Raw genomic sequence first — 288358 nt, 5'->3', positions numbered from 1 at the left:
ACTTAATAACACAAAATCACATATATACATGATGGACCATCTTCCAGGTCTGTACAGTTACTAAGTGTCAGGAGTTCCATGTTACCATTTTATTTTTCAGACATATTCACTGTTAGCTGTGGACACTTGGCAGCAAAGCTTTGAGCTTCTCTTTGTATCCACTATTGTTCTTGAATATACTAATATTGTTCTTGAACCATAACAATGTGGGCTTTTTAACCGTATACATACATACAAGTACATATGTACAAGTATTTTTATTTTTGTTGGATGTATTGTCCAATTTAGTGGTACAAATTTAATTCAAAGACTTGTGAATGAAACATTCCGGCCTCACTATATAAACTACATGAAGTGTATTCAGTCAAATGCAAAGGTGAAGCTTAGGGGTGAGTTCACAGCAGTTTTCCATAAGTTTAATAAACATAACAGAGACTTTAGTCATCAATAATATATTCTCCTTCACAATTTACAACAGTTTACCAATGTTGGGGTAACTATTTGATTTGGCAACTATAGACATCACATGGTTTGAGGTGAAGAACTTGTCAAGCCATGTTTGGAGTGCATTATCATTATCATCTTGCAATGGCATTACCACAGTACAAAGCACAAATGCTTCTACCTGCCTCTGCTGCTATCACCACTCTATTCACTCAAACAGAAGAATATGTCAGAAATTATTTCTACACTTGGCACTCGATTTTCTAGTGCCCACAGCTCCATTCACAATCTCGAAATAACAAAATGAAAATATGTAAATTTCAAAGATTTTAGGCCACAACAGTTCATAGTATCTATCAAAAACATACTTGCTTTTAAGTTCCTGATTTTTTTGTCAGAGAAAAATTCATTTGCTTTTAACATGGTAACAAACCAGAATTCATTTATGAAGATGATGGTCCTCCATTGATCTGCTGTCCAGCACATGTGTTGCTATGGCTGCTACCATTGCTACCTCCTGTGATGAGAGAGGAAAAGTACACTTAATAACACAAAATCACATATATACATGATGGACCATCTTCCAGGTCTGTACAGTTACTAAGTGTCAGGAGTTCCATGTTACCATTTTATTTTTCAGACATATTCACTGTTAGCTGTGGACACTTGGCAGCAAAGCTTTGAGCTTCTCTTTGTATCCACTATTGTTCTTGAATATACTAATATTGTTCTTGAACCATAACAATGTGGGCTTTTTAACCGTATACATACATACAAGTACATATGTACAAGTATTTTTATTTTTGTTGGATGTATTGTCCAATTTAGTGGTACAAATTTAATTCAAAGACTTGTGAATGAAACATTCCGGCCTCACTATATAAACTACATGAAGTGTATTCAGTCAAATGCAAAGGTGAAGCTTAGGGGTGAGTTCACAGCAGTTTTCCATAAGTTTAATAAACATAACAGAGACTTTAGTCATCAATAATATATTCTCCTTCACAATTTACAACAGTTTACCAATGCTGGGGTAACTATTTGATTTGGCAACTATAGACATCACATGGTTTGAGGTGAAGAACTTGTCAAGCCATGTTTGGAGTGCATTATCATTATCATCTTGCAATGGCATTACCACAGTACAAAGCACAAATGCTTCTACCTGCCTCTGCTGCTATCACCACTCTATTCACTCAAACAGAAGAATATGTCAGAAATTATTTCTACACTTGGCACCCTGTTTTCTAGTGCCCACAGCTCCACTCACAATCTCGAAATAACAAAATGAAAATATGTAAATTTCAATAGCAACAGTGAACTACAAATAAATGAACCCATAGTAACTGGAATACCAACATGCAACATAAAAATGCTACGAACTTATTCACCAATCAAATACATATGCACTGTTGCCAAACATTTATTCGGGAAAGTAATACTCATCTGCTGTTGCCAGAATTTTTTTGGGACCCTGATGCAATTTTTCTGAACCTTAGTTGACACTTAAAAGGTTTTGTACCATTTGTCAAAAAAATTACTTGCATGGCCAGTCTGAGAACATTTTTCCACACAAGCTACTGATTATTCCCCCCCCCCCCTTTTCCCTCATAAACTTTCACCTGTGTCAGTTTTCACTACTAAGTGTGATATATCTTCAGAGCAAAAGAGCACATCACAAAATTATGCACCGAGTACATAAATAACTCCAGTGTATTTTATGGAGGTCTGATGTTTGTGGAAATCCATAAGGCATTATGATAAATTTCTTGCTAAAGGTAACTGAATTTTCGTTGACAGACCCAAAGGAAAAATTGGAATTAATGATCCTCATAGATTATAACAGACGCATTTTATTGTACTGTACATGCAATGTGAGTTAGCGCTTGGTTTGAGAGATTTTGGGAGTAGAGAAATAGGTGTCATCCCTTATGTATGTTCTTAGTATTTCCAATGAAAAGTACCAAGCTACATGGTGTGTACTGATATAGCACAGTTAATGTGTCAGTCTATTGTTTTTGGCTCGTTTTATATGGATAAAGGTTCTTCCTTATAATTAAACCTACAGAATGCACAATACATACAAGTTGTGTGTATGCGCAACCACAACACAACATAAAATATGAAAACACAGCTCCAAACAAAGGATTTGGACTGGTTTTGAAATACGTAAAATTAGAGTTTATCTGTAAAATTAAGAGGTTATCTATTAGTGTAGAATATGTTTACCCCTAGCAGACATACGGCAGTATGTGAGACTGTTTATCATGATGTCCAAGAGTTTCATAAAAGTGAACTCCATTCTTTGTATAAAGCTGCTCTTAGCCCAGTTGAAGACTCAAGGTAGGATGCTACTTTTAGCCTGTGTCCTGAGAGCATCTCAAGCATGTTCTCTGATATTGTCTTGGATAACATACTGACTGCATCATGTGCTTACGTTTTTTCATTGAAAATATTAATATGTTGAATGAACTTTGTGTGGAACTATTATGTTAGATGAATTCAGTACCTATTGCACTGATATAAAAATACAGATAATTTAGGATGTCACATCCATAGATCTGCATGGCATTCCTCCTCATGGAAATACATGGAAGGACTGTACTGTGAGCTCACTTAAAAAAAATTATATACTCCCCTTCTGACACCAGACAACACATCACCTCAAGTCACTGTTTTATTGAAGTTACATGCATGGCATAAGTTCTTGGTTTTTTCATAAAAAAAACACATTTGCTTCCGAGATGGTAGCAAAACCAGTATTAACCATGAAGAAGATGGCTGTTCAGTGCTTGCGTTGCTGCGGCTATAACAGTTGCTACCTTTTGTGATGAGAGATGAAAAGTGCACTTAATAACACAAAAATTGTCAGTTAGCAGATGTTGTACAACCCTGACATGAATGAAATGCAACAAAGCCTACAAGTTTTTCCATTAATATGTGGGCCTTGCGAAAGACGAAGTATTACCTCAAAAATTAGATGAAACTGATCCTTTCTGTATTCTACATCTAATTCAAGTACTTTTCTGCTATTAGGAAGCACTTATACTCAAAGTTATGCTGCTTAGTAACTACTTACATAATGTTTTGTGGGTGGTATTTGTGGCTGAATGGTCAGTATCCAGATTCTGCATAAGAAGAGTATCAGATTCATCACCAACAGATTCATCAGCAATTTCTTGGAAACTATTAGGTGCTATTAACTCCATCTTAATTGAAGTGATTCTGATTCCTAAGACTTCAGTTCAGTGCTTTGCAGGAGTGGTTTATAAGTATCTCCTTAAGGAAAGCAAGCAGTATCACAAACAGAAAAATCCATCATAAAAGCTTCAAAGAGAATGCCAATGATACAAATTTTAGTTTGATCATCTTTAAGAAATCAAATGACAGGGGAAAATTCATAGAAGCAATGAAGTGATTGATTAGTGTCATTTCTCTGTGGTAGATATGGATGTACAAAACATATCAAGTGTAGATTTCAACAGCAGCATACACAGTTTTCTTTTGTTTTTGTGGATACATAATTTGACTGCTTACTCCACACAGGATAGGATGATTATTAATTGAGGCTTGTCCTATATCTACCCTCATCGCCATATTTCCAAATTTGCGTGAAAGTACCAAAAAGTTGCTGCAGTGAGACTGCCAGAAGATAGCCTTCATTCTTGAAGATGAAAATTTGCAGCATCTGGCTGTTCATGGTGTTTCAAGCAAGCTAATGTAACGGTTGCATTTATTATGGTTAAAAATATTCATCATAAGTTAATGGAAAGGATACATTGTCACTCACAGCATAGAGGAGACTCCACTCAGCATTTAAGGGGAGCTGGAATTTAAATGTTTTTTTAATATATTTATGGATTTTATCCCAATTTTCATTTTATTTTTTGTGTAATCTGCGCCTATTTAAAATGTTGAAATTTTCCCATGCATTACTCCAGGATCAAATGAAGTTAGTAACTGTTTGTACAGTAGTACACAGGCAAAACCGTTTTGTTTCTCGTGGTAGCACTGTTGAAAACAATATAGTCACTTTTGATCATGCAAACCTATGTAGTATGTGGAAGTAGTGGACAATGTGAGTAATGGAAAGGTAGTAGACTTCCTTCTGACAAAACATTTTTATTGGTAAATCAGTGACCCAAGCATATCGTATATGTGGAATGGAGGCCTCTGCAGCTACTGAAATTTTCTGTTGGGCCATGTATGAAAAAGGAGTTTGTTAATCTAAATTTTTAGGTAATGGGACCCAAAAGGTTACAGAAGTGGAGTAGCACGAAAGTGGAGTGTCTGGATCATGGCCAAAAGAGGATGGGCATCCGGTTGAGGGCATTAAAACTAAATTTGAGAATTTCTGGGCAGGAAGGAGCACCGGTCCCCGGTTCGAATCCGCCCGGCGAATTTGTGTCGAGGTCCGGTAAGCCAGCCATTCCGTGGATGGTTTTTAGGCAGTTTTCCATCTGCCTCGACAAATGTGGGCTGGATCCCTTTATTCCGCCTCAGATACACTATGTCAGCGATTACTTTGCAAACAAGTTCTTCACGTACGCGTACACCACCATTACTCTACCATGCAAACATAGGGGTTACACTCGTCTGGTGTGAGATGTTCCCTGGGGGTCTACCAGGGGGGCCGAACCACACAATAACCCTGGGTTTGGTGTGGGGTGGTGGAGGGGTGAAATGGACTGCGGTAGTCGTCGTGGGGTTGCGGACCACTGCGGAGCCTCTCCGTCGTTTCTAGGCCACCGGTTAACATGACATAACATAACATTGAGAAACAAGAAACTTTCTGATGGTGAAACTATTAATTGTAGGCTTGAAGGCAAATTTATAAATTCGTTACAACAATACAGTGGGATGCCTGTTAGGAATAACACTGATGGGTTGTTTAGAATGTGCAGGCAGTATGAGCTACATTCGTCCTGTCTACAGATAACAAACCAATATACCAAATTTACCATCCCAGACCAGATTCAAGGTGCTAGTTACACAATGCCCAATATTCAAACACTTCCTATAGCCAGAAGCATTGCATACCAGCAGCAGCGACGGAAGTCATAAAACCAATTTACAAAGACCTAGAATATCCTGATTTGTGGACTTAGGCTTTGAATCCAAATGAGTCCTTCAATAATCCCATATGGACATACGGACTCACATCCCATAAAATGTTTTGTTTGGAGGACAACATTAAGATTGCGGGGGAGGGGGGGGGGTGAGTCGTCTGTGATGTTTTTATTGCTTTTAATGGGGGCAAAATGCTACGGCATATAGGAATTCAGAGAACTTCATTGGTATCGTGTTACTTGCACCATATTTCGTATATTGATTTGTTTTCTGTAGACTGGAGGAATGTAACTCATACTGCCTGCACTTTCTGAACAACCCATCCTAACAGCCATCCCACTGTACTGTTGTATCTAATCTATAATTTTACCTTGATAAAGCACAGAATTCAGTAGAAATAATCACTAAGAGTCCATAAGGGAGAAGAATGTGATCAATGAAAAATCTATTCCCTAAATCTCAAGAACCACTTGGAGTAAATTATTCAAACTTTAATGGAGTTAATACGTAGATATACTGAGTCTAATAAATGAAAATAAAAACACAATGAATAATTAAAATTATTTTGGAGAATGTACAAAAATTACACAAAACTTTAACCTTACAGTTAAAAAATTATATTTCCCAAACCAATAGCTGAAGTGCAATGATTTTAGTTCAGTACACCGAGAACATAATGTGCAGTGTTCTGTAAAAGTTTCATGTCCATTGCTGGAACTAGCAAACATGCAAACACAAGCACAAGTCCTGTGCATATTACCACTTTCTCAGACTGCTGTAGCCATACTGTAGACTGCATCTGATATGAGCAGCAATTTGGAGAGGATAGAGGTGGCAAGAAGGTGGCATGGGGTGAGGAGGGGAAAGATTAGCAAAGCAGGGGTTGGAGAAGATGTGCTGCCTGTAGAAGTGTACTGAGACATGGAGGAGGGTGGTGACGCAAAAAAAGTAGAGAAGGGTAAAAGACTAGTAGTGCATTGATGGAATAAGAGACGTTGATAGTCATGGAGTAGGGGACAGGTAGCTGGAGGGCTGAGAACCTTCACTAGTCCCAGTCCTACCTATTCCCTTTCCTGCTCCCACTCCGCCACTCCCACGCCTTCTGTTCCACCAATGAACTTATTAGCCTTTCCACTTCACTACTTCAATCTTCTCCCCTCTCCTTCTTCCACTCCCCATCCCTCCAACACAGCCTCTTGAATATGCGCCTAGCAGCCCTATCCTGTCCCTACCACATTCCTGCATGTTCTCGCAAGCAGCACATCTTCCCCCACCCATACCCTGCTATCCCTCTCCTCATTGCCTGATGTCTCCTCCTTGCCCCACCACCAGCCCTAATTGCTGCTCACGTCAGTTGCAGTTGCAGTCCACAGTGCCCAGAAGCAATGACCATCCATTCTTGACTTTTCATTGTTTTGTTTTCATCATTAAGTATTGTTGATATGTTAAGTTCAGAGGAAAAATTTCTGAACCATTCCTCATACCACAGGGTGATTGTCTGTTGCCATTACTGTTCAATTGTGTACTGGAATACGTAGTGGGAGAATGGTATGGGGATAACCCAAAGAACGTAAAAACTGGAAATGTGAAAAATGGCATAAGTTTAAACTGCTTGGGATTTGCTGATGATCTTGCCCTTCTAGCCAACAATGTTAAAGAAACTAGACAATAAGTCAAATCACTACAACAAATAACACAGAAAATTGCCCTTAGATCATCATTTAAAAAACACAGATTACGGTGATTGGTCCACCACTTGCAAACAAAGTTACTACAGAAGAACAGGAAATTAAAATTGTTTATAAATTTAAATATTTACATGGAATGATAACATACAATCTAAATGAGAAACCACCATGACAAAATAGAATAAAAAACTGAACAAATCAAATTACATTACCAAAAACAAAAACACCTATATTTAGCTGCAAAATTAAAGCATTATGAAAATGTTACACAGCCAGAAATAACATATGCAGCTGAAATGATCTTCAGATTAGCCAATACAGCAGAAATTGAGAAAGTACTAAAGATATGAAGTAAAATATTTAGGGCATGCATAAATAAACAACATCAAATAACTGGACACTGGAGAACACCTTCAAATGAAACAGTATAAAAGAAAACAGAACCAGTAATGAGCACGATTCGGAAGAAAAACATCTCATTCTTCAGACATCTGATGAGAACACAAGAAAACAGAATTAGTTAGAGAATTATAGAATCTTTTTTAGAGTAGTAAGAGCAACATTAAATGGACCACAGAAATTAAGGAAATAACTCCAATATATGACCTAAAAAAAACAAATAAAGAAAACCAGGTAATGCATGATACACAAATGGAGATCGATAAAAGCAATACAGCAATAGTGATCTCAGACGAAGCAAGAAAGAAAATGTCTGAAACAGTGAAGAAGTATAGAGCAAAACACCCTTCAGGTAATAATAAAATTGTAATAATCCTTGTATAACCACCGTGTTACTGAATTATCTTTTTGAGTTATTATTGAACTGAATTGTATTATTGAATAACACCTTGTATAAACTTTTAACAAGAGTGGCCCTATGAAGACAAAAGATTAATAATAATTATAGTAATAATAATAAATAATTCGTAGGTAATTCATTTTATTTTCCAAATAAATTTTAATCATACGGGCAATGTTCATCATTCAACACCTCGCATCACTGATGCTGAGATGTCTCAAACAGTGTGGCACAGAAATCACACATGTGGTTTGAAAAGTGTGTATGCATTTAATTGCTCCTGTCTACAATATGAAGTACATGGTTGCGAAATGCAGAAACATTAGTTGTGAAAATTATGTCTTGTAAATTTTAATAATCGTTGCATAACTATTGTATTATTCAATTATCTGTTTGCACTATTATTGAATAACAACAATTTATTGAATTATCTGTCTGCACTATTATTGAATAACAACAATTTGTATACATCTTTTGTATAATTGACTGGAGTGGTTCAATGGAGACAATAAAATAAATAATAATTATTATTGATAGGTAATTCACATTACATTCCGAAAATATTGTAATAATGAGGGTAAATAGTCTCCTTCAATGTTTCTCATTCAACATCTCACATCACAAATGCGTAAATGTCTCGTGCAGTGTGGCACACAAGTCATGCATGGGGTTGAATAGTGTGTAACTTTTCTGTTTGGAAATGCATTTAATTACTCCTGTCTACAATATGAAGTATGTGGTTGGGAAATGTGGAAACACTAGTTGTGAAAAATCAACGTCTTTTAAATGACAGCCATTCCTCACAAAAGAGCAGCTGTTTGCGGTACAGTGTTTGTATGTCTGCAAAGAATTGCCGTTTTAATTCACAAATCTTGACTCATATATTGTTTTTCAGCTGCTTGATAGTGACCAGTTTGTTGACATACACACATTTTTTAATAGTCCTGTTGTTCCATCAACAAGTCTTGAATACCGAACAACCTAACAAGAAAATATCACTAAGTTGACTTCATTACAAAAAAAAAAAAAGTTGGGGAGTGGGGGGGATAGAGAAAAAGCACATATGTGGACTATCAGCCCCAGCAGTCAATCCCTTGCAACTATTTGGGCCACAATTCTAACAGTGTGCAGTTACCATATTTTGAAAGTACAGCTTTTAAATTGTGCATCCACTGTTGTGTGTCACTTGCTCCACTCAAGTGCAGCCGCTTAATGCTGGAGTGCAAATTACTGTACTGAGTAGTGACAACCACTCAACCTATTCACAAGATGTTGAAGCAGGTGGAGAATGAGGAGGGAGAGTTTCACATGTCCCCAATGTGTTTTGAAATTTTGCTTGAGAACACATTACTTTCTGCAGAATGGGGGTAACACAAAATCAACAGAAATAAATCACCCCCAGCCCTTCTCTGCCCATCTCATCCTTCCCCCTCACTGTCAGTCCATTTGTTTCTGCCCCCCCCCCCCCCCCCCCCTCTCTTCTCATTATCCACTACCACTCCAGTAGGAGGTTATTGGTTCTTACCCAAAAGTACTTCTTTGCATATAGTATGTAACATGTGTGCTAAGTTTGGTTTAAATTGATCCAGGGGCTTAGAAGCCTTTTACCCACTGCTTTGCCTGCATACACTTACTTACATGCAAAAAAATATTTCACATTTATTTCATGTATTTCTCATATATTTGCACACACAATTCACCTGTACCTCTAAAAAAATTTCGATCTCACCTGTATCTCTAATGAATTTCAACCTGCAGTTTTGTTTTCACACAGCTAAGGGTTTATGATATTATATTTCCTGAACTGTGTTTTCCAATGATATAATTTTGCAGGTAAATCCAGTAGTATATGTGGCCGATGTCTGTAAAATGTTTTGTGAATAGAATAAGTAGCAAAGAAGTAATACATTAAAAGGGCATGCACAATGCTAAATTTTTAGTGTATGAACACTGGAAATGTCATAAGCGATAAACTTATATCCTTTCGTCATTTTGTGGGTGGCATGAGCAAGAAAAAGTCTTGAAAAGATTTGAAATTATGTGTAAAGTTTGTTGCAAGTCACAAAGTGCTCTCATTCTAAATACTGGATAAGTATAGACTGACTATTTGCACTTCCTGAGCTATGCTTATTTTTCACTCCTCTCCCACCCTTTTGAGAGGTAGGCAGTTCTTACCTCTGTAGTGACTCTTTCCAGATATAAGCGATGTTGTTGTTGTTTTGGTCTTCAGTCCAGAGACTGGTTTGATGCAGCTCTCCATGCTACCCTAACCTGTGCAACCTACAGCCTTCTGAATCTGGTAAGTGTATTCATCCCTTGGTCTCCCTCTGCGACTTTACCCTCCACGCTGCCCTCCAATCCCTTGATGACTCGGAACATGTCCTACCAACCGATCCCTTCTAGTCAAGTTGTGCCACAAAATTCTCTTCTCCCAAATTCTATTCAATACCTCCTAATTAGTTAGTGATCTACCCATCTAATCTTCAGCATTCTTCTGTAGCACCACATCTTGAAAGCTTCTATTCTCTTCTTGTCTAAACTATTTATTGTCCATGTTTCACTTCCATGCATGGCTACACTCCATACAAATACATTCAGAAATGACTTCTTGACACTTAAATCTATACTTGGTGTTCACAAATTTCTCTTCTTCAGAAACACTTTCCTTGCCATTGCCAGTCTACATTTTATATCCTCTCTACTTCAACCATCATCAGTTATTTTGCTTCCCAAATAGCAAAATCGTCTACTACTTTAAGTGTCTCATTTCCCAGTCTAATTCCCTCAGCATCACCTGATTTAATGAGACTACATTGCCTTATTCTCGTTTTGTTGTTGTTGATGTTCATCTTATATCCTCCTTTCAGACACTGCCCATTCCGTTCAATTGCTCTTCCAGGTCCTTTGCTGTCTCTGACAGAATTACAATCCCATCAGCAATCCTCAAAGGTTTTATTTCTTCTCCATGAATTTTAATTCCTACTCCAAATTTTTCTTTTGTTTCCTTCACTGCTTGCTCAGTATACAGATTGAATAACATAGGGGATAGGCTACAATCCTGTCACACTCCCTTCCCAACCGCTGCTTCCCTTTCATGCCACCTCAACTCTTTATAACTGCCATCTGATTTCTGTACAAATTGTAAATAGCCTTTCCCTCCCAGTATTTGACACCTGTCACCTTCAGAATTTGAAAGAGAGAATTACAGTCAACATTGTCAAAAGCTTTCTCTTAAGTCTACAACTGCTAAAAAAGTAGGTTTGCCTTTCCTTAATCTATCTTCTAAGATAAATCATAGGGTCAGTATTGCTTCGCGTGTTACGACGTCTTAACAGAATCCTCCCTGAGGTCAGCTTCTACCAGTTTTTCCATTCATCTGTACAGAATTCGCATCAGTATTTTGGAGCTATGTAAACAGGCAGGTTATGGCACTGCAGTCAGCAAAGCCTATGTAAGACAAGCATTTGGCGAAGTTGTTAGATCGGTTACTGCTGCTACAGTGGCAGGTTATCAAGATTTAAGTAAGTTTGAAAGAGGTGTTATAGTCGGCCCATGAACTATGGGACACAGCATCTCCAAGGTAGTAAGGTAGTGATGATGTGGGGATTTTCCCATACAACCATTTCATGAGTGCCCTGAATACCAGAAATCTGATAAAACATCAAATCTCTAACATCTCTGTTGCCAGACTGGGACCAACAACGACCGAAGAGAATTGTTCAGTGTGACAGAAGTGAAACCTTCTGCAAATAGCAGCAGATTTCAATGCTGGGTCATCAGCAACTGTCAGCGTGCAAACTATTCAATGAAACATCACTGTTATAGGCTTTTTGAGCCAAAGACCCACTCATGTACCCTTGATAACTGCACAACATAAAGCTTTATGCCTCACCTGGGCCTGTCAACACTGACAATGGACTGTTGATGACTGGAAACATGTTGTCTGGTCAGACAGGTCTCGTTTCAAATTGTATTGAACATATGGACGTGTATGGGTATGGAGACAACCTCATGAATCCATGGACCCTGCATGCCAACAGGGGAATGTTCAAGCTGGTGGAGGCTCCATAATGATGCGAGGCATGTGCATGTCTAGACATGACTCTTGACAGGTGACATGTACGAAGGCATCCTGTCTGATCACCTGCGTCCATTCATGTCTAGCCATCAAATTCCCCATACATGAACATTATTGAGCATATCTGGGATGCCTTGCAATGTGCTGTTCAGAAGAGATGTCCACCCCCTCGTACTCTTACCGATTTATGGATGGTTTTGGAGGACTCATGGTGTCAATTCCCACCGGAACTACTTCAGACATTAGTCGAGTCCATGCTACGTCCTGTTGTGGCACTTCTGGTGCTCGCGGGGTCCCCACACGATATTAGGCAGGTGTACCAGTTTATTTGGCTCTTCAGTGTATAACTGTAATTTATTGCACAGAGCTTTAACAATTCATGGCCTCAGAGGTCCATAGTATATATTACTAATGTATGCTTATTTACTCCAATACTTGGAGGGCAGTTTACACTAGATAACATGAAACATTATATTGAGACAAACATAGTCCCTATTAATGTTTCAAATACATCACCATCAATCAAGAATACAAACAAGCAGGATTAAAAGTCAGCACTAGTTACAAAACAGAAATGTGCACTTCCATGTACTGACACTGACTTCTTTTAATCACAGTGCATACATTTTTTAAATACTAAAATTTTTCTGGTGAAGCGGCAGTCAGGGCAACAACTCCAAGCACTGTTTAATATATTGGTAAGTGTGTCTTTTGCTAAATGTTTATTAGACTATAATTGGCCCATAATACTGTCTCTCACTTTGTACATCATATGGCATAGTGTGTCCTGTAGTAGCACAACAGCAATAATGTTGCAAGCTGAAATTATATTTCCTTTTCAAAGAAATGCAGGTATGAAAATGTAAAAATATGTTTGTGGCTATTGTAGTTAAACTACAGTGGCTCATATTTCTATGTTTGTATCTCTCCTGATTTCTTAATTAATTTCTGTCACAGGTGACTCAGCAATGACGGAATTAGCATTGAAGCATCTACATCCAAATTGGACATATAAATGTTCCAATGAAGTTGAAGTGGAAGAAATTGGTACCTTCGAAAAAAAAAGCATAACCCACTCTATGCCATGTGACTTGAAAGTCACATCAGTTGTGAAGGTTATGAATCCATATTTATGGAGCTGTTATCAGCTGAAAAAGGAAGAATACAAGAATCGATATGGCAGTGTTAGGGAAAAAACTCTGTATCATGCTACAAGCAAAAGTAATATTGACTCTATAATCAGCAGCAACTTGGATTGGAGACGTTCATGTCGAATCAGATTTGGTCAAGGTGTTAGTTTCAGTCCATCACCCAGTTATGCCAATACATATTGTAACAGGAGAAATGGCATTTACAGAGCAATGATTGCTGCAACTGTACTAGTTCATAATACTGCAGAAGGTAACAGCTGGACTACACTGCCTCCCACAGATATTGATACAACTGTTGGAAATTCCTTGCAAGTTTATGTTAAGTATAGTGACAATGAATTTTATCCACAATATGTCATTTACTACAATATTTGAGTTGTTCAATTTTTGCCATCCTTTCTTCATGAGTGTGTATATTTGAATAATGTTGCATGAATTCTATTTTGTAATAAAAAGAAAATTATTTTACTGCTCTCTCTCTCTCTCGATGATGTAAATAAAATAGAAAGAATCTTCCACATGGGAAAAATATATTAAAAACAAAGATTCCAAGACTTACCAAGCGGGAAAGCGCCGGCAGACAGGCACAATGAACAAAACACACAAACACACACACAGAATTACTAGCTTTCACAACCGATGGTTGCTTCTTCAGGAAGGAGAGGGAAAGACGAAAGGATGTGGGTTTTAAGGGAGAGGGTAAGGAGTCATTCCAATCCCGGGAGCCTTTAAATATGTCTGCTTGTGTCTGTGTATGTGTGGATGGATATGTGTGTGTGTGTGTGTGTGTGTGTGTGTGTGTGTGTGTGTGTGTGTGCGTGCGTGTGTGTGTGTGTGCGAGCGCGCGCGCGAGTGTACACCTATCCTTTTTTCCCCCTAAGGTAAGTCTTTCCGCTCCCGGGATTGGAATGACTCCTTACCCTCTCCCTTAAAACCCACATCCTTTCGTCTTTCCCTCTCCTTCCTGAAGAAGCAACCATCGGTTGCAAAAGCTAGTAATTCTGTGTGTGTGTTTGTGTGTTTTGTTCATTGTGCCTGTCTGCCGGCGCTTTCCCGCTTGGTAAGTCTTGGAATCTTTGTTTTAAATATATATAACCATGCCTTTACATGCTGCACACTGGATGTTTAGGCGTTACCTCACTGGAATGTAGTGGCACAAAAATTTTAATGGATGTTCATGACTGATTCTATGGGAACTTGCTGTATAATATTGTGCTTTCCAAAATACAGTAGAGCGTCGATTATCTGAAGTAATTGGGGGACATGGGTGTTCGGAAAACTGGTTTGTTCAGATAATCAAAGTGTACATGTTTATTTGCCAAAAAGTACTGTACAGTAAATTTATTGATAAAAACAGGCATCTCTTTTAGTATTACAAAGTAACATACAAAGGCGACTTCAGTAGGAATATGTAGTATGTGGCACAGTTTATTAAACAAAAATATATAAATATTACTTACGCATTTTGCATGAACAATACACACAGTGCACAAAATTAACATTTTAAAAAATCCTTTATTTTGGTCTGTCTAAGCAAGCCTACATGCTTATGAGCAGCTAAGTCACGTACTTTTTTCATTACAGATATCTGAAACTGGTCACTTTCATCTTGGGCTTCAAACCATCCATAATTGTCGACTTCCCCACCTTGTATTCATTGGATAAAGTGGTTGCAGATTCACCTTCTTCTAACCTTTTAATAATCTTGTAGTTGTCCCTCATAGAAAGGACAACACGTTTACGTTTAAGCATTTTGTATCGTCAAGTTCACTTCTTCACACAGCAGCACTCAAGTGGTCATAACAGAGAACAGAAGGTAACTGTTTGGACCGTGAGTAGCTGTTCTTGGGGGCGTGCAATCCTTCAAACTGCGTGGAGCGGCACGCCTTAACTCTAAGCTGGCGCAGCTGTTGCTGTGAACAGCTTTGATACTGCTGCTACTTCTGCTGCCAGTGCCAAGCTGACAGAAATGTGGTGATTGTTGAAACATAGTGACTGGCGGCTTGGCCGGTCAGCAGCACCTTGTGAAGGCCCCATTAGAAGCAATGTTCTGCCAGCGGTGGCCCAGTGTGGCAACTACTGTGAGAAACTTGGTGTGGGAGTGAGGGGGATGATGGAAGGCAGGGTGCAAGAGTAACAGGTGCGAGCGAGTACACAGTTCGGTTAAGCGGTCGTTCGGTTGACCGACGTATGGATAATCGACGCTCTTCTGTACATGTTAAAGCACGGGACTTATCACAGTATTTGAGACACTGTGGCACTTTTCAGATATGTGAATTCTTGCTAAATCACGCAACATTAAGGGCAGTAAAGGAGTGTCTAAGACAATGACGAGTCTCTGCCTGAGGAAAATTAAAATATATGGTATAGCGATACGCACATATACAGAAAGTGGTAGTATTGCACACACAATATATAAAAGAGCAATGCATTAGTGGAGCTGTCATTTGTACTCATACAATTCATGTGAAAAGGTGTCAGGTGTGATTATGGCTGCACAGTGGAATTAGCAGACTTCGAACATGGAATGGTAGTTTGAACTAGGTGCATCAGACATGCCATTTCAGAAATTGTAGGGAATTCAATATCCTGAGATCCACAGTGTCAAGAGGGTGACGAGATTACCAAATTTCAGGCATTACCTCTCACTAAGAACACCAGGCTGGCTGACAGGCTTCACTCAATGAGCGAGAGCAGTGATGTTTTTGTTAAGTTGTCAGTGCTAACATATAAGCAACACAGCATGAAATAATAGCATAAATCAATGTGGAACATACAACAAACATATCTGTTAGGACGGTGCAGTGAAATTTAGGGTTAATGACCTACAACAACAACCAATGTGAGTGCCTTTGCTAAAAGCACAACCTTGCCTGAAGCGCCTTTCCTGGGGTATTGACCAAATGGTTGGACCCTAAATGACTGGAAAACCATGGCCTGGTCAGATGAGTCTCAATTTCAGCTGGTAAGAGTAAATGGTAGGGTTTGAGTGTGGCACAGACCTTACGAAGCCATGGACTCAAATTGTCAATGTGGCACTATGCAGGTTGATGGTGGCTACATAACGTTGTGGGCTGTGTTTATATGGAATTGACTGGGTCCTCTGGTCCACAGAACCGATCACTGACTGGAAATGGTTAAGTTTGGGTACTTGGAGAACATTTTCAACCATTAATGGACTTCATGTACTTAAACAATGGAGTTCTTTTAGATGACAATATGCCGCGTCACCGGGCCACAATTGTTCGTGATTGTTTTGAAAAACATTCTGGACAATCTGAGTGAATGATCTGGCCATCCAGATCTTATGACACAGATCCCTTTAAACATTTATGCGACATAATCAAGAGATCAATTCATGCACAAAAACCTACTCCGCAGCATATTTGCAATTATGGATAGCTATAGACGCAGCATGGCTCAGTATTTCTGCAAGGGACTTCCGATGACTTGTTGAGTCCATGCCACATTGAGCTGCTGTACTATGTTGGGCAAAAGAAGGCCTGAACTCCCATGACTTTTGCCACATCAGTGTGTTGCTGAAATCTAGATATGAAAGAATAATAATTAAAAAAAAACAATGGGATTGCAACTGATCACTGTGTTCCTACTCTTCCTTATAATAATATACAATTACTATGCCCAATGTTTGTGTGCCAGATTATACTGTGGGTAAAAGGGAAAAAGATATATGTAATAGTCTGCACAAAACAAAAAGGAGAAAATACTTTAAGCTCATCAAAGAGGAAAATATTTTAAAAGTTTTCAATGGTGCTGAGCCACAGTCATGCAATATTGTTTGAAAGAATAAACTGCCATTTTACTGTATTTATCTGCTGTACTATCTAGGTTGCAGCTTTTATGCCATTATTGATTACAGTTCTAAAAGTGTACTTGATAATAGCATAAAAGTCCAAATCTAGATAGTGCATTAGAAGAAGATTTGTTTTATTGGGGCAATAATACAAATATTAGAAAATACTGAGCTTGTTCTCACACCGCATTTTGACCACTCACAGTAAATCCACTTGTTAAGGGGATGTGGACATCACGGCCTGTAATTTTTGCTAGTTTTTTAAAATTTAATAATTCAAAAACATTAGTAGATATTGGAATGAAACTTTACCCAAAGAATTAGTATACTACAACCTCCATGTGGAAAAAAAATTAAGAAAAGGGACACCTTGTGGAATGAATATCGATTTTAATCTTACGTACTGAATTACAGGTAAACTTTATTTTAGGTAGACTGTACTTCCATCCTATTCAAGACAAAAGGCCAAAACAAATTTTATTCTTCTGATAATTCACTTGCTGAAACAGTAAGCCGGAAATATTTACCAGTTTGTTGTTTTACGTATTTAAAAAAAAATGTTTTTTAGAAGGCAGTTTTTCTCCTGATAATTTAAGAACATATAACATGCTACAGCTTAATATTTAACACATTGTTGAATAATGTTGTTCACTGTGTAGATAAGCACTATATTATTTCTCACACCAAATTTTGTTTTCATAGCTTTAATATCGGGGTGAGAAAATGATGCCTAAGTATGCAACAACAGGAAACTGAAACTAAATATTTGCATGTCACTTTCTTCTCCATAATCTTGTTGATTCTGAGTGCCCTTCTCATCTTCTTTAGTTTTCATTTTTATTTTGGCCTCCTCTGTCATGCTTTCAGCAAATTCTTCAGCTTCAACGACACACTACCTGTCCACTCAAAGCAGCATGCTTTTCATGTTGTCATCAGTCTGCTCATGGGTCTTAATCTGCTCATTGCTTCATTAAAACAAATTATGGCCTCCATCACACCAAGAAAGTTGACTTGCCAACAAAAATGGTTTTGGCAAATGTTAGCATATGCAACTATTGAATGTTTCATTCAGATTCTGTGTTTTGCCGTGTAAGCATTTTTTCTGGGTGTAGAATCTGGAAGATATCTATGTATTGGCTTTAGTTCTACCATAACAGTTTCTGCCATGGGGTGTGCATGTGTACTGATTGCACACTTTTACTTGATTCTTCTGTGACTGGTGAAAGTCGGCTGACTTTGTACAGCTCTAGAATGTTTATGCATGTTGCCAGAAGTAGCTAAACAACAGTATCTTGCACCATAAAAATAAGTAGCAGTTGTGAATATAGTGTTAATCTGTGTGCGTTGTTGTGTGTAGTGATTATTAAATATTATTTACAAAAATGAGCTAAGAGGCTGTATTTGGTCCTTAAGTGACTCGCCACAAATTTCGTGTCAATTCTGAATCCAGTACATGTTTGTTTCTTGTATACACTATAAGGTCACTGCTTTGGGAAAAGGAGGTGAGGCTTGTCTCAGCAGCCAATGTGCTACGAGTCGATCGCAATCTTCCACTTCCAGTATCCTCTGCTCAGGGGCCAATAAAAACTGTGCAATCAATACATTTTTGTCCATTTGCTCCACACCTATTACACTTGCATTATGAGGAAGCCTCAGAGGCCATGCTGTGAATGCTCATCAGTGAATATTCTGTGAAACAGGGTTGCCCTGTGAATTTTTTGTCCTTTTAAAATATCAGTGCAATTGGAATAATGTTAAGGAAGACTTACAGTTTCGCACAGCAGGTGTTTGCAGAATTCTATGTGAATACAACAAATTTTACATATGGCAAACAATGTGCACAGTGCAGGAATGCATTGTAGAACATCAGCAGCATACTCTCCTCCTCCAACCTAGTAGGTCTGCTATTGCTGAACATTGTATTTCCACTGGTTACTTAATGAAATACAAAGAAATGAAAATTGTGGCCCATATGTCAAACTTTTGGAGCTCCGACATCAATGAATCAGTGGACAAATGACTGTCTGAGTCCCTTATTAATTGACACAGAAGTTGCCAGTTAAATTCTTCATAAAATCCCATCATAGAAAAACTTGGGCACATGGCACAGCGTACAGACTTGCAGACTAACTGTGCATGGCACAAACAATGCCAACTGGACACACCACACTTGTGCCAGTGGGGTCTTAAATATGTGAGAACAGTGCCTTTCCTGTCAGTATTCACCTCAAGTTGGCCAGAAGGCTCTACATCAAAATATTGTGTCAGAAAGTTGTAGACATCCAGCAGTTCTCCCGCAATTTTATGGAACAGAATCATTTCCTGGGAGCTTGTCCCAAGTTTTGCCCCCATTCCCTACTGCACTGTCCAACACACTCGAGTTTCACCATACGGTTTAGCAGCCCCACCACTACTAAAAACGTAATAGCCAACATGTAGGTAATGAATATATTGCACACCACGTCTATTGGTTGATCTACTCAAAGTAGGGACTGCCCCCTTGTTTTCCATACCACCACCGAAACTTTCAACATTTTGGTCACTTTTATATTTATTTAACTTACCAGCATAACCTTGGCAGTATTTTGTCAAGATAAGCTTAAGTATTGTGGAATGAGTGGGACAGTGCACAAATGGTTTAACTCATACTTAACTGGAAGAATGCAAAAGGCTGAAATTAACAGTACAGATAGTCTACAAAAACCAGCAGAGTCCTCTAGCTGGGGATGTATCAAGAATGGTGTCCCACAGGGTTCAGACTTCGGTCCCCTATTGTTCTTAATGCATATATGAATGACTTGCCACTCTGTATTCACGAAGATGCAAAGTTAGTTCTTTTTGCTAATGATACAAGTACAGTAATCACACCCAAGAAGCAAGAATCAGCTGAGGAAATTACAAATAATGTCTCAGAAAATTGTTAAGTGGTTTTCTGCAAATGAACTCTTACTAACTTTTGAGAAAACACAGTTAATACAATTCTTTATGGCAAATGGCACAACACCGTTGATAAATATAGACTATGAATGGAAATCTGTTGCTAAGGTAGAATAGATCTGCTGAAACGGTTAGGTTCAGCTACTTATGCTATTAGGGTTATTGCAAATTCTAGTGATAAACGTATCAGTAAATTAGCCTGCTATGTCTATTTTCATTCACTGCTTTCATATGGCATCATATTTTGGGGCAATTTGACATTAAGAGAGAAAGAATTCATTGCACAAAAGTGTGTTATCAGAATAGTAGCTGGAGCCTACCCAATATATATATATATATATATAAAACGTAATTGTTGGGTTCAAATTAATGATGATGTAAATAAAATAGAAAGAAACTTCCACATGGGAAAAATGTATTAAAAACAAAGATTCCAAGACTTACCAAGCGGGAAAGCACCGGCAGACAGGCACATGAACAAAACACACACACAGAATTACTAGCTTTCGCAACCAACAGTTGCTTCTTCAGGAAGGAGAGGGAAAGACGAAAGGATGTGGGTTTTAAGGGAGAGGGTAAGGAGTCATTCCAGTCCCGGGAGCGGAAAGACTTAGCTTAGGGGAAAAAAAGGACGTGTATACTCGCACACACACACACACACACACACACACACACACACATATCCATCCGCACATACACAGAAACAAGCAGACACATTTAAAGGCAAAGAGTGAGGGCAGAGATGTCAGTCGAGGCGGAAGTACAGAGGCAAAGAAGTTGTTGAAAGACAGGTGAGGTATGAGCGGCGGCAACTTGAAATTAGCGGAGGTTGAGGCCTGGCGGATATCGAGAAGAGAGGATATACTGAAGAGCGAGTTCCCATCTCCGGAGTTCGGATAGGTTGGTGTTGGTGGGAAGTATCCAGATAACTCGGACGGTATAACACTGTGCCAAGATGTGCTGGCCGTGCATCAAGGCATGTTTAGCCACAGGGTGATCCTCATTACCAACAAACACTGTCTGCCTGTGTCCATTCATGCGAATGGACAGTTTGTTGCTGGTCATTCCCACATAGAAAGCGTCACAGTGCAGGCAGGTCAGTTGGTAAATCAAGTGGGTGCTTTCACACGTGGCTCTCCCTTTGATCGTGTACACCTTCCGGGTTACAGGACTGGAGTAGGTGGTGGTGGGAGGGTGCATAGGACAGGTTTTACACCGGGGGCGGTTACAAGGGTAGGAGCCAGAGGGTAGGGAAGGTGGTTTGGGGATTTCATAGGGATGAACCAAGAGGTTACGAAGGTTAGGTGGACGGCGGAAAGACACTCTTGGTGGAGTGGGGAGGATTTCATGAAGGATGGATCTCATTTCGGGGTATGATTTTAGGAAGTCGTATCCCTGCTGGAGAGCCACATTCAAGGTCTGATCCAGTCCCGGGAAGTATTTTGTCACAAATGGGGCACTTTTGGGGTTCTTCTGTCAGAGAGTCTGGGTTTGAGGGGATGAGGAAGTGGCTCTGGTTATCTGCTTTTGTACCAGGTTGGGAGGGTAGTTGCGGGATGCGAAAGCTGTTTTCAGGTTGTAGGTGTAATGGTCGAGGGATTCAGGACTGGAGCAGATTCGTTTGCCACGAAGGCCTAGGCTGTAGGGAAGGGACCGTTTGATATGGAATGGGTGGCAGCTGTCATAATGGAGGTATTGTTGCTTGTTGGTGGGTTTGATGTGGACGGATGTGTGGAGCTGGCCATTGGACAGATGAAGGTCAACGTCTAGGAAAGTGGCATGGGATTTGGAGTAGGACCAGGTGAATCTGATGGAACCAAAGGAGTTGAGGTTGGAGAGGAAATTCTGGAGTTGTTCTTCACTGTGAGTCCAGATCATGAAGATGTCAACAATAAATCTGTACCAAACTTTGGGTTGGCAGGCTTGGGTAACCAAGAAGGCTTCCTCTAAGCGACCCATAAATAGGTTGGCATATGAGGGGGCCATCCTGGTACCCATGGCTGTTCCCTTTAATTGTTGGTATGTCAGGCCTTCAAAAGTGAAGAAGTTGTGGGTCAGGATGAAGCTGGCTAAGGTGACGAGGAAAGAGGTTTTAGGTAGGGTGGCAGGTGATATTCACTATTCTGGATCTCACTTTGGCACAGATAGAGGTGAATTATGCTGCCACAAAATTATTTGGTCATTTGACAAATAGTATTAAAAGTCTGATAGATAGCCAACCAACATTTAAAAGCAAATTAAAAGCTGAATGACAATTCCTTCTAATCAATAGATGAATTCTTAGATATGAAGTAGTAACGCTAAAAAAAATTATTTTGTGTGAAGAAAACTTATGTTAAAGTAACACGTTTCACATCTTTATGAAATGTCATATTCATGATCTATGGAACAAGGATTAATGTATGTATGTACCGAAGAATGGGAGACAACCCGTCGGCTTTGACCAATGACGTCAGAAATTTCCATGGATGATTTATCACACAGATTTAACAGCAAAGACCAATGTTCGTAAACAAAGGAGTGCAGGAGAGAGAAAACAGTTGGTAGACATATGCCAGATGCATTAATATTTCGAACATAATGTTAAGGATATCGCTTGCTTGAGTCCTTGTACTTCTGAGCTGCAGTACAGAATACAAATTTAACATACATCAATTTCTTCGTTTTCATTAGCATTGGTATCCAGTTCTTCAGTTGACCTATATAGGTCAACTGAAGTATGGGATACAAATTTTACAGTTGTTGCTTTTTTGGCCTCTGTTACCACTAACATTCTGTTCTTACGTAGATATTATTACTAGCGAAGGCGGAAAGACCTACATACATAAATTTTGTACCCTGTACATCAGTTAACCTATATAGGTCACTTCCATATGAATAAATCTTGGATACGATGAACAGATACAATTAGCAGGAGCATATGTTCCCCACACTCTCGACATCGAACATAATCAGAAAAAGACCAGACATTTACAATAATCGAATGGTTGCCATCATGTCTACACCAAAAGCTTGCTCTAAGTCTTCCATATTCATGGGACAAGATATATCCATAGCTCCAAATGAAAATGAAAAACTATTCTTCCAAATTATCTCAAACTCACTAAGAATGAAATAAAGTACCAAATGAATTGGAAAGAACCAGTTATTTAAACCAATTCAAACGAAAAAAATCTTATGCAATGTCTAGAACTAGCATTTAAAAACAAATTTATTTCAATTTACAATGATGGCGCATCCACAGCAGACAACCGATTTATTATCTATGTCTCAAAAGTAAATACATTAATATCTATGAGTTACCTATGATGTTACTGGTGAAAGCTGACGGTTTGTATCCTGTTCTTCAGTTGACCCGCCAATTCCCAACTAAACCATTCCATTCCAACCAAACCTAGATCTCAGGCTACACCACAGATCAGTCAGTCACCACAGAAGGATTTTTACATTGAACCTATGTCAACAGTTTCATGCTATTTTACCAGTCAGTAAGGTAATGAAAGGTTTGGAAGTCTATGTCATCCATACTTTACAAGCCACGATGATAACTTTGTAGACAGCACTTGCCATTGCACGAACAGTTAGGGATCAAGGTACAGTAGTTTGTAGGCGCGGGAGGGGGACAAAGGGACAAACTTGGTGGTGGTGGTGGTGGTGGTGGTGGTGGGTTACCAACTTTTAAACTATTTCTTGACAGAAAAACACCTGACTCCACTATATTTTTTGGGGGGGAAGGGTCTTCCTTACCACTGGGTATAGGTGCTTTCTTAGGGCTTGCTCATTTTTGTTTTGTCAGGCAAAATACTTGAAATAATGCTTGTAATAACTTGAAAACTGCTGTTATCTACCTTTATAACTAATGTATGTAGCAAAATAAGGGGTGATTTTTTCCACCGTGTACAAAATCTAGGGACTGATTGATGAGAGTATATGGAACAGAAAAGGTCGATTGAACTAATGTCCAGAAATGCATGGTTTCCATGCTAGGGACCATTCATTCAATCATACTTTGTCACAGAGACTGCGGTCTATTATGCACTGTACCATGCAACCACAGTTACAGTGGGCATGGTTTCTCATACACCATGCCCTACTGCCCTCTCCTGCCATAGTAATTGGTAATATTGTGTCTGATTCACTTCTCTTGCTGACACACCTTGTAGTGGCAGTGACACAGCATTGTACGCAATGGTTTTGTGTTCAAACTGAGAGCCTGCCGACATGGTGTTTACTTACAGAAAGGCAAATGGCAACAGGTGTCGGGCAGCAAGATTGTATCAGGAGACCTATCCTCGCCAACAACCACGACAGCATTGAATGTTCGCAGCAGTGTTTTGCCATTTATCTGAGACAGGGACATTTCAGGAAGCAAAAAATCATGAAGGATGTACCTGAAATGTTCGGACAACAGACTTCGAGGAAAGCATGATTAACAGTGTGGAAGGCAACCGCCGTATCAGTACCAGGCAGTTGACCCGCCAGTACAGGTAAGCCAGACAACCATGTGGGACATTCTCCCATGACAATTGTTACTACCTCTATCACTTACAGCATGTGTGGTCCATTTCTCTCTGTTTTGGCCCGATAACTCCATTTTATGGTTCATGCAGGTGGAATCAAGTTTTGGTTGTACTGAAATTATGGCCGATACCATGAAATTCGCACTCAAAAGCCAATTGGACCACTGTTTCATGGCAGAGGTACAAGACATTGTCACTGCATCCCTGGCAGCAGATTTCTATGAGAAACTCATGCGGAAACTAATACGGAGAGTCGCTGCTTCGCAGGGAGATTGAAATTGCCAAGTTCTTAGGCAAGAAGACATCAGTGATTGTAAACAATCACAAATCTGAGGCATCTACACAGTAAAGTGGACACCACCACTGTGCCAGACAACTAACACTACTCTCTCGCTAATCCGGCCCTCAGTAGTCCGGTGTCTCAGTAATCCAGCGCACATCCAAAAATACTTACACAATGAATTGTCGTGTGCAACAATGCTTAGTTAATTAAACAATGCTTTATACACTTTATTTTAAATTGTAGCTTTCTTTACAGTTCGAAATCATGTCTTATAGACGGAAACACGTTACTCGAAATTTTAGATAAGTTAAATCAAGGTTCTTCACAGAAAGCCATTACTGCTGATTTCAATGTTGGACGAGCAACTATTTATGACATCAAAAAGAAAGAAGATGTTATGCGACAGTACTCGAGACAAATGGATTGAGAGTTGGGAAAATGGAAGGTTATGCGACAGAATGAGAATAAAGAAGTGGACGTAGCTGTTTATAGATGGTTCATACAAGAACGCAGTAAAGGAATTCAAGTCAGTGACCCGAATATAAAGGAAAATGCAGCTGAATCTAACAAACAACTTGGCAGTAGTAACTTGTTTGCAGTGAGCGAAGGTTAGCTATCAAACTGGAAAAAACGTCATGATTTTCGGCAGCTGACAGTCACCGGGGAAAGTTGCTCAGCTAACGATAAGGATGCTGATGAGTAAGCAAGATACAGAAGATAACAGAGGAAGAAGATTTAAATGCTGCTGCTTTGTGTAATGCTGATGAAACAGGACTCTTTTAACAAGATGCTTTCTTCAAAAACATTAGCTGCCAAAAACCAGAAGAAAGCTCGTGGTTACAAGCAACAGAAACAGCGTGTAACATTAATGGCGTGTTGTAATGCACATGAGAGTCATAAACAATCGCTTAGGGTGACTGGAAAATCCCAACATCCACATTGTTTTCAAGACACGGACATAAATACTCTACCAGTGCAGTGAGAGAAAAGAGCTAAAGAAGAAAAAGCTTTCACTGAAAGCTATCCTTATAATTGCCAATGCTCCCAGTCATCCTTCAGATGTTTCTCTAAAGTCCGATGGTATACAAGCACTCTTTCTCCCACCCAGTGTGACAGCCCTAATTCAGCCCATGAACCAGGGAATTTTGGAATCAAATGAACATACATTACTGACATTCACTTTTTGTCTTCTTGCTGAATGAAAGTGAAAACGACTCTATCGAGACTATGCTGAAGGCGTGGAAAGCATGCATGTTTTCCATGCAGCCAAACCATGGGATAAAGTGGAGAGTGCTATCACAATGAAGAGCTAAAGAAAATTGTGGCCATCCACTGATACCGAGTTGTATCCAGTACTTAGTGACAGTGATGAGCCAGTCAGTTCAGAATTATCAATTACTTTGTAGTTGTTGTTCCACAACCTTCCAGGAGAAGAAGAAATTGATGAAGAAGACATTACTACATGGCGGAATGAGGAAAACTGTGATATGGACCAAACTTTAACAGATGAAGAAATAATGAAAAGCGTGCAAGAAAGTAATGAAGAAAAGGACACAGGAGGAGAGAGCATGAAGATTTCTCACAATACTGGTGCTGAAGCTGCCAATGTCTTCCTGAAATACATTATGCAACAACCAGATACATGTAGTAATGCTCATAAAGCGGTTGCATGATAAAGCATGCCACCACCGCATATCATCATTGCAGCAGTTAAAAATTAGGGATATGTTTCATAGTGAGTGATACGACTCCGTAATTATGTACAGTATACACTAAGGACTAAGTTTTCTTTGAAAATTAATATATTTTTGGATTTAATAAAGTATATACTCTATGTTTTAAAATTGTATCCTTTGGTTTAATAAAGTACAGTACACTATATTCCCTATGTTTTCAAAATAAATGAATAAAATAAATTTCAGACACTCAATAACCCGGCTTTTCCACTAAACTGGCACCCGTATGTGCCAAGAATGGCCGGATTAGCGAGAGTCTTGCGTATTTAGTACACTGTGGAGCAGTATATTACCACCGCAAATTAAGGAAATAGTGGCATCACAAACTAACATGCCATTGGACATGGTGGCAGAGTTGGCAGATCGCATACTGTAAGCTATCACACCACTGCAGATTAGCGCAGTCACGGCACAAAGCAGCAGTGCAACAGTCTCAACTACAGTCACGCATGCTGATTACAACTTGCTCATGGATAAAGCAAACATGTTGTACTTGTAGATCAGCCCAATTGCTGTTTTGAGGCAGCACTGGAGACGACAGAAGGCATTACTGCAGGCATTCGCCAGCCACTTTGGTGAAGTGAATGTGGTGTTGCAAGGCAGTTCCAGATATCTCAGACTGGTTGTTGAAGTGTTGCACAATGAAGACCTGCATCGATATCATTACATGTTAACTCAACATCAGCAGCCAGATCGCATTCGACAAGTATAGTCTTGTGACTAGCTTTTGCTCCAAGTGGATGATAGCCAATATTTTATAAATAACGTGATATGGAATGATGAATTTAGCTTCACTCGTGAAGGTATTTTCAACCTCTACAATAGCCATTAGTGATCAGAACACAACTCACATGTTACCTGTGAACATGGCTTTCAGGTGTGGTTTTGGCATAAACCTGTGGGCTGGAATTGTCGAAGGGTGCTTTTGGGCCCTTACCTATCAGGAGACAAGTTGAATGCATCCATGTGTCATATATTTCTTTGCAGTACTTGGCCTGACACATTATAAAATATTCCTGCCACCTCCTTCCTCTCTTCCTTATTCCTAGGCAGTAAGCCTATTGCCTCCCTCTGAGCCACTAGCTACCCACCACAACTTCTTCCTGCCTCCCACTTCTCTTCCCCTCTATCCACCCCACCAAACACAACCCCCATCCCACCCTAGTCCACCTGTCAAAATGGTCTCAACATTTTTCGTCCAGTTGGCACAATTTAAGTGTGTGTGTGTGTGTGTGTGTGTGTGTTCAATATCAACTAGCGAGATGGGTTTGACAGACTGTTTCCCTATCACAAATGGGTTCATCAGCAACAGTGCACTTTTACCTTTTTAAGTTTGTGTGTGTGTGTGTGTGTGTGTGTGTGTGTGTGTGTGTGTGTGTGTGAGTGAGTGAGTGAGTGAGTGAGTGTGTGTGTGTGTGTGTGTGTGTGTGTGTTCAATTTCAACTTGCGAGATGGGTTTGACAGACTGTTTCCCTATCACAAATGGGTTCATCAACAACAGTGTACTTTTACCTTTTGCCTTCGCAGCCACTCTGCCAATTAGATACTAATGTCATTTTGGAATTTTCAATCAAACAAGATTGCTTAAAGTCATCTGGATAACAGAGAAGCAGTACAGTGACAATGCTCCTCCAGCTCTTACACCTGACAAACTTCAATTGTATGTCATCTGCTTCAAGGATACGCAAGAGTGTGGAGATGTCTATGGAGCCCTGATTTGTGTAGCTACTGCACAATATTATATCTTCAGGCAAAATCTAAGGCTTTAATGAGGTCAGAAAATGTACCTATTAAGGTATGTTGCATAGGAATGTCAGCTGTGTACGGGGTTCCAGCAAGGTTATGTTGCTGACGGTGAAATAATAGCTCCTGAGTCCACATGTTCACTATTTGATGTCAAGTTTTTCCTGCAATAATAGTTAAAAAGGCATTATGACAGCTACGGACACATTCATGGCATTTCCTCTTCCCTTATACTCTTGTAGAGTTAAAATACTTTCTTTCCACAAATTAAGAAAGCTTCATGTCAGTGGACTGTCATCAAAAAGGTTAAGGATTTCTTTAGGTCTGTTTTGAAGACACCAGAACTCAACCGGTTCCGAACAAGGCATGGAAATTGTCACTACTGGAAGTATAAATGTGGCATGGTTGATAGACCTGACTGTGACTGTGGCCACAACAAATAGACACTACGGCACATCGGTACTGAATGCCCTTTAAGGAAATTCCAAGACCTTCATTTGCTTAAGGGAGAAGCTACCGCCTGGCTGAAAGGACTCAACATCCATATTTGAGCAGTACAGTAATGCCAACTACATGGTTACCTTACAGAATTATACGTCACTTATTATTTTATTCTATGTGACTTGATATTATATACATTGTCGTTACCAGCATTTTCTTATAATCGGTATGTACTCTATATACATCATTTATCTCAAAATGTGCCAGATGTAGTCTGATGCTGTACTGCTGATGTAATCTGATGATGTATTTAAAACCATACGAAATAATAATAATAATAATAATAATAATAATAATCTCTGCGTAACTACTGCACCCTACAGCCACTCAAGCCCGCTTACTGTAATCAAGCCTTGTATCTTTACATGACTTTTACCTCACAAATTGCCTTCCATTACCAAACCGACAATTCATTGATACCTCACGACATGTCCTATCAACTGACATTGTCATTCAGCCAAATTATGTCATAAATTTCTTTTCTCCTGAAATCAATTTTGTACTGCCTCATTAGTTGTCCAATCTGTCTGCCTTATCTTCAGTTTTCTTTCATAACATAAGTTTCAAAAGCTTCTCATCCCTTCTTTTCCGAACAGCTTATCGTCTGTATTTCAGTTCCGCACAGAGCTCCATTCTACACAAATGCCTTCCTGAAAAGATTAAATACTTTTCTTGCTCTAGCAAGCCTGCACTTAATATCCTCTCTACTTTGATCGTTGTCAGTAATCTTGCAATTAAATAGCAATCCTCATATATTATTAGTACCTCATTCCCTAATGTAATTCCTTCAGATCACCTGATTTAATCTGACTACTTTTTCTCTCCAGTGTTGTAATTTTTGTGCTCTTCATCTTATAACCTATTTTCAAGACATTATCCATTCCTTTCAACTGATCTTCTGCCTGAACTACAATTCCTGTTCCAAATTTCTTCTTGCTTTCTGATATTACTTGTTCAATGTGACACTGGGGTATGCTACGACCCTGTCTCCTTCCCTTCTCAATTACTGCTTCTCTTTCTTTCATGTTCTTCAATTCTTAACAGAGTCTGGTGTTCTGAACAAGTTGTAGATAACTTCATGTATTTTATCCATGCTACTTTCAGAATTTGAAGGAGTGAGTTCCAATCAACAGTCAGAAGATTTCTCTTAATCAAAAAATTCCATAAGCATAGGTTTGCTCATCTTCCACCAATCTTCTAAGGTAAGTTGCAGGGTTAACACTAACTTGCATGTTCTTAATTTCTCCGGAATCCAAATTGATCTTTTCTGAGATCAGCTTCTATATGTCTTCCCATTTTTCTGTGAATAATTTGTGTAATACTAACCTGATAGTTTGATAATATCTCAACTAAGGCATCTAATTTTAAAAATATGTCAGGAACAACAGCAATCCACTAGCACCCCCAACAAATGAAGACATTAATGGAACCCCAGCTACATGCAGTACCTCCCAAATACACTCTAGGAATGTAAGCATTGTGCCACGCAATCTATAAAGTTGGTTACACCAATTACAACAATGATTTTCTGCTAAAGTGAAGCAGATCCATACCTGTGTGCTTACGGTGCTCCACTGACAACTGCAGCAGAATTCATGTAATTTCCAAATGTGAATTGTATGTATAAATTTTTATGCCATATGAAATATAAAATTACTTGTGATGATGTTAATCAGCCTCAACCAAAGGAAATTAATTTATTATATCTCTTGCCTGAGATGAACCTGGAATTGAAAGCTGAAGTCAGATAAAGAAGTGAAAAGTCTACTAAAGAGGAAACAGCAGTCTCATTTACATTTCATAGTTCTTTCTTAGAAGGGTCCATAATAGTAGAAGACTGGAACTGAACAACACAATAGTTTAATTAAGAAGCTAATGGGAGAAATATAAAATTTGGCCGTGAGGAAAAAATAGTGAGTACTACTTATTCTAAAACAACTGTGAATGCACTGTGTAATTTAGAGTAGTTTTGTGAAATGAACATGGACATACAAATTGTAAGCTCTCTATTTTGTTGCACAATATAATGAACTCCAGTATTTCAGTCTTCCTAATTCTGTAAAGAAAACTTCCCTCCTACACCCCGAACTACGATTCTTTCACATTATTTTTCAGTTTTCAGAACAGTAAAACTATCTGGACGGGTTTGAACAAGGTAGACAAATTGAAACAACAATAAGCATTTTTTCCCTATTGGAATGAAAGGTGCTGAATAACACCATTGGACATCATATGATGGTCGACGACCATTATAAGGAGATAGCAGTTCAGTGAGGAGGGCGCTCAGCAGAGAAAATGAGATTGTTGGTCTTGTCAACATATAGAGATGTGGGAGTCCAAAAACTAGTTGTCATTAGTAATCCAAAAGTGTAGTGAAGGCCAAAAATAAACATTTATATAAGTGATGAGTACTACCTACTGTACAAAAACATTGAAAAAGGGTTTCAACTCAGGGTCATAGTAGGTCATTAGTTCCTTACAATTTAACAGTAAGTCTCACAGTTGTGATAGTGTGGGAAATTTAACAGATAATCATACCTAACCATGTAACTTTGCCTGAGGGATAATATTTTGTTAGAAGAGTTGTATTAAACCAGTCAACCTACATTTGAGAAAAATCTGTTCAGCTGTGTGCCACTATTATATATCAAACATCTCCATACAAAACTCCCAAAGGAATGAACACATGTCACACTGGTAAACAGACAGCTTTATTATATTCTACACTGAATATCTGGTGACAATGTGCGACATCAGTATACTTTCATTCACTAACACACAGTTCAAACACAAAGGCATACTTAACTTAGGCGGAAGTAATTAGGGGGAGGGGGCGGGCAAGATCAATCATGGCGTACCTGCAACAACCTGCCAACAGAAGCAGCAGGACATCATAATATTTACACAGGCAGCTTTTGTGCTGGAATGTTGACATGGCTGCACGGAATATGTAACATGTGATATGCATGGCTTATTACAAGTTAACACTGGACATTTTAATAACAGCACACCAGTTAGAAATTTAATGAATAATGAGAGAGAGGTACACTACTTTGATGACATGAGAAAGGAAAAGTTGGGTACTTCCTACCTCTCATAAAGTCAAACAATGAAACAGTCATCAATGTTATGCTTTGAGAGAATGGTAGCAGACAGTGGTAGGTTCACATGCTACTGGGCGGAAGGTGAAAGAGGGAGCAAGCCGTGCATCTTAGCACCAGGTATGAGATGCTGCCCAGTGTTGTTGATAACTCTGAGCCAGCATGGGATGCCTCTCCTGTTGGGCCAGCAGTCGATTTTTTTTCCCAGTCTGAACAAGTACAGAGTGTGGGTATGCTAACCATTGGGAGCTCCAATGTTAGGCAGGTGATGGAGCCCCTCAGGGAGATAGCAGGCAAGGTGGGAAAGAATTCAAGTGTGCATTTGGTGCGTTTGCTGGGTGGTCTCATCTGTGATGTGGAGGAGGCCCTGCTGGCAGCTATTGAGTGCACTGGGTGCAACCAGCTGCATGTAGTGGCAAATGTCGGCACAAATGACGCCTGCCGCTTGGGTTCTGAAGCCATCCTTGTCTCCTTTTGGCTGCTGGCTGATTGGGTGAAGGCAACTAGCCTTGCAGGCTAAGCTGTCTATTTGTAGCATCGTACCCAGGGTTGATTGCGGTCCTCCCGTTTGGAGCAGGGTGGAAGATCCAAACCAGAGGCTCAGACAACTCTGCAACGGTATCAGATGCAACTTCCTCGACCTTTGCTATCAGGTGCAGAATTGTAGGGTCCCCTTAATAGGTCAGGCATGAAAACTACATGCAGGAAGCAGCTACTAGGGTAGTGGAGTACGTGTGGCATGCATATGGACGATTTGCCTGTTAAATCAGTCACAATTACCTCAGTGAATCTTGGTTCTCACAGATCAGAGATAGAAAAGATTAATATTAATTTATTAAACTACAGGAGCATACAAGGAAAGGTCCCAGACTTAGTATCACTTACTGAAGGTTATAACACACAGACAGTATAGGGAACAGAAAGATGGTTGAAACGAGACATCAATGACAATGAAATCCAAAGTTCAGGTTGGAATGTTTATTGTAAGGATAGGTTAGTTGCCAATGGTGGCGAGTATCAAAGAACGGTCAAAAATGGTGGTCAGATGCTTTTATAGACCACCTGAGTCAGGATCTGTAGTTGTAGAGCACTTCAGACAGAACTTGTAGAATATCATTAGTAATTTTCCCCATCATGCCGTTGTAATAGAGGGTGACTTCAACGTGCCAGGAATGGATTGGGAGTGTTACGCCACCAAAACAGGTGCTAGAGACAGGGAATCATGTGGCATTGTCTTGGATGTCTTGTCCGAATATTACCTTGAGCAGATAGAGAACCAATTTGTGAGGGTAATGTCTTAGACCTCCTGGCAACAAACAGACCTGAACTTATCAAATCAGTTAATGTAGAGGAAGGTATCAGTGGTCATAAGGCTGTGACAGGTCCTACAAGGAATGTTATGAAAGGTAGGAAGATATATTTGCTCAGGATGGGTGCCAGGATACAAATTTCAGAATACCTCAGCAGTCAGCATCAAACATTTGGTGATGAGGACGAAGATGCAGAGAACAAATGGAAAAAATTCAAAGGCATCATTCAATAAGCCCAAGACAAGTATGTAAGATTTTAAGGGATGGGAAAGATCCACCATGATTTAACAGCCCTGTTAGAAAAGTGCTACAAAAACAAAGAGCACTTCATATCGGATTCAAGAGAAGTAAAACCCTAGCTGACAAACAAAAGCTGAATGAAGCGAAAATAAGCGTAAGGAGAGCAATGAGAGAATTGTTCAATGATTTTGAAAGTAAGACGACATCTGCCGACCTGAGTAAAACCCCTAAGAGATTTTGGTGATATGTAAAATCAGTAAATGGGTCAAAATCATCTATTCATTCTCTCAGCGACCACACCGGCATCGAAATGGAACATACCAGAGAGAAGGCCAAAATACTGAATTCGGTCTTCCAAAGTTGTTTTAGTGCGGAAGACCGTAACACTGACCTTCCTTTCAATCATCGTATGAACATCAAAATGGCAGATATTGAGACAACCAATTGCAGAATTGAAAAGCAGCTACAAGCTCTTAGTACTAAGCTATAGAACGTGCTCCCCCTCTAGCAGTAATTTATTGTAGATCACTTGAGCAACAAAAGGTACCTAACAACTGGAAATTAGTGCAGGTCATTCCCATTTTTAAGAAAGGCTGTAAGACAGATCCACACAATTATAGGTCCATATAATTGATGCCATTCTGTTGTAGGATTATGGAACATGTTTTATGCTAAAGAATTATGACTTTTTGGAAAATGAAAATCTTTTCAATAGCTTCCTTTATGACACTATCCCAAAATCCTTTCGTCCTCATAATGACAGATGTTTCGTCGAATACAATTCGGTGTCCATTTTCAAAGGTGTGTTCTGCTATGGCTGATGATCAGATGAGATGTCTATAAGATTCTATATAAAGATTATGCAAAATCTTTTCTATAAAAGTCAACATGGATTCCGCAAACAGAGATTTTGAGAAACTCAGCTCGCTCTATTCCTCCACGAGATCCACAGTACAGTGGGGATCAGGTTTATGCTGTGTTCCTTGATTTCACTAAGGCATTTTACACTGTCTGGCAATGCCATTTAATGAAAAAAAATAGAAGCTTACAGAGTATCGGAGCAGGTCTGTGATTGAATTCAAGTCTTTCTTGCAGATAGAACTCAACACGTCATAGTTAACGGAACTAAATCAACAGATGTGAAGATAATATCCGGAGGACCACTGGGAAGTGTGATAGGACTGTTGCTGTTTACAATATGAATAAATTATCTAGTAGAAAACGTCAGATGCTCTTTGAGGCTATCCGCAGATGATGCAGTTGTCTATACCAAAGTAGCAACACCAGAAGACAGTAAGAATTTGCAGAAGACTTGCAGAGACTTTAATGGTGCAGGCTCTGGCAGTTGACCCTGAACATAAAGAAATGTAACATATTGCGCATACGTAGAAAAAGAAATCCACTACTGCACAGCTACACTATTGATAAACAACTTGATACAGCGTCTGCTGTAAAATATCCAGCCGTAACTAACCAGAGCGACCTTGAGTGGAATGAACATTTAAAACAAACAGTTGGTAAAGCAGACTCAGATTCAGATTCATTGGAAGAATATTAAGGAAATGTAACTCATTCATGAAAGAATTGGCTTACAATGCACTTGATCACCCAATTCTTGAGTATTATTCATCTATCTTGGATCCCTACTAGGTAGGACTGATAGACGAGATAGGGAAGATCCAACGAAGAGCGACGCATTTCATCATGGGATGGGGGGTTGGGTGAGAGGGCGTTACGGAGATGCTAAACAAACTCCCTTGGCAGTTGTTACAAGAGAGGTGTTGTGCGTCACAGAGAATTTACTATTCTAATTTTGGGACAGCAATTTTCAGGAGGAGTCGGACAACATGTTACTTCACCCCACACACATCTCACGTATTGATTACAAGGAGAAAATTCGAGAAATTAGAGCCAATACTGAGGCTTTCCGAAAATCATTCTTCTCATGCAGTATTTGCGAGTGGAACAGGGTTGGACAGATCAGATAGTGGTACCAAAAGAACCCTCCGCCACACAACATTACGTGGTTTGTGGAGTATTAGGATGATGTAGATGAACGAGTGGTTATTGCAATTAACTGTAATAGTCTTTCTATTTCTGCAATTTCTGTACTGATAATGGGGTTGACATGGAGTGTGAGTTCAACCTCATAGGTTCAGCCCAGAGCAGCCACCTGCCCCTCCCCCCCCCCCCTCCTTCCCCCCACCCAATATTTCACCACCACATCTAGATTTGGACTGGAAGGACTGTATCAATATTTTCCGTCAAAGGCACAAAGGAGATGCAGTTTAGTCCATTAACTAAACAAGAACCATCATGTATGAATGCATGGTTTTGCGGCGACATGAATTAATAAAACTTTCAGCCGTGTCAGGTGATTAAACTCCCATGAGCTTTCGACCAAGCTCTCCAGTCATTGTCAACTGGTAAGAATGACTGCTGTGTCACTGTGGCAGCGTCATTATATAGCCACACTGGTGGCAGAGACGTCACAAGTGCTTTCTTCCTGGTCGTGTATGGTAATGTTTTCCTCCTGCGTCTCGTGTCTATTGTAACCTCGCGATGGCTGGGACTCAGGGTGTGCTGAGCTGCAACCGACATCCTTGTTGATGGTGTTTTCAGAGGTTTTTATTTCAATAGCTTCCTTTATGACACTATCCCAAAATCCTTTCGTCCTCATAATGACAGATGTTTCGTCGAATACAATTCGGTGTCCATTTTCAAAGGTGTGTTCTGCTATGGCTGATTTTTCTGGAGAGCATATGTATAAGCACCTCTCGTGTTCTGTCCGGTGTTGCTCCACATTGCGTACTGTTTGGCCGACATAGTAACAGTCACACTGACATGGTATCTTGTACACCCCAGGTGTTCTAAGCCCTCAGTCATCAATCACAGGCCTCATGAGCTGTTGAATTTTTGCAGGGGGCCTGAACACCGATGAAATGTTATATCTCTTCAGGAGCCAGCTAATCTTTCTCGACACTGTACCACAGAAAGACAAAAACACAAGTTTCTTGCTTTCTTCTTCGGTGGTGTTCTCTACTCTGTTGGTGTTTCTTGCGTGTCACACCAGGTATAGCCTGTGACACCTGTCCGTGGCTGTACCGGTTTTCCCGGAAGACTTTTCGGAGATGTCTCAGTTCTAGTGGCAAACTTTCAGCGTCTGAGATGACTTTAGCATGATGGAGGAGGCTTTTCAGAACACCACGTTTTTGTGCCGGATGGTGGTGGCTGAGAGCGTGCAGATACTGATCTGTGTGTGTTGGGTTTCCTGTAACCCCTGTGGCTGAGGTGCCGATTGGTTTTCCGTCAAACGAGGACGTTAAGGAAAGGCAATGTACCATTTGTCCGACTTCCATCGTAAACTTGATATGGCCGTGAATGCTGTTCAGGTGTTCTAAGAATTCCCCCAGTTTTTCACGACCAGGGGGCCAGATGATAAAAGTATAATTGACATAATGGTAAAAGCAACTTGACTTAGCTGGAGCTGTGTCCAAGGCGATGTCTTCAAATTTTTTCCATAAAAAGGTTGGCTAAGGATGGAGCTAATGGACTTCCCATAGCCATGCCGTCTAACTGGTCGAAATATTGGCCGCCATGTAGGAAACACGACGATGCTGTGTGTTTAAATAGTCCCACAATTGTGGTATCAAATAACTGGGAGAGGAGATCCATATAGTATTGGACCGCTACACATGTAAACAGGGAGATCACATCAAAACTAACCATTATATCTCCTTGACTAAGATGCAGTTGTTTAATTCTGTTGATAAAGTCGTCGGTATTCTTGATGTGATGCACACGAACCACACGTGGTGCAAGGAGACTGGCCAGGTGTGTTGCCAATCTGTAGGTGGGTGACCCAATGGTGTTCATAATGAGATGAAGAGGGGAATCCAGTTTGTGGATTTTTGGTAAAGTGTTGGTGGTCTCAGCGCCTGAGGAAGGAGATTCTTAATAACTTTCTTCCAGTGTTGACTGTTTTAGAAGCTCTGATGTCTTCCTCATTATTCTTGAAGTCGTGTCCCTTGACATTTTCCGGTACATATCCTCTTCAAGAATGAACTGAATTTTGGCATCATAGTTGGCTTTATTCAGAAAGATGGATGCATTACCCTTGTCAGCTGGCAGAGCAACAATGAGAGGGTCGTTGTGGAGTGCCTGAAGACCATGGTGTTCAGCCCTAATCAAGTTAGATCTTGGTGGTTTAGATTTTAAATGATACAACACGTTTCATGGCGAATTTCGTCTGCACTCTCACTAGGCATCTTGCAGATTGCTTGTTCAACTCCACTTATAATATCACAGATAGGATGCTCCGAGGCACTGGTGTGAATTTAAGACCTTTCTTAAGCGCCGAAATGGCAGCCACGTCGATCTCTTTCTCTGTCATTTTGATGACAGTTTGTTCTGTTGGTTTTTGTTCTGCACCGTGTTGTTGTTGAGACAGCCGCGTGAACTTCCCTTTCTGTTTCTCTGTGGTCTTCTTTCATGTTGACAACTGTTGTACTGTGGTGGCCGCGTCAATCCACTCCCAATCTACTTGCAAGAGTATCTCTGTCAATTGCAGATGGATAGCCAGCAGCTCACAACCATTTAAATCCAACTGCTCCCTTGTGAAGTGTAACCTTTCCCACAACAGGTCAGAGCTGGCACAACAATAGATTTTTCTGGCTGCCGAGGTGTTGATGTGATGGCTCACCATGGAAAATCATGGAATCGTGTTCTCATCTTGACAATGTAGCAGGAAGGCTAGAGGGCTTAACAGTTTAGCCTTCTTAACATGCAGGTTCCCTAGGCGTTTAATACTGCGCCATGTTTCCTCCCTATGGAGGTACGTCATGTATGAATGCATGGTTTCACGGTGATATGAATTAATAAAGTTTTCTTGGTCTTCCAGCGGTGTCAGGTGGTTAAAACCCCATGATCTTTCGAACGAGCTCTCCTCAGTCATAGTCAAGTGATAAGAATGAGTGCTGTGTTGCTGTGGCCGCGTCGTTATATAGCCGCACTCCTGGCTGTGATGTCACTAGTGCTCTCTTCCTCGCCATATATGGTAATGTTTTCATCCCACATCCATCGCGCCCATTTTAACCTTGCGATGGTGGTCGGGACTCAGGCTGTGCTGAGATGCAAACCGAAGTCCTTGTTGATGGTGTTTTAAGAGGTTTATTTCAACAGCTTCTTTTATGACGCTATCCCAAAATCCTTTTGTCTTCATAACGACAGATGTTTCGTCAAATAGAATTCTGTGTCCATTTTCTAAGGCATCTGCCATGGCTGATTTTTCTCGATAGTGTACGCGTAAGCACCTCTCATGTTCCGTCTGGCGTTGCTCCACATTGCGTACTGTTTGGCCGACATAGTAACAGCCACACTGACATGGTATCTTGTACACCCCAGGCATTCTAAGCCCTCGGTCATCCATCACAGGCCTCATGAGCTGTCAAATTTTTGCTGGGGACCTGAACACCGATGAAATGTTATATCTCTTCAGGAGCTGGCTAATCTTTCCCGACACTGTACCACAGAAAGACAAATACACAAGTTTCTCTCTTTCATCGTCAATGGTGTTCTCTTCTCTGTTGGTGTGTTTCTTGCGTGTCACACCAGATATAGCCTGTGACACCTGTCTGTGGCTGTACCCATTTTCCCCGGAAGACTTTTTGGAGGTGGCTCAGTTCTAGTGGCAGACCTTCAGCATATGAGATGCCTTTAGCATGGTGGATGAGGGTATTCAGAACTACATGTTTTTGTGCCAGATGGTGGTGGCTGAGAGCATGCAGATACCGATCTGTGTGTGTTGGTTTCCTGTAGACACTGTGGCTGAGGTGCCCATTGGTTTCTATCGAACAAGGACATCAAGGTGGCTAAGTTTATAAATGGCTGTATTTCTATTGAACATAAACCACGTGAATGCATTACAATACTGCAACCACATATGAAAACATTGAAACAGTGTATGAAAACATTGAAACAGTGTATGACATTGTATTGGACAATCAGTGATAAAAATTGTATGAAACTGATGACATCAGTACGTGGGGATGAGTATGATATTTTTCCATGAATAACTGACTGTGAGAAAACCTTGTACAAAATTGTACACACACTAAAATGGCCATTAAAATTGCTACACCATGAAAATGATATGCTACAGACGTGAAATTTAGCCGACAGGAAGAAGATGCTGTGATATGCAAATGATTAGCTGTTCAGAGAATTCACACAAAGTTGGCACTGGTGGGGACACCTACAACGTGCTGACATGAGGAAAGTTTCCAACCGATTTCTCATAAACAAACAGCAGTTGACCGGGGTTGCCTGGTGAAACGTCGTTGTGATGCCTCGTGTAAGGAGGAGAAATGTGTACCATCACATTTCCGACTTTAATAAAGGTAGGATTGTAGCCTATCGCGATTGCGGTTTATCGTATTGCGACATTGCACCTCGCGTTGTTTGAGATCCAATGACTGTTAGCAGAATATGGAATTGGTGGGTTCAGGAGGGTAATACAGAATGCCGTTCTGGATCCCAACAGCCTTGTATCACTAGCAGTTGAGATGACAGTCATCTTATCCGCATCGCTGTAACGGATTGTGCATCCACATCTTGATCCCTGAATCAACAGATGGGGACGTTTGCAAGGCAACAACCATCTGCACGAACAGTTCGACAGCATTTGCAGCAACATAGACTATCAGTTCGGAGACCACAGCTTCTTGGTGTAGCAATTTTAATGGCCAGTAGTGTATTTGTTGAATGCTGACTAAATGCAAATATAAAAAGAACTTTTCTCTGTGATTTTTGCAATGTTTCAAAAAGAATTCAAATGATGATGATCTCTTTAGCTACGTGAACACAATTCCACATGATAAATGAAACACAATCAAGGTGGCAAGAGAGGGGGGTTGTTTGGGGAAGGAGACCAGACTGCGAGGTCATCGGTCTCATCGGATTAGGGAGGATGGGGAAGGAAGTCGGCCGTGCCCTTTCAAAGGAACCCTCCCGGCATTTGCCTGGAGTGATTTAGGGAAATCACGGAAAACCTAATTAGGATGGCCACACGCGGGATTGAACCGTCGTCCTCCCGAATGCACGTCCAGTGTCTAACCACTGCATCACCTCGCTCGGTGGTGGCATTAGAAATGCCTACAAAATATTCTACTGCTATCCAAATTGTGAACTTAGGTAGTGGTACGTGCCTCCTAATTTGATATTATGATTATTAGGCACCTAAAACATCCGCAAGAGATACAGAACACCTATTTAGGTTTTCTTTTGCTCTCTTTAATCGTGAATTGGCATTATGCCCTCCTTTCTCAAAAGTCACGAGATCTGCCATGGAAGGTTTGAGCCCAAATTAGAACAATACTCTATTCTTCTCTCTGTCAAGAACCTGGCAGCTTCTTATGATTTTTGGAGAACTATGGAACTGTATGTGTCTCTGTCAAGAACCTGACAGCTTCTTATGATTATTGGAGAACTATGAAACTGTGTGTGTCAGCAGAGTGATGAATCAAATCTGACTGGTGATATGTTGCGTCATGTCCTGTCTGAAAAGCATCCAATTGGATTCGCTCACAATCTACCCAAGAAAACCTCTTTTAGAGAATTATCTGCCTGACAGACAAAATTAAGACCGGGAAGTGAACACCGAAGTGCAGATCTTCAATAACTTTCCACTGAGCAGCAATAATAAGTACATACTCTTCCAGTGGTTTCATTTTGAAGCCACTCAAATGCAAAAGCACAATTTCAAATCTAGTAACAGTGACATTATTTCAGTGCCTATAATCTCCTGATCTCTCTCTCTCTCTCTCTCTCTCTCTCTCTCTCTCTCTCTCTCTCTCACACACACACACACACACACACACACACAGTACAAACTCTGCACTAACTGTTGTTTTGGGTGCTGTAAGTAACTACTGCCCCAGATCACATAATAAAGACATGACCCGAGCTGCTATAATGCTTTACGTTCCTAGAAGTACCTCAGTGTGCCACTAATATCTCGTAATAGAATCACAGTTTGATGTGAACGGCATTGATACTTAAAAAACAAAAAACAAAAATAAAATATTATAGTTCCAGGCAGAAACTACTGGTACTCTAAGGGCTAAGGCAATTTTGTACCTACAGGAGTCTCACACCTTGTTCTTTTTCCCCTTTTCGACATTGATAGCACACTGCAATTCAAAGTTGGTACTGCTGGAACGAGATAGCAAAGAATTAACGTACAGCCAAACAACAGTTTCCCATAATTTCTGGAAACTGTCAGTCTCTTGCAGCCAATGTAACATGTTTGAAACTTATAAATCTGAAACCTCCTACACAGTTTCCCTTATAATGCGAGACCTTACAGCACATCAATGGAGTCAAACTCATGAAGTACAGCAGTGCTGAAAGTCAGTCTGAATGCCTCCTTTTCCTGCAGGTCCCCTTTAGGAATCTTAACGCAATTACATCTGTCATACCATCATCCCCCTCATCTCATAACAATGTGGGTTTTTACAAAACAGAACGACTTATCAGAATAGTTCCACTTCTGATTCTTTTCATCCGACTTCACGATTCCACCTCCATCATATTGGTTTTTTTGAGCACAGAAAAAGTTACACTTTAGAAAAGATCCCTTCCTCTCTTCTAACAACTACAAACACAAATTAAATATAATTATTTATATGTTGTATTAATATGGTTTGCCTTTAGCTGGTGTACAATACGTTCAAGGACTGAACTTGTGATTTCTATTAATGGGGTGTGTATCTGTATCACTTGTTAGTCTTCATGAACTATACATAGTGTACTGTGCGCATGCTCAATGGGATTACAATAAGAAGCTAATAAAACAACTGCTACCCCGAGAGCTCCAAATGTTTGAGAAAGAATAATGAAACTGAGGAGCACCATATACCCCAGATGTTGCACGATTTTTTTTTGACAGCTTAAATGGGCATTTAACCATGGCTTTTATCATCACTGGGTCAGTTCATATAAAATCAACAACAGGTTTGGACATCACAGCATCACATACTTTTTTATTTGTTCATTTTATGTACCCTTAGAGTAAATGAGGAGTAAAAATTCGACTGTCTTTCTGTGCATAGATAATTTATTTTTTTAATTTCAAGTCAAGAGAATTTTCTTATTATTTTTTATTGAGTGCCATGAAACAAAAATGTCTGCAACTAAAAAGTTATTGATGCTAGGGAGCTGGAATTTATATCATTGGAAAAGCCTTCATTTGAGATCTAATATAACACAATAATGCTGTACTATTTCCTTTGTTTTTCTAAAATAAATGTATTTTGAAAAATCTAAAACCCCTTTTGTTTTTTCTAAAGCAAAACTCCACAAACACTGCTATTACTTTCAAGATGGAGAAGGAACACATTTCTGGGACAGAAAATTAGGAACATCACATTACATAAAAGAAACAATCTTTTAGTAGCAAACCATGAAATCAGCACTTTTCTGCAAAACTCAGGCCAAATTATTACTGTTACTTTAAAGACAAAGATAGTATTCATGTAATAAAATTCCATGAAATACAAATCATTGTGTAAGAGTGACTTTAATTAACATCTGCATTTTTGTTAGAAGAGATTTAAGCAATCTTTTTCTGATACACTTGATAAAAGTTAATACAATAAAAAGCTGCACAAAGTAATCAGTTGAAAAATTTTACTTTAAGTCTCATTAGTATTATACCTCTCATTTAACTTTTTTTTTTTTGTAAAAAGAAGTGATGATTATTTGACATCTCATCCATGATCAATGTATAGACTCTCCCAGTAAGCATCCTGAACTCAACAAGACATTTAAGACTTTAGAGATAAGACTTTGTTAAACTGGAGGTGGGGGGACTAGGTCCCAATGGATGAAGAACTTTAACTTTGAATCTCTTAGATTGATGGTCTTTTTTAAGGATCTACCACTGAACTTTGAGGTCTGCTGCTGTTGATTAAGACACTTGTAACCAACCCAGCTTCAATAATGCACAAAGCTTGTGAGGAAGTTTGCTGTTTGGAAATGGTTTGCTTATTTGATTCCTACTGCAAGGAGTACGGCTTAATGACAGCCTGTAATTCACACACTGACATGGGAAAGTGCTGTATGAGTCCCTTCAATGATTTTTTAAAATTACAGAATTAGAACAATAGTCTTCTTTAATTTTGCCAGTGTGTATAATTAAAAATGGATACCCAGAATGGTTTCTAGAGCAAAATGATATAGCTATTTGGGTGTCATAAATTAATTTCCTACTGAGTAGTTGCTGTAGCACCAAGTCTTTTAAAAGGGTCACTAAGTCCATGGTATGCAGTTTAACCCACATCGTACAGCAAACGTTGCCATGTTGTAGCAATATTATGATAATTCTTATAAAGGTACGTGCTTTCTCTGTTCTTATATTCTGCTGTATTGCCTTCAGAAAAGTTATCACCTTTTGTATGTTAGGTAATTTTTCCTTTTATACTGAGATGATGACTGACTGGAAACAATAAATGCCACTATTTGTCATCTTGAAGCACAAAAGAAAAATTTTCCAGCTAACTCACAGGTTATGAGAACTTGTGCATCTTGTAAGTTATGTTGTACAATCATAAAACAAGTGCGTTTTTTGTACACACTTAACAGGACCTAACAACAAAAACTGGGACCAAGTACTTCAAAAGCAGCTTTAGTATCACTAATTTAATGTCACCAATAAGTACTTAAATGAATTAACACACACTTGAAAGGTTACGAGTATCTCTATACATTACATATCCAATAACATGTGTGACACTACAATGGAACAGTTATCATCTAACAACAGAATGAAAACCACAGCAGTAATTATATACATCTCAGATGTTAACCCTATGCTGCAAAAGTAGTGCTAAGAGATATCAGAGTAGTGCAGTACTGTATTTAAAAATTACTCTCCCATTCAGCCTAAAGATTATCTTAAAATTTTATCAGATACAAATAGAAATGTGTAAGAAACACATTTTACTGCGGAAAAATAAAAGGTGATTCTGAGAACTTGAAAAACTAATCTAAATTATCCTTGGATGATTAATCTCACAGTAGTGTTGCATACCAAATTAAAGCACAGTTCAAGAGCTCTGGAGATTCATTATAGTCAAATCTATACTTCAATAGTTTTTGACTTAAAAGCAAATTTATTTTTTGAAACATCTAGAAAATATATTTTTCTTATTTTGAAACTAAAAAAACAGGCACAGAGAAAGGCTCTTAGAATCTATGATGTATGCCAGCCTTGGCTGGGTGGGCTCCGCAAAGTTCTCTGTTGAACAGCAACCGTGGAGGTGCAACGGGTGAGATGAGCATTAACCTCCAGCCACTACTGATAGCATTAACAAATCCGAAGATTGATACCAACCCAGTTGTTCTATGACATTAAGTATTCGTAAACAATAACAATTTGCAATAATATAAGACATAATTTGAAGTAAGAATCCTTACAGCAAAGTCACACAATATTCTACATAAAGTACCCGTAAGTCTGAGAAATGAAAATGTTATAGTTGAATAGAATTGGAACTACTTAACAACAATGTTGTTTAAGAACATAATATATTTATACAACCAGCTGCACTGCTATCAATATCACTTTTATTAAACTATACGCCTATTTCAGATATACAGACACTGTCACACAGTCAGGTTATACAAATATATTATGTCCTTAAAAATCATTTACTATGCAGCAGGCCCAGAGGATTACTGAAAAATGTTTTGTCAAGATTGTTCTATGTGCTTGTGCATTTAATGATTCTTGTGTACAATGCTCACCTTATAGATGCACTGATTACTACATTTTAAAGCTTAGTTCCTGCACTAATAAGTGATAGGTGGCCTAATGGAGTAGGAGCTCTTCTCAGCTTTTTGTTTACAATGCTCTGATGTCTCAGGTATTCAGAACTAATTCTGTAGTGTGTATAAGTGTGGGCAATTATTTGAAACTTCCTGATACACTGAAACTGGACCGGGATACTAACCTAGAAACTTTGTCTTTAGTGGCCAAGTGCTCTATTGACTGAGTTAACCAAGCGTTACTCATGCCCCATCCCAAATGTACGAGATTAGATAATGGTGGAAATAAAGCTACGAGGGACAGTCATGAGTCATGCTTGGGTAGCTCAATCAGTAAAGCGCTTGCCCACAAAAGGCAATGATCCTCAGTAAAGTCCTGGTCTGGCACAAAGTTTTAATCTAGCACAGAGTTTGAAATCTCCAGTTTACAGGGCTTTCTAAATCTTCAGTATTAATTAAATTGTAGCACTTAAAACTTGAGCTCTACCTTCCACAGATATATATATATATATATATGCGCACATATGTGTATGTGCGGATGGATGTGTGTGTGTGTGTGTGTGTGTGTGTGTGTGTGTGTGTGTGTGTGTGTGTGTGTGCGCGCGCGCGCGCACGAGTGTACACCTGTCCTTTTCTTTTCCCCCTAAAGGAAGTCTTTCCACTCCCGGGATTGGAATGACTCCTTACCCTCTCCCTTAAAACCCACATCCTTTCGTCTTTCCCTCTTTCCTGAAGAAGCAACCATTGGTTGCGAAAGCTAGTAATTCTGTGTGTGTGTTTGTGTGTTTTGTTCATTGTGCCTGTCTGCTGGCGCTTTCCCGCTTGGTAAGTCTTGGAATCTTTGTTTTTAATATATTTTTCCCATGTGGAAGTTTATATATATATATATATATGAGAGAGAGAGAGAGAGAGAGAGAGAGAGAGAGAGAGAGAGAGAGGTGGACATTTACTGGTTTCTTTGTTATTTATTAAACACCATATAGTATTTCTGTATGTTTCAACCTGCCACAAAATTTACATACTGCTTCAAATACAGAAGCCAAAAATTAAAAACGCTTCTATACAAGAGAGAATAAATGCAGTTTCTTATGCACAGCTGAAACTGGACTAACTACAGCAAGAAAAATAAACTATCCCCCCAGCAGAGGAGAGAAGGGATTGGGGTGTTATTTTTGAAAGTCTTAGATTCAGCATCTCGTTTTGCATTAGAGTGGCAATTCAAAAGGCAGAGTTTGTAGGACATAATTATCCATTTTTGAGGAAATCTTAAAATTCCTTAGTGGTTGGGCGAAAGGCAAATTTTATAATTCGCAGTTCTCCAATATGGCTTCTTCTTGGACATTGGTCTGCTCACTGGGAATGAGGAAAATCAACCGGCACAAATGGAGATTTTATACAAGGGCTGGATACAAAGAAGTGGTAAAACTGCTGTAACACCAAAGTGGTGAGTTAGTGTAACACCAAAGTGGTGAGTTAGTGAGCTGCCACCTGTGTTGGTACAACAAAGGCCTCAGACGAGTTTTTACAGTGAGTGGGGACAGTATTTCCCGATCTAGTGCAGTGTGTAGACCACTGAACATCTTAGCAACAGTGCAACCGCCCTAACATCATATTTGCAAAGCTAGAGCAAAGTTCTTGCCTCAAGACTGAAGTGACACGAGGCTGGAGTGTGCATGAATGTTTTCAGGGACTGCGTGAAGTATGTGGTGATGCAGCATTGCCATACCGCGTAGGCGCACAATGTGTTAAAAGCATTCAGATTAGGAGAGATGCTGTGAAGGATCACCCTCACACAGGGCAATAAAGTTTAATGCCTAACTTCCTAGTAGGACGTTGATCGACACTGAACTCTGCACGAGTTAGCAGCAGAAGTCAGAGTATGCCACAGAACTGTGCTCCACATTCTGGGATACTCAAAAATTGCAGCACATTGGCTAATCCATGAAATATCTGAGGTACAACAATGGGGACTGCTTTGTTATTACACAGGAGTAGTTGGGCTGGTACCCAACAGAAGGTAACAGCTTTATTTGATGCATCATCACTATTACAATCGCTGGGCGTGCTCGTATGAACCAAACTTGAAACGCCAATACAATGAATGGAGGCACCCAGTTCTCCTTACCCACAGAAAGTGCGCAGTACACCAAGTGCTGTGAAGGTGATGTTCACTGTGGCGAATGACAATGATGTGGTAATGTTGCATCATGCAATACCACCAAGTGTGATGGTAGATGCTGCCTACTACTGCATGTTCCTGCAACACCACCTTTGTCCAGCGCTCAGGCGAAAACAACGATATTTCGTGGAACAGCACCCCATAATTCTGCATGACAATGCATGATGCCACACAGCTGCTGCTGTCCAGGGCATTTTGTGCCGCTGGCAGTGGGAGAGTCAGGAACATCCACCATACTCACCCTACACAATTCACTGCGATTACAATCTCCAAAGTGAAAGAACAACTACGAGGGATCCGGTAACACCACAGATGACATTATCCATGCCATAGGGTGGTCGATGCAAGACATCAACAGACACTGACATCCAGATGGTATACAACGCCTTCTGGACATTTGGCAAAAGGTCATAAATTATGGGGACAATTATATTGAAGGTGTAGTGCAAGTACCTCAGTCAATATAGACATTCCCAAGAAAAATAATAGTTTTTATTAGTGTTTATCCAACCCTTGTATTGGTGTGGCAGTGTGTGTAAGGTTGCGCTTTACCCAAGACCCCCAGTAGAACTAATGTGTTCTGTATACGCCAAGTGATCCTTGCTGTACAATAAGTGGGACAATTACAAAAAACTGAAATCTTGAAACTAGTCTCTGCATACAAAAATGCACAGAAACAATTGGAACTTACACATAAAAAATGTTCTACTAGTTATGAAATTGTTATTGGGACTTTTAAATGGGCCAGTTATTCAATTTAAACACAACCTTGCAAGGAGTGATTGACAGAACACTGATATAAACAATGCACCAAATCAACGAACCAAACTTAATTTTATTTTTGTGCTTGCATTTTACACTTCAACAATATACCAGATATTTCTTATTATAGTATCAGGAAAAAATATATATGTGTATGTAATTTACAACGGAGCAATTGCATGCAGAGCAAGAACCAGTTCTGTTCCATAAAAATGCCTTTTCAAAGAGTCTTATAAATAACAGTTTCTTCACATTACACACTGAAAAATGCTGTGTTTTGTTACACAAAATCAGAGTAAAAACAACCAAACACAGTTAACTGATAATCTTGACTGTCTTGGGATAGGAATTCCCTTCACTGTGGTACTTCACATATTGACAATTACACAGCAGATATACATACATTAAATATACAACAGTTCATTTTTAAATATTTATCTACATGATGATATATTTTTCAGCACCACTTTTCAATGTCCTTACATTACACACGATCACAAGAGCCAGACAAAATTATCAGAACTCCCTGAGATAACAGAAAATTTATTAACAGAAGAAACAAAGGTCAGGAGCAATGCCTATACTCATATTGACATGATGTCAAAACTTACAATCAGCAGCAACAGTAGCAGCACAGCATTTCGTTGCATCACAGTTGTGTGAAAAAGTGACTGCTCATACCTAAGGAGTGGATGTACTGTACAATATTCTCTTTACTGATTTTTATTTATTATGACCGATCTAAATTTTACAATTAAAGTATGAACAAAAAATACTAGCAAATTCTACATGTTTATAGTCTTTTCTCCAAACATACGATGTAGAAGAGGTGTAGTTTGATTTTAAGGAAATTCCTATGCTGCAGTTAAGTTTTTTGACACTGGAGTTACTCTTAAATAAAGATGAAGGTAAAAGATTGTTTCAATACGTCACCAATACTATAATCACCAACAAAACAACAGTTAAGTCCGTGTCCATTCTTCATTATACGGTAGTGCCAGTGACTGGGCAGAAAGAATAAATAAATATTTGGGAGGGATGGCAGCATGGCCTACCGCAGAGTGCCTATAGTGAGCGCTGAGGCAACTTGTTGCTAAATGTAGGCAATGTGGATGAAGCATGTACTAACTGGCGGGCGTCAGGACACCCACCGATGCAAGAACCTCACGGAATGTGACCAAAGTTTTGCGTAGTGTGAGACAGAATCCTTTCGAGGCAGGAATCAGAGGAAAATCAGGCAGCGGGACTTTCAAGTCATTTGTTAATTCTGTAAAGGAAAAAGAGAGAGCATTAGACAATTATTTACACTTACACCAATATAGCACTTGCAACTTACATAAATAATTTACGTTACAATAATGAATAATTCAAATTACATATAGTTATAACATCTAACCACATGTGACAATCAAATATGGGCTGAAGCTCTTTATTTACAATATTTTATTTCTTGCTAGGATTTGTATTGTATGTTAACCGGGGGCCTAGAAATGAAGGAGAGGCTAAGTCCCCACCGCAGCCGCAATGGTCCACAATCCCACAACGACTACCACAGTCCACTTCACCCCTCAGCCGCCTGACACCGAACAACTCTTTCAGGGTTATTGTGTGGTTCAGCCCCCTGTGGACCAATGTCTTGCGTTATCCCTGCTGCATTGCATTTCAAATGTGGACCAACATACTAGGAAGCATGTGGTTGTTAAGCTTTTGCTAACCAGTGTAAATGTAGGAAAGATGAACAGAATATACCTTTAAGAAAATGACAACACAGATATAGTCCACTCGTATGTAACATCTGATATGAAAATGATTTCAGCTGAGACAGAGCGCACATATTTAATAATAATAGTGGTTCAGAGCAGTTCCCGTTTCTCACTGTGTATCCATACAGCAAGCTCTATTCTAACATATGTATAGGAAAATGAAACATTACAGATCCACGAGTGTATTTAATCTGCAGTTAAAAAGTCTCTCTATCTTTAAGTTGACAGCTCTTTAATGAATAGTTCTTTAACTAAATCCCTCTCCCCAATATTTTCCCCCTCCCTCACAAAAAGTCAAGATTTGTCATGCTTCCCTGTCAAACACGATCTTTCCAAAGAAGGGAAAATACATTTTATTTTTAAACTGCATATAACCTCCTCTTGCTGGAAAGAACTACAATAAAAACTAGGTGGAATGAGAACGGAACTGGATAAAATAGGAATAAGGTTTGCAAATGAATAATAGCTAATACAAACCATATACGAGAGGATATCCAGCTGTAAATAAGGTAACACTTATGGACACCAAGTAACAGCAACCAAACACAGTTTCAGTGGCAGTCAAATATCTGCAGAAAGTATGTGTACAATGACAGGAGCTAACCTGGAGTAAAAGTATCAATTTATTGAAAATAACAAAAACAAAAAAACTTTCAGTGAATTTTACAGGAACTTTATTAAGGACTAGTGCATACGAAGTATAGAAGAATGGCAGCTGAATCTTGTTGCAAAAAATGCTGGAAAATAAAAAGCAAAGTTTAGTCATCAACATGCAGTTTCAATGCTGCCTGATTATGTTTACAAGAAGCAGAGCTGAAATGCACGAAGCCAGCTGGTTTCAGCCTAGCATTTTGCATCATATTTTGTCAAATGGTCTTCCTGCATAACCAAGACAAATAACACGGCAGAGTTCCAATAAAGCCTCTTTAATGAGAAGTAACACTTAAAGAGTGTACCACCAAATTATAGCTGACACTATTCACTAACAACACATACGCAAAAAGAAAGGAATGAGATGAAATGTTAGGTCTTTGATTGTCAAATACTTTATCAGTACCTACAGAGGCATGGGGGACTGTGTGAAACAAATTTTGTCTGAAAATGTTGCTGTAGTATACTTTACAATCTTGCTGATTTACAAATGAATTTCGTTATGAAAGTGAAACTAATCCCATCTTTGACAAGAGTGGTACAAAGAAGAATGTTTGTGCCCTATTTAAAAGATATGAAAATCAAATGAACTACTTGTTTTTGGTAACCTGACAGGAAAGGTAGCACAATCAGCGAACAATATATGAAACCAGTTGTATCACTATGCGGTCTTGGCATAGAAGTGTCTAGAAGAAGCTTCAGAAATGCACAAATAAACTGTAAACACAATTAGGAACAGTAGCCACTCATCTGCAACATATTTGTGTGTGGCACACAGAAACATGTAAAAGAAGAGAGATGTTACTAGCTACTGGGTGACCACACTTTTTTAGTGCCATAAGGACACACACACACACACACACACACACTTGGAGCTTTTATATTATACTACAGACAGAAAAATATCTGGATTGCTCTACTGCAACTCAAAAACAAGGAACACCGATTAAAAAAACTATAAAATGGATTTGAAAAAAAGAAGAATTAACTAGTTCTGACATAAATATAAGAGAAGAGAGTGAGGTAAGGAAGGTCTTATGAATGAAACCAATATAAATATTCATGCTGAAGTACAGTAATCTCAAAAATCATGATGAACTAACCTGTCTCATGCAGCTGACGGAACGTAGTTGGTGTTGTAGGAGACAGGGGATGTGATGAATTGTATCGCTCTGAGATGTCCAGCCACGATTCCAACCGCCTCAGCAATCTACAAAAAAGACAGAGTTAAACTTTACATTACAAAAGTTATTTGATATTCCCAACAATGCAAAAGCTAGTCTATAATTTAATGTGTGATTAGCTGTGGTGTAGTGTGGTGTGTTACCTTTCTTTAATTTTTTAGTATGATACAATATACAGTTTTTTGTTATCTAAAAGATGTGATAGTCTTGGATTGTTATAGCAGCAGGCCAAAATATTCACACAAATATACTGTGCAAAATCAATGTCTGATCAGCAGTCCTTGAGCAAAATTTAATTTGAGTTCATTTTTTATTAATATTCTGATGGTAAACTCTTGTCATAATTAATACTATATACTTCTATAATAACCCATAAGAACAGCAAAGATTATCATAAAAAGTAAACAAAAATCCACAACACGCAGGCACGCACACGACCACTGTCTAAGGTCGCTGAGGCTGGACTGCGTACTGCAACTATGCCTGATGGGAGAAACAATCTGTAGACATTTCCAATGTCACAGTACAAAAGAGCACTCCCCTCATAACTCGGAACCACCGACTGGAGCAACTGTATCACATTCTCCTCCAGGATTTTGACTACAACTCGCCATACCCTGAAACAAGGTGTATTACCCCTCCCATAGTAGTATTCTATCACACAATGAACTTATGCTTGTCCTTGTTCATCAATACTCCATGTCTACTCCCAATGCTTTGTCTCACGACTCACATCCCTGACTAGATGCAAAACCTGTCCCATACATTCTCCCACGACCACCTACTTCAGTCTGCCCCTCCCCTCCCTCCTTCCCCCTTAGCCTCCAGACACTGCACCTGACAGCTTCGTCATGCCACCATCTAGTCCCTGCATGCACCGCCTAGTAGTGCTTTCTTCTCTTCCTCCACCTGTACCCTGTTCTCTCTCCCCCTACCCCCACCCACTCTGGATTGTTGCTTCTGTGTGGTGCAGCTGCATACTGGTTGGAGTGACCACTGACAGTTATTGTGTGTGTGTGTGTGTGTGTGTGTGTGTGTGTGTGTGTGTGTGTGTGTGTGTGTGTGTGTGTGTGTGTGTGTGTTTGTTTGTTTCCTTTCTGAAAAAGAATTTGGCCAAAAGCTCAGTGTGTAACAATCTTTTTGTTGTGTGTGTTTGCAACTCAACGTCTATCTATGTGATGGGAGGAATCTATCCTTTTCACAATACAGTCATTACAAGAATATCATTAATTTGAAATTTCATGTAATTCTGCACAATTAATGAAAAATATAGATTAATGGTAAAGCATCTCAGAAAATTTCATTTCTCATTAGCCAGTGTTCTCCCACACAAATTAAATATATGATTTTTTTTCCTTTGCTTATTTTTATTTATTTAATTCATGAATGTCCAATTCCAAGGTCTACCTCCTTACAATTGATTTAGACCACAAAAGTATACATGTTTAATGTAGCGAAGTGGTTCCCAATCTATGTGGCACAGTGCTGCAACTGTGCTACAGAACTACGAAAAAAATAGTTCAAAATCAGACACTTTCTGCATCTGTAATTGATATAGAGAGAACAAGCAGAAATCGACTGACTTGTGTCCACGATACATTGTAAAGAATATCCCACACAATTCTGAACAGTGTAGTAATGAATACTTGTGCAAAGGGAACACTGGCTATAATCCTTTGTCTAGCTTCAGCTATGAAGTGGCTAAATACCTGAACCATGTAACGTGTGAATTGTAGATATTATGTCGAGTGCTAAGCGAACACTATTCTCTGCCAATAATGCACTGGGTATGTCTTTGGCATGCCACCCTTTGAGGTCCAACGATATTGTAGTGAATATGGAGCCACATGTTCATTGATTAATGTGAAGGAGTGTGCTGACAGATGTGTAAATAAAGCGTAGTGTTGCCACATAAACCGCATCAGGGAAGGGCACTGGTTTGATATTCATTATTTTGCTATGAAGTTGTTCATATGATAGGCATTGTGGAAATGTCACTATGATTACAGTTTTATTGTCTTAAGCCAAGGGTAGAGCTAACATTCACTTCTCATCACCACTTTCATGGCTCGATAGGTAATCATGGTAATTAATGTAATAAATTGTTGTTCTGATTCCTCTAAAAATGGACAATTTTTTTACCGAAGTTGAATAACAAACAGAACTTAAAATAAGGAGGACACATCACTTTTCAGAAAGCAAAAAATATTATAGTAATTATGATAATAGTTATTTGGATCTTGGCTTTAAATCAACAAATGTGAAGTGAAATTACAGTTTTGGCAGCATAGCGCATTCTTCCAATAAGTAAAAATACCACTTAGAAGCCAGCCCTCAGGCTTTGTTAGTAAATTTTGCAACTGCACTACCAGGAACTTAGATGAATCAAAAGAAGAAAAAGGTACTTGTGAATAACAAATAATACTTTGTTAACATTATCGAAGGTTGCAAGTAAACTTGAAAAGTGTAAGAAGCCACAAGCCACAGCGGAAAAATGATCCACTGTAGATTTCCTAAATATTATCCACTAGCAAACCCAGCAATGCTTCATAATTGATAAACATGTATGGGAATTGGATATAGGTCCTGATCTCCTTCTCCTTCACCCTCGATGTCCATCTCCTCCTCCTATTCCTCTCTTTGTCCATCACCCTCCACTTCTCATTCCCCCTCTCGCTGACCTAGAGCCTTGTTTATTGTAACTGCCAATGAAACCTTGATTGAGAATTAAGGTCACTTAAAATAAACAGGTAAATCTGTTGGGATCATTGGTATAATGAATATGAGAGATCTCTCCTGCTTCTTGTTCTTAAGGACAGCAGCTTCAAAGACCTATTTCACACAATTCTAGTCTGTTAACGCATAGGATGATGAAGTTTCAGATGATTCAGATTTCATAGTACTATTCTAATCATAAGCCTGTAAGCCACAAATAAACTATCCCATTTTCTGCTCACTGTTGTGTATACAATTTTTGTAGAAAAAAACTTATATGGGCGAACAAGTTGTATAATGGTTTACATACTCTATCACACTTAAAAGTAACTGTGACAAAGAAAATGAAACCACACATTTTCATGACAATGCATTTTCTTTCTTGCAGTTCGATTTAACAGAAAACCTGAAAAATGTTGTTTAAAAAATGTATAGTCTGCATTCGTCCGAATGTTTATTAAAGTAACATGCAAAAATTTGTGGAATATTGTGTAAAAATTTGAAGTAAATCAATCAAGAACTTTGAGATTTTTGGTAACAACATTTACGATATACAACTATGTCCGCCCAAACATTTATGAGAGTATCATGCAAAAATGTGAAGCAGACTGATCAACAAATTTCTCAGATTGTTACCAACGTATCCCCTTAATGTAGAATGTATGTATGTATTTATATACCAAAAATTATTCAAAACAATATGTAGCCTATGTCCATCCAAATGTTTATCATAGTATCATGTAAAAATACAATGTAATCAAGTCAAGATCTTTTGGAGACTTTTGGTAACAAGGGTAAACAACAACTTGTCTATATAGCAAAATAGATATACAGATGTTTAATATTTCGGGTGGTTGGGTGGGGGTTGGTGAGGGGGGAGTTTTTGAGATTGCCTTTACCTACCAATACTATCAGTCAAAGAGTTCAGCTTGGGGTAACAGTGTTCCAAAAGGATAGACACTAAACACAGTTGGCAGTGGCATGTTTGTTACTGTTGGAATGGTTTATCTTGTTGCAAAATTGAAGTAGATAGTCCCTGTGCGTTAGTGAACTAGATAGTCCCTGTGCGTTAGTGAACTAGATAGTCCCTGTGCATTAGTGAACTATATAGTCCCTGTGCGTTAGTGAACTATATAGTCCCTGTGCGTTAGTGAACTATATAGTCCCTGTGCGTTAGTGAACTATATAGTCCCTGTGCGTTAGTGAACTATATAGTCCCTGTGCGTTAGTGAACTATATAGTCCCTGTGCGTTAGTGAACTATATAGTCCCTGTGCGTTAGTGAACTATATAGTCCCTGTGCGTTAGTGAACTATATAGTCCCTGTGCGTTAGTGAACTATATAGTCCCTGTGCGTTAGTGAACTATATAGTCCCTGTGCGTTAGTGAACTATATAGTCCCTGTGCGTTAGTGAACTATATAGTCCCTGTGCGTTAGTGAACTATATAGTCCCTGTGCGTTAGTGAACTAGATAGTCCCTGTGCGTTAGTGAACTAGATAGTCCCTGTGCGTTAGTGAACTAGATAGTCCCTGTGCGTTAGTGAACTAGATAGTCCCTGTGCGTTAGTGAACTAGATAGTCCCTGTGCGTTAGTGAACTAGATAGTCCCTGTGCGTTAGTGAACTAGATAGTCCCTGTGCGTTAGTGAACTAGATAGTCCCTGTGCGTTAGTGAACTAGATAGTCCCTGTGCGTTAGTGAACTAGATAGTCCCTGTGCGTTAGTGAACTAGATAGTCCCTGTGCGTTAGTGAACTAGATAGTCCCTGTGCGTTAGTGAACTAGATAGTCCCTGTGCGTTAGTGAACTAGATAGTCCCTGTGCGTTAGTGAACTAGATAGTCCCTGTGCGTTAGTGAACTAGATAGTCCCTGTGCGTTAGTGAACTAGATAGTCCCTGTGCGTTAGTGAACTAGATAGTCCCTGTGCGTTAGTGAACTAGATAGTCCCTGTGCGTTAGTGAACTAGATAGTCCCTGTGCGTTAGTGAACTAGATAGTCCCTGTGCGTTAGTGAACTAGATAGTCCCTGTGCGTTAGTGAACTAGATAGTCCCTGTGCGTTAGTGAACTAGATAGTCCCTGTGCGTTAGTGAACTAGATAGTCCCTGTGCGTTAGTGAACTAGATAGTCCCTGTGCGTTAGTGAACTAGATAGTCCCTGTGCGTTAGTGAACTAGATAGTCCCTGTGCGTTAGTGAACTAGATAGTCCCTGTGCGTTAGTGAACTAGATAGTCCCTGTGCGTTAGTGAACTAGATAGTCCCTGTGCGTTAGTGAACTAGATAGTCCCTGTGCGTTAGTGAACTAGATAGTCCCTGTGCGTTAGTGAACTAGATAGTCCCTGTGCGTTAGTGAACTAGATAGTCCCTGTGCGTTAGTGAACTAGATAGTCCCTGTGCGTTAGTGAACTAGATAGTCCCTGTGCGTTAGTGAACTAGATAGTCCCTGTGCGTTAGTGAACTAGATAGTCCCTGTGCGTTAGTGAACTAGATAGTCCCTGTGCGTTAGTGAACTAGATAGTCCCTGTGCGTTAGTGAACTAGATAGTCCCTGTGCGTTAGTGAACTAGATAGTCCCTGTGCGTTAGTGAACTAGATAGTCCCTGTGCGTTAGTGAACTAGATAGTCCCTGTGCGTTAGTGAACTAGATAGTCCCTGTGCGTTAGTGAACTAGATAGTCCCTGTGCGTTAGTGAACTAGATAGTCCCTGTGCGTTAGTGAACTAGATAGTCCCTGTGCGTTAGTGAACTAGATAGTCCCTGTGCGTTAGTGAACTAGATAGTCCCTGTGCGTTAGTGAACTAGATAGTCCCTGTGCGTTAGTGAACTAGATAGTCCCTGTGCGTTAGTGAACTAGATAGTCCCTGTGCGTTAGTGAACTAGATAGTCCCTGTGCGTTAGTGAACTAGATAGTCCCTGTGCGTTAGTGAACTAGATAGTCCCTGTGCGTTAGTGAACTAGATAGTCCCTGTGCGTTAGTGAACTAGATAGTCCCTGTGCGTTAGTGAACTAGATAGTCCCTGTGCGTTAGTGAACTAGATAGTCCCTGTGCGTTAGTGAACTAGATAGTCCCTGTGCGTTAGTGAACTAGATAGTCCCTGTGCGTTAGTGAACTAGATAGTCCCTGTGCGTTAGTGAAGTAGATAGTCCCTGTGAGTTAGTGAAGTAGATAGTCCCTGTGAGTTAGTGAAGTAGATAGTCCCTGTGAGTTAGTGAAGTAGATAGTCCCTGTGAGTTAGTGAAGTAGATAGTCCCTGTGAGTTAGTGAAGTAGATAGTCCCTGTGAGTTAGTGAAGTAGATAGTCCCTGTGAGTTAGTGAAGTAGATAGTCCCTGTGAGTTAGTGAAGTAGATAGTCCCTGTGAGTTAGTGAAGTAGATAGTCCCTGTGAGTTAGTGAAGTAGATAGTCCCTGTGAGTTAGTGAAGTAGATAGTCCCTGTGAGTTAGTGAAGTAGATAGTCCCTGTGAGTTAGTGAAGTAGATAGTCCCTGTGAGTTAGTGAAGTAGATAGTCCCTGTGAGTTAGTGAAGTAGATAGTCCCTGTGAGTTAGTGAAGTAGATAGTCCCTGTGAGTTAGTGAAGTAGATAGTCCCTGTGAGTTAGTGAAGTAGATAGTCCCTGTGAGTTAGTGAAGTAGATAGTCCCTGTGAGTTAGTGAAGTAGATAGTCCCTGTGAGTTAGTGAAGTAGATAGTCCCTGTGAGTTAGTGAAGTAGATAGCGCCTGTGAGTTAATATGTGCAGAGGTCATGCTTGGCAACCAGAATAAAATAATAACTGGATCCTTTTACCGACCTCCAAATTCAGATGATACAACTACGGAAAGGTTCTACTAAAACGCGAGTTTGATTTCAAACACGTACCCGACTTACACAATTATAGGTGGTGGTTGTTTTTAATTTACCTTCGATATGTTGGCAAAAATACATGTTTAATTCTGGATGTACATATAAAACATCATCTGAAATTGTACTAAACACATTCTCTGACAATTATTTTGAGCACTTAGTTCATGAGCCCACGCACATAGTAAACTGTTGTGAAAACACACTTGATGCCTTCCTGAGAGACAATCTCCTCTCCTTCCAAATTAACAATGTAAGTACAGATCAGACATGACTTGAATTCAAAGAAATAGCATCAGCAGCAACTGAGAGATTTATACCAAATAAATTAACAAACGATGGAGCTGATCCCCCACAGTACACAAAACGGGTCAAAACGCTGTTGCAGACATGCCAAATTTAAACAGATGGAAACACAAGTCACTTCACAAAGGCTGTTATTGTGTAATGCAGAGCAATGCTTGAAGTGTACGCTGCAAGGTGTTACAGAAACATGACATGCTCTGTGAAGACTTACAAAGCAGTTCAACTGATTGTGTGTTCTGTAGTACTGTGCGTTCCGTACTTATTGTCGTCGGGCTTTCATTTGTTTAATTCTTCAAATGTTTTGTAGTACTTTGAGGAGAACCTCCAGCAACAATACCACGCTGGATCCAAGAGCTGTATTACATGCTTTCACAGGATCTTGAAGATAGGAATTCCTTTACAAAAATTAAATCAGCATGCTTGGGAGATGAATGATACTAGCCGCGACATGTCATCTGAGCTAGTTTCATTGCAAGTGATACTTAAAATCTCAGAAACAGTTACGAAAATCCTGCAGAAACTTAACCCTTTGACTGTGACAGATTTGCTCTCTGCATTCCCTGCTGAGGATGACTTTTGTTATGGGAGTACTACTTGCCAAAAGCAGGTGCCTGTACTGAGAGACAGTATTCCGGCCAACACAAAAAAACTTAACTGATTTTTTTGAAAACCAGAAAGTGAAAAAATTCGTCTTTTGCACATCTCATAGTCTGATATCTTCACTCGATAAAGAACTGAATGTCTTTTCATTATCCTTCATACTTCATGTGCTACATCAAATTAAGTAAAACATTGCATGTAATTTTAAAGAGTTTGCCTAGGTAAAAAAACACTTTGCAGTGAATGAAATGTACAGAGGATATCAAAATTTTATTTTAAATTGAGAGCAGAATGACATCTCATGTGGTTCTTCAGTTATTGGGTTTTATAGACAACAGACTATTAAGTGTAATGTACCCATTCATGTCCTTGGTTTTTTTTGCAAATGATCACATGTAATGAGGTGTTGTATGACAACTTTTTTTTATTCACTGAAATGTGGTAGTAACTCATGTGCAATTGTGAGATGCTGGCACTCAGGATGCATATGGATGACCACAGCACTGTCGGAAAACTCAAGTTGCACGTTCATATACACCCACAGCACTTGGGGGAATGGTGTAGTATGATTTGTATGAGGGTTAATGGGCCCCAAGAAGCCTCTTCAAAAAAATTCAATATTGATAGTTGTTTCGTGATAGTATTACAAACAGTAATGATACTGGCATTATAAAGTATATCTAACGTATTCTGTTCCACAGCTGGCTCACTTTTCTCTGTGGTTTCACTGTGAAGACAATTAGAAAAGGAATTACTTGTGAATCTTGACATAGCCTAATTCAACAAGAAAAATGTAGTTCTCCATTAATGTACATTATCTTTAAACAGTATTAACTGTAATGTTTCCTTCTATCCTTCAGAATAATTATATATGATTTCATGCCTGAAACTGCCAAAATTGTCATTTCTCACGCTTGTACAATTTTCACTGTATCAGTTTGTCACTTCCCACTGTTTTTAACACTTCAAAGATTTTACAGTGCAACTCAGTGAAACTTCAAATCATGCCGAGAAATTAAGCCAGATAATCTGCAAAACTGTCTTAAATAACACTCTACAAAACGTAACTGAACATTTTGGAAGGATGAAATATTTAAACAAGAAGCCCATCAACAACAGATGTGATCAGTACATGCAGTGCTCCTTGGTTGGACTATGGCATACTTACAGTGCTCAGGTGGGGAATATGAGTACTTCCTGTGTTCACATTTTTCTCAGAATGTGGAAGCTGGGAGAATACTAATGGGTGATGATCAAAATAAAGCTATGGATTCAGCAGAGAGACAATGAACCATTCAGTGATAGCATTTGCATCATGCAAGTCCTATGCAGACAATGATGAGCCAAAATATTATGACCACTGCCCACTGCAAAACTGAATACCAGCCTGATGACCTTGTGGATATGTGACTCAGTAGTGGGAGTATATCACTAAGTATATCATTTGTCTCGAATGTGTAATCATTCTGGTGACAACATGGATACAAATAGAGAAATCCTCTGACATAAGTGAATTTAACAAAGGGTACGCTGTTATGGGCTTACTGCTGTTCACATGCTGCTGTTGTGAGCATCTATGGAAAATGCTAAAGGATGGTGAAACCACAAGTAAGCAATAATGTTTGACATGCATGCTTTATCAAAGGAAAACGACTGAAGGACGGTGGAACTGGAAGTAGGTGATAATGTTTGACATTCTTGCCTTAGCAGAGAATCTGGATGTGTGAGGCTTTCCCACACAGTAAAGCAGGATAGCGAGTGGTCTGACGACAGAGTGATGGGTTGGGCACAAGTGTTTTGGATCACAACGTTAAGCACACATTGTCGAGTACGGGGCTCCACAGCAGAGGACCCTTTCATGTTCCCGTGCCGATCCAATGACATCACCAATTACAACCACACCGGGCACAAGATATCAAAACTGGACCTGGTTGGATGAATGATGTTTCTTGGTACACCAGATAAATGGTCAACATCGGATATGCCGTCATTGAGCTTAATAGAAGCAAGACGGTGGGAGCAGTATTAACTATGAGGCAACATGACGGCTGTGGACCAAGTGAAAATTATTGCAGATGACTTGCCTTTATTCATATTTTATATTTCCTGCGACAATGATGGCATCTTCTAGCAGGGCAATTGTCTGTGTCACAAGGCCACACTCATGATACAGTGGTTTGAGGAGTATGAGAGTGGACTCATGTGGCCACAAACTGTGTCTGAACTGAACCCTGTGGAATATATTTGGTTGCTATCTAGCACTAGCACTGCGCCCACAAACCATTGGTCCATAATTTAGGGGAATCGGATGATCTGTGCGTAGACATCTGGTACCACATGCCTCTGGAAACATACCAAGGACTAGCTGAATATATGCCACATGAAATTGATTATGTATTCCATTCCAAAAGTACAAATTATTAAGCTGGTGGTTGTAATGTTTTGGGTCATGAGTGTAGGTAACAATACAGTCAGCCAACGAAAGAATGGTATTTCAAAGAAAATTATGCGAGGATCTGAGAGTCAGACAGATGACTGTCTTGTACTACTGTCTTGTACTACTGTCTCTCATGGTAGCATTTGTAGCTATGTATTGATACACACATTTCAATAAGGGGGAAAAGTACACTCTTCTTGAAGGAGACAGTGTGTGGAAACTGATTTTTTTGGTTGTACTTATGTGCTATCTTTTAGAAGTTAGAAAATCAACTGAGATAATTTTAGCTATCAGGAAGAAATTATAATGATGGAAAAACAACTAACGATTATATCAACAAACGTGTGTATTTGAGAACCATTTAGAGCCAAAGCTCCATCTGATTTTTTAAATTACTTTTTAAAGAAGAAAACTTTATTCCTGTGACTACATGCAAGACAAATTACACAGTGTAAAACTTCATGAGTTATGGATGTCAATGAAAAATATCCACTACTCAATGAACATTAATTCCATCTGCAACATACTATTTGTGAAAAACATACAAGGATGCTGAAATAAAAAAGTAACTATCGTATAAAAATGAAAATGGAACAGACAGTGAGGGTCACTGTTCCTAGTTTGATTCAGAGTTTTTAGAAGTTGTGTAGTGAATAAGTAGCTCATCCATCCAATCAATCATATTAATGATAAATGTTCAATAAATTGTTTCTGAAGCTGAAATATATGTTTCATTTGTTGTTATATTTTGAAACTCAGCTGCATCAACTGTCCATTCCAACTGCATTAGACAGGCAAATTTTTGCCTTAGGGAGCCAAGGAAAAATTCTTATACATTGAAGATGCGGAACAAAAGCAATTTGGGAGCAACTGATAAAGACTATTGAGTCTTATTATTACGGTTTCTCCTGCTTTCTATGGCTTCATTGTGACTGATATACAAAAAAAGGAGAACCTTAACAAGCATGTTTTGGGGCGAATTCCACGAGTTTCTTTCTAAATTTGAGAGCAGTGCAATGTACCTGCAGTTCCATGGAAATATGCTCAGTACACAGACTTACTTTGTTTAGCTTCAAGTCATGCACATGAAGTTTCCAGCAAAGAGCAGTCTCAAGTGTGACCACTAAACTGTGCAAATGGTGCACAGGGAGCAACTATGAAGAACTATTAATAATGAATGAAAAAAATTATGTCAGCAGCTAAAAGTTTACAACTTACAAATCCTTTTCTTAACAGTCAATAACTGTAATTCATATGTAGCCAGTTTCTGAATTGTGATGCGAAGTATGAACACTGTTTGTAATTAAAACCCACAAAGACAGGATAAATGACCCAGTTTAACTGGGACAAATGTACCACATAAAAGTTGGGTATCTGGTCCTACTTAAAAGGCAGAGATAAAACTTCAGGAAATGAGATAATCAGCTACAGTTACTCACATTTTGCTTACAAGAAATAAATGGAGTGATAAATCTGGCCTCAATTTTTTTAAATTTTATTATTATTGTTATTATTATTATTATTATTATTATTTATTATTCTCTTGTGCTTTTATAAGGATTGAAACTATTGTAATCAACATAAAAAGGGCCTATAACTTCTACTCTCTATTTGGAAACTTTATACATTTGGTAGACACAATATTTACAAAAACAAACTGAAGAATATATTCAATCTGACAATAATTCACAATAATGACTAGTGAAAGCCTGCAAAAATAGTATATTAGGATCTATTTCTTTGGTCGTATCAGGGTAAAGGTTAACTGTGCCAAAAAAGAAGACTAATGGTAATAGTATAACTATGAACTACGAATAGTTATATATAATGAATTGAATTACTTCAATTCCAGCATTTCTTTCATCCGTACGAATTACATTTGCTAAACAATATAGTCCAAAATGAATCTGAAAATGTCATGAATGTTCAGAGCTTTGCAGCTTTAACAAACCTGATAAACTGTGTTACACAAAAGCTGTTAAGCAAAATATGATGGACACCCCAGCTCAGAACTTCAACAATTTTATGAAAAGCATAGATAACTACTCACTGTGAAGAGGCCGGCCGGGGTGGCTGAGCGGTTCTAGGCGCTACAGTCTGAAACGGCGCGACTGCTACGGTCGCAGGCTCGAATCCTGCCATGGGCATGGATGTGTGTGATGTCCTTAGGTTAGTCAGGCTTAAGTAGTTCTAAGTTATAGGGGACTGATGACCTCTGAAGTTAAGTCCCATAGTGCTCAGAGCCATTTGAACCATTTTGAACCCAGTATGCTGGGGGTCTCACCAAGACCTTCTGAGACAGGCGCAATCCTCCAGATATAGTCTGCAAATAGCTCTCCCGTGCCCTATACCCTCCCAACACCCCAAACAACCAGCCACAAAGGAGTGCCCCCTTCATCAACCAAAACCACAGCAGACTGCAACAACTGAATCACATTCTTCGGGCCAGGGCTATGATCACCTATCATCCTACCCAAGATCCTTTCAACTTCTACTAAAGTGGTGTTCTACTGCCCACCAAACCTCTCCAACATCCTAGTCCATCCTTATGTGACTCCCAATCCCAACCCCTTGCCACAAGGACCACATCCCTGTGGAAGACTCAGGTGCAAGACCTGCCCAATCTGTCCACCCAGCACTTCCTATTCCAGTCCTACCACATGATTATCCTACCCCATCAGAGACTGGGCTACCTGTGAAAGCAGCAATGTCATATACCAGCTACTCATGTCATATACTGCTACAGTCACTGCCCAGCTTTCAGTATTGATATGACTACCAATCAACTATCCACCAGGATGAATGGCCACTGCCAAACTGTGAACAATAGCAAAGCAGACCAGCCTATGGCACAACATGCAAATTAACACAATATGATAGATTTTGATGGCTGCTTCACTATCCAAGCCATCTGCAGGTACCCCCCCCTCCATAAGCTTTTCTGAACTGCCCAGATAGGAATTATTCTTAAAACTCATTCTATGGTCCCGAAATTACCCTGGCCTCACTCAACCTACATTAACAAACTGTCCCCACCCCGTGTCGTATCACCTCCTCCCTGTTCTTGTCTTCCACCCTCTTTTTGTGCCACCCTCCGTCACAGAACCTGCCCATCTTTCCCCACTCTTGTCCTTTCCCTCAATTCCCCACCTCCCTGCCCACAGCCCCCTGATGCCGTGTCTGCTGGCCGTCTAGTCCTTCCACACTTTGCCAGACAGCGCTCCACTACCCCCCCCCCCCCCCCCCCGCCCCCCATACACTGATACCTCTTCCCCTACCGTGCTCCTCCTCCAGGTTGCTGCTTCCATCTCATGTGGCAGCTGCATTCTGGTTTGAAATGCTGGAGTTGGTGGTCATGTGTGTGAGGTGTGCTTGCTTGTGTAAATGAGTAGTGTGTGTTTCTCTTTCTCTTTCTGATGAAGGCTGCGGCCAAAAGCTTATGTGTAAATGTCTTAATTGTGCCGGTCTGCAAATTAAGTGTCAACTTTGTGGTAAGTAGAAATCTACCTTTACCTTACACTGTTGATACGTTTCATGTACTTAAGTTATGTGTGCTTCACTCTTATAATCAAATCTGATATACATCGTACAATACATACTTGCTGGCATTATTGTTAAAATGCATGATGATTTCATCTTTGAAAACTGAAGGAGGTTGCAGAAGCAGCTTTGTCATTGCCTGAACCAATTTTAGCACAGCCATTTCATTGTACATTCGAGAATTTTCTTTTCCTTGCTGTGAACCTTTCTGTTTCTCATAACCAGCTTCATTGAAGTATGGTTCACTCACTAGTATGAGACCTAGGAAGCAATAATAAACACAACTGTATATTTTATGCCAGAAACAATGGTAGTACGAGCAATAACTTTAATACTACACAGGTTACAAGATAATGATCAAAATTATACATAAGATATAATTTAACTAACATTTCATTTTAGAAATTAGCAGAAAGTTTAAATTTTTTCAACACAAAATAAAATTTTTACAATATGACCACTTTCATTTACTCTTGGTGTTTTTCGTTTATATTGAGTGTCTCCATAACACAATACTGTAAACATTTGTACTAATAATAGAACTATAAAACTATTGTGTGTGTATATGAACCCACCAGTCCCAAAACCTACTAGACAGAGTTTTATACATATTACTGTTATAAGTGCACACACAAATCTGTCTATTACATTTCCATGACTAAACTGCTGAACAGATTTCCTATGAAACTTGGTATTTGAAGAATACTACATGAATTAAAAGACATTTATTTACTCTTAGAAAAAGCTTTGTACTCAATTCTAGGATCTGGTGTTTTCAGTTAAGATTGTAATCATCCTGCAATCTACCATTCTTCTTGTATTTCACTGTTTAAGTACAGCATTTTTGCAGCTTGGAGTCACCTATGTGAGCTAATGATTTGTACACATGTGATCAAATGTATTCGGACACTTGGCTGAAAATGACTTACAAGTTCATGGCACCTTCCATCGGTAATGCTGGAATTCAACATGGTGTTGGCGCACCCTTAGCCTTTATGACCGCTTCCACTCTCACAGGAATAAGTTCTATCAGGTGCTAGAAGGTTTCTTGGGGAATGGCAGCCCATTCTTCACGGAGTGCTGCACTGAGGAGCTGTACTGATGTCAGTCAGTGAGGCCTGGCACAAAACTGGCATTCCAAAACATCCCAAAGGTGTTCTACTGGAAAGGGGTTAGGATTCTGTGCAGGCCAGTCCATTACAGGGATGTTGTTGTCATGTAACCACTCTGCCACAGGCTGTGCATTATGAACAGGTGCTCAATCATGTTGAAAGATGCAATCGCCATCCCCGAATTGCTCCTCAACAATGGGAAACAAGAAGGTGCTTAAATCATCAATGTAGGCCTGTGCTGTGGTAGTGCCACGCAAAAAAAAACAAGGGATGGAAGCCCCCTCCATGAAAAACACAACCACACCATAACACCACCATCTCCTAATTTTACTGTTGGCAATACACATACTGGCAGATGGTGTTCACCGAGCATTTGCCATACCCACACCCTGCCATTGGACAGACAAATTGTGTACTATGATTCGTCACTCCACACTACGTTTTTCCAATGTTCAAGCATCCAATGTTTACACTCCTTACACCAAGTGATGCATCGTATCGCATTTACCGGAATGATGTGTGGCTTATGAGCAGCCGCTCAACCATGAAATCCAAGTTTTTTCACCTCCTACCTAACTGTCATAGTACTTGCAATGGATCCTGATGCAGTGTGGAATTCTTTCATTATGGTCTGGATAGATACCTGCCTATTACACATTATGACCCGACCCTCTTCAACTGTCTGAGGTTTCTGTCAGTCAACAGATGAGGTCAGCCTGTACGCTTCCCTTCATGTTTCCATTTCACTATCACATCAGAAACAGTGGACCTAGAGATGTTTGGGACTGTGGAAATCTCACATACAGATGTAGGACAAGTGATACCCAGTCACCTGACCACGTATGAAGTCCATGAGTTCCGCAGAGCACCCCATTCTGCTCTCTCGCGATGTCTAATGACTACTGAGGTTGCTGACATGGAATACCTGACAGCACGTGGCAGCACAATGCACCTAATATGAAAGACGTATGTATTGGGGGGGGGTTCCAGATACATTTGATCACATAGTGTAGCATTTCAAATAAATCTCCGTTTTTCTAGCAAGTCATTTAAATGATCATTTCGGCATCAGCCCATATAGTGATTGGTTTAACTTGCAAACTCAGATTCCTTGGCCCTTCTTGATGCCTTCTGGCTAGACCATATAGACATTTTCATTTAATTTTCTATGCAGATATGCACCCTTCACAACAATATTCCAATATGACTGCTATCAATAGACAAATTGTTTCAAAAACTGACACAGAAGCGTAAATTTTAAAATAATCTATGCCTTCTACTTGCGTAAAGCCCTTTGCAACTAAACAAGCTTCCTTCTAAATACCTATCTGTTCTTTACTGAAATTACACTATATAGTAGCTTGACAAATTTTCAAGCATCACATTTCTTCATTCATCGCAACTATCCATTCAGCTGCCACAACAGAATTAAATGCTTCATGATGCAATAGCAGTCTGTCATTGTTCCTTTCTCGCTCAATGTACTTTGTGCTGCTTCATTATAAGCTTCACCTTTGTAATGATATGTCACTGGATGACATTTGCTTAAACCCACTTTTCTTTTATTATGTCCTGTTTTGACCTGCACAGTTCTCCTGATGAATAGGTGTGTTCCACAAGTTCCCGATCATCTTCAATTAATAAATGCATTTCTTTGAAATTTTTCTCCTGAACTGAGAAACTACAAAATTCCTATTCTGTGCTTGAATCTTCCTCTTCACTTCAGATTTCATCTTTGTTGCCTGGAAATGATATTCAGATTTCATCTTTGTTGCCTGGAAATGATATTCAGATTTCATCTTTGTTGCCTGGAAATGATAATGTTCCTTCATTGTACAGTTCAACAAATTCTTTCTGTTCAGTATTTATGTTGAGTATTTGTCACTCAAAAAGTGCTTGAATATAGAGGCTCTAGATTTCACAACTTATTTTGTTTTTAGCATCCATATCCTGAATCTATGGCCATGTGCAGATTATCAATTGATCGACATCTGAGTACGCAGTAAACATTAAAGGTCGCAGGGACAACATAATGGTCATTTCAGCACACACTATAAGTTAATGCAATTACTTATTTGATAGTGTCCAATTTTGGAATAGTGTAGTGTTCTTAAAACATGTGATCACACACACTTACTTGACATGATGACTGTTTACTAGGAAGCAAAACTGGTTTCTTACTTTGAAAGAAATACTAACTTTCAGCAGATTAGCACTAAAACCACAGATGGGATAGTGAAACTATACATACTGCTCATAAACCTACTTACCTTGAATGGAAACAATTACTTGCAGAAGATTCGAATTAGATGTCCAGACTTCTGTTCCTTTCCCACTCCAGGTACCAAGTAAGCTAACACAAACCTTCCCATCTTCATAAAGATTTGGGTTCAAACGATCACTGCAATAGCTGATGTAATGACATAGTGGTGGAGCTTTTGGATAATCTGCTGACAGTTGGAAGTCAAAGAAGAATAACCCATCTTCATAAGGTGTCCGCTCTGGTCCACGGATCATCACTGAATAGAGATCCTGAGGGGGGGAAAAAAAGCGTGGTGTTACAAGTGGTGTCTGCATGCACACACACACACACACACACACACACACACACACACACACACACACACACACACACACACAAATGAAGAAAGGTACTATAGTTCTTTTGAATGAATTCTCCCTTGTAGACCCAATAGTGCTACCTGAGCATATACTTTAGGATAGGAAAATGAGCACAATTTTTAAAAGAATGTTTGATTATATCAAAAGCATAATAACCAACAATCATCCATTCAAAAGCCAACATTTTTGTATACATAGAAATTTCAGTGTGCACGTATTGTAAACAATATGAAGATTTTATGCAAGCTACAAAAAGGCAACATGTTTAATTCACTAAAATGTTAGTGTGGTTTACAATCCCAAAAATCTTATGCTTTACAACACATTACTATGTCCAAAATCAATTATTGGAGTAGCTATGAGAAAATGTACACTTTTAAATTATGCACTACGTATCATAGCACTTACTAAAAGAGAGTTAATGTCCTCAAGTTACTGATAATGATTTGGCATACACACCAAGAGCTGGTGCATTTTGTTTCTTGTGAAAAAAAAATGTTGTCCAGATATAGGCAAAAGAAAGGCTGCACACACAGAGAAATTTACAAGTTGTAGCTATCTGGGCGACTTATAAAAGACATAGTGTGTCATACATTGATATCACTGGATTGACATTTATGTGGGCTTTAAAATTAGTCCCCTGCCTAGTCTGTTATTAGGGCCGTGTAAAATTGTGCTTCAAGTGAAGTGTGTCCATTCAGCTGCAGAGCACGCAACTCAGCACAACATGGTCAACTTAAAAAGCTGCTTTGCAGCTCGTCCCATCTGTATGCTGGTTCCTAATGCTATTCTAGTTTGTACAGATGGGGAAATTTTCTTTTGAGCACATCCTTCTTTATTCCAAGCTCCTTGGCTGATTTCAGGATGGTTTATTCCCTACACACAATTTTTCCTCCATCCTCACCACATGTTCCTGCATTTCTCACTCAGTTTCACATTTCTCTTTGACTTTCACACATTCCTTGGCAGTCACCTTCTATGCTAACCCCACTCCCCACCACTGAACAACGATTAATGCACTGTATTCACACTCAAGGTAAGGAAAGTTCAAATCCCTACGTTTCCTTGAAATAACTCAAGGTAAATGTCTGGATAATACCTCTGAAAAGAGCAGATGTATGATCAGTGTGTGCATGGTCCATGTCTCTCCCTTTGTGTGTGTGTGTGTGTGTGTGTGTGTGTGTGTGTGTGTGTGTGTGTGTGTGTGTGTGTGTGTGTGTGTGTGTGTGCGCGCGCGCGCGCGCGGGGGATTGGCATGGCAGCGCATGCACACATTTGGTGTTGGTTACGCACATATATATGGTACAATAATTCCTCTATATGTTAAGTGGCTCTTTGGTAACTTATGTTCAATAGTATTACATGAAAAATTATTTGTTCTCACTAATTAATCAACACTGCATATTTTATTTGCGAGATGTATAGGCATGGATCTCAATTCCAACATACTACTTTTGTGAAAAGCATCTTACCATTCGGTCCTCGAAGCCTTTTACCCATATGCCATCTGGTAATGAGGTTCGGAGCAACTTTAACTCTTTGCGAACTGTGCGGAAGAAATTCTGTGGGTCGGTTGGTTGAAACATTGTCAGCTTAAATTTGTGGCTATTAGGTGCTGCCTCCATAACAGAGAAAGCTGAAACAGAGGTTAATAGCACTGAACGAATATATATTTCATAAATACTAGTGTACTACAAGCTATGAAAGTTAGATGTGAATAAAGATCGTGCAGAAAGAAAATGATTAAAATGAAAAATATTTAATATAGTTCCCAATTTTTTACACAATCAGTAACAAGGTAAATATTAAGTTCTAAGATACCCAACGCAGTCCACAGCATACATATTTATTATGGCAAATAAATAGCTCTTACTATTACAACAATATCTTGTATCTACATTCTCCAAAGCTACTTTTTTCGTTGTTCAGTACTTGAGACATACTAACCTATTTAATATATTCTTACTCCACATTCTTCTTGTCATAAAACAATTATTTGAAAATTATTTGCTATAATTTTTCAGTTTCACAAATGCTAATCTCCTTCTATATTAAAATAAATTAGTGGCATTTTCGACTTTCTCGTGTAACTGGTTCTACTGTTGGTGTGACAAGCAGGAGGTGGAAGAAATCTTTTGGTAGCTTTCTGCAATATTCTCAACTTCTCTTTCTGTTTTTGCAGATAGATATAAAATGATTAACTAGTTTAGTGAATAATACAATTTTGAGACACACTGTTTAATTTAGCATATATGGTACAAAAATGTGAATGCACCTTCTTTTATGACCATTGATTGCCACAGCTACCAGAATAAAAATCAGGTCTGTCCGTCTTCATTTATTTGGACAAAAGTCGTTCGAATGATCAAGAGAGCTCTACAACATACATTATTCCTGATGATAAGAAAGACAACAAAGCATACAAAATGCTTTCTCTTCAAAGTATAAAAGATAATTTGTGCACATGTTAACCAGAATATGTTTCATAAGACGTACATGACTTCTCAATGGTACACAATAATACGAAGTACTTCTCCGACATACTGGGAAGTAAAATAATGTCTCATTTATGAGAAAAATGCTACAGCGAAAAATTCAAAGCTGCTGTTCTGTCTAAACACATTCCTGTAAATTAACGTTTGTACATCATATAGTACATGTAGTCAGTATTTTTTATTTACCTTTTTTTGTTAGTTGGACTTCTTCCTTAAGACACGTGAAAAGTGAAAATAGTTGTTTAACTCAATGCTGTTCTTTTATAGAATTGAATAATTAATTAGTAGTTTAACTAAATTCTGTTCTTTTATGTAATTGAATCATGACTTATGAACAAGTACTACTTATGTGACCGTGACATGGGCCAAGTTAAGTGCAACCCCCGACTTCCATAATCCCACAAATACCAAATTTTCTTTGGAAGATGACAAATATTCCCACACAGTTTCCATAAATGAGTACTGGCAGATATTTGATAAAGAATTGACTGACTAGAGTGGAGAAACAAGCACAAAAACAATTTTAGGCTGCAATCTGGCACTCTTACATCGCTATACCTACTCGGATCACACTCTGAGCCTAAAGTAGGGACAATCCAATAAGCTACTTCATATACCTCCCTTTCCATACATTATTTTCATAACATTCACTTTTCATTGGCTTAAAAAGAGGAATCAATTTGTTCATACACATCTTTATTGTTTTGATATTCCAATAAACAAAAGTCCTTGTGAGGCAAACATATTTCAATTTCTCCACAACCTAAAGCTATTTCATCTGGCCTTTTTTATTTCATATAAAAACTTTCTGATCATAATCACAATTCCGGTAAAAGTAAAGTTGTCACCAACTCCAAGGTTGGTCTGAATACCACAGTGAAATGGTATGTTGTCCTGGAAGTGGTATGCCCTGACCTTCCTCTCAGCTACAATTTGATTTACCCAACCAATTATAGGGAAATATCCCATTTAATGCAGACTCTCCTGCAACTCATTTTTTTCACATTAACAAACATGGTCAAGGAGAACTGCTCCTCATTCATCAATTGCAGCTACGACCTGACAACAGTTTGAGCAAACTGTCTATATTGATTTCCTTTTATTATACCACTACATGACAAATATTGTCCAGATTCCTGCTCATGGTGGTACACTGGCACCTACCCAGGCAACCTGCACTGATTACCCAAAGTGTTATCAATAACCGCCAAATACCACATTGATCCACATTTACAATGCCATGTACTAGCGATTCTGTGTAACCTGGGTTTGACAAACCATGATAAGTTTCCATATAAGTCACACAATTCCAATAAATTACGAATCAGTGGCTTGTGGGCACTAAGCCCAGGTGTGTTCCATGAGGTTCATATCAGGAAAATTTGATGGCTAAGACAGCGAAGTGAGATCACTATAGTACTCCTTACACAAGTGTAGCACAGTTCTGGCTGTGTGGCATGGACAGTTATTCAGCTAGAAGATGCCACTGGCACATTCCTGCTCATGATGGTACACTGGCACCTACCCAGGCAACCTACTACAGCATGCCAATACTTCTCATGGATTGAACTGTACTGTTTAGAGAATCATTGAACACCCGTTTTTCTCACAGCATCATAGGTTACGTAACTCTGTAAACACATATGACTTACTTTTTTTAATCATTTGCCATTGTTTCTCTATGGTGCAGTGTGAGTTATATATTCTTCCTGTACTTTTACTAAGTTTTACTGTACACATCTAAGCTTTGTTTTTATCTGCTCTTACAGTAAGTATTTATGAATCCATTATATCTGCTTTTACAATGGCCGTTTCAGATCCACTTGACAATGGGCTGATGTAAAGACCAAATACTATCATGGACTTAATGTAAGTTCCTATTAGCAACTGGAGCAGCTTTTTGTCAACTAGAAGTACGCTCACAGAATGAGCATCCTCTGAACGTGGATAAATTAATAATTCCTCAATTTGTCAAGGAAAATATGGCCCATAGTAGGCTGTAATATTCCTTACTAATTGTAAGATCTGGCCATTTCATGATTTATGCCATTTTCAAGCACATGTTAGATAACCGTCATATGTGATGTGGCATATAAATCTAATTACTATTCCACCTATGAAGCCACATTTAAAATAGTCCATATAAGACATACTATGTAGATGAAAATCAAGTCCTTACATTATACAGGCACATGATTAAGTGTTAGCTGTAACCACTTACTGGAACAGATAATATATGGACTATGTCAAATGCAGATTCACATGCCACATCAAACACGATAAATCACATGATGGCTATCCATATGTGCTTGAAAATGACAAACATTGAAATTGGCCAATAAATTTTTGGAGGCTATGAGCCCAAGCACAAACTAAATTATAGTTACTTGAGGTTGAGTACCAAGTAAACTGTTTTTGGTTTATTTATAACTAGTTTCTGGCTTACTGGGCCAGCTTCATGAAACAGCTGACTAGCATTGAAGACGAACACTAGTTCTTAGGTAACCAAACATTATCCACAAACCTGTTTTTTAATGCTGAAAATTACACTTTATGCAATTGACAATATTAAACACAATAAATAATTAAAATATAAAATATTTCAGTTTTACAGATTATACTGTTATAATGCTACAGTTTAGGATGTCGTGACATGCAACCCTAATGAAGCCACAATCAAAAACCCTAAATAAAACTCCTCAGAACGAGCAGTAAATCTATCAGAAACAGTTCTTTCCATGAAGGAAATGGAAGAGATAGTGAAAGGTTTCAAATATGCCTCTTCTGATAAACCTTCTCAAAAACAGATGTATTAAAAATTGTTATAGAATACAGTACAAACAAAGGTGTTGCAACCAAACACAAAGTAAGTAGTGAATACAAAATTGGCTCGAGTTCGACCTCCTACATCACAACCTATGGACCAGAACACAATGAAAAACTTGAAAGAAGAAAATTACTCAAAATAACAAAATTCTCACAGAAGCTATAAAAATAGTACTTTCGTTCTCATGGACAAAACTTATTGTACTCAGAACGAGAAACAACCTTGAACTAAGAAATTTAAAACATAGCCACAACCTCTAAAAGCATAATACCTGAATATGAAGCTAAGTATTTAATCAATGTGAACCTGGTAGCTCCATAACTGTGTTGACTTCCTACACTACACAAGGCAGGCCAACTTTTATTATCTCTTGTACCAACCTACACCATACGAAACAATGGAATTCCAGAGAACTACAGAATTACCAAAGAATTAAATTTCAGTATCACAACCAAAACAAATTTGAAACGAAGTTTGTAAATTCAATGGAGCTCATTTGCAAAATTAAAGACCTCTGTATTCCACACAGTACAAAATTAGTATCTTTTGATGTTGAGCACACAGTACAAAATTAGTATCTTTTGATGTTAGCAGCTTACTTACAAATATACCAGTCAAAGAATGCCTCTACATTTTGACATAACTACTATACAGAAAACGCGTGAATCCTGTAGAAGTACACAACTTTAAGACTGGTCACTCGGTCATGTTTGCAACAAAATTATTTTTGACTTCAAGATACTCTATACAAAAAGCTAGATGACTTGTTAATGGGGTCTCCCTCCAGTTCTCTTGTTGTAGAAATCTTCATGGACTATTAAGAAAAAAAAAAAAAGTTCCTACATAATGAACCTCTCAATGATATCAAATATTTAGATGATTTACTGTGTCTGCAGACTGTACCAAACGACAACAGAACACATTCCTAGAACATCTAACCTCACAATGAAAAATGTTCACCATGGAGATTGGTGGAAAATCCATTAACTTGTTAGACCTTAACATAAATAACACTACAAATACACATTTTCAAAATTTACAGAAAACCCACAACAGACAAAGTAATATTCTCATGTTCACAATACCCAATAAAACACAAACATGCTGCCTTCCATTCCATGGTACAACATCTCACATCCATACCAATGTAAAAACAGAATTTCCAGACAGACTTGGACAACATCAAATGTAGTGCATCAAGAAGTAGCTATACCCCTGAGTTAACTGAAACATTTTACGCAAAAATCAAGCAACAAAAATGCTGCTCTAATGTGTACGACCCCTCTTCAGCAACAGTCATTTGAGACAAGCTAGTATACTATCCCACGTTTCAGAAAGCTATACAGAAGTTAGCCCATATCATCAAATTCAGCTATTACAAAACTTTATTTTATGTACGTGGCACTAGAGCTCTTTTACTATTCAACAGCACGGACAGGACAGGCTATGTAACAGTGGCCTTTAAAAAATTGCTTGAAATGACTGCAAGAAACAGTGCATAGGTAACAGGTAAGGCTATAACAAACTAGGCTGACTGAATCAAAATGCAGCTGGAGAATGTCAGACTTCAGCTATGCCAAATGTGTGCTGAACGAAGGACACAGATACCAAGTCCACACAGAAATGCTACATATACCCAATAAAGGAATAAACTAAGCCTGTTAGGAACAGTTGGAAGTAAACAAACATCTAGCTCAAAATCCCCAGCTGGTTCTAAATGACCAATTACAGATGAGCATATCCCCAATTTTGAGCTTATCCTCACTTTTAAGCTTTGCAAGATACAACTAATCAGCCACATACCCACAGACCATCATAATGACACATACTGCTACACAAACTTAAAACACAATAGAATTTCATATTCCTTACCTTAAATCACAAACTGCAACATTATAACAATGTTGAAACTTCTGGCAGATTAAAACTGTGTGCCGGACTGAGACATGAACTTGGGACCTTTGCCTTTTGGAGCAAGTGCTCTCGCATCTGAGTTACCCAAGCACGACTCAAGATCCGTCTTCACAGCTTCAATTCCACCAGTAACTTGTCTCCGAGTTTGTAATACTGAAATATTATTATTTTAATCATGTACCGTGTTTAATATTGTCCATTGTGGAAACTAAATCAAACAATGGAAATTCCAGGATGGACTGTAACAATATTAGGAAAAGGAAAGTTACTATTCACCATATAACTGGTGTGGCTTCAGTTGCCTGAGGCTGCAGTCATGTCTGAGGTGTGTGTGTGTGTGTGTGTGTGTGTGTGTGTGTGTGTGTGTGTGTGTGTGTGTGTGTGTATTGTTGATGAAGACCTTACTGGATGACAGACTTTTTGTTGTGCCTATCTGTGACTCAGCAGTCCGCTATATGGTGAGTAGCAACTTTCCTTTTCATACCATTGTGTAAACTGTAATTTACAATGTAAAACAGGTTCGCTGCACAACATACACAACTAGCGCTCAGTTAGACTGTTCTCAACCCATTTCACGACCTCACTAACTATAGTACTGCAATCATGTAACCTGTACTGTACAATATTTCATATTATAATTATTTACTGTGTTTAATATTGTCCACTGCGTAAAGTGTAATTTACAACATTAAAAAACAAGTCTGGTGCACAACATTCTATAAAAGTTGATTGTACCTTGGATTATAATATTCTGTTACCTCAGAACTAGTGTTCCCTGCGGACACTAGTTGGTTGTTTCCTGAAGTCCCTGTAAGCCAAAAACTGTTAGAAATAACAATAAAAAAAATCAATGAAACACTACAGTTTACATGTTTCTCAACCTTAAATATGGAATTGTTCTACTACGATGTGAAGGAAGAATCCTTAAATAAAATTATAGCTCCCCACTGGTCTTTTGCTCCGCTTATATACTATTTTTACAGTGTCACATACCACATCACCATCTGGTGGTATTTAATGTTACATTAGGCAGCTGCCACAACATTTTGCAATCATAGTTCACATGACAATCTCTTCCAACTAATATGCCAATTACATGCAACAATCATGTCCTAGCACATCTTTCTCTTCAACATTCATTTCACTATGGACAACTCGTTCCTTACGAAGTGTATGCTATGTCGCAACTATTATGAAGTTTTTCATATTGACATCATGAACATGTTCACCACTATTCATCGGCTGTTCCTTATTGCATTTTTAGCTTGTTGGTAAAATGAAGATTTCTTTTCTCAACAAGTATTGTAATTTTATTACCTGGTATTAGCCACAGCATCCCATGTGAGTTTTTACAATAATGGAAACTCCAAGATGCAATAACATCAAAAAATGTGAACAGGCATCTGCTGATGACTCCCATTGATGACCTGGGTGTTTGAGTGTGTATGCACAACCATTAATTATCAACACACAATACAATAGTATCTTCAAAATAATGCTTCCATATGTTATACCATCCTCCATTTCATCCCCTCCCCCTCCTCTTTCCCCAAAATTCTAAAAGATCTATGACGTCCTGCTTTGCGCAGGAATTGAAAATGACGACTTAACATGAATTAAAATCACATAAGTCTTATAATAATAATCCAGGTAGCCTTCCTTCAGGTGATTTTTAATAATGGCAATATTTTAATTCCTATCTCACATTTATTTCTGCCTTTTTTCACTCTTTTTACTTTTGTTCACCACCACCACCACCACCACCACCTGGTTTGAAATCGTGCCTATTGCTTGTCTAATTCGATCCCACCCAGTCCTGTGTGCGCCCCCCCCCCCCCCCCTCAAGACCTATGTGAAAGTTTATTGCTTTTGAGAGAGGGATTTTTGCTTTCTCTGGTTATATTTTCTTTTAGTAGTGTCTCACAATAATATCCAGTTCAATCCCCTATACATTTTTCCAGCTTTCTCCATGTACTAAAATTTCGTCAACAAGATCTACAGTGTTTTCATTCCTAACAAAATATAATACTAAGACAATTTCATTTTTTATATAATTAACTGCCATTTGGTTCATCAATTAATTTTAGTTCACAGCATTTAAAGCAACAAAGCAAGTGACTTGTTCAGTTAATAAAGATGCTTCATCAGCTTTATAGAACACAACAGAAAAACTCACCTTCCCCCACATCTTCATCTGCAGCGGCAGCTCCTTGAGCAGTTGGTGCAGGGCTGGATGGAGTTTCTGGACCAGATGGCTTTTCCTTCTGGGAAGGTTCCACTGGCAGCTCGTCCCCTGTAGGGCAGGTGGGAGCCTTGGTATTGTTTGATGCCGACACCCTAAATGTCTTGCCTGGCTGACCTACAGTTGCTTTGGCCTTCTGTGAAGGAGTTTTTGCATCATTTGTAGGCACAGCTGCAACTGCTGGCAAGTCCTCCTCCATTGGTTCTGGTTCTTCAGCATCCTGCTTCTCTCCAGGATGAGGTGATTCACTCAAAGCATCACTTAATGCCATCAGTCCCTGTGTAAAATACAAAACTATTCCAAATGCACTGGAAAACTATGAAAAATGACCTTAGCAAGACATTTCACTACACATACGAAGCTATTAAAACTGTCGATAAAAAACTAATGCAATGCCAAGATAAAGTTTAGAGCAAAATATTTTTTCATAGCATATGATATTTTTGTAAGAGAACACACTTTTCAGATAATAATTTAATTCAGAATGTATATCATTAAAAAACTGCTACTAGTTTCCAATACAACATCACATTTTATTTAGCTACAGTACCGCATCAAAACAATGATGCTTGTCTGTTATATTGAGCTTTCATGTTCACCTTTCACTGACTTTCTAGATGGCACATGACTGGTCATTTACACATATTTCAGTCTTCCATATTTAAACACTGAAGATATCTTAACAATCCACATTATTACTTAACAAATGCAGAAAATGAACAACAAAGGGATAATTATTCACTTTCAAATTAATATCCCATTAAAAGACACAAAATATAGGATGCTAACCAATTCCGTATAATTTTAATTAATCTCCTGCAAAAATGTGTGTTGCAGTGCAAGTACGGATGTGTTCACAAACAGCAGTGATCGATTGTCAGTTTGGTGGCTAAAAGGCCATTTAAAGCATTGTGCTACAGTCTGGTTACAGTACAAGTAGGACTACAGTTAAGCTATGATATACTATTCGGTGGCTGACTGCACTACTAATCATATATGTTATGAAACAGCTGGTTGGTGTAAGTGATTTGATATTACTAATTTGTCCACTGTTCAAGTTTCTTTCATCTGTTAAGAAATGTCTTAACTTCAGTTGGCTGTAATTTAGTAAGGTATGCTTACTTAAAGAACTATTATGTTCTACTGCTGCTGTTTTACTGTACTTTATAGATATTTTGTGCTTTAAAGGAAGATCATTTTACTTAATCATTACGTAAAGATTTAATTGGGTGGATGACGACTGAATTTTTTATAATTCAACTACAATTAAGTGGGGTGACCCTAATGCTTCTCGTAAACCGAGGAGGTGTTTATGAACTACCTGTTGAATTACTAAGTGCAGGTAGAATACAAGAAACTGGCTTAAACTGTTTGCACTGCTGTGTATCCAGAATTGTTTCATTAAGCCAAGTTCTCTTGTTTGCAATGGTCTAATAGTTACTTCTTACTTGAAGTGTCTGAAAGCCATTCAATTATGAGTTGCAATTATTTGTTTTAAGGAGAAAAGGTCATACTTTTAAATCTTGAAATTCTTTGTACATATTTTTTACTGTCAATATTATTGATTGGTGGGTTGTTTAAAGTTTTCTGGACTGACCATCTGTGTTCAAGCATATAAAATTTTGAAGAGACTAACAATAAATCTGCTTTTAAGGTATGTTTATAAAGTGCTTGACATCCTACCACTCCCCTCCCACAACTATCATTTCAATAGGTTAATGATTTGTTTTTACTTTTGTACATAACTAATCATTTGAGATTTTAATCACTGATTCTCCTGAAGAAGAAATTTTTAAAGATGCCGAAACCTAAGTCAAGCGGATTTCAGTAAACCTTGTACTACTGCAAGTGATTTGGATGGTAATTTGGTGGGTAATCCTACCAAGGTATGCACAATTGGATATCTTTGTTTATATGAGATCTGCTGCCAATTTCTGCAACTGTTTAGCTTTTCCAGGTCTTCCTACAGTGCACTATAATTTTCTGGTATTGCATGATTTGTGAATAATCTAAAAGAGCTCCTAATGTTATTCACCAGATCATTTGTGTACAGCGTATCCCACATTCAATGCAAGCACTGTTTCTAACATTATGCAGGAGTGTGATCACCGTTTGATGCTCAGGCTCACTGATTGTACTATGGCAGGAGGTATGTTGGTTTCAGCTAAGAACCAACTAGATGAGACAGGAGGGCATGGGAAAGAAGTGTGAGAAAATAACTGTACCATTTAGCTCTTCAAACTGATGTGTCAGTAGTACTTGCTCACAAATTCAAACTGGAATAGATTAAATTATGGAAGCCGATATATTAGTCATATTGTTAGTATATTACTGTTCATGACTGTTTTGGCTTCGCAGCCACTATCAAATATATTGAGTAAAGCATCAAACATGCACATAGTCAACTGAGTATGTGCCAACATGTAATTGCTGTACGTGTTTGATGACAATGGCTGCAAAGCTCACTAAAATTTTACAGAGCAAGGTGTGTCGGATTATCGTACTTGTATTTATATCTCTCCTAATACCAATAATATTATTTTCTCCCCTTTTCTGGTCTTTTTTTCAATAGTAGTGCATATATGTTAGTTACATGAAGTACCTAATTTTTTTCTGCAGCAACCTTTATTGAATTTCATTATTCACTGTATAATTTACTGATTACTGATGACAACAGTACATTTCGTTCTTATAGAAGCATTTTGATTAACGAAATATTTATTATTCACTATAGCTGCAAAACGCACTATCTTTAAAATTCATTTACGCTAACAACTGAATATTTCTACATCAAAATAGTCCTCATTCTCCTCTTTCAAGCAAACATCTTACTTTTCCTGTAAATTTCATCAAAGAAAAATTATTCACATTTAAAATCTGTGTGTTCTAGAGTGTTTCAATATCAAAATGTCATTCGTTTAAAATCCAGTGCCATAGTTTTGTAGCTCTAAAATATATACTTTTACTTAAATAATCTGTTAATTTTTTAATTATTCAAATTAAAAGAGTTCACGTACTTGAAAATTCATAACATACATTTGCAATCCCCGTGCACATTAAATAGTACAGACTGTTTTGTCATTTGGTACTTATATAGCTCTTAGTTAAATAAATTATCGTATCTATGTTCATTTTAATTTCCTTTTCTTTTATGGTAACATCTGAAACAGAACAGCTTAGTATTCTGCCAATTTATAATTTTTTTAATAAGTGCATCTTCATGTATAAAGACAGTGAAAAGAGTTTTTACATGAACTTTTCTCATTACTGAAAGAAAAATGGCAAAATAAACAAGAAGAAACAGTTGAGGAAGTCGCTATTACTTACCTGATTACCACCAAACCTCCGTGTAACTTCAGCATGGGCTTGTACAAGCTGGGCCTTGATAAGTGCACACAACTTAACACAAACATGGGAATTTGCAACAGTAGGCTGCTGCTGATTCTGCTGCTGTGCCTGGGAGCTATACCTCGCAGCTCTGCCTTCAGAAACTTGTTGCTGTTGTCCACTGCCTGGTACACCTTCAGATTTACTCAAGTTAGTTGCAGCAGATGGTTTCTCCTGCGTACAATAAAACCACAGACTAAAATAAGGGAATAAGCCTCAACGAAACCTAACACAATGCATCACAAGTCAACTGAACTACCAAGTTGTCTCAATTGTAGCCATTACCTGAGAGAAGCTATTTCTTATTCAATAATCTCTGATTGTACAATAATCTTTATACATATAAACTAGCTTAATGCCCATTGTTCACTTGTGTTGACTGTATGCTCTGCAGAGATTTTTTTCCCTGTTTATTTACTGTGATTTTCATGTTGTTCACAAACTGCAGAACCTTCTAAGATTTTCATGCTAATGAAGGCCATATAAGTATGGTATTTTCTAAATAGACTTCAAATAAAAAAAGCGATTCTGGTAGCTGGAATCTAAAGGTTTTGTTAACAATGCCTTTTGCGTTCTTGCAGAGATATTTCTATATCAACTTTCATCCCCTAATAAATATTTCTTTATATCTAACCAAGATGTGAAATACCAATTTTCATAAATTTAATTTAATTTTTTTTTAATGTAACAAAACATTTTGTTAAAAATTTTCATCCCCAGTGGGGTTCAATTTCCAGAAACACTAAAACACATATTTTTTAATTTCTAATCAAGAAGTCAAATACCCATTGTCATAAACCTTTAGTAGTTCTTTATTTTCAAAATATTTTACCGCCTTAGCAGTTGAATTTCCAAGAATCCCGAAACACACATTTTTTTTTCTGATTGATAGACCAAATACCAGTTTTCGTAGTTCTAGCTTCAAAATTCCCTTAATAGCAATATACTCCCAAAACGCCTTTCATCCCCTATTTTGTCCGCAGCTTGTGGTCTCGTGGCTAGCATTGCTGCCCCTTGATCACAGGGTCCCGGGTTCGATTCCTATCCGGGTTAGGGATTTTCTCTGCAGAGGGACTGTGTGTCTGCGTTGTCCTCATCATTCCATCACCACCACCACTACTCGTGATAGTGGCTAGATTGGACTGTGTAAAAAATTGGAGTATGAAAAAATTGGGACTTTGTGCGGGAACTGATGAGCATACAGTTAAGTGTCCCAAAAACCAAAATCATCATCATCATCATCATCATCATCATCATCATCATCATCATCATCATCATCATCATCATCATCATCCCCCCCCCCCCCTTAGGAATGGAATTTTGGACAAAGCCTACACTGTAAGGTCCACATCCTCTTCATACTTCAAGTTTCTATCTTTAGCAGTTTGGGATGGGCGATAATGTGACAGTGAATCAGTCTGACTCATTGCGCCCCCTTACGGGTTGAATTTCCAAAAAGAGTGACGTGTATGTTTTACTACTAACAGAGAAGCCAATACAAGTTTTTATAGATTTAGCTTAAAAAATGCTTGCACAATAGAATATTTCCATAAAAACTTTCATCCCTACAGAGGTGGAATCTCCAAAAATGCTAAAACAGTTATTTCTTTATTTCTGACAAAATTGCCTTAATAGCGACATTTTTCAAAAATATCCTTCATCCGCTATTTCACCCCTTTAGGGTTCAAATTTTGAAAAATCTGTTCTTAAATGATGCCTACAATATACGATCCACAACTTATCAAAAATTCTGGTTTCTATCCTTTACTGTTTAGGCTGGGCAATGATGAGTGAGTGAGTGAGTAAGTCAGGACAATGCGTTGAGATGTATCTTTTACTATTCTTTGTCTTATCTGAGTAACTAATAATGAGGTATTGAATCAAATCTAGAAGAAGGAGAGTTACTATATGGCTTTACTAAAAGAGGAGATAGGCCAATCCCTTAAGGCATCAAGGGATAGTTAATTTTACACTGGAAGGAAGTGTGGGTGTTAAAAATTGTATAGGGCAACCAATACATGACAACAGCAAGCAGATTCAAGCAGACGTAGTGTGCAGTAGTTATGCAAATATGAAGAGACTAGTGTATAGAGTGCCTGGTGACCGTTGACTACAACACACACTAATTGTAAGTTTTTCATATAGTCACAGTTTATTAACATAATCAAGTGCACTGTCAGTTTTTCCCATAACCACAAGTTTTTGATAAGTTCCAATTAATAACGATCATAGTCTTGATATGATTTTAAGGTAACTGATAGTGTTTAATATATAAACACAATCCTACATTTCAATTTGTATTGGTGGAGTGATTAGGAGATAAGCTTAACTCGCCGAATTCCGGATTATCTGAATTCTCGCCACCCCCTCTTTCTTTCAAATTCATAATGATAGTGTAATTTTAGAGAAAGAAAGGGACACGGAATGTACAGGAACTTTTCTTTAGAGAGAGAGAGAGAGAGAGAGAGAGAGAGAGAGAGAGAGTGTGTGTGTGTGTGTGTGTGTGTGTGTGTGTGTGTGTGTGTGTGTGTGAGGGGCGGGGGGCACAGGCACGCGTACGATTTTGAGTATTGATAATGAGGGCCGTAGTTAGTTTTTTTTAGGTCGCAGTTAAAAAGGACTATAGGTCTAATCGACAGAAGGAAAGACAGCTAAAAACAGGGACCTGGAGAAAATTCCGTAAAAGATGCCATAGATACAACGTATGTCCTAAATCTTAAAGATTAAATGTCGTTCCAATATTGCTACGACAGATCAAAAGTAAAACGTAGTACACAGCCTGTGCATCATTAGGTAAAATGGCCCATAACTCAGACAGCAAACATAAATGAGAACATAGTGGTTCAAAAAGGGCATTCCGCCAGGAAGTGATGAACTGGCAAAGATTGAGGAGGATCATCACTTAACAATTGACAATTGCTTAAAAGACAGTGCCCAACAGACAACCTAGCTACAATAATCTTCTCAGGTTGACAGGGCTGAGAGCAGGTTGTCCAAGTTGCTGGGAGAGGTTTAATTCCCCAGAGCTTGTTCTCATGAAGGGAAGACCAGTTTTGATGCCAAAGTGACGCCACTTGCTGACACATGGCAACAGAGAGATCATTGGAGGGAATGGAAGAACTAATGGGTCGAAGTATGAGGACTGCAGCCTTGGCATGGGCCCAATACTGGTGATCAAAGGAGCCATCGGAGGAGGCACAGGATGGGTGACCAGGAATGGCAGACAAGTGGCATACGTCTACTGAATAAAAAATCACACCTGTATGACTGCGATAGTTCGGTAGCTTCTGCTTACAGACTCTCAACAAGGATAGTGTAAAAGGTGCCAGTGGCCAAACAGATGCCACGATGTAGGACTGTATGAAGACAGTATAAGAATGATGAACATGCAGATGCGTAACACCCATAGTCTGGTTTCGACCAGACAAGGGACCAGTACAAATGGAGGAGGACAGTCCAATCTGCTACCCAGTAAGTACATCTGAAGACACATAGGACACTGAAGGATCGCATACAGTGGGCAGCAAGGTACGACACATGGGAGGAGTCATTGAAACTGAACATATTGTGCTCAGTTGCATGTTGTGTCACTGGTTGGTCAACTTTGTTCTTGCAATGCCAGTGGCCATTCATCCTAATTGACAGATTGTTGATAGTCATACAGACATAAAAATCTGTGCAATATTAGCAGAAGAACAGGTATGTGACATGACTACTTTCACTGGTGGCCTGACTTCCAGTAAGGGTAGTAACCTTATGACAGGACTGGAGTAGGAAGTGCTAAGTGGGTGGATCATGCAGGTCTTGCATCTTGATCTACCACTGAAATATGATCCCTGTGGCAAGGGGTTGGGCATAGCGATGGAATAGTTTGTTGTGTGGATTGGGTGTGAAACAGAACACCACTTTAGGATAGGTGGATAGGACCTTGAGTAGGATGTCCCTCATTTCAGTGCAAGATGGGAGATAATCAAAGCCATGATGATGGATTCAGTACAGCTGTTCCAGTCCATGGTGATATTAGATGACCGGTGTCAGGGGGGAGGGAAGAGGGGGGAGGGGGGAGGGGCGGGCAGACATACCTTCGTAGCTGATTCTTTGGTGTGGTGGAATGATTGGGTATGTGTCAGAATATGGCACATGAAATTGTTTGCGGACTAGGTCTGGGGGTAGTGCCTCTCTGTGAAGGTCTCGTGAGACCTTCAGCATACAGGGCAACAGAGTTCTTGTCACTGCAGATACATTGTCTATGGGTTGCTAAGCTCTATGGAAGGGGCTTCTTCGTATGGAAAGGATGGCAGATGTTGAAATGCTGGTACTGTCGGTGGTTAGTGAGTGTAATGTGGATCAGAGAGTCAGAGAGGTGGCGGTCAATGCCCATGAAGGTGGCACAGTGGATAGAGAAGGATCAGGTGAAGAGGACTGGAGAGAAGTGCTGAGGTTGTGTAGGAATTTGGACAGGATGTCTTGGCCGTGAGTCCAGATCATAAAGGTATCAATGACCCTGAACCAGAGGTTGGGAGGTTTGCGAGATGACAAAGGTTTCCTCTAGATGACCTGTAAACAGTTTAGCATTCGAGAGTGCCATGCAAATGTCCATGGCTGTGCCATGGACCTGTTCGCATATCTTCCCCTCAAAGGAAAAATCATTGTGAGTGATTATGTAGTTGGTAAGGTGTGTAAGGAATGAGGTGGTGGGTTTGGAGTCTGAAAGATATTGGGAGAGGTAGTGTCCGACAGTGGTAGGTAAGACCAAGATCATATGGAACGTGGTGTCAACAGGTATGAGTAGGGATCCAGGAGATGAAGTGGTGGGCATGATGTGGAGTCGGCGAAGAAAGTGGTTAGCATCTTAGATGGGGGATGCTAGGTTTCAGGTAATGGGCTCTGGGTGTTGCTCAACAAGAGCGGTGATTCTTTCAGAGGAGTACAACAGCCAATTACAATGGGGTGTCCAGGATTTTGAATTTTGGGGAGTAAGTAGAAGGTGGGTGTGCATTGGCAAACAGACTTTAGCTCAATAAAGGATTACTCCAAAATCTAGCTAGTTTCCCTCTTTTTGTGTGTGGCTACCAATGACTCAACACTTCTGCTTATAGTACTTGTAGGTCTTATAATCAAATATACTGAGTTGCCTATTAGAAAATTCTGTGATACTTGAAAACACTGCTAAATTACCTACAAAAAAAATTAAAATGTTGTGGTGGACTGTTGTATGCATATGCAAGTTTGTGTTTAAGTCTTTGCTTCAATAATACTAATCACGTTGAATATTTCTTAAAATTATTATTAGTTACATTGAAGGCCATTAATGAGTATATTTATTGTGAAATAGATGTACACATAACAAGTTTATTGAAAAGGTCTCCACTAAAAGTTTTAGGACTAGCAAAAAACAAACAAACAATGCCCAAAAAGGCCTTGAAGGCCCAAAGGTACCGACCAGTCGCCACATCATTTGCAGTCCTTAGGCATCTTGTGAGGGGTGGATACAGAGGGGCATGCGGTCAGCACACTGCTCTCCTGGACATTTTTCATGACTGATGCCACTACTTTTCAATCAAGTAGCTCTTCAACTGGCCTCACAAGGACTGAGTACATGCCACTTGCCAACAGCACTCAGAAGACTTGAACAGTGACCCATCCAAATGCTAGCCATGCCCTACAGCACTTTACCTCAGTGATCTGCTGGGAGCCGGTGTTACCACTGTGTCAAGGCCACTGGCTTTAGGGCTAGCACCAGATACAATTATTGTCACATGCTTCTGTACCCCAAAATTGCTATCTAAGTAAGTCAAGTTTTGTCCGAAAATGTTTTTGCACCTAATTATCAATTCAAATTTACAGAATAAAGTTACTTCTTCATTTACTAACCAACTGTAGCTGTCACCATGCATGCTGTAAAAATACAGTTGAAATAAGATGTTTCATTAATTACACATTAATAAGATTATAGTTCATAAAACTGAAAACTATCTACTTCTAAAAATAATATTTCGCTCTACAGTGAAGTAAGCAAACTGATTATTCAACTCCTTGACAGATTAACACCGTGAGCCAGACCACATCTCTGAACTGATCATTATTGTCTTTGCCACAAAAGGCACATGTTCAGATTCAAATCCAGCCGTGATGGAAGTTATTATTTGCCCTCAAGTTTCACTATCTATTCCTTTATTTCACTGTCTGGAGATGTTATGGCAATAGTTTCGACAGGAGGAAGAATTATATGTTGTTATATGAATGCTTGCTGTCTGTTCTTTTGGACAACGATCATTTATATCTGCATGCACTCATATAGCACACATTCATGTAAATGTTTCACCTCAATGGACAATGAATCCACAACCTTCAGTGCAGAAGCATATTTATGTTTGACCTCAAACAGGAATCTAAAATTAGCGAGTATGGAGGACATGGACAGGGCCTGCAGATAGGTGGTGCTAGGTGGGAATGCGGGTCAGCTGGGAAGTGTGCCAAGATAGTCCACACATTTGTAATAAACACTATGTCCAGGTGGTGCACTGCTTAAGTAACTGCTTAGGAAGTAGGAGATCCTGGTTTTGAGTACCATTTCAGCCCATTTTCTCTGAATACCACTGATTCCACATAAAGTCCTGATGTAGCTGATATTAGTTCCTTCCCTTTCTCTTCTCCCCCCCCCCCCCCCCCCCTCTTCAATTTACATAAATAGAATTATATGTACTGAGCCACATCAAAGCTTTTTAAAATAGTCACACTGTTATTCTGTCCTAGTTCTCATCTTAATCTTATTAAGCCTGACTTGCAATTATTAGTTACTTGTTTCATCTATCAAGTTATTTGTTTCTTAGGGACTGATGACCTCAACAGTTTGGTCCCGTAAGACCTAACCACTTTTTTTTTTGTGCCTTATGAGTCTTGATTTGGAGCAGTTTTTCTTGTCAAACACTTTTACTTTTTTGAAAGTAGTAGCATCAAATGTGTTCTTAAATTTTGTAGAGTTGCTTGAAAATATATTAAAAACAAAGATTCCAAGACTTACCAAGTGGGAAAGCGCCGGCAGACAGGCACATGAACAAAACACACAAACACACACACAGAATTACTAGCTTTCGCAACCGATGGTTGCTTCTTCAGGAAGGAGAGGGAAAGACGAAAGGATGTGGGTTTTAGGGGAGAGGGTAAGGAGTCATTCCAATCCCGGGAGCAGAAAGACTTCCCTTAGGGGAAAAAAAGGACAGGTGTGCGCGCGCGCACACACACACACACACACACACACACACACACACACACACACACACACACATACACATACACATACACAGACACATCCGCTTGTGTCTGTGTATGTGCGGATGGGTGGGTGTGTGTGTGTGTGTGTGTGTGTGTGTGTGTGTGTGTGTGTGTGTGTGTGTGCGCGCGCGCGAGCGAGTGTACACCTGTCCTTTTTTTCCCCTAAGGGAAGTCTTTCCGCTCCCGGGATTGGAATGACTCCTTACCCTCTCCCTTAAAACCCACATCCTTTCGTCTTTCCCTCTCCTTCCTGAAGAAGCAACCATCGGTTGCGAAAGCTAGTAATTCTGTGTTTGCGTTTGTGTGTTTTGTTCATGAGCCTATCTGCTGGCGCTTTCCCGCTTGGTAAGTCTTGGAATCTTTGTTTTTAATATATTTTTCCCATGTGGAAGTTTCTTTCTATTTTATTTACATCATCATTATATATATATATATGTGTGTGTGTGTGTGTGTGTGTGTGTGTGTGTGTGTGTGTGTGTGTGTGTGTGTGTGTGTTTTGCCTAATTCAGAAGGCCTTCTGGCTAAAAGCTTAGGTGCGTGCTTGACTGCGACTCATTATTTCCACTGTATGGTGAGTAGCAATCTTTTCATAATACTGTCAAAAATTCAAGAAAAAAACGAAAACAATTATCATGAGCTAAACAAGCCTATTCCCTTAAATGATGCAAGAAATATCATTTTCACTTACAAAAAGATCAACTGCTGGCATGTTGAAACTGCAAAAATTACTATAACACAACATTCGAAACGAACTGAAGTGTCCAGGTGGACAAATCTTAAGTCACTTATCATGATCTTCACAATTTTTGCATAAATTATTATTATTATTATTATTATTATTATTATTATTATTATTATAAGTGCTGGGGGCCAACAACAATAGGAAATAAATCTTCCACAGTTACAGTTTATAAATGAATAAATTTATTTGTTAATAATTAGTGTTAATACTGAAGTCAGATTGTTAAATAATTAAAAAAAATTCAATAGTATGAAAAGGAAGGAAAATAACAGGAGAACGTGGACTAGAGGAAAGGAACAAAAGAGGAACCCGCTTGGTGGAATTTTTCGCAGAGCATAATTTAATCAGCACAGCAAGTGAAAGAAGGCTGTGTACATGGAAGAGACCTGCACACACTGGAAGGTTTCAGATTGATTGTGTAATGATAAAGACAGATTTCGGAACCAGATTTTAAACTTTCAGTAGCAAATTGTAAGGTAAGAATGTAGGAACATCAGTAAAGAGAAAGAAAGTGTTGTTGTTGGGTAGATCCCATGGAAGAGATGTTGGCCAACTTTTGCAGGATAAACTAGGATCAGAATATGAGGTCACCAATTTTTTTAAACCTAGTGCTGGTCTGGAGCAGGTGACAGAGGATTTAGGATCACTTTGTAAAGATTTTACTAAGGAAGACACATGAGTATAGTGGGTGGGCCAGATAACAGTATTGACAGAGATCCTGGGTATAGTGTAGAGTGTGACCTGGCAAAGATAGCATCAACATTGAGGCATTCTAGTGTTGAGTTTGTATCTGTTCTTGGGTGCCATGAACGACCCCATTTGAACTCTTCTGTCAGGAGAGTTAATTAGGAACTGGAACGGCTGCTTATGTTGTGTGCAGGGTCACACGTTGGTGTAGTTCCTGTTGATTCTCTCAATAGGTGGGATTATACTAGGCATGGCCTTCACCTCAACAGGAAAGGGAAAGGTAAACTGGCTGGGAAAATAGCAGGAAAGTTTAATGGGGGAGGCACTGTCATGAGTGATGAAATAACAGTTGTTACAGGGTTCAGAAAAGACCCTTTTTAGGCTATAGGCAGAAAGAAACCAAGTTTACTGATACAAACCTTCAGTTTGAGAAAAAAAACCAACACAATTCTAGCTTATTACATCAGCATAAGCAGATGTTGGTTAAGAATTTTCACAATCAGCAGAAATTTCGACTCAATCCAATTTTAACCCAGTCAATGTGAAATGGCTATCTTCAGTGCATCAAAATATTCCAAGGACAGAGAAATAAAATTAATGAATTAATTATCTGCATAGATGAATTAGAATCCTCAAACCCACTTGATATAATCTGCCTCTCTGAACATCATGTGACCACTGGTATAGGACTTAATTGTTACAGAATTTAGGTTAGCATCTCAATTTCGTAGAGCAGAAATGGAAAAAGGAGGAGTTGCCACATTCATCAGGAACTGCCACAAATTTAAGAACACAGACATTCATAAATTTTGCCTAGAACAGCATATGGAAGTATATGCAACAGAAGTAGAATTTCATAAGAAGTCCTTCATAACATTAAGTGCAAACCGAGCACCTGCAGGTAACTTTAATTGGTTCATAAACCACCTTTAAGCTGTACTGGCCCATTTAACAACCAAAAACAATGAGATAGGGGGGAGAGAGATAGACAGGGGGGGAGAGATAGACAGGGGGGGAGAGATAGATAGGGGGGAGAGATAGATAGGGGGGAGAGATAGATAGGGGGGAGAGATAGATAGGGGGGAGAGATAGATAGGGGGGAGAGATAGATAGGTGGGAGAGATAGATAGGGGGGGAGTGATAGGGGGGGAGTGATAGGGGGGGAGTGATAGGGGGGGAGTGATAGGGGGGGAGTGATAGGGGGGGAGTGATAGGGGGGGAGTGATAGGGGGGGAGTGATAGGGGGGGAGTGATAGGGGGGGAGTGATAGGGGGGGAGTGATAGGGGGGGAGTGATAGGGGGGGAGTGATAGGGGGGGAGTGATAGGGGGGGAGTGATAGGGGGGGAGTGATAGGGGGGGAGTGATAGGGGGGGAGTGATAGGGGGGGAGTGATAGGGGGGGAGTGATAGGGGGGGAGTGATAGGGGGGGAGTGATAGGGGGGGAGTGATAGGGGGGGAGTGATAGGGGGGGAGTGATAGGGGGGGAGTGATAGGGGGGGAGTGATAGGGGGGGAGTGATAGGGGGGGAGTGATAGGGGGGGAGTGATAGGGGGGGAGTGATAGGGGGGGAGTGATAGGGGGGGAGTGATAGGGGGGGAGTGATAGGGGGGGAGTGATAGGGGGGGAGTGATAGGGGGGGAGTGATAGGGGGGGAGTGATAGGGGGGGAGTGATAGGGGGGGAGTGATAGGGGGGGAGTGATAGGGGGGAGTGATAGGGGGGAGTGATAGGGGGGAGTGATAGGGGGGAGTGATAGGGGGGAGTGATAGGGGGGAGTGATAGGGGGGAGTGATAGGGGGGAGTGATAGGGGGGAGTGATAGGGGGGAGTGATAGGGGGGAGTGATAGGGGGGAGTGATAGGGGGGAGTGATAGGGGGGGAGAGATAGGGGGTCATGGTTGGAAAATACTGACAGTTATTACAGACAAATGGAAAAGCAGGTAGATGCTGAACTCGGGGCAGATCAGTTTGGGTTCCACATGAATGTAGGTACACAAGAGGCAATACTGATCCTGCAACTTGCATGAAAATGCTATGAGACAAAGCTGTCATTTGAATTCACTTTAACAGCTTTCAGATGTCTTGATAACACTTTTTATTATTTCCAAAATCACCTTACACACCTTGACATTTTGTCATTTTCAAAAGCTACAAAATAAAACAGAAAACAGGTATCAAAAGATATGAAAATATGTTACATTTCTTCACTGATTAGATACATAGTATAATCCAGTGAGGAATTCAGACCCCCCCCCCCCCCCTCCCAGACATTGGAAATTCCATTATCACCTGGTCTGTTAACTTGTACCATTGTGACAAAATTTAAACTACGCCAGCTGCTGTTGCTAACGAAGTTTGGAGGCAACTAAGGAGAAGTCATGATGACATGCCGTTTTTACAAGTAAAATGAATGTTTACCACAATAGGTGGTGGCTGGATCCCTATAGTTTGGTTTCGTTACTTATTGGTTCGGTTTGGAACACTTAGTGTTTATTTGTTCTGTTTATTATTATTATTATTACTGCCAACACCAACAAATTAACAGGTGCTGTATAATAAGTGTGCGGTAAAGCTAAGCGTTGCAAGGTGTGTTGGCAACACCGATTGTGGAATAAGTCAGCCTTTCCTCTCTCATGTCTTCCCTCACTGCACCTCCAATCGGCCTAACGTGTAAGCTAATCCCTTTGCTACGCACCCCACCCTTGCTGCGAACTTTATTCTTATCTTCCACTTGTATCTATACTTTATTTGCCCTTAGAATAAACCAGATATCGCAAAACACGTCCCTGGGTATTGCTACGGAATTGGAAATAGCATCTGACATTACAGAAGATTGTTTTAATTTTTTTATTGCATTACTGGGAATATTTCCAAGATTTAATAACCATATAAATTTTTCCTAATCGATGAGTCCAAAGCTCAAACCAAATATTTGTGTACACTTGACAATGATTTTCACAGTGTCAATGGGGATACACAATTTTTGCCTAAACAAGCGGTACATTCCACCATGAGTGGGACGAAAATGGTTGGCTCTGAGCACTATGGGACTTAACATCTGAGGTCATCAGTTCCCTAGAACTTAGGACTACTTGAACCTAACTAACCTAAGGACTTCACACACATCCATGCCTGAGGCAGGATTCAAACCTGCGACCGTAGCGGTCGCGCGGTTCCAGACTGAAGTGCCTAGAACCGCTCGGCCACACTAGCCGGCTGAGTGGGACGTTTGGCATCACTGCTCTACAAGGATGATCTAAGTTTTCATTGTTGTATAAAAACTCAATGCATTGTTGAAACTGTTGTAAGGTTGTAACAGTCAGTCGACAGGTTACTATGTAAGTGTGATGTGATTATGTAGTCTACTATGTGCAATCTTCGTCAATTTATAACATAAAAAGAAGTGTTAGTGCCAAAATACAATGTCGAAACAACAAACTTTAATTTCTTTCTTTTCTAATATAAAAAGTGTATTGGGAAAGACAAAGACGAAGTGTGAGTCTACTGAAAGAAGTGCTAGTTATTGTGACGATGAATTGTGTAGGTCTCCCAATTCTTCAGTTTCCCTTCCACAGTTTTCAAACAATAAATGTGCTATTTCTGACCCATCCGTAAATTGCAATTCTAAACAAAGTATTGAATGCAAGATTAAGTATCACTAAAATTGGGAGTGTCAGTACAATTGGTTGTACTTTGATGACCAGCGGGGTAGGGCTTTCTGCAAATTGTGTGAAATGCATTTAAAAAACAATATTGAAACTCTACAGAAAACAGGAGGAGTGTTCATTTCTGTACCTTTCACTAAATTTAGAAAACCTACCGGGAGCATGGGAAAACTAGAAAAGCATGCCAGCTCAGAAAAACATGCAAGAGGCGCTGCACTTGAAAACTGTACATTACAGGGATTAAAGGCTCCAATTCATACACAGATATTTAAACAAAATGAAAAAGCTTTAAACCACAAAGCATTATCATTGTTAATTTGAAGTCTGCATTTCATTAGTAAGGAAGAAATACCCCACACAACAAAATATGAACCTCTAATTCATAAGGTAGTACTTAAAAGCGACATTAATCTTGAAAATTTGTTAAAATTTCAGAGCGAAGGTCCACATATCTTAGTAAGTGTACTGCGTCAGAATTGTTGACTTGTTTGGGAGAGTCTTTAGACTTTCATGATGAAACACTTCTCCATGACAAATATTTTTCAATAATGGCAGACGGATCTACAAATGTTAACCAAAGTGGATTGTCTTTAGTAGTTCGATATGTTGCTCCGTCTCCATCGTTTGAAGTGAAGGAAAGGTTTTTATGTCTCTGAGTTGAAAAGCACTTCAGCTGAATCCATATTTACAGCAACTGATACTGAACTAAAGAAAAGAAAACTTTCTTACAACAGATTATCATCTTGTTCTTTCTATGGTGCTCCTTATTTCAGTGGTTTTATCTCAGGAGTCCACATTTGGTTGTCAGAGAGGAAGGGCCATAAGCTGCCATACATTCACTGTAGACCACATGTTTTGTCAATTGCTGCCATCAACTCTAGGAATAAACACCCCATTATAAAATGCACATTACATGTTGTTAAAGACATTTATAAACTTTTTCATGGTTCTTCCAAATGAGAAAATGTTTTCCATGAAATTCAGTGTGCTTCAGAGCAACCTGTTTTAAAAATACCCGAAGCTGTTGACATCCAATGGTTAAGTAACTATCGCACAGTTCATGCTATTTTCCTAACCTACAAGTCCATTATAATGGCATGTGAATATATATACAAGGGCGGTATGGATTTAACAAGTTTGGCTGGAGAAATCTTGTTAGAAATGAAGAATTCCAATTTCATTGCAGGTTTAGTGATTTTGGATGATATGTTAAATGCAGTCTTAAACTTACGTAAAGTTTTGCAGAGACAATCACTTAAAATTTCGCAAATCTCTCTACTTGTTTCTGGAACATTTAAGACACATCGACTATATTTGCGACTACGATGGACATAGTGCAGAAAATGAAACTGTTAACAAAATTAAAAAACTGCAGGTTGACGCAACAGAAGTTAAGGGTGTGCTATTCACGAACAAAGAGGAGCAGATTCAAGCTATGAAAAGGAGATTTGTTGAAAGTATGATTGATGAAATTGAGCAACAGTTTGATGAGAAGACAATGAAAGTGATAGAACAAAGGGCATATTTTGAAAGTTTTAAAAAATTTCTAGAGTTTAGTGATAATGACTAAAGAACTGTGCTTGATTTTGGGACTTACAAACGTCGATGCTGTTATTGCAGACTAGCATTCTTTTAGGTATGTTGTTAGTAACAAATTAGACGATACGTCTTCTGATGTTGCTTCTTTCATTCTGAGAGCTGACATTGGCTACGAAGCACTATGGACACTCGCTGAATGTGTACTGTGCATTCCCGTTTTGACTTGCAGTGTGAAAAGGTCATTTAGTACAATGAACAGGGTGATGACAAAATTAAGGAATAGGATGGGTCAGGAAACGCTCCAAGCTTGTGTGAAGATTTCAACTGAAGGGGACGACAAGCCAACAGAAAGTTTTATTGATGACGTCATCAAGAGATATGCTGTAAAAAAGCGTCGACGTATTAGTTTGATGTAAATGTAAGTTTTTTTTGCATGGAATAAAATTATTTTATTATTTAATATAATTAACTTAGGCTTAGCCTAACAGCTTAGTACTTAACCTACAAATTATTTAATTATATATTAGCTATTCACGAAAAATTTTAAATATTAATAGCGCTGCTACGTGTTTAGAACACTATCATTTAAATTTTAAGCCTATAACTTCTGGAGAGTGGCCTTGTATGGAAATATCTGAGGGGAAAGGGTGGGATGGGTGGAATAAAAACAGCAAGATCAAGAGAGGAATACAATAAGATGGTTCCAATGGACATTGGTGCAGTTGTTACTAGGTGACAAAGAGACTAGCACTGGATAGACTAACAGGGAGAGCTGCATCAAACCAGTCTTCAGACTGAAGATAACCAAAGCAATGATGACAATCAACATTGTCACTATACAGACTTAACAGTTGCGTGGATGCCACAAAACACAGGAATTTGGACCAAAATTATTCATGCTACTTGAAACCAACATCATTGATGTGATCTGACCCCAACATATGCTAGTTAATTTAAAGGGAACTTAAAGTCTAGTTTTGCTGAGCATTTGTAATTTCGTCCTCTTTTGTGGCATCTTTACAACTGCTAAGATTTTTGGACAAAGACTATGTTAAAGGAGCATTAAAAGTAAAAACAGAAATCAATTGCAGTTATGGAAGATTTATTTCCTGAAACAGGTCATCCACAATCAAATATTACTGACTGTAGGCAATTTTTCACCTTTGAGCATAGCACATTCTACAAGCATTTGCAATGTCTCTTCACTCTTATGGCAATGATGTACACATAAAAAGTGAAACAGCCTTACCATCTTTGTTTTAGATGTACAATATTTATTGAATTAATGCTGTAAGTGTCTTAACAAATTGAGGTAGTCTTACTTGTAATTTCCGGCTTGGTGCAGTCTCTGAGTTTCGTGAATTGTTAGCAGCAGTCACAACACGCCTTTCAAGGCTTGCCAAGTTCTCACTCAAAAGGAACTCTCCAGATGCTAATGCAATATCACGTGATGGATCAATGTCCTGGTCGCCAGAGTCATCCTGGTCAATAGCAGGTACCTGTTGATTCCGATGAAACAATCTATTTACTTGATCGGCAACACGCTGAGCTACATTTGCACGACCACGTTCACGAACACGTTCCAATAATCCTTGGAAATGGCTTTCATGGAAGAAAGATGTACCCATCAGTTTATCCAGATACCTACAATCAATAAAGACAATAATTGCAATATATCTCAAGGTATTAAAAAAATCTGAATCAGAAATATTTGGAATATCTTGAAGATTTGTAAAATGAATACACTGTTACAATTCATTGTCAGAAGAGGAATGTTAGTGGAAGGAAATGCAGAGAGTGTAATTTTGATTTTATTTTTTTCCACATTATGAATACATTTAAAATAATTTATCATCAACCAGTCATACAATTGTTGCGCTTAACTTACTTAATAGAGAAAACTCTAATTTTATGGGAAAGACATGCTGGCAATTACTTACCCTCAATAGGCAAAATTTCAGTGCTGCTGACAGACATATTTAAAAGAATTTCTCTCTCTCTCTCTCTCTCTCTCTCTCTCTCTCTCTCTCTCTCTCTCTCTGTGTGTGTGTGTGTGTGTGTGTGTGTGTGTGTGTGTGTGTGTGTGTGTGTGTGTGTGTGCGTGTGCGTGTGCGTGTGCGTGTAATAGTGTTACATTTTTAACTCTGGGAGTTTACCTTCAAGGACTAAATACCAGTGAGCTTTCAACACTTTCTGCTGTAATGTTAGATCTCACATAACATAATTATTATTCGTTTCTGTTCCAACATGCTTCGTCACACTGTGCCAACTCTGGCAAACAAACAGTAGAAGTTACCCACTGTCTTTCATAGTGATCACGTGCTCCTAAATGCACCACAGACTGTATGTTTCCCGCATGATTTGTGCCTGTATGAAAATGACAGGCAGAAGATTTGTAAGTAACGATATCTTGAGGTGGCTTTTGGAAGATACTGAAGATGAAGCAGAGTTCACTGATGAGAAAATACACAAAGAATCTATTCCTGTGTGTGTGTGTCCATGCAAGTGAATCTGAAAGTAGCAATGAAGATGAAAGTGACAATGTGCAACCCCTCACATGTGACTGGCAGATGTTGTGGCGATATTATCAAATTTATATACTCTGTCAAACCACAGGGATTCACTATTTGTCGAAATGCTTGCCCAACATAAGGACTTCAATACTTTCAGCTATAAAATGTACTTTAATTTGTTGGTGAGCACAACAAACATGTATGCAAAGAGAAAGTACAGGAGCTGACTCTACTGACAAAATATTCAGTGCGGTGCTCATGGAAAGACGTTTCATCAAAAGAAATGAAGGCATTCCTTGGTTTTGAACTGGATGGCAGAATTAGGTGGATATTCTGCTAATGATTGACTAGACTGAACTGCTTTCTTCAAGAATTTTATCTCTCATCTCCAATTTTTTCAGATATTTTGGATGCTGGATGTAGTTTTCCTGCTGCAATTCAAGGCAGTAAGCATACTAGAAAGGACAAAGTGAAGTTTGTGAGCGAATATATTGCTAATAACTGTAAAGAACTTAATGTAAGGGAAGTTGTTACAGATGAGAGCACAGTTGGTTTCAAAGAAAACTTTCAGCTAAAAGTGTTGTAATCTAAAGAACCCTATACAGTGGGGCTTCTGCATTTTTTGTTTGTGTTATTCAGAAGACAGTTATGTTTTTTCTCACATTACATATTATGTCAAGACGACTGCTGCTCTTATTCATGCTGATATGCTGTTTACCTCTATGAATAGTGATTCATTTGGCACAAGATCGGAAAGCATGCACTGATGGCATCGGCTTTCTCATCTACGTGGCAGGTTCTACAAAATTGCTACAACTGCTTAGAAACTACATTAAATGAGAACGCATACAATGGGGCCAGTTATGCTAGAAATCTTTTCCATTTGATCTCAAAAAACAAGAAGTTTCAGCAATTTTATCTTTGTGCCTATCAGTGTATTACATAAATGATAGCCGGCCTGACTGGCCGAGCGGTTCTAGGCTCTACAGTCTGGAGCCGCGCGACCGCTACGGTCGCAGGTTCGAATCCTGCCTCGGGCATGGATGTGTGTGATGTCCTTAGGTTAGTTAGGTTTACAAAGTTCTAAGTTCTAGGGGACTGGTGACCACAGCAGTTAAGTCCCATAGTGCTCAGAGCCATTACGTAAATGATGTGTGTACCTTTCCACAACAAGAGATCAGTGAGCATGTTTAGTACATTCTTTAGTCACGAAATATAGCTGATCACTGGTTACAGACAGAAACAGCTACTTCAATTTGTTAAGTTGAGGGGAGTGGACAGAGCTGATCAGTACTGTGTGCATTACAGGGGGGTGGACAAAAATATGGAAACAACACAAAAACAACACATTACTAAGCCTAATATGGTGTAGGAATTGCACTGGGATTCTAAACAGCTTCCAATCATCTTGTAACAGATAAATACAGGCATTACATGGTTTTCATGAGACTCTTATACCACTCTTCCTGCAAAAAGAGTTTGCGAGTTCAGGTAATGATGATGGATGCGGATTGCGATCCCACACCCTTCTCTCCAAAGCAGACCACAAAGGCTGAATAATATTGAGGTGCGGTGACTTGTAGACAGAACAATTCATACTTGTACTCACAAAACCTGTTCTGGATAATTTGACCTGTGTGTGAACAGGGGACTGTTATTTTTGGAACACACAACCGTCACTGGAGAATAAACACTGTATTTGGGGATCAACCTGACCAGCCGAAAGTCGCACAATCCTTGGTAGTAATAAGACCTTGCGGAGTAACTGTGGGACACATGTAATATAATGATACGGCTGCCCAAATCATCGCCGAACCCCAACGATGAATCACTGTTGAGATGTAAACTTGGGCAGAAGTTGGAACAGTGTGAAACAAGATTCATCTGACCAAATGACTTTCTTCCATTGCTCCATAATCTAGGTTTTACGGCAACCATATCAAGTTTTCCTGTTCTGAGCATTTGCATCATTAATGAGTGGTTTTGGAATTCCAGCTCACCTTAGAGTTCCCTGCTTATGGATCCCTTTTGTGTTGTTTTGGTGCAGACAGGATTCACAAGTGCAACATTCACTTCTGCAGTGACTTCAGCAGCTGTCATGCACTTACTTTTTGTTACAGCCTCTGCAATGACTGTGAAGATCACTCAATGCACACTTTTGTCCATGTTGCAACATGGTGGATGATGCTTTTCCACTTTCCCTGCATGTGGTACAAATCTTTGATACAATGTAGTACAACATCGTAAATTCATAATTGTTAATGGTTAGAAATGTAATTCAGTGTTATCATTGCTTATAAGATTGTGTAATTTTTACTAGCGAATTGTTAACACAGTTTACTGTAGTGGTCGAAGATGCTTTTCAACATCTAAAATACATTGCTATAAAATAAGTTGAAAAATGTGAGTTGCGAAATTAGGCAATGTAAATTGATTTAGAAACACAGTCATAGTAAACTGCAAAAAGCAGTATGGGATTTATTAATTTGTCTCATTTATTTTGTTTGTACAATTTTAATTTTGACAGAGCTACTTTGTATGTGCCAATGAATCCATTCATACTAATATGTCTGGCCTGCAGTGAGGCTGATACCCCATCACCACATTAAAACTCAATGGAACAGTTATTACAACACTAAGAGAATCCATCTTCTCACTTTTCCTCTTATCTATTGTGCATAACTCGTTGTGCTTACCATAAGAAATAACTGTTTGGGAGTGATAAGGTCAGGGTGTGGGGCGAAGAAGTGATATCTCATAACCAAAAGTAAAATAAAATGGAAAAAAGGGATCAAGATTATACTGTAGTAGTAACGTCTGCAACATTTATATCAGTTATTGTGTGTCCTAATACTGAATGAAATACAGTTGATTTTATTTCCTGGATAGCTCAGTGGTTCCTCAAACAAACCTTAATGTACTATTTACATTTCTTGAAACTTTCTTCCAAAGGGAACTGAAGGGTGTCAAGTTGTAGCACTCATTACACGAGGTAAATAAACAAAGAAAACTAGTTTTAAAGATATGAAAAAACTCTGCCCTAGCATTCATCTGTAATGACTTAATGAAATCACAGAATGACTGTGTGAGTGCTTTATCCCCATTCCACAAAATGTGTGTAGATTATTTGCTACGTCACTTCACTCTGTTCTGTCCAAAATGGAAATAAAGTCAAGCTACTCAATCTTTAGTTATAACTTAGTTACCAGAATACAAGTGATCATAAACTGCTACTTAAACAAAGATCAGTGACATTCTAGTGAAACTCAGAATCCAGAGAACCGGTATTTGAGCAAGACTGTGCAACAATTTTGGTGCTACTATCTTTTATTTTGTGCAGTGGTCATGAGAGCAAGGCATTTACAGAGACACTGAGACGATTGTTTTTCCTTCACTCAGTACACAAATGGTATAGGATAGAGACTGCTAATACTGGTGGGAATTATTCTCCACCATGTACTGCACAGTTGCTTGTGTAGTATACATGTAGATAATGTAGCTGTCAAGTAATGGTTTGTGTGACTAAAAAGGTCATCACCACACTGATCTCTGGCACTGAAGAGACATGAAACAAAGTCGAGACATGAAACAAAGTCAAAACAAGAAAGCAGTACACCTTATTAATATCAAAGAGCACAATTTCACTTAGTAAGGTCAAATGGGACAAAATAATTTGTCTTTTGTAAATGGCGGTCATATCATTTTTTTAACTTGTACAGGGTATGGCACAACACCACTACTAAGGCTGCAATTAGAAGTTGTGCAAAGTAACAAAGAGTACACTGGGCCGTTCAATGTGATTACTGCATTGTCTTGTCTGCATGATCATTGAGAGTGTATTTAATATGCTGCATATGTCTGATGTTGTTGCACAAAAACACATTTAAAACTGCCTGGTCAATGGTTCACTGCTGTTTGCTAGGGTCTGGACTGGTGGGGTGGAAAAAGCAGAAATGCCCCAGACTGCACTGCATATGTGGAGACAGAAATTGGCACACACAGGGTAGCAACATGTGGTCTTTTTTAAGTAAGTTCCCCTCCAGGCTTTCAATGGTTATGTCCACACACCAGTTAGGTACTACCATAGTGATCACAACCTGGCAGACTGCCAGCCTAGAGGCATAGCAGACAAATATCAAGTGTCTCCCCACAGGAGAAAACCACGTATTGAAGATGGTGTATCATGGGGCTTTTGCCCTTTCCGCAGTACAGCCCGATCTTCCAGACTGCCCACCCGGCAGACAATAGCAGCCTAAGAACAGCATCTTCGAAGTCCAGATTGTGTAAGGAGGCACTCGGACAGGTGGTGCGACATGCATCACAGGTGGAGCCAAAGTCAGCGCACAACTTCCTTATGCTGGTCACTTGTGCAGAAAAACAGCAGGATAGATGACCTTCAACTCAACCATTATTTGGGAGGTCTCACAGCTCCAAGTCAGCCAGTTCTTGTTGTGGTATGAGCTGTACTATGGCTCCAGTGAAGTAAAGTAGCTACCACAAAGTTAGGCAAGTTGACTAGCAATGGTCATCAAGCAGCCTTTGGGTGACCTTCCAGATTTCAACTCTGGTTGATGAATATTTACAGACTGGACTATGGCCAGCAAGTTTGCTAGCCTGCATTGGAATCAATCACAAACACGTAATTTATCCAGTTTGTACTTTGCTTTCAAGCGATCTTTAGTGAACTTGTGCATTTCATCCAAACACTCCAACTATATATATTGTGCCTTGAATAAATGTGATGACATTTATTAAGCCTTAGAGGGAGTGCCTGCAGCAGTTAGCGGCAAGATTTAGTTTTCTGTTAATATCACAGATAGGGTTACAGTTGTGTCCACGTCCAAATACGTATTTGTTATTCTCAACAGATGTCACCACTTACTACATTTGCGCGATTCATGCTTTCAGCAGTTTCGTCACTGTTGTTGTTTGAGATGTGAGTGTGGCATTTGCGGTGTGTTTGCCGCTACGCGCCTTGTGATGTAAGTAGCTTCTATACTTGTGTTTCTCTTTCGCCTCCAAGCAGTCTTTCTTTTATATTAGTATATAATGAATATTCGAATCAAATCAAAGCTCCCATACGCAATTTTTACTACTTTTTACAATCTTGGGTACTGATTTGCTAAAATATATTACTTTTATAACAACATGTGTGTCATTAGGTCTCATAAAAGCATGGCAATGGAGAAAAAGACGGCATTTGACAGGCACCTTCTAATTGTATGTCCTGAAGACTATGAGAAAGTATTGTGAGAAGTGTCAGAAGAAGAATTACAAGAAGTCAGATTCATGTGAATCAGAGTCAGAAGAGGAAGTTATTGAAGAAGAAAACCACAGTAGTGACTCCAAACAATCAACAGAGGAAACAGATGACCACCTGGTTGAAGAGAGGAGATAACAAACACATGATTACTGATTTTACATAGGAAAAGTTAAAGAAACTATTTGGATATGTGAGCCACTTCCTTCTTTTTCTAAAACCAAGGCCAAGAACATCCTAAAAGTTTTGCCAGGTCCAAAAGCAAGTGCTGAAATTACAGAAAAAGAAATTTATGCATTTTACCTATTTTTTACTGATGGGATGATTGACAACATTGTGGGAAATACAAACCGATAAATCCATAACAACAAAAGAGCTGAAATTCATTATATCTAATAGGTAAAAGAAACTGTTGTGAACTGTGGGATGCAGGTGGTACAGGAATGATTATTTTATGAGCTCTCTTCAGCTATAAGCACTTTTGCTTTCTGATTCAAACTCCCAGGTTCGACAACCTAGGTACCCAGAATGAAAGAAAAGAAAGTGACAAACTAGTACCTATTTGGGACTCCATCAGGAGTTCGTCAACAATTGCCTTGCTCTCTACAACGTCAGTGACTTTGTCACTATTGACGAGATGTTGCATCCTTTCAGAGAACACTGCAGATTTGTACAGTATATCTGTAATAAGCCTCCAAAACATGGGATCAAAATTTATGCTTTGTGTGATGCCAAAACATTTTACGTCCTGAACTCTGAAATTCACTTTGGCAAGCAGATGCCGGGACCCTACCCGAAGTCTAACTAGCCTGATGACATTGCGCAAAGATCAGTGGCACCAACTGAGAAAACAAACAGAAATCATAAAGACTGAATATTACTACAGTAGCTACCCTCTGGCTGAAATCTCCTCAGCAAAAGTTTGAATTTCAAGCAAATAAAACCCAAGGAGTCCAGTCATGTCTATTCGGTTTTCAAGACAATTTTTGTATGGCCTCAACTGTTCCAAAAAAGAACAAAGCTGTGATTTTTTTTATCGACAATGCACAGCACAAATGAAATAGATCAAGAGACTAAGAAATCGAAAATGAATTTGGACTACAATGCTACCAAAAGAGGAGTAGACACTGTAGATCAGATGTGCTCATCCTACAGTATTTCCAGAATAACGCGACGAAGGGCACTTGCACTTTTCTACAGACATCTAGATATTGCTGCGATAAATGCAAACATTATTTTCAAATTCAACAACCCTGATAATAAAGAATGAAGACGAATTTTTTGAAACATCTTGCTCTGGACCTAATAGAAGAACATCTGAATCAACGAGCATTACTTGAGACACTTCCCAAGGATATTCACGCCTTCGTGACCAAGTATAGGTATGAAGAAGAAAAAACCAAGGAACCAACAAAATCTGGAATTTGTTACATATGTGACAGGCATAAAAACAACAGAACCAAACCAGTATGTATGAAATGCAAGAAAAATGTATGCAAGAAACATAGTGTCATAGATACAACATGTGTGCAATGTGAAAGAGAGCTGCTGATGGAAATTGACTAATTTAATCACAATCATATACAGGAGTGGGAGTTTATGAATGCTCCATTTCATAATGTGTTCCCTTGTAATTTTCTTTTCATGTGAACCAGTGCTCCCTACCGCCGTTGGATAAGCAGCTCCCAGCAGCAAGTCGTATACCCCTAGCTTACTTAATTGTTACATAGTTTAATTCTTAATTTCTTCGTGTGTTTTTGGTACTTGCATTGTTTAATTCATAAATTTCGAGGGTATTTTGGTATTTGAGAGTTGTAGCATCGCGCCTTAGTGTTTACTTCGTAGATTCTTACTTAAATTGCGTGCGAGTTTCGTGTAGGAGGTGTAATTTCGAGTTTTAGTTACTGTAATCGTAAATTCAGGCAGATTGTAGCGCAGTCATTAGGCATTTGTACAGGTTAATTAATACATTCTTTGCGTGTTTTGCTTGTGGTATCTAGCCACAGACTCTTGTTTCAGTAACTGTTGTTCAACATCGATTAGAATGGACAGGGACTGCGATTGCTGTGTTCAGATGAGGGCTGAGTTGGCATCCCTTCGCTCACAGCTGCAAGCGGCGCTGACTTCGGTGGCGCAGCTGGAGGCTGTTGCCAATGGGCACCACTGTGAGGAGCCGGACTTGGGTATCACGGGGATGTCAACCTCGTCCCGTCTGTCCCCAGACCGGTCTGCCACTGTGGTTGCTGCTCGCAGTGGGGCTGAGCCCTCGCCTGTGGTTGATTGGGAGGTCGTTCCAAGGCGTGGCAGGCAGCGAAAGACATCCCCGGAGGCTGATCAGAAAGCCTCCCTGGTGCGTCTGTCAAACAGGTTTCAGGCACTGTCTCTGGCTGAGCCAGATGCAGCTGCCTGCCCTGTTTCAGAGGATGATTCTCAGCCTTCAAGGTCCGGGCAATCGCAGAGGGCGGGCTTATTGGTAGTTGGGAGCTCCAATGTTAGGTGCGTAATGGGGCCCCTTAGGGATATGGCGGCTAAGGAGGGGAAGAAATCCAGCGTGCACTCTGTGTGCATTCTGGGAGGAGTCATTCCTGATGTGGAAAGGGTCCTTCAGGATGCCATGAAGAGCACAGGGTGCAGCCAGCTGCAGGTGGTGGCAATGTAGGCACTAATGACATGTGTCGCTTTGGATCTGAGGAAATTATCTCTCGATTCCAGCGGCTATCTGATTTGGTAAAGGCTGCCGGTTTTGCTTACGAGATGAAGGCAGAGCTCACCATCTGCAGCATCGTCGACAGAACCGACTGCAGACCTTTGGTGCAGAGCCGGGTGGAGGGTCTGAATCAGAGGCTCAGACGGTTTTGCGACCGTGTTGGCTGCAGATTCATTGACTTGCGCCATAGGGTGGTGGGGTTTCGGGTTCCGCTGAATAGATCAGGAGTTCACTACACTCAGCTGGCGGCTACACGGGTAGCGGAGGCTGTGTGGCGTGGACTGGGCAGTTTTTTAGGTTGGAAGGCCTCGGGAAAGTACGGGGTGGGCTGCAATCTCAAAGGGTGCATAGTAAATATTGGACGTGCTTGGATCAAGGAACAGTCGGAATTGTAGTTGTGCTGGGAAAGTCCCTGAGCTTCAAGCACTAATAGAAAGCACAGAAGCTGAAATCGTTATAGGTACAGAAAGCTGGCTAAAGCCTGAAATAAGTTCTGCAGAAATGTTTACGAAGTCTCAGACGGTGTTCAGGAAAGATAGATTAGGCAGAATTGGTGGTGGGGTGTTTGTGTCTGTCAGTAGTGGTTTATCTTGTAGTGAAGTAGAAGTAGAAGTAGATACTCCGTGCGAATTGGTATGGGTGGAGGTTATACTTAACAGTCTAAGTTAATAATTGGCTCCTTCTACCGACCCCCAGACTCCGATGATACAGTTGCGGAACAGTTCAGAGAAAGTTTGAGTCTTGTAACAAATAAATACCCCACTCATACGATTATAGTTGGTGGGGACTTCAACCTCCCTCAATATGTTGGCAAAAATACTTGTTCATAACCGGTGGTAGGCAGAAAACATCTTCCGAGATTGTCCTAAATGCTTTCTCCGAAAATTATTTCAAGCAGTTAGTCCACAAACCCACGTGAATTGTAAATGGTTGCGAAAACATACTTGACCTCTTAGCCACAAACAATCCAGAGCTGATAGAGAGCATCATGACTGATACAGGAATTAGTGATCACAAGGTTGTTGTAGCTAGGCTCAATACCGTTTCTTCCAAATCCACCAGAAACGAACGCAAAATAATTGTATTTAAAAAAGCAGATTAAGTGTCACTAGAAGCCTTCCTAAGAGACAATCTCCATTGCTTCCGAACTGACTATGCAAATGTAGACGTGATGTGGCTCAAATTCAAAGATATAGTAGCAACAGCAACTGAGAGATTCATACCTCACAAATTGGTAAGAGATGGAATGGATACCCCGTGGTACACAAAACAGGTTCGAACGCAGTTGCAGAGGAAATGGAAAAATCATGCGAAGTTCAGAAGAACGCGAAATCCTGAAGACTGGCTAAAATTTACAGACGCGCAAAATTTGGCACAGACTTCAATGCGAGATGCCTTTAATAGGTTCCACAACGAAACATTGTCTCGAAATTTGGTAGAAAATCCGAAGAAATTCAGGTCGTATGTAAAGTACACAAGCGGCAAGACGCAGTCAATACCTTCACTGCGCAGTGCCGATGGTACTGTTACCGCCGACTGTGCCGCTAAAGCAGAGTTACTGAACACAGTTTTCCGAAATTCCTTCACCAGGGAAGACGAATGGAATATTCCAGAATTTGAAACACGAACAGCTGCTAGCATGAGTTTCTTAGAAGTAGATACCTTAAGGGGTTGCGAAGCAACTTAAATCACTTGATACAGGCAAGTCTTCAGGTCCAGATTGTATACCGATTAGGTTCCTTTCAGATTACGCTGATACAATAGCTCCCTACTTAGCACTCATATACAACCGCTTGCTCACCGATAGATCTGTACCTACAGATTGGAAAATTGTGCAGGTCGCACCAGTGTTTAAAAAGGGTAGTAGGAGTAATCCATCTAACTACAGACCTATATCACTGACATTGGTTTGCAGTAGGGTTTTGGAGCATATACTGTATTCAAACATTATGAATCACCTCAAAGGAAACGATCTATTGATACGTAATCAGCATGGTTTCAGAAAACATCGCTCTTGTGCAACGCAGCTAGCTCTTCATTCGCATTAAGTAATGGCCGCTATCAACAGGGAATCTCTAGTTGATTCCGTATTTCTAGATTTTCGGAAAGCTTTTGACACTGTTCCTCACAAGTGACTACTAATCAAGCTGCGGGCCTATGGAGTATCGTCTCAGTTGTGCGACTGGATTTGTGATTTCCTGTCGGGAAGGTCGCAGTTCGTAGTAATTGACGGCAAATCATCGAGTAAAACTGAAGTGATATCAGGTGTTCCCCAGGGAAGTGTCCTGGGACCTCTGCTATTCCTGATCTATATAAATGACCTGGGTGACAATCTGAGCAGTTCTCTTAGGCTGTTCGCAGACGATGCTGTAATTTACCGTCTAGTAAGGTCATCCGAAGACCAGTATCAGTTGCAAAGCGATTTAGAAAAGATTGCTGTATGGTGTGGCACGTGGCAGTTGACGCTAAATAACGAAAAGTTTGAGGTGATCCACATGAGTTCCAAAAGAAATCTGTTGGAATTCGATTACTCTATAAATAGTACAATTCTCAAGGCTGTCAATCCAACTAAGTACCTGGGTGTTAAAATTACGAACAACTTCAGTTGGAAAGACCACATAGATAATATTGTGGGGAAGGCGAGCCAAAGGTTGTGTTTCATTGGCAGGACACTTAGAAGATGCAACAAGTCCACTAAAGAGACAGCTTACACTACACTCGTTCGTCCTCTGTTAGAATATTGCTGCGCGGTGTGGGATCCTTACCAGGTGGGATTGACAGAGGACATCGAAAGGGTGCAAAAAAATGGTAGCTCGTTTTGTATTATCACGTAATAGGGGAGAGAGTGTGGCAGATATGATACGCGAATTGGGATGGAAGTCATTACAGCAAAGACGTTTTTCGTCGCGGCGAGATCTTTTTACGAAATTTCAGTCACCAACTTTCTCTTCCGAATGCGAAAATATTTTATTGAGCCCAACCTACATAGGTAGGAATGATCATCAAAATAAAATACGAGGAATCAGAGCTCGGACAGAAAGGTTTAGGTGTTCGTTTTTTCCCGCGCGCTGTTAGGGAGTGGAATGTTAGAGAGATAGCATGATTGTGGTTCGATGAACCCTCTGCCAAGCACTTAAATGTGAATTGCAGATTAGTCATGTAGATGAAGATGTAGAATTAAGTGATATAATTAAAAGAACCACGAATGCAATGAAGAATATTGGCTTGTTATAAATAACAATGACAATAATGGACAATTGTGAAGGCAACAAATAAATAAGAGATTATTTTTATAGAGCCATGTAATGTTATGTTTTCTTCAATAAAATATAACTGGCGATTATCTAAAGATTATTTTTCCTTAGGATAAAAATGTAATACTAGTTGCAATGTAAAAGCTGCAACGCGCCCACTTGTGAATGTACGAAAGGTCGCCCATCGAAGGGTTAACATTGCCATTTGTACTTTCATAGCCACCTTGGAGAAACTGACATTTATTTGACTCTCTGTGCCCTCTGCGACAGCCTTCAAAACAGAAGGGAAGCATCATGTTCAAAACAATATTAACAGAAGTTTATTTCTTTTCGGTAGTTTGAAGGAACTGTGCCACAGCAGGGTTGTTTGTTTCACCAGTTTCTTCCCAGCAGTCTCTCCTCCCAATAATATATGATCCAGGGTACTAAATGTGTCATTACTGCCCAGAATGACTTAATGTATTGCCCCTTAAGTATTGTACACGCCTCTGGACTGATGGTTAAATGTGTTCTGGACTGATGGCTCTTAACTGTGTGTCACAGTACAAATCAAACATTCTGGTGGTCAATTCTCAATCAGTTCTGGGTTTTTTCTATCACTTTCTGCTTCTCTTTCTTCTGGAAATTATTTCTAGGTATGAAAAATGTCAACCTGCATGATGCTTGGAAAAGTTGTGGAAGTGGTTCTCATGCCCAATCACTTTTTTCATACAGCTCAGCTTCACTTTGACGACAGTTCCCTCACTTGCCTTTACACAAGCTAGTACTTGCAAAGTGCAACCCAACAGATGCATGGCCCTATTACATGGGTAATGAAAAAGCAACTACCTACATCAAAATGCAATGCCTAGTGAAGTGGTGCATAAAGGAAATATTCAAGTGACTTTCGTTTTGCTCCTGTGCACTCTGCGGCTTCACTGATTATGCACAAGTGGGTACAGCCATTTGGAATCCACATGGCCATATATGCCAGCTCAGTGGCTGTGTCATCAGACATCCTCTTTAGCAAACTCTGCTAAGACATGTCCAGTTTATTCACCTTCTCACTGATGTAGGTGAGTGTAGACCACACATGCACATAATACATTTGCAGTGCTCTGTTATACCTTATAACTGGCAGGATGTATCAGCAAAATGCTAGAGGCACTGTAAATGGAAGAGAAATGATAAAATCCATAAAATACATGGATGATCAAGCAGTGCTGGCAGAATCAGAAGAGGAGCTACATACAATGCTGAAGAGTATTGCAAGAAGGGAAGTATAGAATGAAGCTGAATATTGGAAAGACAAACGTGATGAGACTGAGCAACAAAGGAAGGCCCAATTCCTAGATGGAAAACAGACACAATCAAAATCCTTTCTGAACCTGCAAAGCTTAATAACATGGAATGGAAAGCTGTACAGAAGCAATAAGGGGGAGGATATCTATGGGAAAGAGCATACGAAAAGGTGAAGCAGTTACTAAACATCTAGAAGAATTCCAAGGTGGCTGTGGATTATGTCTGGAGTGTAGTGTTAAATAATAGTGAACCAAGGACAGTTAAAAAGAAAGATATTTGGAAAGTTTTGAAATGTGGCTATGGAGAACTGTGGAGAAGAGTGCTTAATGTGAAGTGAACGGACAGAGGAAAAATCTCTGAAACAAAGAATTAGAGAGGGGAAAGTGCAAGAAATGAGAAAAAGAGATAGGAAGAGAAATGGAATGATACATGACATCAGAAGAGGACAAACATACAATCAGATGAATGGACATTCTCAGAACAGGACACAAGGAGAGCCTTCAGTTGAAGCCTGTTGCAAGACAGATACACTAAAGAAGAAGAAGAAGAAGAAGAAGAAGAAGAAGCAGCAATCAGTCCAAAGGTCGAAGGAAGGCAAGGGTAAATAACATCCAGTAGGACCATATCTACATGAAAACTATGTTCAGAGCATACTTGTGGTTGGGATGATTTTAACTTAAAACTTGGCTGGTGCATCTGTTACTTCAATTTCCCCAAATCTTTCAATGATCTAATCTTTCAATGATCTGATACACAAAAGAATTTCATCTCCAACCCTACAACTTGCACACTAATGACTTAGTTCTCAACTGATTGAAAATATTTTTCTGTTGAGCAAATGGATCAATTGGCTCATTCCTGAAGGCTTGTTCTGTCACTTATCGCTTCTCTGTTTATGTAAAAACATATAAAGTTGCACCACATTATGTAGTCCACACTGAATTGAATTCTCTCTATGATGGGAAGTTAGTTGAAAGGATAGAGGAAAATAAGGTCGAAACCTGTGTTTTGTTGAAGCTTCTGTCACTAGTGCTCCAGATGTTGTTCAGTATTGACTGTTAAATCTCAACTGTTTTTGAAGGTGTGTAGTATACCTTTAGGTTGGGTAGCTTTTATAGACCTGCCCCCAACTACAAAAGTACCATATTTACTAGACTACATGATGACAATGACCCGCCTTTTACAGAGACTCCTGAAGATTTATTTTTTTAAACAGTCTGAGCAATCGACATCACAAGCTGTTTACTGATATAAAATATCTTAAGATCTGCCATAAAAAGTTGCATTATCTCTCTTCCAAACTTGATGATGAAAAAATTTATTTTCAGTGCTATATACTGAAAGATCATCTAAAAACAAACATGTTTTATTAATATAATATGGGGTCCAAAGTTAATAATGTTCAACTTATTAATGTTTTTGTGTTTTCATGCTGTAGCTTGGGTACCTGTCATTTTATGCATTTAGCAGAGCGAGGCTGGTGGTCGAGCAGTCAAGGCACTCTGTTACCTCACTTAACCTTTAGTGTTTTTTATGAATTCAGAGAGCTGCTTGGTGAGCAATCAAACTGTTTCATATTGCCAGTGACATGTTTATGTAAGTGAACTATCAAAATGAGGAGGGTCAGCAACCTTTGACAAGTTTGCCAGCAGAATGTGCAGTTAAAAATGTGGAAGTTGTACATACTAGTGAAAACATGAGCAATGAGAGCAAACAACAGCTCACTGATTCCATACAAATTTTCTCAAATTTAATTTGAGACAATAGCTTTGCACTACCATCTGTGTGCCTATTGATTTCTGGAAGATCTTGTTTGATTGGCAATTAATTGCATCAATGTTTATGGACTCTGTATTGGGAAATGACTTTTGTAAAAATCGAAGACGTTGTCCATGAAAATGAAACCAAAGCTCTTCCAAATTTTATCAAATGTACCAACACTGCTGACAAAAGTGCATCAATGTCATCATCTGAAAAATCGGGGCGAGAAGGAAGATTCAGCTTACGAACCAGAATCAAAGAGATGCAAGGTGCATGAGCAAATACCATTGGATATCAAAATAACTGCAGTTATACTGGAAAAATGACAACCTAATTGGAATCTGAAAATATGCTGTACCAACGGAACAACTTTAAGATTAACAAGAAAGGAGTTACTGAGGAGGTGGAAAGTAGACACCCAAAACAGAGGATCCACAGTTGATAAATGGCCTATGAATATGCAAAGCATGTAACAACAACTCGTCAGCAAAATTCTAAGGTAGCAAAGTGCAGATAAATCTGAAGAGAATGTGTTTTAGTTCACAACATCATATCACGGACAAAGAGGTTCAAAGCAAGGCAAAGGGTATGTCAACGTCACGGCACCAATTACGTTCCCGAGAAACAAGTGACATCTATTGAAAAAGCATTTTAAGTTGCCGAGCTCTTTCAATGGCAGACCAAAGCCTTGATTACAACCTATGACTTGAGATCTTGTTATAAACAATAACCAAACAGGATCGTGTCAATATAAAATGTGTGTGTATACATCAATGCGAGAAGAAAATGTTTGTCCAAGCTGCACAATATTCCATCTCTCCATCCCTAAAACTGCTGCTGACAGTATTCTTGTGTTTTCAAGAATCATGGAAAATTTGATCCATGGGTCTCTCAACTAGTGAAGTTCTCCAGAGGGAATTTGGAAATGTTTTAATCATATGCTGAAATGGGGAAGTTAACCTCCCAACTGTGTCAATCATATCTGGAGCATGTTGTGAAACATTATGTGTAGGAAAATAAATTTTACCTGACACACACACTGCATGGGGTAGCCAAACCCACATGAAACACTATGATACACAACTGACCTTCACTATGAAACTGATACCACCAAAATGTACCTCCCCTTTGTCAACTGAGGGACATTTATTTTTTCCACAGGTAAAGAATTTCATCACATGACTTCAAAATCATACAACATCACAGCAGGGCAGAGAATTAAAAGATATGGCAGATGTTACTAAAATTCAAGTGTTGGTCCATAACCAGTTTTCCACTTCTTTCTCCAACATATGCTTTCATACCCTTTGTATGCATCCATAATTGATATCTGAGAGATCTGTGTTTAGTAAGATAAATGAGGTATGTTTATCACGAACAATGTACAGGGAAACATGACAATGCTGAGAGATTTTGTTCATGCGTTGTGCATCGAGCAAGAAATATATTTGTGTTTCACGTATATCTGTGACAAGTTTTACCCAACCAATTGCGAAAATGCTCACAAATATACGATCATTCAGCATTATGCAAAAACATACTTTATTTATTTTTGCACTATGTATCACACTGGAAGCAACAGTAAATACATTATTTATATTTGATTATTAAGCACATCTTCCAGTATTTTATTTAAAAAGGGGAGAGCGGGGTGGGAAATGACCTATGACCAAGAATCGAACACGGGCCAGCAATTTGTTAGTCTAAAGGCTCTATCACTTAACTGCTTACCTCTCCCTAACAAACACATGGAATGACATGTAGCCAAGCTACAGTGTGAAACCACAAAAATGTCAATGGCTCTTAACATAATTAACATCAGACCCCATACTATATTAATAATTATAAAAATGTTATTTTTAGACACTCTTTTGGTGTGTAACATTAAAAATCTGATTTCTCATCATCAACTCGGACCTACGCTTTTTTTTAAAAACTAGGAGCGTCTAGCGAAATGCCAAAACACGGGTCTCTTTATTTTCAATATAGAATGTCCTCGCAAAACTTTATCAAAATCAGTGACCTAGATGTCAGAACCTCCCCTCTTTAATAAGTTTCTCACCTAGTCACAAGCAATCCGAGAGAGAGGGGGGGGGGGGGGGGTAATGAAAAATAAAACAAAGTGTTCACTTATATCCAAAGCTCAGCAAAATAGCAAAAGTATTTCTCAAATGCTATAAGATAGTCTCTGGAAATCACAAGCAAAGTAAGATGGAGGGTTTTTTTTTTTAAATCAATTCGGTGTAAGTCAAAAGAAAGTTATATATTCTCTACTGAGCAAGTTGTTATCTCTGCAATGCATACAAAATTAACATGTTCCTCTGCAGGAAGTTTCGAAGAAAAAAAAAAAATACAGATAAACGAACTAATTACAGCAAGTTATTGGAAGCAGAAGTGCATGGCCCACACACAGAAATTTAGTCTATGATAACACTGACACAAAAAGATCTAGTGAAATTGGGATACTTATGAAATTACAGTATGTACAAAGTAATACTCTAAAAATCAAGGGGATTTGATATACTAACCTACAATCTTTGTAAACATCAAGAAGCTGACGCATTACAGATGTTGTCTGTAATGCAGGGTTTTGAGTAAAAATTTCCTCCAGCCGAGACATGGCAATTCTGGCCTTTTCTATGTTGGCTGCTAGTTTGGGCTTCAACATTTCTTGCAGTTCATCTTCCTGGCCACTAAAAAGAACAAAATCACAGGTTAACAAGAACGAATTTTAAAAATCAACACAGTCTGACACAAAAATCATTCGTATGGTTACGAATACAAAGAGGAGCAAGAAAAATATGTTATTTTTTGGTGGGGTGTAAACTGAAGTAAAATGTTATTGTGTAGGCACAGTTTTGGCCAAAATAAGTGGTAGTTAAATATAATAAAACATTTAAAAAATAATATTTTTGAGTGAAACTGTAATAAAACTACCACGAAACAGACAATGTTGGTATTTAAGAACCGATAGGTAATGGGAAATATTTTCTTATATTCTGAATACACTATTTCAGTCCTCTTCTTGGACTGTGACTTAATAGATTTTGATGTCTTTGTGCCTTACTGAAAACTTGTAAGAAGTTCCAATAACAGTTTTCACAGCAGTGTTTCAGTTTAAATGGAGGGGGGGGGGGGGGGGGGGGGGGGGGAGAAACACACCACAGGTATGAACTTTGTCTCTCCCCCTCCCAGAATACAGTAATGTGAAAAGCTGTAATGGAGATATGTTTTGTATTTTGTGCAATGATGGCTGGAACTGGCAAGAAAGTATAAAAAATGTGTGTGTGTGTGTGTGTGTGTGTGTGTGTGTGTGTGTGTGAGAGAGAGAGAGAGAGAGAGAGAGAGAGAGAGAAGAGAGAGAGAGACTTCCTTTACACCAAGTAAAATGTTCTACATTGTGCCGGCCGGAGTGGCCGTGCAGTTCTAGGCTCTACAGTCTGGAACCGAGCAACCGCTACGGTCGCAGGTTCGAATCCTGCCTCGGGCATGGATGTGTGTGCTGTCTTTAGGTTAATTAGGTTTAATTAGTTGTAAGTCCTAGGCGACTGATGACCTCAGAAGTTAAGTCGCATAGTGCTCAGAGCCATTTGTTCTACATTGTGGATAAGGCTCACTGCTGTATGCCTACTGCACTTGAAAACACTAAATGGTTGCAACGGACCGTATCTGAATCTGTGAGTTTTAGATTTTGTATTTATTCATTTTCCTTGATATACGCAAAGAAGAGAGATTTTCTTGATTTTTAAAGAGAAAAATTTCAGCATTGATGAATAAATAATTTGTGCCATGCTTCGTAAAAACGACCAACAATTTGCAGTCAAAAGCCACAACAGTGTAAACGCAACACGGTAAGCTACTCACGAACCACAGCACATGAAGAGCAACCTGTATATGAACCACAATGCTCTTTCTCCACTACAAAACAATTAAAAAGAAAATATTTGAACTGATTAAGGAAGAGTAATGTGTAATTAAACTCAGTACTTACACTTCTTCAGCAATGAAGCAATCTTCAGATTCCGTCTCCCAAGAAGCTTCACTACTATTATCATCCCAGAATTCTCCCTCATCACTGTCATATTCACCAACTTTATACAGATCCTGTGGCCATGACATGCTGATATGTCCATCAACCCACCAGACACGAACCTATCAAAATTAACATCTGTTAGATATCAAGAACACTCATAACAAAATTAAGTTCCTTTTAACAGAGGAAACTGAAATGATTGCACAAAAACAATTTGCCAAGTCCTTACAAGTACACAGTCATTGTTTTGTTGAATATGTTCTTTCCAACAATTGGAAAACACTTTTTTTCCTTTCATTTACTTTCTTCTAAATGACCACCACATCTGATCATCAACATGAGGAAAGGTAATCTAGTCATCTGTAGCTGACTGATGCATGGTGACAACACACACAACAGAACAGATACAGTGTTAACTACCCCCCCCCCCCCCCCCCCCCCCCCCACACACACACACACCCATGAACGGAAACCAAATGTTGTCCACAGATTTATGGCCTCTTGTGTCCTCAAGCCCTGGATTTTTGGGCCATCCAGACTTAGCATAGAGGGACCGAACGTCACGCTGCCGAACAGTCGTTGAGGGCCAAACACTCCTCTCAACTGCCTCGCCCGCCCTCGGCATGGCACACCGTCCCTCCTCCCAGCGGGCATGCTAGGAGTGTGCTCACGGAGTCTCTGCAACACCTTCTAGGAAAGTGCGGGAACTCCAAACAGGAGTAATCCAAGGGTAAAACAGGAACTCTGGCAAACGACATGGTTCAACCTCCCTCTCCAAAACAGACACCCAGCAAATCGCAGTAACTCCAAACAGTAGTAAACCACGGGAAAAGCAGGAACCGTGGCAAACGACACAGTTCAGAAGACTATATGGAAGGGACATTTTAATGCAGTACAAGTGGCAGTTGTCAAAATGGAGGTATGTCTGATGTGGACAGAGGTTTTAATGATGCCATCTGAGAGGTAGAAATCACTATCTAGGAACAAAGCTCACTGAGATTAGACTGTCAATGAATCTATCCCAAACAAGGAAATGTAAATAAATATGTTAGTGCAGGATGGCTTCATGGGCCAATTCCATGGATTAGACTACAGATTAGGTTCAAAGAATCAGTAAGTGGCTGGCAATAAGGATTGGTTTGCCATCTAGAGGTAGTCTGAAAACAGAACACAAAATAGCCATTAACTATAAGCAATCGGAAATTTAAAAAAAAAAAATTGTTTCATGAGAAGCCACTGTGTGATTGCAGAACTGGTAATTCAAATACAGAAAATGTAATGAATGGAGAACATATTCTGATGGAAAAATCACACATCAGCTGTTAAGGCACCTTTTCTGTGAAAAATGCACATAAGGAAAAAACAGTTTGAATTGCCCCCTTATTAATTTTGATGAGACCTGGCTCATCAAAATCATGCCAGAAAGCACACCTGGCAGATTTTAAATGGCAATGCAATGATATATTGTAATTGCTGATTAGAAAAGGAAAGAGATTCTTTGTTTACCACAAATTCAAAAACCTGCAAAGCTAATATTTAAATCAAGCAAACCTGTTAATAATCATGTGAAGATTAGTTGCTTAAACATGGAGTTTCGGATTTATTATGAGTTTCAGAGGAGGACATGCTATCATCATGGGTAGTGTTAGTTGTCATTCAAAAATGGAGAAAATTCTGAATTCAAACAAAGGAAGAAAGAAGCAGAGCACTGATTAGCAGAGGAGAATACTTCAATTTTAAGCTTCTATATGGAAGCAGAAATGTTGGAGGAAGTTAGGTGCCAAAAACACCTTTACAATCGCTTTGAACATGAATGTACTGTGGCAGAAATGGATCCATGCAGTTCTTAGGCTTCTCTTTCACCACCACCAATATAGCTTAATAGGCGGCACAAATGAAAGGCAAGGGCGTACACAGAAAATTGCTTGCTCAGAATTAGAGATGTGCTGAATTTACTCAAGGATATTATTAACAAAGCTATTGCAAAAGGCTGGGTTAAGTACATACATTGGTCTGAAAAATTTGCAAAGGAATTATTTTCTGAAGACAGTAAAAATTTGTAAAAAGCTTTGGCATTGGACTCTTCAGATAACGAATTATCAGATACACTGAGCTCTTCTGAAAATTTCAATTAATAAGTAATAAATGGCAGTAAGTTATGCTTCTTGTTCCTTCTCTTGCCCCCACACTTGTGAACACTGTTTTAGAAGTTTTGCCTGTGGATCTCAAGTAAATAATTCATCAATATGAGGCAGAACAGCTGCCCGCTGTACACTGGTATACTGGCTCTGCTGACATGTTTGTTATTTTATTTTTGAGGAGCAGTGAACCCACGTTTTTACTGCTTTAAATTGACTTGTAGATCTAATAAATAGTTAAAAAGCTTGTACAATAAAAATTGAAATAGTACAAGATTGCTATGATGTAACTTGTTGATACACATAAAAATATATTACATATGACTCAACAATAGAGTTACCGCTGCTATTTTGTTACACTACTTTCAAACATTTTCTTCATATAATACGTTTACAGGCCTAATAAATTGTTTAACAAAAAGCTCTGCTGATAGTATTGTTTGAAGGCAGAGTTTGCTGGGTTTCGTTTCAGCCAGCCCTGGAGGCTACCATTTTTTGACAACCAAGCTCTGTGTCAAGTATAGAAGTGGTGGAACTCTGTAGTGGAGGTGGTACCTTCAATGCTTCCCACTCCAGCTGCCAATTTTTCTGCTCCATAGTATAGTGAAGTTTTCATGGCTAGCACGATGTACAAGTCTTTTGGAATCTATCTTCAAATGTACACTTACACATGTCATGCATAAAACCAGCTGATGAGTGTACGCCGAATTGCGGTGCTATTCTATAAATATAAAAAAGTTTACCTCGAAAACACTCACATTCTGCAAATGTATGCATGTGTAAGTAATTAAATTTTCTATATTCCACTAAGGTCACCGATTTCAATGCATTCATCCTATCACCAGCTTTTCTGGATGGTGAAACAATATCAATGCAACACTTACCAACAACAACAAGCAGTCATTAAATAGCATATGTTCATACCTTTCCTTCTGGATAATTATCTAGCACTTGACCTGCAGTGCAATTTGCATCCTCTCCTTCAAAGTTTGCCACCCTGATTACCACAGTACCTGGTCGATACTGGAAGTCTGGATGGTCTTTCAGATCATACACACTAACTTCATTCTGTTCCAAAAGCTGAGGTCTGTAAAGAAAAGATGGTATGCATGTTAATTCATGCAAGATTCTCACAATTATATAACAACACTAAATGCAAAATTGTAATGTAATTACATACAGTGTGCACATTTACCACGTGGCAAACAAAAGCAGGTGGAGCAAGGCTGATACATACGCAAATTACAAATATATATGTCTGAGTCTTTTACACCCTGGACCAGGATAGACAAAGTGATTTTTTGTGGGCGTGCAGGAATGGGTTAGGGTGAAAGTAGCATTGGGGAAGGGGGGGGGAGGATGATAAGGGATTAAACAAAATAAAAAGAGCACTTGTGGGAGTGGGGGTGAGAGTGAGTGAAGGAGCAGGGAAAGAAAAAATAACGTCAACATGGAGGAAGAATGATAATGTAAAATGTAAGTAAGTAATGTGATGATGCTTGACAGTGAATAGATACCCAGTATGAAGATGTAGTTAACAACTGATCTACCAGTCTCCAGTCACATGACTGTCCAGTTTATAAATTAGATTGACGTTTATACAAACGAACCACCTATGAGCAGTCTTGTGGCTTCTTGTGCTTGTTCAAGGAATATAAACTCATTGTTAAAACAAATTAATAATCTTCTTTTTACTGAAATTTTTTTCTCTTTTAAAAATAAAGATATTCCTAACAGTTATTGGTTCAAATTGCTCTAAGCACTATGGGACTTAACATCTGAGATCATCAGTTCCCTAGACTTAAAACTTCTTAAACCTAACGAACCTAAAGACATCACACACATCCATGCCCGAGGCAGGATTCAAACCTGCGACCATGGAAGTAGCGTTGTTCCAGACTGAAGCACCTAGAACTGCTCGGCCACAGTGGCCGGCTCCTAATAGTTATTCTTCAAAACAAATACCAATCAACTGCGCCAAAGATAAGTCCAGTATTTTACCATGTAACCCCAAAACTGGGAGACAAAAATTTCATTTCCACCAACGAAGATGCCATTGAAAGAAATAAGCATTATTCATAATATAACATTAGCTTTCTAAAGAGACTAAGTCATGTGTAGGAGAAAGGTAGAGGAAAACTTAGGAGCCACATTAAACCGAGATATTTATATAATTTTGGTGATGTCATTCTAAGGTTTTCAAGTGAACAGGTGACAGAACTAAAAAACTGCTGTATACATGAAATTAATTACACAAGGGAAGTTAAGCAATGATGTGTCTAATTAATAATGAAAAAACATTACAGGTAACGCACTATTCACAATTGGGAATCAAAGACAAATGAAAGAGTGAGAGAAGATGATATGTAATGTGGGTGAGCTCAGACTGCAGCATCTAAATGAATAAATTATATCTGAAACGAAATGATTGTATGGCATTGTTGGCCGGGAGGCCCCATGCGGGGAAGTTTGGCAGCCGTATTGAAAGTCCTTTTTAGCTGACGCCACTTCGGTGACATGCAAGTCAATGATGATGAAAGACACAAAACACCCAGTCATCACGAGGCAGAGAAAAATCCCTGACCCTGCCAGGAATCCAACCCGGGACCCCGTGCGCAGGAAGCGAGAACGCTACCACAAGACCACAAGCTGCGGACAATTATGTCTAAATCAGAAAGCACTGCGATTTGTTTCATTCCTAGTTCTTTCTTTTTTTTAAAAAAAAAAAAAAAATTGTTGACACGCAACTGTTCACTCACAAAACTTACAGGTTTGTGAATGTCTCCTTTATAGTACCTTTTTAATTGCTTCTGCTAAGAGCAAACTGTCTCTCACTCTACCATACATCCCACTATCTCTACAACGCCTTCTCCTTACCACATATATGTTTATCCCTTCCAACGGCCACATGTCATTACTCTCCAACCACTCCTATCAAACCCAAGCTTGTAAACAGTCAGTGTCACTGTGGCCCCAGGTGAGTGGCGTGGATGTCTGTGGACGGAGAGTACATACATACTCTATGAAAGAAGCAGTATCTCAAACTTAACATTTCTGTAATGTTACATGTTTCTATGCATCAGAGATGTATCCTCATTTTGTATACTGTTTCCCATCGAAATTTCCATTACGGTAGTGTTTTAAACAAATTTATTTCAAAAATAGCGGGCCCAATAGGCGATGTACTTTAAGCATAAAATTCATATTGTGTCAAAGATTACAACAAATTTCTGACAGCCAACTGATGTTTACTGTATCACTGAAGAAAATAAAAGCTAAGTTTTTCAAAATCATAAAGTTACAGTATAAAAAATGATGATTAACTTTAGTGAAATTTCTGTTAAAATTGTTACAATTTACATGTATTTATTAACCACAACAAGTAGGGCTGGAAATGTAAACAGAAATTTCAACTCTTGCAGTAAAAAGATATATCTGAATGTTAACAAAGACAATTTATTTCAATTTTCCTGCTGTTACTTTGTTTTAACCACTATCAACATCTAAGCTAGACACAGTAAAGCTCCTTTTAATGGAGCTCTGGTAGACAATTAGATTTTTCCTTAGTAACCCAGAGAACTATAACATTTTTTGCTCAATTACAGTTAGAAACCAACCCACAAAAGAAATGATTTTCAATAATGTTTTTCTCATGCAAGAAGGCGCAGGCGGCCGAATTTTACGACGACGGAATTTCCAAGCTTGTCCATTGCTGCGATAAGTGCCTTAATTTAAATGGCTACTATGTAGAAAAGTAGTATTTAGGTGTGGCTTTCATCTGTATATAATAAAAAATTCCAATACTTTATTTATTTTTAATTCCAAAACGTAATTTACTTTGTGGATAGCCCTCGTACTAACACTATCTGAACAATCCTCATAAAATGGCCTATACTGCAGTTCATAAACCCATTACAAACCATTTGTGTGCTCATACACTGAGTGTCTCATGAAAGACGCCTGGGAGGGTCCACGGGTCAAGCGGCATGGCCACTGGCCACCGTCACTGACTTTTTGACACTAATCTGCTGCTAGGCAGAGGGATATTGGTACAGGTCAACGCATTAAAGCCTGCTTGGTATAGTTTGATTTGGGTGTGAAGCAGGTCAACCAAGTTACGAACACTGCATGTAGGATGCTAAGGAAGAAGATAACAACTAAAGGGTGCATGACAAACTGTGTCCTGATAGCGTTGCATGCAGCTGAAAGTGCCCTAAAAGAGAAAGGAGCGAGAAAGAAAAGATAGATTAAATCACCCACATCGGGTGGAATTATTCCCTTCCTCATTCCTACCCTAGCCTGTGTCTCAGCAATGGGTTCACTGGCTATGGGTGCTAAGCTTAAGCAACACTGCCATCAGATTAACTTGAGCTTACCTATATTTATAGTAGGTGCTCAAAATGATGTCCCTCTCTGGTCAGAGCATCCTGACATCTCCTCAACATGATTGCAAACACTCGACATATTTTGGCTGCTAAAATGTGGTAAACGACTAGTCGAACCTTGTATTCCAATTCTTCGAGTGTATGGGGATTGGTTGCATACACGTCATCTTTTACAATTCCCCAAAGATAAAAGCCTCACATATTTAGATCTGGAGAACGAGGAGGCCAGTCAACTATCCTATCACCTAAAACAATTCATATTGCTGTCACAGAAGCATTGGCAATGTGCGGTCTTGCACCATCCTGCATGAAATAACCAAACACCTTTTCATTAGGTGTTAGTTCTCGGGGGGGAGAGGGGTGTGGGGGGAGGGGAGAATGCAGTTTACTGTTCACATATTTATCAGAATGTATTGTTTTGTGGAAAACGATTGGTCTAATAACCTATCTTGCACTAACTGCACACCGCACCCCGTTTTCACATAATGCAGAGGTTGTTGATGTACTTCGTAACGATTTTTGGAGCTTCAACGTCAGCTGTTCTGAGAATATACGTATCCCGACAAATGCAGCCACGCTTCCTCAGAAAAAATCATCTCAGAATGAACTTCCCCGTTGTGCACAGACTGTAAGAGCCAGTTGCAATAACAATGTCGAGCAACAGTATTCAAGTTCCTCAGCTGATGCACTACCATTATTTTGTATGGTTTCAGTTTCAGTTTGTACACAGCTCTGTGAGCAGATGCTCTTGACACACCAGTATGGAATGCCAAATGGCGCCCCAGATATCTTCTCAGATTTCTTTCCAAGGCCACCCCTATCTTATCTAATTTTCGGTTAAAACACTAGGTTCTCTAGGTCTTAGTTTGTGTAACACAGATCGAGTCTCTTGAAATTTCATCACTAATGTGCGCATCGTCGAATCACTGAGAACATGCACACGGGAAATTTTCATGTGAATTCTAGTCAACATTCCATATATGATTCTGTTTTTGCATAGTTCAACACAAAAAGCTCCTGGATCCTTCGTGTATGCCATACCATATGAAACATATTCCAAGACTTACCAAGCGGGAAAGCGCCGGTAGATAGGCACAATAAATAACACACACACACACACACACACACACACACACACACACACACACACACACACACACACAGAGAGAGAGAGAGAGAGAGAGAGAGAGAGAGAGAGAGAGAGAGAGAGAGAATTTCTAGCTTTCGCAACCGATGGTTGCTTCTTCAGGAAAGAGAGAAGGAGAGGGAAAGACGAAAGGATGTGGGTTTTAAGGGAGAGGGTAAGGAGTCATTCCAATCCCGGGAGCAGAAAGACTTACCTTAGGGGGAAAAAAAAGACAGGTGTACACTCGCGCACACACACATATCCTTCCGCACATACACAGACACAAGCAGACATTTGTAAAGGCAAAGAGTTCGGGCAGAGATGTCAGTCGAGGCGGAAGTACAGAGGCAAAGAAGTTGTTGAAAGACAGGTGAGGTATGAGAGGCAGCAACTTGAAATTAGCGGAGGTTGAGGCCTGGCGGATATCGAGAAGAGAGGATATACTGAAGGGCGAGTTCCCATCTCCTGAGTTCGGATAGGTTGTTGTTGGTGGGAAGTATCCGGACGGTGTAACACTGTGCTAAGATGTGCTGGCCGTGCACCAAGGCATGTTTAGCCACAGGATGATCCTCATTAGCAACGAACACTGTCTGCCTGTGTCCATTCATGCGAATGGACAGTTTGTTGCTGGTCATTCCCACATAGAAAGCGTCACAGTGTAGGCAGGTCAGTTGGTAAATCACGTGGGTGCTTTCACACATGGCTCTTCCTTTGATCGTGTACACCTTCCGGGTTACAGGACTGGAGTAGGTGGTGGTGGGAGGGTGCATAGGACAGGTTTTACACCGGGGGCAGTTACAAGGGTAGGAGCCAGAGGGTAGGGAAGGTGGTTTGGGGATTTCATAGGGATGAACCAAGAGGTTACGAAGGTTAGGTGGACGGCGGAAAGACACTCTTGGTGGAGTGGGGAGGATTTCATGAAGGATGGATCTCATTTCGGGGCAGGATTTTAGGAAGTCTTATCCCTGCTGGAGAGCCACATTCAGAGTCTGATCCAGTCCCGGGAAGTATCCTGTCACAAGTGGGGCACTTTTAGGGTTCTTCTGTGAGAAGTTCTGGGTTTGAGGGGATAAGGAAGTGGCTCTGGTTATTTGCTTCTGTACCAGGTCGGAAGGGTAGTTGCGGGATGCGAAAGCTGTTTTCAGGTTGTTGGTGTAATGGTTCGTGGAAGTTTCTTTCTATTTTATTTATACCATATGAAACTCTACACAAAACAAACCAAAACACGTAAACACTCAGTCACACAGCACAAAAGACATGTGCACTGTGTTTCTGTCTGAGGACCTGGCCCAGTGACATACAGAGAACGAGGCCCCGGGCTCGGCGCAGTTGCAGTAATGATATCTAGCATCAATATCTGAACTTGACAAAAAACTGAAAAGAAACCACCAGTACTCTCAGACACACAGTGTAGGGGGGCCAACCGCAAAGTATTAGCGTCTGAGAGGTATGCAGGTCGACGACCGGCACACACAGCAGCAAAAGCCAGCAAACGGCAAATGCGCCATGCGATCCACAGATCCCTACCGATGTCTTTAATGAGATACCCTGTATTATATTTGTCTGCTGATATAAAAGCTTTTTACCAAGCCTTCATCATCTAAAAGATCTTTTCCTAATTATTATCTGTTATTTGTAAATGAGTACCAACAAGTCTATGTAATGAAGCAAACCAATATTTATGTCTCATTACGTGACATTAAAGACTATGAATGTGTAGTTCAACAGACAAAGTTTAACTTAATTTACATCATTAACTTAATTTCAATTATTTTAGAGACACTTACTGTGGAGTTTCAAGAGAAGCATATGTCTTGAACCATTTGACAGTGGCAGTACGTCCAGCATGGTCCACACTTTGAACAACACCATACACTCTCATGCATGCATCCTCCTTGTTTTCAATCACAAAATCTCCAGGAAAGAATTCCTGATCATCCAGATGGTGTATTGGATACAGCTCAGTTGATGGAATATTGTACTCTACAGAGCCATCCTAGAGGAAGAAAAGCAGCTTACAATATAATAAAAGCATTACCTCTTTCCTGAGAACATCCACAAGACTAAAAAACACAAAATATCTTTGCAACAGCTGCTCCTATGATAAGTCAGTAAACAAATACTGCATGCATTTAGTAAACGATTTATATTTATTTTCAGGTAATGACATTTGTCCTGCTGTCTAGGTACTGCAGTAGGTTGCGTTACATATATTAGCCAATGAAGCCATATTTCTACATTACATTACTAAATGTTTTGTCGCAAATATCTTCAACACGAAACTTACATTACAGTGAACAAAATTAAATGTCTACCAATGACTACCAGAATTTTAATCACATTTTAACTAATTTATTCTTTGCAATATGTCACTTCATAAAAAGAAGTCAGCTCCTTTTATAAATTATTTTGCTCTCCCACACAAAAATGAAGGCTACTTAAAAAAGACTAGTTGTAAGCAAGTCAAATAATGGAGCCAGGAAAACAGCTTCACATGTTTAACAGCCCTTGCAAAGAACATCTGCAACATTTTTGTCACTCTGGCATCAAGATGAATGTTAGAAACATGTTGTCCTATACCATTTTCCTAACAAATATTTAACACGCCACATTATAACCACAGTTGCAAAATCAGTAATTGCAAGGTATATACAGCTTTGCATATTTGAAGGGGCGGGGGAGGGGGGGGGAGCAGATTTTCCTATTAAAAATACCACTTTCCTCAGATGAAAATGCACTTTTCCTGAATGAAAATACACTATACCCTTCATGAAAGTATGTTTTTTCTGTGTTAGGTGGCAATATATTTTCCTTCACAGCTGTAAAACTTAGCAATCCTTTGAATGGTTAAGGTTTCACACACTGGCATAGAGCTTCCCAGCACTTTAGGAAACAATGCCAAACAAAAAACAATGTGTTATGGGAAGATCTTTGGTGCTAGGTAACATTTATGCTGCATATTTTTATATCATGAAAATATGAACACAAATTTCACCAAGTTTAGCACAGTAGCTTCCAAAGCACTGAAATCCAGATTGCGATGTGCTTTAGTCTGCAAACTAAAGCTTACGTCACATGATCCCACTATCCAAATTTAGCAAATATTCAGAGCATAGGACATATGATGTAGTCAGCCAATAACAACATCACTGTTAAGTAGTGCAAACACACAAACAGGGAATGTTAATGGTTTAAATTAATATACACACAATATACTTACAAGAAAAATTAAGCTCTCCCATATAATGTTGGTCAGCAGAAAATGTTTGCTGCTTTTTTCCAAGGGCATGGTTAGCCAGGATTACAAGAATACAGATTAAATTGAAATAGGAGAGTATTTCTGACAAGCACATTTATAAATTTCACTGCTGTGCACCAAACATTTCATGGGTTACCAGAATGTATACAAGGACAAGGAAAAAAAATTCCCGGATTTTTCCCACATTTCCTTGTTAAAAATACAGTTTCTCTCAGATGAAAACACACTTTTTCCGTGTCAAATGACAGTAGATTTTCCCTCGGAACTGTATAACTTAATTGTATAACTTATCAATCCCTTGAATGGTTATGTTTTTATACACGGACGTAGAATTTCCTGGCACTTTAGAAAACAAACTCGGGGAAAAAAACATGTTTTGGAAAGATCTTCGAAGGGCAGCAACATGTTCGCTGCATATTTTCGTATTACGAAAGTATGAATTCTATTTCCACGAAACATCGCATGTTACTTCCCAAACCATAGAAATCAAAATTGCGATGCGCTTTTGTAAGCCAGTCATAGCTCATGTCACATGATCTCACCAGCCAATGACAGCGGATATTGAGACCATAGGACACGTGATGCACTCAGCCAATAGTAACATCACTGTTAAGTAGTGCAAATACACAAACAGGAAAAGTTAATGTTTTAAATTAATATATGTAGTGGTGCTACTAGAAAAACAAAGCTTTCACATACTGCAAGAGAAGCTAAGCTTTCATTTATAATGCTGATGTTTTTTGCGCGTGTTACACTTCAGGATATGTAACACAAATGTGCCAGCACAATTTTTAGTCGAGTCCATTGACTTGTCCTTGAAGTTTTCCACAAATAAATTAGTTACCAGAGAGGAAAGAGGGCTTCCCATAGTACTACATCAATTTGCTCATAATTATGAAATAGATGTTTGATCTTCTGGGCTCAAAATTCCTCTAAATGGATCGTCACCAAAGAGTTATTTTTAAATGAGAGTTAAATGCTCTGAGATTTAAGAAATTCATCATACATTCTCGCACATAGTCCAACTTGTGTAAAAGGAAATTTACTGTTAAAGTAACGCTTTCAAACCACCATTCACATTATTTTCCCACGACATGTCAGAAACAGGTTCATTCCATTCAGGGAGAGCCAGATAAAAGGCGCGACCACGTTTGTATCGCTACGATGATGCAAGAAGACGTATGTTCAAGTGTGTAAAACATTAAAAGATCTTACATTATGTCATAAAAGAAACAAGACATCAGAGAATACTCCAAAAGCATCGGAATTTCGTGAACCACACTAGAATGTGCACATTTAAATTGCACACTTAAAGTGCACATTCATATGTCCAGATTCCCAATGAAATAGGCCTCGACCTGATATTAAGCTTTTCAGTGTGGTTTTCAAGATTTTCTTGGAGTACCAGTACTGCATTTCTCATGTTTGATTCTTTATTATGGCATAATGCCATTAGTGCACTAAGATGAAAACGTGCACTTGAAATGCAGCGTGCAGTTGAAACTAGCCAATAGTGTAGAATTAAACACTTCAATTCAAATACATTGACTGCTGCCTCAGCAGGAATGATTAATAAAAGCCAAATTTCTTTAGCAAACCAACAAAAATAACTTCATTGTTCTGCAAGGTGATTAATGTCAGAAATAAAATAAAATCTGACGCAAACATGTTTTAGCCTTTCATAATTAAAACTAAAATAACGAAAAATTCCTGGAATTCTAAAAAATTCCCGGATTTTTCCATGTTTTCTGCCGGATGAAAAAATTTCCTGGTTTTTCCCGGATCTCCTGGGTCGTGTACACCCTGGCTACCTGACTGAATACATGTTCCAATGAGCACTTGGACATTTCCCCAGAAAAGGTGATTACATGTGAAACTGTTCAATAACTCACTTCACACTTTTTTTTTTAAGAACAATTATACTTTCTGCCATTTCTGTAGCATAATTTGTAATCTATGAAAGAACTAAAATAAATACAAAAAACTAACCTTGAACATTGATCTTTTTTTTTAGCATGTGTTACTCTTTAAGATACATCAAAAACAAATGTGCCAGTAAAATTTTAAATTATGGCATAAATGTCTGGTCTTCTGGGCAAAACGTTTTTCGAAATGTCTGATCCTCAGTGTTAAGTTTTGAACGAAAGTCTAATGCCCTGCAATTTAAGAACCTCAACACACAACACAATTCAAATTGGGTAAAAGGCCATTTACTTTGAAAGTAACACTTCTCAAACCACTATTCACAATGTTTTCCCATGACCTGCTACAAATGTAAACACTTGTTACATCACACTCACCAAAACGAGGCCCACAATCTTTTACATCCTACATGAAAAGCAGTATATTGTTATGAAATACTGCATAGTCTTTGACACATTTTGTTGTTGGTGGATGCTTGTGTGTAAACCATGGTTTTTGTTGTAAATGGTGCATTTTCTTCGCATTTGAAGTTTTATTTTGGTGTTATTCTCTTGTTTATGTTTTACTGCTGCAGTAGCAAACAGAAGTAAAATTCTTCATTACAGTATCAATCATTACCGGTGTTTGTTGTTGTGGTTTTCAGTCCTGAGACTGGTTTGATGCAGCTCTCCATGCTACTCTATCCTGTGCAAGCTTCTTCATCTCACAGTACCTACTGCAACCTACGTCCTTCTGAATCTGCTTAGTGTATTCATCTCTTGGTCTCCCTCTACGATTTTTACCCTCCACACTGCCCTCCAATACTAAATTGGTGATCCCTTGATGCCTCAGAACATGTCCTACCAACCAATCCCTTCTTCTGGTCAAGTTGTGCCACAAAATTCTCTTCTCCCCAATCCTATTCAATACTTCCTCATTAGTTATGTGATCTACCCATTTAATCTTCAGCATTCTTCTGTAGTACCACATTTCGAAAGCTTCTATTCTCTTCTTGTCCAAACTATTTATCGTCCATGTTTCACTTCCATACATGGCTACACTCCATACAAATACTTTCAGAAATGACTTCCTGACACTTAAATCTATACTCGATGTTAACAAATTTCTCTTCTTCAGAAACGCTTTCCTTGCCATTGCCAGTCTACATTTAATATCCTTTCTACTTCGACCATCATCAGTTATTTTGCTCCCCAAATAGCAAAACTCCTTTACTACATTAAGTGTCTCATTTCCTAATCTAATTCCTTCAGCATCACCCGACTTAATTCGACTACATGCCATTATCCTCGTTTTGCTATTGTTGATGTTCAAGACACAATCCATTCCGTTCAACTGCTCTTCCAAGTCCTTTGCTGTCTCTGACAGAATTACGATGTCATCGGCCAACCACAAAGTTTTTATTTCTTCTCCATGGATTTTAATACCTACTCTGAACTTATCTTTTGTTTCCTTTATTGCTTGCTCAATATACAGATTGAATAACATCGGGGACAGGCTACAACCCTTGCTCACTCCTTTCCCAACCACTGCTTCCCTTTCATACCCCTCGACTCTTATAATTGCCATCTGGTTTCTGTACAAATTGTAAATAACCTTTCGCTTCCTGTATTTTATGCCTGCCACCTTTAGAATTTGAAAGAGAGTATTCCAGTCAACATTGTCAAAAGCTTTCTCTAAGTCTACAAATGCTAGAAACGTAGGTTTGCCTTTCCTTAATCTTTCTTCTAAGATAAGTCGTAGGGTCAGTATTGTCTCACGTGTTCCAACATTTCTACGGAAGCCAAACTGATCTTCCCCGAGGTTGGCTTCTACCAGTTTTTCCATTCGTCTGTAAAGAATTCGTTTAAGTATTTTGCAGCTGTGACTTATTAAACTGATAGTTCGGTAATTTTCACATCTTTCAACACCTGCTTTCTTTGGGATTGGAATTATTATATTCTTCTTGAAGTCTGAGGGTATTTCGCCTGTCTCATACATCTTGCTCACCAGATGGTAGAGTTTTGTAAGGACTGGCTCTCCCGAGGCCGTCAGTAGTTCCAATGGAATGTTGTCTACTCCGGGGGCCTTGTTTCGACTCAGGTCTTTCAGTGCTCTGTCAAACTCTTCCTGCAGTATCGTATCTCCCATTTCATCTTCATCTACATCCTCTTCCAATTCCATAATATTGTCCTCAAGCCCTTGTATAGACCCTCTATATACTCCTTCCACCTTTCTGCTTTCTCTTCTTTGCTTAGAACTGGGTTTACATCTGAGCTCTTTATGTTCATACAAGTGGTTCTCTTATCTCCAAAGGTCTCTCTAATTTTCCTGTAGGCAGTATCTATCTTACCCCTAGTGAGATAAGCCTCTACATCCTTACATTTGTTCTCTAGCCATCCCTGCTTAGCCATTTTGCACTTCCTCTCGATCTCATTTTTGAGACATTTGTATTCCTTTTTGCCTGCTTCATTTACTCCTTTCATCAATTAAATTCAATGTTTCTTCTGTCACCCAAGGATTTCTACTAGCCCTCGTCTTTTTACCAACTTGATCCTCTGCTGCCTTCACTACTTCATCCCTCAAAGCTACCCATTCTTCTTCTATTGTATTTCTTTCCCCCATTCCTGTTAATTGCTCCCTTATGCTCTCCCTGAAACTTTCTACAACATCTGGTTCTTTCAGTTTATCCAGATCCCATCTCCTTAAATTAGCACCTTTATGCAGTTTCTTCAGTTTTAATCTACAGTTCATAACCAATAGATTGTGGTCAGAGTCCACCTCTGCCCCTGGAAATGTCTTACAATTTAAAACCTGGTTCCTAAATCTCTGTCTTACCATTATATAATCTGATACCTTTTAGTATCTCCAGGGTTCTTCCTTGTATACAGCCTTCTTTTATGATTCTTGAATTAAGTGTTACCTATGATTAAGTTGTGCTCTGTGCAAAATTCTACCAGGCGGCTTCCTCTTTCATTTCTTTGCTCCAACCCATACTCACCTACTACATTTCCTTCTCTCCCTTTTCCTACTACCGAATTCCAGTCACCCATGACTATTAAATTTTCATCTCCCTTCACTATCTGAATAATTTCTTTTATTTCAACATACATTTCTTCAAATTCTTCGTCATCTGCAGAGCTAATTGGCATATGAACTTTTACTACTGTAGTAGGTGTGGGCTTCGTATCTATCTTGGCCACAATAATGCGTTCACTATGCTGTTTGTAGTAGCTTACCTTCCTATTTTCCTATTCATTATTAAACCTACTCCTGCATTACCCCTATTTGATTTTGTGTTTATAAACCTGTAGTCACCTGACCAGAAGTCTTGTTCCTCCTGCCACCGAACTTCACTAATTCCCACTATATCTAACTTTAACCTATCCATTTCCCTTTTTAAATTTTTTAACCTACCTGCCCGATTAAGGGATCTGACATTCCACGATCTGATCCGTAGAACCAGTTTTCTTTCTCCTGATAACGACGTCCTCCTGATGTAGAAATTACAAAATTTAACTAAACTACAAAATTACAAAATTTAACTAAAACAATGAAAAATTCATGGAATTCTAAAAATTTCCAGAGTTTTTCCCAGATTTCTCTCCGATGAAAAAATTCCTGCGTTTTTCCTGGAGCAAATACATCCTGTCTATAGTATTTCGAGCATACAAAACCAATTCTCACCCTGCTGGAATTAGTATTTTATTTATTAAGAGAGAAACAGGAGAAGTAAGTTTGTTGCAGATATTAACATGGAGCAAGAAATTTGCAGCTATTACCAAGTAGTGAAATTAACACTCAGGAGCCTATCAATGGCAAAATTAAGAAGGCATCAGAGATGAATTCATTTTCTAGGCCACACTATGATACATGCAAATTATTAAAATTCAGACTACTAGCAAACGGAGACAATATTTTATTTTACTGAATCACTTGAGTATTTCACCAAATTAATATTTTCTTCTTAATTACACCTTCTCATACTGCAGCTAACTGTGCCTGCAAGAAATATTCCTGCACAAGCTGATGTTTTGAGTGGCCATTCCAATACACATATTACACAGATGCATCTTTAATACATACCTGCCACACCACATCAGCTACTGAAGAAGTTGAAAGTGTTTCTACAACAACACGTGTTCCAGGTGTCAACTGTACAGGGGGAGCACGTTTCCGAGTACGGAGAAGCTTCTTTTTCTTTAAAACTTTTGTCATCAAGGCTGGACCCCGTTTCTTTTTGCCTAAACAAAGCACAAATGTAAAACTTATGTTATAGCATCACTAAATTAGACAGTGACATGACATTACGTTATGAGTTAGCAAAGCCACCATTCCATGACATGAGATGGCAACTGTTAATTATCAGAGTCTGGTAAGTGGTATTCCTGTTTCAGAGTCTTGTAAATCCTTTCCAAATTTCATTTTTAAATCATATCTTATTGGCAAAACAAAGTGGTGACATGCATATGGTTTCTTTTATGAAAAAAAAAACAGTAAATTACCTATTTATGAGTGATTGGAAATGATATCTTGAATTAATGTAACCTCCTTCAAGATCAGAAAAATTGAGACATGCACATTTAAAGCTTCACGGGCTCAAACTGCAATTTCGAACAATGAAGCTGAAACCATAAACACATGAATATTACTTTTGTGAAAGTTATCTTATGAATTGTGGATTTCTTTGAACAAGTTCAATGAAAAAAATCATGTAATTAGAGCAGAATATTTGCTATATCTTTCTGTGTTCTGCTCAAATACCAGGCTGACATCGATAGGCAGATATGTAAGATATGTCTGTAACAGTAATACATAAGACAGCCTATTATTGTGTGAGATGGCATGCATCCCATACATCAGGAGCTTAACTAGATGACTAGTGCATGTATCCTAAGTGCAGAAGTAATGACTGATATTTGATCCCATTTCATTAAATTAATGTATTCTATAACACTTATTATGCAAATGATTCACCTATTACTTTTTCTAGTGTTACTGGTCCTTAAAATGGTTAGTTTTCTTTCATGTGTGAACATTATACCCAGATGCTACCAATGAGAGGTATCCCACATAAGTGATAAAGAATTAATATCATCAAGAGTAGATAAATGGGTCACATCCCTCACTAATTGGTGTCAAGAGTACAGAAATGTGGAATGCAGCTTCCAATCATGGAATATTGTGGCAAACCATATCTGAGAAGCTGCTTCACCCTGTTCCATATGATCGTCATCACATTTAGTGATATCGATGGCTGAGCAATCTTGTTAAAAACTGGATCACATGTACATCCTCTTGTACCCTCGGACTGTGTGACGACAGCAGTTCCATTATAACTTGATCCTTATTAAGACTGGTGGTACCACCAATGCAATTAAGCATGTCAGCTCTGCTGAATAATTGAATGCAAGCAGTTCTCTCAATGGTAAATGTGTAGTGTGGGGCAAACTGGCTCCATGAAATCCATACATACTGGGTGGTCCAGCTATTGTCACATTTAACTCATCAGTGAGGATGGCTTGTTTCAAAGTACAAATTTTCCTTCAAAATGGCAAACATGTTGTGGTCGATTGTGATTGTTGGGAAGAATGTGTTTCAACATGGTTCTCACTGAGAAAAATCCAGTGTCATTCAGTAACTATCAAATAGTGTCACAAAGAACTATGGAAATCAAACCAACCTCAGATGAGTACAAAAGTGTAAGACAGATCCTGGGGCATGAGGTTTCGAGAAGGCAAGTGACTTCCTCCTCCAATGAAACGTATCACATTCTACTGCCTAAAATCCTCTTCCATTATTACATTTTACACAACTGTTTAATCCAGCCTGAAATTCTTTGATATGACCTAATTACACCCTATGTTCTGAATCAGGATGTATCCAAACACAAGGACCACAATTAAATGTCGTTTCATTCACGTGGCTTCAGTTTGTCCAATAACTCACTGATATACCGATGTCTACAGTTTGTAAATCAAGAAACCTTACACAAAGTGTAAGACTGCAAGACCCACTATAGCTGTGATTATTGATTATTTTAGGTGCCTCTGTGATAGTTCATGTACCCTACATAACTCTTACTCCACAGAGCACACTCACACTCAAAAGCAGTTATCGCATCCACAATACCAACTTTTAAGATTAAGAATCAGTTTTCAAGGGTAGTTCTTCAAAATCATTGCAATAGGACAAACAAAATGTTTTCCAATGTTTGTACCATAGAGACTGACTTGAGGTTTTCTTTGCAAAATAAAATCTTTACATGAAAGATCTATTTTGTATCCAATGAAGTAAAAATCAACCTTCCTGAGCTGCCACTATACTATCACGTTCTGGGTAACAGATCTGCTTAATGACAATGAGCTACACTAACCTGATATAGAAGCATATAAACACAATGAGATGCATAACTGTGCTTAAATTTTAGTCAGAGCAATTCGTACTATAATTTGAAAGTTTATGCTATTAGTTTCAGATTTCACTCTCTCCTCAGTCATATGCTCTAAAAGCTAACACTCTCATCAAACCTCTGATGTGATAGTGAGAGACAGCTGATAAACAAGTAACAATAACAATGGTGATAATGAAGCATGCATATGCTGGTTTATTCATAGCTAGGATAGTGGGGAGGCTGGCCTTGCTCAACATCACGCTTCAAAATTGAATGATTGCAGATTTTTAACAGTGTTTTGATCACTATTAACAACAAAAACATAATAAAAATTTTATATGAAATTTATTACAGACCAGTAACAAAATTTAAAAAATTAAACTCTACATGCAATCACAAAATAATATCTCTTATTTTCTTATTTCGCTAAGTTGCCACAAAATACGGCAATAACTTTTTTCCCTTCAAATGCATCATAGCTCAAGGTAATCACTATTATGATGTTCAGTTTTACTCATCAGATCAATTACATCATGTATCCTAATAACGTACAAAATCTTTTCCTGTTTTCTCTGAACGAGCTAACTGTTTTTCTTTGTCTCATCACACTAAAAATGATGGCCTTGCACTGTGGAACTATTATGTCATTTTCAACAATGGCAACAGAGGTCCCAGGTAAAGTGGAAGTCATACTGCAGAGTAGTTGATTAGTTAAAATTTTCCACCGATTATCTGAATGATGTTTTTTTTACGGAAATTATGTGGAATGAGCCAGTTTACAGCACAAATTTTGTGATAGAATGTGTGTAATTTAGGAGTTTTGGCAAAAACTCACCAGATAGTAGTGGCAGCAAATTGGTAACAGGTGCACAAACAATACTAAGACCATCTCTAGCTTTCAGATAAATTCTCAGGACTGTGACTCGGTTGCAAGGATAATTCGCATCTATGTAGTTCAGAATATCTGGTACTTGGAAGAAGTATCCAGATGGTTCAGGTTGCGATGCAGCCACTGGAATCAAGCTTGTTATGCTCCGCAGTGTGTTCTGCTACTGGGTGGTCAACTCCACTCTCGGCTACAGCTTGGCAACAAACATTCATTTAAGTGGACAATCGTTTGATGGTCATGTCCCCATAAAATGCTGTGCAGACATGACAGCTGAGCCGCAATGTGTCATAACTGCTTTTACATGTGGCCCTGCCTCTGATGAGATACGATAAGCTGGTGACGGGACTGGAGCAGAATGTGCTGGGTGGGAGAAATCAAACAGGTTTTGTAAGGATATGACCCAGGTACAAGCTGTTGGAAATGTGTAGCAAAAGGATAGACCAGGATATTGTGTAGATTGGGTGGGCAGTGGCATACCACTTCAGGATAGATGGAAAGGATTGTGGGTAGGATCTCCCTCACTTCTGGGCATGGTAACATGTAGTTTAAACCCTTAAACCCTCGCAAGATCCCTCGCCCAATCCAACATATACCTTCACCAGACAGTATCTGCTGAACTGCAATGCTCTCAATGGAGAGAAGTCTTCTGAAGTAAGGGTGATTTCAGGTGTGCCACAGGGGAGTGTCATAGGACCGTTTATTCACAATATACATAAATGACCTTGTGGATGACATCGGAAGTTCACTGAGGCTTTTTGTAGATGATGCTGTGGTGTATCGAGAGGTTTTAACAATGGAAAATTGTACTGAAATGCACAAGAATCTGCAGAATGGCAATTGAATCTCAATGTAGACAAGCGTAATGTGCTGCGAATACATAGAGAGATAGTTCCCTTATCATTTAGCTACGAAATAGGTCAGCAAGTGGAAGCAGTTAATTCCATAAATTATCTACGAGTACGCATTAGGAGTGATTTTAAATGGAATGTTCATATATAGTTGATCGTCAGTAAAGCAGATGCCAGACAGATTCATTAGAAGAATCCTAAGGAAATGCAATCCGAAAACAAAGGAAGTACGTTACAGTATGCTTGTTCGCCCACTGCTTCAATACTGCTGAACAGTGTGGGATCTGTACCAGATAGGGTTGATAGAAGAGAGAGAGAGAAGATCCAACGGAGAGCAGCGCACTTCGTTACAGGATCATTTAGTAATTGCGAAAGCATTACTGAGATGATAGATAAACTCCCGTGGAAGACTCTGCGGGAGAGACACTCAGTAGCACAGTATGAGGATAAAATCAGAGAGATTAGAGTGCACACAGAAGCATACTGACAATCCTTCTTTCCACGAACAATACGAGACTGGAATAGAAGGGAGAACCGATAGAGGTACTCAGTGTACCCTCCGCCACACACCATCAGGTGGCTTGCGGAGTATGGATGTGGATGTAGACTGCAGTGCTGGCACTGTGTATTCAGATGTCACAACATTTCCATTCAGGCAGGGGCAGGGGGTGGGGGTGGGGATCTACCCCAAAAAAGCATTCGTTGGAACACTAGCAAAGTCTTACGTCTTGTTTGTGCACCAGTCAACAACTCAGTGCTTCTACTATATGGTAAGCTGGTACTTTCACTCCCAAATTATTTTCAGTGTACAGAATACATAGGCATAATTGCTACATCATTGTGGATACTGCTTGTTGATCATTTGCCAGTTCCTAAATGGCACACTAGCCTAAACTTAACTTCATGGAGATGTCTTAAATCTACTCTGGCACCTATACTTAAGACTAGTTACAGGGTATCAGTTTGTAATTAAGAATGCATCTCTCAAATTGAAATATCTGTCCAGAAGAAATGATTTTAAATCAAACTTGAAACCTACTTTATTACCTGAACTGTCAGATATTTTGGTAAACGTTCGCTCTTAGCATTCACAAAAAAGCAGCTAAACATGTAGCAACGATTAATGATAAATATGCATTACTGTTTGGGGACACTTCTTCGACATGAACATTTTGCTCTCACCATATATGAAATCACAGATCCTCAAAACGAACCAAAAGCTATTTTAATTTCAATGTTTATTTTCTTTCTTAAATGTAGTGTAGTATGCTCTCTGCCAGCATGTCTTCTCCTTCACAAATGATTACATTGTTAAATCTGTCACAATTTAAAGTGTAACTTTTGAAGTGTATTCTGAAAACTATTGTTATTCTTATGAACAGCATATTCACAGCTGTGAATGAATTACTTATTTGGTAGTTCCTTAAATTTTTCACGCTGATAGAAAATTCACTACCCAATAGCAGACCTCTCTCTTTCCTATTAAATATTTACAGGTTGCACTTTTGTACACAAAGACTTTTTCCACACGCAACTTCTGTGTACATACAATTTGCTATTCTACGAACTAAAATGCGATTGTACCTGATCACACATTCAAGTTAATAACCTTAACACCAAGGATCTCAGATTGCTTTATAGTACTACACATTGGTACTTTGACTAAAATTTACTCCCGAATCAGTGAAATAGAGCTAAAAAATTCAATAGTGTAACTGTTTTAACTTTGTTTTGATCTTCTTTACTAACATTTACTACCTGATAATGGCACTGTCAATACAGGAACACTAGATACACCCAACTGACAAAGTCATTTTGGAATTTATATACCTTTGGCTTTCTCTGACTGAAATCCACTTCAGACACGATACTGGAACCATCGAGTGGGATGGTGGTTCCCCAAACATACAAAGATTTAGTATAAGCTATGTATCTCAAAGCTGATTGGAAGGTTCAAATCAAACCATTTAATTATTAATTTTACACTTGACCAACATAATTACTCTACATGTACATCTATACTCTACAAATCACTTATGATGTGCATGGCAGAGAGTATGCTCCACTACACTTGCTATTATGGCTCTTTCCCTTTCCGTTCAGATATGGAGTTGGGAAAAGTATTGTTTAAATGTGTGTGTGTGTGCTGTAATTAATCTATCCTTATCTTAATGATCCCTATGGGAGTGATATGTAGAGGTTTTAGAGTATCTCTAGAGTCATCATTTAATGCCAGTTCTTGAAACTTTGTCGGAGACTTTCTGGGGATAGTTTCTGTTTATCTTCAAGATTCTGCCAGTTCAGTTCTTTCAAAATCTCAGTGACACTCTCCCATAGGTCAAACAAACCTGTCACAGGATACTATGTTGTTTTTTCATTTTCTTGAACTGTGAAATTTTACATTTGCGAACATTTCAAGAAAGTTGCCAATAATCGCACCACTATGACTGAATGTTTGTATAGCTCCATTCAGACTGTACTTCGTTGTGGATAACAGCATCACCTCCAAAAAGTCTGAGGGTACTACTAATATTGTCTGCAAGGTCATTAACACACAACATACACAGCAAGAGACTCAACACACTTCCACAGGGTATACCCAAAGTTACTTCCTGTCGATGGCTCTCCATCCACGATAACATGCCACGTCCTTCCTACCAACAAATCCTCAACCCAGTCACATACTTCGTCCAATACCCCATATACTTTTGATATAAGCGAAGGTGTAGTACTGAGTCAAATGCTTTTCGGAAACCAAGAAATACTGCACTTACCTGACTGCCTTGACCCCTGGCTTTCAGAATGTCATGGGTGAAAAGGGCAAGTCAGGTTTCACATGATCTATGTTATATATACCTTATTATATTTGAACTCAGAATATGTTCTACTATTGCATCATACTATTAGCTCACAGCAAATGGAAAGTAGAAAATGACAAAACCCATGCTATCTAGTCCAGGAGTCACTAACCATTTATCAATATAAGTAATAGATTTTTCACCTTGTGATCCAGTAGAGCTACAGCCACTGCTAACAGAAGCTGTGTCTGATATGCTAGCAGTGTCCTCCGTATCCCAGTCAGACATGCTACTTGGCTGTTCAGGCGATGCAGCTGTCTGTGGTGGCGGAGGTGGAAGCAAACTAGGGTTGCCACTATTGGAGACAGGTGCCACTGGAACAGCCTGATGTTGCTCTTGGACCAGCTGTTCCTGGGGGACAATCTGCTGTTTTTTCTCTTCTTCATCTCCACCTTCAGTACCATTCCTTTCTGCAGCTGGTATAACTTCCATCATACCTGCTACGGGGAAAATTACAATAAATAAATAAAAAAACATATTGTAATAATTACTACATACTATGAATTAAAGCCCCCCCCCATGAACCATGGACCTTGCCGTTGGTGGGGAGGCTTGCGTGCCTCAGCGATACAGATGGCCGTACCGTAGGTGCAACCACAACGGAGGGGTATCTGTTGAGAGGCCAGACAAACGTGTGGTTCCTGAAGAGGGGCAGCAGCCTTTTCAGTAGTTGCGGGGGCAACAGTCTGGATGATTGACTGATCTGGCCTTGCAACATTAACCAAAACGGCGTTGCTGTGCTGGTACTGCGAACGGCTGAAAGCAAGGGGAAACTACAGCCGTAATTTTTCCCGAGGACATGCAGCTTTACTGTATGATTAAATGATGATGGCATCCTCTTGGGTAAAATATTCCGGAGGTAAAATAGTCCCCCATTCGGATCTCCGGGCGGGGACTACTCAGGAGGATGTCGTTATCAGGAGAAAGAAAACTGGCGTTCTACGGATCGGAGCGTGGAATGTCAGATCCCTTAATCGGGCAGGTAGGTTAGAAAATTTAAAAAGGGAAATGGATAGGTTAAAGTTAGATATAGTGGGAATTAGTGAAGTTCGGTGGCAGGAGGAACAAGACTTCTGGTCAGGTGATTACAGGGTTATAAACACAAAATCAAATAGGGGTAATGCAGGAGTAGGTTTAATAATGAATAGGAAAATAGGAATGCGGGTAAGCTACTACAAACAGCATAGTGAACGCATTATTGTGGCCAAGACAGATACAAAGCCCACACCTACTACAGTAGTACAAGTTTATATGCCAACTAGCTCTGCAGATGACGAAGAAATTGAAGAAATGTACGATGAAATAAAAGAAATTATTCAGATAGTGAAGGGAGACGAAAATTTAATAGTAATGGGTGACTGGAATTCGGCAGTAGGAAAAGGGAGAGAAGGAAACATAGTAGGTGAATATGGATTGGGGCTAAGAAATGAAAGAGGAAGCCGCCTAGTAGAATTTTGTACAGAGCACAACTTAGTCATAGGTAACACTTGGTTTAAGAATCATGAAAGAAGGTTGTATACTTGGAAGAACCCTGGAGATACTAAAAGGTATCAGATAGATTATATAATGGTAAGACAGAGATTTAGGAACCAGGTTTTAAGTTGTAAGACATTTCCAGGGGCAGATGTGGACTCTGACCACAATCTATTGGTTATGACCTGTAGATTAAAACTGAAGAAACTGCAAAAATGTGGGACATTAAGGAGATGGGACCTGGATAAACTGAAAGAACCAGAGGTTGTACAGAGTTTCAGGGTGAGCATAAGGGAACAATTGACAGGAATAGGGGAAAGAAATACAGTAGAAGAAGAATGGGTAGCTCTGAGGGAAAGTAGTGAAGGCAGCAGAGGATAAAGTAGGTAAAAAGACGAGGGCTGCTAGAAATCCTTGGGTAACAGAAGAAATATTGGATTTAATTGATGAAAGGAGAAAATATAAAAATGCAGTAAATGAAGCAGGCAAAAAGGAATACAAACGTCTCAAAAATGAGATCGACAGGAAGTGCAAAATGGCTAAACAGGGATGGCTAGAGGACAAATGTAAGGATGTAGAAGCTTATCTCACTAGGGGTAAGATAGATACTGCATACAGGAAAATTAAAGAGACCTTTGGAGAGAAGAGAACCACATGTATGAATATCAAGAGCTCAGATGGCAACCCAGTTCTAAGCAAAGAAGGGAAGGCAGAAAGGTGGAAGGAGTATATAGAAGGTTTATACAAGGGTGATGTACTTGAGGACAATGTTATGGAAATGGAAGAGGATGTAGATGAAGACGAAATGGGTGATAGGATACTGCGTGAAGAGTTTGACAGAGCACTGAACGACCTGAGTCGAAACAAGGCCCCGGGAGTAGACAACATTCCATTAGAACTACTGACGGCCTTGGGAGAGCCAGTCCTGACAAAACTCTACCAGCTGGTGAGCAAGATGTATGAGACAGGCGAAATACCCTCAGACTTCAAGAAGAATATAATAATTCCAATCCCAAAGAAAGCAGGTGCTGACAGATGTGAAAATTACCGAACTATCAGTTTAATAAGTCACAGCTGCAAAATACTAACGCGAATTCTTTACAGACGAATGGAAAAACTGGTAGATGCGGACCTCGGGGAGGATCAGTTTGGATTCCGTCGAAATGTTGGAACACGTGAGGCAATACTGACCTTACGACTTATCTTAGAAGAAAGATTAAGAAAAGGCAAACCTACGTTTCTAGCATTTGTAGACTTAGAGAAAGCTTTTGACAATGTTGACTGGAATACTCTTTTTCAAATTCTAAAGGTGGCAGGGGTAAAATACAGGGAGCAAAAGGCTATTTACAATTTGTACAGAAACCAGATGGCAGTCATAAGAGTCGAGGGGCATGAAAGGGAAGCAGTGGTTGGGAAAGGAGTGAGACAGGGTTGTAGCCTCTCCCCGATGTTATTCAATCTGTATATTGAGCAAGCAGTAAAGGAAACAAAAGAAAAATTTGGAGTAGGTATTAAAATTCATGGAGACGAAGTAAAAACTTTGAGGTTCGCCGATGACATTGTAATTCTGTCAGAGACGGCAAAGGACTTGGAAGAGCAGTTGAACGGAATGGACAGTGTCTTGAAAGGAGGATATAAGATGAACATCAACAAAAGCAAAACGAGGATAATGGAATGTAGTCAAATTAAATCGGGTGATGCTGAGGGAATTAGATTAGGAAATGAGACACTTAAAGTAGTAAAGGAGTTTTGCTATTTAGGAAGTAAAATAACTGACGATGGTCGAAGTAGAGAGGATATAAAATGTAGACTGGCAATGGCAAGGAAAGCGTTTCTGAAGAAGAGAAATTTGTTAACATCGAATATAGATTTAAGTGTCAGGAAGTCATTTCTGAAAATATTTGTTTGGAGTGTAGCCATGTATGGAAGTGAAACATGGACGATAACTAGTTTGGACAAGAAGAGAATAGAAGCTTTCGAAATGTGGTGCTACAGAAGAATACTGAAGATAAGGTGGATAGTTCACGTAACTAATGAGGAGGTACTGAATAGGATTGGGGAGAAGAGAAGTTTGTGGCACAACTTGACCAGAAGAAGGGATCGGTTGGTAGGACATGTTTTGCGGCATCAAGGGATCACAAATTTAGCATTGGAGGGCAGTGTGGAGGGTAAAAATCGTAGAGGGAGACCGAGAGATGAGTACACTAAACAGATTCAGAAGGATGTAGGTTGCAGTAGGTACTGGGAGATGAAGAAGCTTGCACAGGATAGAGTAGCATGGAGAGCTGCATCAAACCAGTCTCAGGACTGAAGACCACAACAACAACAACAACATGAATTAAAGTCCACACATAATTTTCTGTCTGTACGTGAAGGCTAATTTCACGAATTACTGTAATGATTATACTGTTTTCATTAATACATAGACTCATTCATGAGGAAGGTTCATGTATATAAGTTATAACTGTTACGCTAGACAAGTCACCCGGCCATAGATACTAAATGCTTTCCATGTGAAACGAAGGCGGGTTGCCAGTAACAATTCGAAATTTGTTAACTCACTATGATGAAACTGTTTCCTAGGCCACCACCACCACCACCACCACCACCACCACCACCACCACCAAAGTATTGGCAGTAAGAGAGAAGTAAGTTCCAACTGACATTTCCATTTTTCCACATGTACGGATATAGTGTACCACTGAAGTAAGGGAAGTTTGGCTAGGAATATATAATAGAAAGAAACTTCCACATGGGAAAAATATATTAAAAACAAAGATTCCAAGACTTACCAAGAGGGAAAGCACTGGTAGACAGGCACAATAAAATAACACACACACACACACACACACACACACACACACACACACACACACACACACACACACACACACACACACACACAAAATTTCGGGTTTTTGCAACCGGCGGCTGCTTCGTCAGGAAAGAGAGAAGGAAAAGGAAAGATGAAAGGATGTGGGTTTTAAGGGAGAGGGTAAGGAGTCATTCCAATCCCGGGAGCAGAAAGACTTACCTTAGGGGGAAAAAAGGATAGGTATATACCCGCGCGCGCGCGCCCACACACACACACACACACACACACACACACACACACACACAACCATCCATACATACACAGACACAAGCAGACATATTTAAAGGCAAAGAGTTTGGGCAGAGATGTCAGTCGAGGCGAAAGTGTGAAGGCAAAGATGATGTTGAATGACAGGTGAGGTATGAGTGGCGGCAACTTGAAATTAGCGGAGATTGAGGCCTGGTGGATAATGAGAAGAGAGGATATATTGAAGGGCAAGTTCCCATCTCCGGAGTTCGGATAGGTTGGTGTTGATGGGAAGTATCCAGATAACCCGGAATGTGTAACATTGTGCCAAGATGTGCTGGCTGTGCACCAAGGCATGTTTAGCCACAGGGTGATCCTCATTACCAACAAACACTGTCTGCCTGTGTCCATTCATGCGAATGGACAGTTTGTTGCTGGTCATTCCCACATAGAAAGCTTCACAGTGTAGGCAGGTCAGTTGGTAAATCACGTGGGTGCTTTCACACGTGGATCTGCCTTTGATTGTGTACACATTCTGGGTCACAGGACTGGAGTAGGTGGTGGTGGGAGGGTGCATGGGACAGGTTTTACACTGGGGGTGGTTACAAGGGTAGGAGCCAGAGGGTAGGGAAGGTGGTTTGGGGATTTCATAGGGATGAACCAAGAGGTCATGAAGGTTAGGTGGACGGCAGAAAGACACTCTTGGTGGAGTGGGGAGGGTTTCATGAAGGATGGATTTCATTTTGGGGCAGGATTTTAGGAAGTCGTATCCCTGCTGGAGAGCCACATTCAGAGTCTGATCCAGTCCCGGGAAGTATCCTGTCACAAGTGGGGCACTTTTGGGGTTGCCCTTCAATATATCCATTCTTCTCGTTATCCACCAGGCACCAATCTCCGCTAATTTCAAGTTGCCGCCACTCATACCTCACTTGTCATGCAACATCATCTTTGCCTCTGCACTTCTGCCTCGACTGACATCTCTGCCCAAACTATTTGCCTTTAAATATGTCTGCTTGTGTCTGTATATGTATGGATAGGTTTGTATATATATATGTGTGTGTGTGTGTGTGTGTGTGTGTGTGTGTGTGTGTGTGTGTGTGTGTGTGTGTGTGTGTGTGCGCGCGCGCGCGCGAGAGCAATTATATACCTATCCTATTTTTCCCGTAAGGTAAGTCTTTCCGCTCCCGGGATTGGAATGACTCCTTACCCTCTCCCTTAAAACTCACATCCTTTCATCTTTCCTTCTCCTTCCCTCTTTCCTGACAAAGCAACCGCCGGTTCCGAAAGCTCGAAATTTTGTGTGTGTGTGTGTGTGTGTGTGTGTGTGTGTGGTTTTTTTTTTATTTTTTTTTTATTGTGGCTATATACCGGCGCTTTCCCGCTTGGTAAGTCTTGGAATCTTTGTTTTTAATTACCATTTATATATTACCACATGCAAGTAACACAAGGTGTCCCAGGAGGAATGGTCAATACTTGTGGATAAGACATGAACAATCATCCATTGTTCGGTAGAAGAAATGTGTTTCACAGTATCTAATAAAGTTCCCATACCTCTTAAGCTATACACTTTACAGCCCATATTTACCAGAGTCTTTTTCTTGGTTTGGCCCACACTGCCACCTCTCAAAAAATGAAAATCATGCACTAGAAGAGACCTATTTCAAAGTATCAAAGATGAAGATATGCTTTCGGGTCTTAAGGTATGCATTTTAGAGCCCCTGTTTACTAGATCTCTGCACTACGAATGAATGTTCCTGTCTTTTCCTGAATACTGACCGCTTCTCCTGGGACACCCTGTGTAGTGTCCCCATACCACTGTACTGGTGGAGTAGCTGACTGTAAAAATAAACAGTGCTGATACACAGGAATTTCTGACAACGTAGATGTGGACATTGTTTTCTTTCTTCTCCTCATCGCTTGATGGATGATGAAGCATGGGTTTCAATGAGGAGTTGAAATAGTAGTCCACAGGAATAGTGGTTTGCTTTTGCTAAGTTTCATTGCACAAAAAAAAAATCAACAAATGACGTGTAAATTTGAGTATTTTTTAACTTATCTCATTCAGAACATATGATATAGAAAGAGGACATCTGAAACTGTCTCAGTTCATTATAAACATGCCAATATCTCACCATCAGCACTCCTCACACTCTGAGAACTTTTCAAACATGTCTATTTCCCCTCAGCATCTTGACTTCGTTGCACTCAGTGACTTAACATCTCTTTTTTTTATCTCACATTACAGACTGGTTCTCAAAGTTTAGAAGATACTGAATTGTTAACCATTCCCTTTCTAGATTACCTGAAATCCCAGGCAGTGTATAAGACTTTATGGTTGTACCAAAGGTGCTTTAAAAATAGCCATACATTCATCATGGAACATGAATCCCACCACAAAAAAGAACTTTCAGGAATATTAAAACAGGTCAAAATGTCTGTTAACAACGTCAAACAGATTATAGAAATATCACTAATAATAATATTTGAACTGATAAGCTATGCTCACAAAAGGTAAATATAACCTAGCAAAATTAATAGGAAAGCCACTTCTTTCATTCAAAGGTTTTTGCCTTATATTAAACGACTGCTGCATTTTCTGTTGCCAACTTAATATCTACATTACCACGCTGACAATTGTCACCAAACAGTTGATATCAACGTGTCAAAAGAACAAATGGCTGTTTAAAATAAGTATTACAATTTCTTGGTTGTTGTTGTTGTGGTCTTCAGTCCTCAGACTGGTTTGATGCAGCTCTCCATGCTACTCTATCCTGTGCAAGCTTCTTCATCTCCCAGTACTTACTGCAAGCTACATCCTTCTGAATCTGCTTAGTGTATTCATCTCTTGGTCTCCCTCTACGATTTTTACCCTCCACGCTGCCCTCCAATGCTAAATTTGTGATCCCTTGATTCCTCAAAACATGTCCTACCAACCGGTCCCTTCTTTTTGTCAAGTTGTGCCACAAACACCTCTTCTCCCCAATTCTATTCAATACTTCCTCATTAGTTACGTGATCTACCCATCTAATCTTCAGCATTCTTCTGTAGCACCACATTTCGAAAGCTTCTATTCTCTTCTTGTCCAAACTATTTATCGTCCATGTTTCACTTCCATACTTAACACTCCATAAAAATACTTTCAGAAACGACTTCCTGACATTTAAATCTATACTCGATGTTAACAAATTTCTCTTCTTCAGAAACGCTCTCCTTGCCATTACCAGTCTACATTTTATATCCTCTCTACTTCGACCATCATCAGTTATTTTACTTCCTAAATAGCAAAACTCCTTTACTACTTAAATGTCTCATTTCCTAATCTAATTCCCTCAGCATCACCCGATTTAATTTGACTACATTCCATTATCCTCGTTTTGCTTTTGTTGATGTTCATCTTATATCCTCCTTTCAAGACACTGTCCATTCCGTTCAACTGCTCTTCCAAGTCCTTTGCTGTCTCTGACAGAATTACACTGTCATCGGCGAACCTCAAAGTTTTTATTTCTTCTCCATGGATTTTAATACCTACTCCAATTTTTTCTTTTGTTTCCTTTACTGCCTGCTCAATATACAGATTTAATAACATCGGGGAGAGGCTACAACCCTGTCTCACTCCCTTCCCAACCACTGCTTCCCTTTCATGCCCCTCGACTCTTATAATTGCCATCTGGTTTCTGTACAAATTGTAAATAGCTTTTCGCTCCCTATATTTTACCCCTGACATCCTTAGAATTTGAAAGAGAGTATTCCAGTCAACATTGTCAAAAGCTTTCTCTAAGTCTACAAATGCTAGAAACATAGGTTTGCCTTTTCTTAATCTTTCTTCTAAGATAAGTCGGAAGGTTAGTATGGCCTCACTTGTTCCAACATTTCTGCGGAATCCAAACTGATCTTCCCCAAGGTCTTCCTGCAGTATCATATCTCCCATTTCATCTTCATCTGCATCCTCTTCCATTTCCAGTACATCGCCCTTGTATAAACCTTCTATATACTCCTTCCACCTTTCCGCCTTCCCTTCTTTGCTTAGAACTGGGTTTCCATCTGAGCTCTTGATGTTCATACAAGTGGTTCTCTTATCTCCAAAGGTCTCTTTAACTTTCCTGTAGGCAGTATCTATCGTACCCCTAGTATGATAAGCCTCTACATTCTTACATTTGTCCTCTAGCCATCCCTGCTTAGCCAATTTGCACTTCCTCTCGATCTCATTTTTGAGACGTTTGTATTCCTTTTTGCCTGCTTCATTTACTGCATTTTTATATTTTCTCCTTTCATCAATTAAATTCAATATTTCTTTTGTTACCCATGGATTTCTATTAGCCCTCATCTTTTTACCTACTTTATCTTCTGCTGCCTTCACTACTTCATCCCTCAGAGCTACCCATTCTTCTTCTACTTTATTTCTTTCCTCCATTCCTGTCAAATGTTCCCTTATGCTCTCCCTGGAACTCTCTACAACATCTGGTTCTTTCAGTTTATCCAGATCCCATCTCCTTAAATTAGCACCTTTTTGCAGTTTCTTCAGTTTTAATCTACAGTTCATAACCAATAGATTGTGGTCAGAGTCCACATCTGCCCCTGGAAATGTCTTACAATTTAAAACCTAATACCTTAATCTCTGTCTTACCATTATATAATCTTTCTGATACCTTTTAGTATCTCCAGGATTCTTCTTGAACCAAGTATTAGCTATGATTAAGTTATGCTCTGTGCAAAATTCTACCAGACGGCTTCCTCTTTCATTTCTTTCCCCCAAGCCATATTCACCTACTATGTTTCCTTCTCTCCCTTTTCCTACTGACGAATTCCAGTCACCCATTACTATTAAATTTTCGTCTCCCTTCACTACCTGAATAATTTCTTTTATCTCATCATACATTTCCTCAATTTCTTCATCATCTGCAGAGCTAGTTGGCATATAAACTTGTACTACTGTAGTAGGTGTGAGCTATGTGTCTATCTTGGCCACAATAATTCGTTCACTATGCTGTTTGTAGTAGCTTACCCGCACCCCTATTTTTTTTATTCATTATTAAACCTACTCCTGCATTACCCCTATTTGATTTTGTATTTATAACCCTGTATTCACCTGACCAAAAGTCTTGTTCCTCCTGCCACCGAACTTCACTAATTCCCACTATATCTAAGTTTAATCTACCCATTTCCCTTTCTAAATTTTCTAACCGACCTGCCCGATTAAGAGATCTGACATTCCACGCTCCGATCCATAGAACGCCAGTTTGAGTAGTCCCCACCCGGAGATCCGAATGGGGGAGTATTTTACCTTCGGAATATTTTACCCAACAGGACGCCATCATCATTTAATCATACAGTAAAGCTGCATGCCCTCGGGAAAAATGACGGCTGTAGTTTCCCCTTGCTTTCAGCCGTTCGCAGTACCAGCACAGCAAGGCCGTTTTGGTTAATGTTACAAGACCAGATCAGTCAATCATCCACACTGTTGCCCCTGCAACTACTGAAAAGGCTGCTGCCCCTCTTCAGGAACCACACATTTGTCTGGCCTCTCAACACTGTCCCCTCCGTTGTGGTTGCACCTACGGTACGGCCATCTGTATCGCTGAGGCACGCAAGCCTCCCCACCAACGGCAAGGTCCATGGTTCATGGGGGTAATAAGAATTCCCAGTCCTTGGATCTAGAAGCATAAAAAAATTGAGACTAGGCTCATAAAGGATGCTTTTAATTTCGTTTTTATTTTATAGCAGTTCTCAATTTCTTTGTTTATGTCAGATTGTACCTTGCTGAAGATCTTTGCTCCAGAATAAAGCATGAACTCTTGACAAGAAAGGAAAGTTCACACAGAAATCACTTGTGCCCTGTATTATAGTTTTGTAAATAACATTTCATCTGGATCAGAAATTTTCCCTTAAAAAACACGGCTAAGGGAAAATCAAACAATGGAAAGTCCAGGATGGAATGTAACAATACTATGAAAAGGATAGTTGCTACTCACTGTATAGTCGAGATACTGAATCGCAGGAGGACACAACAAAAGGAACGTCAGAAAAACACACACACACACACACACACACACACACACACACACACACACACACACACACACACACACAGATGATCATGGTCTCTGGGGCAGTTGGCTCCAGCTGCCAGAGACTATGGTCATGTGTGTGTAGGTGCATTTGTGTGCGTGTGTTTTTTGTCTATTTTTGACAAATGCCCTTTTGACAGTCTTCTTGTTGTGCCTTCCTGTGGCTCAGCATCTCTGCTATATGGTGAGTAGCAACTATCCTTTTCATTATATTGTTGCATTTAAGGGGATTATGGACTGTTAAGTAGGTGTGAGAATTCTATAATGTTTGAAGAAGCGTGTAAAACATGTCTGTGTACTTTACAAGCTATTCTTATTCCAAATATGTAAAATAAGTTGGCATGTTGTTCTTCAACTAAGCACAATGAGACATCATTGCAGTTTATAGAATCTTCTGAAGTCAATTTACATAGGTTAGTCATATAATAATGCCCAATAGCAAACACTGTGACACCCCACATTTTTATATACCCTCGTGTTTTTAGTTCAGTTTTCCTGCTGTGGTGCAGTTTGTCAATGTTACCCTCAACTTTTTTCTATGAAGGCAGGTCCCTGTCCATGCAAGGGGGGGGGGGGGGGGGGGGGGGGGGGGAATCACTAACGCTAAAATATTTTAGTTTTTGAAGCAGAGCTTTTTTCTGGCCACCTAAAGGCCACGGCAAGGTCATGTAATAATGTGCGTACAACCACTCACATTTTCTTGGTGTGATTGATTGATAGTTTGTTTCCAGCCTCTTCCTTTGGGTACTGCAAGTTGTGCTGTTACAAGTACCTGCTGCTTGGGCTACAACCCGACAGGGAACTATTGTTAGACCTGTGCCACTATTTATAGCTGAGCTCGATACTAGATGCTCATGATGCCCTTTGATAGTCTTTTGCTTTTCAGAGTCTGCACTTGTATTCCATAAGACAAATTCTCTCAGCGTTTTCCAGCTTTGGTGGATGTGATGGCAGGCATACATAAATAGAGTGAGTGGTAGACCCCAACCTTGTTTTAATTGAAACCTCCGTTCCTGTTTATTAAGTTTTCTGATGTTTTTATTTTGAGAGGCTCCTTTATCGTTCTATCCAAGGGATCAGGCTTAAGCATCACAATACTAGTTTCATTGTATTTCATTTCATGATTATATTCAAGGCACTGCTCATCAACAGCAGATTTGTTTAGTGTTTAGTTGGGAGCGTTGTTGACATTCCTTTTATCTCTCCTCGACTGTTCAACATATACGTTTGCCACAACAGATAACTGACTACCCTTTGCCACCCCATCAGTTTGTTCATAGTATATTACAGGGTGTATTAAACAGAATCATCAGATTTGGCACGTCTATAGTTCTGAACCTAATAAACATGTACAATGAATTTTGTTTTGATGAACAGGAAATTAAAGAAGTTTTTTTTTTTTCATACCTTTTCACAGGTTTCCATATGCGGTATTCAAATTGTTCCCACACTGCAACAAACATGTATTGAGTTACATCTTCCACAGCTGCTGTTACGCGAAGTCTCAGTTCATTCATTGTTGAGGGTAATGGAGGCACATAAACAGAGTTCTTCATAAACCTCACAAGAAATAATCACATACAGTCACGTCCGGTGACCTTCGAGGCCAGTAATGCAAGGCTGAATCATTTGGTCCTGTGTGACCGATCCATTGTTCAGTAATCCTTTGATTTAAAAAGTCCCGCACTTTCAGAATTTGTTCGAATCAGTCTCCAACTGTGGGAAAATAAAGTTCTGAAGCATATCGAGATACATGCTTCCTGTAACAGTGTTCTCAGCAAAGAAAAATGGACCATACACCTTTTCCCAGGGAACTGCACAAAACACATTACATTTTGGAGAGTCCCTCTCATGTTGTACAACTTCATATGGTAGTTCCATACCCCTATATTCTCACATTATGATGGTTCACTTTTCCACCTAAATGGAATCTTGCCTTGTCACTAAACACTAAGCATCGAAGAAAACTGTCATCCTCCATCTTGCCAAGAACAAAATTACAGAACTCCAGACATTGACACCTTCATGAACAGCTTGTAGTAACTGAATTTTATATGGTTTCATGTGTAAACTTTGCCACAACACACGCCGCATGGACACTGTGGACATGTTTAGCTGCACAGTTAATGGATTTCTGTGAACTCCTTGTGAAACTATGGTGGATGCGTTTGACATCTTTGTCAGATGCTCAGGGACAGCCCGGCAATTTACCTTTACACAAACTATCCATTTCTCGAACTTCTTCATGTAATTGCCTAATGCTCTGTGTTGTACGAGGATCCACACCACAACTAGTACGAAAGTCACGCTGGACAGTTATTACTGATTTGAACTGGGCGAAATGTAGACCACAAAAGGCTTTCTGTTGTACTGACACATTTTTTACTAGAGCTGAAATGGGTGCACAATGCTGCTACCTAGTGGGAACCATTTAAAAATCAACAGTTTGCTCTTTCCAACAGCACGTTGTTCATGCTCAAATAACAGTTGTGATTTTTTATATGGGGTGATTCTTCTTTATACATCCTGTATAATGATACAGGGTGTTTCAGTACAGTGCTTACAAACATTCAGGACAGATAGAGTACACATACAAGATGGAAAATCACATAGCAGCACACAGTTGGAAATGTTTTCCTGGTACAGTACTGACACAAAACGCACAAGAAAGAAAGAACATAAATAAGGCGAGGAAACATGTTCATCATGCATAGTACAGCAGAAACCAAAAAATAGGAAAAAGAAACAGAAGAGATCATCATTAAATAAGGTGTTTGAAATTATGACCCCAGACCGTGACACAGGCCTCACATACCCAGTGCATGGAAGATCTGATATTCTGGAAAACACCAGGCATGTCCCAGACTTCCCCAGTAGCTGCCACAATGCATGCAAAAAGTTCCTCAGCATTGTTAATTGGGGGGGGGGGGGGGGGGGGGGGGTTATACACTGTCTTGACATAGTGCCATGTGCCATAGGAAGTGAGGTCTGGCAATCTTGCTGGTCAGTGCACCAGACCACTCCGACCGAGCCAGTGTTAACAATACGTTGCATTTAGGTGGTGATGTACATCAAGGCTGTACCGCGAGGTGTCCCATTATGCTGAAACTATGTGGCAGAACACACAGCAATGGGTACATATGTGTCATCCTATAGCTACTGAAATACTTGCTGAAGAAAGATGAGATAGGTTGCCCTGTCAAATGTTGGGGCAACAAGTACAGCCCGACGAGGTGGTCTTCAATGAAATTGGCCCATACATTAAATGAAAAGAGTCTGGAATTCTCTTCAGACAACAAATGCATGTTGTGGGTGGTTGAACACTCCATCCCACATGAACGTCACCTCATCAGTGAACAAAATGTTGGCTGGGGAACTGGGATCTGTTATGCACATCTGTTATTACCACCATACAAAGGCCACTCGTGGAGCAAAATCGTCGTTTTCCAGTAACTGCATGTACTGGATATATTACGGCACATGGATGCAGGATATGCCAGATGCTGCTGTGTGAAATCTCAACACGACTGGCAATTCCCCATTTACTGGTACCAGGATAGTTCTGTATCAGGCCCCGCACAATCTACACGAAAACGAGGTAAGGGTTGAGAGCAAGGTCGAAAACCCAATATTGCTACCTATCTTATGATGGTCCAACACCTGAAAAATTGGTAATCTCCTACAAAGTAAAGGCATACAGTATATTTTGTACCGTTCAAGTAAGATAAAAAGTTTTCTTTGTAATTTCAAAGACAACTTAGGTCTCCAAATGCTGGGTGTGTATCGCATTCGATGTGAATGTGTCATGTATTACATGGCAACAAACTATCAGAAGAGTTGAGGAGAGATGCAAGAAACATTAGCTACACACCCGACTGAAACAACCAAGCAAATCAGTTGGCACTGAGCACTGCCTTGAATATAATTAGAAAATTAAATACAATAAGAATAGTATCATAATGTAAACACAAATTTTCTGGAACAGTATAGTAAAGGAGCTTAACAAGTACTTTGTCAGAAAAACTAATATATAGGAACGAAGGTTTCAATTAAAACAAGGCATGGGGTCTAGAACTCAATCTATTATGGCCTCCCATAAACAATCGAACAAATTGTCATACATAACTATGCTTGCTAAATATTTGACTGCATACGATGCAGTTTGGTGTGTTTGTCAAGCATAGTTCGTGCTTGTGTTAGTGAGGAATTTTGATTGACAGGAAGTCTGACAAGATGGCGGATGTTGTTTGTACCAATGTTTTGCTGCGAATGATTAGTGAAAAACTATTGTATTACAATTTCTCTCACTGTTTGTTAGTTTCCACTACTATGAAAACTACGATCAAGTAAAAACCAAAATGGCACTGACAATTATTGAAATGGTAGTGGTACCATATCCTTCCCAGCCATATATTATGCATGAAGAGGTTATGAATAAAATCAACATTTTATGCCAACAGTGACAGACAAGCAAAGTGAATTGAAATAAAAGAAATTGAAGTTCTCCAGCTCTTCCATGGGCGATGTGGGCTATATGTTCCCATGTATTTTAATGAACCATCATTAGAGGACAAAGCAGAAGAGACTAAATTTTCACATAGTTCTGTCTTCTTTTTCAATGTGACACTGCTGTAACGTTAAACAAGTGATTGAAACATTTCACTGCAGTCTGCAAAATGTTGCTGTTATCATGTTCTGAACGAAACATTTCTGTTAACAAATTTACAGTTGTACATTTCTCATTTTAAACCATCCCCTGGACCAGCGTCTTGTTTTCTTCCTCTTCAAACACAGTACCAGAGGCAATGTTAAATTGCTTCATCTGTATTTGTAGCCATTCCCACTAGTGCCAAAATACTGCATACACAAAAAGTGTATGCTTCAAGAGTAAGGTTACATTGACAAGCTTTCTTACTATGTGTACGGGCTTGTTTGACACATCTGTGGCTAGATAAGAGTGAATCTGACAGACAAGTTTGTTCTTTTAGGAGGGGCTTTGTAAATTTTAAAAACGTTTCATTGTCCATTCGAAGAAAGTTGATGTAATCATAGGGTTCTGAGAGTAATATCCCTTTAGCATATTTTCACGGGTAAATATCTCATTTTAAGCCATTCCATGGACCAGAGTCTTGCTTTCTTCTTCTTCTTTAAATTCATTGACTTTGGCAATGCCAGTACTGCTTCGTCCGTATTTGTGGCCATTCTCACTACTCTTGTAATACACATGAACACAAATAGGGTCTGCTTCAAATTGAGGTTAATCTGACAAGCATTGTCTCAACATGTACGGGCTTGCTGAGCAAATCCATGTCTAGATAAAAGCAACTTTGTCAGACATGTTTGATCGCTTGCGAGGGCCTTTAAGATCTTGCTGGTCATCAAACCACCAGAACTGGGAAATGCTGAGAGAATTTGTGTTTCACAGAATATTAGGATGGACCCAACAAGAGAAATGCATCAAAAGACACAGTGGTGTCACGAACCTAAATCAGCTGTAAACAATGGTGCAAAACCAACAGTAGTTCACAATCTCATTCGAGACCTAAAGAAGACAACTGGATTGGTCGTCAAAATAATGTGCATAAAATGTAAACAACAACAATGGCAGAACACCTGAAAGAACAACAATTTATATATGAAAAGACAGTAGTTATTGTTTAACTCTGAAAGGGCTACACAGTCCATATTACAAATTATACTGTGAAAAATTAGTCTGTGTTTTGCTGCAGGCTAATGCCTCAAAAATTTTGAAAACAATGAACATAGAGAAAAAATTCTATGATTATTTGTTTTCACGACGATTGTATAGGAAATCACCATTTTACTGATGACACCGTTAGGTCCCTAGTGCGATAAACTTCACAAATGAATTGAAGAAGTTAGAGTAAGTTTGGAAATAGGGTAAAAAATCAACAATAGTAACACTATAATATGTAGGAGAACACAATGAAAGGAATATAGTACAAATTAAGACAGTCACAGAACCGGCTGATGAATATTAAGGGCAGTTAATATAACTACAGTATGAATCTTTCACTGTGAGGTAGTGAGTGCACTGTTTTGAAAATTGCTGCCAGATTATTAAAACTGTGTGCCAGACCAGGCCCTGAACTAAGGGCCTTACCTTTTGTGGGCAAGCTTTACCAATCTTTTTGCCAGGAGTGCTAATCTCACAATGTATGCAGAGAATGTCTGTGAAGTTTAGAAAGTAGGAGACAGGCATTGGCAGAGATGAAGCTGTGAGTGCTTGCTGACGGCAGGGTTTAAGTCATGGTCTGACACAAAAATATAATCAGGTAATACAAGTATTGGATAGACAGCAAATGGAGTAAACAAAAGAGTAGAAACAGCCTGCAGTCCTTTTAGTAAACTAAATAGTATTTTCAAAAATGAGCTTCTAATGTGCTTGAAAAGATAATACAAGCCTGTCTAACAATCTAAGTGTATTACCATTCTTGACTTTTGTAGAAGTGGGCTGTAATGCAAAGACAATTCAAAAACAGAAGTGCTCAATGAGCATTAAAAATTCATGTTGGATCTTACTACGAAATTTATGAAAACAAATAAATGATTAGGGAACAGAAACTGAAATGGAGGTGGGCAGAAATGTAACCAGGCTATGGGTGGCAAATTGATCAAGAAGTTTTCTGCTGAAATAAATAAATATATATATTAATTAATTAAAAAGACAGAGGTATTAAGCTAATGCAAGTAGAATAGACGATATAAAGCACATGCAGTAACATATCTGTATCACTGAAGGTCACAATGCAAGGAAAAGTCTAGATGAAACCTTTAATTTAGCACTGAATGTCAAATGATCGATGCTGATGTGAAAATAAAAATAGAAATGGGGAGGAAGAGGAAGAGGAAGACGACTTCATCTGCACCACAGATATATTTTTTAAAGAATCAGTCATTTATCAAATGCAGATACCTTAACTATAAGGATTAGCTATCACATATACAGGATGTGTGTATGATGTAGGCGACATGAAAAAGGAAATCTCTTTTTTACAACACACTACAGACAAAATCTACCCATAAGAACAGTATCAACAGCCAGGGTCACTATTTTCGAACAAAGGATTAGCACCAGACCATATGTTAATGTGATGAATTCCAGGTTACATACAAAAGCCCATTTGCACAGCACTCCACCTAACTCTCAGGCTAGCAGGAAGGATCAATGAAGTATTTCGTTTTCAATCTAGGTCACTTTTCGGTCAATGCAGTGTGGCCAATATTATAATAGTGAAGACACATTATCCTTCAAAAGTGATCATAGAATGTCTGTAATATACTCATCTTCACTTGACTAAAAATGTTTACATAGGAATAGGAGGGATGTTACAACATTTTGTTACTTACAAGCTTCTCAACTTTACTATTGCCAATGCATCAATTGTGGGAAGATGAATTGTCCTTCTGAAAGAATTATTTTTCCATATGGAGTCCAGGCCCCCTCTTCGGAATTTTTTTTTTCTTCCCCATATAGTAGATCCAAAGGACTTATGTAGTTTTTGCCAATTATTTTTTCAGTGTCTGCCCCAAACATCCCAAGAATAAACCTAAAAAATCTTTAAAGTACATTCTTTCCACATCTATGTATTGCTGCCATCAGTTAGCCCAGTCCACAATGGCTTGCTGGAAGTGCCACCTGGAACCTTCTTAATGCAGCACCTTCTACCCACTACGACAATACACGATTTAAGACTGTACTCGAAAATCCATGTCTCAAAGCCTGTCACTATCCCACACAGAAAATGTGAGCCACTTTCTCAGCATTCCAACAACTCTTGACACTTCAGCACACAGATTTTATTCTAGAATGAGATTTTCACTCTGCAGCAGAGTGTGTGCTGATATGAAACTTCCTGGCAGATTAAAACTGTGTGCCGGACAGACTCAAACTTGGGACCATTTCCTCACATGGGCAAGTGCTCTACCAACTGAGCTATCCAAGCTCCTCTGTGAAGTTTGGAATGTAGGAGATGAGGTACTGCCAAAATTGAAGCTGTGTGGATGGGTCATGAGTCGTGCTTGGATGCTCAGTTGGTAAGAGAACTTGCCCACTTGAGGGAATGGTCCCGAGTTCAAGTCTCTGCTTGGCGCACAGTTTTAATTTGCCCGGAAGGATTTCCTTCTGTTCATCGGTCACCACTTTTGGGACCACCTTTGTGCACAGCTTTCCCATCCTTAATCCAATTCTGAAAATGTGATAACCATTCAATTTCTGGAAATTGCAATCCTCTGCTATCATTCTTACACTTGGTTGTTGATCTCTGTCCAAAAGTTTCTGCACTCCTTTCCAGTGGATTTTTAACATACTGATGAAATTATAAGAGAGAAGTGTTATATTTCATGTTTATTTTAGTGCTTTTTCCACCTGATAATATCTGCAGTAAAATAGTGTTATACCTATCTACTAATGATAGATAGATCATGAATTGTTATTTTCCTACAAAATAAAGAAGCGAGCAAAATGAATTTTATATCTTTTTTATACGATTTCTATTCCATTACTAGCTTTCTACTCATGGCTTCGTCCTTGTACACTTGTGTCACACATATTGTACACATCTGCCCCCCCCCCCCCCAAGCCCCCCCCCCCCTCCCATACTCGCTGTCCATCTCCCTCTTACCCCACTCCCTGTCTGTCTGTTCCCACCACCTCAATCTCTGCCATACCCTCTTACTCCCACTCTCTGTGTCTCTTCCTACGACCTCAATCTCTACCATATCCTCCCCCCCCCCCCCTCCCCACTCTAGACTCTCCTCCGCCACAGTCTCTATCTGTTTCTCACTCTTCCCCTTTTCTCAGTACATCTTCCCCTCTCCCCTCTTTCTGACCATCTCCTTCTCAGCCCTCTCTTTGTCCATCTAGACCTCCCACCTTGATCTGTCTACCTGCTCCTCTCAACCTCCCTCAGTCATGCACGTCCTCATGCATGCCTCCAGAAATACATTCTGACACTTCCCCCACACAACACAATAGTTGTGCTGGGAAACCTGTATGTCAGGCATTAGCAATCTTTTTCACACCTGCCAAATAGACAGGTAAGACAACAAATTAATACTGCACTGTCATCCAATACTGAGCTACTTTTATAATTTCCAGTGTCTAGCCCATCAGGAAGTTAGTTTAAATTAACTGCAAAAGTTGCACCGAACAAAAAGAGAGACAAGAAAGTGACCTAATTAAAACATGGTAAAATGCACTAGATTTTATAGGCATACTTGTGAGAGTTTATCTAACCTTACTCACATTGTGAAATGGGAAGACATTAATTCTGATAAGGTATCTGTTGCTTCATTTCATGTCTTCATAAGTCAGCAGGAAGAAAAATGAATTTATAACACTCATTTGATGTTGTCTTGTCACAAGATAAATTTTTATTTCTTCTAAAAATGCTGCACTTCTGGTCTTAGTGCTGAAAATGAGGGATGAAGAACACCACTTCCAGCTCAGCAGTTGAATCCACCTCATGGGATATCCCAACCAATACTGCCATATTGCATTTATTTTTAATCCCTTCAAAATGAAGCTCATTCAACTTCTGTAACATCTAGCATTGAAATATAATACTAGTTGATGGTGGTGAGATAGCAACATGCCACAAATATACTTCAAGTTCCTTTATTCAAAAGGTACTGTTACTGGTTTCGAATCATTACAATTCATTGTCAGACGGCTTTCATGCTTTCATTAGAACTTGTGGTGCATTTTTTACTGATTAGTTGTCCTAAAATATAAATGATACATAATTATAATCATGCCACATAGATTGTTGCATTACAGATTTGCATTGGGATGTGACTTATGTGAAATGTCGGTTAGGAGTACTTGTTTTCAGAGTTTTTGTCCAGCTGATGACATTTGTAGTTTTCGCCACATTTCCATCATTGCACACATAAACTTGTATAACTGAGCGCTTCAGATTTGTCACTGAATGCATTTCCACCACATTCCTACCATAGCACACACAAATTTGTATCACCGAGCATTTCAGATGCACCACGTGCTTTGATAGATAATAGTGCATGACTATAGTGTGCGATCCGAACAAAGAGACTGTAGACTTTTAGTTAACTGTATTGTATTATTTGGAACAGACAAGAAAAACAAGAAACGAATGAAAATATGAATTGAGAAGAAAGCCTAGTGACATAATTCAAGCACACAGATAAAATTCTGATATTCAATGGTGTGACAAACAGTAAGTTTAAATTCAGGGAACAAGCAATACCTTTGAAACCATTACCACTATTAATAAAGATAGATGGAAAGAAGATATGACTACCTACAACATATAGTTTAGGAGCCCACTCATGGCGGAAATATATTTAGCAACAAACAGACCAACCTAATCTCTTTCAGGATGTCAATATTGAAAATGGTATGAGCAACCACGAGAAAGCTGTAGCAACAATGACTACTAAGGTACAAAATGCAGCTAAATCAAGTTAGAAGATTTACCCATTTACTAAGTAAGATAAAGATGCAGTCTCGTCACATCTCAAAGAAAATCAGTACATTTACCTCTGGGCTGGGGCATGCGGAAGTAGTGTGGCTCAGATTTAAAAATTTGGTTGACCATACAATGGATAGATACGTACCTAGTAGCACAGTTCATTATGGGAGGGATGTTCCATAGTATGCAGTTACTGTAGAGAAACTTTCAATGAAACAGGAAATACTGCATAATTGGGGCCATGACCCAACATTATGAATGTAATCTAGATATTATTCAGTCGCTAAGTAATAGTCCCACAGGGACAATGAAGACAAAATTAAGACTATTACAGTGTGCACAAAGGAAGTTAAGTAGTCATTCTTCCTGCACTCCATATGTGATTGGAACAGGAAAGAACTCTTAACATGTAGTACCACCATGCTAAGCACCCTCTGTCAAGCACTTCACTATGGTTTGCAGAGTACGCATATAGATGAGAAAGGAAATAAGTGTCAAAAATGCAATAAAGTCATGGGATCTGCTAATACAACTGGTATTATCTTTCAAACCTAACACAAACAATAAAGACACATTAGAACAGTAGAAGTAGTTTCCCTTTTACATCAAAGATATAGCAGTACTATACACTACACACACTCTACAAATTAGTTACTGGCCATAGAGATTATACTGGAGATTTCCACCCACTATTAATGAAGGAACTTACACATACAAAATATCAAAGCAAGAAGAGAGGTCATTAGATGAGGGCAGAAGAAAACAGCTGAAAAGAAATTTACAACAATTGTGCACACTGAAAATGGACAGTGTTGAAATCAAGGTATACATGTGAAGACCATGATGCTGCAGCTTGTGTCACTCCTCATTTCTAAATATTTCAAACAAACCTGAATTTTTAAGTGTGTAGACCTATACCATAAAGTCATTAGATACAAATGTGTTTCTTTTAAGAAATAAGCTTTAATCTGTTCAACAATTAGAAGAAAAACAATGACACAGATGGGAATACAGTGTATCCCACACTTTCAGTGTGTAGAAGTATTTAGCACTTAATGACACACAAGTTGTGTTTTGCAGATTTCCTGTCATAATTGCTGCCCTTTGCATGTAACAGTTGAATTTACCTTTTAATGGGGATAATTTAGTATAAATAATATGAGAAGTATTTTTAGTGGATTAAATACACTAACACCTAAATTAACATACAACATCTGATGAAAACATTTTAATTCTGGATTGAAAACCTTGTCTGGCCACATGAAGAATATACTCTTGAGGTACATATGCCTCCAACCTCAAAGTACAAAAATTATAAAAAAATGTCTGTCTATGACAACACTATAAAGTAAACAATTGAAATAGGATGAAGCCTAAGGTCTTCCATGTGATATAAAATACATAATTTCCTGTGTCCAACTCTGATCATTTCATTTTTCTGCAGAATCTCTCTCTATTTGGTGCTGTGAACAATTGTCTAACACATCTTCACAGCCTAATCTCAAACAAGACTCTAGTACAATTTCCAGTGTTCCATTATTTACATCATAGTTCAATTATTTTCGATAACAGTGAGTTTTGTATAGCCACAACCATGTCATTGTCATTATTCCATGAAACACACATTTTTGCTATGTTTTTGACAGACTCTGTAGATGGTTGACACAATCTAAGAAATTGAATGATACGTTAAAACAGCTATGCTTAACGGATGGAAATATTAATTTAATCAAGAATTGTGGAAACTGCAGATGTCAGTGACTTAATTATGAGGTATAGCCTTGCAAATCTTTTCTGCCAATTTGGGTTTCCAATTTATCAGTGAAAAATACACAGCATTGTGTGAAATTAAATGGTAACACATTAATGAAGGAAGAAAGGAATAAATATTATGCTTCAATGTCCCACCAACGACAACGTCATTAGAGACAGAGCACAAGTTCAAATAAAAGAAGTACAGGAAAAGAAATTGGTCATGTCCTTTTCCAAGGAACCATGGACAGCCATAATGTGGATGGCTTGAGGAAAATTTGAACCACTTTCTTTCCAGATGCAAGCCCAGTGTCTTAACACCTCCACCTCCCCTTGTTTGATAACAATACCACTGTATTGTATTGTTGTGTTACCATTTTGTGTGTGTGTGTGTGTGTGTGTGTGTGTGTGTGCGCGCGCGTGCACATGCACATGAGAGAGAGAGAGAGAGAGAGAGAGAGAGAGAGAGCATTTTCCTGAGAAAAAGCTTCTGATTATATAAGAAAGAAAGATGTATGGGAGATACTGGATCAAAGAAAAGCCAACCTACCTATACTCTTGGAAAAGCATTCTTACAGAATTCAAAGAATAATGAAGGTTTGAAACAAGGGCTTGTACCAAGTATAACCTTGTATTAACAAAATTCTTAAAATGTGGATGGACAAAATTTATGAATTTACAGTGTGACATTGGTGGCAAATGAGCACCATTTTATTTCTAGGTAATAAAAATGGGAAAACATAAAATGAACTGCAGGTCCTAGGCTTAAGCCTGAATTTACTGCAAACACACACCAAAATTTTTCACCTACAAAGCTGAAGTAATTCCATCAGAGGCAGTGACCCTATTGAAAGCAAACCAGACTTTACCTACTGAGGAAATGGCATATCTTATAATAAAAATAATGCTGTCAAGAACAAAATGCACTTATACTGGGTATTGTGTGGAAGAGTATAAAAGCCACTAAGGAAGAAAGCCCACAGACAAATGACCTTGAAATTTATGTGACCTAATTTTACTGCTTTTCGCCTCAAACATGCTTTTCCCCTAATATACAACTCATTTACATGTGAGACAAAGGCCAGTGAGAGAAGGGGTAATTGTGCCAGACTGTGTTCCATTCAGACCTTTTTCACTGCTGTATTACCTCTGCCTTGCTTGCTTGCCTGATCCGATTCCTACAATGAACTATTATTGAGAAATACCTACACTTGACACCACTGTGTACTGTTTACAATAGAGGATCAGTTCAGAGATGATGACTGACTGTATCAGCAAAGAATTGCATGCTGTCATAAAGCAGCATCTGTGTGGGCAATGGTTTGTGGACATTCCTGAAATGGACTGACTGGCCAGAGTCCTGACATGACCCAATAATGTAGACATCACTCCAGAACCCTGAATCCAGTATCACTCCCTTCTCTGGATCTGGCTCTCGAGGAATAATGAGCTGCTACTCCAAAGATGTTCAGACAACTCATTGAAAGTGACTCCAACAAAGTTCCAGATGCGATAAAAGCAGATAATGGGCACATCCCATATTAATGACCATTCATAATTGTCCAGATACTTTTTATCAGATACTGTACCGTACATTTCTAGAGAATATGTAATGTAAACTTGTGCAGTCCCTGTTTCTGCTACACCTCCTCTTTTACAATTTAACCCAAGACAACAAAAGCAGGGAAACATCTGGATGGTTCGAATGAACTACGAATGCATGTGCACACTGCACCTACAACGTACCTATCATCACAAAATCACAACATGAGGTCTCATTTATCTGGTACGCATCAATAAAAGAAAAACATTCTCAAGCTACTACTCAATTGCTGCTGTATGCCTACTGAACATGCTACACTGTTCTCTAAGAACAATTAAATCTCCTAATGCTTTTAAGAAAAAAAGCAGGAGCACTACCTTTTGTCAGTGTTCTAACTTTTCCCTCAAAATATGGCCATATATCAAAATACATGACCATTTCTCTGTCAAGCAGTAAAATAAATGTTCACTGCTTCTGCCAATTACAATTCATTATCTTTCCACTTTTCAGTCCATTATATCAGTCCCCCCCCCCCCCCCCCCCCCCCCTCCAATCTCATCTCTACCATCTATTGCTGCCACATTTGAGCCTAAATCTACATGTTAGCAATTTATTATTATTATTATTATTATTATTATTATTCTACTTTTCACAAACAACAGCATTTTTATGTTACAGATATTACTACTTTCTCAATTTATGACATAACCATTTCTAAGTGCTGGATACCATATTAGATGTTTATTAGATGTAGAACAGGTTGCTATGACTAGGCTTTTCAGGAAGAATAAATCATTAAAGAAATTTAAAAAAAAAGAAAGAAAAAAGAAATGCCCATGAATATACGTCCTACACAGAAATGAATTTTTCACACCGCAGCAGGGTGTGCGCCTCGATTTTGCTGGATTGTTAAAGCACCTACACGTGAAAGGCGAAGGTCCCATGTTTGAGTCTCAGAGCAGTACACAGCTTTAATCTGGCAAGAAGTTTTCTGTCCTACTCTAATTGAGTAGGGTTGAGGGGGAAAATGACTCTTTTATGCCTTAGCAAACACTCCACTAATCATCTTACATGTACGAATTGTTTCACATTCTTCTTCAAATACTGGTTTTCTACATTTACCGACGAGGGTTTAGCAAGAATAATGTTAGCATTCTTCTAGAGATGTCCATTCAAGTAGCCTGTTTTGTATTCATATATTCTAACCTATTACAATTCTAGCAGTGTGTGTGTGTGTGTGTGTGTGTGTGTGTGTGTGTGTGTGTGTGCACGCGCATTTTATATTTCAGTATCTCTTCCTCTGTCTTCGCAGCTACATGTCTTTGGGGTATGGAATGCATTTCATATGTTTAATGCATCAGCAATTGATGGTGCATGAAGTAATTTGGCTGGTAGCCAGGGGCTAGAAACTGGGCAGCTTTGAACTCCTGATTTGCTCACAATGGACCACATTTCATTAATACCTCAAAATACAATGCAAAACAGTGCACTCACAGCCTGTATAAGATCATCAATTTATAGTGGTGAGTATTAGGAAATGTGACACTATAAAATCTCTAGATAGTGCGCAACAAGAGGTTTTTGATAACAACAGATCCCAAAAACATCACTGAATATATCAAATTTAAATCAGACTCACACCATGTCAGCTTAGACAGAACAACAACAACAACAACAACAACAACAACAACAACAACATATAAATGATGAAAAGCACACACACACACACACACACACACACACACACACACACACACACACACAAAGAACAAAATCTACTCACTTTTTTTCAAGCCATGTCAATTTGAGTAAAATACTCGAGCTTTCAATAGCTATCGTCACCACCATCGTAAGCAGTAAAAACCACTTACTGCCAGGCTGGCACAGTTTCTTGGTTACACAGCCACAACTGCAGCCTCTAACACGAATCATAGAGGCCTGTAATGACATAAGTGTGGAAGGTGAGTTGCTGACTCAGCAGTTATGGTCTGCTAGTGGACTGACTACTGTCAGGTGGTGTGAGAGACCAGCATCACATTTGAAACAGTTGTTGCTGTTTCTTCTAATCTCAGTTGCCTCCCTTATATGCTATGCCCTGTTGAAAGTGACATTGCTCTTCATATACCAGGTGTGTGTATTGTCCCTTGTGAATGCCGCAGCACCTGTACAGGTCAAACTATTCGCACAATTGCAGTGTGTTGTATGAGCAGGAGTAACATATTACACAAAGTGAGCTTGACAAGTTCACCATAGCAGAGCAGTACCTGGAAAATGGACACAAAACACAGTTTGGAAACACTAGAGCCTTGGTTCACACATCAACATGCTGAGATTCTGTTATAAAGAAGGCAACTGAGATTACAATAAACAACAGCAATTTTAAGAGAGACCAAGGGTAAACATTTAGTAGCATCTGGGGCCATCCACCGGATATCAAAAGAAAGCAAAGATGGATCTTGACACTTGTCAGGAAGTGAAGCAGCACTTTCGAATGTGGCATTGGCCCTTCGCACCACTTGATGTCACTCAGTCTTCTGGTGGGCCAAATCTGCTAAGCGTTGCCCAACTCGCCTTCTGTGCATGTGTCATTTCAACCCTCTCTGAGCGGTACCAGAGACTGCAACAGTGCTTATATAAGCAGAAAATTGTACCAGCTCCAGCAGTCAATGAGTTTTCCTCCTGATGGTGATGGCAGAGATAGTCATCGAAAGCTCGATTATTTGATCTGAACTGATGCAGCTTCAAAACCGAGAAGATTTTATTCAGACATGTCAGAGCAAAAGATTCTGGACACACACACACACACACACACACACACACACACACAGACACACACACAGACAGAGAGAGAGAGAGATTAATCAGTTTTATTTTTCTTCCAGTTATTCCCATTCCCAATATTAACTGTATTCACAAGTAAAAGGTACAGGGCTTTCCATTAATGATAAGCTTCACGTAAAGATGGTAATGTTACAAACTCTTATTTAATATTACAAAATGTATTAAAACTGACAGAAAATGCAATACAGTTACATCAGAAAATGAAAACAGAACTGAACAGCCACAAAGACACTGGGGCTAAGCCACAAAGGAAGAAGTGAAGCAATTCGGTGAGGAAAATACATAAACTAGGCAAGACAGATGTTAACAATTTAGTTTTTACCTACGGAACAACTACTGCCATGGCTACACTTTGCAGTCTGTACTTGGTAATGAACTGTTTACTACCATAATACAAGAAAAATCACAAACAATGAACTATGAGGAATCTGGTAACAAATATGGTACATTAAATATTAATGAAGACAGATTAAGTTCTATCTGACGTATTAATGAAAGCTGATTGTTAATAATTAATTATAAAATTGTAGCATGTAGGAACCTCAGAGATGGAGGCATTGGAAGGAATTAAATGCTGTGTGTGTGGAGATGTGGGAGGGGGAGATGGAAGGGGGACTGACTAGAGTTGAGCCACAGATAGGGAAGCTCGATTTTCTTTACATATAACCAGGAGTATGAGATAAGCCTAACCTGAATGAAAATGAAGATAATTTTCCTTTAACTAAGATAAGTCAATTGTCTGATGATTTCACATGTGTGTGTCATAAGAAAGGAGTCTGCTTTAAAGAGACGCAATACACTACATTTTACATTTATTCTTCATGGCGCCATGTATGTTATCATCAAATGTGCAAAATATGCTAAACATGGGGGGAGAAACTGCTCCCCTTCCCCTAATTTTAATATGCATTACTACAAACCTGTTGTTGGCACTACTATTGAGAAAATTGCCAGTAACAAATACCTTTTCCCAACCTTTATTGTTCGTCTTATGTTTTCAAAACCATGTAATATGTACACTACTGGCCATTAAAACTGCTACACCAAGAAGAAATGCAGATGATAAATGTGTATTCATTGGACAAATATATTATACTAGACCTGAAATGTGATTACATTTTCACGCAACTTGGTTGCATAGATCCTGAGAAATCAGTAACCAGAACAACCACCTCTGGCCGTGATAATGGCCTTGATACACCTGGGCATTGAGTGAGACAGAGCTTGGTGGTGTGTACAGGTACAGCTGCCCATGCAGCTTCAACACGATACCACAGTTCATCAAGAGTAGTGACAGGCATATTGTGACGAGCCAATTGCTCAGCCACTATTGACCAGATGTTTTCAATTGGTGAGAGATCTGGAGAATTTGCTGGCCAGTGCTACAGTCAAACATTTTCTGTATCCAAAAGACCTGTACAGGACCTGCAACATGCGGTCGTGCATTATCCTGCTGAAGTGTAGGGTTTCTCGGGATCGAATGAAAGGTAGAGCCACGGGTCGTAACACATGACTAGTTTTTGACAATCTACACCTGATAGTGAGCATATGGTGACAGGCTAAATATGAACTACTCATTATGTTGCACCAGAGTTAATCACATTTGAGTGTGTACAGTATCATTCCTAAAAGTAAAGAATACCTGTTAATGTAACTGATGGAAAAACATCCTCTTCACGTTATACATATGCACTCATTCTCTAGAAACATCAAGAAACCTGTGTAATAGGCTTACAAATACAGAAAACAAAGCCTATGTCAAGTGATGGAGACTAGGGGCATTCAACTGACAAATAGTCACATTATTGTAGGCTATATAATGGTTTCATAGCTTGGTGGGTTAACTGAAACAAGGTTCAGTTCACATCCCATTTTCAGAATTTTTAGATAGAAAAACATAAAATATAAAAAAAAAATTAAATATTATATTATTTGGTAAGTGTTTCCAGCCTTCAAGTGGGATACAGCACGACTTTATTTACCACTTAATATTTCATCCAATCTCAATCCTGTGAAGACTGACAGATTTATTACTTACCTCATATACTTTCTTTTTCTGTCACTTGATGTTACAAGGGTTCTTGGCTCAGGCTCAAGCCAGTTATCCCACATGGTCTGTTCTCTCCCCAAACATTACCAATAATGTTGGGGGCTAGTGTTGGAGGCGGCCAATTGAGAACAGACCCCATTTTGTTCTGCAACCAAGTCCAACAAACAGAGGCTGTATGCGTTGTGTTGAGCTTGGGCGCACGCGTGCGCGCATTCTACTTTAGGAGGAGATGTTTTGATCGAAAGCTCTAATGTACAGCATTCTTTTTGTTGTGCTTGTCTGCGATTCAGTGTCTACTGTACATGATGAGTAGTAATCTTTTTCATATCACTACTGTTATTCCATCCAGGATTTTCCTTTGTTTGGTTCCAATACTATCACAGACATGTATACTGGGACTGATCGCAAAGGAGACAAATTGATCCTTCAGGATATAGTTGTCACGCTGATGGGATCATAATATTATTCAGAATTTGGCTGTACAAAACAGCATCTATCAAATAAGCATTCCCAGTCCAAAGTTTACGTTCTGCCTGCCACGACTGGTATTGTCATTGGAAGACGCTAACCAGTAGAGCTGATGTTCACTGTAGAGTTCTCCTTGATGGCTGTACATTCATTTTATAATTTGGGCTCTGGAACCTGGTACCAAACCAAATCCACTGACATGGGAAACAACATAGCACAATTCAACTACACCACATTAAGAAAAGTATTTTTGTGCATAAGTCAAGGTACACTTCCCGAGTGACTACTATACTTTCCAGTATCTCTATACTGTTTCAGCAATCACTGTGCAGTGTATTCACGAATGCCACATCACTGTCCTGACCTCCAGCGCCATCAAGCTCCCACCTTGTTGACAATGAAAGTGAGGTGGTGCACACATCTATTCTTGAATTGTGATTTGTCACTGACTATTACAGAACTATGGTGTGCTTGCAGAAGTAACTTGCCTTTCTATACTGTTAAGTCTACACATCAGAATACTGCCAATACATGAAGCCTCATGTGACAGTGCTTTATAAGAAAATTATTTCAGACAACAATCTATTTTGGGCAATGTGAATCTACAAGGAAGCTAAAGCAGCACAATCCCTCTAAATGATTTCATGTAGACCTACAAGTGGAAACAAAATATAACTGAAATTTGTCGATTCTCATAACAGTTATTCCAATTGCAACCGATTCATATGGTACTTTCTTACAAATTTATTTATTTTTTGTTACCCAAACATGTTTCTCCACCTCTATTCCATAATCACTGGGTTTTATTTACTGAAATAGTGAACATATTTTACATTGCAACTGATCTGAAAAATGAGGTCTAGAGAAAGTTTTTGTTCTAATCATGATTTTACATTATCTGGTTTTGCAGATGTCTTTTACTGATAGCTTGTAATCTGCAAACCAAACAATGTAAATGTGAATTTTATCTTTTTCACTTTACTTGGTGCAGGTGACATGCTTTTCACAGGTTTTTTTTTATTTATTTTTTTTTTTTTATTTTTTACACAGTCTGGAATTACGAGTTAGAGACAATTTTTATTAAACTATATGTTGAGAGTTGTCTTCTGAAGTTACATTAAGGTGTGCCTGTATTTGCTACAGAGCTTGCTAGGGAATGCCTGGCTGGGCAACGAAATATTCATTTTTTGGATTTGCAGCTCTTGTATATTTTCGTATTTGCAGTTAAAATTATTGCATATAGGTTGACCTTTTATGCAAAACACTCATTTTCCTTGTCCCCAACATATTTCAGCATCTTTGTGCCATCAACAGTAGTTTTTGTTTATTGAAAAAAGTGGATATATTTTAGGTCATAACTGATCTAACAAAATGAGACAATCCTCAACAAGCAGTTTAATAAAAATTGTCCAACTCATAATGTAATTCCAGACTATACAGAAGACTCTGTGAATTGCATGCAATCTGCACCAAGTAAAATGAAAAGAATAAAATTCACCTTTACATCATTTGGTTTGCAGATGACAAGCTATCAGGCAGGACACCGTACAGATGGTCCTGCAAAACCATATAATGTAAAAAGGTAGAAGCAAAAATGAACAAAAACTGTCTTTAGACCTCATTTTGTGAGGTCAGTTACAACTTTTTTCAATAAACAAAATGACGCTGCAGAGGTGCAGAAACATGTTTGAGCAACAAGAAAAAATGGAGTTTTGCATAAAAGGAGGAACCTATATCCAATAGTTTTAACACAAGTACAGAAAAAAAATTACAAACAATTCAAATCCAAAAGATGAATTGTTTTTGTTGTTTTTCATTGTGGCCTGCCTGGACACCATTAAACATTCTTGTATTCTGCACTGAGCTTAACCTCTCCTGTACCCAAAATTTTGTAATTCCCTTTGAATGCATCTGTTGGTAAACTTTTGTTCCCTGGGTACTGCATCTTGTTTATGGTTTCTTGTTTTCTTTTAATATATTTGTCACTATCTTTCAGAAGAAGATATTCTGTTGGACCCACCTTTCAGGTTGACTGTTAATGTGCGAGTCTGCTTTGGTGCTTGTAAACCAGGACATCATGATTTTAAGTTATTATTAAAAAGCTACATGAAAATACCATGATGAGTTCTGAGGTTGTGAGTAGTTATTCTTTCTAGATTCTCCAGAGGGCAAAAGTGCTGTATCATAATCCACACTGGAGAGCTAATGGTAGAAGATGCTACAACTAAATTTCCAAGTTATTACCAGTTCACCGTCCCTGTCACTATAAATGACCCTCTTCTAGCCAATAGTCTTAAATCTTAACAACAGTTAAAGAAAACTTGATTGCCACAGTAAGTCAAACACTAATGTGAGACTCAAAATGACTGACCTCAGAACTGTAAGTACGAAAATCTGTATACTGTATGCTGCAGTTCAAGGAGGAATTTCTTCATCATTTAAAGTGGTCTGTTGCACCGTGTACTAGTGGTGTAGAGGTTTGCAATACAGTGTTAGAGGCCAGTTGCTTTGTAACTTTTTTTTAGATTTAATTTTCTCCGGGAACTTAAAGTACATACGTATAAGGCAAAAATCATAAGCAGTTCTGGTGAAAAATATTTTCTCTGTGGAGCTCTTGATGGTTGTCCTCTGAACATCTCTTACTCCAGAGAATTTCCTCTCCACAAATTGGGTGTCAGCTGCTACCCATTATTGACATTGCCTACTGTCTACAATGTCTGCTATTGCTCATCATTTTGGCAAGCGGAAATGGCTGTATTAATGTTGTATGATTTCCTCTGCGCAGAATGTCTATGATAAATATAGACACCGAGATCTTATCAGAAACTGCCTATTTTTCCATACTTATTTTATTTTTTCTACTCTTCGTTTTCTTCTGCTACGTGATACAAATGGCGTAAAAACTGGCCACTACGCTTCCTTATCTTTCATGTTTCCTTGTCTCTTTACTTCTGCCATATTGGTATGAACATATTTTTAATTATTTCTTCAACATTTACTATCATTACATGAATACTCTGTCAATAACAGCATATTTTTGTAAAAGCATCTCTAAAACAAGAAACCACATCTCAGTCATTTTTATTCCTTAACTATCCACAAGCTATATTTTATTCAAGCAGGGCCAGTCCAAGAACATTTTATCAAACAAGTGACTATCATTTGCCATCTGCTCTCCCCCAATCCCCTCACCTCCTGCTCCTCCACCTCCCCCTCATCCTCCTCTTCCCCTGTACACCTTCACCCGTGTCAGTTTTTGCTACTAACTGCGATACACACTGGAAACAATCTTGCACTTCGGCACCCCTGGCACACTTCTCAGCTTGGTGCGTCAAGTAGCTGCTACTAATTGTGATACGTTGTGTGTAGAAATCTTACAGTAGTGGCACCTCTAGTGACCCTCTCAACTCGGCACCCCAAGTGGCAGCTTGTGTCAACAATCTGAGGTCATATTCCTTAGCACTGAAGTTAGACCTTGACCACTTAGAGACTATTGGTGTTTGACCACCAGCAAGAGATGATGTATTACGCTTAATGGCGTGTCATCTACCCTGATACCATCCACACCGACCAGAGTCGCAGCAAAGGCCACCTGGCAGGATGGCCATTTCCGGGAGTCCCAATGCCCCTGGGTGATGGGCATCTACTTATTGGCATATGTGGGGAGTTAACGGCGTAGGTATCAGCAGAGCGTTCCCTGTGTGGTCAGGGCTACAACCAAAAGGGTACATGCATTATGTTCTGCACAGAAAGTCGAGTGATCTTAGAATTAAAAATATAGTCAATTGCCGTGCTTCAATTCTGACTATAACTATTAGGCATAAGAATAATACGAATATAAACATGACATGATATGTATATTCTTCCGCGTTTGCTGTTGTCTCACTCTAGTTTCGTAGTTTATTAGACAGGATTTAAATGAGATAGCAGCAAACACGAAAGAATATGTGGCAAAATGTTTATATTCGTTTTATTCTTATGGTGAAGAGAATACTGTGTGTGATTCACAATTCATAAAAGGTCCTATTAGCAACCATCTTTTCTCGCAGGTAGGAAAAAATTCAGAACGTAGAGTTCGCCATAGTGACTAACATCCCAAACAGTCTTGCCAGTCGGATTTTCGTAGTTCATTGAAATGCTGCTACATTTGAAGATGAACAATATGGAATTTGTGTTTACTTTGTTGGATAATGTACGAAAATGCAGTGGTCGAAATTCGGGGCGTAGAAAAAAAGCTCATCTTCCACCTTTTTTTTAATTTTTTTTACTGACGCAGAGGTTTTGGCGCCAGTATTTATCTTTGTGCCTGCAAAGCATGCCTGTGTAGCGCTACATGTATTCAACGGCAGAAGTTAGTTGTGGCGGCACCTACCAACATTTTTCAGAACATTCGCTTACTCGATTCTAAGCCGCAGGCGGTTTTTTGGATTACAAAAATCGGAAAACAAGTGCGGCTTAGATTCGAGTAAATACGGTATATCTGAAATTCAAAATAGCATGATCATAGGCTTTCGGGCCAAGAGTGGAAGCTTTTCTGAAACAGCGAAGTTCATATACTGTTTGGGTACCACCATGGTTAAAGTACACCACGCATGGCAAAACGTGCTATCTAAAACCGGCACCAAGGCAACTTTCATGCACCACAGGCCATAGATGACAGGAGTGAGTGATGGCTGCAGAGATTTGTATGGGCGAAGAAATGTGCAACTGTAAAGCAACCGACTGCCCAGATGCACCAACGGGTTACCAACAGTGTCTCCTCAACAACTGTTGAGGAAACATTGCTGCATATGGAACACCGTAGGAGGTGCCTGTTTCATGCAGCCATGCTGACTGCTGTTCAAACTGGACATCCACTGAGTGGCGTCAGGTGGCCTTTTCAGATGAAATGGATTTTATGTTCCACTGGATAGAGGTCTGTTGGCATGTATGGTGTGAAGCAACTGAAAAAACTTTCTGCAACTATCATAAGACAAGTCCAGTCCGGACAAGAGACCACAATGGTCTGGGGAAGGCACAATGTATTAACACAAGTATGTGTGTATCCTTTGCAGACATGCCAACTTTCAAAAGTGAAAAACCAGGAAAATTTTAGCACTGTACCAATGTGAATTACAACACATCCCTGTGAAAGTTGCAATAATTCAGTTCCTGTACCTGGCACACCCATATTGTTTCGCTATTTCAGGATCGGGAAACATTTTGCGAAGCAAAGACCCAGCATGGTCGGCACAGTTTACAGTCAAGTTATGCTCTACAATAAATGAAGTAAATAAAGCCTCAGCATTTGTCACAGAATCTACATTTTGGGGTTTACACGAGAAGTTAAGTTTCTGGTTCCGTTCTACACAATGGACACTCTCCTTCTGTTGTTTAGTTTGCACATGTTTAACGCATTTCCTGCCATGAGCCACTGAAAAGTCACATCTACATACACTACAAAATGCGTAAGTTTGTCCCTTCCTCGATTCACTTAAACATGGAAACTCTTCCTTACATACGTTTATGAACACTGCATCGTATTTCTTCGCCATCCTGCACAAAAAATAATCAACACCTCCATGATACACAACACAACAACTACTACAGAGTACAAAAACCACGCAGCAGAACTGAGAACACAATGGTCCTATGTTCTAGACAATGCTCATGTAGCAATGATGCCAACCCTGGTGCACCGTTTCTCCCTATATTGCACTTCAAATTCCCCTAAATAATTTGTCACACTATCGGGTAAGTGAACGGAGGGGTGGGGCAGTAAAAGGGAGTCAACAATGAAATTGTTGAGTGCAGGGGCGAGGAGGGGAGGGCAGTAACCCTAAATATTCCCCCCCCCCCCCCCCACCGCCCCGAAACATTTATCCCTCTAATTTCCCCCAGGCACCTTACATCTCCCTAAATTTAGGAGGAAATCCCCCAACTTAGCAACACTTCCTTGTAGAAAGAACAACACTAATCACTTCGCTTGGAACGGCTATTGACTACTCCTTGTCCACAATAACTTTACGATTGCACTGATGCTACCATGAGTGGAGGAAATTGGCACTGGTTGAAAGATATTCATTTGTCTCTGAATGCTGCCAACGATAAGTTCCTTACTTCCTTGTAGATGCTAAGCGCGAGCTACGCCTACTGCTGCTCCCGACAGCCACTGCACGAATCTTCCTAGTTAATGTAAACAAGTAGCAGCCATACATTGTCATCCACCAATATATCAAAGGGGTAGAATTTTCAGATAGTAGGGAAAGTATTGAAACTGCTCTGAAAATTGGGAGATTGGTCTTCATGGTCAGGAGATCAGGAGGAAGAAGGAAAAATCAGGAGAGTTGGCATGTCTGCTTTGGGATGACATCCACCCCAGAAGCAGTTTGTTTTCTACTCACACAATGACATCTACCAGCAGAACAATGCAATGTGTTGCACAGCTCACAGTGTATGTGTGTGGTTTGAAGAGCACCAGAATGAGTTTACCATCATCCCCTGGCCACCAAACTCCCCGGATTTAAACCCAATTGACAATCTGTGGGATCATCTCAATCTTTCTATGTCTTTGTCAACTTTCTACAGTTTTACTTGCTTTCTATCTTCTCTTTCTCCAAACAAATACAGTGAAAACACCAATACTTTTCCATGCACCATTTCAGTTAATAATTTACCATTTGTTCTCTCTTCACAAGTCTTATCACGCTTCAGTGCAGGTCCAAAACACTTGATGTGTTACTTCCATGCGGTAATCTTTTTATGTATAGTTAACATCAAATATAAAATCTGTCATAGTAAAAACAACGCTCATTGTTTAACGCTTCTTATTGAAAATACTAATACATTATTTAATAATATCAAAGACAGATTACACATCTAAACAGTGAACATTAGGGTAACTATGATTTTAATTGCATATCTTGAAGTTTCCCTGGCAGATTGAATATTCCATCATCTTTGAGGCATGCATCTGGAATATTATTAACCTCTATTAACAATATTCTTGATGCACACAAGAAAGATGATGAAATATATAAATGTATCAGAGTTTTGTCTTTTCTGTCGTACATGTGCAAGAGAACATTAAAACACTCAGTTACATTAATGCAATAGAGTGTGACGGCACTGTGAGATATATTTCAGGGGGGATGTTGAAATTGCATTTGAAACCCTATGGGTATCAAGAATTTATGAGTAGGTATAGTAATGAACAAGGCATGCTGCAACACAATGTGTGATAAGATGAGAATTTTGGTTAAAAGTTAACCATGATCAGATGGCCAAGCTGATAAATGCATGTGTTCTAGAGAAGCAGCACAGGTTTTCAGCTTTCACCATTGCAATTCTGCAATGCCCTGTGTGGCTGCAAGTCATGATTTCCCACCTAACCATTTCCCTTTCTTTCTCCTTCCTCTGTTTCAGAAAATGATTGAATATGATTTTCATTAAAATTAAAATTTTGCCTTTTCATACATATTTAGTCACAAAACACAGTTCCTGATTGTGTTTCATGTGTCAAACAAAATCATTATGTTCTCTTACTGTTCATCAACTATACAAGCAAACCTCTGGAGATTAGCTGTTTGATGAACTCTTCTTCTGGCCAGTTTATTATTTCATAGGATCCAGACACTTTACTGCTTACAAATCACTACTAAATTAACAAATTTAAGGACAATGTCAAAACTAAAAGTTGTACATGAAACTTTCTGAACCTTACATTTCATCAGATTCGAACTACTTCATCTGAACTTTGTATTTTTCGACACGTACTCACTTGTTAGTGTAAACATACTTTTTTAAAAGCCTTGAAAATTTGGGGGAAGGAAAAACTGAGAACTGTGAGATTCAATACAGCCACATCTAAATTTATATTTTAATTAAGTTAACTGACAACACAAATGACAGAGACATTTGAATCTCAATTACTAATGTAATCACTGTTACAGTGTGAGATGATCATGCAAGTTATGTTACTGAACAAAAACTCATGCAGTATTAGAACAAAACTAAAAAGAAAGAAATAATACAAAATAATAACCATGGGCTGGTGTTGATCTCAGATGAGATGCCCTCTGAATGGAGCTGTGCAAGAACCATGAAGGTGCTGTCAACCAGCGGGGACCTTCAACATGGTAGATACAATACATTAACAGAATGGGATGGAAGCCAAGTCCAAGAAAAATCAACAGGCCACAAACCTAAGTGAAGCTAATAAATAAATCTGACAGTAATTAACAGCCCATGTTCCACAGCAGATAGACACAGACGTACGAGGTGTATTCAAAAAGTATTGGGAATTCTGTAATTTTACGAGTTTTATTAGTACAATTCGGGTGATGTTTCTTTGTTGTGTTGGTAAACATGCCTTAAATATATCTGTGGCAAGTATTGATTTGTTTCAAAAACAGATCGAGAATTAGGTTTAAATTTCTTTAGAAAAATGGGATAAAATGTAACAAAGTTTTAGAAAGGTTGACTATTGCTATTTTTGAGACCACTATGAGTAAAACAAGGGTTTACAAATGGTATAAGGTTTTTTTCAAAATGACTGTGAAGAAATTGAAGATGATGAAAGTTCTGGACCAACTAACAAAGACAATATGGAAAAAGTGAAAGAAATGGTGAAAACCCAGAGAAGTTGCTGATGATGCTGGTACATTAACTGGCTCAGACCATGATACATTTTCAGATGTTTTGGGTATGAAACATGTGACAGCAAAATTTGTGCCAACGGTGTCAAATTTCAAACAAAAACAGTGGCGAATGGAAGCTGCTCAGGAATTGTTAAATGAAGTCAACAACGATGCAGAACTACTAGAGTATGTCACAACAGGTAATGAAACATGGGTGTACGGATATGAACTGAAACTAAGGCTCAATTATCCCAGTGGAGGCAATCTGGATGACCAGGCCAAAAAAATCTAGACAAGTGCAGTCATGTCACAGTTTTGCTCAACATTTTCTTGAGTTTTTCATGGCATAGTACATCACGAGTTCTTGCCAAAGATCAAACGAGCAATAAAGAGTATGACCTACTATAGTTCAATTCTTTTATCTTGGCAGTTCGTGCATGCCCGCCCAGACGCAGGAGATTGCTGCATTGCCAGTTTTATGCGCCAAGAGAAGCAGCGCCATAGTATAGTTCGCAAACTTACATTTACGGGGGAGCACGCAGTTTATGAAGTAAAACCACCACGGCCGCATTAACCCTTTTGGTGCTACAGAAAGGTGCTCCCCGCATTCCACGACGTGCGCAATTTTGTCATCATTACACTGCTAACCTGAGCAGACACATGCTGTTTCGACTTCTTTGACACATTTTATCAATCGATTTCACAAAAACTATTTGGCCCAAAAATTTGATTTTTACACATCTTCTTGACTGATACCTTCCCCCCCATAAATGACTTAATTTTGTTTTGAAGTTCAACGCAGCTATTGTGCAGCGTTAGATGTAGTAAACCATTGCACAAAATTTTGTAGAGTTTACAGAGGTGAAAGTCCATAGCGTACAGTTGCCACTATAAATTTCAAAAATTACATTCAAACGAATAAAACTCATGAAGTAAGACACTTTGATTTTTTTTTTTAAATAAAGAAAATATTAAGCACCAAATAAGGTTTGAACACTGAACCCTTTCGCTTAGCAGCCATACACTTTAACCATTGTGCTAACAAAGCTCAGCATTTAATATGTCTCCTGGAGGACTTTAAAATATCACGCAAAATACCGACAAAAATTATTAGTATGGCTATGAATTACTCACGCTTCGTCAAAGTACAATAGGAAATAAACAATTACCACTGTTCTTTATTGCAAAAAAGCGGTTAGTGAGAATGATACTAACACCTTTCCTTGCTATTGCCTGAATTAGGAGGCTTATTGCTTGTTTAATTAATAGAATATGAAGCAATTGGAATGAAGAATGCTTTTTCCAAACTTTCTATAAAAGATAGCAGACTATCAAGACATTGCTTTTGTTCAATTACTTTATTTATAACTGAACATTTCTAAAACTGAAGACACTTGTCTGTGCTCTGCACTGCAGTCAAGCTCTGGCAACGTCGTTCTCTGTTCGTTGGCTGACTGTGTTTTGTGACGTCAGATGTGCAGAACGAACCTATACTCGGCCACCACCATAAATGACACGCACTTTAGTTCAAAACTGTTTGCAGGAAGCAAGCAGGGAGGGGGGGCACCCCTATTTGTGGTTCAAGCAATTCATGGCTTATGCATCACAATAAGGCACCTACTCACATTTCATGGCTTGTTTATGAATTTTTAGTGGAAAACAAGATTGTAATATGCCCAGCCTCCATATTTGCCACAATAACTTTTCTCTATTTCCAAATATAAAAAGCATCTTTAAGGACTGTCATTTTACAAGGTCAGGTGAGATTAAAAGTGAACTGCTGAAAGAGCTAAGTGCTGTCCCAAAGATCGAGTTCCAGAAGTGTTTCGGGGACTGGAAGAAGTGCTAAAATATGTGGGTAATATCTATTTGGGACTACCTTGAAAGAGATAACATAAATGCACACAAATAAATAAAATTATCTCCAAAAAATGAAAATTCCTCATACTTTTTGATCACACCTCATTCATCCACAAATGATAAAAATGCTTAAAAAAATATACATGTTAAGAAGGTAACATTTTTTTATTTTATGTGAAAAAGAAAATAGTGGAACAAGAAACATTCAAGATGTCCATATAGCTCCTTGAGAGAGTGAAAAAAAATTCTGTGCATTATTCTAGGACTATATACAACAACTGCATTACAGCAATGTAATCTAAACAAACTATTATCATCGCGTCTCAGGCTCATGTCAAAATTCACACAATTGTCTTCACAGTAGGAACAGGGCTGCTATTAAATTCTCAATATCCTGTTCTTATAACAACTTCTAGTAAGTGATTTATGAAGTATTCCATAAAGGCAGCTTTAATGGCTCACAATGTAATTATTTTTGCATAAAATATATACAACTAATACTCATTATTGAAAAATAAGTATAACCAAACATCATTAAAAGGCAGTTTCAGCAGAAAAGGTATAAAAGGTACAAAGAACTGTTTCAAAAATAAACATCTCATCCAGGTTTTAATTGTAAGCAAGTTCAGGAGAACCTGCTGCAGGCATTTCATGAACAAACAATATTTACAAAGCATATAAGGAACTGGTAGTGATTCACTTAAAGAAAAGGAAGAATAGGAATAAATTTTAATTGATGCTTTAAGTGATACAGTGGTAGCAAGAAACAAAGGGGTCCGGTAGGTGTTATGGACTAGTTCAGTTCTGATAAAACCTAAAAATGACAAATCAGCTGGTGGGGTTATGTTGTTAACAATGTTTCTGAAATAGCATGGGTAGCAGAAACAGTATTTTAAGCAACACTGGTTGATTTTAGTGGGAAAAAAGTGACTGCATCCAAGTTTTGCAGTTGTTAGTTCAACAGCACTAGTACTGACTTAGTACAGGAAGTAAGCATTTTCCGTCAACCTGGAAAACTGCTCACTACATCAAATAAATAAGATGTGAGCAGATCAACAGTTTAACTTGGGTATTCAAACCATGGTGTCATTTAGTTGTTCATATGTTTTGGGAGATGTGAAAGTTATAAACTTCCAATCAAGTTGCAGAACCCACATCTTCAAGTAGAGGTGTGTAAGAAAAATATCATTGAGCAGTAAAATTAATAAGAAGGCTGCATCTGAGAAAAATGGGGGTAAAATGATAATCTTCAGCAAATGTATATAACCAGACTTTTAATATCACCAACTGAATATTTGCAACTACTACTCAGCTCCAAAAACATGTTCTAGTTCAACAGATAAATATTAATCACTTAAAACAGTTCATCCATGATTCAACATTAGTTTACTGATTACTTTCCACTTAAAACTTTCCATAAAAACAACAAACACAATGAGAGATTTTTTTGGACTTTAACCTGTGATTAGCAAGAGTACAATGTTCACTGTAGAGCATTACATTTGTGTGACCAGCTGAGTGAGTTGCAATTGTTCCCCATCACTTGTTATCCATGTGGTTCAATCCACTTGCTTCCCAAACAGGGAAGCTGTCGGTGAGTGTGACCTAATAGGCAGCTCTTTCCATACGGTTAAGGTAATATAACAGTTAACTATGTCAAAATGTAGCATGAGGCCTAAGAAAAGGCATCAAGCCTGCACACACTGCACCATGATGGCCTTTGCACATGTATGACTTGCATATGGCTATGTGAGCCACATAAACACCTATAATTAGGCAAGATAGTGCCAGTCAAACTTCTTCCAAGCTGTGCAAAGTTTATTTGCCCTCTCTCTTGCACAACAGTCGAGTTAACGGCACATGGGTAAGGCATGCATTTGCACTGCTCTAGTTCATACTACTGTCTTCAGCAAGCTAGGCAGAGGAATTGGTTGCTTATTTCTCCCAACAAGAACCAACTCAAAAAATAAATGAGAATTGGCTCCTCAAAATATGAACATTATATAGATTACTTGAAACAAAAAAATTCTCAAAATGTCACAAATAAAAGAGAGGATCTGGGAGAGAAAATCTGCTGATAAGAGAGACAGGAGTCAACACAAGGGATGAACAGAGAGAGAGAGAGAGAGAGAGAGAGAGAGAGAGAGAGAGAGAGAGAGAGAGAGAGAGAGAGAGAGAGAGAGAGAGATTTTTGGGTGGGCAGGGGTTAAATCAGAATAAAGAGCTTTATGTTCAAAGATGATAAGTGATGCAGCAGCATAAAAGAAGTTACTAAAGTTTAAAGATTCGTGATAATGAGTAAAAATATGCTCTTCTTTTAATGGCAGTTTACAGAATAATTTTCAGACATTTAAATTTTATTCAAGTCATCCAACAGACTATTTCAATGCTGGAAACTGGAAAGTCTTTGGTGAAATACAAATAACTGAAGAACCATCCACGATATAGCTGAGATACTGAGCAGTTGACAGGCACATCAAAAAGACAATTTGTTGCTAGGCTGTTTTGATAATATCCTGCTTTGGAACTATATACTAAAACACACACACACACTATACAGCAAGTGGTTATTGCCGTTACTCCTTCCATTATTTAAATTTTTCCCCTTCATTTATTCACAATTTTATAACACAAAAATTTGACAATTTTCCTCACATTATTCCATCATTCAAATAACACTGACTACGTCATGCCCCCCTCCCCCCCCCCCCCCCCCCCACACACAAACAAACAAAAAATTTCATTCTTTATCTACATTTAAATGTGCTCTGAAAAGGCATCCTATACACGACACTGCTCCTGTTTCTGTTGCTCATGAGTACAAAGTATGATTATGCTACCTGTGCAGAATATGTAAAGTGTTTCCTCTGTAGCACTTATGGCTACTACAATTCAATTCTATGAGATACAAAATGTGAGTTATAAAAATGTCTTATTTTGAGCTATCTCTGGGGAGCGAAATATTTTTTCCTTAAATGAGGATCTTCCTTAAACAGGGGTTTCGGCTTCAATATGACCCACAATCAGAATTTGAAGGTTTTTTAAGTTTTTTTAGTATAGGACTCTAATCACAAACATACAACGTAGCACTAGCATATGATGCATTAGTGTCATATATTATTTATTAACTCAACATGCATTTATTTTAAAGTCATGCGTAAAGTCATGAACTGGTGTCCGGAATTGAAGGCAGAATCCATAATAAGGAAGACATTGCTTGTATTCAGAAGGTTTTTATTCAATTAATGGCATAGAACAATGTGATTACATGAAAAAAAATCCTTAACCATTACCCTCTATTACTTGAATAAAGAAATGGGAAGGCATACTTTGCTTTTTTTCTGCCAGAATAACATACCGAGAAGAGGTGTTATTTTATTGGTTGATATTAGCTAGAACAAACACTCTACACAAATGCAAAGCATTGTGCAGCTGAATCCTCCATTCCTCCACCACCACCAACTTTCTCCCATCCTCTTTCCACCTTCTACCAGCTGTGCTTGGTTCTCTATAAAAGCATCACGCAGTCACATCTACCTGATGTGCAAAACTCAAAGAGTATCATCACAACAACATCCTTAAATGTCATGCTTTCTGGAATATATGTGACAACACTTAGGGAAATCACCCTCATCTTACACAGCAACTGATACAGATCCACAGCCAGCACGGTACAGCATTCCATGGAGTGGCAAACAAGTGCATAGCCCACAAAACATTTATTCTCATTACATCCTTTCTTTCAAGGAATGAAACTGACTTTTGTACAACAGTCATTCTGTATTTAGCTCTTACAGAATGAGTTACGTCAAGGTCTGTAAGTTGCAGGTAACCTGTACAGCTAGTGGGAAGAGGTAGAGCTTAGACTGCCATGCTTTCCAGATGCCAAGCACGCCAAACCGTTGTCTGAACAGTCTCTTCTGCTTCAACGAGGCAACATCTCCTGAGTGTGCTCTCAGCAGCTTGTCACACGCAATGCCACATGGCTCACATTGTCATCTGCCGCACTTCACTAGAGTACATGCAGACAGCAGGATTTTGCACTGGGGTACAGTGTCCAGTTAACGAGAAAGGTGCTACTGCTGCTTCTGCACTGACTTCCTGAGCCACGTCTCCTAGAGAGGCTTTCCTGAACCGCAGCTCTACAAAGTTTGACCCCCTGCACATCCAAACATTGTGCAACTCGCTGGATCATACAGTTCTGGACTCTGTAACACAGCTGCATCCACAGATACAAGAGCAGCATGAACACATGCTATCAGTTCTTCTACGTGTCAACAGAGTAGAATACGTGAGCTCCTTATTTTTGTAAACCATCAAAGAATTATGAAAAAAACTTATACCTTGTTTGCAAAACAGTAGGTGTTCTTGATATTCTTTTCCATATGGGCCCAAAGTGCTAAAGCATAATATTATTGCTCCATGCTGTTCTTGTGTTATGTAGGGCTGCCAACATAATTTAGTGTCTTTATCATATATATAGTACACTACTAGTACCTTGTGACTGAAGGTACCATGTGCTGGGAGTTTTATCTGAACCTCAGAACGTACTTAACGAAAATAACGATAACAAGGGCCATGAAGTGATGGAATAGATCATGATTATTGGATATAATGTCCACTTATTCTGCAAAACACTTTTTCATGTGACTCAAACACGATTCAGCTGCGACTGGCAATTTTTCTATAAATCTTTCACAAACATCTATTTTTCTCAAAGGCTTTAGGCCTTTATGGTTCTCAATGCCTCAATTCTTGTCCTACTCTAACTTCCTATTGAAACCTATCCTGTTGGTGTTGAGTCTCCCTTAGCTATGGGAGAGTTGAAGAAGGGAAGGGAGAGAGGTACAACTCTAAGTTCTATCTAACAGAACTTTTTGTAATTTAGTAGGCAGTCTATACTTCAGATTTACTTTTTCCCACAATCTTATGTCAAAAGTTTACGTGCAGCTTATGTGTGTGCACATACAGTACAATGAGGTGCTAACTGAAAGGAATGACATATTTAGAAGACTGAAGTACATGTGGAAACCTATACAAGGACAATGGAGGTATGAAAGACAATCAAGAGACAATACAACATGACGTGGAACCCAAAGTTACAGGGGAGATTAGATGGATCCCAAAAGAAATTGCTGGAAGAAGAGTTCCAGCATTTGAGGGTCTCCAAACTGAGCTATTAAAAAATGCAGGAATTTAAGCAACTGAATTAGTAAAGGAATTGTTCCAAAAAATTTGCACTAGGTGTATCCGTTCAATCATTTACATACTAGTCTTCAAGACAGGGAATACAAACACCCTTCACAAAAACTTCTCAACAATTAAATCTATAGTTGATGTTAAGAGACCCCTCTTCAGAAAGATTTTCTTGCCATTGCCAGTCTACATTTTATATTCTCTCTACTTCAGCCATCATCAATTATTTTGCTGGCCCAAATGGCAAAACTCATCTCCTACTTTCAAGTGTCATTTCCTCATCTAATTCCCTCAGTATCAACTACATTCCATTATCCTTCTTTTTGCTTTTGTTGATGTTCATCTTATACCCTCCTTTCAAGGCACTACACATTCCGTTTCACTTCTCTTCCAAGTCTTTTGCTGTCTTGGAGAGAATTACAAATGTCACTGGAAAACCTCTATGTTTTCACTCTTCTCCTTGAGCTTTAATTCCTACTCCAGATTTTTCTCTGGTTCCCTCTACTGCTTGCTCAGTGTATGTATTCAGTACCATCTGGCAGGCAGCAGCCCTGCCTCACTCCCTTCTCAACCTCTGCTTGCTTTTCATGCCCCTTGATTGCTACAGGTGCTGTCTGGTTTCTGTACTAGTTGTAAACAGCCTTTTGCTCCCTTTATTTTATGCCTGCAATCTTCACAATTTCAATGGGAGTATTCCTATCAACATTGTGAAAAGCTTTCTTTAAGTCTACAAATGTTATAAACATAGGTTTATCTTTCCTTAATCAATCTTCTAAGAGAAGTCGTAGAGTGGTCAGTATTGCCTTGTGTGGTCCTACATTTATCCAGAACCCAAACTGACCTTCCCCAAGGGTGCTTCTTACCAGATTTTCTGTTGTTCTGCAATGAATTCGTTTTAGTATTTTACAACCATGACTTATAAACCGATAGTGTAATAATATTCACAATTGTCAACAACAGCTATTTTGTAATATGAATTATTACAGTCATTTTGATGTCTGAGGGTATTTGCCTTATCTCATACATCCTGCACACAACATGGAATACTTTTGTCACGGGTGGCTATACCAAGTCTATCAGTAGTCCTGAGGGAATGTCATCTACTCCACAGACCTTGTTTCAACTTAGGTCTTACGGTGCTCTAGCAAATTATTCTCAAAGCATCACATCTCCCAACTCTCCCCTTTCTATAACACAGTCTTCAAGTTCATTTCCCTTGTATAAATCCTTTATATATTCCTCCCACCTTCAGCTTTCTCTTCTTTGCTTAGGTCCGGTTTTCAACCTGAGATCTTTTTATTCCTACAGCTGCTTCTCTTTTCTCCAAAGGCCTCTTTAATTTTCTGTAAAGCTTTTGACAATGCTGACTGGAACACTCTCTTTCAAATTCTGAAAGTGGCAGGGGTAAAATACAGGGAGCGAAAGACTATTTACAATATGTACAGAAAGCAGATGGTCGTTATAAGAGTCGAGGGACATGAAAGTGAAGCAGCGGTTGGGAAGGGAGTGAGACAGGGTTGTAGCCTCTCCCCGATGCTATTCAATCTATATACTGATCAAGCAATAAAGGAAACAAAAGAAAAGTTCGGAGTAGGTATTAAAATCCATGGAGAAGAAATAAAAACTTTGAGGTTCGCCGATGACAGTGTAATTCTGTCAGAGACAGCAAAGGACTTTGAAGAGCAGTTGAATGGAATGGACAGTGTCTTGAAAGGAGGGTATAAGATGAACATCAACAAAAGCAAAACAAGGATAATGGATTGTAGTCGAATTAAGTCGGGTGATGCTCAGGGAATTAGATTAGGAAATGAGACATTTAAGTAGTAAAGGATTTTTGCTATTTGGGGAGCAAAATAACTGATGATGGTACAAGTAGAGAGGATATAAAATGTAGACTGGCAATGGCAAGGAAAGCGTTTCTGAAAAAGAGAAATTTGTTAACATCGAGTATAGATTTAAGTGTTAGGAAGTCGTTTCTGAAAGTATTTGTATGGAGTGTAGCCATGTATGTATGTATGTATGTATGTATGTATGTATGTGTGTGTGTGCAACAAGGAGATAAATAGTTTTGAAAGGAAGAGAATACAAGCTTTCAAAGTTTGGCGCTACAGAAGAATGCTGAAGATTAGATGGGTAGATCACATAACTAATGAGGTGGTATTGAATAGAATTGGGGAGAAGAGGCGTTTGTGGCACAACTTGACTAGAAGAAGGGATCGGTTGGTAGGACATGTTCTGAGGCATCAAGGGATCACCAATTTAGTAATTGAGGGCAGTTTGGAGGGTAAAAATCGTAGAGGGAGACCAAGAGATGAATACACTAAGCAGATTCAGAAGGCTGCAGGTACTGGGAGATGAAGAAGCTTGCACAGGATAGAGTAGCATGGAGAGCTACATCAAACCAGTCTCAGGACTGAAGACAACAACAACAACAACAACAACAACAACAACATGCAGTATCTATCTTTCCCCTAGTAATATATGCTTCTAAATCCTTACATTTGCCATCTGACCATTCCTGCTGAACCATTTTGCACTTCCTGTTAATCTAAGTTTTTAGACATTTGTGTTCTCTTTCACCTGATTCATTTGCTCCATTTTTATATTTTCTCCTTTCATCATGTTTAACATGGCCTGTGACATCCAAGGATTTCTACCCAGCTTTGTCTTCTTACCTATTTGATCCTCTGCTGCCTTCTCTATTTCATCTCTTGAAGGAACCCGTTTGTCTTCTACTGTATTCCTTTCCCCTGTTCTATTCAATTGATGCCCAATGATCCTTCTGAAATGTTCAGCAATCTCTGGTTCTTTCAACTTATCCAGGTCCCAGATCCATAATTTTCTGCATTTTGCAAATTATTCAATTTTAATCTACACTTCATAACCAGTAAATGGGGTCAGAGTCCATATCTGCCCCTGGAAATGTCTTAGAAATTTTTAAAACCAGATTTTAAATTATGTCTTACAATCATGTAATCAATCTGAAACACATTGGTATCTCCACGTTTCTTCCACGTGTACAACCTTCTTTCACAATTCTAAAAACCAAGTGCTAACGATGATTAAATTACGCTCGCTCTGTGAAAAATTCTACCATTCAGCTTCCTCTTTTATTTCTTCTCTTCAGTCCATGTTCACCTAATATATTTCATTTCTTTCCTTTTCCTACTACTGAATACCAGCCCACGATCAAAATTATATTTTTGTCTTTCTTAACTATGTGAATAATTTCTTTTATCTCACATTATGTTTCTTCAATCTCTACATCATCTGCAGAGCTAATTTACATATAAACTTTTACTACTGTGGTGCTTGTGGGCTTTGTGTATCTTGGTTATGATATGCATTCATTGTGTGTTCATAGGAGATTACTCACATTCTTATTTTCTTATTCATTATTAAACCTGCTCCTGCATTAGCTGTGTTTGGTTTTGTATTTATAATCCTGTTTTCAGAGGAGACCTGTGCCTCCACCACTACTCTTCGCTTATTCCCACTATACACTTCAACCTATCCATTTTCCTTTTAAAATCTTCTAATCTACCTGCCCGAGTAAGGGATCTAACATTCCACACTCCGACCCTGATGTAACACCCTCCAGTGTAGTTCCACCGAGGGAACCAAATAGGGGACAATTTTACCTATGGAATATTTTACCCATGAGGATGCCATCATCATTTAACCAAACAGTAGAGCTGTATGCCCTCAGGAAAAATTACATTGTTGTATCCCTTTGCTTTCAGCTTTTCACACTGCCAGCACAGCAAGGCTGCTTTGGTTGATTTTTACAAGGTCAGGTCAGTCAATCATCCAGATTGTCACCCCTGCAAATACTGGAAAGACTGGTACCCCTCTTCAGGAACCACATGTGTGCCTGGCCTCTCAATAGATTCCCCTCTGTTGCATTTGCAGCTACAGTATGGCTATCTGTATCGCTGAGGCATGCAAGCCACTCCACTAACGGCAAGGTCCATGGGTCGTGGGGGGAGCAAGAATTTAAGGATTGGGAAATGATTCATGTTGTTGACAGTCGTGTATACTATCTCCAGTTCTTTTCAGTCTGTATAGTGAATATGTAAAAAGGTCTGTAGATCTAACACATATGGAAACCGCGATTAAAATTAGCTGTTATCAACAACTTAAGATATGCAGGCGACACAACACTTAGCAGGCAGTGAAAAAGACTTTAAAGTGGGCTGGGAAAAACATTAAAAGAAAGCGTGAAAGTTTACCTCCATCTAAATTTAAAGAAAACAAAAATCTTGATGACAGGAATGGACACTAATGTAGTCACAGGCACCAAATCGTTGAGGAAGCAGATAACTATGCACTACTAGTCATAAGTTTTTGGTCACCCACGCCACAAACTATATATATTAGTTAAATGCACAAACACACTGTATGAAATAAACCACAAAATACGTATTTTCTTTTTTTTCATGAAACAATACAATATGATGTAGATTTTAGCCTCTTCAAAGTATCCACACTTTTCCTTAGGAACATCTGCACAGACTCTCGGCATTCTGGAGGTAAGATTTCGTAGTGTTTTTGCCGCGCACGGGTTTCCGGTTTCGATTTCCCGTGGGGTCAGGGATTTTTCCTGCCTTACTCCTCCTCCTCCTCCTCCTCCTCCTCCTCCTCCTCCTCCTCCTCCTCCTCCTCCTCCTCCTCCTCCTCGTCGTCGTCGTCGTCGTCGTCGTCGTCGTCGTCGTCGTCGTCGTCGTCGTCGTCGTCGTCGTCGTCGTCGTCATTGTCATCATTGTCAATGTTCTTGCAGATACTGCAGTGCACTGCTTTTGTCAATTATTCCACAAATCAACATTAGATGACCTCAATTTTCTGACTTTCCAGTCAAGTACATCCCATAAGAGTTCAATGGGATGTAAGTCAGGTGACTGAACTGGCCAAATCACATTTTTCATTTCCCCACATTTCTATTTTCTAGTGACGTAAACTCTGCACAATTTAGAAGGCTGTTTGAGACTACATTTATGCTGCAGAACCAATGCAAGTCTCTGGCCAGATGCAGCTGCATTGTTCATCAGTATCCTCCGATATACCTCCTCCTTTAATGTGTCATTAATTCTCAGTACATCAGTGACTTTATCACCCGTGAAATATCCCCACACCGTAACTGACCCTCTACCATGGCCTTCTTTTTGGCATGACACACTGACTCTTCATGCGTTCTCCACTAAGTCGACAAACAAACATTCGATAATACTTAAAAACTTAGATTAGCCCATGAAATAAACTTTGGAGCATCGCTACACACTTCAGTTTTTCTGTCTGTGCCCATTACAATTGTTTCATCTAATTTTGTATGCATAATAGGGGGGTTTTGGTGACAATGCAGTCCTTTAAGCCTTGTTCATGAAGACAACATTGCACTGATGAGCCAAGAGACTAGAGCTATTTGCATACTATTTACTTCCTCGTTAATTTCAAGTGCCGTATGAGTCCTCTGACATTTATTCTGAACACATAACTACTGACCTACCTGGGGTCTTCCAGACCGAGAACACTTGCACTGGCTCCAGTTTGCTTCATCCGCTGCAATGTATACATCACTGTAGACTGTGCTGTCAAACTTCTGTCACTATTGTTCTAGTAGAACATCCTTCCTGATCCAGAGCTACTATTACAGGAATTTCTCAATTCCAATCTCCTACTTCTGCCTCATCAGCAGGCGATACAACATGCGCCAGATCAGATATACAAAAACACTGCTTGATGCACATAATGTACTGTAAACTAATGTTAACTGACTGCTATGCAGACAGTTGAAGGAATGAGGCATACTCGAATGGAACTGTCTTAGGTACAGGCAAATCAGTGCTGTTGTGGATACTCATCAGTGCCCCCTATATGTGAACAACCAGTCAAATACATAACAAAGGTGCTTACTTTTTGCATGTTTATACTTGTTTTTATTATCGGAATGTGGGTATGGTAGAATATTCAAAACAAAATCCCTGTTTTAACCACAAACCCGTAGTCGTGATAGTTATCAAAAGCTTTTGACTGATACTATATATACTTTTGGACCTACAATAACAAAAAGCAGCTCCTGCAAAGAGAAAACAAGATGGGTACAACTTGGAAAAGCCATTAAAATTTTAAATTAAGAAAACTGCTAAAGGAAAGGAAACTGTCACTATTGATAAAAAATGATGAAACTTTGATCTTCCACATAATTATGTACAAACAATAGTCATGGACAATGAAGAGAGTGGATCACAAGAAAATCGATTCTTTTGAAATGTGGGTTTGGAAAAGGATCCTGAGGATTTCACAGACTGAAAAGAAAAGAAAAGAAAACAATATTGAAAAAAAAAAAAAAAAAAAACAATTTTGGAGGCCACAATACTCCAGATAAAATTAACACATTGCATATGGCTCACTTACATTTACGTGTTTCCATGTCCAGTTATTGTGGACAGATCATATAAATTTACGTTTTTCATTTAGCTTACAATTTCTGAGACCTGTTGCTCATGCCAGCAACTATTTCAATTTAACAAAAGCTTACGTGTGAACCGGAGGGTTTAGTGCAGTGAGCAAAAATATGAACTTATTTTTATCTTGTGCTTTACTGCCAACAATCAGTACCGCGAAATAGTCGGTACTGTAGTTACTGTCTCGTGCAGTATGGTGCGAAAACAGGTGACAAAGTGAGATCCTTACTGAACTGTTTGTGGACAATAGTTCTGATATTCCAAGTGATTCAGATGATATTACTGATAGTGGCAGTGGAAGTGAAGAAGAAAATATGTCTATAATCAACCAATGTGAGGTAATTGTGACAGATTTCGATGATGGAGCATCTGACAGTGAAAGTTAGCTGAAGAAGGACGAGCATTATTTTAGAAACATATTGAGGAATTACAGGTGTAAAAACTCTTCCCAGCGTGATCAATAGTGTTATAAGCACTGTGGAATTATTTCTAGGGAATGAATTGTTCAATCAGATATCAACACAACCAAACCTGAATCATGAACAAAACAAAAACCATTATAAAGAAACTCCCAAGTCTCCCAAATTTACAAATATCATTCCTGCTGGACTGAAAAAATTTCTGGGCTTTATGGTTATCGTAATGGGGCAAATAACAAAAGATTAATTGAAGGATTATTGGTCTCATACACATCGATTTTTGGAAAGCCAATGAGCAGAATTTGATGTAAGCAGATATGCAAATCATGGCATTTCAATGACAATTCCTTGCTGAGCAGTCAGGAAAACAGACTCTACAAAATAGAACAGGAGCTTTCTCTTGATGAAGCAATGACACCATATAGAGAGCGACTTTGTTTCCGAGCATATAATACTGGAAAACTTATCAGATATGGTTTGCTTGTTTGCATGGTTTGCGAAAGTGTAAGTGGATATATCTCCAGTCTAGAAATACACATTTGGGAAGGAAAAAAGCTTCAAGACAATTTTCTCTCTGTACTTTCACCTCACCTTGGCATGTGGCACATTTATCAAAACAATTATTACGTAAATACAGCTGTTGCCAAAACACTTCTAGAAAGGAAAACAAAGAGTTTGTGGCACAATATGAATCAATGGAGGCGTCCCTCCCATTTGGGGGGGGGGGGGGGGGGGGAGGGGGGGAGGGGGGTTGGGGAGATCATGCAGAAACAAAATTATATAGTGATACACAATAAATTTATGAAAGGCAAGGACAGAGTTTATCAGTATTTTTCATACTGTGGGCTAATGCGGAACACCAATAAATCGACAAAGAAAAGAGTTTTGTTTCTAAAAATTTTGCACTTGTTTTTAATACATACAAAGTGTACAGAAACTTAAATCCAGCTCTAAAAATTATAAAATGTTCCTAAAAGAAGTTGCAAGAGCCTGGACAAGTCATCAACAAGTTGGCACAGCAACTGTGGAGAAACTGAAACAATCCGATTTACAAAACGAGCATCTGCTAACGATCCACCTGGCAGATTGTCTGGAAACATGAAAGAACATACTATTCAGACTGTTGTGGGAAGCGGAAAACAGGTATATCCAGCACAACCTTACAAAGTTTGCACAGCGCATTGTAAAAGAAGTGAAACAAGATACTACTGCCAGTTTTGTGAAGTACTGTTACACAAAGACATGTGTTTCAAGAGGTATCACACCCTTCAAGAATGTTAGATCATCATACAAACAAGTCTCCAACGTGTCATCAGCATCAGAAAAGGGCATGTGCAGGGTCAATCCAAAATAAGTGCTCCAATAAAAATTAAGTTGGTTGCTTGACCATTTTTAAATATTTTAATTTTTTTATATGTGATTATCCTATAATTGAGAAGTTCGAAACAGTTTTTGTAATTTTTTTTTTATTTTACCTTTCACCTTTACTGAATGGCGGCTATTTTCATTTGTAAGCGTGCAATGATATTACAGTTTAGAGACGTTAGCAAAAGTATGAATATCTGCACTGGGTTAAATTACAACATTGCAATTGACATGATTTTTTTTTTTAAGAAAAGTGTGCTCTATAACATTGTCTATTACACAAAATATCCTAAATTCAAAAATAACCAGTCAAAATGACCTCCAAAGTTTGGTACCCAAATTTTTTAGGTCCAAAAATAACAAACAAGGAGTGATTTATGAGCGTCTATTTTTTCCTATAGTTAGATATCATACACTACTAGCCTCATATACAGCAAGAACACTTACCAATGTTTCCTTCATTTTTTATGAATTTTGAAATTTGAAAGTTTTCATTTTTTGTAAAGTCTGGGGTTGGTTATCTCAGGTGGGACTGAATATAAAAGTATAATTTTCACACAGTTTGTACACCTATATGATAGCAACGTACTGTAAAAATTTCAAAATTGGTATTTGACTGTGAATAAGGATATGAATTATTGAAAATGAGGAGATAATTCACATTACTCTACAACTGATCTTATGGCTGTTGCCAATTCACGTGTGATATTGGTGGGATATAATCACTTCTTATTAAAGTAAGGTACTGAATTATATACAAAAAGTGGAAACATCATTGAAATTAACATTTATATTATTTTGACATACTTTTAAATATTTTCAATTAACATCTTTCGAGATGTGACTGTTCCTAAACCTGGTGGTGAATGTTAAGAACATTTATTTCTTCAGACAGCTTCTGCGATATACAATGAGACCTCCCAGTTGCTGTGGCAATTTCAAGCACTGAAAGTTTCCTTAAAACATTTTTCACCGAACTTTGTCGCTAGTAGATTTCTTGACTGACGTTCTTGGGCCAGCAGGGTGGTAAAAATGCGCAAAAACATCATTGTTTTCAGAACTTATTCTTTCAACCTCTGCAAGCCACCACTGTGCATCATACACACATGCCACTATGTCATTCAATGTTAAAGACTTTTACTGACACAATGATCCTCATAAATTTCGGTTTCTGATGTTACATAGCATCGAATTAAGTTTTCTGCAATGCCAAGGAATTTGTAGAAATGGCTTGTTCCTTTTATTGCTATGGAGTTTTCAAAACTGGTTTGAAGTGTTGTTTTCATATGCAGAACCACTTCTTTCTTGATCAGAAAATAGGTAATGCCTCCAATATTATCCTTGCAAAACACATAAATGTCCTGTACTGCGATAATTTGGTCTGTGGTTTGTCTTTGTAGGCTGACTTTACTTACTTCATGTTTTATTGTACCTCCTACTCCATCACATGCATTTTTACCACTGAAAGATGCAAAAAAAAGTGTCATTCAGCCTCCACCCCAAAGTCTACTTTGTGATTGCACAGATTTGAAAAATTCCTTTTGTTCTTATACTGACTACCACTTCCATCTGAAAAGTATATCAGCTACTCAACCTTGGGAAAATTTTCTTTTACGTAATTTATTACATACTTTTGAAACACATGTACAGACAAAGTTTTGTGATCCAAGTAGTCACTTAGAATGCAAATTGAAGCACTGCAAACTTCATCTTTCTCTTTTTTAAAGTAGAGAATAAATGGATGCACTGTTTCCTGGTCACTGACCCAGTGGTACCCTTGTATTGCATCCTGAATCACAAATGCAAAATTTTCTGCCAAATCAGCTAGCCCTATGCATTCAGTTTCATGAAGTTGTGCTTTTTTGTCCTTCAAAAACTTACTTTGGGTTTTAGAAACATGGTGCTGACTTTTGAGTTTTTGTAAGTTATCAATTAAAGATTTTAAGTACTCTTCCTGAGATTTAACCACTGTTATCATTTCTGCCCTATCATTTGTGACATACTGTTTGAAGGTATTATTGTCTGGCATTTCCTCATGGTATTCGTGAAACAATTTAATACCTATTTCCTTAGTAGGGCATTTATTATACAAACTCATCATGCTGTCATAACTGTTATTGTCACAGACCATTAAATCTAGTAACCCTTTGTAGTTAAGATCACTGAGTTTTGCACCCGCACTCATCAAATTGACATTTTGATAATATAAACAAACACAAACGGAATGTATCCCTGAGGATCCAGCCAAAATACACCACTTAGGGTGGAGGTCCTTCCAATTTTGCATTGTGGGTGAGAATTTTTGGAAGCTACATAAGTTCATCTAAATTTGACAGGACTAGTCGTTTCTGCTTTGTTACTTTAACTAGTTTATAACAACTCTTTTGATATTTGCAACCTGGACACATTCTGCTGTTTTCATAATCTTAAAAAAAAAACTGCTGGATCTTTTTAATTGTTTCTTCACTTATACCTACTCCCTTCCTCTTTCCAAAAACTGGAAGAATGCCTTGCTCTTTCACTAATTTTCAGGTTAGTTTAACCAAACGAGGAGAAACGTTGAATTCATGAACTATTTTTTTCTCTTGACCATGAGTCAGGGAGCAAACTTAAAATTTTAACTTTTTCCTCTTTGGATGTCACTGAACATTTAATTTTTAATGTCTTTATTAAGCTCAAATATTCAGTGTCAGATGATGCTGGTGGTAGGTTTTCTTCTTCTTCTTTAGAAATAATGTTGGTATGTGTATTATTAAAGCATGACTCCAGTCTTTTCTAATTTTGTCTGAAATTTGTTTTACCTTATTTTCAATAGCTGCTTTTCTTTTTCTGCTACTTTATTTTATTATTTTTGAAGCAGGAGATACATCTAACATAGAACAAGCAAAATGAAATATGCTAACAGCTTCCTCATTAGGAATAGAAATGCCATTAATAAGGTTACATGATTCTGGTTCTGGAATCACAACAAATATTTTTGAGTAGCAATTTGGGAACAGGGAATTTCCAGAAATCACATTACGTTTCACTTGGGAAGCTGTTTCACTCTCACATAACAAGGACAAATGTTCAAGTTTTATTTCCCTCAAACCTTTAGTAATAGGCTTTTTACGAAGCACAGCATTTTCTTCCAAAAGTGAGGTTGTGCTTCAGAATATATTTCTTCTCATGATACTCACACATTTATGTTACAGAAGTACTTACTAGAAATTTAAACGAAGATTGTCTGTCTTCATCAAAGTCATTGACATTTTTCAGATTTTTTGAAACTGAACCAAAAACTGTTTTGTGACACACTTCACTTGCTATCTGTCCAACAGAACACTGTTCATCCATGTTATTGCATTGCAGTTAATCTCTCAAAATTAATTACAAATTACACACAGAACAAAGCACATAACACATTCTACACTCTTGAAGTATGTCAGTGTGTATACACGAACAAGGAAAAAAAATTCCCGGATTTATCATGAATTTCCCAGTTAAAAATACTCTTTCTCCCAGGTGAAAACATACTTTATCCCTGTTAACTGACAGTTTTTTTTCTCTTGGAACTGTATAACTTATCAGCCCTTTGAAAGGTTATGGCTTTATACACAGGCATAGAATTTCCCGGTGCTTTAGAAAACAAAACACTGGAGGGGGGGGGGGGGGGGGGAGATGTTCTGGAAAGATCTTTGATAAGAAGCAACATGTATGCTGCATATTTTCATATTACAGAAGTATAATTTTGCATTCCACTGAATACCGCATGTTACTTTCGGAAGCATTGAAATCGAATGCGATGTGCTTTTGTAAGCCAGGCATAGCTCATGTCACGTGATCTTGTCAGCCAGTAATCGAGGGTATTCAGAGCTGAGAACTCATGATGTAGTCAGCCAATAGCAACATCACTGTTAAGAAGCACGAACACACGAACAGAAAAAGCTAATAGTTTACATATACATGCTGTTGCTGCACAAAAAGCAAAGCTTTCACAAATAATATTGGTCTATAAGATTAATACGCTGCAAGAGAAGCAAAGCTTTCACATATAATGTTGGCCTTTTATGCACGCATTACATTGTAAGATATCTCTCACAAATGTGCTAGTAAAATTTTTAATAACGACATAAAAGTCATCTAAATGGGTCATCAAAGAGTTGATTTTTAAATGAGAGTCAAAAGCTCTGTGATTTAAGAAATTCATTGTACATTCTCACTTACAGTTCAACTTACATAAAAGGAAATTTATTTTGAAAGTAACGCTATTCAAACCATCATTCGCAATGTTTTCCTGTGACCTGTTAGAAATAGGTTCGTTTCAGCAGTTGCCAGAGAGCACCAGATAACAGGTGTCATCGCGCATGCACAGCTACGATGTCGCAGGGAGCCCGTATGTACATACATGCAAAACATTGTAAGATCATAAAATTATGTCATGAGAGAAACAAAACAACAGTGGATACTCCAAGAGCATCAGAATTTCATGAACCATACTAAAATGTGCACATTTAAAGTGCACATTCGTATATCCAGATTCCCAGTGAAGTAGGCCACGACCTGATATTAAGCTTTTCAATGTAGTTTTCCGGATGTAAATTTTCTTGGAGTACCAGTACTATGTTATCTCGTTTGGTTCTTTATTATGGCATAATGCCATACATGCTAGAAGTTGAAAACGTGCACTTGAAATGCAGCGAACAGTGTGTGGAATTAAACACTTCATTTCAAACATATTGTCTGCCTCAGCGTGAAAGATTAATAAAAGAAAATTTCTTTAGCAAACTGACAAAAGTAACTTCATTGTTCTACAAGGCAATTAATGCTTGACTGTCAGAAAGGTGAAAATAAAAAAAAAATCTGCAACCAACAACACATTTTAGCCTTCCATAATTATGTGAATGTATTTTAATTCACTTGATGGCCCCCAACCACAGAAATCCATTTTGTATTTATTTGACGTGCGAGCAGTAAACAAAGAGGAAACAGAAAAATCACTAAATGCAAACACGGGTCACGTGGAGACTACCCACTTCCCCACTATAACTCAGACTGCTCTGCACATCAACCCTGGATCTATGATACTTCCGAACTGGGGCAATATCCCGCCACTCCCTTGAGTGTTTGAGATAGGACATCAAAAATTAGAAAAAATTGAATTTTCAAAACTATGTTCATTTTGTATTGCACATCCTTTTGAAGAGTCTAATGCATAAAACATATGTGTTCGAGGAAATGTAAGACATGTTATTTGGTTGTAAGTCTGCCAAAGTGCAGTGCCACACCTCTTCACACAGAATTCTCCCTATCGCATGTCACTGTATTTAGCTCTGTGGAATTGAAACGTGTATATTTTGTAGTGGATGCCATCAAACCATATTCAGGACAATGGAAATTAAAGTGTCTTGTGGTGCCTCTCATGCTCACTATTGGAGAGTTTGACATCCTGTCCCTCTTTTCTTTTTATTAAGAAGAAGAAGAAGAAGAAGAAGAAGAAGAAACCTCTTCAGAAAATTTGTACTCTTTATTCCCTATCAGCTAACAACTTGCTGCTTTGTGTGACATAAAATTAAATATAGGATACATAAAACCAGTAAAGACACAAGACAATACACATTTCTTCAAAATTTAGCTTCTAGGATTTTTTTTCTCTCTAATCTTGCTACAGCTTTACATGCCATGCTTTCCTTTTACCTCATCAAAGTTTGTCAAACATTTTGCTACATGAAAAATTGAAATGTCGTCTAATACTGAAACAGTTGTTAATACAAAGAGGACCCAAGACTAGTGTGGTTTCTCGATCTGATTACATCTATTTTGTCACTCTCTGCTAGATAAAACAAAATAGGCCTTTCTAAAACTGCAACAATTGTAACACACATCAAATAAACGAGACTGTTTTGGCAAAAATGGTCATTTTTAACGACAGAATATCAAATGCCTATTGGGCCTACTACAAGCAAAATGCTTTACTTTAGGAAATTGTTTCACACTTCATTCATACTCTCCAGTTACTCAAGCATGAGATCGAAAAGTAATAGTACGAAATTTTTCATACTACTACTTTTATTTGTCATCATATTGTTCTATAATTTGTGTGATGTCCCTGTTTCTTTTCCTTTCTTGTTCTAACAAAGAGTCTTGTTATCACTAATTCTGTAACTATTCCTGTCAATGTCAAAGCATATTCGCTGGTTAACTTCACTAACTCTGCCAGAATCACTGGTTTAGTTATCCCCCGATTATTCTCCAGTTAGGCGTTGTTACGTGTTCGTACAGCGCAAGTGGCTGCTAGCCGGGGACTGTACAACTGACCCTTACTAGAACAGCGATCTGGCCAAAATTTTTTTTGTCAAAATTTCATTTTCTTTGATACACAGAGAAGGTAATACGTAACTGCCAGCCGCTGTGGCCGAGTGGTTCCAGGCGCTTCAGTCTGGAACCGTGCGACTGCTCGTTCATGTTTTATTGCTACAGTATTACTCTGCAGTAGCGGGATACAGTAATATCCTTTGTTAGAGTTTCAGTTCTTACCAGTCAAAATAACAAAAAAATTAACTGATAACAAAAAGAATGAAAAATTCCCATGTGTTTCCCAGCTTTCTCCCAGATAAAAAAGTTTCCTGGTTTTCCCTGGGTCTCCCAGTTGCCCAGGGTCATATACACCCTGTATGTACATCCCCTCTAATGAAGGTTTCAGAACAGAATGACTACAAAAATGCCACACCCAGAAATAATTTACTTCTTTACTGACAATAAACCTAAACATAAATGGGCATTTCTATTACCATAGAACAAAAGCAAAAGCACCTATTATTTAATATTGCATTATTAAAAATAAATAAACTAAATGAATATTGGGTGATAGTGTTAACTAAATATATGTCACAATTAAAAATTATTACAATGAAACAATAAACCATTTAAATAGGCAACAGCCATAAGATCAGTTGTAGAGTAATATGAATTATCTCCTCATTTTCAATAGTTCATATCTTCGTTCACAGTCAGATATCAATGTCGAAATTTTTAAAATACATTGCTATCACATATGTGTACAAACTGTGCAAAAATCATTTTTATATTCAGTCCCATCTGAGATAACTAACCCCAAACTTGGCAAAAGACGAAAATTTTCAAATTTCAAAAATTCATAAAAAAATATGGAAACATTTGTAAGTGTTCTTGCTATATGTGAGGCTAGTAGTGTATGATAACTAACTATAGAAAGAAAATATGCTCTCATAAATCACTCCTTGTTTGTTATTTTTGGGCCTAAAAAGAGGATTTTTTAATATTTGGGTACCAAACTTAGGAGGTAATTTTGACTGATTATTTTTGAATTTAGGGTATTTTGTGTAATAGACAATGTTGTAGAGGACACTTCTAAAAGTGTCAATTGCAATGTTGTAACTTAATTCAGTGCAGAGATATTAACATTTTTGTTAATGTCTCCAGTCTGAAAAATCGTCACACACCTACAAATAAAAATGGTCGCCATCCAGTAAAGGTGCAAGATAAATTATTTTAAAAAACTGTTTTGAACTTCTCAAATATAGGAGAATCACATATAAAAAATTAAAATATTTAAAAATGGTCAAGCAACAATCACTGGACCACTTCATATGGATTGAGCCTGCAGCTCACTCAAATAAGTAAAGCGTGCTCATTTTGTGCGCATCTAAAGGAAATCTCTGGGAACTGCTACAGTAATTGCGGCATGGCAGCCAGTATGCAATGTGTTAAAGTACTTTCGACATATCACAAAAACAAAAAACCCGATAGAAAAATGTGTAATGCTCAGAATAACAAAATGTCTAATACAGAGAAACACCACAGAATGCACTAATATGATTCCCAAAACAACATCCAGGAATGCATGGAAGGATGTGGTTCCTAGTGTCTCTAGGAGTCAAGAGAAGACTTGATTCATAACAACAATAATTCCTGAAGACGAATGGAGGTTATGAAAGACATAACTTTAGTGCAATTAAGAGTGTCTTCTGTTGCACTACATATGAAATATAATTAAAATAAGAATCAGGTACAATTGTATAATGATAGCGGGAAACCTCTCTTAAAAGAAGAAAGTAGTATGATACTATAAAGCAGAACAAGCAAAGATGTCAATTCCTGTAAGCTTCAAATACTTTAGTTTAATCTCCTATACCCACCAGAGAAGTGAAGAATACCACTCTCTCATTAAAAAATAAATATTTGTCTGTATGCAAGTAACTTACTGAAACACTACTCTAGTGAAACATAAGTATGTAAAATACTGAGATTTATACCTATATTCCCAGAAAGGAGGAAATATACCAATGTAAAACCTCTTTAAAGAAAAGCGGTAGCAGGGTGAGGTGAAGTGAGGTGAAGGAATGCGTCGTACAGAAATATTACAGAATAATTTCCACTTCTTATGGTACTTTCAAAATTATTCAAAAATTTGAAGTGTGTAATGACTGGACATTTTGAAGAAAAGATAATTTGATTTTCAAAGCAATATTGTGAATGAACATCAATCTTCACATTTGTGAAGTTCTTAAACAAGAATAATTCACCAGCGGGTATCTTCTGGCATTTCACTAAAGGTTTTCGCAATGTGGATCAATAGCTACTATTAGAAGAAGTATGAAATCTGTAAGTTGCTGCAGAAATCCATTTTCAGCAGCAGGAAGATGAAAATAACTTTGGAAGCTGTGGATTGCAAATCTGGAGTAATTACCACATCAGACTGGGGTGTAAATCACGCCGCCCTACAGGTTTCTGTTCTGGACCCTTTACTATTTGTGATTTATGCAAATGACCTCCCTTGCGGGTAAGAATGGTGATCAGTGCAAATTTACTATGTTTCCAGATGACACAGCACTGTAACAGAAAAATCTATCAACCATATTCATCACAAGCATTTTATTGAAATTCTGTAACTGGTTTACTGTTACCTCCCTTTCTGTCAAGCTAAGCAAGACAAATCTTACGCAATTTCGATCAAGTTAAAGGAATACACTGGCACACAATAAATAACAAGTAGCTACCAACAGTTGATAGCAAGTTTCTGGGTCTTCACTTAGACTGCAAACTAAACTGGAAACATTACACACTTCAAACTGTGAAGAGAGCGAGCTCAGCTGCTTTTGCATTACCAGTACTCTCGTATGTTGGTGATCAAATGGTCACAAAGGCAGCTTATTTTGCTTATGTGTGGTCCATCATGTCACAAGGGATTACCTACAGGGCAAACTCTTCTCCTGCTCAAGAATCTTCATTGCTTACAAAAAGAGTGATTGGAAAACTTTGTACAGTAAGTTAAAGAAGTACAGTATATTGTAATTGATTAGTCATGTAAATAGATGTAATCATTATCCTGATAAGTTTGACATCCAGGTCATGCTCATAGCTGTTTGTATCAATGGTATATACATCAGTAAATAAATACTGCTGAATATCCTACTTTAACTTCTCCCTTTTGGTGCCCTTGTAAATGATTGCTCATCATATCTTACTGGGTGAATGCCTTGGTAGTTATTTGAATGTCAAGTGGAAGAATAAGCCCAAATCATACTTCACTTTAATATACATGGTTAATGGAAAAGTTGATACAGCATTCAAGAGCAACTTGTAGAGAGATATGAATAAGTGATCGGTAATTGTCCAAACTTCTGCTACCGACAGTACACGGTATTAAAACAACTATATTTTCATATGGGGATAGTAGGTGTGTCACTGGAAATAATACTTCTGTACTTGCGAGACTACTGGAGAAAGACATTAACAAAAAATGATTACCACGTGGCCGCCTTGTGCTCCTCTTATTTGGACCATTGACAATTGTATTTGATGACAGTATAAGCTCACGTTGAGATCGCCTCCACTGTTCCTTGGTGATGACTGTATCCTCATCACGGAAGGTATAGAAATTTCGGTCACCAACTTGCAATGTGCAAGGTTCAAACACATTCAGCAATTTCAGTCTGAAAAAAGGATGTCACATATCAGTTGATTTATTTAGACAAGATGAACAACACTGTACATGAAAAATGCTAATGAAAATGGTTATGAATGGTTATGAATAGCTAATTTTAAAACTGCTTGTTTCTATTTTATGTAAGTTAATCCTTATTTGAGAATTTTACAACATGATTTATTCTTTACCCATATTTCAAAATTTCAATGTTCATTTGTTTTCTCTATTTAACCTTTTATATTTGACTTTTGCCACATAAATTTAACGTCTATGAAATGCCTACTTAACAGGCACAAGCAGATCAAACATCAATATGTCAGCAGCTGGTAAGTTCTTGGTTTTCAGTTCTCTTTACAGGGTGTATATGTGGACAAGATAAAAAATTCCCAGATTTCCTGGTTAAAAATACACTTTCTCCCAGGCAAAAATACGCTTTTTCTGAGTTGAGTGACAGCACACTTTTCCTCGGCACTGTAAAACTCATCAGTCCTTTGAATGTTTATGGTTTTATACACCGACGTAGAATTTCCCGGCACTTTAGAAAACGAAACTCGGGCGTGGGGGAACACGTTTTGAAAGACCTTTGATGTGCAGCAACATGTATGCTGCATTTTTCATATTGAAAAGATATAAATCGGAATTCCAACAAACACCACATGTCACTTTCCGAAGCATTGAAATCGAGTTTGCGATGCACTTTTGTAAGCCGGTCATAGCTCATGTCACGTGATCTCACCAACTGATGACAGCATAAGACAGGTGATGCAGTCAGACAATAACAAGATCACTCTTAAGTAGCACGAACACACAAATAAGCAAAGTTAATGGTTTACATTAATATACATAGCATTCACATGAGAAGATTAATAAACTGGAAGAGAAGCTAAGCTTCCAAATATAATGTTGATCTTTTATGCACATGTTACCATTTAAGATACATCAAACAAATGTGCCAGTAAATTTTTAATAACGATGTAAATGTCTGATGATCTGGGCTCGAAATTCTTCTAAATGGTCATCCTCAAGGAGTGGATTTTTAAATGAGAGTCAAACGCTTTGTGATTTAAGAAATTCCTCTTACATTCTCGCACATAGTTCATCATGCGTAAACTGAAATTTACTTTGAATGTAACACTTTTCAAACCACCAATCGCAACATTTTCCCACAACCTGTTAGAAATAGGTTCATTTCAGCAGTTGTCAGAGAGAGCCAGATAACGGGCATCACCGTGCTTGCGCAGCTGCGGAAACCGTATGTTCCTATGTGTAAAATATTAAAAGATCTTATATTATGACAGAAAAGAAACAAGACATCAGAGGATACTTCAAAAGAATCACAATTTCATGAACCATACTAAAATGCATAATTCAGCTTTAAGTGCACATTTGTATGTCCAGATTCGGATGCAAATTTTCTGTACTATATTATCTCACGTTTGGTTCTTTATTACGACAGAATGCCATACATGCACTTGAAATGCAGCAGTTGAAACCAGCCAACAGTGTGAAATTAAACACTTTGTTTCAAATAAATTGACTGCCTCAACAGAAAAGATTTAATAAAAGCCAAATCTCTTTAGCAAACCGACAAAAATAACTTCATTCTTCTGCAACGCGATTAATGCTTTAAGGTCAGAAAGGTGGACATAAAATCTGAAACTAATAACACACTTTAGCCTTCCGTGATTATGCAAACGTATTTTAATTAATTTGCTAGCTCCCTGCCACAAAAATACATTTTGTTTTCATTTAACATGAGAGCAAGAAACAAGGAGGAAACAACAAAACCACTGAACGTAAACACAGGTCACGTAGAGACGACCCACAACTCAAGACTGCTCTGTGCATCAGCCCCGGATCTACGATATTTCCGAACCGGGACAGTACTAGATAGTTGCACCTAGCCACACTTCTGTAACCAGAAGCAACTGCGCATGCCCAAGAGCCTGCACGCAACTACTCAAACGAATCTAATTTAAACAGTTGTCATGTCACGCTCATTGGAGTCAATTTGTTGTTACGAAGCATTGCAAAGTCTTTCTAAAACCTTTGACACACTTTGCTGTTGGCAGACGCTCGTGTGAGCACTGTGTTTTGTTGTTGTATATAACGCATTTCCTTTGCAACTTAAGTTTCATTTCAGTTTTCTTTTTTCCTCTCGTTCATGTTTTGTTGCTGCTGAATTATTCTGTAATAACAGGGTACAGTAATATCCTCTGCTAGAGAATTGGTTCTTACCAGCCAAAAATCACAAAAATTTAATTGAAAACTACAACAATGAAAAATTCCCGGAATTCTAAACAATCCCTGGGTTTTTCCCTGTTTTCTCTTGGATGAAAAGATTCCCGGGTTTTTCCCAGATCTCCTGGGTCGTATACACCCTGCTTTACGAATATTGTTTTGGGTAAAATCTGAAACATTTGGTACAAATGTAAGCAAAGTGTTAAACTCAGAGAATAGCTTTAAAAAAGTTGGCGAGTGTATGGTTCATTTGAACACTGTAGTTTTTTATTAGGCATGTTCCTATTTGAGAATCTTATGTCCTTCTCTCCCTCCCACACTCAAACTTATTTACCCAGCCCAGTAACAGATTTAATGTGAACTCTTAAATCATGGCACAATTTGGTATTTTTCATATACATAGTATCACTGCAAGAGGTTAAAAAAAATCTGTAAGTATCAGAAAAATCCTAGAACTGAGGACTGAATCCCAAACCTCTGGATTAGTAGGCTGAAGTCAACAAAACCAAGAACATGTCTCAATTGCAACATCACACATTCCAGATGCAGCAGTTCATTTGTGGATCAGATCACTATCAATATTTGTTTACAAATTAGAAAGGATAAATGCACCTTTTTGTGTTATCTGTAATTTGGAAACGGCAAGGACAAAGTGACAAAAATAAGGTTTACAAATGAATTAATTAAAATATGTTCCTTAGGTGACAAAACAAAAAGTAATTACTGATCTGGAAATGTCTGAACATATGAAAAAGCTAAATTCGAATTTCTGGTGTTCAGGGTACATCTAAACACACACACCACAAACCAACAAAGTGCACAGTGAGGGATACTGTGTGTCTACTGTTGAAACTTTCACCCTATGAAATCTGCAAGAAAAATTGCTACCTATATTTTGACTGAAATAACTTTGCAGTTGAATTTTCCCCAGGTTGAGAGGTAGGGGCAGCCACCAGTCAACTGAAAGACTTTACTGAGCACCATGAATTGGCTGTTTTTGTTATGTACACACAGTTTGCACAGTAAAACACTGCTGTTGCAACACCCCCCCCCCCCCCCCCCCCCCTCCTCTAGCCAATCAACGTCAAAGCAATTTTATTTGAGCTATATACATGTTGATATGATCCCTCATTTTAAGTTACTCCATTATCCCAACGTAAGACGTACAGCGGAGGCATTAGATTTGTTGTTGTCTTCTTCCAATGGCAGTTCTCTAAATTTACCTTAAAGGATTTCATAAGAATGTCATCAGATCTTGGTAATGAATTCTCAATGAAACAGTAGTTTAAGCAAATGGTTGGGACTGCACAATTGATTTGTTTATACTGACTTAAAGTTTGGCTTTACCACAGAGGAAACCTGATTTTATCCTCTTTGATTAGGCAACATAAATTAATAGAGCTGTCATTTGTAAAGGCAAGTTTGCAACCTGAAGGTTAACGCGAACATATTAGTGCTACACTAGGCAAGGTACCACTGGAGGTAAAATGCTCTCATCATTCACCAAGGCAAACACCAGTGCACTGTACCTGTTATGAGAGGATTCCAACATTGTGGGAATTCAAATCACAAGACAATATAGGTTCATGCCTATTCATAAAGTACTGTCAGAACAAAATGATGAATGTAAAGTCTCTGGTGCAAGCCCATGACCAGGCTATGGCCTGACTATAGGCATATTACAGCCTTTCTTCAGTGCGGCACTATGATGGGGCGGGTAGTGGGCTCATGACCCCAGTCATCTTTTAGCCCTGGGAAAGACCAGTGCTACTGATTTGACAGTACCTAGATGGCCAGATTCCAGTGATCTACTTTCTAGACCACCACAGCCAACATATCACTTAGAAAAGAAACAAAAAGTGCAAAAATCTGACATGAATGTTATAAAGTAATTATGAAACTGAAAAACATAGTGTGTGAGAAAACATACTGCTATTACAAGATCACACTTCATTTCAAACAAGTAAGAAGTCAAGATTGTAACTGGCATAATGCAACTGGAAAGCCATTATTAAGTGCAGAAGAAAGGCATATCTTTGACAAGAGTACATCACACATGCTCTAACATTTTAATGGGCATAAATGAATGCTTGTGGAGTTACTAAAAATAGTGAGCCATATAGGAAACGAACAGCTATTTTCTCTAGTGTCCAACATTTATGAAACGTAAGGCTCATCACCAGATTCACAAAAAACAGTGTTATATTGTGATGAAGAATATATATGCAGACAAATCTGAGAACAATAGAATTCTGTAATGACTCAGATTTGTAAGTTTTGTCAAAACTAATACACAAAACAACAGATTGATAAATTGATGAGATACTGAGAAAGATCAGCATGGTTTCAGAAGAAGTGCAAAACAGTGAAATTCATTTTCAACTACACAAAAATCTAATAGCTTTTAATTACAAGTCAACTTAAATAATAGAAAAGAAAGGGTACAAACCTTTTCAAATCTTCTCCCTGCACTAAAAATTTAGGCTGCTCCTTGTCATTGCCTGCGCCTTCACGGGAATATGCACGACACTGCCAGTGCACGCCAACACTTTCAGTTTTAACTTCTTCAACCACTACTTTGATAAATTTGTTAGGTTTCGAACGCATTGCCTTCATTTCTTTTGTACAGTGGACCCAATCAGCTTCTTCTAAACAATGTAGAGGTCCCCACAGAGTTTGGCCTGGATAAAAGTCTTCACGGTGACCAGGAAACTCACATTCCTGAAAAATCAAATGATCAAGATAGAACTTTAAACTGGAATACAACCTACTACATAACACTGGATAATTGAATGTTGCGAGATTAAGCATTTTGTTCATTCCTTTGAACTGTAGCGTGGAGCAGTCTGTGGATGTTCTCAAAAGATGTGGACCTCACAGATAAGGACAACTGAATAAAAAATTGATGTTCAATTAAAAATAGACAATTCTTTTTATAGGTATGTAAATATTTGGATACTGAAGCAAAATTCCCAGGCAACTAAACCAAGCAGTGTAAAATGAACAAATTTACAATGATTTCTTATACACTAAAATGTATTACATAAACTGGTTCCAAAAACTTTATCAACAGACTAGGTGAAACCAACTAGGCCCAAAAGGCCCACATTAAACTGTTCTTTCTAGTTTCTGAACATTTTTACAGTTGCCCAAAAATAATTTAAAATATAGGTTTCTGAAAAATGGACACCTTAATGCACAAAAGTAAGTAGCTTTGAGTCTTTATGTAGGTTGTTGTTATTCCTAGTACTGATTTTATGAACTCAGCTGTTAGTTGAAAAAAATATCTATGATATACAACTAATTTCATTATGGAATAAATATAATGAGGAAGAGTACTTGGATATCAAATTCTTTCTTCAATTCACAACATAAATAACTAATAACTTTTAAACAATGAAAACTATTGGTTAGAGGAGATGTCCAAAAATACGAGGGCACATAATATACAACAGAATTAAGCAAGTCACATCGGCTTTTTTTTTTTTAAGTTTTAATATCAACCATGTTTAAAAATATCAGAAGTTTACGTATTTCAGCAGCTTTATTCTGGTACTTTTTATACAAACTAAATTAATAAATTTGTAATTGAAGAAATTTAATACTAATGAGCTTTACATTCACACCTTTCACCATTTTCTCCTTACGAGTATCAGAGCCATCATCTGTGATGTTTCTTATGATTGTTTGTTTCATTTTTGTTATATACAGGTGAAGGTAGAGATGGAAAAGCAGCAAGCACATGGGATAGAGCTATAGCACTGGTAAACTCATTGTGGCTGCAGGAAGAGGAGTTGTGTGTAGTGTACAATGATGGGGGAAGAGGTTTTTTACAATACGCAGATGGCTCTGCCTGTAACAGGGCATAATAAGACTGCAAAGGAACTGCAACAGGATGTGCTAGGGAGAGAGGCGGGGGAGGGGGTATCAACAGGTCTTGCACCTAGCTCTTCTTCCACAATGGCATGATCTACATGGCCTACATGGGTCATTCTTGCAGTCCGACTACTACCTATAGCATTGTCGTCAATTGGGATGTGTCATTCAAACTTTTTCTTGGTGTCTTGATAAGAAGGTCAACTGGTTCATATTCCTAGATTTTCTTCTCCCTCTTTACAACTGAACATGGTGGCGAACAAGGGGGATGGTATTCTGTGTAGGATACACATGTGAAGGGTTATTTGCAAGGGCTGCCCTCATGCGTTTTCCTGCCACTTTTCTGACAAGCACTGTCATTAGTGCAGTGGGACTACATGTATCTAAACCTCTGGCAACAAAAACATCTCATAGGAGAAGGGAAAGAGGGCTTGGACAACACACCTACAAACTCGTGATCTTAACTATCCCATGTAAAAATTTCCGCTGTGCACCCTCTCTGGACATGACGATCAGCATGATCTCCACACCACTCTAAGTTAGCACACAGTTCTTGACCTGTTTTTACTTGAAATCCAAATGTAAGGTGCTACTTGAATGCTGTTGAATCTGTTATGAGGGGAGATAGTAACTAGTACATCCATGAGTTATCACATGCTAGGGAGAGAGGCGGGGGGAGGGGTTGGTGTTCAATGTTCTGATCAGCAAAGATCCATTTCATATCATCTACAATGTAGCAACTTCTCTGACACAATAACCAATATTTTCAATGAAAAGCAGTGACTATGTTGTTGCAAAAGATTCTTTATCAGTTCTGGAGTGTACCAAGAACTGAGCAAACTGTCCACTTCCATCCTCCTTGCCCGATTCTTCTCATGACATTGCAAAAGAGGAAAACACCTCTGCATTAAAATCTTGCTTTCTATCCATTTTGACATTGTGTTGCACAACCACTGGTGCGTGAAAGTTGGACCCATTTCACTGCGAATGTTCGCCCTGATGCCATTCTGATCAGAGGCTCTCCCCAGAAGCTACCTGGTATAGCAGCCTCTACCAGGAATCCTGGTGCCCCAAACTAGACAGACACCTACTACTTGGCACACGTGGGGAGGTTACATCTCGGGCATCATCAGCAATGTGATCCCTGCATTGTCAGGAGTGGGTTACAACCAGAAGGATACCTGATAACCCCCTCTCTCCGACAACAGGTTGGTTAGCATGCTGGATTCCAATGTGAGCATAAATCTACTCTAATAGTAAGTGTAGAACACCACAATGGATGGTGGATAGATTATGCTCCTCCTAAGGTGTCCTTCCCCAAATGGCCCGCACTTATGTGATATTTAAGCTAAAAAGGGAGAGGCAGAGACTGTGAAATGAGCTAAAATGTATAAGAGTCTTAATAATGGCAGAGTTCTCAGCATAAAACCTTAGCTAAATATACAACTCCTTTAGTCACATCTTACAACAGGCAAATATGTCTATTCTACCTCACGGCACTGCAGGTGGGAATCTAAATGACGGACGGCAACAAATCATAAAATGTTGTGAAGCAAGATTTCTGAAAAAAAAAATACTTTATTTGGGGTGACAGGAAACTTCTCTCTCTCTCTCTCTCTCTCTCTCCCTCCCCCCCCCCCCCCCATGAACCATGGACATTGCCACTGGTGGGGAGGCTTGCGTGCCTCAACAACACAGGTAGCCGTACCGCAGGTGCAAACACAACGGAGGGGTATCGGTCGAGAGGCCAGACAAACATGTGGTTCCTGAAGAACGGCAGCAGCCTTTTCAGTAGTTGCAGGGGCAACAGTCTGGATGATTGACTGATCTGGATTTTGTAACATTAACTAAAATGGCCTTGCTGTGCTAATACTGCGAACGGCTGAAAGCACGGGGAAACTACAGCCGTCATTTTTCCCGAGGGCATGCAGCTTTACTGTTTGATTAAATGATTACGACATCCTCCTGGGTAAAATATTCCAGAGGTAGGTAAAATAGTTCCCCATTCGGATCTCCGGGCGGGGACTACTCAGGAGGACGTCATTATCAGGAGAAAGAAAACTGGTGTTCTACAGATCGGAGCGTGGAATGTCAGATCCCTTAATCGCGTAGGTAGATCAGAAAATTTAAAAAGGGAAATGGATAGGTTAAAGTTAGATATAGTGCGAATTAGTGAAGCTCGGTGGCAGGAGAAACAAGACTTTTGGTCAGGTGAATACAGAGTTATAAATATACAAAATCAAATAGGGGTAATGCAGGAGTAGGTTTAATAATGAATAAAAAAATACGAGTGCGGGTAAGCTACTACAAACAGTATAGTGAACTCATTGATTGTGGTCAAGATAGACACGAAGCCCACGCCTACTACACTAGTACAAGTTTATATGCCAACTAGCTCTTCAGATGATGAAGAAATTGATGAAATGTATGATGAGATAAAAGAAATTATTCAGGTAGTGATGGGAGACGAAAATTTAATAGTAATGGGTGACTGGATTTCAACAGTAGGGAAAGGAAGAGAAGGAAACGTAATAGGTGAATATGGATTGGGGCTAAGGAATGAAAGAGGCAGCCGCCTGGTAGAATTTTGCACAGAGCATAACTTAATCATAGCTAACATTTGCTTCAAGAATCATGAAAGAAGGTTGTATACTTGGAAGAACCTTGGAGATATTAGAAAGTTTCAGATAGATTATATAATGGTACGACAGAGATTTAGGAACCAGGTTTTAAATTGCAAGACATTTCCAGGGACAGATGTGGACTCTGACCACAGTCTATGAAAAGTAGATTAAAACTGAAGAAACTTCAAAAAGGTGGGAATTCAAGGAAATGGGACCTGGATAAACTGAAAGAACCAGAGGCTGTACAGAGTTTCAGGGAGAGCATAAAGGAACAATTGACAGGAATGGGGGAAAGAAATACAGTAGAAGAAGAATGGGTAGCTTTAAGGAATGAAATAGTGAAGGCAGCAGAGGACCAAGTAGGTAAAAAGACGAAGGCTAATAGAAATCCTTGGGTAACAGAAGAGATATTGAATTTAATTGATGAAAGGAGAAAATATAAAAATGCAGTAAATGAAGCAGGCAAAAAGGAATACAAACGTCTCAAAAAATGAGATCGACAGGAAGTGCAAAATGGCTAAGCAGGGATGGCTAGAGGACAAATGTAAGGATGTAGAAGCTTATCTCACTAGGGGTAAGATAGATACTGCCTACAGGAAAATTAAAGAGACCTTTGGAGAGAAGAGAACCACGTGTATGAATATCAAGAGCTCAGATGGCAACCCAGTTCTAAGCAAAGAAGGGAAGGCAGAAAGGTGAAAGGAGTATATAGAAGGTTTATACAAGGGCGATGTACTTGTGGACAATATTATGGAAATGGAAGAGGATGTAGATGAAGACGAAATGGGAGATATGATATTGTGTGAAGAGTTTGACAGAGCAATGAAAGACCTAAGCCGAAACAAGGCCCCGGGAGTAGACAACATTACATTAGAACTACTGACAGAACTGTAAAAGCCAGGTTTAACAAAATTCTTACCATCTAGTGAGCAAGATGTACGAGACAGGCGAAATACCTTCAGACTTCAAGAAGAATATAATAATTCCAATCCCAAAGAAAGCAGGTGTTTACAGATGTGAAAATTACAGGATTATCAGTTTAATAAGCCACAGCTGCAAAATACTAACATGAATTCCTTACAGACGAATTGAAAAACTAGTGGAAGCCGACCTCGGGGAAGATCAGTTTGGATTCCGTAGAAATGTTCGAACACTTGAGGCAATACTGACCCTACAACTTATCTTAGAAGAAAGATTAAGGAAAGGCAAACCTACGTTTCTAGCATTTGTAGACTTATAGAAAGCTTTTGACAATGTTGACTGGAATACTCTCCTTCAAATTCTGAAGGTGGCGGGGTACAATACAGGGAGCGAAAGGCTATTTACAATTTGTACAGAAACCAGATGGCAGTTATAAGAGTCGAGGGGCATGAAAGGGAAGCAGTGGTTGGGAAGAGAGTGAGATAGGGTTGTAGTCTGCCCCCGATGTTATTCAATCTGTATATTGAGCAAGCAGTAAAGGAAACAAAAGAAAAATTTGGAGTAGGAATTAAAATCCATGGAAAAGAAATAAAAACTTTAGAGGTTTACTGATGACATTGTAATTCTGTCAGAGACAGCAAAGGACTTGGAAGAGCAGTTGAACGGAATGGATAGTGTCTTGAAAGGAGGATATAAAATGAACATCAACAATAGCAAAACAAGGATAATGGAATGTAGTCGAATTAAGTCGGGTGATGCTGAAGGAATTAGATTAGTAAATGAGACACTTAAAGTAGTAAATGAGTTTTGTTATTTGGGGAGCAAAATAATTGATGATGGTCGAAGTAGAAAAGATACAAAATGTTCACTGGCAATGAAAAGAAAGCGTTACTGAATAAGAGAAATTTGTTAACATCGAGTATAGATTTAAGTGTCAAGAAGTCGTTTCTGAAAGTATTTGTATGGAGTGTAGCCATGTATGGAAGTGAAACGTGGACGATAAATAGTTTAGACAAGAAGAGAACAGAAGCTTTCGAAATTTGGTGCTACAGAAGAATGCTGAAGATCAGATGGGTAGATCAGGTGTATAAAGGAATGCCGGCAATGAAAATTTATGCTGGATGGGACTCAAATCATTACTCCCCCCCCTTGATTATACTGCTTACTTTTAATCAATCGAACCTTTTCTTTTCTTTTCTTTTTTTTTTTTTTTTTTGCAAAATTAGACCTAATACTAGACAATTTGATAATGTCACATGCCCAGTTACTCTTCATTTGCTATGAAAATTCAAACAAAAGATCAAGACTCTGACAAGGAAATTTATCCTCGTTAAACTGGTTCCTCACTTATCTCCAAAAAGCTGAGTGGATCCTGTTACAGTGAAGTAAAACTCACAGATGTTATTAAGTATTGAACCCAGGGCCCCTTTGTGGCAGTTGAACATGCAGGTCACATACAGGGTAGATATTTCAAAATTAATGTTGTGTAGTAAACAAGCATTAAGAAACGATACCGCATAATAAATTTCATAATCAGCACAAGCTGTTCATGCAAGTAGCATACACAACAAATAAAGAAGAAAATATAACAGACACAAATATGGAGCTACTTTTCTCTGTTGCTCTCTTGCTACTAAGCATTTACTACAAACACACACATCAATTTGAAAGTAGGTTTATTAATTTATATTCTCTCATAAATGAAACTTTCAACTTCATTGATTCTCATATAACTTTCTACAAACTTCAGTGCATATTTCATTAATATACAATACTTACACAATCTCGCTTTTCATTGAAGTCTTCTAAACCACAGGCATCAATGTCATTCACAACACATCGAGACCCATCAGCACAGCGTAGCTGAAGTTTAGATTGCACAGTTTTTATTCCTCCTACCCAGGAATCAAGACAGGCAGCAATATCAGCTGCAAACTCCTACAACACAATAAATATCACTTAATAAACGGTGTAATCATCTTATAAGGACAAAAAAGTCAAGGTCAGAAGCTGTCTGTCTATCTGTCTGTCTGGCTGCCCTTCCTGTTGCCAAAGTTGTCAGTTAACCTAATGGGGAAAGTCTTGTGTGGTATCTGACTGAGTCTTGCAGACTTTTTGTACTTGGTTTTGTATTTTGACTGTATCTGACATTTTCTGAACTGGAAATTGAATGCCACCAAGTTGAACAAAAAGCCTAAAAATCATCATTCATGCTGGCCACTGTACCAAAATATTGGCTGTTAATAAGGTTTAACGAGGTCTGGCTACCCCTCTTTTTCTTACATCATTAAACTGCAGATTAAGCTATGGAGGTTGTCACAGGAGGAGTATTCAAAATGGAGGGATACAACAGGAATGGTAATTTGAAGCAAAACAGTCTAGTAAAGATGGGTAACGCATACCTTATGAGCTCTGAGCAGTTGTTCAGTAAGAGGGACGTGTTTCATAGCAGCAAAGAGGAACAAACGGTCATAGCTCTTAAGGTATGCCCTTAAGATCCATCTTTACTAAAATTTCTTGCTTCAAATCATTGTTCCAGTCATTTCCCTAAGTACTGACCATTCCTACTGGAACATCCTCTGTAAGACAGTCAGGTGAAGTAGGATACACGGGTGGAAAACCATAACGAAAAGTATATCAAAGTCTCCAGCCGCAACCAACATTAATAATGTATCTGCTGTACTGGAGGTGTGTGTTGTGCAAAATAAGTAAATGAAAATTCTACTGTACCACTACCAATGTCCTTTAAAATTTAACCACAGAGTTACAATAATGGAAATTCCTGGGCAGAAAAGTAAAACGAGAGAAAGGCAACCACTTACCTACAGGTGACTGGTGCACAGCACACAAAAACACACATTAAAAAACAGTTAACACTAGCTTTCAATCTCTTGCTCTTTTGGTTGCCTTTCCCTTATTTTACATAATCATAGAGTGTTTTTATTGTGTACATCCAGGTTTTATTTCCCAAACCATTAATTATTACTGCAAATATTTCTTCATGTATCTGCATTAATCTCAAGTACAGAAGCCATCTTTGGAGTAAAGTGCTTACAACTTTCATTGTAATTAAATATTTCAGTGCCATAACTTAAACCAAAACGAAGTTCAAGATGTGGATAAAAGAAGAAAGCTAATCAAAAGCAGCATTAAAGTCAAATTTGAGTATGTTATAGTAGTGCTTCACCAAATCATCTTGTGCAACTCACTAATGCTGCAATCAACTTTTCTCATCTGTATACACCACAAAATTGCATATCTGAGAGTGGGAGATCCTACTGTGAGACATACGGGCACTGCTCATAACTATGGTGTTCAAATGTGTTGGGAAATTATCATCATCTTATTCACTGTGATGAAGGACAACTGGAAAAGAAAAAAATTATGAATTAAAATCCTTTCGACAATAAGGTTGTTAGATACAGAACATATTTTCAGAACAGGGAAGGGAACTGAACTTCTCCTTGCCAAAGGAATCATCCTGGAATTTGATTTATGTAACTATGGAAAACTACAGGAAATCTAAATCTGGATGGCCAGATGGGGATCTGAACTACTGTCTTGCCTGTGTGTCACCTTGCTCAGTGAGGGAAAAATAATAAGACTAAGATCACATACTAGTAACTGATCACATACTAGTAACAAATTCTACCCACAAGTTTGTGGTGTATATGAGATGAGGACTGAAATGTCTACCACTCACTATCTGTTGCACGAGCAAATGTTTGCAATGGACATGTGAACTGAAACCACCTCAATGGCAGCTCATTCTCTTTCTTGACAAGTCGTGGTTCAGCTTTAAAAATGACAGTAGCCTTACTTTGATTTGCAAGAACCCAACAGCCTTCATCATCTTTTAAACATCTATTACAAGGATGCTTCTGGATGTGGCAATGTCTGTGTATAGTATGGTACACTTTTAGACAGGTACAGAGATTCCCACTATTCTCATATGGCATTACTAGATGCATGTGAATGACATTTTTCATGACTACACGCATCCTTCACTCTGAAATAGGTGGTAATTTAACGCCACAAGAAAATGTTACACTAGTACACAGATGTATCACCAACTGTTACAATGCCATGGATACAAAAGAATTTTTTTTAACCTCGCCAATATATTTTACTGCTATAAAATACTATGTTTCATGTAGTCTTTACTCAAAGAATGATTTATTTAAAGATACAAGTGGTATACTAATTGAGATGGATTGTTGGTGCAACAATAATCAAACAGTTTTCTGCATCAACAGATTATGCACTCTCGGCCACCATCTCTTTCCCAACCGCAGATCAGGGTCAGTGGCACACACAGTGGACTTTCTGTACTGCTGTAACAATATTGGGATTCCAGAGGTTTTTGGAGTGCAAACAGGGGACCATAATTTATAGCACAGTTTTCAATCTAATGAAGTTGCAACAGTACTTGGGAGACAAACAGCTGCAAAATGAATGTAATACCTTCTGCATATGGACTAATTTAGAACAACATACGGTGTAAGGACTTCGTGAATGATTATGCAATTGTTGATAATATTTTGGAGCTGTGAGCTCACATATACCCGTTACAATGTCAGCTGACTCCGATTGTGGGGTGGAATTATGCAACCACATCCAATTAAACATGATAATAAAATTTCGGTTCTGTCAGAATGCTTGATCTTCACCCATAATTGAATTTTAATGTCAACCAGAAGTGGAAGCTCCAATTGGTATCTGGTATGTACCAATTTTGAAAAATGCAAATGGCTGTGTTTACTGTTTCTGATAGAGACAGATGTTCAGTGGTCGAAAATGGCTTGTATGTAGTTTGGTCAAGATCCTTTTTTTCTATCTCTTAAATGTTCATAGGCATGGTTGCTGTTTGTCTAGAAAAGTAAAATCTGTGACTGAGTATTGTTAATAGATGGGTGATAATTTTTAACATGTGTGCACCTTTGTGCCACATCAGATTATGTGCTTATAAGCAGAAGTTTCCTGTTGTTGTTGTTGTGGTCTTCAGTCCTGAGACTGGTTTGATGCAGCTCTCCATGCTACTCTATCCTGTGCAAGGTTCATCGTCTCCCAGTACCTACTGCAGCTTACATCCTTCTGAATCTGTTTAGTGTATTCATCTCTTGGTCTCCCTCTACGATTTTTACACTCCAGTACTAAATTGGTGATCCCTATATGCCTCAAATCATGTCCTACCAACCGATCCCTTCTTCTAGTCAAGTTGTACCACAAACTTCTTTTCTCCCCAATTCTATTCAATACCACCTCATTAGTTACATGATCTACTCATCTAATCTTCAGCATTCTTCTGTAGCACCACGTTTCGAAAGCTTCTATTCTCTTCTTGTCTAAACTAGTTATCGTCCACATTTCACTTCCATACTTGGCTACACTCCATACAAATACTTTCAGAAATGACTTCCTTACACTTAAATCAATACTTGATGTTAACAAATTTCTCTTCTTCAGAAACACTTTCGTTGTCATTGTCAGACTACATTTTATATCCTCTCTACTTCGACCATCATCAGTTATTTTGCTCCCCAAATTGCAAAACTCATTTACTACTTCAAGTGTCATTTCCTAATCTAATTCCCTCAGCATCACCCGACTTAATCCGACTACATTCCATTAACCTCGTTTTGCTTTTGTTGATGTTCATCTTATACCCTCCTTTCAAGACCCTGTCCATTCCATTCAACTGCTTTTCCAAGTCCTTTGCTGTCTCTGTCAGAATTACGATGTCATCGGCGAACCTCAAAGTTTTTATTTCTTCTCCATGGATTTTAATACCTACTCCGAACTTTTCTTTTGTTTCCTTTATTGCTTGATCAATATACAGATTGAATAGCATTGGGGAGAGGCTACAACCCTGTCTCACTCCCTTCCCAACCAATGCGTCCCTTTCATGTCCCTCCACTCTTATAACTGCCATCTCGTTTCTGTAAAAATTATAAATAGCCTTTTGTTCCCTGTATTTTACCCCTACCACCTTCACAATTTGAAAGAGAGTATTCCGGTCAACACTGTCAAAAGCTTTCTCTAAGTCTATGAATGCTAGAAATGTAGGTTTGCCTTTCATAATCTTTATTCTAAGATAAGTCATTGGGTCAGTAATGCCTCACGTGTTCCAACATTTCTACGGAACTAATGAGGAGGTACTGAACAGAATCGGAGAGAAGAGAAATTTGTGGCACAACTTGATTAGAAGAAGGGATCAGTTGGTAGGGCATATTCAGAGGCATATAGGGATCACCAATTTGGTATTGGAGGGCAGCGTGGAGGGTAAATATCGTAGAGGGAGACCAAGAGATGAACACACTAAACAGATTCAGAAGGATGTAGGTTGCAATAGGTACTGGAAGATGATGAAGCTTGCACAGGATAGAGTAGCATGGAGAGCTGCATCAAACCAGTCTCTGGACTGAAGACCAGGACAACAACAACAGCAATCATTGATACATAGTTTTTTGACAATTCTCATGTGGATAGCAAGCACAAATAGTTTTCAAAGTTCGGGTCCCATAATGTTGACAAATTTGCCTTGTTTTTTATCCAGTTTCCTTCTATTGCAATTTTGACTGTAGTATTCAAATAGATCGTTCCCAATATATAATTCTACAATAGCCTCAACACACTGGGTACCTTTGGGAAATAGGTTTGGAACCAGAGATCCCTCAGATTTATTACTGGTCCTTGGTAGATCAAAGTCTGACCACTGCGCACTGTCTTCTTTGCCCGATTCATCCGAATCAGTTGACAACTGTAGCCTTCACCGCATTCTTCTTGGACGTATTTTATTATCTTCTGAGGATTCTGCTTCACTTTTATTTTTTTGATATCCAATGTCTTCTTCCCAATAGGCCAAGTCGTCCAGAAAGTCAGACATTCATCATAAATAATCGTATTGTCTCTTGTCTGTCATGATGAACAGGCACAATTACGTATAAAAACAAAAACTTGTTGACATATGTAACTTATTGTTACCTAAACAAATCACCAACAGAATGCAAAAGATATTAAAGTGCTGTCGCCGGCCACTGTGCAATACTATGCACACGACACCATTGTGATGTCGCCTGCTGATGACTGCTATTTCGCACACGACACCACTGTGGTGTCGACAGACGGCATAGTGTTAAGTTTGATGGCAGAAATACTGTAGAAGTGTGTAACGGTACAATTAATGACAGTGCGGAAGTGCAGCAAAAGCTGCCATTTTTCCCACATCTTTAATCCAGAAGAAGTCCTGGACTGCTAGAAGCAAATTAAAAATTGGGACAATTCTGCAATTCAGATATTTGTGGGTGAGTAAGCCCAGATCTGAGTTTATATCCGACAAACTGGACATGGCCAAGAAAATTGTTGTTAATTGGAGACAATTTTGTGGGGACATTCATGAAGAAGTATGCCTCAGACAAAATTTGAAATTTGATTGTGAAGTAGTAATTGTTGAGACAGACAAGTCTTAGTTTGGTTGGTTGGTTGACTGGGGGAGGGGACCAAACAGCAAGGTAATCAGTCCCATTGGGTTAGGAAAGAAGCAGAAGGAAGTCAACCTTGCCCTTTCAAATGAAGCATATCAGCATTTGCCTAAAGTGATTTAGGGAAATCGTGGAAAGCCTAATCGGTGTAGCCGGATGTGGGTATGAACTGTTATCCTGCCGAATGTGATCCAGTGTGTTGTCTTAGTTTGGCCTAAATAACTATGGGAGATGGAACAAAAAGATAGATGGGGTTTGGAGGAATACCAGGAGGATCATACAAATGATCCCCCCCCTCCCCAGTGATCAAACATTGTTCTGCTGGACATTACTGTTGAAAACATTTTTCCATACGCAACAATAATTTCACTGTTTTCATGAGTAAAAGTGCCTGAAAGATAAGGATTTTCAACATTTCACTATCACATGCTATGACACATGATGGTACAAGTACCACAGTGAACACATGGGCTGTTATCAAAAGGTCACTTCATAACACAAGGCAGTGCATGGCATTTTTTGATAGCTACTTGTCTGAATAGTGTGGAAAAAGCAGAATCAAAATGAATCAGATTTGTTTTTGTGCTTTTTGACAGCTGTTGTCTTGGTTTACAATCCATATGAATAAAATTTCTTCCAGTTTCATATTTATTTATTTATTCTCCATCCACAATACTTAATCCTACCATACGCAGCTATTCTATTAATAATAGTGGGTGCCACAAATATTTGACTGTTTTGCCCCAATTATGTCACTAACTACAAGGTCATAGTTAGACTGGAATGTGAGAGGATCGTCCAGAGCTGGTAATACCAATGAATGTAGAAACTGCAAGTGAAATGAGTAGCAATTAAATGTATAATCTCAGTTGTCACTAATACCTTGACTCTTCCTTTTGAATGTTTTGCTTTTTCCAAGATTGTGATACACCGACATGAAAAAATATTTCTCCATTTCTTGCTTGCAGGCATGTCTTCTGTCTGGTGCTCTCTCACTGGCAGTGTAGAACCAGTATCCCCTTTTGTTCCCATCATGCCTCACGGTGAATACAGACAGCATCGTAGCATGAGGCACGTAAGTACATCACTGGCCCTAATCTAGACATTTACCCAGCAGTGATTTTCTCAAAGAGAAAATTGAGACTGTAATTTCTCGACATTGGAATCTCAATCCTTCCCTGAAACTTCCAATGGTATATATATTTGGTAACAGGATAACATCAATTATCATCGAAGCACTGAGTCACTTAAAAGCAACAAACTACAGAGCAAAACTGTGGCTACAGGCAGGACGATGTTTCATATATTTCTCACTATCTTGAAAATGTATCTTGAACAAAATTACTTTGAACAAAATTACTTCGAACAAAATTACTTCGAACAAAATTACTTCGAACAAAATTACTTCGAACAAAATTACTTCGAACAAAATTACTTCGAACAAAATTACTTCGAACAAAATTACTTCGAACAAAATTACTTCGAACAAAATTACTTCTTCAATGCCAACCAACACTCATTCTAAAAACATTGTTCATACAAATACATGTATATCACACTTCATAGTGATATCAAATGGAATGATCATATAGCCTCAGTTGTTGGTGAAGCAGAAGGTAGACTTCGGTCTATTTGTAGATTACCAAGAAAGTGCAATGAGTCTACAAAAGAGATTGCTTACAAATCACTTGTGTGACTGTTTCTCGAATATTGCTCAAGTGTGTGGGACCCTTACCAAATAGGATTAACGAGGGTTATTGAATGTATACAGATAAGGGCAGCACAAATGGTCACAGGTTTGTTTGACCTGTGAGGTGTGGCACACAGATACCGGAGACTCTTGAAGACACAAAAATTATCCAGAGAAAGTCTATTACCAAAGTTTCAAGAATCACCTTTAAATGATGACTCTACAAATATACTACAACCCACTACATATCACTCACATAGGGATTGTGAGGACAAGATTACAATAATTACTGCACTGGAAATTCATACAATAATTTTTCCTATGCCCCATACATGAATGGAACAGGAAGAAATCCTAATAGCTGGTACAATGGGATGTACCCTATGCCATGACCCTCACGGTGGTTTGCAGAGTATAGGTGTAGGTGTAGATGTAAATGAAGATATAGATGCTGCACTCAAGGAAGAAACAATACCCAGAGTTATCTCGACTACACAACTGGTTACACTCTGTCTTGGTACCCACGAACTCCCCTCAAACTAAACCACCAGTTACAATACACTGTAAAACTTGGTTTCTTTTGTATAAAGCTTACAAAGACATTAACATGTATTTATTTATTTATTATTTCTCCAACCTTACACAAATTTCAAAATCCATGGATAACTGATTGTTTACTTTCAAGGCCATTAAAATACAAACTAACTGAGTATATGTCTCACCTCCAGAGGTATTAGGTGTTCACTCTTGACATTTGGAATGACTTGCTTACTGCCAACGACTTGGACACTGGCAGTCACTCGTATGTCACGGCAATATCCACGCTGTGTATCCTTGCCCTTCACCATACGTCGAACAACATCACCGGGCATCAATGAACGATCGGCCAAACATACCTAAATGAAACACAACACAACAGACTACTTACAATATCATCAGATGACTAACAAAATGCACATTTAATACTCTGTAATAAATAGTTTTAAGATGGAATCTTGGAGCCACAACTTATGTAAATAAATATGCAGAAATAATTGAGCAACAAATACATAAAAGGTAAGAACAGCTTAGCTACTTAAAATTTCACTTATTTATACACTTTCCCAACACTCAATAAAGAAATCTTAACCAGAATTCTGACAATTCGGAAAGTGCCTGTGGAACGTAGTACCTCAACCATTCTCTAAGGTCAATTTAGTACGAGGTGAGTTTGAAGAGTCCCTGCAAAGGCAGAGAGATGGCACCACTGGTGCGTATTGAGGTCCTGTTTAGTTAATAGCATCTTTGGAAAGAACGCACGCCAAGTGTCAGCCATATTGGTCTATTTCTTTGTGTTTTGCATTCTTGTGGATCAAAAAAAGACAGTGATTGCCAAAAAATAGACAAAAAAGAATTTGATGTGGTGATTAAACATTACTTTATGAAAGGCAAAATGCCTCAGGAGACTAAAGAGCATCTTGATAAACATTACAGTGACTCTGCACCTTTGATTAGAACAGTTTATAAGTGGTTTCAAAATTTTCGGAGTGCCCATATGGGCATAAGTGATGCTTAACGTTCTGGATGCCCTGTGGAGGTTATGACTCCAGAAATCATTGATAAAACCACGCTATGGTGATGGATGACAGAAGAGTTAAGATTGCTAGTGCTACGGGCATCTCGAATGAACAGGTACATAATATTTTGCATAAACATTTGGACATGTGAAAGCTACCAGCAAAATGGGTTCTGCGATTGTGGAATCGTGTGAATTGCAAGGATGGTTTGCAGCTGCTCAGGAAGAATCCGCAGGACTTAAAGTGTCATTTCGTCACTGTGGATGAAACATGGATACATTACTACACTCCTGGTACCAAACAACAATCTAAACAATGCGTTACCAAGAGAGAATCTGTACTAAAAAAGGCGAAGACCATTCCTTCGGCCGGAAAGGTTATGGCGACTGTCTTTTGGGATTCGCAAAGGATAATTCACATCGACTATCTGGAAAAGGGTAAAACTATTACAGGTGCGTATTATTCATCATTATTGGACCGTTTGAAAAACGAGCTGCAAGAAAACTGCCAGCAATTGGACTGCAATAAAGTCCTTTTCCATCACAAAAATGCACCAGCAGACACCTCAGCAGTTGTGGTCACAAAATTAATGGAAATAGCATTCCAACTCGTTTTACATCCCCCCCTATTCTGTAGACTTGGCTCCCTCGGACTACTATTTGTTCCCCAATTTGAAGAAATGGCTGGCAGGAAAAAGATTTTTTTCAAACGAGGAAGTGATCGCAGCAACTAATAGCTATTTTGCAGACTTGGACAATTCCTAGAAATTAGAACAGTGTTTGGTGAAGTGTATAAGTCTAAAAGGAGACTATGTCGAAAAATAAAAAAGGTTTATGCCAAACAGGTAAGAAGTTTTTATTTTTGCAATGACTTTTCAAATGCCCTCATATTTGACCACTGTGACTTATTGTCCAGGTTATTTGTAAGCACAATACTTTTAAATATAGTTAATACAAAAACACTTAAAAAATGGATATTAGGGGTCACTGTAGATCACGCAAAGTTTCATATCCCATTACGAGCACGAGTGCTGTCACAAAATTAACAGTAACTTTGAAAAATAGCATTTTCATAACTATGCATATTTTGCTTTATTTCCGTATCGAATTTTTATGACAACATCATAATCTCCATGCCTACAAAAATGTGCCTTATGATATAAATGTAATATATATACAAGGTATTCCTAAAGTATGCAAAAATTGTGCCCTCACTAAAGATAGGTAATGCAGGGAGTATTGAAACTACAGGTCAGTTTCGCTACGGTCTTCTTTCTCAAAAATAAATGAATCTCTTACTCAAATTACATTTGCAACTGGCCACTAAGTTCACTTCTTTTTCCTGGGATTGGATTGATGGTGTCACCTGGGTGTCAGCTGATTCCGCCCATAAGAAGGCTACGGGACGTCAAACAGCTAAGTTCTCACGTCTCCTTGACAAACCATCTCTGCAGGTTCCATGCAAGACTGTCATCAATTTGAGTGGCATGGTGTTGAGTGATGATGCGGTCTCGGTTTTGCAGAAAGGTCTCAACTTCGCTCCCACCCCCAAGTTCACTCCGGTCACAGAAATTGTTAGTGCTGTTGAACAGGTTGCAGCTCGACTTCAGCCAGAATCAGCCGAGGAAATACGTCGTGAAACTTGTCGTGCGTTGACGAAATCCAAGCCGATGAAGTCAAATATCAGCAGAAAAGAGAGGGCGGCCATTCGTGATCAGAGGGAACGCTCCGAAATTGTCTTACCGGCTGACAAAGGCAATGCTACAGTTGTTGTCTCCCATAAGGACTACACTGATAAGATGCAGAGCCTGCTAAATGACGATTCCTACCGGAAGATCAGCGTTGACCCTACAAAGAAGGTGGAGAACAAGACGAGGGTTCTTCTCAAGGACGCAGATTTACCGGAGGGTGACGCTAATATATTGTTACCCCAAGGTCCGGTACCGCCTAGACTATAGGGACTCCCGAAGGTTCACAAAGAGGGGGTACCATTACGCCCCATTGTCAGTAACATCAGGGCACCTACATATTTGTTGGCCAAATACCTGACGGGAATATTAAGTCCTTATGTGGGTAAATGCCCTCATCACATCCGTAATTCTTTGGATTTTGTTAAACGCCTTGATAGCTTCAGGTTGGATGAGTCGGATATCATGGTGAGTTTTGTCGTCGTTTCCTTGTTTACGAGGGTACCCCTGCGAGAGTCACTAGAATTGATTGGTCACAGGTTTGACGAGAATACCACTGAACTTTTTAGGCATGTCTTGACTTCCACGTATTTTCTTTTTAATGGAGAATACTACGAACAAAGGGAGGGAGTCGCCATGGGTAACCCACTCTCACCGGAGGTAGCGAATTTGTACATGTAGAACTTCGAGGAGGAAGCCCTGTCGTCATCCGAATGGAAACCTACTTGCTTTTTCCGTTACGTGGACGACATGTTCGTCATCTGGCCACATGGTATGGATAAACTCCTTGACTTCCTTACACATCTAAACTCCATACACCCCAACATCAAATTCACTATGGAGACTGAAACGGAGGGTAAATTACCTTTCCTTGACGTCTTGGTCAGGAGAAGGGCTGACGCCACCCTAGGTCATGGGGTGTATCGAAAGACAACACACACTGATCTGTATTTGCACGCAGACAGCTGCCACCACCCTTCACAGAAGAATGGGGTACTTAAAACTCTAGTACACACGGCGCGCACTATCTCTGACACAGAGAGTCTACCCTAGGAATTGGAACATCTGAGAACTGTGTTTCGGAAAAAATGGGTACTCAGAGTGGCAGATCCAACGTGCTCTCCGCCCAACCACTGCAGCACGACCTGTTGAGATGGATGAAGTCACGAGGGAGGAGGTAGGCACTGCATTTATTCCATACACAGGCGCGCACTCGGGGAAAATCGCCCGCATTCTGAAGAAACACCGGGTCGGAACTGTGTTTTGTCCTCCGAATAAAACTCGTGCACTGGTGGGGAGCGCCAAAGATGACCTCGGTTTGAGGAAGGCCTGCTTGTACCGGATTCCGAGTCAATGTGGCAAGTCGTATATTGGTCAGACGATGCGTACCGTCGAGGATCGATGCCGTGAACACCAGAGGCACACTCGACTGATGTATCCGAGCAAGTCGGCGGGCGCTGAACATCGTTTGTCAGAAAATCACGCTATGGAGTATGACTGCACGAGGATTCTGGTACAGACGTCGAGATACTGGGACAGCGTTGTTAGAGAGGCCATCGAAATTCGCACCAATGACGACCTCATAAACCGTGACTGTGGCTATAATCTTAGCAAGGCTTGGGAACCAGCGATTGGGTTAATCAAGATTAAATCGAGCAAACACATAGTTGTGACGACCACGGCGGACAGAGCCATCACACCGAAGTCATCTCAGACGCCGTCGCAATCTGTTCCACCGCGCTACCGTGGCGCGGACGGCGGAGGGAGCGTGCCGCGAGCGGAGGGTATTTAAATCGGCCGCCGCCGCGACCGAACCCAGTTCCCCCTGAGCAGCCATAGCGTACGGATCTCCGTGCCGGCACGTTCACAGGAGCTCAGTCCGTCAGTTCACCTGATGATGGCGACATGTTTGATCGCCGAAATACTGTGCCCGTTGGACACTATAGACCGGCAGTACACCTGTGGATATTTTGATTATCAAATACGCCGGGAGAAACTCAAGAATCACGACAGGCTGAAGAGTTTAACAATGCACAGTTTTGTTTTCAAAGTGAGAGAAGTACAATATTGGCCACTACATAGTTCATAAAATTGGTTTTTGGAACTCTTGACAGGGGTGACTGTAATTCAGGCATATCCTTAGACTTTTTCAAGGCCTCTGACAATGCTGACCATAAAATACTGTTAAATAAGCTAGAGATGCTAGGTGTAAGAGGCATAGCAAATAAGTGGTTGCAAAAAGGTGTAAAAGGTAAGGTAGTCCACACATCTGCTGATGGCAACTTTTTAGTAAAACAATTGGCAGGCAAGAAACACAAACATGGGTGTTAAACCCAGTTCTGTTCTTATTATGTGTCAATGACTTTCCAGATAGTATACAACATAGAGAAGTTTTCTCTTTACAGATGACAGCAACATCATAGTAACTGGTAAAACACCACAGTTCGAGGCAGAGAAAGTATATGAAACCCTCAAGGATGTTTACTGTTGGGCAGTAAGGAGTAAACTGACACAGAACATAACAAAAACAAACAGTATTCACTTCGGCTTAAAGAAGAAAAACAACCTTGTCACATTAGGCACATATGACAAATCTATTGATTATATAACAAGTGCAAAGTTTTTATCCATGTATACTGATTATCAGTTAACCTGGAATGAGAACACAAAGATACTGGCAAAAAGAATGTCATCAGCATGTTATGCTTTTTTGGTGACACACTATTCCTATGTAAACTTGATGCTTAGCTATGGGGTTCTTTTCTGGGGATTAAAGGCATGAAACATGGACAACACTTTTAAACTGCAGAAAAAGGTGGTACAAATAAAAACTAGAAGTAGTAGTTCAGCTCATTGTATAGAGCTATTTAGAAAATTGAGCATCCTTACTGCATCAAGTAAATGCATCTATTGATGTGTGGTGTGCATCAAGGATAACTGTGCTTAGTATTCCACTATTAGTTCTACATACAGTCATGGTACGAGAGTCAGTACGGATTTACATTTATCAACAAAAAACAAATAAAATCTTCAAAAGAGATTTTAACAAATAAAAACCTTGAAACAGATTTTTTATCAGGGAACACAATTGTATAACAAATAGCCCAAGGAAATGAAAGAAATTACTGAAATACAAATGTTCAAAAAGTAGCTAGTACCTAATGCATCCTACACAATTAAAGATTACTTGGAGGACTCAGTAGTTAGTAATAATGAAAAGGATTAACTTCTATACCCTGCTGCATTTAAATAAAAGTGTCATTCCATGGGAAGTTAACCAATAAAAAAATAAATTTGAACCTTAATTGTATAGTATTTTGTAATTTTTTACCTTTTTATTTTACATCAAACTAATTTTAAATCCAAAATTTAATTCGTTTTTGGATATTTCATTTTTGTACTGTTTATTTTAAAGTTATTAAAATTGTGCAATTTGTCATATCTTTAAACGTTAAAATGTTCACGTCTCAAAAACTATATTATGAATGCACCTGAAATTAATTCCATTTTATTCAGCTTATTGTAAGCTTTAAAAATGTGTACTACTTGAACACACCCATTAAACTGCTAAATTTTCCAAAATCAAACTTTTTTTTTAATTCTGAAAATGCCATAGTTAGATTTTTTTTCTTTTTGTTTTGAAAAGTCTGTGTTAGCTGTACACTATTTGTCAATGTGTCTGTGGCAAATTTCATTATGGTATTCCACAAAACAATAGTTAAAATGAAATTACAAAGTAATAACTAAGCACACTTCAGTTTATCATTTTGAAACTGTATTAAACCATGCCATCTAGCCATTAAAAGGAACAGCATAAGGGGTTGTGTGCCTTTTCTGCTTTATATAACTTTTAATTTAGTTGTAGCTACTATTTACTGAACAACACTATAAAACAATAACATTCACTTCTATTAACAGCAATTCACTTCAGTAGAGATGAATTATGGAGATAAAGTTAGTAAAGCACTGGTGAGGGAAAAGAGAAGCAAGTTGCTGCTTGCATGTATAACTCTTCCATTATATGCACTCAGAATCATGACAATGGCACATTTTTTCCACCTTGTTATCTAAGGATGTTCATATAGAATGAAACCAGTGGCTTAATAAGTGCACATAAAATAATTCGGGTGGCTTTCTAAATGTTCATATTAATAATTTGTGGAATTACATTGGGATCAAATATTAACTCCCTTCCAATTGTCTGAAGGGGTAAGCGTATATGCCATCGGCTACTTCTTAATGTGAAAAATTCATCTCTACTGAAGTGAATTGCTGTTAATAGAGGTGAATGTTATTGTTTTATAGTGTTGTTCAGTAAATAGTAGCTACAACTAAATTAAAAGTTATATAAAGCAGAAAAGGCACACTATCCCTTACGCTGTTCCTGTTAATGGCTAGATGGCATGGTTTAATACAGTTTCAAAATGATAAACTGAAGTGGAGAAGTGACAACACCTTATGGTTATGCATCAAGTTTATGAAGTTGACTTAGGACATGGCCTGTTTTAGGCAAACATTTAAATAATATTTTATGTAAGTACTACATGTTGCATCCTGTAGGATGACCATATAAGACGTTATTACTTATGTTGAAACCTAGGTAAACGATAAAGTTAACCTGCAGCTGTAGGCTGTATATTCTTATATAAACAATATCCCCCGCTGCATAAAAATGTTAAAAATTATTATATAAAAAATGATAAGCATGAAGAATGAAAAAGAAGAGGAGCAAAATCTGTTTTTAAAAAGTTGGATGTTCATAAAATTCAAGTGAGTCCAGATGCAGATGGTATGCCTTTTAACACATTACAAGACATATTGCTATGATGAAATATGGTGGGTGGCTAGTGTGCCAACAAGAGAGAAAAAGGCGAAGTAAACCTTTCATTTATACATCCTTGTTGACCAGTTCTTTCTTATTCAGAACCAAGATTCCAGACAAACCGACAGTACTAAAAAAAACTTCATAGTTTGTAAACTGAATCTCACAACTGCCACTTGAAGGACATACAAACTATCAGATGAAGAGCTGTGAAGAGCTTCGCAAAAAATGTTACATGAATAATATTATGAGAAGGTAACTTGCTACTCACCATATAGTGGATATGCTGAGTTGCAGGGAGGCACAACAAAAACAGCCACAGGCTTTAATTGTGAGAGTCTTTTTGTTGTGCCCATCTGCGACGCAGCATCTCCGCTATATATGGTGAGCAGCAACTTTCCTTCTCATAATATTGTGCAGCAACTTTCCATCTCATAATATTGTTACATTGATAATCTCTTGTTACTGGTTGGAAGAACTAGATTACACCATTTCAAAGAAAACTGCATTATATAATATCAGGCTTTCATAAGATTGTTACTGTATCACCACAATGTCTTTCTTGCTAAATACAATTTTTTTTTTCCTGGCAAGAGACAGACAACACACTGTAACATCTACAACATTGTTTAATAAATAATACTGATTAATAATAATGTAATTGTGAAATCACGGTATAACAAAGTACATTATTCGTAGTCTTCTTTCAGTATGTATTATGGCATACATTAAAATATTTTCACAGTTGATTCCAAACAGGAATTTAAATTTCAGCATACTAAAAAAAAACATATATTACTGTTTGCTTTATGGTTTAGTAGCAGGTCCAATAGACAATGCACTAGGTACTGCACTTATCAGTAAAGTAAAATTTCCTTTAATGTGTTCCCACTGGCATACCATCTCGAAATCTGGGACATACATTAACAACTAATGTACAACTAACATAAATTTTTCCCTCTCACAGACCAAAATACATTCAGATTTTAATATTTTCAAAATTTAAAAAATAAAGAAACTGATTTGGAAAAATTCAGCACCATTATGGATATCATCAAGGAGCACAAATTGTTAAAGTTTATCGGAAACTGAATTAAAAAGGTACAAATTTTAAGTCTGTAATTAAAATAGTTTTTGAGATGTGGTCTTTTAAGGTTTAATACTAAACAAAAAACAGATAATTTTAGAAGTTTGAAAACGTAATAACTGAAAAATGAAAGATTCATACAAATTTAATTTGGGAATTTTCATGTAAACAAGTGCTAATTACTATCAATGTACAAAAATTATGTAAATATGAGATGTTAAGATCCAAACCATTGGTTGATTTCACATGGACTGAACCAAGAAAGTCATTTGTCAGGATCTTAAGTGCACGACAGTAATGTCTTGCTGATGCAGTATCTCCCCCCTCCCCCCCTCAAGCTGGGCAGAGGGGAGGACAGGAAGCAAACCCGAGCGTACTTGAATATTGCTGGTCCAGGAACCTGTTGTCTGAACAGGCAGAAAGATATCACGAAATGCTTAGCAGCATCTGCATGGCCCAGAAGTCATCAGCAAGTGTCCTTAGTGTTTCTGGTGATGAGGAGCAAACTATACTTTTTATATTATTTGTTATCATAAGACATTTGTGTGTAAATCAAAGTACACTGTATAACAGGGATCAATTCAATCCGTCTGGCCATCCTGATTTGTGTTTTCCATGGTTTTCCTAGATCACTCCAGACAAATGCTGGGATGATTCCGTCATCAAGACCACAATGAACCACCTGTCCTATCCTTTTAGAGTATATTTAGTATTCTGTGTGTGGTGTCATCGCCAGACAACACACTTGCTAGGTGGTAGCCTTTAAACCGGACGCGGTCCAGTAGTATACGTCGGTCCCCACGTGTCGCCACTATCAGTGATTGCAGATCGAGCGCCGCCACACGGCAGGTCTAGAGAGACTTCCTAGCACTCGCCCCGATTGTACAGCCGACTTTGCTAGCGATGGTTCACTGACAAATTACGCTCTCATTTGCCAAGACGATAGTTAGCATGGCCTTCAGCTATGTAATTTGCTACGACCTAGCAAGGCGCCAGTATCCGTACTATTGATATTGTGAATCATGTTCCATAAAGAGCGACGTTCTCCATTAATGGATTAAAGTTAAGTATTCCACCAGCTATGTCCGTTTTTCTCAATTCTAATTCCCTTGTCATGTTCCAGACCTCATGCCAGCTTGCGTGAGCTAAAACGTGTGCATTTCAGCCTCCTTTAGGTATGCGGGTTGGCTCTCCTGCCAACCACAACACTGTATATATATTTTGAGCTACTGATTTTTACTGTGCTACAGTGAAAACTCATTTATCATTGCAAGATGATCCTGGGCTGGTTCCACTTATTCCGCCTCAGTTACACTATGTCGGCGACTGCTGCACGATCACTTTCTCCACATACATGTACACCATAATTACTCTACCAGGAAACATTGGGGTTACACTCATCTGGTGAGAGACGTTCAGAGGGGGCCCACTGGGGGCTGAACCGCACAATAACCCTGGGTTTGGTGTGGGGCTGCGGTGGGGTGAGTGGACTGCTGTAGCCTTGTAGCCTGTTGTGAGGTTGTGTACCACTGAGGGCTACAGCGGGGGCGAAGCGTCTCCATCGTTTCTAGGTCCCTAGTTCCACACAATACATTACAACGGGTTTGGTGTTAGTTGCTTCTCATGGCAATAGCACTTGTGATTTTAAAACACAATCAACATTCCCAAGTGATAACATGAGCACTCATAGTGCAGAGAACACTGTACAATAGACTTGCATAAATGGAGCAGGATGTGCTTAATCTACAAGTAATGACCTGTGGTATTTTGAGATACTCAGTGTTTTGAGGGCACTGGTCACTCTTTAGCAGCAGTAACCATTATTCTTCACAATCCTTTTAAAACTGAGTAGCATAGCACAGTTGGAGCAGAAGGAAGAAGTGACACTCTAAAGTTTGGTAAAAAAGTCTATGTGCTAGCCATCTTGTTCTGCAATTATTTATTATCGTTTACAATGGCACAAACCTGATGGGAGTACAGAAATAGCAACACAGTCCACAACTAATGAGCACAAGACATGGTTCTTCACTGCAAGGGACAAATTATAAATAGTTATTGCAAACCTAATAATATCTAAAAATGATCATCCAGGGACAATCTTTCTTTTGCTCAAAGTGGTGTGTCAAGACATGACTGGCTTGCCATCAAAGGAAGTGTAACAAAAGTAAAAACCCATGAAAATTAAGAGAGATCTCAAGGGGATTAATTTGTAAAATTATTTGAGTAAATTATGATTCCAAGTTGTTTTTCAGGTCTTCTCCATACTAAAATGTGTGACTACAAGATGTTTCCTGCGAAGGAAAGCATATTTTATAAAAGTAAGCTGTCGAGAGTGAGGCTTCAGAATTTGAGAATGCATACATTCAATTCTAAGAATGAGGCTAGTCATAGGTTAACCCAGAGTTCCTAGGTTTTCTCTCTGGCTATTCTGAACAGAACTAGTAAAGGGAGAATCATCTTCCTTAGGTTTGAAGCTCCTTTTGATGTTTTTCCAAGTTTGTGATTTAAAGGTAAGTTTCTTTTTTTAAGTATGCCTTACGCAAAGCACTATTTCTTTTTATTCACACATACATGTTTCATCATGTAAGTGTCGTCTTCTGTGGGTCAAATTATTTCTTTAAAGTATAATACCAAGTTTATAATAATGTATCTATTGTAAGCTTAAAAATTATAACACGAGTATTTTGTTTGATTTGTTTTGATTGCTCACGTGAGAATTACACTTCTCGTGAATATGCACTTTGTCAGACCGGTCTTTGTGGCTTTCTTAAGTCACTTCGACAGTATGGATTGCCCTGTCATCACAACTTTATGTAATTTCTCTCTCATATTTACTTCATACATACTTTCCTCAAAACATGATCTGAGCAAACAATTCCGTCTTCAGATTCAATGAGAGGTACTATGTTGCCACTGCTCACTTGGTCATTGTTTGTCTACATTTGGTGCGACACTGATTTTGAATGTTTCCCAAGAATTGTTGAGGAGTGCCTTCTGGGGTATGACTTACGTGTTTTGTGTGTGTGTAGAAAGAAACACTCACTCACTCACTAAGGGTGGGGGACAGGGTGGGGGCGAGGTATTGAGGAAACAGACTTTTTGGATGATTGAGGGTGGTTATTATATTTTATGTGGGGATGTTAGTTTGTACAGATCAGTTCACTGATGTTCCAAACAGTATTTTGTTCCCCAGTGTTCTATCTTCATTCGAGAGTTTCTTTCCTTGTATTGGTCCACTGAGTGGTCTGCACTTCTAACTGCAATGCAACGGGCCCGGGCTGAATTTGTGTTGGGTCAGAGATTTTCTCCATTCATCAACTGGATATTGTGCTGTCCTAATCGTCATCTCACCATCACTGACACGCAAGTCGCCCAATGTGGGGTAACTGAAAAGACTTGCATACAGCAGCCACCCAATGTGGGGTCAACTGAAAAAGACTTGCAAACAGCAGCCACCCAATGTGGGGTCAACTGAAAAGACTTGCAAACAGCAGCTGAACTACCCCAGATGAGGACTCCCGGCCATCAATGCCTGGTCCTTTGTTGTGGCTGGTGATTTATTCATGTTTTCTTCTTTTTCAATCTGCTTTTTTGTTTTGTTGTTTTGTTGGTTTACTATTTGTGTGTCATACCCACTCTCTCTGGCTGGCTGTCATACTGCGTTCAGTTCCAATTAACAAACTTCAGTTCGTGTGCCTGCGGTGATTGGAATGGTTGCACTTAGGCTGTTGGTTTTCTGAATATTTCAATATTATGTTTGTTTGTTGATTCTGTGTACAGTGATGTCCTAGAAATTAAGTTGTTGATGCATTTTTGAAATTAATTGCTGGTCTAAATGGACAGAGAACAGCTAACAGAAGAGAGAAAACAAATAATCAAGGAGAGTAAGACCAACCTCAAAAACAAAATCAACAGAATGGAACACTTCCAGAAAACTAAGCACAAAAACACAAGAACACAATGCAATCATCATAAAAGTGGAGGCATAGTACAGCAATAAAACAGAAGAATTCATAGAAGAGAAAGTCATCATTAATCAGCAATCTCACCACGAAATCCCAAAAAAAATTCAGAAACTTCTAAAAACCCTCAAAATTATCAGAAAAGCTTGATCCAAATGCGTGCCACAAAAGAATCCCAAAGCAACCACCTCAACTATTTACCAAAGATATATTAACTTCAATGTCCAATTACACCAATAATTAACTTAAAAAATACCATCTTCCCACATAGGTAAACACATACATACAGTACTACAGAAATGTTACACTTTCAGAAACATCTGAAGCCTGCAAAAGACCAACAAACTGATAGAAAAGATAAAAGAAATAAATATACCATCAATGGCAAACGTGGTTCATGGTGTGGGTTCCTTTAGTCATGTCCTAGTTCATGAACCACGGGCAACGTATGAGTGGCCAAGTAAGTGGTCCCGACAGTCGGGGTACCAGTTACTTTGGAATAAGGCACGGCATCTCGGACATATTCTGAGTCGTGGTCACCTTTATGCTCATACGGCAAAGACTACCAAATCCACCGATTAGTCCCTCAACCGTTAGGGGTAATACCCAATGGGACTCAGGGCAAGTAAGGCTAGCAACCTGCTTCCCTGGTACTTTAAATATGATGCTGGCAACAATCAGAGCAAAATGCCTCAGACCTTTGGAGGTGACTGAGTCCCACCTCTAACTGACAAACCAGGGACTCCTACGATACGACTTGGCAAACAAATGGTAATGAGATGGGGAGATATTAATATCAATGGGGGCTACTCTGGGAAGAAGGTAGAGCTGGCAGAGGCTGCAAGTAAGACGGGGCTGGACGTTTTAGCTGTAAGTGACATTCGGGTAAGGGGTGAGAAAGAAGAGGAGGTGGGAGAATACAAGGTCTACCTGTCAGGAGTCAAAGCAGGATTAGCACAATGGGGTGTAGGGCTTTACATCAGGAAAGAAATGGAACCCAGCGTAGTTACAATAAGGTATGTAAACGAACGACTGATGTGGATAGATTTGACAGTGCCTAGCAAGAAAATTAGGATTGTTTCACTATATTCGCATTGTGAAGGGACAGATCAAGATAAGATGGATAGTTTTTATGAGGCACTCAGTGATGTAGTTGTTAGAGTGACGGACAAGGACAGTGTTCTGCTCATGGGTGATTTTAATGCCAGGATTGGAAATCTAACAGAAGGGTATGAAAAAGTTATGGGTAAATTTGGAGAGGATATGGAGGCCAACAGGAAAGGGAAACAACTCTTGGATTTCTGTGCCAGTATGGGCTTAGTAATCACAAACTCCTTTTTTAAACATAAGAACATTCACCGGTATACTTGGGAAGGCAGGGGAACCAGATCTGTCATTGACTATATAATAACAGATCAGGAATTCAGGAAGGCTGTGAGGGACACACGTGTATTCAGGGGATTCTTTGATGACACTGATCATTATTTAATCTGCAGTCAAATTGGGATTGTGAGGCCGAAAGTGCAGGTGGTCAGGTTCATATATAGGAGGATAAGAGTGGAGAAACTTCAGGATAAGGAAATCAGGCACAAGTACACAACAGTGATCTCAGAAAGGTACCAGTTAGTTGAATGTAGTCAATTACAGTCATTGGAAAAGGAATGGACAAGGTACAGGGACACAGTACTAGAAGTGGCTAAAGAATGTCTTGGAACAGTAGTGTGTAAAAGTAGGAAGAAGCAAACAGCTTGGCGGAATGACACAGTCAAGGCAGCCTGTAAAAGGAAAAAGAAGGCGTATCAAAAATGGCTATATACTAGAACTCAGGTAGACAGAGAAAGTTATGTTGAAGAAAGAAACAAAGCCAAACAGATAATTGCAGCATCCAAGAAGAAATCTTGGGAAGACTTTGGAAACAGGTTGGAGACTATGGGTCAAGCTGCTGGAAAACCATTCTGGAGTGTAATTAGCAGTCTTCGAAAGGGAGGTAAGAAGGAAATGACAAGTATTTTGGACAGGTCAGGAAAACTGCTGGCGAATCCGGTGGATGCCTTGGGCAGATGGAGGGAATATTTTGAAGAGTTGCTCAATGTAGGTAAAAATACAATCAGTAATGTTTCAGATTTCGAGGTGGAATGGGATAGGAATGATGATGGAAATAGGATCACATTTGAGGAAGTGGAGAGAATGGTCAATAGATTGCAGTGCAATAAAGCAGCTGGGGTGGATGAAATTAAATCGGAACTCATCAAATACAGTGGAATGTCAGGTCTTAAATGGCTACACAGGATAATTGAAATGGCCTGGGAGTCGGGACAGGTTCCATCAGACTGGACAAAAGCAGTAATCACACCAATCTTTAAACATGGAAACAGAAAAGATTGTAACAACTACAGAGGTATCTCTTTAATCAGTGTTGTGGGTAAAATATTCTCAGGTATTGTTGAAAGGAAAGTGCGACTATTAGTTGAGGACCAATTGGATGAAAATCAGTGTGGGTTTAGGCCTCTTACAGGTTGTCAGGACCAGATCTTTAGCTTACGGCAAATAATGGAGAAGTGTTACGAGTGGAACAGGGAATTGTATCTATGCTTTATAGATCTAGAAAAGGCATATGACCGGGTTCCTAGGAGGAAGTTATTGTCTGTTCTACGAGATTATGGAATAGGAGGCAAACTTTTGCAAGCAATTAAAGGTCTTTACATGGATAGTCAGGCAGCAGTTAGAATTGACAGTAAATTGAGTTCATGGTTCAGAGTAGTTTCAGGGGTAAGACAAGGCTGCAACCTGTCTCCACTGTTGTTCATATTATTTATGGATCATATGTTGAAAACAATAGACTGGCTGGGTGAGATTAAGATATGTGAACACAAAATAAGCAGTCTTGCATATGCGGACGACTTAGTTGTGATGGCAGATTCGATTGAAAGTTTGCAAAGTAATATTTCAGAACTAGATCAGAAATGTAAGGACTATGGTATGAAGATTAGCATCTCCAAAACGAAAGTAATTCCAGTGGGAAAGAAATATAAGCGGATTGAGTGCCAAATAGGAGGAACAAAGTTAGATCAGGTGGACGGTTTCAAGTACTTAGGATGCATATTCTCACAGGATGGCAACATAGTGAAAGAACTGGAACCGAGGTGTAGCAAAGCTAATGCAGTGAGCGCTCAGCTACGATCTACTCTCTTTTGCAAGAAGGAAGTCAGTACCAAGACTAAGTTACCTGTGCATGGTTCACTCTTTCGACCAACTTTGTTGTATGGGAGTGAAAGCTGGGTGGATGCAGGTTACCTTATCAACAAGGTTGAGGTTACGGATATGAAAGTAGCTAGGATGATTGCAGGTACTAGTAGATGGGAACAATGGCAGGAGGAAATCAAAGAAAAACTGGGGATGAACTCTATAGATGTAGCAGTCAGGACGAACAGGCTTAGATGGTGGGGTCATGTTACACGCATGGGAGAAACAAGGTTACCCAAGAGACTCACGGGTTCAGCAGTAGAGGGTAGGAGGAGTCGGGGCAGACCAAGGAGAAGGTACCTGGATTCGGTTAAGAATGATTTTGCAGTAATAGGCTTAACATCAGAAGAGGCACCAATGTTAGCACTGAATAAGGGAGCGTGGAGGAATTTTATAAGGGGGCTATGCTCCAGACTGAACACTGAAAGGCATAATCAGTCTTAAATGATGATGATGATCAATGGCAAACCTGATATCATTTCACAACAAGTGCATATACGCAAATGAGCCAATAGGTGTAACAATAAGCATTATGAAAGAACAACTGCAGAAATGAGGGGAAACAACAAATGGACACAAAGATGCAATTGAAGCCATTCCAAACATTACAACAGAACAGAACTACTTCACTTTCAACAAGTAGATTTATCTACAAAAAGGCGGCCTTCAAATGGGCTCACCCTTAAGTAGTCTACTTGCAAACATATTTCTGAACTACACTGAAAACAAAATATTCAATGAAATTATATATCCAAAACAATACACAGTTATACACTGGCACCCAGTGTGTAGACATCATTTGCTTGACAGATGAAACAGGTAACTGGATAAAACAACTAAATACACAGTGACATAAACACAGTTCACTCAAAAATAAAATTCACCACAGAAACAGGGACGAAATTTAATTTCTTAGACATCACTGTACACAGAATCAATACCAGCTGGGAACTGAACCTGGGCTCGCTGTATGCCAGTCAGATGTGCTGACCACTCGGCTAAGTGTGCGGACCGATACAAAAGAAGGACGTCTTCAATGAAAATAGGACACTGTGGAACAAAATACTTTTTAGAACTCAACGATGTACAAGGCATTTCCCTAACATAAAACATAATCAACACCCTCAATCACCAAAAAACTCTCTCTCTCTCTCTCTCTCTCCCTCTCTCTCTCTCTCTCTCTCCCTCTCTCTCTCTCTCTCTCTCTCTCTCCCTCTCTCTCTCATTTCTGACACACACTGAAAGTTGTCTCCCAGCAGACACACCACAATAGTTACCAGAGAACATTCAAAATTAGTGCCACACTACACGTACAGCAAACGAAATGAGCAGTGACAACACAGCACCTCTCAATGAATTTGGAGAAAATTGTTTGCCATGAAGAGTGTTTAGTGGAAAATGTGTGTGAAGTAAATGTGAGAGTGAAATTATATAAAGAACATTACAATCAGTCTCACTAGAGAGAGATATCCACAAAGTGTGCACAACAGGGCAGGAAGTGTTAGTACAGTAACATACATAAACATTACACACAAGAAGTAGGCTTCAAAAATGCACAGATTTTTTTCATGACAACTTCACAGATAAAATGCTGTCAAAACAATGAAAAAGTGCTCTAAAATAGATCTGCAAAAATGGATTTTCACAAGGAATATAATTTTAACATAACTGGAACAAACAAAATACACAAGCTACACATTTTAGGGCTGCAATAGAAATGATTATAAACTCCATATTACACTTTACAAAAATAAATTTGACAAACAGAAGATGACACACAGGCATCAAAACACATCCAGATGAATAAAAGTTAATAGTGTTTTGCGTAACGCAGATTTTTTAAAAATATTGATATATACTAAAGGGAGGACAAAAATACATCTGGCCCAGAAAAAGCACATCAACGAAGTCTTAATGCTCTGCAACAGCTGTTCAATGCACTGAAGAGGATTTTCTTACACATAATGGTTTACGTTCTGCATGTTCACATAATTTGACAGGATGAAGAAATGAAAAACAGAGGATCCAAATCCTACAATAACATTTCAGTCAGAAACCACTAGTACAACTGAACAGTGTCTGGTGTGTAAGGATTATCTAACGCACAACAAAAAATTTCTGATGATAAAGATGCAGGTATATTCTCATAACATCTTGCTTTATATATAAAAGCCAGCTTCAGAATTTTCCTTTGTGCGACTCCAAATGTACAAGATTCGTGCCTTGATTTGAAATTCTAGATTTCCATATTTTATTGTTTGCATCACTTTTGCATAATCTTTCATTGAGTGTATCAAAACCCATTTGTAGTGTGATATATGGTGAAATTTTGAACATTCACGAGTGCCATGATAAATTCAAACTGATATCATCAATTGTCGGCTCAAACTTATTGTCCTCTTTTAAAATTTTTGAGAACAACAGGCCTATCCTCATTCAAAACAATCATTCTCTAATTTCATTGTATGATTATGTAAGAAAAAGAGAATTTTCAGATGCTTACAAAACTATATTTTCGTAAGTTATCAGTATGAGTTTTTTGGTTCAGACGTATGATGAATGACAGCACCACTTAGGGAAATGGCAGCAAGGGACTCAATGTGTACACCTCTGGGAGCCTCATTCAGCATGTTTAAGAGGCTATTCTGGCAGCCACTGACGGAATGTGGTGCCCAACTGCAGACTGTGGCACATATTGGAACAAATTATGCCTGTTGTCTGAACTCCATGATCATTCCAGCGACTGGCAGAGAAGATTGAGGAGACCAGCCTTGCGCATGGAGTTTCAACAAAGCTCACAATTTGCAGCATTGTCCACAGAACTAGTCATGGCCCTTTTGGTTCTAAGTCAACTGTAAGGACTGGACCAGATGCTTCAAAGTTCTGTGACAAGCTAGACTGTGACTTCCTGAACTTACGCCACAGGGCTGGGAACTGCATGGTCACCCAATATGTCTCAGGTGTGCACTGCACATCACCAGAGGATGCTACTCAGGGAGCTGAATGAGTGTGGGGTGCAAACACACGGTATTTTTTTAGACTAGATGACTCTCCATCCAATCCAGATAATGATAGCTGCAGGAAACCTGGAAGTATCATAGCAAGATCAAAAGAAATGCTGCCCACAGGTGAGAGTTTTAAAATCTAATGGTTAACTGCCAATGCATTCACAATGGAGTGCCAGTGTTTGAAATGCTCCTGAATAGCAGTGAAGTTCATATAATACTAAGTAGAGAAAGGTGGATGAAACATGAAATGGATAGCTGTGAGATTTTGGGGGAAAATTTAAGAGTATATTGAAAGGATAGGCAAATGGGAAATGGAGGGCGTGTATTTGTCACACTAGGCAAAAAGCTCTACTCCTCAGAGACAGAAATTGAAGCTGCGTGTAAGACTGTTGGGCAAAACTCAGTATTAGGAATGGGCATAAAGTGATAATTGGATCCTTCTATTGGCCACCAGACTCATCCCCTGACGTAATAGAAAACTAGAAAAGGACAACTAATCGACTTTCTCAATGTTTTTGTCACTGATGGCAGTCACTGGTTGTCCGCTAGGGGGACTGTCAGAAACACTCTCCCAGCCTCCTCCAAAATAGGCGAACCACTCATACACACAGTTCACAGACAGCACTTTATCCCCATAAACACGTACCAGCATTTGACGTGTTTCCTTTGGTGTCTTGCCAAGCCTAAAACAAAACTTTAAATTGACCCTTTGCTTGTTCATTGTCCGGTTGGAAGAAAAAGGAGCAATAGATGTATCGTCTCTTGCCTCATTCTATCACAGAATGTTGTCAGCTTTGCTGTGTGAACACAAACTTGTTTCAAGTGGTTCTGCAACTAGGATCTTTAATTCAAAGAATTTTGATAGTTTATAACACATGGTAAAAAAATCATGTTCAGCTGAACCATATTACTTTGCTGTCTACTTTTTGGCTGCACAAGAAAATAACCTTTGGTAATATGATTTGAGGTTTCAAAATCTGTCAACTGAACCAAAACATCATGAAAGTGACTATGGCTAGATCATTCTCTGCCTTGCTGAACTACTTCAGTCACAGACTCGTGTAAGCATCATTACCATGAACAACATCCTTTCATTTGTCCCTGGATATTTGTATCTGAGGAATCATTGTGCAAATTTCACAGAACTGGGAAACATTATTTGATTATGTTTATTGGCCTGTATGTATCCAACTCTCAATCATTACTATACGAATCTTCCACCGGCAGATGTAACTTTCAACAGCTATTGTTGCAGTAGCAGCAGCAGCACTCAAATTTTATAATTTCGAAATAGGTTCAATAAAAATTACACATTACTGAAAAATATTTCTTCAGTGAACCACATTAATGAAAAATTTTCCACACATCAAATTAAATGTGTCACCGATATCACCAATATCATATGAACACACTAAAAAATTAAAATGAAACATAATGCATATATTATTATTTATGGTAGCTACTGCACATTAGTTTTAGTAGAATGCATAATAAAGAACGCATTTTATTTCGTCTGCTAAACTATTAACAGCTTATAAAATTATTAATCAGAAATAACAGAAACAGTTTCTTTAAACATACAGTGTGAAAGATGGATCCCACACAGACAGTGTACCAAATGAGGGACATGTTACATGGGGGACATTTGGAGATAGTAAAATTTAATTCTGTTTGTAATACCAAATTATGTACTGTATTTTTCCACTAGTTTCTATTAACAATATAAAACAATTGTAGGCCTAGATTGTATTTTTTATGAAATCTATTTCCTAAAAAACTACAGGACATTGCTGTGTCATGAAAAAGATACCTCCTACAAGAAATGTGTCCCAAGATTTCTAAGATATAACTTTCAGTGAAGATACTGTTCTAGTATGAAATAATTACTAATGAATTTCACAAGAAAGAAAATTTACTCACATCTGGAATTCCATTTTCAAAAAAAAAATTTTAATTATTAAAAAGCTTGGAAAAATGAAGCAACTTTTTTTTTGTAGCAGACCCTTCAATTGCAAAGTGAGCAAACTACATTTGATTTTCAAGAAGAATGGAATTCATGTAGCCAGTGGTTTATTTTGATTTGTTACTGTTAAATGTAAGCACTTACTAGCATAAAATTGGTTTTAGACATTAGTGTGACAGCACTGCACTTCTAAGAATGTAATGTCTTCTGACAGATTTCTATTCTTTTTTCTACTAGAACATTTTGCCTTGAAATGCACATTCTGTCACTACACCCATGTCTTTTTTTTCTGTGGTGTACATACAATGCTACCTACACTCCAGCAGTATCTTCAATTCATCTCTGGTTGTGGGTTGTGGTGGTGGTTGTTCTAGTTTTCACTTTTAGCAGGCATGACGTTGCAGCCATTAGTACTCAAGCAAGACAAAATTAAAGTTACAGTGTAAAAATGACAAAAAAAGAAATGTTAGGCAAACAGCATTTTATGAATATATGAAAATGTTAAAACAGAATGGCGGATGGGAAAAATGGGGTATGGAAATTTATGAAGATGGGCAGCAACTTATTAACAAACCGTTCAAACCGTTGATTATCACCATTATAAAATATGAACTGCTCTGGAAATGGAAATGAGAGTACAGCATTGTGGGCCGCGAGTCCCCCATTCGGGGAATTTCAGCCGCCAAGGGCAAATATTTATTGCATTCAACGCCACATTGGGTGACTTGTGCATTGGAGATGGGGATAAAATGATGATAAAGACAACATAAAACCCAGGCAGTGGTCAGAGAAAATCTCCTGCCCCAGCTGGGAATCGAACCCGGGCCCCTTGGCATGGCATTCCGCCGCACTGTCCAGTAAAGTAACAGGGGTCCCAATGTAATGATAGAAACAAACATATAAAAGCACAGTGCTCAACAGGTATATTAAGACTATTTTTCTTGCCTGAGAGACTGAGAATATGCAACATGTGGCCTGGCAGATGGCCTAATAATAAACAACTTGATACAACTAATTTTTTGTCACAAATCCTACAACTGACATATATCCTTGTACTTCAACAGAATGTTCATTGCATGTAGAGGCAGTGGCACATTATGCCACATCAAATAATGCTTATATCTTAGCTGCATCTTCACTAAGTGATTTGCCTGGAGCGTAATTCATCTTTGCGCACAGAATCATCAATATGTATTGCCATGTAATTGTGCCACTAAATTGTTCTCAAACAGCGTCTGAAAATCTGTACTACCTGACAAGGGTAGCACTTAAGAAGACACGGTTGGACATCAATGCAACTTCATACCTTTACACATCATCAGTGGTTTTGTTAATGGTTCAGAGTTATAATTTTCTGTAACAGATAGAAAGGCCACCAGAACACTTTAGCATTGTTCGTGTTTTGTTTCATTATCAGGAGTGGTATGGAATGTAAGGGGGCATAAGCAAAGTCAGATGTCGAGTGATCACTATGAAGGACGCAGAGACCATGAGTAATTGTATGAGGCAGCATTATCAGCAGCTGAAAGAACTTTAAAGGGGTCTCCCATTTGGCTGGGTGGTCAAACATGCAATACCCAGATTTGTGAGGCATTTGGATCAATGTAGGGCTCATGGCAACATGAGGGTTTGCATATTCCTTGTTAAGGCTCTGGTCAATCATGACTGACCATCATACAGAAGGGTTGCCGTATTGTGCACTGAGCAGATTGTAATCCCTTCACATCTGCACTTGCCACCCGAGAACATGTAAGGTAATCTCTCTAACATGCTGTGTCTTCCCAGACCATTGATTGGAGACCAGCAGCAGCAGCTGGACTAGGGAATTACCGTTCCACATACAAGTTGCCATTAATGCCACAGTAAAAATGGTTGTGTTTGGAGTGGTACTGTGACCAGGAAGGATGGACTGGTAGTGAATGATGCCGCACTGTGTTCATTGATGAATCTTAGTTCTGCACTAAGCCATACGACCAGTGGCAAGTATGGTGGTGGCCTGGGGGTTACATCACATTAATCCGTCTTTTGGAGACTGGGCTACTCCTGATGTCATTGTGTAGGGAGCCACTGAGTATGATTTTAGTGTCATAGCTGGCAGTGACAGATGGAACTAATGGCACAATAGTACATCACAGACATACTGTGTCCTCACATGTTACCTCCTATGTGAAAGTATTGTGGTGCCATTTTCCAACTGGAAATCTGTCTGTGTCAGCAAAGGAATAAACATGATTACAGAACAGATAATATGCTAATATAGCTGAAATATCATTGTTACTTGTCATAGTTATAAATTGTATCTCAAAAAGCTTATTAGGTTTTAATCATGCAGTTGTGTTTTTTTCTTAAATTCCATAAGAGGAGCAATAGTACCTGTGGAAATGTATGAATGTAATTGCAATGCGATAAGCAATTTCATTTCTTCAGAATTATTGATGTAACAGTTATTTTATTACACTTCCCTTTCCACATTACATACGAAATATGTCCCTATTTCAATTGAGGTATCACAACAATTTTTCACCTAATGATGGCACTCAACAGCTGACATTGTTGCCACAATACTTAGTCACAGAAGTTCTCCTCATATTACTGCTGCTGGTTGTCATTCACGCTCATTTCATTTGAGTCTATGCTTCAATTGACTTCATGTATTTAGTAAGCATTCATTTGTGTGTAGGCCTTAATTATCTGCTTAAATTCCCAAAAAATTAAAGTAGTTGTAAGCAAAAGATATCTCCTGAATTCCTGTCTAGATGTTTTTATCTGTCAACATTTTCCTTCTTCCATAAAATCTAATCTGTAAACAGGAAAGAAACATCAAACAAATCACTCATTCAAAGTTAATTATTCTGAAAGCTCTCACTCGGATTTACTGTATTGTCTATAATTTCGTAGTCTCTCTATTAGTTCTCAATGTCCTGTCCACAAATTTTAGTTCAGTTGGAATATTTCTTCTTCAGTTCCAATTTCAGTCATAGTAAACTAGTTATGTCCACATTCCACAGCTCACATTCGAGATAAAACTTATGATGTGGGACATGGACCCTACAATGAATAAAATGTCTGCAGAGACAATATAAAATACATATTTATTTGGCTACAAGCAAGTATTTTAGTTTTGTTACTACTGAAAACATTATCAGAGCATCTTTGTGTTTTCCCTCTTCTCTGTGCCAAACTTAAGATTCAACATCAGTATATGAAGAGCAGATCTGTTTTTGCATCTATTGTGCATTTGTGAATATTTACTGGGTGAATCCATCTCAAATTGTACAGGTCACACCAACTCGTGGTCGTGAATTTCACTGGAAAAAAATATATTAGACCTATTTATTATAAGTGTTAAGAGAGAAAGAATTTTCATTTACATTTAGAATGTATATTTTGTAAAAAACTCTTAAAACAGTAGAGAACAAAAAAATGTGACTGGGTCATTTCATGTCAAGAGAACCAGGAGTCCACACTCTACCATCTCCAAATCTAATGAAATTTGATGTGGAGATTCTATATGGTCTTTAATGTTTATATATCAAATTTCAGTGGTTGAATTTCTAGGGGCTTTTAAAGAGAGGCTACTCATCTTTGCACCACATACAAAGGTGCAAATGTGACAAGTTTGCTAGGCTTTTTTAAAAGTTCTAGCACACAATTGGTTATTTGTTTTAATATATGTAGACAACTTTTTGTAGTGAATCACACGATGGCAAAAATTTGGGATTTAGCCACACCTAAATGTAGATATAAGCCTCTAAAGTGGCTAATAAATTCGTTTTGTTATTCTGAGAGCCAAGGTTTGACCAACCACTGCTACTTTTCAAATTAACCAATCACATCAGAACTTCAGAGGGTTATTCCTAACTATGATGTCTATATATGGATCAAATTTAAATAACATTGGATGACTAGAAGAAAAGATATGCAGCTGCGATGTTGGGCAAAATTTTCTACATGCAAATTTTATATTTCTTTGGGAGGCAGTACCTCAACCATGTCTTATTCAATTCGCTCTCTCTTTTTTTTCATAGCTTGAAAGAGCATGCTTTAAGCTTTCAAAGCTATATTATTCAATTTTGGGATCTATCACATTGACAGGTAAAAATACATTTTGAAAGTTGTTATTTTATCACTTCGAGAAGACTGAAAAGTGGAATATTTTGCTCATTACGTCCCAAACTTAATTTTTTTTGAGTATATAAATCAGTTTCAAACATATGCCATAAAAAAGTACAATACACAAGACAGCAAATTTGCAAAACAAAAACACTAAAGAGTCGGTTCCATTTTTGGTTAAATAGTTTTACAATTTTGTCAAGGACAGATTGAGGAAAACTGTGTTGTCCTCCTGGTGGTGGTGGCGGTGGTGGTGATGATGACTGTGCTTCTAAATTCATGAAAGTATGTTGCTCAGGAAAGCAGCAGGCATGTCTAGTAGCTGGACAGTGGAAGGAACGGGCAGAACCATGTCAGTGCATAAAGCTAATGAGGAAATTATCTTGTTCATGTGAAACTTTATTTGAAAGGCATGGACAGCGATGGTATCATTGATGGAGACAGTTGCTGATTATACAAATGCTAATACCCTGACATTCTTTGTCACCAATAACCATAACAAATGCATGTGGCCTAACTAAAACCTTGCAGAAGAACTTCAACAACAAATGAATAATTCTCAGCAAAATACATAAATATAATTAGGCTAATTCATTTTTGGCTAGATTTCTTTTTAGCTGCTTAAGGTATAAACTCTAGTGTTTTGTCACATGTGATGGCTTCTTAAACTGGTAATTTTCAAAATCAGTGTCTCCATGAAGGATTTAACAGTTCTCTGGCATGTCTCCAATGTGTGTGTGTCAGTATGGACCTATTGTTGGTATTACATTGTTTCTTCAGGGTCACATTCTGTAAAAGCATCTTTGAGAAAAGCCTCTAGCTGTATTTTTCCTCAACAGTCCGCACAACATTGCAGCATACAATCCTACAATCTTTTGATTCCATACTTCATACAGTTTTCTTTCCTTCAAAACATTGTATCATCTTGGACGGAGGTTTCTGAAGGCAACATTAATTTAACATTTTGGTGAATTGCACACACACGTATTGAATGTGCTCCAGAAGCACCAACTAACGTACACCATTTCAGCCTGAGCTTACAAAAATTTGAAAAGCTCAGTCGATTTCCATACAGCTTACAATAAGCAATGAAAATTTCTTTCAGATTTGAAATGAGCAGATGTTTCTGCTTGTGAATTTTTTTCCCATTTATTTTTACTGCAACACATGCCTTTTAGCATGGGCATAAACACAAAAAATCATCATCTTAAAAAAAAAGCGAGGATATTTCATTGTACTTCATTGTTGAGCTTTTTCCCTTTTCACTTTGCATGTTTTGTCAAAATCCCATCTTTTATCTTTAGTTTCCTAGGCCACTACTCCATTTTAGTTGAAACAGCAAATTCTTTAACCCTTTTTTCAATAGTCTACCTATTTTGGGCCAGGGTCAAAATTTGAACTTCACTACAATTTTTTGAAGCCTGAAGCTTAAGTTCTTCAATTAAGATACCCATATCTTTAAATTTTTGGCACTCTTCTGTTTGTATCTGAGCAATATCTACTTGGCTCACCAGCAGCTGTGGCAATTATCTTCGTAATGCTACCTTATGCTTTCAGAACTATGCGCTTTATGTATCCCAATGAATCCCTTCTGCTAATCTGTTGAACCTTTAATGATGACTCTCCATGTGATGATAATGAAATGTTACCAGTAAAGCAAGCTTCAACAACATTCAACTCTTCAGTGGATGGTGATTCTTGATTATCCTGGTGGGACGATTCTTTCTGGACCACTTCTTGTCTACATTTGGTAGAAATTTTTCTGACAAAGTTTAAACTCTTTAGTCAATAATTTCGTCCTGTCAGGCATTGAAGTGGTCACTGCTGTTAAAGCCTTCTTGGTTACATATTTTTCTTTACCAAATGGGTTGCAACAAATCTTCTGCAGGAACTGAAATTTTGTCTCAACAAGATATCATGGTATGGACAAATTTGGGCATCTTCAGTAAAATCAAGCCTACACCTACATCATAGAAGCTCCTTGTCTATTGGTGAAGTTTTATTAACTGACTGTAATTGACTTATGGTGATGACTTATGACTATCGGCTCTGTCTGATCCACCAAAATAGCTCGGTAAAGGAGTCTCTTGGTTAATTTTATACAAGAGTTTTTTGACCTCTAACAAGCAATTTTGAAAGCTTATGAATATCCAGCTTTGAAGCAAAGAAAATTCAGTCTTGTTTGTATATAAAATATACAAACTAGGCCATCAAAACATATTATTTTTGTGCTTACAAAAATGATTACTGATTATTCCAACCCTCAGTATTCAACACTAAGACTGTACAATGTCAACACTAAAGATCACACCCCACAGAGGACTGACAGTGAAACATGTCAATAATGAAAGCAACAACTGAAAATGGTATTTCAGTAAGGTATCACTGCTGTGAAGATAGAACCTTAAAAAACTATTGCTGCTTTATAATGTCAATGGAAACTGAAGGACAATGCATATATACACAACCATGCATTGTAGGGTTAAAACATTCTAAATGACATAAAATTCTGATATGTTCATCTACATTTTATGACCTTAAGAGCATTTTCTGAGGTTTTACTGTATTTATATTCTACACTGTAAAATAATGTAAAAACACTTATTACCACAGCTACATTCTCCAAAATACAGGCAAATCGTATACTATTAAGACTATAGAATTACATACTTTCTGATTTAGAACTTCAAATTGTGTTAATTTTCCGTATTTAAAGATAATTCTTTTTCCTACTTTTGAATAGGTATTCTTACTCACCAACATGCAAAGTACAGAAATTAAATAATATTGCTCTGAAAGCTTAAAGCATGCTCTTTCCAGCTGTGGTAAGGGAAAATAAAATTGAATAAGATACAGTTGAAATATTGCCTCCCCCCCCAAATTCCAAATATGACCCACGTCACAGCTGCAAATCTTTTCTTCTAGGCATCCAATGTTATTTAAACTGGATCCAAATACAGACATCATAGATAAGAATAATCCTCTGAAGTTTTGGTGTGATTAGTACATATGAACAGTAGCCGAAGTCAGTCAAAATTTGGCTCTCATAATAGCACAACGCATGTTTTAGCCACTTTAGAGGCTTGTATCTATATTTAGGTGTGGCTAAATTCCAAGTTTTTACCAGGGTGTGATTCACCACGAAAAGTTGTCAATGTATGTTAAAGCAAATGACCAAACATGTGCTATTACTTTTTTTAAACCCTAGCAAACTTGCCACATTTGCACAATCATACATTATGTGAGGGTGAGTAGCCTCTATTTAAAGGCCCTTAAAAATTCAACCACTGAAGATACTGAACTGAAATTTGATATATAACCATCAAAGACCAAATAGAACCTTCACACCAAATTTCATTAGATTTGGAGATGCTCGAGTGGGGACACTTAATATTGGTCCCTTTGATGTGGTATGGTCCAAAAGTACTGGAGACTTGGCAGAGGTTTTTTATTAAAGCTCTCTCTTATTGTGTTGACATGATGGGCTTCCTTTAACTTACAAATTTAAGATGAAAATACGAAATTTAAGTTAATTTTTCCAATTCAAAAAATATTTTTTTTCTGATTTGGAAAGTTACAGAACACTTTCTGTCATATTACCAGATACTATTGATGTAGTTGCAAACAGTATTTTCTCTGGTCCAGCAATCTGTACTATGTAAAAATTTAATACTGAAAATGTAAATCGCCTAAGCTTTTAAGAATTATTTACTCAAAAACCGCTGTCCGAAAACTTTTGAGACTTATACAAAATATTGTTGGTTAATATGTTAGTAGTCAGTGCAAACACAGTGGAAAATATTTATCTGTGTAAAGTGTTCAAAAAATTTTCAGCATTCTACATATTTCACATCACTGAATTTCTAGAATAAGATATGCATGTAGGCAACACTGTTTCTAGTGTTATTCTGTTTATAACGAACTAGTGAGAACTTGCACACAAACCATTCTGCATAGTGTTTTGTGTTTGGTTTGAACTTTTTGTTAGGTACAATGTCAATGAGAAAATACAACAGTGAAAGAGTGAGGTGTGTAGACGATGAAAAAAAGACACAAGAAGGTAGTGCTTAAGAATAGTGGAGTAAATGCTTCACAGTTGTTGGAAATCTGTTGGAGGTACTGCATAAATATCTTGGTCCTCAAGAAATCACAGCCATTGTGCAGGAATTGCTACACTCACTGCAAGAAGAAACTGAGTGACAACCCACGGATTACCATCCTCCGAATGTGAAACTGAAGAAGACAGTGCAGATGTTTGTATTCCTGGATTTTAAGTTGTTGACATGTTGAATGTTAGTATTTCTGCCGTGGCCCCTACCACATACCCCCCCTCCCCCCCCCCCCAAGCGTCCAGGAAAGGTAAGAAGCACAAGAAGAAAACAGTATGTAAAAAGAAAAGTTGAAGAAATTGAAACATTTTACACAAGCAACTTTTTCTAAACTTTGTGAAGTGTATAATGTAGATGCACTTGGTGCATCGAAGTGTGATGTGTGGTTTCTACAGCTAAATACTGCTATCTCTGCAGGAGAAGGTACAGTTACTGACACTGATACCAGATAGCTACTCAAAGCAGCAGATACAGAAATGCATACCCACTTCCTCACATTATTTGATTTCAAAAGCTCGTAAAATAAAGAATGAGAAAGGTATTTAGGCATGCTCAGATTCTTACAGTGGAAATCCATTGCAAGATGATACACCTACTGTTGCTCTGGAATATTATCTAAGTGAAGACAAAAAGTGCAGCAGGCGAAGTACTAACCAAGCTTATGATGTTATCTCTGTTAGTGAAAATTGTGAAAAGGTAAAAAGATGGATGACAAGATCAATATGAGAAACATATCTCATAATGCAAAAGAACAACCTAAATTTAAAAATTGGTGTCACAACATTCTACTCCTTACAATCAAAATGGGTAAAATGCCAGCCAGTGAAGGATTTACTGCACTAAGTTGAAACTTGTTTGTTTTGCCATAAGCAATGACAGAGATGGACCTGATGCTTTGGTGCATATGCACGCAGCAAGATAAAATGTTGGTAGCCCAAGTGTGCAACATGTCCTGTGCTGAAGTGATGACTGTAGAAACATTGCACCTTCAGGATACTGATAATGACTTAACTTATGCATAGTGGGAGGGCAGAGAGTTGGTGAAGAAGACAGCAGAGCCAGAGAAGTTTGTAACAGAGGTTAGGTATTGGGTCATGAAAGGAATAACTCACCATCATTATATCCAGATGATTCAAAGACAGGCTGTAGCACAAGTAAAATCAGCCACATCACAGAACACCGACACATTAGTTCTTCATTTAGACTTTGCTGAGAACTGGTCTGTTGCTTTGCAGAATGAAATTGAAAGTTACCACTGGCACACTTCACAGGTATCAATATTCACATGTGTTGCATGCTTCCTTGGAACATCACACTGTTTTGTTATTGTCAGCGATGATTTCATTCATGACAGGGCACATGCATGCTGCACTGTCAGCATGATAATTGATGAAATAGTATCTGGAGGCCATGCATTTCCTAAACATGTATATGTAACTGATGCTGCAGAACCTCATTTTAAAAACCACTTTCAGCTTTATGAGCTTGATCAACATGGTAGTACAGGAATAAATGAAAAAAAAGAAGGATATTTTCAGCAACAGGCCGTGGAAAAAGTGCATGTGATGGGGTAAGAAGCCCCTGTAAACATCTTGAAACAACATTTAATCTCTAGCATGAAGCTGTTGATGCTTTAAGAGATGCTACTAGATTTGTGCACACCATATCAACATTAGTAACAAACATGAAAATCTTAATTCTAAATGAAAATACATTAAAGGAATTCTGTTAAAAAAAAATAGAGTGAGGAGTGGTCTGCTATGAAGCCTGTGGTATGAATTCAGTCAAGTGACTACTGGGTTGCGTCTCGGAGTGGCACGTACATTAAAAAGATGGTTCTCCATGAAATGCAGCCTGTTACTGCATGTGAAATGCAGAGACCACAGTATACATTAGAAGACTGTGTCGTGAGCACCTTCATTTCTTGGGAATGGAACTGACAAGGATATCTCTCTTGGGCTGCAAGATATCACCGTCTCCTTCACGATACCTCATGGTCCTAATTACACTTTCAAACGGCCATCGCAAAAGATCAATGTGCAGTTTCCATTTCCAAAGTTCTGCTCTTGTTGGATCATCCTTGTACGTGTGCAAATTCAGCTCTATTATACAAGTTCAACAAAAAGCAGATTAAAAAAAATGAACTGTCTTCAACAGTGCAGTGTTGATTGTTAAACTGTAGGCAATTTTAAATCATGGAAAGTCATGACAGAAGACAATAATGATTTGTGAATAATATCCAAAAAATAAAAATGGGTATGATTAGTCTACATCTCATTTTTGTTATAAGATGCTTCTGAACAAAGTTATCAACTGTTTTCCCACTCACATATAATGTTGTAAAGTGATTTTCATTCAGAAATACCTGTTTTGCATCACATTTACTTAAAATAAGCTATCAATTTAAATATTTAAGTGTCCATGATTCTTTGACCTTGAGAACAGAGCTAGGTCTACCTACAAAATTCTCACATTTTGTACAGACAAGTATTGCTCACTCTGACTGTACATTCACTAAGTACAATGACCAACTAACATACGATGAAATTTTTAGGACATTTTGGATAGGGACTTTGGAGAAAAATAATTTCCAAATAAAAATTTCAGATCCTTTCACCTTTATGTACAAATATTTTGGCAGTTTAAGAATTTCATGCATTAATGTCATTGATGACAGTTACCAGTCCTTCCACTTCGTCATTTCTCATGACAGTTAACATTCTCTGACTGTTCATATTTTCAAAACATAATTTTGAAATTCATAAAAGCTCAGAAGTGTGTTTGTATTAATCATGTCTCATAGTATTGGGGACAAAGTATTTATGGAAAATATTTTTCGATCTCTACCATTTTTGGTTTCTTTATTACAATTTTTCTTTTCATTACTACATTTTCACAAATACTCTCATTTAGAGAAGTCTGCAGAATTTTAAAAAATAATCAGAAAATCAAAATATTGTAGTTTTAGAGCAGTATCATGTGGAACTTTAACAAATAATGATACGACACATTCACTCTTGCCCTGTATCAATTGATATGGAATCACCCTACTTCGAAACTGCAATGGTTTGCTGATAGTCAAGAGTTAACGAAAAGTTGTAATTAATTTGTTAATTTACAGTTTTCTATGACCTCAAAATAGGTAATTATTGTTATGGCAAAAATACAGAGCAGGTCTACTCTAGGCAGATGGCTTTTGTTGTTACATATCCAAGAACTTTTTGTCAGTGAACTACATTAATAGGAGGTCTTCACAAAGTGCTACATTGTTACCATCCAGAAACATTGAAGTAACTCAGTAGCTGACACTGGGTCACACTGAAATCTTGGTTGTGGCTACAGGTTTATTTGAGCTCTCCCCAATCTTTAATGTCACCTTCAATGCAGCATTCATGATAAAAACTAAAGGTAAATTCGGAAAACTTATTTCAGATCATTGTTATGTCTATGTATATCATGTACATAAACAGCACAAACTTTGAAAAATGCAAGGGCGGTACACTATTCCCTTGTCCAAGTGAATCAGCTTTGGCCACCTATTAAGTTTATATTATATGGCAGCCTTGTTTACATAAAATTAGAGTCAATAAATTTTTTATGTGATTTTATTTAGCCACACTATAGTCATGAATTTATAGAATATATCACTAATGTACTACAGGTCACAGGCTTTCAAACCAAAATAATGAAAAGTCAGCGTTTCAAAATGAAAGCAACTGATATGTTGTTTATTAAACAGTGAGTGCACTAAACATCATGGTGGTTCTTAATTAACTCTATTTTAATGGGATATTTATCAGTTGCTTGAGAATACACATTTGAATTTAAAAACTCTAAATTTGTAAGAGCATTCAAAATACAGACAATCCAAATAGTGTAACCAGTGTTGTATGGCAGTCACTGAAGGTTATTGTTATCAACTTGAGAATGATTAATCGGAATTGATAGAATGCCCGAGCAAACATTCGGTGCACCTTCTGCGTCCATGTTTTCTGATGAACGTACACAGTACATTCCTAATTCAACTTTTCACAAACCTCCGAGATTTCACTGAAAATAACAAACTTAAAATTGACACGGATAAAAGCTACTTCGACTTCTGTATTCCTGAGAATTAATGGTTACTTGACGTTTATCATCAGTTTATGTGAATAGGTCCATTCCTTTCCAATTACCACTCCATGTGAGATTCCTCTGCATTCAATAACAATTTACGCTCGCAGATAATATAAACCGAAGAGGGACTGTAATTTCAGTCACCACAGTCCGAAAAGACAATTATGAATTAACATGAGCCGTAAAGTCTTAGAAAAATAGTTGTCTTGAAGTTGGTTGCAGCACCGAAAACACTCCCAGTGATGCAAAACATTGATCTTTCACTTCGCCGCATTTGGCAAAGATTAACTACATACTGATCTTCCTTATTTAATGCAAAAACCTCTGCAAATTCTTGTCAGGGAGAGGTGATCCACGACATGTTTGGAATTTCAAGTAAAAAGCAACTTCATATTTTTTTTACCTTTCGCTCTGGAATGACTTCTTCCACTCCAGTTGGGTGCCACGCAACACGTATGTGCCCTTTCTTCATACGGCCACCATCTTCTGCATCCGAATTCTCATCACTACTGACAAGCTCTGAATTTTCCAAAACCATGCCAAACTCTATGTTGCCCTTCTTATTAACTCTATAAACTTCATCCTCATAGAAATACTGGTGCTCCGCAGCCATGATGGTCTTCACTCCGTACTCACTGACAGGAAATTAACTGATCGAACCAAATACAAGACACTGTTGACGCGATTTGCAAACGGTTATACCATTATAAAACCAAAAAGTATAATTTCCTCCCCAACCTTACTTAGCTCAAAACAATTAATAGAGGCAAATAAACATTCTTTTGATGAAAGGAGCTATGACAAATGCAAAACGACTGTACAGCCAAAGATCTGTCGATTTGTAATTAAATCTCTGTGGTTATTAAAATAAATTCAAAACTAACTACCAATAAAATGTGTCACTTAACACCTTAAAATTTGTTTGGTCGCAAGTACAACAACAGCTTCTGATTTTAATGTCAATGCCGGAAATTCATTTGTCTCTAAAACTTGCAATTTGTGCCAAAGTTTCTAAGCAACAAATTCACGAAACAATCTAATCGAGTATAATGTGTGCGTGTTAAATTCCTAAGCTGGACGCCTCTATTAAATCGAAATGATTCCTTCGCAGTTTGGGCTACATCCCAACGTATCTTTGAACTACTGTAAACCTAGACAATGAAATTATCTCAGATAGTACAAGCATGCAGAAGCTACGGATGGTGCAGACCCCACGTTCCACATGCGCAAATATCTACGCGCAACAAATGTGCGCAGGAAGATCTTACCGTGTGGACAGGATACTTGCGCATAAATGAAATGTGGGCAATCCTTGAAGTTGGAGTTGCAGATTTGAGCAAAATTGCTAAAATTTGTGTCAAACAAATGTAAGAGTATGGTAGCAACTCACAACTGCGTGGACAAATGATAATGTGTGGATTTCGTACAAAGTGAAATCTAAAATCGTTTATACACACACCTTAACGGGACGTCAGTTTCAAGGATTGTAGCGATCGAGATAAGAAAGCACCGGGTTATTATACTTTGATGGATGAAACAAGAGCAATTGACCTTATGACAACAAGGGAAACAATAATGTTAAAAATTCGATGCGGACTTGAATAAAATTGTTTTGCACTCAAAGTTATCCTATGTCGTGATATTTCGTGGAAGTGACGATAAATAAAATAAAAGTATTATGTAGACGATTGCAGTCAGAATACTGCGTGAAATTGATATACAAACATCTTGGAGCAGTGTCTTAAGGGACAATGTTGTTCTTACATTTGTGTGTCACAACATTTACTACAAAATGGAACGCAAACATATAGTCAACTACCACAATGTCAAAAGTAAAACTTTTGCTAGACTATGAATCCCTAGCTAGAATTCAGAATGGATGAGGAGGATGAGGAGCTTAGTGTTTTTAACGCCCCGTTGACGATGAGTTCATTAGAGACGACGCGCAAGCTCCTATTGTGGATGGACAGAGAAGATGTGCCATTCCCTTTCAAAGGAACCATCCCAGCATCTGCCTTAACCGATTTAGAGACATCACAGAAAACCTAGATATGGACTTAAAAAGACTTCTAGAATTCTAAAACGTATTATCACTAAATTTTCACAGCTGGTATGTTAAATAACTGAGATACTTCGGTTGCCTTAATGCCTCCTTCTTTGAGACAGTGTACATAGTTTTGCATGTGTCAGGTATTATTTTACTCAATGCTTGTTTTGACATTGCTGTCGAAAATTCTAAATATTCCTGTTGCCAGGAATGCCATTGTCGCTGCCAACCGTTAATGTTGTTGTTCTGGTCTTCAGTCCTGAGACTGGTTTGGTGCAGCTCTCCACGCTACTCTATCCTGTGCAAGCTTCTTCATCTCCCAGTACCCACTGCAACCCACATCCTTCTGAATCTGCTTAGTGTATTCATCTCTTGGTCTCCCTCTACGATTTTTATCCTCCACGCTGCCCTCCAATACTAAATTGGTAATCCCTTGATGCCTCAGAAAATGTCCTACCAACCGATCCCTTCTTCTGGTCAACTTGTGCAACAAACTTCTCTTCTCCCCACTCCTATTCAATACTTCCAAATTAGTTATGTGATCTACCCATTTAATCTTCAGCATTCTTCTGTAGCACCACATTTCGAAAGCTTCTATTCTCTTCTTGTCCAAACTATTTATCGTCCATGTTTCACTTCCATACATGGCTACACTCCTTACAAATACTTTCAGAAATGACTTCCTGACACTTAAAACTATTCTCGATGTTAACAGATTTCTCTTCTTCAGAAACGCTTTCCTTGCCATTGCCAGTCTACATTTTATGTCCTCTCTACTTGGACCATCATCAGTTATTTTCCTCACCAAATAGCAAAACTCCTTTACTACCTTAAGTGTCTCACTTCCTAATCTAATTCCTTCAGCATCACCCAACTTAATTCGACTACATGCCATTATCCGCGTTTTGTTTTTGTTGATGTTCATTTTATATCCTCCTTTCAAGACACAATCCATTCCGTTCAACTGCTCTTCCAAGTCCTTTGCTGTCTCTGACGGAATTACAATGTCATCGGCGAACCTCAAAGTTTTTATTTCTTCTCCATGTATTTTAATACCTACTCCAAATTTTTCTTTTGTTTCCTTTACTGCTTGCTCAATATACAGACTGAATAACATCGGGGTCAGACTACAACCCTGTCTCACTCCCTTCTCAACCACTGCTTTCCTTTCATGTCCCTCGACTCTTATAACTGCCATCTGGTTTCTGTACAAATTGTAAATAGCCTTTCGCTCCCTGTATTGTACCCCGCCACCTTCAGAATTTGAAGGAGAGTATTCCAGTTAACATTGTCAAAAGCTTTCTCTAAATCTACAAATGCTAGAAACGTAGGTTTGCCCTTCCTTAATCTTTCTTCTAAGATAAGTTGTAGGGTCAGTATTGCCTCAAGTGTTCGAACATTTCTACGGAATCCAAACTGATCTTCCCCGAGGTCGGCTTCCACTAGTTTTTCAATTCGTCTGTAAGGAATTCATGTTAGTAATTTGCAGCTGTGGCTTATTAAACTGATAATCCTGTAATTTTCACATCTGTAAACACCTGCTTTCTTTGGGATTGGAATTATTATATTCTTCTTGAAGTCTGAAGGTATTTCGCCTGTCTCATACATCTTGCTCACCAGATGGTAGAGTTTTGTCAGGACTGGCTCTCCCAAGTCCGTCAGTAGTTCCAATGGAATGTTGTCTACTCCGAGGGCCTTGTTTCGACTCAGGTCTTTCAGTGCTCTGTCAAACTCTACATGCAGTATCGTATCTCCCATTTCATCTTCATCTACACCCTCTTCCAATTCCATAATATTGTCCTCAAGTACATCGCCCTTGTATAGACCCTCTATATACTCCTTCCACCTTTCTGCTTTCCCTTCTTTGCTTAGAACTGGGTTTCCATCTGAGCTCTTGATGTTCATACAAGTGGTTCTCTTATCTCCAAAGGTGTCTTTAATTTTCCTGTAGGCAGTATCTATCTTACCCCTAGTGAGATAAGCCTCTACATCCTTACGTTTGTCCTCTAGCCATCCCAGCTTAGGCATTTTGCACTTCCTGTCGATCTCATTTTTGAGACGTCTGTATTTCTTTTTGCCTGCTTCATTTACTACATTTTTATATTTTGTCCTTTCATCAGTTAAGTTCAATATTTCTTCTGTTGCCCAAGGAGTTCTACTAGCCCTCGTCTTTTTACTTACTTGATCCTCTGCAGCCTTCACTTCTTCATCCCTCAAAGCTACCCATTCTTCTTCTACTGTATTTCTTTCCCCCATTCCTGTTGAAACGTCCCCTTAGAAAAATTATACACGACTGTGCTTAAACTGACACACAATATTTTAGCGCAACGCAATCTGACTTTCAATAATCCCTACAAGAGAATGGACCTGACTAACATTAACCTATATGTTTCATAAATCACTTACCTCACACCGAGCGAGGTGGCGGAGTGGTTAGCACACTGGACTCGCATTCGGAGGACGACGGTTCAATCCCGTCTCCTGCCAGCCTGATTTAGGTTTTCCATGATTTCCCTAAATCGTTTCAGGCAAATGCTGGGATGATTCCTTTGAAATGGCACGGCCGATTTCCTTCCCAATCCTTCCCTAACCCGAGCTTGCGCTCTGTCTCTAATGACCTCGTTGTCGACGGGACGTTAAACACTAACCACCACCGTCACTTACCTCACAAAAATCTTGGTTACTCGAAGTACTACAATACAGCGAGCGCCACTACTGCCAGCTAACTAAAAGATTCAAACTACGGAAGTCACTAACTACTGATAGGCACAGTTAGCAAATGAAAGATTTTAATAGAGAACAAACAATGTATTTACCTTTATAGTCATAAATATATATCAGTTCATGACACCAATTCTTACAAATTTCAAAACTCCGCCGTCTCTCTCCCCACGTCCACCACTGCTGGCGGCTCACCTCCAACTGTGCAACGCTACGCGCTGTTAGCATCCAGCTGCTGCTGCCTAACACTACAATGGCGAGTATTACAACAATGCCAACCAGCCACAGACTGCACATGGCACAGCCAGTGATTTTCATACAGAGCGCTACGTGGCGGCGGTGTTACCAATAAAAAAACCTAAACAGCCTACTTACACTGTCAATTGCTCCCCTATGCTCTCAATGAAACTCTGTACAACCTCTGGTTCTTTTAGTTTATCCATGTCCCATCTTCTTAAATTTCCACCTTTTTGCAGTTTCTTCAGTTTTAATCTACAGGTCATAACCAATAGATTGTGGTCAGAGTCCACATCTGCCCCTGGAAATGCCTTACAATTTAAAACCTGGTTCCTAAATCTCTGTGTTACCATTATATAATCTATCTCATACCTTTTAGTATCTCCAGGCTTATTCCATGTATACAGCCTTCTTTTATGATTCTTGAAACAAGTATTAGCTATGATTAAGTTGTGCTCTGTGTAAAATTCTACCAGGCGGCTCCCTCTGTGGTGAAATTATTCTCCTCATAAAAGTCTGTTGTCGTGTTATACAAGGAGTTACAAGCGTAAATAGATTTTTATCTGTCTCCCTCTTCATCAGGCGCCGGGTTCGCCATGTAATTCGTGAAGTACATTAATATGGCCGGCCGTGGTGGCCGAGCGGTTCTAGGCGCTACAGTTTGGATGTCCTTAGATTAGTTAGGTTTAAGTAGTTCTAAGTTCTAGGGGACTGATGACCTCAGAAGTTACCTCCCATAAGTGCTCAGAGTCATTTTCTAAATTAATATGTGAACACTACCGTCGCTTAAGGAGCCACTGTCTAGGCCAATTTAAATCTTTCTTTCCACTTCTGACGCTTTATTAATATCGTAAGTCTAGTTTCGAACACAGAACACGGACCACAGAGCAATTTCTTGCGTTGTGAGTAGTGGTGTGAAATGAAATATCATTTGCGAGAGTGTAACCACTTACCACTGAAGCTTCCTAGACTGACAGATGGCAGGCCAGCAGTAATTTGATACTAAGGTCTATATAGGTAACGGATCTGGTTTGATACTGTGTCGTGTGTGATTTATTGCATGAACACACACCTGTGCAGACTATTCCTTGCCTGACGACCGACCTTAATAAACATGTGTGTATGGGTATATCAAAATCAAAAAGAAAGAGAAGTTGCAATACTAGATTAATATGTAGTTTTTAAAACTTCCAGAAGGAATAAAAATTATAATATGTGGCTAATGAGTCAGTTAGTTAATGATGTAGAAACAAATGAGAGACAGCATTCCTCACCTTCATATTATCAAAAACATTTGTAAGGTATACAGCACACTCCTAGATCGAAGGTTGCCCATACTCCAGGATAAAAGGGAGGAGTGGACTCCCCCCTGTCTCTCAGAGGAAGGAAAAAATATAGTGTAATTAGCTGTTTTTCTTTAAAGCAAATGATTTAAAATTTGGTACTACGCAGGTGTTTAAAAGGGTCGCAATTGAAACGTTTTTTGGCTACTTGCAAGTAGCCATTCATCTTCAAAAATATTAAAAACACAACAACCCTCAGGATAACCCCTCCCCCCTCCCAACGCACACACATGCTATCGCAGGGGCACCCTTGCTTAGATCGTACACACGCTTTTGGTTGTCTATGACACATCTTTAGAAGAGAAACTGGACCACTTTGCAGAAGTGACAAAACACTCATTATAATAAAATCAATATTAAAATAGTACTACATGGGAGAAAATGTAATAAGGCTACCAGAGTCAGAAACGTGTACTGTAATGTTAAAGAAGTGATCTATTATGATCCAAATGGCTTTTTTCCTTATATAATGTATGAAAGAAAGTCAGCAGTCTTTTCAGTAAGGACAACTGTGTGAATAAGTGATTGATCTGTGCTTTAACAAGAGGCATCATGGCCTTGCTATTGCAGCTGATCAGGGTCTAGTGACACTAGAGATTGAGTTTCATAACAGAGGGGAGCAAAGGTCATTATTTTGTCAGGGATGGCGGGAGAGAAAGCGACACTTTGTGAGCAGTGAGTGACGTGTGAGTGAACTATTGGCAGTTCCACTATCAGTTCTTCATTGACACATAAGAACTGTAACAAACAGAGTAATGCATTGTGTTTTAACTAGCTCAATTCCTCGCTGCAGCAGTGCGTCATTGGGTCGCAGTGTGCAGATTCTAGTGACTGTTGATGTGGCGACGGCTCGTGTTGCAAAGGAGCACCAGGCGGCGTATTGTTCCACTCAGTACCGTGCCTGTGACCCTCTTCTCCTTGTGAATTCGCTTGTTGCTTTATTAAGGGGGGTGGGGGGGGGGGGGGGGTAGGACGTCAAACGGACCGACTTGGAGCAGGAGAGGCATCACATGACATTTTAATTTCCAGTGTCTACACTTTTACAAATAAGTTCATAAAACTTTGTCAGCATCACCAGGAAGGATTCAGGATTCACACTCATTGCAGTGGAAGTTTGAAAACATAACAAAATAATTTTCTTTGTTACGTGCGAAATTTCATTATTTTTTCACTTGCTAATGGCTGCATTTGTTGCTATAGGTACACGTTTCTTCATAAGTTAGAGAGATTCTTCGATGAATTTTGCACAGCATACATACCATACTTACAGATGTATCAAACTCTAGAATTTATTTAATTTATGAAAAAATGAGCGAGCTGTTATATTTTAAATTTTATGTTTAGGAAAAACACAAATTTTATAGTTAATTACCTCAGTTTTTACCACAGTTTTTAATGGATTTTGAAAATTCTAGAGTTTCATACACCTTTAAGTATGGTTTGTAGGCTGTGCAAAATTCATCAAAAAATCTCTCTTACTTATGAAGAGAAGTGTACCTATAGCAAGAAATGCTGTCATTAGTAAGTGAAAAAAATGATGAAATTTCACAAGTAAGAAAATTACTTCGTTATGTTTTCGAACTTCCACTGCTATGAGTGTGAATTCTGAATCCGTCCTGGTCATGCTGACAAAGTTTTATGAATTTATTCCTAAAAGTATAGACAGTGCTAATTAAAATGTCCTTTGGTGCCTCTCCTGCTCCAAGTCGGCCCATTTGACATCCTACCCCCTTAATAAGCAGCTACGGAATAGCCCACAGTGTTCCATCCCAGAAACGAACCAGCAACCTTCAGGTTCGGCGTTTTCTGGCGGAGGTCATCAACCAGTAGCTTCACAGGGCCCATTTGATGAAGCCGCAATCCTTTCATCCTCACCAGTCACCTGGATAAGTTCGACATGAACTTCTTTCTGGTAACATCTGGGATGGCATCTTCTGAGTTGACCCATTGATGCAGTACCGACATCTTCTTCTGTCGAGCAACGTAGTGACTAAGTTGTTGCAGCGATGTCCGCTGACTAACCGTCAGTTCGTCTGTCAAAGCGACGATTCTTCGTCTCCTCCTTCTCCCCTCAAAGGATCTTCCTCATGTCCATTTGTCAGAGGTATTTATTCGGTGTTTTTGCCAATGTCGCGAATTTTCTTGGGCGGCAACTGAGTCTTTAGGAGTTGATCTATGCTTCTCATGTTGGGCAGAAATGTGACGAATGTCGACACTTGTGCCGGCTTTTATTGTTTTATCTCTATGCTGGCATGGTTGGGCATCGCCCTGTCGTCCTCCACCACACTACCAGATACATCATGCACGGGAGTTCAGTATACTGACAGTTCCTGGAGCACTGACTGCTGATGAGCGAACTGCGCTGGTCATTGTTCTCCTTGGAAGAATGCCTGTCTGCTTGGTCGTTGATCTGTCGAAGTGCTGACTGGTGCTGCACAAACTCCACTGGCCATCAGCCTCCTTGTTCGACTGCTGCCGCTTCCGAGTATTGTAGCTTAATGTGTCAAAGTCTCTAAAATGTTCACTTAACCTATAGTAAGTCTTTACATATTATTCTGTCGGATCTCTGCTTTGAACAACCATAAATAACACATAATTATTATACTCAACCATAAATAACACATAATTATTATTATAATTGTTATACACCCCACTATGATGGTATGGTAGCATAGCTTGACGAAAAGCGAAATTACACAGATTCAACCATGTAGGATATTCAGCGCTATCGTATGGTTTAACTGGGTTTAACGATGATGACACCGGACTGGATAAAATATATCAAAAGTAAAATTCATAGAGTAGGAGTATCTATGGTGTGAGTATTCAGATGTGCAGAGCAGAATTTAATCATTAACATATATTATGCCCACAGTGACATGATGTTGGTATGGCATAAAGTTTGGCCTTAAATATTCTGCAGATTTGGAATATCATTATATTGCTAAGAAATACAGAACCTTGTACGAGCTTTTCATATGCATATAAATTATTCATATTCGATATTTGGTACGAATTTGGCTCAAAGCTTTGGAAAGATAAGTACAATGACGCTTGTGACAAGTGTTACAGCTCAGAATTTGGTTGTTGTAGGGATTTGGTTGTTATTGGGATTTCTACTGCATTTCATGACACTGTCAAGACCCTGTTTTAAGAAATTATGCTGCAGCAGCATTGTGAAATGCGTTCCTGGTACATCAAACTTTAGGTGTTTCAAAAAAATGACATGTAGTTAATTAGCGAGTATCCTCTTATTTAAATCAGAGTGCTGACTGGTTCCATGCTTCACTTGTGTGAGCTTCTTCATCTGAGAGTTGCACTTGCGCCCTACACCCTCAGTTATTTGTTAGATGTTTTTTTCTAATGTCTAGTTTTCCCCTACAGTTTTTACGCTATATTGCTACCTCTTGTGTAGTGGTCGTCAAACGGTGGCCCACGAGACACATGTTGCCTAAATCAAGTAATCCTGTGGTCAGTTGTTCTCAGTTGTGTTTTAAAATAATGTAGACCTAGAGCCAACAAGCTAATCCAAAAAGTCAACTAAATGTACATGCTTATTGAAATTACAGTACTCCTGTTTAGTAGCAAAATATTCACAGACATTGTACTATTTTAAGATGTGCTTAATTTTAATTGATGCTGGTGAATTTGGCCTGGAGCTAAATAAAGGTGGTCGCTCATCTCAGGGGCAGAGACCGAGTGAGGTAGCGCAGGGGTTAGCACAGTGGACTCACATTTGCAAGGACAACGATTCAAGTCTGTGTCTGACCATCCTGATTTAGGTTTTAGGTGATTCCTTCAAGACACTCTAGGGAAACACTGGGCTGGTTACTTTAGAAACATACTACCAATTTCCTGTCCTATCTCTGACACAACACTCAAGCTTGTACTCTGATTTTGATGATCTGGATGTTAATTCCTGATGTTCCTTCCTTCATGGGCAGAGAGGTATGCACCAAGGCCATAGTGGGATACAGGATATGAGAGGGGGAGCATTTAATGTTAGTCTTCTAATACTGACAAATCAGGAGTGTGTGTGTGTGTGCTGATTAACTGTTATAGTTAGTTAGCTAGTTAGTGGTGTATTCCATTGATGAATCTCATGGTAACCGTTATGATGTGGAATATGTCAAGTCCATAAGAAATGCACACACGAATCAAGTTATTTTTAAGCTTAAAATTTTTATTACCTACCTCATTCCTTTAAATGTCACAAAATGCATATGTTTCACCTATAGATTTATTTATTTCTATATAAGCATTTATGAATGGAACAGAAAGAGTTGTCAGGAAGATATGTCAATTTATTTCTGAAACTGTCACTGCTGTCTGTCAGACATTTTATTTCACCAGGTAATTTGTCAGAACGTCTTACAACGCCATATTTTACCCCTTTCTAATCCAAAGGTAGGTTAAGTAGAGGATAGTGTAAGTCTTTCTTTCTTCTGTTATTATAATCATGAATGTCACTGGTGTTTTTAAACTCATCCATGTTGTTGACAATAAATTTCGTTACTGAATAAATGTACTGTGAAGCTGTTGTAAGAATTCTTAGCCTTTTAAAGATGCCTGCAAGATGTGCGACCATGTGCCCAACACGTTATTCTAACCACTTTCTTCTGACCAGTGAATACTTTTTGCCTAAGTGTTGAGTTATGCCAAAATATTATTCTGTATGACATCAGAGACTGTAAGTATGCAAAGTATGTTAGCTTCCTAATTTCTACACCCTCAAAATTAGAAATTATTCTGGCTGCAAAAGTGGCTGAACTTAGTCGCTTTACGAGATTCTAAATATGAATATTCCAATTAAGATTCTCATTTATATCTACACCCAAAACTTTGTATGCTCTCCCCTGGCTACTGACGTCTGTTGATGTGTCATATTGAAGGAACTGTACTCCTTGCAGTAGAAAATTGGATGTACTGCATTCTTTCAAAGTTCAGAGCAAGCCCATTCGCATAAAACCAATCAGTAACTTTTCCAAAGACCATATTTATATCAATTTCTATTGGATTTTCTTCTGCTGGATTAATAATGATGTTTGTATCATCAGCAAACAGTGTCAGTTTTGCTTCTTGTTTCAGATAAGAAGGAAGGTCATTCACACATATCAAGAACAGAAGGGGATCCACGACCGAAACCTAGTGTACTGTCACCCCAGTTAGGTGAGCTGGAAAACTTCCTTAAATCACTTAAACTGTATAAATAAATTTTTTCTTCCTGCTCTGTAGATATCACATGAACCACAGAATTGTAATTTCTGTAACATAATGTCATGGTTCACACAATTAAATGCTTTGGCTAAGACGTAGAAAATTCCTATTGGTGACACTTTACTATTTAAAGATTCTATTATATTGGCAGTGAAATTGTATACTGCTGTTGTAGTAGAACAGCATTTTTGAAAGCCAGACTGTGATTTACTTAGTATCCCATTACTGTTGAGATGTATAACCACTCTTAAGCACATTACCTTCTCAACGATTTTTGAAAGTGCTGTAAGCAAGGATAGTAATTTTTGACATCTGTAGTGTCCCCTTTTTTGTAGAGAGGCTTGACAGTGGCATATTTTAGCCTGTCTGGGAAAATACCTTGAGCTAGTGATGCATTACAGATATGACTGAGAACATCAGCTGTAACTGCTTCACATTGTTTTAATATCATATTAGAAATGTCATCTGCTCCAACAGAATATTTATTTTTCAAAGATTTGAAGATTTTCTTTGTTTCACAAGGGTTGTTAGATGAAAATTAATCTAACAAGGATTTCTGAAAACTGGCTCTTCCATGTATTACTTGGCTTTTTCTTGTGAACTATTCTCATAAATTTTTTCACCTACACTTAAGAAATGGTTGTTGAATACATTGGCTATTTGTGTACCGTTGCTTAAGATGGTCTAATTCTCTTAAATAGTAATACTACCTACCTCAGTGGTTACTTTTCCTGTCTATCTTCTAACAACATTCCCTATTGATTTGATTTTATTGGCACAATTGTTAACTTCATCTCTAATATACATATTTTTTGATTTTCTGATAACTTTTCTCAGTATGTTACAATAATTTTATAGTGTAAAATTACTTCTGGATCTTTAATAATTCTTTCTGTCTCATACAATTTTGTTTTCCTTTCTGAAGACACTTTAATACCTCTAGTAATCCAAGGTTTTTTTTTTAAACTGTTTGGTGTTACATTTAGTCACTTTTTGGGGGCAACATTGTTCAAAAAGGGATATAAATTTATCAAGAAATATGTTGAATTTATCATTAGCACTTGGCTCTTTATATACATCTCTCCAGTTAACATTTCTAAAATGTTCTCTGAAGTGATCTATAGATACCGGGTTGACCACTCTTACTCTTTTACTTATTGGTTTCTGCACCGTACACCCTGATAGGTTTCATAAGTTAATCAATTGTGTATCATGGTCTAATAATATAGTATACAGGTAAACTTAAAACATGGATTTGTGAATGCATACTACAAAGATAGTCATCTTCAAATGTGGTACATCTGTGTAGCATGGAAAATTAAATTAAATTAAGGCTGTTATAATGCAATGCAAGGAGTAGAAGAAAAGTGACATTCAAAACATTTTGTAAAAATTCGTGATTTTCGCACATAATGCATTTAAATATAAATATATTTGCTATTAATCATCTGTTCTCACAGACAATGCAACAATACTTTGTCAGGCAAATACAGTGTCACAGCTATGGGGTTAGACGGTGGCAGCAATCTGAAACAGAGAACATCAACATGAAATATTCCAAATTGTGCCAAATTTTAACGATTAGTACTTGGGGGCCAACTTATCGCGCCCTTACTACAGCTAGTCTGTTGTAGGCCCATAAGATACTAATTTATTTAGGTTACACGTTAATAATAAGTCGGTGATGTCCCACAATGTCAGTATTGGCTCTTGAGCAGAAAAGTTCGACGCTCACTGCCCTACTGCGTCGAAAATTATTCCCTGATGTCATATCCCCACCAGGTGGTTGTGTTAAGGACTGGTCACCCTGTACTTTCAGACATTAGTAAGACATCTGAAAGACAACTGCTGTAAGGCATGAGTAATACTGAAATATCTGTGTAGTAGACCATAGTTACAAAATACTAACTTGGATTATCTACAGAATAATTGTGCAAGTGACATTAGATGAGCTGGACAAAGATAGGTTTGTTCTCCATGGTAACGTAGGAATGCATGAGGCATGGTCAGAAAAAGACAAATCAACATTTATAGCATTCACACATACTGAAATAGTTTTTAACAACATTAATTGGAATACATTGTCTGGAATTTCGTCAGGGACAAAATATAGAAATCAGACTGCAGTTGTAAAACTGAAAGGGTTAGAAATGGAGGTAGCATTGAGGAAGGGAAAAAGACAGGGTTCTAACTTACCCTCAGAATGTCATTCAATTTGCAATTTTTTGCAAGGAGAGATGTGTGACTTTTGTGATCTCGTACTGATACCCTCTCAGATCAAAAGCATCCAGACAGCTCTAAGTAGTGTCGAATTAACCACTAGATGCCACAAGAGGTGAACCTGCCTTTACAAAAGGAGGCGGGTAGGATTTTATTGTCAGTATAGATTCAGTAAAGGCAGAATGAGTCAGTCAGAAGAGCTCAGTGGCTTCAGAAGTGTACTAGTTGCTCATTACTGGATGTTGCTTGAGTAAAAAATCCATCAGATATAGTTCAACCCCTCCAAAGCTGCCCGTATCTACTGCTGATGATATGACTGTGAAGTGGAAACGTAAAAGAGCAACCACAGCTAAACCAAGACCAAGACCAATCTCCATCGGAACTCCTCCCCTCCACTCACCCACCTGGGAACTGGCAGGAAAATCTCAATCTGTACTGAGCTGCCAGTGTGGAAAGATGTAGGGTATCTTTAATTACTTTATTTTGGGTATTACAGGTGTTATCCTGTTGAAAGAAGTTTCTAATACTGCTAGAAATTGGTGGGAAAAGCTCAGGAATGTGCAAGTATTAACCTTTCCAGCAACTACATTCCGTAATTACGAAATTGCAATGCTACAGACCTTATTTAATCCTTTTTAGGATATGTAAGTGTTATCCTGTTGGAAAATGCTCCCTAAAGTTTTCCCCTGTGTATGTGCGTTCACTCTGATGCATGGTGTAGGTCATGATACAGCTACCAACATTTATATGCATAACTACAAATCATATAAGATCCAATAGACATGACAAAGATAGTGAAACACTGCAGAAATTGGCACTGCAACACATCTATCGATAGTAAAAATAACTCGCCTCAACACTGATAAACTTCACCTACAGATCATATAAAGATTCTTGAAATACTGCAGAAAATGGTACCCCAATACAGCTGTCGATCGTAAGAGATCTTATCTAGACGCTGCTAAACTTCATCTAAAGATCATATAAAGATTTGCAGTAACTCTAGTTGAAAGCCAGTTTCTGAAAGTTCATGATTTTAAAAAATCGAGCGTTCAGTATATTCAGTCTACTTGGAGAAATGCGTTTAAAATTAGATTAACTCCGTTTTTTATTTACATTGAAAGACATCAAATGGCTATCAAGTCCGTATTTAATATGGTGAAACGTTATCATTGAAAGTTCGCTGCCTGTTAACAAATATTCACTCGAAAAAGCAGCCAGAATTTTAGCAAGTCCAACCTGACTAATTTTCACGTTCTACCAGTCACAACTACTCGCGAGTTAAGCATTCGTTCGTTTCAGTGGTATGCCAAAACATTCCGTACAGAGCATGAAACACGCACGCGGAGTTGTTACTATGATCAGAAAGTACACACTCTCATATCTCTCAAACTATTTAACTTAGAAACACCGAACTTTCATTAAAATATCCATCTTACAGTGTATTTTTAAGGAGCGATCTAACATCGCATTATCCATAGGCCAGCTAGCAAGCGACATCTTGAGGTACTCTCCTCCCTGCCCCCCCCCCCCCCTCTATCCACGCGGGATCAGCTTAGTTCTGATTGGCTGTTGATCTAAACGGACAGTTATAACGTTAATCAAAATATCCACGGATGTACTACAGTGTCCAACGGGCACAATATTTCGGCGATCATACATGTCACCAGGTTCAGTCGCGGCGGCGGCCGATTTAAATACCCTCCGCCCACAGCGCCCTCCCTCCGCCGTCCGCGCCCCGCGCCACGGTCGCGCGGTGGAACAGATTGCGACGGCGTCTGAGATGACGTCGGTGTGATGGCTCTGTCCGCCGTGGTCGTCACAACTATACGTTTGCTCGATTTACTCTTGATTTACCCAATCGCTGGTTCCCAAGCCTTGCTAAGATTATAGCCACAGCCACAGTTTATGAGGGCGTCATTGGTGCGAATTTCGATGGCCTCTCTAACAACGCTGTCCCAGTATCTCGACGTCTGTACCAGAATCCTCGTGCGGTCATACTCCATAGCGTGATTTTCCGGCAAACAATGTTCAGCGACCGCCGACTTGCTCGGATACATCAGTCGAGCGTGCCTCCGGTGTTCACGGCATCGATCCTCGACGGTACGCATCGTCTGCCAATATACCACTTGCCACATTGACACGGAATCTGGTACACGCCGGCCTTCCGCAAACCGAGGTCATCTATGGCGCTCCTCACCAGTGCACGAGTTTTATTCGGAGGGCAAAACAGAGTTCCGACCCGGTGTTTCTTCAAAATGCGGGCGATTTTCCCCGAGAGTGCGCCTGTATATGGAATAAACGCAGTACCTACCTCCTCCATCGTGATTTCATCGTCTCCACAGGTTGTGCTCTAGTGGTTGGGCGGAGAGCACGTTGAATCTGCCACTCTGAGTACCCATTTTTTCGCAATACAGTTCTCAGATGCTCCAATTCCTGGGGTAGACTGTCTGCGTCAGAGATAGTACGCGCCCTATGTGCTAGAGTTTTAGGTACCCCATTCCTCTGTGAATGGTGGTGGCAGCTTTCTGCGTGCAAATACAGATCAGTGTGCGTTGTCTTTCGACACACCCCATGACCTAGGGTGCCGTCAGCCCTTCTCTTGACCAAGACGTCAAGGAAAGGTAATTTACCCTCCGTTTCAGTCTCCTTAGTGAATTTGATGTTGGGGTGTATGGAGTTTAGATGTGTAAGGAAGTCAAGAAGTTTATCCATACCATGTGGCCAGATGACGAACGTGTCGTCCACGTAACGGAAAAAGCAAGTAGGTTTCCATTCGGATGACGACAGGGCTTTCTCCTCGAAGTTCTACATGTACAAATTCGCTATCACCGGTGAGAGTGGGCTACCCATGGCGACTCCCTCCGTTTGTTCGTAGTATTCCCCATTAAAAAGAAAATACGTGGAAGTCAAGACATGCCTAAAAAGTTTAGTGGTCTTCTCGTCAAACTTCTGACTAATCAATTCTAGTGACTCTCGCAGAGGTACAAAGAGGGGGTACCATTACGCCCCATTGTCAGCAACATCAGGGCACCTAAATATTTGTCGGCCAAATACCTGACGGTAATATTAAGTCCTTATGTGGGTAAATGCCCTCATCACATCCGTAATTCCGTGGATTTTCTTAAACGCCTTGATAGCTTCAGGTTGGATGAGTCAGATATCATGGTGAGTTTTGACGTTGTTTCCTTGTTTACGAGGGTACCCCTGCGAGAGTCACTAGAACTGATTAGTCAGAAGTTTCACGAGAATGAAATCGAATATGTTATAGTTCCTAACTTAGTTTCAAAAATCTAGCATAGGTTTTAGGACTTTTAGGGAAATCTCTTTATGCCCGAAACCATAGTAAATAAAAATCTGAAATTTTGAAAGCATCATTCCATTAATAACAAAAGGCTGTGCACCAAATATGAACAAAATCGGATAATAACTGATATAGATTATTTAGATTCGTTGAGGGTATGAACCTTTGTATCGACAGAATGTTATACTATGCAGTTCTCACGGCAGGCAGTGTCAGCTGCGCTGTGAGCAGAGTGAAAAAAAAAGTCATTGCCATCCTATAGTCACCGTACTAGACGGCTGCTTGCCTTGTTGCAACCTAAAGTTACTTTTAAGAGCATTTAAGGTTCATATAGCAGCAATGTTATTACTGAATTCTTTAAGGGAACCGACAAATATAACTATGGGGTTTTTAATGAAAATTGAACCTACTTACACTTTTTCCAGATGAACTAAATATCAAAAATACATTACAGTTTTTACGATGTTACATCAGACTTCAGAGGCTTGAACATGATAGCGAATAATAACATTGATTTACAAAATTTCCCATTTTCTTCAGAAAAAATATTTTTCGTATATAATTCCACACTTTAACGTTTTGCAAAAAAAGGACAATAAAATTAAACCATTTAAATTAGTAAATATTCAAGTTTCCCTCGAAATCAAATTTTACTTTAAACAATTACTTTACAAATTTCTATACCTTTTTTGAAATGAAATAAACCACTTAATGCTCTTTACAGTTGCTATGTTGGCGTTCATGAAACCCAATATATTATGATGTAAAAGATTCGACTTGACTAGTGTTATTCTATAAAATTTTCGAGCAGGATAACACTAGCTTTAATCATCGCTGTGGATAAAATGTTCCTTTCGTTATATTATTACAATGAAATTTTCTTCACTTATTCTTACCCTTCTCGCTTTGAGGAGCGTCTTTTTTACATACTTTAGCAAGAAAACATTTATGTTCTGTAGCAGCGCTGGGGTAGAACATTATTCTTTCTCACACTTACACTTTGGTTGCTTTAAAGGCACTTCACTGTGATACAGCGTCCAGCCATCTGGCCTACACGTTTTCTTGTAGTCTCGTAACAGGTTTTTCAAAATTTTGTACCTGCAAAATGCAGTACATCTGTCACCATTCTCAATTTCTGCACCCAAGCTTTACAGATAAACATGTATCATATTTCGTATTTTTGTTCTCAAATCTAAAGGCGAAACTTTGCGAGGAATCTTCCAGAATTTTAATGTACTCAAAATGTACTGCTTATTTTCACAAAACTCTTTTCCAAGAAAACTAAATATGATTGAAATTCAACATCTTTCATCAAGTAGTCTGATACAGTACTAATTATTTTCAGTAGATAGTGAATTAACCATTATTAAAAAATAACAACAGTACCCAAATCATTATGTGCATTTTATAGTGGGAGAATTCCTAAGCATGTTCCTGCTGAAGGCAATACTTATTACTATGTAAACAATATAAAAACCTTTTTGTTCTGAAATTTACAAACATTTTCCTTAACTTTTCTTTTCAGAAAAAATATTTACCTTACAATTACAATGTAATATCTCAAGACTTTACATAAAAAAGCTATTATACACAAAGAATGCAAAGTTTCTGGAAATGTTGAAAATATTTACACCAATAAACATAAGATACATAACATATTTGCCGGCCGCCATGGTCTCGCAGTTCTAGGCACGCAGTCCGGAACCGTGTGACTGCTACGGTCGCAGGTTCGAATCCTGCTTCGGGCATGGATGTGTGTGATGTCCTTAGGTTAGTCAGGTTTAGGTAGTTCTAAGTTCTAGGGGACTAATGACCACAGCAGTTAAGTCCCATAGTGGTCAGAGCCATTTGAACGATAACATATTTACTTGCTTTTACCAGGCACTTTCCATATGCCTCTTACCAGAAACATCTTCCAACACTATTTATAAATGTTCTGAAAATGTCTTAGAAATCACATATTCTACATCAGTAGGGGGACAAAGGGGGCATCAAGACATGTTGCATTGTTGCCAAATTAATTCAAGATGGCGGTGATGACGTCATTCAAGATGACAGCATGTAGACTTGGTAACAGCGCATGACGTCAACTAAGATGGCGGATTTTGGTGGGAGAATAAGCCAATTGTGCTACGTCCACTAACGTAACCTCAAGAAAAAATGGCGGGAATTTTGAATTTTGGAGGGGAAAAGGTCTAATTGTGCTACGTCCACTAGCCTAAGCCACCAGAAGAAAATATGGCGAGAAGTTTGAATTCCGACAGGATAATGCATGCAAAAACCGTACTTGTCTTTTTATTATTATTGATTATCATTTATTAACATTCATTATTATTTATTATCATTCATTATTATTTATTATTATTTATTATCATTTATTATTATTTATTATTATTGACCTGCCTCCACTAGAAAATTCCCTCCAAATTCAAATTTCAACATGATAATGACTGCAAAACCTTACTTTTGTTTATTATTCATTATCATTCATTATAATTTATTAACATTCATTATTATTCATTATCATTTATTAACATTCATTATCATTTATTACCACTTATTATTGTTTATTATCATTTATTATTATTTATAATTATTGACCTGCCTCCACTACAAAATTCCTTCGAAATTCATATTCCTACATGATAATGGCTGCAAAACCTTACTTTTGTTTATTATTATTCATTATTGTTTATTAACATTCATTATCATTCATTGTCATTCATTATCATTTATTATCATTCATTATCATTTATTTATATAGGCCTACCTCCACTAGAAAATTGCAGCAAATTCAAATTCCAACACGATATTCTCTCGAAAACTGTCCCTCTATGTATTATTATCATTTATTATTTATTCAAGATGTTCTATTTTCTCGGTGAGAAAGCCATTCTCCTTACATTCATAGCAAAAATCTATCACAAGTTCAAATCCCCAACACCATAATTGATCACATGTACGAGCTTTCTCCGTCACTTACCTTTTTTCACTGGTAGCCTATCACAATCGCGTCAAATAATAAACTGCACTTATAGTAACGTAATTCACGTCCTTTCATTTTGCAGGGGTGAAGGGACTGAAGGCTATTGTAAGCAGTACGGTCATCACTTGTTCTCCAACACAGTCAGCACACACAAATCACACATCTTTGATATTGCAGTGCAGTCATCACGACGTCGGCGGTCCAACTGAATTAGTTCAAATCCTCGCCACCCCTGGCCACCCCTTTCTCGGCGAGAAAGCCATTCTCCTTACATTCATAGCAAAAATCTATCACAAGTTCAAATCCCCAACACCATAATTGATCACATGTACGAGCTTTCTCCGTCACTTACCTTTTTTCACTGGTAGCCTATCACAATCGCGTCAAATAATAAACTGCACTTATAGTAACGTAATTCACGTCCTTTCATTTTGCAGGGGTGAAGGGACTGAAGGCTATTGTAAGCAGTACGGTCATCACTTGTTCTCCAACACAGTCAGCACACACAAATCACACATCTTTGATATTGCAGTGCAGTCATCACGACGTCGGCGGTCCAACTGAATTAGTTCAAATCCTCGCCACCCCTGGCCAGCGCACTGTCTACGTCTACGTCTGTCACGTGAGGCAGCCAGCCGCTAGCGCAGGGGGCGAGCCCAGCGATCGCTCCCACGTCGTAAATATGTTTTTGCTGGACACGCTGGAACTTGTCGAGTTTGACGTCACAGCGGCCCTTGTCTGCTCACCACGTGTATTCGTCGCCTCCACACGTTTCCCGCCAAAATTGTCTGCCTCGGAGCTGAATCAATGGTCGGCCGTTTCCCTGCAACACTTCCGGCACCACGTTCAAACCTGTCGATGCCGACCTCACACATTCGAATGTTAACCCTACTCTACCGCCGGTCCTGGGAGCCGTCCGCGAACGCGCATGTAAATAGTGATACAGAAAACAGAGCAAGCGCTCTCAGAATGTGGAGGTGACTGGATACGCCTTGGTTACATTCAGAGGCAATTTTAGATCACAGAACGATAACTTATGTCGGGGTCGCATGGATAGAACTGACATAAAATATTAAGAAATGCGGAAACTGATTACCACATAGAATGTACACCGAAATGCGGTGAAAATGAGAACGTACTTGCTTATCTTCTGGTCCGCAGGGGGGGGGGGGGGGGGCATTTGGTCAAGTATGTGGCAACAAGAGCAATGCAGGAAAACCATGACATCGACATGAGCTGAATAAGGGAGGCAGTCAATTTTTTCTCGTTGAGTTCGTATTATAGTGTATTCAGTCAAGAGAGGTGGAGTGTAGCTGTATTCGTCTGCTCGGTTGAGGAATAATTGGGTAGCGATGTTGCAGGGTAATGCTGAGGTGAGGATGATCTTTTAATGTAAGAGGACTAGATAGCTCTGTGACCGCTATACGCATAGAGATTGATCGAGTACTATGCGCGATGTCTTAGAAATATGTATAGCGCTGTCTGGTATAATTTGATCGTCTTTATGTGTTTGAGAATTAAGTGTGAATGGACGTGCTGAGCAGACATCCATGAATGTTCGCAATTATACTTGCAAAGTAGAGGAAGTATCGTTTAGCTATGATACTGAAATCAAGAAAACAAGCTGTCACATGATTGGCCAGTACTGGACTTACTGCAAAATTTTTCGCGATATCAGCTGTGATGGATAATATTACAGTAGATCGGTGGTGTCTTATCTATCGCATCTGTGCTTTGGGTATCACATAATGACTGACTGACAATGCTTGCTTGAGTTGGGGGACAAGTTTTGGTTGATGGACCGCAACTTCCGGGGTTGCTAGCACCGAAGACGGTGATCCTGTACTTGTGTGCAAAAATGACCAATCACTAGAAATGGAAGGCAGAGTTATAAACTATTCGGTCACTGCGACATATGAGTTTAAATGTAGAGGTGGTCAATCACTTTCGAGGGAAGTCGCTACAACGTTATGCTATCGACTGTGAGACAATGATTTACAAGGTGCAAGGTATAGTTTCCTGTGAGAGGCTGTGGATCAGTCCGTGTTAATGTCTGTTTAGAATCAGACACTGTCTTCGAAATCGCGGCAGAAAGACAAAATGATTGGTAGTGTGCAAAAGCGCGTTAGAAAGCACTGTATGAACAAGGGCGAGAGGCAGCTTCTCATTCGCTTCGAGTATGGGTGATCAAACTTTAAAGGGGTCTCTGCAGCGTGTGTATATTTAATATGATCTTGTTCATATAGGCATCTGTAGTTTGAGGTGTCGGACTTGGCGAGCTGTTAGGAATTCTTGGATGGTAGCACTCTGAGATATTCGGGGGCGTATTGTGAATTCCGTTTGTCCGCGCTGGAGGTGGATCGCATTGGTGCGTTCGTGACTTTTTCACTGTTTGATGGTAGAGGATAAAGATGATAGGGTGTTGAGGATCTGTTGTACTTGTACCTAGTTTTAGGCATACAAGATTGCCCGCGTTTTTGGCGAATGGTCAAAATAAGGCCCTGTTCTAGTAACTGAGATCGTTCTGTTTATAGACAGGTTGCAGGAGGTAATAGATATGTCTTTCTCCGACTTAAATTGCAGAGATTAGATGGGTGAAGATAAATGCATACTCATCTATGCTTAGAAAGGAAGAATGCTTTTTTTATTATTAAGTGAGTTTTGGCAGGAGTGAATATGGTTCTATATGTGAGAATGTTTAAGATTTGTGAGTGGAAATTGTCAGCGAAAGGTGAATGACGTCGGGTTCGCTGGCTGGGGGAGACACTGTTTACATGTGCTGTTGGAGATGCAAGGGGGAGATAGAGATCTGCGCTATTCAGGAATCCATTTGTGCAGTGTATGTCGTTAGACAATAGCTGGAGAGTAGGTATAGGGAGAGCCCACTTCAGCATTCTTGTCCTGGGGCTGAATGGATGGCTGTTTAGATGGACAGCTTTGTGGCTTTGACATGCCACCGGCGGCGCTCCGACACTCGCTTTGTAAGGCGCTATGGGATTAGTTTGAGCATTTAGTACTTGTTTCGGTGGTTATTGGATTAAGAACTGTAATATTGAAGGTCATGTCCTCAGCGGAACCGCTGTGTAATTGAGTAAGTGTGTTTACGTATTTGAAGATATGTTTCGCGAATGGTCATGTTAAGTTGATGGCGCAATTTAGCTACCACTATAAAAAAAAAATTGATTTCTGCTGCTGAAAGAAAGAAAGAAAGAAAGGGGTGACCTTGTCCCCAGACCTGATGAATGAGTTATTAGTTAAGAGCAAGTGATAGTTGAATGATGCTATGTGTTCGGATATAGGAGTCTCTAAACGGCGGGGCGAGATTTTTTTTTGTGTGGAAATTTATGTAATCTATAGATAGTGATATTCGACCGCTACAACAGTTAAGAGCGGAAAAAATAGGCACAAATCGAGGGCCGGCAGAATGTTATGGCAATGGTACTAATATTTAATTCAAGGTGGAGGTGGTAAATATGGACCAGGCTTTGAATATTGTCGTGTGTGCTTGATGCTCTGTATAAAAGTCTGACTGTTTAATTGCGTTTGGTATTTATGGGTGTGTGTAAAATTAATTTTACTGTTGAAAGTGTGAGAAAGATGAGTTGATTGGTGTTCAGATAGAGGCTACGTTTGTAATTCGAAAAGAGGGGATGAGAATGGTAAATTGATTGATGGACATGGTTTGTGGGGTGATACATGAGTGTCAAGATAGGGTTGAGGACGTTTGCGTATGTTGATTGTGGGACGGGTGTGAGGTTATGTGTGGTGGGACGTGTAAATTAGATCCTATTTTTCAAAAAAAAAAAAAAAAAAAAAAAAAAAAAAGAATGTTGTAAAGTAAGAATAATATTGAGAAGGTTTTTAGATGGCTGGTCATGCGACGAGGCGAGAGCAAGGATGTGTAGTTGCGTTTAATTAAAGGGCCGTGTAATGCCGTGTGAGGAGCAATGCGCAGTGTGCTACAGGGTCATAGGAGGTAAAAACATGTGCTGCTATGATGTGTCTAGCGTATGGAGGCTGTGCTTTGATAATTATGCTACGTTGACATAAAGTTGACTTTCACCCGCGTTCAGTGGTCGTGGCTCGGGATCGCGGTTCTGTACGGACGTGTGTGTGTGCTTTGACCGCTGACGAGTGCGTTGACCGCGCCAACTGAGGCTTGCGGAAGCCGAGCAGGGGCTGTGCGAGGTCTGAAATCAGACGGATGGGTGACTTCACGATCCTGTGGGCAGGGTGCGGAGTGGGGGGGTACCTGCGCACGTCTGCTCAGTTGTTTTGCGAGCCCATCTGCAGGTTCTGCTATGCGTTATTAGGGTAGTTTACGAGAACTGAGCGTATTATTTAGTAACAGTTTGCTATAGTGTGTACTGAAATTGTGATTGGGTGCGTATCTGTGGGCTGTGCAACATGGCCCAGGGCACATCTGGGTGGGTGTTTTGTGATAGCGTGATAGATACACTGTATGGTTAAATAAGTTGTTCGAAAAAATAAATACCGTGTTCTCAATGATTACACGCGACTGCAGCGCAGATCAGAGTGATTGGTTTTCCCGTCACCATCTCGGTTGTATGCGAGTAGTAAATGTTTTCCCGGCCGCGGTAATCGTGTGTGTCAACGAGCCCTGAGCTATATACATGAGAAGGACAATGCAGCTTTCACATGTGTTGGCTGTCACGAGCGCTCGGAAGCTGAACTTGGCTGGAGACTCTGGAACTCCCTTCCCCGCCGACCGCACGCGCGCGCGACCTGCCTTGGAGCGTAATCTAAGGCGCATAGGCGATATCAATTTCTCCAGTGTTAGGTGCGAATGAGACTGTGTTGAGGTCATGTTTGGGGGAGGCCGAGCAGAGACTTTTGGTCGGTTTGGCAGCTGAGGGTGTTTGGGCGTGTCTGTTGCACTATTTTGCGAGCATGTCTGTGCACTGTGCGGTGCTTTATTTGGGGAGTTTAAGAGTACAGGGCTCGTCTGCTGATATTGTGTACTGCATTATTTAAGAGCAGTTTGCTACTGTGTGGTGAAATTAGGAGTTGTTTACGTGTTTGTGGCCTGTGTCAGATGACCACAGTTGGATCAGTGCGAGTGTTTTGTGACAAATATAATCCACGACTAAATAAAAGGGGCTCCAAATAAATATAGTGCTGCCCTTCCTTACTTCCCCGAGCAGCACAGCGCAGTCTGAGCTGTTTTTGCGCAATGACGGCAGTCTGGTCAGAATGTGAGTGAGTAGACAAATAACTGGACAAATTTATCTGTAGAGGAGTTACAGGTCTGGATTGGAATGAATATCTTGATGGGTGTGGTTGTGCTGCCAAGTGTAGTGCACTACTGGAGTTCAGAAACTGCCTTATGTGAGCTTTACATGTCGAAACCTATGAGAAGTAAAAGTTTCAAAAAGATATGTCGCAAATAAATAAAGTACACTGGTTTCTCCTTCCATCAGCCAATGCACTGAAATTATTTCCGAAAATTAGCAGTTGTTTGGCTATTTGGAGGTAAATGTTTTGCATTATTTACGAGCGGTTCGCATGTCTGTAGGCTGTGCTATGAGTTATTTTTAACTGTTTACAATTAGTAAGCGTGTATCTAGAACATTATAACTGAGTTATGTAGGAGTGTTTTGCAGGTCAGTATGATGTGGGACATGTCTGTGTGATACATATACTCCATTCCTAAATAAAGTAAATTAGTTCCTCCATCCATGGATGTAGTGCAGGGTGAGTCCATTTACCAGAAACGTGTAGGAAGAGGTTGAGTGTTGGTGGCTTAGTTTGAAATAATTTTCTTAGGTTGGTGGCGGAAGCGCAAGTGAGCTTTGTTTATTGGCGGATTTCAAACTTGGCGCTGGTTCCTAGGAGGAGGAGGTGGCCCTTGAAAAGTAGTTGAAATTATGGAGTTGAACACGTTTGAATACATATTTGAAATTGTAAATTGAATTATTTAATATAGGGGGTAGTCAGAGTGAATTCAAATGGCTCTGAGCACTATGGGACTTAACATCTATGGTCATCAGTCCCCTAGAACTTAGAACTACTTAAACCTAACTAACCTAAGGACATCACACAAACCCAGCCATCACGAGGCAGAGAAAATCCCTGACCCCGCCGGCAATTGAACCCGGGAACCCGGGCGTGAGAAGCGAGAACGCTACCGCACGACCACGAGATGCGGGCGAGAGTGAATTAGTGAACGTTCTCGCGACGAGTAAACGCGCTGTTATACGGGCATAGTGGATTCCACTGTCGGTCGAACTCTGGCGCCTAACGTATCATTTGTCTGGCACGCGGTCGACAGGTTCGGTCGCGTCCGGCGTTAAGTGCTCGCGGTCACGGAAAGATGTTTACGTAGTCGGCCTCTGAGACAAGCGCGGCTGGCCGTTTGTGGCGGGACCATGAGGCGCCTCTCGCCGCTGCCTACCTGGCGCGCTGGCCGTGGGTGTGTGCGGGCACGCTGGTCGCTTGACGTCGGAGGGCCAGGGAGCGGGCTCAGCTGGCCGCGCGTACGTCAGCTGTGCTCTGGAGTTTCGATGTGTGAGCATGCAGAAGTCAGTTGGGACACACCTGCATGACCGTAACGTCTGAAATAAAAAGTCATTTTCCAGGTATTTACAGAAGGCTATGTCCGTCGCGTATATGGAGGGTGTGTGACGCAAGCGGGGCAGCGGCGCAGCGATTGTACAGATTACGGGCGCGCGAGAGCGAGTCAATTAGCGGGCGTTCTAGTGTGGTCCAAAGGTGCTGTTATATAGTCATGCCCGCATCTCGTGGTCGTGCGGTAGCGTTCTCGCTTCCCACGCCCGGGTTCCCGGGTTCGATTCCCGGCGGGGTCAGGGATTTTCTCTGCCTCGTGTTGGCTGTGTGTTGTGTGATGTCCTTAGGTTAGTTATGTTTAAGTAGTTCTAAGTTCTAGGCGACTGATGACCATAGTTGTCAAGTCCCATAATGCTCAGAGCCATATAGTCATGGCGGATTCCACTGTCGAGCAAACTTTGCCGCCAAAAGTGTAGCACTGCGTTCTCGCTCGCACAGGGACCCCTGGCGAAAGGCTGTGTGAGGTCAGCATCGACAGGTTGAACGTGGCGCCGAAAGTGTTGGAGGGAAACGGCCGACCATTATGTGATTCAGCTCCGAGGCAGACAATTTTGGTGGGAAACGTGTGGAGACGACGAATACACGTGGTGAGCGGACAAGGGGCCGCTGTGACGTCAAACTCGACAAGTTACAGCGTGGCCAATCATGTGACAGCTTGTTTTCTTGATTTCAGTATCACAGCTAAACCATACTTCCTCTACTTTGCAAGCATCATTGCGAACATTCATAGATGTCTGCTCAGCACGTCCATTCACACTTAATTCTCAAACACATAAAGACGATCAAATTATACCAGACAGTGCTATACATATTTCTAAGACATCGCGCATAGTACTCGATCAATCTCTATGCGTATAGCGGTCACAGAGCTATCTAGTCCTCTTACGTTAAAAGATCATCCTCACCTCGGCATTACCCTGCAACATCGCTACCCAATTATTCCTCAACCGAGCAGACGAATACAGCTACACTCCACCTCTCTTGACTGAATACACTATAATACGAACTCAACGAGAAAAAATTGACTGCCTCCCTTATTCAGCTCATGTCGATGTCATGGTTTTCCTGCATTGCTCTTGTTGCCGCATACTTGACTCCATGTACAAATGCCCCGCCTGCGGACCAGAAGATAAGCAAGTACGTTCTCATTTTCACCGCATTTCGGTGTATATTCTATGCGGTAATCAGTTTTCGCATTTCTTACGATTTTATGTGAGATCTATCCATGCGACCGCGACATAAGTTATCGTTCTGTGTTCTAAAATTGCCTCTGAATGTAACCAAGGCGTATCCAGTCACCTCCACATTCTGAGAGTGCTTGCTCTGTTTTCTGTATCACTATTTACATGCGCGTTCGCGGACGGCTCCCAGGACCGGCGGTAGAGTAGGGTTAACATTCGAATGTGTGAGGTCGGCATCGACAGGTTTGAACGTGGTGCCGGAAGTGTTGCAGGGAAACGGCCGACCATAGATTCAGCTCTGAGGCAGACAATTTTGGCGGGAAACGTGTGGAGGCGACAAATACACGTGGTGAGCGGACAAGGGCCGCTGTGACGTCAAACTCGACAAGTTCCAGCGTGTCCAGCAAAAACATGTTTACGACGTGGGAGCGATCGCTGGGCTCGCCCCCTGCGCTAGCGGCCAGCTGCCTCACGTGACAGACGTAGCCAGTGTCTCCGTGCGCTGGCCAGGGGTGGCGAGGATTTGAACTAATTCAGTTGGACCGCGGACGTCGCTGTGACTGCACTGTGATATTAAAGATGAGTGTGCTGACTGTGTTGGAGAACAAGTGATGACCGTAGTGCTTGCAGTATTCTTCAGTCCCTTCCCCCCTGCAAAATGAAAGGGCGTGAATTACGTTACTATAAGTGCAGTTTATTATTTGACGCGATTTCGACAGGCTACCAGTGAAATAAGTTAAGTGACGGAGAAAGCTCGTACATGTGATCAATTATGGTGTTGCGGATTTGAAGTTGTGATAGATTTTTGCCATGAATGTAAGGAGAATGGCTTTCTCACCGAGAAAATAGGACATCTTGAATAAATAATAAATGATAATAATACATAGAAGTACAGTTTTCGAGAGAATATCCTGTTGGAATTTGAATTTGGCGCAATTTTCTAGTGGAGGTAGGCCTATATAAATAAATGATGATGAATTATAATAAATGATAATGAATGACAATGAATGATAATGAATGTTAATAAACAATAATGAATAATAATAAACAAAAGTAAGGTTTTGCAGCCATTATCATGTAGGAATATGAATTTCGAAGGAATTTTGTAGTGGAGGCAGGTCAATAATTATAAATATAATAAATAATAATAAGTGGTAATAAATGATAATGAACGTTAATAAATGATAATGTCTAATAATGAATGTTAATAAATAATAATGAATAATAAACAAAAGTAAGGTTTTGCAGTCATTATCATGTTGAAATTTGAATTTGGAGGGAATTTTCTAGTGGAGGCAAGTCAACAATAATAATCCTGTTGGGATTCAAACTTCCCGCCATTTTTTCTTCTGGTAGCTTAGGTTAGTGGACGTAGCACAATTGGCCTATTCTCCCGCCAAAATCCGCCATCTTCGATGACGTCATTCGCTCTTGCCAAGTCTACTTGCCACCATCTTGGATGACGTCATCGCCGCCATCTTGAATAAATCTGGCAACAATTCTATGTATCTTGGTACCTCCTTTGTCCCCGTACTTACATCTTCATCTACATTTACACTCCACAAGCCACCCAACGGTGTGTGGCAGAGTGCACTTTACATGCCACTGTCATTACCTCCTTTTCCTGTTACACTCTGGCAGAAAGCCTCCATGAGTGCTTAAATCTCTCTAATTTTACATTCGTGATCTCCTCGGTAGGTATAAGTAGGGGGAAGCAATATATTCGATACCTCATCCAGAAACGCAGCCTCTCGAAACCTGGACATCAAGCTACACCGCGATGCAGAGTGCCTCTCTTGCAAAGTGTGCCACTGAAGTTTGCTAAACATCTCCGAAACGCTATCACGCTTACCAAATAACCCTGTGACGAAACGCGCCGCTCTTTTTGGATCTTCTCTATCTCCTCCGTCAACCCGACTTGGTACAGATCCCACACTGATGAGCAATACTCAAGTATAGGTCGAACGAGTGTTTTGTAAGCCACCTCCTTTGTTGATGGACTACGTTTGCTAAGGACTCTCCCAATGAATCTCAACCTGGTACTTGCCTTACCAACAATTAATTTTATATGATCATTCCACTTCAAATCGTTCTGCACGCATACTACCAGATATTTTACAGAAGTAACTGCCATCAGTGTTTGTTCCGCTATCATATAATCATACAATAAAGGATCCTTCTTTCTATGTATTCGCAATACGTTACATTTGTCTATATTAAGAGTTAGTTGCCACTCCCTGCACCAAGTGACTATCCGCGGCAGATCTTCCTGCATTTCGCTGCAATTTTCTAATGCTGCAACTTCTCTGTGTACTACGGCATCATCCGCGAAAAGCCGCATGGAACTTCCGACACTATCTTCTAGGTCATTTATATACATTGTGAAAAGCAATGGTCCCACTCCCCTGTGACACGTCAAAGGTTACTTTAATGCCGTCTCTCCATTGATAACAACATGCTGTGTTCTGTTTGCTAAAAACTCTTCAATCCAGCCACACAGCTGGTCTGATATTCCGTAGGCTCTTACTTTGTTTATCAGGCGACAGTGTGGAACTGTATCGAACACCTTCCGGAAGTCAAGGAAAATAGCATCTACCTGGGAGCCTGTATCTAATATTTAATGGGTCTCACGAACAAATAAAGCGAGTTGGGTCTCACACGATCGCTATTTCTGGAATCCATGTTGATTCCTACAGATTTGATTCTGGGTTTCCAGAAACGACATGATACGTGAGCAAAAAAACTTGTTCTAAAATTCTACAACAGATCGACGTCAGAGATATAGGTCTATAGTTTTGCGCATCTGCTCGACGACCCTTCTTGAAGACTGGGACTACCTGTGCTCTTTTCCAATCATTTGGAACCTTCCGTTCCTCTAGAGACTTGCGGTACACGGCTGAAGAAGGGGGTACGTTCTTTCGCATACTCTGTTTAGAGTCGAATTGGTATCCCGTCAGGTCCAGTGGACTTTCCTCCGTTGAGTGATTCCAGTTGCTTTTCTATTCCTTGGACACTTATTTCGATGTCAGCCATTTTTTCGTTTGTGCGAGGATTTAGAGAAGGAACTGCAGTGCGGTCTTCCTCTGTGAAACAGCTTTGGAAAAAGATGTTTAGCATTTCAGCTTTAGGCGTGTCATCCTCTGTTTCAATGGCATCATCGTCCCGGAGTGTCTGGATATGCTGTTTCGAGCCACTTAATGATTTAACGTAAGACCAGAACTTCCTAGGATTTTCTGTCAAGTCGGTACATAGTATTTTACTTTCGAATTCACTGAACGCTTAACGCATAGTCCTCCTTTCGCTAACTTTGACATCGTTTAGTTTCTGTTTGTCTGAGAGGTTTTGGCTGCGTTTAAAATTGCGGTGAAGCTCTCTTTGCCTACGCAGTAGTTTCCTAACTTTGTAGTTGAACCACGGTGGGTTTTTCCCGTCCCTCACAATTTTTCGCGGTAAGTACCTGTCTAAAACGCATTTTACGATTGCCTTGAACATTTTCCATAAACACTCAACATTGTCAGTGTCGGAGCAGAAATTTTCGTTTTAATCTGTTAGGTAGTCTGGAATCTGACTTCTATTACTCTTGCTAAACAGATAAACCTTCCTCCCTTTTTTATATTCCTATTTACTTCCATATTCAGGGATGCTGCTGACCACTGATTCCCTGTTGTGCACTTACAGAGTCGAAAAGTTCGGGTCTGTTTGTTATCAGTAGGTCCAAGATGTTATCTCCACGAGTCGGTTCTCTGTTTAATTGCTCGAGGTAATTTTTGGATACTGCACTCTGTATAATGTCACTCGATGCTCTGTCGCTACCACCCGTCCTAAGCATCTTAGTGTCCCAGTCTGTACCTGGTAAACTGAAATCTCCACCTAAGACTATAACATGCTGAGAAAATTTAAGTGAAATGTATTCCAGATTTTCTCTTAGTTGTTCTACCACTAATGCTGCTGAGTCGGGAGGTCGGTAAAAGGAGCCAATTATTAACCCAGCTCGATTGTTGAGTGTAACCTCCTCCCATAATAATTCACAGGAACGATTCACTTCTACTTCACTACAGGATAAACTACTACGAACAGTGACAAACACGCCACCACCGG

At 39.0% G+C, this 288358-nt stretch overlaps 2 protein-coding genes across 6 annotated transcripts in view; one reads left to right on the top strand and one right to left on the bottom strand.

Annotated features, from left to right (window-relative positions):
- LOC126323578 (protein mono-ADP-ribosyltransferase PARP12-like) overlaps positions 1-13691 on the top strand; it is a 17218-nt gene extending 3527 nt beyond the window's left edge. The window contains exons 1-2 of one of the 2 annotated variants that reach the window (XM_049994695.1): positions 12731-12777; positions 13037-13691. In XM_049994695.1, coding sequence (XP_049850652.1) covers positions 13048-13605 — 558 coding nt within the window. In that variant the 5' untranslated portion in view covers positions 12731-12777; positions 13037-13047 and the 3' untranslated portion in view covers positions 13606-13691. Of the gene's footprint in view, positions 1-12730; positions 12778-13036 lie in introns of those variants that run through there. The other variant, XM_049994694.1, reaches the window with a different exon arrangement.
- Positions 13692-48235: 34544 nt separating this feature from the next.
- Positions 48236-257621, bottom strand: LOC126323532 ((E3-independent) E2 ubiquitin-conjugating enzyme UBE2O). 4 transcript variants are annotated; one of them, XM_049994689.1, is made up of 20 exons: positions 256820-257554; positions 223473-223646; positions 215359-215517; positions 208608-208879; positions 203740-203924; positions 178076-178159; positions 140468-140764; positions 133422-133579; positions 125965-126173; positions 119591-119753; positions 116487-116647; positions 115024-115188; positions 97042-97363; positions 81753-81986; positions 78360-78702; positions 70420-70583; positions 68596-68857; positions 65273-65474; positions 51700-51806; positions 48236-49449 (listed from the first exon to the last, which is right to left on the bottom strand). In XM_049994689.1, the coding sequence occupies exons 1-20, from the start codon at positions 257027-257029 to the stop codon at positions 49307-49309; spliced, it is 4014 nt and encodes a 1337-aa protein (XP_049850646.1). In that variant the 5' UTR covers positions 257030-257554; the 3' UTR covers positions 48236-49306. The 4 variants fall into 4 exon arrangements, with proteins under 4 accessions (XP_049850646.1, XP_049850648.1, XP_049850649.1 ...); XM_049994691.1 differs by having other exon boundaries at positions 140468-140761; positions 256820-257283; XM_049994692.1 differs by lacking the exon at positions 178076-178159 and having other exon boundaries at positions 256820-257621.
- Between the last annotated feature and the right edge of the window lie 30737 nt (positions 257622-288358).

The sequence above is a fragment of the Schistocerca gregaria genome, chromosome 2 (assembly GCF_023897955.1).
Source record: "Schistocerca gregaria isolate iqSchGreg1 chromosome 2, iqSchGreg1.2, whole genome shotgun sequence".
NCBI lineage: Eukaryota > Metazoa > Arthropoda > Insecta > Orthoptera > Acrididae > Schistocerca > Schistocerca gregaria.
The sequence above is the reverse complement of the archived record's forward strand: the minus strand, read 5'-3'. Positions and strand labels throughout refer to the sequence as shown.

Excerpts from the sequence above, each read along its gene's own strand:
- LOC126323532 (XM_049994689.1), bottom strand. The coding sequence starts at position 257,029 with ATGGCTGCGGAGCACCAGTATTTCTATGAGGATGAAGTTTATAGAGTT. Across the intron at positions 208,880-215,358 it reads TCAATGAAAAGCGAGATTGT|GAATGTGAGTTTCCTGGTCA; the intron begins GTAAGTATTGTA and ends TTGATTTTTCAG. Across the intron at positions 68,858-70,419 it reads AAGGCTTCGAGGACCGAATG|GATCTCTATTCAGTGATGAT; the intron begins GTAAGATGCTTT and ends TCCCCCCCTCAG.